General features: G+C 41.1%; 10 protein-coding genes and 7 long non-coding RNA genes across 25 annotated transcripts; 10 read left to right on the forward strand and 7 right to left on the reverse strand.

Moving 5' to 3' along the window:
* Positions 1 to 5,982: 5,982 nt before the first annotated feature.
* On the forward strand, positions 5,983 to 7,498 carry LOC134099795 (uncharacterized). The gene is made up of 4 exons (XR_009941166.1): positions 5,983 to 6,292; positions 6,423 to 6,508; positions 6,726 to 6,861; positions 7,132 to 7,498. It is a non-coding gene; the product is annotated as an uncharacterized LOC134099795 (long non-coding RNA).
* A 12,216-nt stretch (positions 7,499 to 19,714) lies between these two features.
* On the forward strand, positions 19,715 to 20,390 carry LOC134099888 (uncharacterized). The gene is made up of 3 exons (XR_009941187.1): positions 19,715 to 19,752; positions 19,973 to 20,080; positions 20,205 to 20,390. It is a non-coding gene; the product is annotated as an uncharacterized LOC134099888 (long non-coding RNA).
* A 2,034-nt stretch (positions 20,391 to 22,424) lies between these two features.
* Positions 22,425 to 39,741, reverse strand: LOC134099139 (uncharacterized). The gene is made up of 5 exons (XR_009941114.1): positions 39,668 to 39,741; positions 39,518 to 39,578; positions 30,142 to 30,237; positions 22,978 to 23,140; positions 22,425 to 22,534 (listed from the first exon to the last, which is right to left on the reverse strand). It is a non-coding gene; the product is annotated as an uncharacterized LOC134099139 (long non-coding RNA).
* Positions 39,742 to 40,778: 1,037 nt separating this feature from the next.
* Positions 40,779 to 65,496, forward strand: LOC134099996 (WD repeat-containing protein on Y chromosome-like). The gene is made up of 5 exons (XM_062553044.1): positions 40,779 to 40,798; positions 40,901 to 40,947; positions 59,280 to 59,385; positions 64,568 to 64,719; positions 65,334 to 65,496. Exons 2-5 carry the CDS (start codon positions 40,922 to 40,924, stop codon positions 65,494 to 65,496), a joined length of 447 nt encoding a protein of 148 aa, XP_062409028.1. The 5' UTR covers positions 40,779 to 40,798; positions 40,901 to 40,921.
* Positions 43,413 to 44,388, reverse strand: LOC134100181 (uncharacterized). The gene is made up of 4 exons (XR_009941226.1): positions 44,318 to 44,388; positions 44,033 to 44,103; positions 43,748 to 43,818; positions 43,413 to 43,534 (listed from the first exon to the last, which is right to left on the reverse strand). It is a non-coding gene; the product is annotated as an uncharacterized LOC134100181 (long non-coding RNA).
* Positions 45,482 to 48,715, reverse strand: LOC134100180 (uncharacterized). The gene is made up of 3 exons (XR_009941225.1): positions 48,229 to 48,715; positions 45,764 to 45,815; positions 45,482 to 45,548 (listed from the first exon to the last, which is right to left on the reverse strand). It is a non-coding gene; the product is annotated as an uncharacterized LOC134100180 (long non-coding RNA).
* Positions 65,497 to 65,533: 37 nt separating the features above from the next.
* LOC134099719 (uncharacterized) lies at positions 65,534 to 65,962 on the forward strand. Its single transcript, XR_009941149.1, has 3 exons — positions 65,534 to 65,623; positions 65,706 to 65,785; positions 65,916 to 65,962. It is a non-coding gene; the product is annotated as an uncharacterized LOC134099719 (long non-coding RNA).
* Positions 65,963 to 67,917: 1,955 nt separating this feature from the next.
* On the forward strand, positions 67,918 to 76,301 carry LOC134099998 (uncharacterized). The gene is made up of 9 exons (XM_062553045.1): positions 67,918 to 67,951; positions 68,618 to 68,716; positions 68,822 to 68,880; positions 68,995 to 69,133; positions 69,218 to 69,257; positions 70,289 to 70,374; positions 75,619 to 75,782; positions 75,872 to 75,975; positions 76,067 to 76,301. The coding sequence occupies exons 1-9, from the start codon at positions 67,918 to 67,920 to the stop codon at positions 76,245 to 76,247; spliced, it is 906 nt and encodes a 301-aa protein (XP_062409029.1). The 3' UTR covers positions 76,248 to 76,301.
* Positions 76,302 to 81,854: 5,553 nt separating this feature from the next.
* brca2 (BRCA2 DNA repair associated) lies at positions 81,855 to 116,245 on the forward strand. 2 transcript variants are annotated; one of them, XM_062552698.1, is made up of 28 exons: positions 81,855 to 82,009; positions 88,280 to 88,365; positions 88,444 to 88,668; positions 92,135 to 92,207; positions 92,296 to 92,342; positions 92,460 to 92,488; positions 92,588 to 92,699; positions 92,802 to 92,854; positions 93,918 to 94,014; positions 95,053 to 95,772; positions 95,858 to 99,520; positions 99,920 to 100,003; positions 101,451 to 101,517; positions 101,734 to 102,206; positions 102,783 to 102,845; positions 102,962 to 103,143; positions 103,263 to 103,450; positions 109,866 to 110,036; positions 110,113 to 110,437; positions 110,803 to 110,958; positions 111,049 to 111,199; positions 111,500 to 111,612; positions 113,868 to 114,081; positions 114,504 to 114,670; positions 114,810 to 114,948; positions 115,208 to 115,461; positions 115,593 to 115,715; positions 115,822 to 116,245. In XM_062552698.1, the coding sequence occupies exons 2-28, from the start codon at positions 88,332 to 88,334 to the stop codon at positions 116,158 to 116,160; spliced, it is 8,262 nt and encodes a 2,753-aa protein (XP_062408682.1). In that variant the 5' UTR covers positions 81,855 to 82,009; positions 88,280 to 88,331; the 3' UTR covers positions 116,161 to 116,245. The 2 variants fall into 2 exon arrangements, with proteins under 2 accessions (XP_062408682.1, XP_062408683.1); XM_062552699.1 differs by having other exon boundaries at positions 93,918 to 94,005.
* Positions 116,246 to 117,590: 1,345 nt separating this feature from the next.
* On the forward strand, positions 117,591 to 121,511 carry n4bp2l2 (NEDD4 binding protein 2-like 2). Its single transcript, XM_062553323.1, has 5 exons — positions 117,591 to 118,922; positions 120,292 to 120,416; positions 120,537 to 120,625; positions 120,831 to 120,907; positions 121,108 to 121,511. The coding sequence occupies exons 1-5, from the start codon at positions 117,826 to 117,828 to the stop codon at positions 121,268 to 121,270; spliced, it is 1,551 nt and encodes a 516-aa protein (XP_062409307.1). The 5' UTR covers positions 117,591 to 117,825; the 3' UTR covers positions 121,271 to 121,511.
* A 179-nt stretch (positions 121,512 to 121,690) lies between these two features.
* Positions 121,691 to 157,474, forward strand: pds5b (PDS5 cohesin associated factor B). Of its 2 annotated transcripts, none has more exons than XM_062553321.1 (34): positions 121,691 to 121,806; positions 123,435 to 123,561; positions 125,266 to 125,469; positions 126,257 to 126,343; positions 126,416 to 126,513; positions 131,974 to 132,100; positions 132,193 to 132,273; positions 132,625 to 132,765; positions 134,167 to 134,282; positions 134,424 to 134,518; positions 134,624 to 134,769; positions 135,705 to 135,856; positions 136,822 to 136,935; positions 137,047 to 137,128; positions 137,314 to 137,362; positions 137,461 to 137,600; positions 137,850 to 137,965; positions 138,046 to 138,151; positions 143,070 to 143,230; positions 143,345 to 143,468; positions 144,567 to 144,725; positions 144,885 to 144,953; positions 145,237 to 145,373; positions 145,499 to 145,622; positions 148,499 to 148,703; positions 149,365 to 149,479; positions 149,603 to 149,735; positions 149,840 to 149,959; positions 150,057 to 150,119; positions 150,215 to 150,357; positions 153,064 to 153,537; positions 154,302 to 154,400; positions 156,210 to 156,330; positions 156,699 to 157,474. In XM_062553321.1, exons 2-34 carry the CDS (start codon positions 123,454 to 123,456, stop codon positions 156,732 to 156,734), a joined length of 4,245 nt encoding a protein of 1,414 aa, XP_062409305.1. In that variant the 5' UTR covers positions 121,691 to 121,806; positions 123,435 to 123,453; the 3' UTR covers positions 156,735 to 157,474. The 2 variants fall into 2 exon arrangements, with proteins under 2 accessions (XP_062409305.1, XP_062409306.1); XM_062553322.1 differs by having other exon boundaries at positions 121,708 to 121,801.
* A 1,592-nt stretch (positions 157,475 to 159,066) lies between these two features.
* Positions 159,067 to 167,726, forward strand: trmt9b (tRNA methyltransferase 9B). 5 transcript variants are annotated; one of them, XM_062552767.1, is made up of 5 exons: positions 159,067 to 159,101; positions 160,568 to 160,639; positions 162,769 to 162,969; positions 163,115 to 163,288; positions 166,151 to 167,726. In XM_062552767.1, the coding sequence occupies exons 3-5, from the start codon at positions 162,816 to 162,818 to the stop codon at positions 167,092 to 167,094; spliced, it is 1,272 nt and encodes a 423-aa protein (XP_062408751.1). In that variant the 5' UTR covers positions 159,067 to 159,101; positions 160,568 to 160,639; positions 162,769 to 162,815; the 3' UTR covers positions 167,095 to 167,726. The 5 variants fall into 5 exon arrangements, with proteins under 5 accessions (XP_062408751.1, XP_062408748.1, XP_062408750.1 ...); XM_062552764.1 differs by lacking the exon at positions 159,067 to 159,101 and adding an exon at positions 159,276 to 159,643; XM_062552766.1 differs by lacking the exon at positions 159,067 to 159,101 and adding an exon at positions 159,276 to 159,503.
* Positions 167,727 to 167,765: 39 nt separating this feature from the next.
* On the reverse strand, positions 167,766 to 189,243 carry hdac12 (histone deacetylase 12). Of its 2 annotated transcripts, XM_062552770.1 has the most exons (8): positions 188,869 to 189,243; positions 188,633 to 188,776; positions 186,982 to 187,141; positions 186,688 to 186,881; positions 186,453 to 186,603; positions 186,207 to 186,323; positions 169,530 to 169,672; positions 167,766 to 168,368 (listed from the first exon to the last, which is right to left on the reverse strand). In XM_062552770.1, the coding sequence occupies exons 1-8, from the start codon at positions 189,001 to 189,003 to the stop codon at positions 168,345 to 168,347; spliced, it is 1,068 nt and encodes a 355-aa protein (XP_062408754.1). In that variant the 5' UTR covers positions 189,004 to 189,243; the 3' UTR covers positions 167,766 to 168,344. The 2 variants fall into 2 exon arrangements, with proteins under 2 accessions (XP_062408754.1, XP_062408755.1); XM_062552771.1 differs by having other exon boundaries at positions 188,633 to 189,243.
* A 6,618-nt stretch (positions 189,244 to 195,861) lies between these two features.
* LOC134099999 (olfactory receptor 2A14-like) lies at positions 195,862 to 196,803 on the reverse strand. Its single transcript, XM_062553046.1, has one exon. The coding sequence runs from the start codon at positions 196,801 to 196,803 to the stop codon at positions 195,862 to 195,864; it is 942 nt and encodes a 313-aa protein (XP_062409030.1).
* A 593-nt stretch (positions 196,804 to 197,396) lies between these two features.
* Positions 197,397 to 198,343, forward strand: LOC134099811 (uncharacterized). 2 transcript variants are annotated; one of them, XR_009941172.1, is made up of 3 exons: positions 197,397 to 197,644; positions 197,724 to 197,774; positions 197,846 to 198,343. It is a non-coding gene; the product is annotated as an uncharacterized LOC134099811 (long non-coding RNA). The 2 variants fall into 2 exon arrangements; XR_009941171.1 differs by having other exon boundaries at positions 197,849 to 198,343.
* Positions 198,344 to 219,213: 20,870 nt separating this feature from the next.
* or60a1 (odorant receptor, family 60, subfamily A, member 1) lies at positions 219,214 to 220,182 on the reverse strand. Its single transcript, XM_062553047.1, has one exon. The coding sequence runs from the start codon at positions 220,180 to 220,182 to the stop codon at positions 219,214 to 219,216; it is 969 nt and encodes a 322-aa protein (XP_062409031.1).
* A 51,549-nt stretch (positions 220,183 to 271,731) lies between these two features.
* LOC134100004 (putative gustatory receptor clone PTE03) lies at positions 271,732 to 272,667 on the reverse strand. Its single transcript, XM_062553054.1, has one exon. The coding sequence runs from the start codon at positions 272,665 to 272,667 to the stop codon at positions 271,732 to 271,734; it is 936 nt and encodes a 311-aa protein (XP_062409038.1).
* Positions 272,668 to 288,358: the final 15,691 nt, after the last annotated feature.

Here is a 288,358-nt window from a genome sequence, read left to right on the forward strand (position 1 = left end):
TGATCAGCTGTGTGTCACAGGTGCAGACAGTGACCTTCACTGCCACAGAACAGAAAATTAATGTTTATGTAGATTCTGATGTTAAAGGACCTCAACCATCCATCAGAGGTGGAAGTGTTAAGATTCTCATAAAATTCAAACTCTGCCATTATCCCATTTCAGATATCCCCACAGAAGAGGATCTTATGCATAGGTATTTCAAACTTGGCTGCACCAATGCAGAGATTTTGGATTTTTTGGCTTCCAAACATAACATTCACTTGAGCCTTCGCACTCTGAAGAGGAAGCTAAAAAGTCTCTCTTTATTCAGGCGCAAGGAGTACTCTCATCTTGCCACCATTCGTGCTGCATTGTGCGAAGAATTAAAGGGTCCAGGTCAACACTATGGCTACCGTTCCATGTGGCAGACACTAAAGGGGCATTCACATACGTCGCTACTCGCACATCGCTCCTCGCTTCGGTTAACTGTCAATCATCTCTATTCTACATTCTGATTTGGTACTCGCTTCACTCGCATCGCTGGAAGTTAAAATTATTTTAACTTTGTACCCGCCCACATCGCATCGCTAGTCCTCGCATCGCCTGTCCTGGCCACATTCAGCTAGAACACATTCACTTTACATTGACAGTTCTCGCTCAGAGATGGGCGAGTAGCGACGTATGTGAATGCAGCTTAAGAGTAAAGTATTCTCTGACAGTGAAGAGAGATGATGTTATGGCCCTGATGAGAGAACTTGATCCACAAGGAATTCAACTTCGTGCAAGCAGAAATTGCATAAGAAGAGTTTACAGTTCTGATGGACCCAACACTCTAAAAAATGCTGGGTTAAAAACAACCCAAATTTAGTTATTTTCAACCCAACTGCTGAGTAAAATGGGGTCCAACACAGCATTGGGTTATCTTAACCCAGCAAATTGGGTTATTAAATTTAACCCAGCGGATGGGTTGATATTTTAACCAATGTGTTGGGTTATTTTGACACGAATGTTTAGTTAAATTTACATAATGTTTGGGTTATATTTGAAACCAAATCCCCAAAAAATCCACTGGTTCATTTTTAAAACACTTCACTTAAATAGCCAAACTTAAAGTCACACATTTTGTTGACAGCTTGGATACAGACAATATAGTATATGAGAAATGGGCAAGAATAGCCATGCAATGAAATAAAACAGACATGATTATTTATTTTATACTTTTCTTTATTTTTGAACAGTCTGTGATAGGCTAGCCTACTTCCATGAAGGCAGGCAGATTCCACGGTCCGTTTCGGGGGTCAGCCCTGTCAATCAAAGAAAAAAAAAAAGAATCAGTTATTTACAGAGCTTTATATCAAGACTTCCATGAACCATTATCAATGAATGATGTTGACAAACATTAAAAATCCACCAGGAGACCTAATATTATGGCGTTGTTTTAATCCTAATACAGGTAATACAAAACGTGCGTTTGGAGATGAGCTGGATAAGCAGGCTAATAAACGTAATTTCAGTAGTGGCGATGCTAACGTTAGCTAGCCAATGTTAGCACGTTATTCAGTCAGTGGATCCAAGGTTTGTAACGCTACTACCAAAATACACCCAATAAGTAACATGGCTATAATATGAAGCTACCCTAAATTAGTTAATAAGATGTTGTTTGCCATGATTATTACCGTCAGTTACGTGTGTTGGGCAGAGACTACTTCGCTGTAGCCTAGCTAACATTAGCTGATAAACCTCAGCTGCACCACAAAGCATAATTTTGTTACTTGTCTGCTAACATTACCTACAGCTGTTATGCTAATTTTAGTTCGTTGTAAAAGTTAGTTTTGTTTCTGTTCAGCGGTTCATACCCAGTGAACACAGAACTGTGTTTTTTTATGAGTCTGTCTTTGTGTAGATTTAACATGAACAGATATTGTAAGTTAATGTTAACTTAGCTTAACTGCTAGCTAATATAGCTGTCATGCTTGAGGCTGAATGAAATCGTCAGGCAGAATATTCATTCATATCACAAAGGGTATGTCTCTGGGTGGACTTTTAAAATCCGTCTGGATTTCTTTTTAAAATGCAGAAGTTAAAAACAGATACATACCTTCCGAAATCGCCTGATTTCCATTGCATTTGTTGGCAGCAGCTGCTGGACTGGACGGTTGAAAGAATATGTCTACCGATTTTTTTCTTCAACCTCTCAAATAACTATGCAGCTGTGTTAAATTCACCCAGGTGCTGGGCAGTGTGCTCCACATCAGGTGGGGGAGAGGAGGGGCACAGTCCTAAATGGTCAACCCAGCAGCGCTGTACTATCAACCCAACAAGCTGGGTTACAGAAATGACCCAATACGAGTTAAAACAACCCAATAAAATGACCCAGCAGCCTCAACCCAGCGGTTTGGTTGAAAAAATAACCCAGCATTTTTTAGAGTGAATCATGTATGGCACGTGGATGGGTATGATAAATTGAAGCCGTACGGCTTTGGGATAAGTGGCTGCATAGACGGGTACTCTCGAAAAGTGTTGTGGTTGAGATGTGGAGCAAGCAACAATGACCCAGTGGTCATTGCCCAGTATTATCTGAACTGTCTCTCAGAATGTGGAATAATTCCAATGCGACTTCGCACTGACTGCGGAACTGAAAATGGCACCATGGCGGCAATTCAGTGTGCCTTAAGATCATCTCACACTGATGACTATGCTGGGGCTGCCAGTCATTTGTATGGCTCTTCAACGGCAAACCAAAGGATTGAAAGCTGGTGGTCATATTTTCGCAAACAGAAGTGTCATTATTGTGTATTTTTACTTTGTGTAGTACAAACTAGAAACACATTTCTAAAATTGACTTTAAAACAGATAAGACAATAGACCATTGTGGTTAGGGGTGGGCGATATCGTTTGCGATATTATCATGATTGTTGTTTTAAAGGGACACTTCACCGATTAGCATTAAGCTTTGTATCTTTAGAAAACCAGTCATGTTTTTGAATGCACTGTAAAAAATGGCTGTGAAATTCACAGTTATTTACAGGAAATTTCACAGTAGCACTACTGTATATGCTTTTTACAGTAGAATGTTGTAAAATTTACAGTAACGCCCCTACAATTACAGTAGTCCAAGTGTTACTGTAGACATTACAGTAGTCAAAGCACTACTGTAAAACAAACACAGTATAGCCACTATAGTACTGTAAATAGTAAAGTAAACTACTGTATTTTTTCTTTTCAACAATTGGCCAGTAAGTTACTGTAAATACTACTGAAATCACAGTATTTAATTGGTTTTCATTTTACAGTGAATGCATAAAATACTGTAAATGGAAATGCGGTACCTTTACTGTAAAAAGTATTCACAGTAACTTGCTGGCAACAATTGGGCAGTAAGTTACTGTAAAACTACTGAAATCACAGTATTTAATTGGTTTTCATTTCACAGTGAATACATAAAATACTGTAAATGGAAATGCGGTACCTTTACTGTAAACTACAATTACAGTAGTAAGTGTTACCGTAGAAATTACAGTAGTCAAAACACTACTGTAAACAAATCACTATAGCCACTAGTAGCCTAGGCTACTGTAAATAGTTAAGTAAACTAGCCTACTGTGTTTTCCCTTTTTTAATCTTATCTTTCTTTTAACTCATAATGACATATCAGAGACGGTTGAGAAAGTCAATTTGATGTCAAGAATTAAGGCTTTGATCACACTATTGAGCAAGCATAACACATTTCAGCCTAATAATTTTCCACGATTGTTTATACACTAATCCAGCGAAACACGGAAGTAACACAAAACCGCCATTACTGCGTGCCTGGCTGCTAAGAAATTAGCCCGTTGGTTCCATAGGCGGCTGTTGCAGAAGTTAGCTGTCATTAATACACGTCTTAATACCTTATGGTGTTAATAAATTACCTTCATTGGTAAGTTTTGGTAGGGGAGCGCCGGGTCGATTGGGACATGGGGCAATTGATACACAGCGATTTCCTCGAAAACCATCCAAGCTTGAGCCGTCAGATTTTGACACTACGTCTAGCACATAACACCTACCAATCCTGGCAAATCTCGTGAAATTACGTCACGCCATTCAAAAGTTATTAGCGGGAACCGGTTTTCGTCTACGGTAAGTAAAATCTTACATGCGGTAGTTTTTTTGTGATCAAAAGTTCTATTTTGGGTGCCATGCAATAATAATATGATCAAACAACAGATGAATTCGTACTTAAACAGACCCTAAAGTATGCAATGTCATAGTTTTGAAGTTTAGAAGCAAAACAGGTTTAAGTGTCAGTAGTCGCTGGAGGTTCAATTGGTACAGCTGTTTAAATCCCTAACGCTATAACCCGGATGTGGCCACATTACACGACCAATATCTGTATAAATCACCGAATTAATAACTGTTTTGCGAGGAACAACAACTGATTTGAGTTAACAACAACTTGTTTGAATGAACAACATATATTTTGAATGAACAAAACATGTGTATGACATGAATCCACAGATATTCAGCGAAGTGAGGTAAACAAATATTACATGCGGTAGATTTTTTTTTTGATCAGAAGTTACGCACGGGACAAAAATATTTGTTTGACCTAGTTATATTGCGAGAAATAATGTGACATTTTCGGGATGACGAGTACACTAGTATGTTGTCCGATATGCTTCATAAAAACGTGAGTAAGGTCAGTAGTTTCTGTTTAAAACATGCTGTATTAATTGCCCCTCCTATGTGTCTCAAACGACACGCATAGGTAGGGCATTTGAGACAAATGTCAACTTACGTTCAAAGTTTGAAAACAGCGCGATCATCCAACATATGTGTTAAATTACACTTGTAACTAAGACACAACACATGTGAGTTGTTGATCACATGATAAAAATGTTTGTGTACATAACGTAATCTTTGAAAAGATTGTTTAACTGAAAAGTGTCTCAATTGACCCGGCGCTCCCCTACAGTCTGACATCATTGATCCAATGTTCCCTTTCACCTGACATTTTCATTCATTAGCAGTCCTCTTGTTAGACATTCTCTGACAGGATGCTTTCATTGAAAAGCACAGACAAGTGTCACTCGTCACACTCGCAGGCACGCAGTAATGGCGATATTCAAGATGGCAGCGCCCATAAAGTTCGCGCTGGATTAGTGTATAACGGCTGCTTATCGCCTCTTGATAAGCGCATGCGCACACGCAGTAATTCCCATCCCCCACCCCTGACTTTTCAACTCCAGCCAGAGTGACTTCGCTTCAACCGTCACTTTTCAACCATGAATCTGACTGCAATCTTCAACTCTGTACAAACATCATATTCAAGGTAAGAATTACAGTACTTTTGTATGCCAATTGAAAACGGGAATTTATTAGAAATGTATTGTTTTCACAATGAAATGTTAACCAAAGCCATTATTGTCATGTTAGAATCAGCATACAACATATCGATAGCTAGAACTAGCGAGCTAACGTCGCTAGCGTTAGCGATGTTAGCTGTTAATGTTAACTTTTCCAGTAACTAACTTAACCATCATGTGGGATTTTTCGAATGATAGTCAATATCCTATCTAGCAATAATTCAGTCTGATATGTCGTTATGAATGTAGAGTTTTAGTTTGAATGAAATATCAGACGCAAGTAGCTTAGCTTAAAGTGGCTGTTACCATGCAGGCTGAAGGCTGAAGTTAGCTAGCAGACAGACACAGGTGAAAGTTGTTAACGTTAGCAGCTAGTTAGTAACATTACTTTGCGAACTCCATGGGGCATGGGTAGTTAACATTAAACTTAATACATGTAGTGTTGATGCATAATATGTAGTGTTGCTATAACTGGAAAGAGGACCAGTAAAACAAATGAATGAAGTAGGCTGATGTAGTCTCACCCCTAATTTAGGAACTGTAGTTTTGCATAGTCATGCTCATAGATCCGTCATATAGTGGAAGTGAAAGGGGAGCATTTGGGGAATTTCAATTACCAGAAATATCATGCCGATAAGTAAAAGGATCTTTAGTTTGTGAAGGGTAGTGTTTGGCTAAATGGTATTCATTTTATAGCCTTTATTTGCCCAATGTTTGGTGACTTACATTGAGGCATGTGTTTATTTAAGATGCATGTGAGTGTAGTAGTGCTTCAGTGATGGTCTTTTCATGTTCTGTGTGTTTTGCAATGTATTAATTAATGTAAGCCTCTTTCTGTTCCCTCTGTTAGTAGGTGGTGTGAGGACTGCTGCCCTGAGAACGCTGTGTCAGAGACACTTAGGCTGTGTGCATTTTGGAATGTTCCAAATGTGTGTCACTTCCATAAGGAAGAAGTTCCAAGCCTGCAAGTGAGTTCACTCACCAAATAGAGACACACGCATATAGCATTTAATATGTGTGCATGTACTGTATTTGTTTATCCCCTCCTTCCATGTGTCTGTTATGACTTTGTGGGCTCAACTGTCAACAACTGTCCAGGGCGAAGTCGGTCTACCCTGATGGCACTACCTGATGGCACTACCCTGATGATGTCTGTTAGCCATGGCTGCTGCCCTCAACATGGTGTAAGTGTTTGTGTTTTATTTATGTTCATAAATAAACTGATATCAAGAAGTAACATAGATGGTGACAAGGGTGGCAAGGGTGCCTCATGGCAAGGTAATTATCATTTCTATTTCTACATCTGATTGCCTTGCTTATTTTTTAAAGCTATGATTTGTTTTGTATGGCAATTGCTGTTTATTAACAAATCATATGGCAATTGCTGTTTATTCTTTTAAGGAGCCATCCAGAAGTCCCAGCCTGGAGCCAGAGGCTGCTATTGCAAGTCAGATGGGAGACGGCCTACAGTATGTTAGGCATCAGAAAAGTGGTGTACGCATGAAGGCAGAGTTGCCGCAGGCAATTATGAGATTAGGTATGATATCACATAGACATACTTCTGTTCAGAAGTGTAGGGTCACTTCGAAATGTCCCCTTAAAAAAAAAAAAAACACTGGACATATCAAAGTGAACTCCCAAACTTTGCTATGGTGGTGTATTGTACACATCTGCATTACTTCTATCTATTGCACCTGACTAGTGTGGGTTTGCTTTTATTTGTCACACAACCGGAGTAGTTTGCATTAATTACTGTATATTCATGAACGGGGTCAATTGTAATGTATGCTTTCTTTCTCTTTTTCAGACACTTGACATTTACTGCGAAAGGTACCATCAGAGCACCTCTCCCTACCCTGCAGGATACCTATACCAGAAGAGTACAACAACGGCCCAAAAGTATTTCAAAAGACATTTCACGCTCTGACCACGGACTGTTTAAACCACTGAGGTCAAGCAGACGTCTCTGTTCCCACGTGGCAGACTGAGGGAACACCCACAAAACAGACTGGGGATGAGTTTCTTTACTCCGCATCCTGTACACACACAACTCCTTATACTACATTACATAGACTTGCCAGTTGCCATACTGCACTTACACACACTGCGCTTTTAACCCCCTTATCTGTGTCAAATCAGATAAGGTTGTGGTTGAATTCAAACCATGTCTACGGTTGTCTGTCAACATCCACTTAAGTCATACATTTGAAATGTCTTAAATAAATAACAAAAGTTAAAATTGTTTTATTGTCTGCAGTTAACTGAAATATTTTGGAATATGAGTTATTCTATTAATGATTGCTAATGTAAGTTCAATTGAATTCACAGTATTTAACTGACCTAGCTTCTACAGGAAAACAACCAATACTGTAAATACAACTAAAAAAAAAAAAAATCTTAATTTAAAATCAATTGTTTTTCACTTTACAGCAAATACATAAAATACTGTAAATGAAAATGCGGGACCTTTACTGTGAAAAGTATTCACAGTAACTTACTGGCAACAATTGGCCAGTAAGTTACCGTAAATGGAAATACAGTACCTTTACTGTAAAAGGTTTTCACAGTAACTTACTGGCAACAATTGGCCAGTAAGTTACTGTAAATGGAAATACAGTGCCTTAACTGTAAAAGGTATTCACAGTAACTTACTGGCAACAATTGGCCAGTAAGTTACTGTAAATGGAAATACAGCACCTTTACTGTAAAAGGTTTTTACAGTAACTTACTGGCAACAATTGGCCAGTAAGTTACTGTAAATACGACTGAAATCACAGTATTTAATTGTTTTTCATTTTACAGTGAATATATAAATACTGTAAATGGAAATACAGTACCTTTACTGTAAAAGGTATTCACAGTAACTTACTGGCCAATTGTTGCCAGTAAGTTACTGTAAATTTTACAGTAAATTTTTTACAGTGTGGTTGTGCATCATTCCCTCAGTTTGCCTTGAGATGGGAGAAATATGGACTTCAATGTTGGACTAACTGCTTTCAATGATGTAAAAATCATCATTTTACATCATTGAAAGCAGGAAGTCCTATTCATGGGTTTCATTGAAATTCGTATTTCTCCCATCTCAAGGCAAACTGAGGGAATGATGCATGACCATTCAAAAACATGGTTTTCTAAAGATACAAAGCTTAATGCTAATCGGTGAAGTGTCCCTTTAACGATGTGGACATTTACATTATCGAGTATTTAAATTACTTGGGGGGAGGAGGGGCACACTTGAAATCACGCATTGAAACCAATACTTCCATGATTGAAACCCCATACATTCACTAAATCAGGAGGAGCGCAACTGAATTGAGAGAAGCCTTGGGAAACTGTTAGCCCTACCCATCTATTCTAATTCTGATAGCCTTCATCATTACCACACACACACACAAGTGGGGGCAGAATTAATGTAGACTCTACATTAATGCATTGGGTTTAACCAAATCAACCCAATGCATTGTCACTCAGAGTGACAATGCATTGGGTTGGTTTGGTTAAAAAAGTCACAGGTTAGGTTATTGATTGTTATTGTAATGTTGCTATTCATAAAAAAAAAAAGAGCTGTAAAGTAGCTCAAGACTTTTAAAAACATTTTTTTAAGGATATCGATTATATATATACATATATATATATATATATTATTTTTTGCCCATATCGCCCACTCCTATGTGGTTCTTGCATGTTTATTGCTTTTTTGAAAGAAATTCATCATTATACTAAAACATTTTAGATCAGAATCCAGAAACATTACATGAGGTTTATCACCCTAATTCCAGTTTGTGTTTTCAGGTCTCAATTTTGGATGGACCTTCTGAATGATCTTAGAGAGAGAAATCTCTTCAATAATAGTCATGAGCACACATGCCTCCTGCGATTTGTGTTCATGGATGTGCTACAAAGTCACCTTGATGAATGCAGAGAAAAGTGGAACTCTCACACAATCAGACCTGTCAAACAGTCTCGTTGTCCATCTGGTAGACCAGAGGTCATGTACAACCTACCTCACAGGTTAGTTAAAGGGATATTCTGCCATTTTTGGAAATAAGCTCATTTTCCACCTCCCCTCGAGAATAACAATCGATATTTACCTTTCCCCCGTTCATCCAGCCATTCTATGAGTGTGGCGATAGAACTTTTAGTTTCAGCCTAGCATCGATCATTGAATTGGATTAGACCATTAGCTTCTCGCCTGCCAGCAACAGGCTTAAAAGTGACTAAGATTTACAGTAATTTTCCCATTTAAAACGTTTCTCTTCTCAAGTTAGAAAGTGCAATAAGACCAACTGAAAATGAAACCTGACGTTTTTCTAGGCTGATTTGACATGGAACTACACGCTCATCTGGCGTTATAATCTAGGGAAGTTGCAAATGTACCATGGGCGCAGTGAGATCACGCACTACTTACTGCCTGTTGCCTATGCCTATGGGGACTATTTTCAGATATCTTCCCTGGAATGACAGTATGAAATCATGTAACAACATTTAAGAACACCATTAACCCTTTCATGCACGCATTATGAAAAAAAGTGTCTAGATTTTTTTAGTATTGATTTTAGTACTCTATATGAGCCCAATATTGAAAATCAGTTGGAATTTTTTAAAAATATGCTTTTATATAGAAGTTATGTTATTGTCCACGTATGTGGACAGTGCGCAACAAAGGGGTAAAAAAGGATAAAATGTAATGACAGAAAATGTGGAAACTATGGCCCTCTACTTCCTCCATACTACCCACCCAGCCCTCTACTACCCCCATACTACCCACCCACCTCTCTACTACCTCCATACTACCCGCCCAACCCCTCTACTACCCCCATTATTGCTCACCGACCCTCACCCACCCCTCTACTACCCCCATATTACCCACCTCTACTACCACCACTACCCAACCACCCCTCTACTACATCCATACTACCCACCCCTCTACTACTAATCCACCCACACCTCTAGTACACTCATACCCACCCCTCTACTACCCACCCAACCCTCTACTACCCCCATATTACCATACCACCTTGGCATTACCACATGTAATTAGGTCATTATTTATAAATATGTTTACCAAATGTTTGTTTCTTTGTAATTTAAAGCAAATAAAATCATATATGAAAAAAAAAAAAAAAAAAAAGTCCTAGTTACAAAATCTAATTTTTGGCCATTTAACTCCTCTGTTGCGCAACGTCCACATACGTGGACAGTTGCTTTTTAGGGTCTACAGACTCCATTTTACATCCGATTTAATTTCTGAAAACATAGAGTTGTTCAACACACTCTCCTGTACAGCATAATATTTTTTTTTACATGATTTTGCCTTCTTGAGTACTAGCTTTTTACAGATATGCCTGGAGCATTCAGCATATGGCCATTACTGTCACTCATGTTGAATTGATGATGTCATCAAGCAGTCAATATTCCAAATATAAGATGATACATATTGTTAATATATTGCCAAGGACCTACTAAAACTGCCCTGAAGTGGATTGGTGTATATCAACATGATAAATAAGTAGAAAACAGAGTTAAAGTTACTGTCCACGCATGTGGACGTTGCGCATGAAAGGGTTAACATATGTGAAAAACACTAAGACTATGAATATGTTTTCACTACTAGATTTGGTGGAACTGACTGTGGGTTTCCAATTTCTCTGGAGGAGCTGCGGCCATTTGAGATTGACACAACACACAGTCCATGTGGAGATCCCCATCTCCAGTCACACTTTGAGGATCTAAAAAGACAAAGTGGTCTAATGCAACCAACAACCTGGGAGACCTGTGTGGCAATAGGGTTATTTGTCATAATGTGGAACTATTGCTTTGAGACTACTAATTACGTAATATTTGATACAATTAACGTCACACTCTATTCACTTAAGCCTACTAATTACTTGATATTTGATACAGTTCATTTCATGTGAAAATAAAGCACATTACCTTTGTATTGAGAAATGGTTGCGGTAAATGAAGTACCACTGCATGAAGTCCTTTATAATGATCTTCTTGCCCAACACATCTGGGTACTGAAGACACCCGGCAGTCTGCAACAGACTTGAATGTTTGTCGATCACTGCATGCAGTTCATCCAGTGTTGTTGCATTAGATATCTGGGAAACAGTTAACATGCACTTCAGTGAAATACAACCAACTTCCGTTACTAAAAGATAAACGTAAAGATGGAAAGAAATAAAACAATTTTCATTGTCCATGCCATAACATAGGAAGGACGTTTATTTAAGATAATGTGTCCAAACTGGATTGTACTATAAAGGGTTGGGTTATTGCATTACAAGTATTCACTATTTGTGTTTTTAAAAAGATGGAACAATACCTGAGAACAGAGATTTGGTTAAAAAAGTTTTAAAAAGTTTTTTTTTGAGAGAGAGACCAAGATAGACTATGATTGATAGTTGACAAAGGTTTTGTGAGGTTTGTTGATTGGACCAGAAACCTCAAGCAAGGAAGCTCTCATGGTGTCATATGTGATATCCTCAATCCTTGCATTAACATCAACGTTTGATTTTCCTGTGAGATGGTCGTACAGCATTTCCGACAAGAAGCGAGGACCTGGACCACCATGGACTATTGATGTAGCGATCATTCTCTCAACATGAAAATATTCATCATCTCTGGCAGCTGTTGATATTTTACCATCCATTAGTGCCACTATTAACATATTTTTAAAGTCCATGTGAAAATGCATATCACAGTTTATTTCCCTGAATCCAGGTGCAGAGCTAAAACTTGATATTGAATTTCCAGTAATAAAGGAACAGTACGTAGAAGTAGAACAGTAACTGGTACTGCAATAACATTCAAAATACTGCAGAGCATAATATCCCCTCCCCTCCTCCCAGACAAGAGGTTGCTAGTGTCATACTGAATTTAAGTCATAAAGAAAATATTTACCTGCACAGTCAAACGTCAGAAATTTCCCATTTTCTGGACCATCAAAGATTCTCCTTGATCTAAGGCAGTCCATAAGCAAGGTAAGAAATTCCCGTTTGGGACCACCAGTGTCGACTCCATCCTCTGCTTGCCCCTCATCATCAGTGAATGTAACCAAAATTTCATGTGATGGGTCATAAGATGGTCGCTTAAAGCCTCTGAGTGCTCCATCCCATATATTTGCCCTGTTGATGTTGAACCTAGTGTATGATGTCTTAGTAATCTTGGTGGCCAGTTCTGAAACAATGTTTTCAGCACTCAAGCTCAAACCCTGTGGACTGTAAAGGAACATCAGTGTACATGATTGCCAATACTGAAACCAAAAATAACTGAGGTACTAAAAGTACTACATCATACCTTTTGCTCTGAAGGGTAGTCTGTGTGGTCATCTGACTCAGACTCACTGTCACTGTCAACAACTATAGGTGCATGGAGGTGTAGTTGCTGCAGGGAAAGAGTTCAAAGATTCAACTGTAAAATGTGTTGAAGTTATAATGCTATTTTGACTTTGGGTGTGAGTTGGGATAGAAAATGAGACATTCCAAAAAGAAAAATCTAAGAACACGAGGGCATTGCAGGAAATAGGCTACATTTTGGCATAATGCCTTCATTATTCGTTACAATGACTGTAGTAATTTGTTCATTATTTATTATTTTCTTCATTAAGCTTACCTATAGCAGGTATTCAGATTCTGTGAACTTTGTGACTGATTCTGTGCAATTGGTTGCTGTTCATCCTATTTAAAAATAATGCATTTATGAAGTTAATCAGGAAATCACTTATCATTGCTACATATACCTAATTAGGATGAAGTGAATGTCCAAAATTATTTACTGGCATTTCACAATTCTGTAATCAATACTATCGGGTATAATCTTGGAAAAAAAAAAAAAAAACTTACTCGATGAGATTGTGGTTGTTGGCATCTGGAAGGTATGGAAAATAACAAATAATGCGTGAATTTGTGTGCCTGCTCCACTAATGACTACTGTACTTGCTTTGTTAATGAAGCAAAAACATCACTTGACAAAGGCAATTCTTACCCATGCAAAATGTTCTCCATTTTTGGAGTGCTCACATTGTCTGGAGGGTCCCAATCCTGCATATGAAGAATAATATAAACATTTCTAAAACAGTTCCATTCCTTGATTTTGATTGGTTGAATCATGTTCGATGCCGGTGTATAATTCCCCGATATGGCACGGCTGAGATCGCATTTCTACATTGCTGCGCCATTGAAAAGATACATTGGCTGTGTTTGTGCGCTACTTGGCAACCATTCAGCTGAAGGAAATGTTTGACGGAAGAAATTATGTTTAGGAATAAATCCCTACATTTCTTCTTGCTGTGGCTTTGTCAAATGAAACTGAACTAGGTATGTGTGGTAACCGTTTCAGATGGGCAATAAGCCCCTTGAGTCCGTTCCATATTGTGAATATAGCACAACTGAGGGGTTTAATAACACTCTGTTATCGCCTTGTGTTATTTCACCCCCCTCAACTGTGCTATATTCACGATATAGAACGGCCTCTCGGGGCTTATTGCTTAAATAACCCCCACCCCCCCAGGATCTCAAAACTGAAAGGTAATGTACCTGGCTGTACGCAAATTTCCTATCACTTCAGCACACTTACCACAGTGTCGGAGAGATCACTTTTTTCTTCAGATGGTAAATTCACATGGACAACACTGTCATCACTTGAAGACTCTCCAGCATAGCCTTTAAAAAAATAAATTAAAAAAAAAATTACTATGATATTTTGGGTAATTGGCAGAATTTATCTTGCAAATATGAGATACTGTAAGTGGACTCTGAAAATCAAACCACAAATGCAACATGAAAAGGAACACTTACAACTGGTTTCAAAATCTTCTGCAGTGCAGATGAATAGTGTTATTCTTTGGTAGGCCCTCCCTATTGCCTCCTTATACTTTTGAACAGTGAAACGGATATCTGTTCCTGGGATGTTAATTACTTGTCTGCCATCAGGATACAACAACACATGGGCAACGTCCAGCACGTCCTGATTAAAACTAACTTGCTTTCTAACAGCAGCAGCCAATAGCTGCTCTGACGACCAGTGAGGCTGGATATCAAGAGGGAGTGACTTCCCTCTTACAGGTTTAAGGGAGTCCCCTGTTAACCTCATAACTCCAACATAAATCTGCAAAATAACAAATGACATAGTAAATTATATTGAAACAACATGACAAATCAATATGATAGGTCACTTAACAAGGCGTAGGTCTACACTTGCTGTACAGCGAAATCTGAATAACCTATGCAATGCTAACAACAGATCATACCTTCACTGGTTTTTGTTGTTTTTCGTTCTGAGCGGCCTGACGTTTCTTTGAAAAGAATGACTTTCTCTCTTTGTCTTTAGCTGCCTTAAACTTCAGAAATGTCTCTATGCCTGTGTTTCCCGCTAAGAAAAATCACACAGGTATTATATAGAGATTCAATGCTCTTTCTGAGTTTGCAATTATGTTCATGCAGCACTTTATATACACTATATTGCCAAAAGTATTCGCTCACCTGCCTTGACCCCCACATGAACTTCAGTCATCCCACCCTTAATCCATAGAGTTTATTATGTCTTTTATCGTACACAAGCTTTTGTTTGAAGTATGGGTTAACATGCAACATTGTTACGTATCAAACTGTATTTGATGCCATTCCTGATTCCATTTTAGGATTGATAAGAGGGATTATATCAGATCCTACTATTTGCCCCTCCCTACCACAACTCTCTGTTGGAGGTTGTGCCTTTAAGGAGTCTAGGTTCCCCAACAAATCTCTAAGAGAAATATTTAATAGCCTTTCTTATCCTGTGTTAACATATAGAAACTCCATTTCAAATTTTTTCACAAAGCATCGTATACAGGTCTTGCGAACCAAATACTTGAAGTATCCAATAATCCCTAAAGCCAAAGAGTTACATTTTAAAACTTTGAATGGTATATACCCCTCCAACGAATTTATCCAAAGGCGCTTTGGGATAGAGACTGATAATTGTGTGTTTTGTGATGAGCTAGAAACTGTTGAACACCTGTTTGTCCACTGTATTCATGTTGAGTCTTTGTGGCTTGATCTTCATAACTGGCTTCTTCCTAAATGTTGTATGTTAAGTAGCTTTGACTCAAATGACATTATATACGGACTCTCTATGATCAATGATAATGATGATCTCCTGGTCAATGTAATTGTCATCCTGTGTAAATTTTTTATACATAAATGTAAATATTTAAAAGTGAAGCCCACTTTTAGTGGGTTTCACAATCATTTCCTTTCTTACTCAAAAGCCCTGAAAGTTATGAATTCTAAGAATGCTATGCAACTCTGGAACAGAGTAACAGAATCTGATTTACTTTCCAAGCCCTAGTATGTATTTGTGTTTTTTTTTCCTTTCTTGTTTTGTTTGTTCTGAATGTTTATTGCACCTATAATATTGTACATGGATTTCGTATGTATAAGTTTGAGCCATGTGTACTGTACATGCAGAATTATATTACTAATAAAAAAAAAAATAAAAAAAAAAAAGCTTTTTTGAATCTTGCATCGTTTCTCTATTTGTAGCGCATTTCATGAAGATGCAGCGTTTTGTGTTTTGCATCGTTTCTCTTCCTGCAGCGCATTTCATGAAGATGCATTTGCTTTTGTTTCTTGCAGTGCGTTTTTTTCATTTGTACCACGTTTCTCTGTTTGTACTTTTGTTAATTTGCACCGTTTTGTATTTGAAACTGCTTTCTCTAATTGAGCGCGTTTGGCCCTTCTCGGCCACCGTAGTTTCCTCTACCCACAACTGTTTCAAATTAAAAGTCCTCACCATTTTTGCATTTTCATGCACTCGTAATTTCCTTGGAATTACATTTCTAGTTTGTAGGCCTATTGTTATTTATTTGTATGTCGCTTTGGACAAAGGCGTCTGCTAAATAACCATAACCATAACCATAACCATAACCAAATATATTTTTCACATCCGTATTTTGTATTTTATTTTGTTACATTTTCTACGCCAGTAGGCTATTTGTACTTTGTAACAAAATAGTTTTTGGTGTATTTGTGCCCACCTCTGCTTATCTGTGCTATCATGTTTTGCTCATCTGATATAATACAAAGGACATTGCTGAGACAAATACTTGTGCTTTTTGAAAGGGGTTCCCTATTAAATTGCTCTTTATCATATTATTTAGCATCTATTCTATTATCTATCTACTGTATCAGATACAGTAGATAGATAGTAGAATAGATGGTAAATAATTTTTCACCTTTAGGCCTATACTGCTATTATGCCTATAGGCATAATAGCAGTATAGGCCTAAAGGTGAAAAAAGAAATCACATTTGCAGGTGATTAGAATGTTGCCAATTAAAGGTTCCATATGACACTGTCATAATGAACTCAAGCTACCTGTTTGAATGGCAGTCAACGTAAGTTCTAGATCTTCACAGTAGAATTCTTGAATGACTTGTAAAAATATTTTACTCCTCAAAGATGTTTATATTGTACAGCAAATATCTAGCCCTAGAGGTCAGATCTAAAGTGCCTCCATGTCTGAAATTAAACTTTAGGGGGTGAAGATTATGTGGTGAAACTTTCATGCTTTAGTCATAAAATGCACAATACTTCTCATTATGTGAGCATAACCGCTCCACTACATGCATTCTTAAATTGCCATTTTCAGGGCAGTCAGGCCTACACAAACATTCAAGTCTCGTCGAGCTGTCGGCTTACCTACTGTCAAAATGTAAGAATTTGTATTGTATGCTTTTTGAATTTTTATTATCTATAAATAAAAATCAAATCAACGCAATACATGATTGTGGCAGATGATTAAAGCTTTATAGGCTAGGGAATGTAAAACTTAAAGGAATAATCCGGAGTAAAATGCACTTTAGATCAATTTAGGGATGATTGGGAGTACATACGTTGAGTTGACATCACATCATGTCATTCGGATGTGTTTTGAGAGAGTTCGATTTTACAGTTTTTAGCCAAAAACTCGTTAGCCTGGAAGTGACCGGGGCACGTCCTTTCGCCGCTACAAAACGCTATTTTTATACCTCTTCTACTGTTCCAAACAACATTACACTTACATGGTAGTGAGTAGAGGGTCCCTATAACCAAACCGAAGTATCCCCACGTCTTTATATGGTCGGATAGACAGTCCAGAATGAATTTAATCGAGTCAGTACCTTTCCGGAAATGTCGCTGTGCAGCTGGGCAACGCTTTAACAACACTTTAATAACATTTTCGGAAAGGTACAGACTCGATTAAATTCATTCTGGACTCTATCCGACCACATAAAGATGTGGGGATACTTCGGTTTGGCTTTAGTGACCCTCTACTCACTACCACGTAAGTGTAATGTTGTTTGGAACAGTAGAAGAGGTATAAAAATAGCGTTTTGTAGCAGCGATTTTACACCATTCAAATTGTGTGTATCTTTTCTAGCTTTTGTACACTCTCAAAAATAGGGGTACAGTTGGGGTACATTTTCGTTCTTTCAAGTACAATTTTGACCCTGTACCTTGTATTGGTAGGCTACTAGGTAGGGGAGAGCCGGGTCAATTGAGACACTTTTCAGTTAAACGATCTTTTCAAAGATTACGTTATGTACACAAACATTTTTATCATGTGATCAACAACTCACATGTGTTGTGTCTTAGTTACAAGTGTAATTTAACACATATGTTGGATGATCACGCTGTTTTCAAACTTTGAACGTAAGTTGACATTTGTCTCAAATGCCCAACCTATGCGTGTCGTTTGAGACACATAGGAGGGGCAATTAATACAGCATGTTTTAAACAGAAACTACTGACCTTACTCACGTTTTTATGAAGCATATCGGACAACATACTAGTGTACTCGTCATCCCGTAAATGTCACATTATTTCTCGCAATATAACTAGGTCAAACAAATATTTTTGTCCCGTGCGTAACTTCTGATCAAAAAAAAAATCTACCGCATGTAATATTTGTTTCCCTCACTTCGCTGAATATCTGTGGATTCATGTCATACACATGTTTTGTTCATTCAAAATATATGTTGTTCATTCAAACAAGTTGTTGTTAACTCAAATAAGTTGTTGTTCCTCGCAAAACAGTTATTAATTCGGTGATTTATACAGATATTGATCGTGTAATGTGGCCACATCCGGGTTATAGCGTTAGGGACATTTAAACAGCTGTACCAATTGAACCTCCAGCGACTACTGACACTTAAACCTGTTTTGCTTCTAAACTTCAAAACTATGACATTGCATACTTTAGGGTCTGTTTAAGTACGAATTCATCTGTTGTTTGATCATATTATTATTGCATGGCACCCAAAATAGAACTTTTGATCACAAAAAAACTACCGCATGTAAGATTTTACTTACCGTAGACGAAAACCGGTTCCCGCTAATAACTTTTGAATGGCGTGACGTAATTTCACGAGATTTGCCAGGATTGGTAGGTGTTATGTGCTAGACGTAGTGTCAAAATCTGACGGCTCAAGCTTGGATGGTTTTCGAGGAAATCGCTGTGTATCAATTGCCCCATGTCCCAATCGACCCGGCGCTCCCCTACCATTTCGGGTACATAAATAATGTACCTTTTCACCAAGGGACCATATTGTACCTATGGGTACAAAAAGCCCATGGACTGTCACTCAGAAGTTGATAGGGGAGGAGATTCGGGAGCAACCGTTATTTTTTCGTCTCACTCAAAGTATTGAAAGTAATGGAGGAGCAGTTTTCAGCAGAGGAGCTTGGTGTGGGGAAACGTGCTGTGGTGCTGGCATAATCTTTATGGAACAGGAGGCAACGCTATTCAGAGGTAAGATGTAGTTGCAATTTATCGAAATTCAGTTTGTAAATGTTGAATACTGTTAACGGAATCAAATTGTTCGCTTAAAGGCTAACATATTAGCATTCGCTAGCTACGTAGCCCATGTCATGTTAGCTATATTCAGATATTTTGAAACGGTGTTCAGACGCCTTCAGTAATGCATGAGGTAAGGTATAGTTGCAATTTATCGAAATTCGGGTTTGTAAATATTGAATACTGTTAACTGAGTCAAATTGTTGGCATAATAGGCTGACATTAGCATTCGCTAGCAACGTAGCCTATGTTAGCTATGAATATTTTTAAACGGTGTTCAAACGCCCTCGGTAATGCATGACTATCATGATAGATGTTAAGGAAAGGCATTTTGTGTGTGTTTTATCACTGTTTCCCATTTTAATGTGAAGTTAGTGAATACTGTTGAGTCAAATTGGCTTAAAGGCTAACATTAGCACTCGCTAGTAGCAGGCTAACCTAACCTTATGAACCATATGGACCTTATGAAACGGTCTGCTAGCTGCTAACGTTAATCCCTCTCACACAGATAACCACCAAGGCAGAATGTTGGCGTGGAAGTACCTCTAGCAGCTACTCAGAGTGATAGAGAAAACTATGGCTCTGCTTTTACTGAAGGAATGGCTACGTAAGTAACACAACTTGGTCGTTTTTCTTAGTGTATTGATAGTATTTTTCTTATTGATGTTAAATACACATAGAAATGAAAATAATACAGACAATTTTTAGATTGTTTAGTTTGTCCAGGAGAAATTATTGCTTAGGGTCATCTTGTGCTGTTTCATTGTGTCATTTTTTTTAATTTATATTAATGTATTGCATATGCCATTTCTCTCTTAAACGCATAGCGGAGCGGGCAGCTTTATGAATATAAGGTGAAAAGGATGTATGGAGAAGTTTTGGGAGAGTCAGACAGTCCACGGAACTTGCATTGACTTAGCAATGATCTATGCCAGGTGAGTGGATTGACATACTGTAGTTGCATACATGTGTATTTTACACAATCTGTCTGAGGCTATTTATTTGTGTGGTTGAAAATATCTAATTCTGAGGTTTGTGTTTACATTTTGCTTCCAACAGACGTACAACCCCTGCTGTCATTGGTGATACCACTGCTTGAAAATATGTCAACGTCCTGTAGATCAAGTAAGGTTCCAGTCGAAGTCCTCCTGAAGAATTTGTTGGATTTCTGCCAGTTTTTGATATTGAACTTTAGTGCCTTTTGAGACTCTTGGCTTTTTAATGGCACGCCTCATTCTACCCAAATGGAAGGATTGGAGTGTGTTTACAGTATATTGTATATGTTTATAGGCTTGCTAATATTTGCTTAGGCTTTCACATTGTTTTCTGAGATACTTCTCAATTATGTCATTGTGACTCATTGTATCACACTTCAAGACGCGTATCTTTTACTCAATTAGTGTATGCACTGTGAATCCAAACATGAGAATTCTAAGATTATAGCAACTGCAAAGTTACTGCAAGGACAATGTTAGTTTTGTAAAAACCTTAAGTGACAAGCACAAGATGCGATAGTGCTGGGAGCTTTTCTCTTGTAACATTTTAATGCATTTGTAATGGTGACGGTAAGCAGATACTACATTTTCATCTCATATGTTAGTATTAACATGAACTTAAAAGCATGCAAGGTTTTTGTGTGTGAAGTGGTTAACTCAAATATTGGTATAATATAGATCAAGGTTATTAATGTTGATCACCTATGGTGCAAGTTAATCATTTTTTTCCCTCTGCATATAAACACAATGTGGAAGCAAAATATTGAGATCAAACTGTTTTATATTTACACTTACATAAAGAGTTACAACATGTTTTACGTTAAGCATATTGATTAATGTAAGATACTTTGATGTTTTGATATGAATGTGTTTTTAATATGAACATGTTAACTTTTATGTACCTGTATTCATGTGGTGTATTGTGTGTAATATCACAAAGTGATTTTTCTCTCAGAATAAACATTTTAATTTACTTATTGGTTGTGTGAATACATTTCAATTATACCACCTTAAATTTTCACTGGGGTTGTACCCTTAAAGTACAGATTAGTACCTTTTAAGGCTGCTATGCTGTAATGATATACACAGATACATTTCGGTCATTGCAGGTACACAAGTGTACCTTGATGGGTACAAATGGCTAGGGTACCAAACAGTACCTGCATTAGGGGTACATTATTGTACTTCAAAAGGGTACTGCCCCAGCGACAAGCATTTGTACCGATTTAGGTACACACTGGTACTTCCATTTCTGAGAGTGTATGCATTATGTTATATAAAACATTATATTATATTCTGCAGTGCAAAGATGCCCACTAAAGACAGGAAAAGAACGCAGTTTTCTGAAAATTACATTTTGTTCCATGTGCCCTTTTTAAAAATTTGAGCCCCTGCCCCTTCAAAGGTCTCTGCACGCCCCTGACGTTTAATGCCAATCGTGTTTGTAGTTGCTAGGAAGCCACCTACCTGCAGCAGGGGTAATACTAGAGGGGTGGGTAATATGATGCCTGCCTGAGGTAATGCTGGCTTGTCTACTTGAGGGCTGAATTTTCTGGAGTGGAACACTCCACTTACTAGGACAAACAATATGCCACTGGACAAGAAATGCCGGCCTTCCTCAGCAGGGAAAATGGAGACAAAAAAAATACCCAGGTATTCTATAAAAGTATACATGGTTCTTAACTCTTCATAGTCTAACATACAAGTATGCAGTAAATGGGGGTCAGAGTGCACAATCTGTTTACTTGTCAACTATTTGAATACTTTTAATTTTTCTTAGTGGAATACCTGATAACATGGCTGCACAAACAAAAATTCAACATGGCATGATGTCGACTTCACATTTTCTGTTTTTTGAGTTTACATATCAGCTTTGCAAATGATAAGGGCCATGCAGCTACATCTAATGAGCAACAAAGTGTTGGAACTGTAGTGATCACAGGTCAATTTGCTTTACTTGATTGTTTGTCTGTTAACAGTTGCCAGGGTTATGGTAAAGCATCAATACTCTGGCAGGAATTCAGAGAAGGTTCCAGGGTCCAGCATATTCCCCACAGACGATTAATCTGTGTTCTGATACACAACATGTCTTTGATTCCAATATTTCTTGATATCCTTGAGCAATTTTATGTAAGGGACAATGGCCACCGAGGTGTTCCGTTATACGAAATTAATGGATGAGGTGGTGTTTACAAAGAAGTTGACTTGTACAACTTTCTTTGGCCCTTTGGCTTGTTAGATTCCATTGTTGTAAAGCCTGCTTCCAGGCTCAACCGTCGTCCTACTATAGAATTTTTTTTTTTACCAGATCTACTTCATACAGTAGGTGTCCTGTTTATAGAGAAGAATTAATAGCCACCCCACCAGCCAATCAGAAAAGAGTATGTCTTCTCTCTGGGTGATATAACAACAGATAGAGCAGGGTCAGGGTCAAAGCTCAAACATAGCTGTCAATTTTGAATCATTGATGTTTCTTCCTATATGTATCTCCAATTGTTTTTCATTGCCCCTGTTACTCATGGGCTCTCTTTGAATGTTTAACACTCTGTAAAGCGCCATGAGAAATGTGTAATGTTTTGGCGCTCTATAAGTGAAATTAAATTGAAACTGAAATGCAAGACAGCCTTTTGTCAACATTTATTTTCAGAATTTTCAATAATCCCGTAGGTATATTATTACTACTATTTGTGAGAAATGAATGCAGTCTTTCACATACAGTGAATGCATGTAAATGTAATGCCATACATGTCTTTTCAGCATTTTCTCTGAGATTGATGGGCTTGCTGAGGTGTGTATGGTGAAGGGCATAGGAATCAGAACAGAGGTAGATGGAATACCTCCTCGAGTTGCCCCTTTAGGTTTTTCTGGCCACCTAAGCCCTGCTGAGTGGCTTGAGAGAGATCCGACGAGGCAGGAGAAGCGCAGACATTCCCTGGCTCTGCCTGGCTGTACAAAATTGAGCGTAGGACACCACTTCATACCTGACTCCACTATTGGCCTCTGCAAGCAGAAGGTATGAAATGGCATTGATTCTGTGTGATGTATTTTAAATAATGCATTGTGATAAATAATATGACTGACAATCGGTTGGGATGCAAAGAAAAATCCTCATTTGGACTGATGAGATCAAATTTTTGTCTTTACTATGTTTGCATGGAGGTGGATCTGTTGTATAGCTTGTGTTGCTATTAGAAAATAATAAATCCAAAAGGTTGTATTATCCTGGGCAAAGTGTGCCTTTGTAATGAGGTAATCGGCCTGATACCCTGAGATTCCAGGAAAGCGGATGAATGCCAAATTGTCTGAATAAATGTGAAAAGTTCATGTGGATGTGCCTTCCTGGTGACTACCTACTACTTTCCCCTTTTTGAACTATTTGAAGTGCTCAGAGCTCATAAACTGGTTGGTAAGTGAAAGCTTGCATGAGTCAAATTAATTGTTTGCCTCCTCTTACTCAGTCCAGGAGGTTCATCTTTATTTTGTCACTCAGAGAGTGTGAAGTGTGGCCTGGGAATATCCATACAAACCTTTGGCAAATTTTGGATTTGCTCTGCAGGTCTGTCTGGCCACGAGACCATTGACACCCATTTCCAATGTTCCTAAAACCCAATTACAATTGCTAATCTATATGATAGGCCTACATATTTTTGCTATTAATTGACTACATTTATAACCTTTGTTTACAAGAATGCTGCACTTCTGAAACGTATTTGGTAAGAGTTTAATGCATCAATTTAAGTTTAATTTTACTGCTGGATGTCGTAAGTCAATGAACTCTTTCCAGACCCACTTTCAATCTCAGTAGACTGTGCATGACAGGCTCTTCCTGTACACACATTTATTTCCGTTTGAGTGTTAACTGTATTGTAAAGGCATATTTTTCGTTAAATTCTGCTCCTTACACACTGCAAAAACGGCTTATCTAACCAAATCGAACCAAGTCATCATCTCAATCTAGTTGGTATAGTTTTAAGTATAAAGAGATGTACCTAGCACTCTCTCGTAAAATCATTTGACTTCATTTCAGAAGAGTTTGATTTATATTACATATCTCAAATTTGTCTGTCAGTGCGTTGAGCAAACTTGTCTTGATAAGACTCCTTAAAATAAGTCAAAGCGTTCTTACTTGTCAAGTCAAAATGGTCTTTTGAGGGTGTGCTACAGTAGGTAGTGGAAGTCTCTTCATACTAAAACAATACCAAATAGATGATGATTTGATCTGAATAGAAGATAAATAACACTTGGTTAGACTCGGTTTTGCTGTGCATCTTCACCCAGACACTAAGGGCCAGATGTACAAACTCTTTTGTGCCCATTTCAAGTGGTTTTTTTTATTATTATTATTTTTTAAAGCAATACAATGTCGTTTTTCAACCTACATAATAGACTTCCAAGACCCTTGTGCATCAACTTAAAAAAGGTTCAATGACGCATCTGCCATAGCCTGACGAGATCTGTATAGCTTTTACTGGCTCTAGGGAACTTCGGGGTTTGGGTAGTAACCAAACCCTGTTCTGAGGTAAAAGTGCACACTGCCTGTCGCGTGATTCTTGACCTGGTGGCAAAGTGGCCTGGCAGCACCCATGATAGTTTTGTCTGGGCCAATTCTGCGGTGGGAGAAGAAGCAGAAAGAGGGTATTATGGCCAGAGCGTGTTCCTCGGGGACAGTCTCCGAACATACCTCCTCAGCCCTGTCACCAATCCACAGACACAGGCTGAAGAAGTATTTAATGCCGCACATGTCCGCACCCGCCTCGTGGTGGAGCGCACAACCGGCCTCTGGAAGCTTTAGGTGCTGTCGTGGAAAAAATGTTCCACTATGCGAATCCATTATCACTAATTAATACTTAACACTTAACTATATACTAAATAGCACTCTGGAACAAAGCGTCCGTAGGAGACAATACAGACAGGAGACTTCTGTAGACTGTTGATCTTTATTCTCCATATTGCAATGATAGTACAGCGAAAACAAAGTTTCAGGCTGACAGTCAAGACAATAGAGGGAGAGTGAGGTGTCGTCCGCTGGGCTGCCCGATGAACGTCCTACCTAAGATGGCGGGGTCTAATCTTATATACCTAAAGCACATTTCTTGGTGTCCACGCTCGCATCACCCCATATTCTTTTAGCCAATCAGCGTAAAGTTTATGTCATTTTCCTCGGACCTTGTGTTCTTGTGTTTCTTTGCTTTGATATGTCAGGGGATGATATAGATTCTCTCTCAGCAACTTTCTTCTTGACATCTCTATTATGGATGGTTGTTGCAAAGTGGTCCAAATTAGTTGTGTAGCGAGTTTTCTGGTGCCTAGGACAGTGTGCCTCACATTGTCCTCTCTCGGACCCCGCCAGCGGATGACATCCCCTCTCCCTTGATCATGAAGATTCACCTGGTCCTTTCTCGGACCCGGCCAGCGGATGACCTCCCCTCTCCCTTGAACATGAGGGTTCAGCCCTAATATGGCTTTTCCGTCCCATATAACTCTTTGGTTTGCTTAGATGGTCAGTTAAGATATTCTAGATGAAAGTGCATTCAGCAAAACCAGATGCTAATGCTGGTGCTGATGTTTGCGGAAAAATGCCAGACACAGGAACACATAAGAACATACAGTACTGTATGCAGTAGGCCCCATGTTACAGCTTATGAACCACACTAAGATCAAAGGCAGTAGGCCCAATTTTAAAGCTTATGAACCATGAATGCATCCTGTGAATTCTGACTAAAATATCACATATAATCTGAAAACCACCACAGTGCCTGCACAAGTCGGCAGGAGGACTGCGGATGAAACCACACAGCTGTTGCGCAGTCATGGTGGTAACAACCATGCTCCACAACATGGCTGTTCGAAAAGGTGCACCTTTGCCGGAGGACGAGGACGAGGAAGACGAGGAGGAAATTGGGGTTAACCATCCTAGGGCTGCTCTCCACGCTGCCGGGGTTCAATCAAGGCGGTTGCTTATTCAAAATGTTTTTATAGTCCGGCAGCCAAATGCCATAATTTAGGTGAACCTGGTTTTGTCGGTTAAAGTTTTTTTTTCTTCTGCGGAATCTAGTAGACTAGGGCTACCTCTTCTCTACCCTTTATGCAGATCAGAGTACGGCCTCGCTGCATTAATGTCAATGGGAGACTTATGGAATGTTATCAATAAATTAGTCATTATGGATTTCTGGATTTGTTGACGGTATTTTGGAATATTTTGTCATAATCTGTACGTTTTTCCGATCATTTCAAGCCTAAAAGTGTAATTTTTAGTGTATGGATTTGTTAAGAAAATAACTTAATATCAGACCATGCTGCTGCTGGTTACTCTCTGGTTGCTAGCTAGTTGCTGGTTCCTAGCTAGCCGCCTACCTAAGGTAACATTTTAAACGGAGCAGTGTCATTTCTTTGAAATGACAACTATGAATAACATTATTGACATTAAAGTGGGTAGTTTATAGAGATTGAGAACGTGACGTAAAACGCAACGCATTTTGGGAATAGGTGGCCCAAAACTTAAGTTGTTTTACTGACGTGCGGGAATAACGAAGTGCAGTTGTTGAATTGCCGTTTACCTGCTGTGTTATAAAATTCAATAGAGTAACATGAAGCTTATCTTTTATCATTTTCCAGCGTGGAAAAATAATAGTACACGCCATGTTTCAGAGGTGACAAAAAGGCGAGGAATGGCATGGATAGCAGCAGTAAGGAAGCGCAAGATTATGTTCTGTTGTTTTTTTTTTTAAAGATTATTTTTTGGGCTTTTTATGCCTTTAATTGGACAGGACAGTAGAGAATGACAGGAAGTGAGTGGGAGAGAGAGTCGGGGTGGGATCCGGAAAGGACCCGGGGCGGGAATCGAACCCGGGTCGCCGGCGCACGGTGCAGGTGCCCCAGCCAGTTGCGCCACTGCCGGGGCCATGTTCTGTTTTTCACACAATTTTTTCACGCTTAGTTTTCATTATTATCATGCCAGATCATAGACCCAGAACACTAGTTTACATGGGCTGGCATCAGGCGAGCCAAACCTACCGATAATTCTTTGTGTTTTGATGACATTGGTCACATGTCTTAGCGATCTCTATACTCAAGTGAACTTGCAACGGTATACATTTTAAGAGTCTTTCAACTGTTAGTGACCTGACAGCTGTATTGTCATGGTTACTGCCATTAGCGTCCGCTAGCTAGTTAGCTCAGTTCACAGACTAATTAAATTATTCATTCCGTGTCCTATAGAATGATTCATTGGTATCATGCATGATTTTAGACAGAAATACTGTAATCACAATTATGTTTGTATGTTGTTATTGCTTATAAAGAGCTTAAGTTTATTTAGTGACGTCGCACTTATGCAGACCGGAACTGTCCCTTTTTGCTCCCATAGTAACGTATTGCGTTGCAGTATCTTGATAGTAATGAAGGATCTTTTGTGAAGCCTTTCTTGTCCAATGTGTTGACTATAAGGCGGACTACAGGTGAATATGGTAAAAAGATTAACAAGCAGATATCACTATGAAACTTCACCAGTTGATTACTTAGATCAATATGAAAAATAAATGTATTACAAGTTTTCTGAAATTGAATGTTTAAATATGCAAATTAGGTATGATGTAATTAGATATGCGCTGATTTGCATAAACTTAAAAAGATCAAATCTGAACATTGGATAAAGCCAGTTTCATTTTTTTTCTTTTCATTTTGCTGACATAAGAGATGAAAAGTATTTTAGAGAGGGAATTATGGATATCTTGTTTAGTTATTCAGGAAATCAGGAAATACTATGCCAGTCATGTTTGTGTGGAATAAAATGTCATGTAATATATTAACAAACCCCTCTGTAAAAACCTTCTAAACATGGTTAGGTATAAGACTGAAAAGTTTGGTTTATGTAGATGCTTGTGAAGTGGAGATTTTGTTCTCAGAGTGAGAGAGGAAACTCACCCATGGGTGATAGCTAGCATGGCCGCCTACACATTGGAAAAGAAAGGCTTAATATACAAAATTGCCCAAGGGAAACAGACAACTGTTTATCCCACTGTTTATCCCACCCCTCCGATTGAGCCCTGTCTACGGTGAGTGTCCAGACCCTACATCTTGATGTGGGTCTGGCTCGTCAGGCTACTAAGGTGTGGCTTCGGGACTCTATAGTGCCACCTAGCAGCGCACTGTCTGTTGTGGTTGACACAAACATTCACGAAAATGAACCAAATTTGGTGGGCTTGTGTGTTATTGCTATTGCTAGTCAGAGACAGAGCTCTGGCCTAGGGTGTGGCTTAGGGGCTTTATAGCGCCACCTAGCGCATTGTCTGTTCTGGTTGACACACACATTCACGAAAATGAACCAAATTTGGTGGGCTTGTGCGTTATTGCTATCGTTAGTCAGAGACAGAGCTCTGGCCTAGGGTGTGACTTAGGGACTCCATAGCGCCACCTAGCGCATTGTCTGTTGTGGTTGACACATACATTCACGAAAATGAAACAAATTTGGTGGGCTTGTTTGTTATTGCTATAGCTATTCAGAGACAGCGCTCTGGCCAAGGGTGTCTAAGGGACTGTATAATGCCACCTAGCGCATTGTCTGTTGTGGTTGACACACACATTCACAAAAATGAACCAAATTTGGTGGGCTTGTGCGTTATTGCTATCGATGGTCAGAGATAGAGCTCTGACCTAGGGGGTGGCTTAGGGACTCTATAGCGCCACCTAGCGTGTTGTCTGTTGTGGTTGACACATACATTCAGGAAAATTGACCAAATTTGGTGGGCATGTGTGTTGCTCATGCACATGCCCACCAACCCGCACATGTTGCTTTGTTAGATTCCGAAATGTCACAGGTCTCTGCACCGCAGGTGCTCGGGTCCGTCATCGCCGCTTGCGGCTAAATTTTTTTGTTTGTTCCTGTTCTTGTTGTTATTAAAAAACACTTGTTCAACATATTGAAAATGTAATAAACAAATGTAGTGAAAACCCAAAAATGTATCATCCTTTCTATACTGTTAAGTCTTTTCTTGAAACAGTTGATTGAGTTACAAGTGTGTTATCGAAACAGTGGGTGTCCTGAACAAACTGTTGAACAAACACACTTTTAATATTTTGGCTGTTATTGATTGTTATTTGTTTATGTACAGTATTTTTGACATGTTGACATGGCTAGTCTTAAAATAGTCTTAAAATATTAGCCTACTAAAGCTGTGTAGTGGCCATTAGGCCCTTTCTTCAAAATAAACTAATTAACAGATTGAATGCATTGATCTAACTTGCTTTTAAGGTATTAGCCGTTACTGGTTGCCATTATACTTATTTGCTAGATGTTTATGGCTTACTCTTAAAATTGTGAAGGCTATGTGGTAGGCCTATATTTAGGGGTGGCCACCTTCATCTCATCAAGATAGCGGCAGAGGACACTGAACATCTCAAATACCTACGGTAACATAATTGTAAGTAGCCTGTTAAGTGGCAATGTTAGAACTAGCCTACCAAAGAAGAATAGGCTAGGCTACTATATTTCAGAACGATGTTTGCAGAGCAATTAAACTTGCAATATGTCAGGGGCACTAATGTAACTAATGTAGCACTAACCCACGTCATAGCACTTAAAATTTAACCTGTGTTTGGTTTGGTTTGATGTTTCCCGTGTGTGGCATGTTTTTGGTTTGTTTTGATGTTTCATGACATCAAAACAACATGACATTGGAACATGCCACAAGTCGATTAATCCAGTGACATGTCTTTACATGCCACTGGCACGTGTCACATGTCAGTTAATCATCTAAGCCCTACTGCCTGTTCTGTCAGTCAAAAGATGCCCAACTATGTAATGTTGTGTTGCAGTGTTATCTTGAATGAGTTGGAATTTATCAAACCAAATTCTGTTTCTTACTGTTTTTCTTTAGACTGAGCAGAGAGTGTCTTTAGAAAATCTCAAAAAACTTCAAATGGCTTTTGAGGTATGTTTTTGTAACTGTATTGCACTCAATAATTACAATGACAATGATAAAATGAGAAATCGAAGAACTTACATAACAGTAAACTCTATACTCCTCTAGGACTTGGAAATGACTGGAACATCAATGGATCTTGCAAATTTTAAGCGGACCATGATGATGTGTTTAAGCCTGGAAAATATAGTAAGAGATTACAAGTAATGAGATTACTTATTTGATTGACCCCGTTCATCATCGAAATAGATCAAACGGAAGTCATTCACTCACTCCCCTAGATGTGCTGCATGAAGTGCTGGAAGGTAGCTGGTGACTTACAACGGCCAAATGGCATTTTATTCCCACTGATATAGGCCCATGAGTGTTGTAAATACTGTATTTTCTTTGTCTTGGGGATGGACCTCCACCTGCCAGTAGCCACTGGCCAGGTCCAGCGTAGAGTACCACGTCTATTCATAAAAGTGTAGCCTATCGCTGTACCTCCATTATCGTGTTTTCCTCCAGCTATTTCTCTACCGAATATAAGGATTTGCTTATATAACATCAGCCAACACTTCAAGGGCCACTACAAAGTATCTAGGGGGCCGGATCCGGCCCGCGGGACGCTAATTGAAGAGCCCTGCTATAGTGCCACCTAGCAGCGTGTTGTCTGTTGTGGTTGACACAAACATTCACGAAAATGAACCAAATTTGGTGGGATTGTGTGTTATTGCTATCTCTAGTCAGAGACAGAGCTCTGGCCTAGGGTGTGGCTTAAGGACTCTATAGCACCACCTAGCACATTGTATGCATCAACCACAACAGACATTCACGAAAATGAACCAAATTTGGTGGTTTTGTGTGTTATTGCTGCCGCTACTGAAAGATAGAGCTCTGGCCTAGGGTGTGGCTTAAGGACTCTACAGCGCCACCTAGTGTGTTGTTTGTTGTGGTTGACGTGTACATTCACGAAAATGAACCAAATTTGGCGGGCTTGTGTGTCATTGCCATCACTAGTCAGAGACAGAGCTCAGGCCTAGGGTGTGGCTTAGGGACTCTATAGCACCACGTAGCGTGTTGTCTGTTGTGATTGAAATATATATTCACAAAAAATAACCAAATTTAGTGGGCATGTGTGTTGCTCATGCACATGCCCACCAACCCACACATGTTGCTTTGTTAGATTCCGAAATGTCACGTGGCCGCACCGCAGGTGCTCGGGCCCGCCATCGCCGCTTGCGGCTATATTTTACATTTAGATTTTAAATGGTAGATAACAATGTCTAACAAATGCAGTCTGGGGATGTTTGACTTATATTGATATTTCCTTCACTCTGTTAATTCTCTGGATGTTACAGAAAGATGCACAAATCCAGAAGCTCTTCATGAAAATTGACTACTCTGGCCAAGGCAGGATTCAGTGGGTATGAATTGAAAGACGTTTCCTGTAGAAAACATTTCAGAAGAAACAGAAGTATTGCTGACTACTTAGTTTCAGTGTGTGGGTCATACTATATTACATGAATACATTGATATTAATTATATGTAGACAGTTGTGGTCATATACAGATACATGGATTCTACAAGACATGCCTTGATGCTTAATATTGATCCTTTCCTGTAATCAGCATTGAGGCATAGAGACATAATGGGTCATGTGCAGCATGGGCGGGGGGGTCTAGGTTTAGACATAAGTAAACCTTTGTGGAGCAAGGCTTCTGCAGGAGAAAGGAGGAAAATGGTTGTGGAGGAAATGCATAGGCAGGAGGAGACTGTTAGATGTACCAAGACAGTATCACAGGCAAGACAAGGGCAGTGGGTAAACTGGGAAGGGGTGGAAAAAAAGCAGATTAAATGGAAAGATCTATGGGGCATGGATGCTGGCAGGATTAGATTTATGTTAGGTGCTACATATGATGTGCTCCCATCTCCCAAGAACTTAAGTCAATGGTTTGGTGAGGATGATAAATGTACACTTTGTTCGTGTGTGGGCAGCCTCCACCATATCCTATCAGGGTGCAAGGTAAGCCTCACCCAAGGGCGCTATACATGGCGTCACAACCAAGTACTGAAATGCTTAGCAGCAGCAATTGAGGATAAGCGGAGAGAAGTTAATTCATTAGCAGCAAGTAAGGATGTTAAGCAAATTAACTTTGTACGTCAGGGGGGTCAACAGCGTTCCACGAAGGCCAGGTGTAAAAACGGCTCTTTGGTTAATGGAGCGGGGTGGGAAATGAAGGTTGATCTAGGCCAGCAGATGGCAGTACCTTCGCATATAGTGAGCACTAGGTTGAGACCGGACCTTCTTCTGTTCTCAGATAGAGATAAAGTGGTTTACATGGTCGAGTTAACTGTTCCTTGGGAAGACAGAGTAGAAGAGGCCAATGAGTTAAAGAGAGCAAAATACACTGAAATAGCAGAGGAGGCAGCGCAGCGAGGTTGGAGTGTGAGATTAAGGCCTATTGAAGTTGGTGCACGAGGGTTTGTGGCCAGATCTGCTATTGGCTTGCTGTCTGAGTTGGGCATTCGTGGACGAAGTCTAAGGCAAGTGGTTAGTAACATGTCTTTGGCAGCAGAACGAGCAAGTGAATGGTTGTGGGTAAGGAGAAACTCTACTTCCTGGGGTAAGGTAAGTTAGCTGGCTTATTTGTTTTGTGTTTGAGACACGGTGCCTAGGTTTATGGTTTTTAAGTGTATGGTTCAGTCCACACCGACGGGACGGACCATGCCTAGGATAGTTAAGAGTATTTGGTTATTTTGTGATGGGGGTGGTAGCATGTAGCGCAAGCTAAGACAAGCAAGTTGGCTTGTTGCAATGTGGTAGTATGGAGGCAGCATGTGGTGGTAGCATGTAGCGTAACACAAGCTAAACTAGTGGTAGTATGGAGGCAGCATGTGGTGGTAGCATGTAGCGTAGCACAAGCTATACTAGCTGGTTTGTTTGTTGCAATGTGGTAGTATGGTGTGTTGGCTTGTTGCAATGTGGTAATATGGAGGCAGCATGTGGTGGTAGCATGTAGCGTAGCACAAGCTAAACTAGCTGGTTTGTTTGTTGCAATGTGGTAGTATGGTGGCAGCATGGAGGGGAGTGTCTCCAGGACGCTGGTTTCACTGTTAAGCCTTCATGAGGTGTCGTGGGCCTAACTTAACGAAACATCGGTGAATGAGGGTGCCCACTTGATAACTCCAATGACATGCTGTATACCATATACTGCTGTGGGATTGGCCATCTGTCTTGTGTTTGTGACCATTGGTTAACAGGTTGGTGGTTAGCCTGCTTCTTTAAGTTAATTTTGGACAGGGGCTTCTTAATGTGTGTTTGCCTTGGATTTTGGCACAAGGGATTTTAAGAGTCATTGCACGAGAAAACCAGGCAGAACAAGCAGGAGGTGGGAAGAAGGGGGTCGGCCAAATCGGCTCATACTTTGTATATGTGATAAGTATGTGGAACTATGAACAGCCATATACTTAAAACCCTCCAGCTCTTTTTTGTTATGGAGTTCTGGGACCCCTCTCAGAGACCCTCAAAAATCCAACAATTCATGGATGAAAATGACTGAAATTGCCATTTCTACCCTGATTATCCTGATAAAGATATGAACACGAGCTTTATGTTTCCATAGAGCTTAGGTAGAATAGTTTTAAAGACCAAAAGGTGCACTAGGGGGTTATCTGCACCACTGAAAGCAGAATTTTCATCCCTCTAAAATTGGTCATTTTTAGGAGGCATTATCTCACATTCGCAGTGGCTTTGGTGGATGGTTTTACTGTTGCTGGACAGAGGAACATCTTCTGATTCAAAAACAATGGTCGTCTAATTGGGCCACACATAATGTGCGCCGTGCCAGGAGGGTCTTTCCGGTATTTTTTCGGATTTTGGAGTATAATAAACCAGGTAATAATATCTCACTATAGGGTAATTTATGGTCAATTTTTGTGTCACTGTATGACAAATTGTTAAAGAAAGCTTTAATTAACTAGAAAAGCACTCAAAGAGTGCAGACCTCTGCATGCATTGATGCTCTTGGTTGTCATACATTTGAAACTAGACTATTCAGATCGTCACCGAGTGGCCATACCATGCCATTACATCGCAAACATCTGGCATTAAATCTGTTTGTGATGCAATGCCATGGTATGGCCATGTGATGGCGATCTGAATATGTTTTATCATAGGCCAAAACACGACAAATTCTGCTAAAGACCCTCCTGGCACGGCACACATTATGTGTGGCCCAATTAGGCGACAATTGTTTTTGAATCAGTAGATGTTCCTTTCTCCAGCAACAGTAAAACCATCCACCAAAGCCACTGCGAATACGAGATAATGCTTCTTAAAAATGACCGAAATTTAGAGGGGGGGACATTCTGCTTTCAGTGGTGTAGATAACCCCTCGGTGCACCTTTTGGTCTTTAAAACTATGCTACCTAGGCTCTATGGAAATATAAAGCTTATGTTCATATCTTTATCAGGATAATCAGGGTAGAAATGGCAATTTCAGTCATTTTCAGCCATGAATTGTTGGATTTTTGAGGGTCTCTGAGAGGGGTCCCAGAACTCCATAACAAAAAACAGCTGGAGGGTTTTAAGTATATGGCTGTTCATAGTTCCACATACTTATCACATATACAAAGTATGAGCCGATTTGGCCGACCCTCTTCTTCCCACCTCTGCCTGGTTTTCTCATGCAATGACTCTTAACATCTAATCTGTGTATTAATGTAATGCCTAATATGATCAGATACTTCGATAACATTAATTATGCTCTAAAAGGAAACCATCTGCCTTCCTCAGGATGAAGTGTGTACCTATATACAAATGGAGTCCATAGAAAAAGAGAAATGCACACAGCGCTGCAAGCAAGTGGCATTTACTGTCCCTGCCACCATTAAGACCTTAGGCCACGGCGAGCCAATCCTAAAACTCCACAACACCCCGGACAAGACAGTGGTCAGCCTGCGTGAGGATGGCACAGTGTGCTACTGGAGCTCAAAGCTTCAACTCAAGAAGAGCAAGCGTGTGTTTGTGAGCAGCAGTTTGATAACAGTTTAACACACTTAACACAACCATCTCTCCCTGAATTGTGTAATCTAGATTATCATTTATGTCCTGTAATTAGGGCCCGAGCACCGAGGTGCGGCCACTGAAAGTGGCTGCACCGGAGGTGCAAGGCCCTATTGTTTTTGCTCAGATTATTCTTATTATTATTATTATAGTATAATTATCTTACCAGTAACATTTTTCACCAACTTGGCATGCTCTAAAACTCTTGCAATTTAGCTGGCATATGTAGAATTGCATTTGATACTCAGACACAGAGCTGTGGCCTAGGGTGTGGCTCAGGGACTCTATAGCGCCACCTAGCGCGCCGTCTACTGTGGTTGACACATACATTCACGGAAATGAACCAAATTTGGTGGACATGTGTGTTGTATTATTCTGAACAAGTTTTACATTTAAACTATATAGTGAATCTTAGAGGAATTTGAGTTATGATTATGATTATGATTTTTGCACATCACGTATTTTGAAATACTTCTCCTAGACGGTTTATCGAAATCATGTCATATCAGCACTAAAATGATCTTGAGGGGTTGCCCGAGAGGAATTGCGACCAGATTTTTGAATTTTTGAAGTATATTGAAATGGCGAAGGTTTGAATTATGGCGTTTTATTAAGAAACAGGAAGTTGGTGTTATAGGCAGAAAAAAGGTTAGGAATTGGATGTTTTTTGGCAGCTACATGTGGAATTGCTTCTGCTAGTCAGAGACAGAACTCTGGCCTAAGGTGTGGCTTTGGGACTCTATAGCGCCACCTAGCAGCATGGTATCTGTTGTGGTTGACACAAACATTCACGAAAATGAACCAAATTTGGTGGACTTGTGTGTTATTGCTACTACTAGTCAGAGACAGAGCTTTGGCCTAGGGTGTGGCTTAGGAACTCTATAGCGCCACCTAGCACATAGTCTGTTGTGGTTGACACATACATTGATGAAAATGAACCAAATTTGGTGTGCTTGTGTGTTATTGCTATTGCTAGTCAGAGACAGAGCTCTGGCCTAAGGTGTGGCTTCGGTACTCTATAGCGCCACCTAGCAGCATGTTATCTGTTGTGGTTGACACAAACATTCACGAAAATGAACCAAATTTGGTGGACTTGTGTCTTATTGCTATGGCTAGTCAGAGACAGAGCTTTGGCCTAGGGTGTGGCATAGGGACTATATAGCGCCACCTAGTGCGTTGTCTGTTGTGGTTGACACATACATTCACGAAAATGAACCAAATTTGGTGGACTTGTGTGTTATTGCTATCGGTAGTCAGAGATGGAGCTCTGGCGTAGGGTTTGGCTTAGGGACTCTATAGCGCCACCTAGCGTGTTGTCTGTTGTGGTTGACACATACATTCAGGAAAATTGACCACATTTGGTGGGCGTGTGTGTTGCTCATGCACATGCCCACCAACACGCACATGTTGCTTTGTTAGATTCCGAAATGTCACAGGTCTCCGCACCGCTGGTGCTCGGGCCCGCCATCGCCGCTTGCGGCTATATTTGTATTATTTATCACTTCTTCAGCTTTTAATGATTTCCATACTGCCAGGACGTTCCTGAGTTTTTATATTTATGCAATGTATCTGTCCAATGTTTTTTTCTCTCTTTTAGCATGAGAGACCAATGAACAGGAAACCAAAGTGGGCCACTGATTTCATCCTGATGCCACAGTATAACAAACTGCTCGTTGGAACAGGGTAGAGGAAATTCATCTCTTTTTACCCTTTTGCTTATGATAATGCAGTGTGGATTGACAGTTACAAAAGTGTAGCAGGCAGGTAATGTGTTGGAACACAGGCATGGGCCAGGAGGGTGTGGCTTAGGGACTCTATAGCGCCACCTAGTGTGTTACCTGTTGACATACACATTCACGAAAATTAATCAAATTTGGTGAGCTTGTGTGTTATTACTGCCGCTAGTCAGAAACAGAGCTCTGGCCTAGGGTGTGGCTTAGGGACCCTATAGTGCCACCTAGCGCATTGTCTGTTGTGGTTGATGCATTCACGAAAATTAACCACATTTGGTGGGCATGTGTGTTATTGCTACCACAAGTCAGGGATAGAGCTGCCTAGGGTGTGGCTTAGGGACTCTATAGCGCCACCTAGCACATTGTCTATAATGGTTGACACATACATTCACAAAAATTAGGTAGGCTCGTGTGTTATTGCTGCCGCTAGTCAGAGACAGAGCTCTGGCCTAGGGTGTGGCTTAGGGATTCTATAGCGCCACCTAGCCTGTTGTCTGTTGTGGTTGACACATGCATTGATGAAAATGAACCAAATGTGGTGAGCATGTGTGTTGCTCATGCACATGCCCACCAACAAGTACGTGTTGCTTTATTAGATTCCGAAATGTCACGGGTCCGCACCACAGGTGCTCGGGCCCACCATCGCCGCTTGCGGCTATATTTATATAATGGCTTTGAATTTAAAATTCTGAGTTTGCTGCATGGTCATTCATGTAATTTTATTTAATTTCATTCAATTCATCCATGCATTTGGGAAGAAAAAGACGACCAAGATAAATGTTACTACCAAAATCCTCTAAGGCAAGTCTTGTCATTTGGCAGCCACCCTCCTGGCAACAACGAGATAAGGCTCGCTAACACCCCCTTATGTGACTCATCACCTGCGTGAAGCTGGCCCCCCATGTTATTCAAAAATGTTTAAAAACACTGCCATTCGTTTGTGCTACGTTTGTGCCGTAAAAATTATCGTTTGTGCTGTTAAGGGTTTTAAGTCATTCAACTTTACTTTTTCTGGACAGTGACGTCACCCCCATACCTGTCCAAATTTCCCCAAAATAGTCTTAATCGTTTGTGCTACGTTTGTGCTGATTTGTGCTGTTAAAAGTAACATTTGTGTTACTATGTTTTTTAAGCTATTCCACTTTATTTGTTACACGCGTGACGTCACCCAGCCCCCCATCAATGTCCAAATCTTCCAAAAATGGTCTCAATCGTTTGTGCTACATTTGTGCTGATTTGTGCCGTTAAAAGAAACATTTCAAATGACAAAGCGTGATAACTTAAAAAGCATAGCTGAACAAATGTTTTTACGGCAGTAGTAGCACAAATGTTTCTTTTAACGGCACAAATCAGCACAAATGTAGCACAAACGATTGAGACCATTTTTGGAAGATTTGGACATTGATGGGGGGCTGGGTGACGTCACTGGTCAGAAAATGTAAAGTTGAATGACTTAAAACCGTTAACAGCATAAACGATACATTTTACGGCACAAACCGGCACAAACGTACCACAAACTAATTGTTTATTTCATACAGGGAAAGAGAAATTCAGTTTTTTGAGATGTCCTCGCTTGAGCCATATTGCCAAATCAGTTCTTTGGAGACGGTGCCTCTGCAGCTAGACTACTGGTGAGTTCTAAGTATGTTAAAGGAACACTTCACCGTTTTTTCATATTAAAACTATGTTATTCCCACGAGTTGATACATACCCCTCATGTTTCAATGTGTGCACTCACTGGCTCCGGTGCGTGATACTACTTTGATAGCACTTAGCTAGCCCAGTTCATTCATTAGAATCCAAACAGAGATGAAGTTAGAAGCGACCAAACACCTCCATGTTTTCCCTATTAAAATACAGTTGCACGAGTAGTCACACGACCAAGTATGGTGAGACAAAATAAAACGTGGTGCATTTCTAAGCAGGTAAGAGCAGGCGCAGTAATATCCTCACTCCAAAGTGAAACTGAAAGTGCAAGAGTGAGGATATTACTGGGCTGAGTCTAAGTGCTCTCAATTGTTATTCCGCCACACAATATAGTTATCCCTCAGTTTGGCCTGAGATGGGAGAAATACGGATTTCAATGTTGGACTTCCTGCTTTCAATGATGTAAAAATCATAATTTTACATCATTGAAAGCAGTAGGTCTTATTCATGGGTTTCATTGAAATCCATATTTCTCCCATCTCAAGGCAAACTGAGGGAATGATGCATGACCATTCAAAAACATAACTGGTTTTCTAAAGATACAAAGCTTAATGCTGTGGTGAAGTGTCCCTTTAATTACAAATGTTCAAGCAACGTAAAACCCACAGCGGTAAACTCCCACCACAAGTAAAGTTTAAACCCACTGCAGTTTGTGCAAATAAACTACTGCGATATTAGCATAAGTTACCCACCCCGTACATTACATGTTCCCTCTAGTGCCATACGGGCCTCACAATAATATAACCCACCACACCCGTAAGATGCATACAGCGCAGTAGAGTATATTCAATATAGGCTAAAATGGGAGACTTAAACAGTGGTGTACACGATGCCTATAATTAAAACAAACATAAAACACATTCACAAATATTCCCACACTTCCCCACAAAACCATCAAGCAGCCTTCATCACATACCCAAAATCAGCAGATATATCAATTAACATTGCCACAAGGCCCATGCCAACTCACCCAGCTCCTCATGCTATGTTGCTCACACCGTTCGCTGTAATCATGTAGCTCTCTGCATCCACTATAGAACACATGGCAAAATCACCCGGTGCTCAATTTACAATAGGCCTACTATCAAAACCATCACATATAAAGATCAGTGCGTCTTACCTTGGATTTCAACAAATAATCAAAGTTCCAACAAACACTCGGCTGGACGGAGATGGCAAGGGGCTTGTGCAAACAAAGGCAATCTGCTGCTCTACCACCTGCTTACCTAACGAGGCTATATCCAGGTGCACCACAATCAATGGGATTTCCCTTACAACGCTATGACAACTCCCTATGTCATACCTGGGAATACCTTCTTGACTATGCCACATTACAGTCTAGACTCACATTACTTTTAAAGCACCCTATGTCACTGAACAGTTCCATCTCTCACGCTGCAGGTATAATGCAGCAAGGTAGCCTCCTCTCCCGGAGTAAAACTACACTCTTCTAACAGCGCAGCCGCATTTCTGTCCAGCGGACCAAAGCCCAATTGGAAATTCTATACATTAGATGTGAACAACAGGGCGCCGTATACATTTTGCATGTATCAGGAAAATCTTCCCAATATTACAAGACACAAGAACCACAACAAGTAGCCTAGAATAGTTTTTAGCAACTACTCTGGCGCCAGGAGGAGAGAGTGACCAGAGAGGAGTCTCCCCTCTCCAAAACAATCTCTGAACTCTCCGACGCAAGGAAGTTCTTTTATTAAACAAGCAGAGCAAAACATGTGAGAATGACCTTCAGTGGGAACTTCATATCATAACTCCCTAAATTCACCCTCTCGCTCATCCCTAGTTTCTTATCTTTGCAGGTGCTGAATGTCCCTCAGAAATGCGGCAAGCAATTATAGTAGAATGTGCGTAAAACCTGTCTGAAAATGGCTATAATTAAATAATTGCTGGCTGTGGCAAAGATTTTAAAAGAGTATAGTTCGCAACATATTGAAAAAATGAACTGAACTAGTTCATTTTTTGGAGCTGTGAACTTCGTTCATAATTTGGAATTATGAACTATGAACTGAACGAAAGTTCATGTAGAAAGTGAACTTTACCAACACCGGTGAGAGGTATATATCAACTTGTCCTAGTTGAGGGAATAACATAGTTTAATATGAAAAAACGGTGAAGTGTTCCTTTAATGCATGGTGGAGTTTGCATTGTACCTCCTGATTTTATGCCATATGTTCCTTCTCACCACAGCTACACCTCTCCGGATGAATGCACAATTCTATATGGGGATGCAGAGGTAATTTAAAATATTTGGTGACAACCCAACTAAAAATGTAATCAAAAGCCATTTTGCCTGAATAATTATGTCACTTATGTAAATTATGTCATGTTTTTTCAGGGATGTGTAAACATAATACTTATGACATCAGTTGGAGAGATGCTTAGGTAAATATGAAATATTTTGCAATATTAGATAAGTATTCTCTCTTGAGTATATTTTGTTATCTCTGTTTTTCTTAAACAAATTTTAAGAAGACAATGGCTTAACACTATAACATGGTATTTACAGCATATGGGCTAGATAAGCAAAGTTAAAAAATGAAGCCATAAGGGCCCTTGCACACTGCCCCAACAAATGCCAACAAACACCAACAAACACCAACATTCTAAAGTTGGCAGTTGTTGCCATTTGTCTGTTGGTAGTCTTTAGAATGTTCATAAAACCAACTATCAGTCCACACTGCCCAGACAACAGCAGACAAGACTGACCTTTCTCACCTACCTTTTACAAGGGGGTGAATGATGTAGGCTATGTGTGTGTGTGGTGGTGGTGGTGGTGGTGGTGGTGGGGGGGGGGGGGGGGGGGGGGGGGGGGGTAATAATGTGTAGGCCTACTGTATGTATGTAGGGGTTGGAGAATTAAGGGGTAGTGTGTGTGTGTGTGTGTGTGTGTGTGTGTGTGTGTGTGTGTGGTGGTGGTGGGGGGGGTCTTATTTGAGTTTTGGTTTAATATAACATGGATGCAGTGGAGACCTTACAGACTGTAGCCATAGGCCTATAAGGGTTTGGCTCCAAAATGCTACAGTATATCCTCCATTCTAATGCATTTTTCATTTTGTTTACAGAACTGTAATTGGGTAGCCTACAGTAATTGTTATTTAGATGGCTGATGAAACACTTTTTATTTAAACGTAATTTACAAAGACGTTGTAAAACACTAAAAGTTTATATTTTGTCGCTAGCAACCTACATCTGTCCTCTGTCAAATACAGTTGGATTTACAGCTCTGAAGAAACCCATCCATGAGTTAGAGTTATTCAAGGAGTGTGCAAACGTGTGTTTTGTTTCATTTGTCCCTCCTGACAATGAAACACCTAGGACGAATGAAACATACAGCTTAAGCTAAACTTCAATATTTTGACAACATATCATGATTGGAAGCTACTGTACTTAAAATATTTGTTATTTTAGATAGATATCATTTGGCTTATTTTTTATTTTTTCAGCACAATCTTTTAGTGCAGGCCCCTTGGCAGACACATGGGGCCCATATATGCCACGTCTATAGCCAATCTATCTATTTATCTGTCTGTCTATCTCATGCATCAGTCAGGAGCCATAGCATGAAAAATACATGATAAGACTATCAGTGTGTCACAATTGTTTTAATATTGATAATAAGTTAAGAATTTTGATACTTTCTTGATTTGATTTGGGACCCCCACCACACAAGTGGAGATCAAAGACATTACAAGGCATAGGCCTACTTCCCCAAACACACTCATTGAAAAGGTGGCTTCATATCCTATGTTTGTAATTCAAACATTTTGAAATTCATATGAAGCTTACATTAGGCCTATTTATGATCTGTGTAATTAGCTAATTAGACTCACATTTTATAAGATTGTCATATTGACTAGTAGCCTACATTTATCTTTAATGTCAGCTAGGTCTAATTGAGTGCCTGTCACTTTAAAAGAACGTGAGAGTAATTAGGCTTCAGTCATAGTATTTGGCTAGTCTAAAATAGACATAAGTAATGCATAGGAATATGTGGAAGTAATGCTTATGTTTTCTATCTAATTTATGTAGTTTAAATTACAAAAAAACAAAGTGGAAGAAATCAACATAGTTATTGTGGGGTGCTATTACATAGGCCTACAGACTGACGTTGGATACCAAGAAGAAGTGTTGCAATTTAAAAACTGGATCACTCGGGAATGGCTTATAAGAATGCTTCATATCCACGTATTTGGTAAGGTCTGCCGTTTAGGTCTTACAATAAGGTTTGCCATGTGTTGAACGAGGAGCTTCTGAGAGATATTCTAATGGTTGTGGAGATGGAATGTAAATATGATTACATTTCATGTAGGCTAAATTCAAATGTAGCCTAAAGTCAGGTTGATTTTCTCGCTAACGTTTGCTACTGCAAGTAGCCTTCCCAGTGGGCATTTGATATCAATTTGACATCAATATGACATCGAACATTGATGTCAAAATTACGTCACAAAATAGGTCTAGAATGAAAGTCATATTGACGTCAATGTACTGATGTCAATTTGATGTCAAGATTTTGACCTCTGCTGATGTCATTTTGATGTTATTTTGATGTCATGTTTTGTCGGGATTTGATGTCAATTCAACATGTATTTGATGTCATGATGGTTGATTACGTTTTGATGCTATTTTGATATCATTCAATATCAGGCTTTGATGTCAATTCAACATTTATTTGACATCAAGATGTCATTTCCATGTCAAGTTTTGTTGGCATTTGATGTCAATTCAACATTTATTTGATGTCAAGATGTCATGATGTTGATGCATAGGAAGACAATGTTTTAATGCTATTTTGCTATCATTTAATATCAAGCTTCGCTGTCAATTCAACATAAATCCGAAATCAAACATTAATGACAAAAGTATGAACATTTATTGACAAATTTTGATATAATTTCAATGTCAAGAATCACTCAGGACAGGATGAGAAAGCGTAGACCCCCAAACCAGACTGGAGCCACTTGTGAATAACCTGTAACACAGATACATAAATGTACATTTCATTAGAGAGCTTTTCGGTAGAGGGTAGGTTTTATTACAGCAGACAAAGGCATTTAAGCAGGTTGACATTTACCTTCACTTCGTCCTGAACTAGTAACACCAGTTACAGAGGCATATGGTTATTTTTATTATTAATGTTTAGACCAAAAGTCAAATAAATCAAATGTAAAACTGTATAGCTTACTTCACTTGGGTGGCAGGACAGGATGAGAAAGCGTAGACCCCCAAACCAGACTGGAGCCACTTGTGAATAACCTGTAACGCAGATACATAAATGTACATTTCATTAGAGAGCTTTGAGGTAGAGGGTAGGTTTTATTACAGCAGACAAAGGAATTTAAGCATGTTGACATTTACCTTCACTTCGTCCTGAACTAGTAACACCAGTTACAGAGGCATATGGTTATTTTTTATTATTAATGTTTAGACCAAAAGTCAAATAAATCAAATGTAAAACTGTATAGCTTACTTCACTTGGGTGGCAGGACAGGATGAGAAAGCGCAGACCCCCAAACCAGACTGGAGCCACTTATGAATAACCTGTAACGCAGATACATAAATGTACATTTCATTAGAGAGCTTTTGAGGTAGAGGGTAGGTTTTATTACAGCAGACAAAGGCATTTAAGCATGTTGACATTTACCTTCACTTCGTCCTGAACTAGTAACACCAGTTACAGAGGCATATGGTTATTTCTATTATTAATGTTTAGACCAAAAGTCAAATAAATCAAATGTAAAACTGTATAGCTTACTTCACTTGGGTGGCAGGACAGGATGAGAAAGCGTAGACCCCCAAACCAGACTGGAGCCACTTGTGAATAACCTGTAACGCAGATACATAAATGTACATTTCATTAGAGAGCTTTTGAGGTAGAGGGTAGGTTTTATTACAGCAGACAAAGGCATTTAAGCATGTTGACATTTACCTTCACTTCGTCCTGAACTAGTAACACCAGTTACAGATGCATATATATGGTTATGGTTATTTTTATTATTAATGTTTAGACCAAAAGTCAAATAAATCAAATGTAAAACTGTATAGCTTACTTCACTTGGGTGGCAGGACAGGATGAGAAAGCGTAGACCCCCAAACCAGACTGGAGCCACTTGTGAATAACCTGTAACGCAGATACATAAATGTACATTTCATTAGAGAGCTTTGAGGTAGAGGGTAGGTTTTATTACAGCAGACAAAGGAATTTAAGCATGTTGACATTTACCTTCACTTCGTCCTGAACTAGTAACACCAGTTACAGAGGCATATGGTTATTTTTTATTATTAATGTTTAGACCAAAAGTCAAATAAATCAAATGTAAAACTGTATAGCTTACTTCACTTGGGTGGCAGGACAGGATGAGAAAGCGCAGACCCCCAAACCAGACTGGAGCCACTTATGAATAACCTGTAACGCAGATACATAAATGTACATTTCATTAGAGAGCTTTTGAGGTAGAGGGTAGGTTTTATTACAGCAGACAAAGGCATTTAAGCATGTTGACATTTACCTTCACTTCGTCCTGAACTAGTAACACCAGTTACAGAGGCATATGGTTATTTCTATTATTAATGTTTAGACCAAAAGTCAAATAAATCAAATGTAAAACTGTATAGCTTACTTCACTTGGGTGGCAGGACAGGATGAAAAAGCGTAGACCCCCAAACCAGACTGGAGCCACTTGTGAATAACCTGTAACGCAGATACATAAATGTACATTTCATTAGAGAGCTTTTGAGGTAGAGGGTAGGTTTTATTACAGCAGACAAAGGCATTTAAGCATGTTGACATTTACCTTCACTTCGTCCTGAACTAGTAACACCAGTTACAGATGCATATATATGGTTATGGTTATTTTTATTATTAATGTTTAGACCAAAAGTCAAATAAATCAAATGTAAAACTGTATAGCTTACTTCACTTGGGTGGCAGGACAGGATGAGAAAGCGTAGACCCCCAAACCAGACTGGAGCCACTTGTGAATAACCTGTAACGCAGATACATAAATGTACATTTCATTAGAGAGCTTTTGAGGTAGAGGGTGGGTTTTATTACAGCAGACAAAGGCATTTAAGCATGTTGACATTTACCTTCACTACGTCCTGAACTAGTAACACCAGTTACAGAGGCATATGGTTATTTTTTATTATTAATGTTTAGACCAAAAGTCAAATAAATCAAATGTAAAACTGTAAAGCTTACTTTACTTGGATGGCAGAACCCCCAAACCAGACTGGAGCCACTTGTGAATGACCTGCAACACAGATACATAAATATGCATTACGTTTATCATCAGAAAGAAATGGCCAAATATTTATCATAACCAATAATACACCCCATTAAAAAATTATATTGGGATCCACAGAATATGGTGCTGATCATTTTAGCTCCTCTTCCCATATATTCTAAACATTCACAACAAAGTGTCTGGTCTGTGCCAAGGCAAAGCAAGGACATACATGAAGTCAACAACTGCCTCTTCTATTTTGCCTCTTCTCAGTTAAATCTTACTCCAAGGAACGTTCAATGTCATTAAATGAACTCGTAGACGACAGTATTTCTACATGAAAATTTAAAACAAATAGCCTCGTGCCCTTTGTGCATTTATATTTCGTAAAAGTTAGAGAGTAATCTCTAGTAGTCTAGTCGTAATTTCTTGAACCCAGAAATGTTGAGTACCCTAAAGTTTTTTTGCAGAAATGTCATCTATAGGCCTAACAGATGGAATTTAACTTGGTTGCCTAAAGTTGCTTTTTGGGCAATTTGCATAATTAGCATAAATATATAGGCAATTAAGGTGAATAGGGTGCAGGTGAATAGGGTAAAATTTTTAAATAATAGATATCACTTTGAAACTTTCTTAGTTGGTTACTTGTGCTAAGATGAGAAAAAAATGCATTGCATGTTTTTTGTATTTTAATGTTTACATATGCAAATGATGCCATGTCTCATTAAACATGCGCTCATTTGCATACTGACAAAATCAGATTGTTTAATAATAAAGTCATGCTCAAAATATTTTTTTCCAAGGGTAAACATGTGTACTTGGGGTCTGAGTTGGTGAAAACCTTTAAGGAACCTGGTCAGGAGGCAGTGTTGACCTATGGACGGACGGATTAAGAAATTAGGTGCTCTATGCAAAATAACTATATACAGCATGCACACACAAGCAAACCTACAAGAACTATACATAATATGCAAAATAACTATATCCAGCATGCACACGTACACAAATACACATTAACTATATACAAGAACTATATACAACATATAAAATATGCAATTTTAAAGGCACAGGAGCAAGATGTTTTTGTACGGTCACAATTATGACCATTGGGATTAAATGGGTCAATGGGTTAACACTGCCTCCTTAACAGGTTCCTTTAAAGGTTTTCACCAACTCAGCCCTCCAAGTATACTGTACATGTTTACTTTGGAAAAAAGAAACATTTTGAGCCTGGCTTTATCACACTATCTGATTTTGTATGTATGCAAATTAGAGCCTTTTTTATGAGATAGGGCCTAATTTGCATATGTAAACATTAAAATATAAAAAACATACAATACATTTTTTTCTCATCTTAACACAAGTAACCAACTGAGAAAGTTTCATAGTGATATCTATTATTAATTTTTTTTACCCTATTCACCTGCACCCTATTCGCCTTAATTGGCTATATATTTATGCTAATTATGCAAATTGCCCAAAGTGCAACTTTAGGCAACCAAGTTGAATTTCATCCACTAGGCCTATAGATCACATTTATGCAATAAAACTTTAGGGTACTCAACATTTCTGGGTTTACTATTGGGCCTATGGGGATTACGACTAGACTATAGCAGCTACAGTTCAATCTAAAAAGTCACCAGGAAACACGTCTGGAAACCGGACTTTTTAGATTGAATAGTAGGCCTGTTTGCTGGTTTCTAACGTGTACAAAATATAAGCACGAGTCCCAAAGCTATTTGTTGCTGCCAGCAGAGAATGTCGAGCTATGACGTATGTGTTTGAGCATGCGGCAGCTGGTTAGCGCTACCTTATTAGAACCCTTTTACTGTCTATGATTAGAACTAGCAGGCTACTGCTAACGTCATTCATAATTTAAAACCATTAGCTAGCAGCTAACGTTATCCCGGACTGGTGAACAATGTGAAATCAGCCTCCCTCCCAGAAAGAAATGATGTTTAGACACATCCGAATTGGCCTACGTTTTCTTAAAGACTCCCGAGTCCAACATCTAAGCTTTCATAACGTTAACAAAAACTAGTTTTCCTGTAACTTTAATGCTATCGTTAGCTAACAAGCTAACGCTAGCTAACGCAAGCCAACTTTTGTTGTTCACAAACACAAAGTTAGCGTTAAACCAAATTAAACGTTGCTCATTTTAAACTCAGTTCTGAGTTTAGCTTTCATTAAAAGGGTAACAAAGCCCTAGTTGGACAGGATTTAGCCCTGTCTAAAGTGGGCTAAATTAGCTTGCGAAAGCTAGCAGCTAGACCGTAGCTGGTGTGTAAATATGAGCAATAGCTGCTATCTGCAGACCAGTAAATCTTCGGATAATATCAGCAAATAAAGCTAGATAAGTAGGTTACTTGTGTTATGGAAGTACTTTTTCAGTGGATAGACTCGGTAGCTGCATAAATAAAGCATATAGGAGCATACTTACAGTGAGCCTTCAGACGCCGCTGTTTCGTCTTCCACTTCATCAACGAGAAATTTGAAAACTGAAGGAGCCGTTAGGACTGGAAAGGGCGCGTTCGATGTGCGTATCCGCACGAAGTCCGCCGCAGAGGGTCCGTTTTGGAACCCTCTGCTGTGTGGGTCAGGATGTTGAAAAACTCGCGTCGATTTACAATGAGTAGGCTAATAATATACCTTTTCAGACATTTTAACAGACGTTGTTTTGACATAAATGTCACATCAATTTGACGTCTTACTTCCTGACATCAAATCAACGTTGATTTAATGTCAATAATATAGACCTGAGATGTAGGGACCAGAAAAAACATGTTAGATTGATACCTTTGTTGGGCCTCTTTACAACCACAAGGAAATCATTACAAAATATAATGAAATTATGCATATTTATGCACGTCATACATGTTGGTCAAAATCTTGACTACTTGTTGATGTCAAATTGACGTCAGGATGCCAGCTGGGTTAATAGCCTACCATGGGAAAGCCAAAATCATGCTCTGTCAGATGATATGCATGTGCTCAGTGTGATTAGAACTTCGTGAGCAATCCAATAGGCTACAGAAGAAGTGTGCATTTTGCATTTGTCGCCCGTCGCAGAGAATGTTAATGTTACTTCTCATGTAGGTAGGGCCAAATCCACGTTGATTTTCTCGCGAACCCTTAATTACAGCAACTAGGCTATAATACCATCGGAAATCTAAGAGCGTGCTCTGGCACTGCCTCCTCCAGCCTCCCCGTAGAAACGCCCAGCAGAGTTTATGTTGAAACCAGATATTTCCCAAACTTGCTCAATATTTCCAATGCAAATAACTAGCCAAGTATGAGTGATGCGCAGGATAAGGGAAATGTGCTCGCGGATTTTTTGCTAGTTGTCACGGGAACGAACTGTTAGAATGTTGCCGTTTGTTGGAAAATGGGCTACATTGGTCCGACTTTCTACAACTTCGCCCGACCCGATTAGACATGTCGAACTCTAACGACTCCATCCAACAAACGCCGACAAACACCAACAAACACAGACGGCCGGCGCACACTGACCCGACTGTTGGTGTTTGTTGGCGTTTGTTGGCGTTTGTCGGCGTTTGTCGGGGCAGTGTGCAAAGGCCTTATAGACACTGCCAAACATTCCATGAACAGATAAACAAAACACACTACACATAAAACAGAAATTCTGCTTTATATGTGCTATATTTTTGGCCTCTGGGGGAATTATTTCCATAAGCAAATAATAATAATAATAGTAGTAATAATAATAATAATGATAAATATAGCTGCAAGCAGCAACGAGTGGGCCAAGCAGTCAGCTCAGAAGGTCTGAGTTGCCATGGTAACCCAATTCTGCCCCCTATAAGTCAAAGGTCACCAAATTTCTTGGATTTCTGTCCGGTCAGGAGTGACTGCACTTACTTTGGTTTTGATCAGTGGTGGGCCGTTATCGGCATTAACGTGCTGCGTTAACGTGCAACTCTTATTGGGCGATAAAAAAACATTCGGTGTTAATCTATTCTCAAAGTTGGGCTGGGAGCTGGGTCTATACCACGCAAGCTATGATCACTTTCACTATCACTTTCATGATATGTACTCGTTTTGAACACATGGCTTCCAAGATATATTTAGAAAAAAAATTAGATGTCTCGGTCACTTTTTTTTGGAGGGCGTGCTAACTGACACCCTTCATTTACAGCAACTGTGCTAAGCTAAAGCTAAAAACGCTGCTCCCAAAGCAGGACAATGCCCGGACGGATTTTAACCGGGTTTTTTTCACTGTTCTAACTCCGGGGGTGACCGAGACTGGCTTAATTTCATTTTTGGGTGGAGTATTCCTTTAACCTCAGTGCCAAATAGCTCAATGACGAAAATAAATATATTTATAGCCATGTTTAGCCCGATACATGGATGTAGCCTATAGCCCTTTATAGAAATTTAACAAAATCAATGTACTGTATAAGCCATCAGGTAAATGAAATGAATACATTGAAATTATGGTAATTTGTTTAGCCAAATTGAGACAGAAGATTTAGAAATTGAGACTGCATTCAAGACAAAAATGTACATAGCAATGTATGCTAAGTAAACTATGTAAACAGTGTGAGCCTAGTCCATATAGGAAATATGTTTTTTTACTCTTTATTTGTTCATAGGACATGGAAGAAGTTTCCTAAAATTGAACATGTGCCCAATATTGCAATGGACACTGCAGCCCTTTGTACAAATGTGTCTTACATTAGATGGAAGGTTCACCAGGACTGGGTAACCCAGGTATTCATGTTGGCTTTAGCATTCAAATATGTAGTTTTGGCTGAATTTGTTGGTACTCTTATAGATTATTGGAGGAATGCTTTATTTCTTCCTTAAAAGTGATGACGTTCAAAGCATCTTTCTCATGTACTGTACAGAGGCATGCTTAAGCAAAGAAAGGTCATTTAATTGTATATTTTACGTATATATTCTAAAATAGTGCAAGGTGAAAGCTATCAGAAGATTTCAAAACAGCAGACCACCAGTGTGGATCTTCTAGTAGGGGCGCCTATGTGGTTTGTTGGAGAGTGGTTGAACATGAAGAAAAATTATTTCAAACGATGGAACAAACGATGATGAATGCTGATTACTTTTGTCAGTTTCAAATGATTTAATAGAGACATTAAAGGAGCCGTATGTAGGAAATGTATTTCAATTAATCATAAAATGGCCCTGATATGTCACTAGACATTTAGAAATCATGCTAATTTCAAATACTTATATCACTGACAACAGTAGTCCGGCCAAGATATTTTCATTTAAAAGTGAAGTTGCAGCCCTCAACTGATGTTGATGTTGTTATGTTGTGTTTTGGTTTGATGCGCCGCCCTACACTTATCTACGAATCACGAAGTCAGTAGTATTTCGCCATCCGGGTTGCCAGCTATGCTAGTTACCACCATAGACAGCTGCAGCTACAAACGTGTTGGATAAAAAAATGTCTAACGTTATGGAACCTAAAAGACCTTGTTATGAATCCGAAATACATCTAAATAAAACAAGGATTTAGGAGATTGAGACGGCTGAAAACGGAGAAGAATTTGAAGACAGACGTCAGTGTTGTTAATTTGCTCCTGGACAGGTAAAGATTCATCAGTTTGGCTAACTTACTTGTCGGCTACTGTAAATATGGACATTTTAAATAGCCTATTCATGACAGTTGAACAAATTATGCAAGTTCGTGCAAAGTATGTTGGCCATATGGAGGAGGTGGGTAATTGAATTGAAAAGGTAGGCTAAGGAATTGTTTGGGAAATAAAAGCATCTAGTAGTCATTGCTAACGTTAGCAATGCATTATCAGAGTTCGTTTCTCTGTTTTTATGCTGAGGAAAACACTTGCCATTGAAAGCTAGCAGCCTACGTTCCTGCTGCAGCTAGCTGGCAACCGTGACTCAGAGGGGAGGGGGAGGCGATTCACCGCTCTACAGTATTTTGAAAGTAATTGCAGTACTCGTTTTGGCCAAAATCCTACATACGGCTCCTTTAAGAGGTTTTTCTTTTTTTCATGGAAGTGTGCCAACAACTTCAGCCAAGACTATTATTAGCTGAATATATAACTGCATTATTTTTAATGAGACATTTACTAATTAATGAGGTGGTCTCATTTTCAGGTGAAATATTTTAAAAATATGGAAGTTGTCATTTCTACATCAAACCATGAAGCATCTGCACTGGTCATTGGTATGTCCTATTTCAGCTCAGGCTTTGTAAGACTGTAACGTTATTAAGAATAGAAAAGCACTCAGGGCCAGATGTACTAAGAAAGCGCTAATAGCGAGTTTTTGTAAGTGCAGAATGCGAACGCTGTGCTTTGCTATATTGCATGGAATTTAAGCTGTCACTTCATTACCTTAACAGCGTTCATCACCGCCCATCCACACCCCCTGTACAACACCAATTGCGTGTGCAGAGCTGAACCACAAGCGCAGTTGAATATTGGGTAACACTTTATTTTAATGTGTCGCTGTTACAGTGTACCTACCTAATTAGGTACAGTGGTACAACCTGTGTAACAACATGTACTAGCATGTACTAGCATTGTTCTTGCCTTATGTATTTGTGGGTACCTACATATAGTTGTTACATTGTAATACCGAGTGTTTTTTCAAAACTTTGTCAATTTCGCAAAATTTTTCATCAGAGGCAAAGTGCTGACCTGAGACCAGCTGGATGGGGTAAATTTAGCGAAATTGGAAAAGTTTTGAAAAAGCACTCAGTATTACAATGAAACAAGTATATGTAGGTACCCACAAATACATAATGCAAGTACAATACTAGTACATGCTAGTACATGTTGTTACACAGGTTGTACCACTGTACCTAATTAGGTAGGTACACTGTAACAGCGACAAATTGAAATAAAGTGTTACCGAATATTGCAACATTAAGTTCTACTAATCCACTTAAAAAACACTTTACTTCAAAGTGAACTGGAAAATGTAAGCTTAGTTCTAATCTAACCAAGCCAGCTGCCATGTCTCAGAACCCTAATGTATACTGTTTGGTCTCTTCTGTTTTTTAGGATATATTTCCCCCTCAAATAACAATATAGCAGCAATAATATTAATTTAATAGTTGACCATTTTTTTTATCAGAGCTTCCCCTATTCTAATGAGCAGCAACCGCCACTGGACTTAATGCCTAGTCTAACATATTGGGAAGTGTAGGCTATGTCGTGAAAGAAAATACGATTTTAGAGAGGCAAACAAAAGTTAAGGTTGCTTTTGACATAGTACAATGAAGAAAACTGATGCTCTGAATATTGATTCAGCTGTCTCTAAAAGTTTTTCTAATTGACACATTTAACTATTTGTACATACCATCGCCATGTTTTTACATGCAAGTTACGCCTAAAATGGGCGCAAAACGTTAGTTCATCTGGCCCTCAGAGAGCACAGACCTCCGCCAAGTAAAAAACATAACCGCCTCATGGATCTAGACGGTGATAGGGTCACTCCCAAAATGTATTCATCAACATTTTTGTATTCATAACTTTTTGAGTTATCTTGTGAACAGACAAACAAACAAACAGACAAACCCTGATGAAAACATAACCTCCTCGTGGAGATGAAAAAATGTTGTGGATTGTCTGACTTCAGCCCAACAATGACTCAGAAATAGAATCATAGAGTTTTTCAACCTTCTCAGATTATCAACTTAAATAGGCTGCTGTGTTGTGTGGAGACCTTGAGGTTAGTAGCCTAAGGAAAAACGTTATATTTATTGTGTATATTGTGGCAGTGCTAGAGCTAGATTAGGGCCTGCATCCACCAATCACGTTTTTTGCGCTGACATCAGCTATTTTCAATACAAACTTCCTCAGCCCTCAGCGCTGAGCGTTTTTTCCGCAGCACTCAGAGCGCCGAAAGTTGTAATCTGGCTTGTTAATGTTAATGTAACTTCTCTCTTGCTAGCCAATTCAAATTAAGGAAGGGGCGGGACATACACTGTTAACAATGTTGGTGGTGATAGAGGAAAACTCAGCCAAGTCTTATGTGACTAAACGCTAAATATTAATCTAGCCTAGAAATCTAGACGCCTCTAGTGGCAGCAAATCTAATTTGTTTATCCCACCCCTCCAATTGAGCCGTGCTATGGTGAGTTTCTAGACCTTACATCTTAAAGGAACACTTCACCGTTTTTCCATATTAAACTACGTTATTCTCTTAACTAAGACGAGTTGATACATACAGGTCTCTCACGTTTCAATGCGTGCACTCACTGGCTCTGGCGTGCGGTGCAACTTTGATAGCACTAGCTAGCCCAATGCATTCATTAAGATCCAAACAGAGATGAAGTTAGAAGCGACCAAACACCTCCATGTTTTCCCTATTAAAATACAGTTACACGAGTAGTCACACAACCAAGTATGGTGAGACCAAATAAAACGTGGTGCATTTGTAAACAGGTAAGAGGGATAACTATATTGTGTGGCGCAGTAATATCCTCACTCTTGCACTTTCAGTTTCACTTAGGAGTGAGGATATTACTGCGCAGAGTTTAAGTGCTCCCAATGTTATTCCGCCACAGAATATAGTTATCCCTTTTGCCTGCTTGTCTCACCATACTTGGTCGTGTGACTACTCCTGTAACTGTATTTTAATAGGGAAAACATGGAGGTGTTTGGTCGCTTCTAACTTCATCTCTGTTTGGATCCTAATGGATGCATTGAGCTAGCTAAATGTGGGTGGGTGTACGGAACGGACGACATCAGTTTTTGGATATTTAACATGTGTGTCATACAATGGTTTCCGCGCTGCATTTCGGTCGTTGTTTTTATCTTACCATAAACCTATGCATTCTTTGCCAGTTATGTATCCAACTGCTGTCTGCAGCCTACTTCCAAAACTCCAAAGCTGCGGTCAGATTTTGTTCCGAGGACACAAGTAACCAAAACTCCATAACATGTTATGTGATGTGCTAATCAATTAAATTCCCAACAATATCACCAGGGAAGTGCACAGGGGGGTTGCTCAGGTTGCTCGGGCAACTGCCCATATGCCCTTCTCGACTCATGTTGCCCTTCCGAGGGCAAAAAATAATAATAAATCGTAGGCTACAATGGATGCAGAATTTCACGTGGGCCTAGATTTTTAAAAAATCGCAAAGTAAAAGTAGCCTCATTCACTCCATTGGGGCACCGAGAGCGAAAGTCAGGAGGGCAAATTCTGTTTACGTAGGCTAGGCCTACTGTAGTTGAAGCGCTGCACGCGACCGGCACCTTGAGCCTGCAGGACAGTCTATCGCGGCCCTAGACCATACGAAAGATATTGTCGCGGTTGTCTGGTGAGACCGACTGCCTCCTCAACGTTGTCGGAAAAGGTTAGTTTGTGATGTACAGTATGACAAACGAACAATAATCATCATGAAGTTGTATGATATTAATTACAATCTCCATAAATCCAGGCTGAGTTTGCTACGTTTAGCCTAAATAATAGGCATAATAGTTCGTTTCTCACATTTCGTTTTAGCAAGAAGAATGAATGATGGAAGTAGCCTAATGCATCACATTCATTATTTCATTCAAAATGGTTGAATGCCTAAATCCTATCACTATTTGGGGTAGGCCTAGCCTGTTGAAGTAAAAATGATCACTGAAAAAATTCAGGAGAGGGAGAGACAACTCAAGTAGGCAGCAAAGGGCAGCACATCAATGCAGGGTTGGCTACGAAAAAGCCAACCAGCAGGTGAGACAGAGACCATGCACTGTGATAAAGATTACAAAGATGACACTGTGTAGGTGAATTGATTAATTAATCAGACTCATATTTTAGCCTAGTAATGACAATTTTTCATAGGCTACGTTACATCTAAGATGAGGAGCAGCCACAAGCCCCCAGACCCTAGAAAATGTAGACCAGGATGAGGCATATAGGGCAGATAGGCCAAGAGATGAGTTGTGTTTTTTTTTGGGCGGGGGGGGGGTGCCCTTTTTTCAGGTCCGAGCAACTGCCCCTCAAAATTCCTGTGCACGTCCCTGAATATCACAACAGCTAGTTCTGGACTATCCAACTGGTCCGCTTGCTTGCGAGACATCAGCTGCATGGGCTGAAATTCGCTACTTGTGTAGCTGACTCACTATGTGCAACACCCAACTGAGTCCGAGTAGACACTAATTACTCCGCCGGAAAACAAATGAGCGTATTAGAGCCTTTAGTGCAAGTAGCGAATTAAGGGAGTTTTCCGAGAGAAACAACAAAACGGGAGGGCGGTGGGAGATGACCTTAAAATACCGGAGAGTCCCGGGGAAAACGGGAGTGTAGGAAGCTATGCGTGAGAGGTATGTATCAACTCTACTTAATTAAGGGAATAACATAGTTTAATATGAAAAAACAGTGAAGTGTGATGATGGTTTTGGTAACATAGCAACAATAAACACTTGACCGAAGTGCTCAGAAAATGGCCACGTTTCCCAGATTCGTAAAGAAGCTATTAAGTGCTAAGAACTTATTAGGAGTGTTCTTAGAACGTTTTTAGAGCACTCCTAAGAAGTTCTTATCACTTAAAGGGATATTCCGCCATTTTTGGAAATGCGCTCATTTTCCACCTGCCCTCGAGCAAAACAATCGATATTTACCTTGTTCCCGTTCATCCAGCCATTCTGTGAGTCTGGCGATACAACTTTTAGCTTCAGCCTAGCATAGATCATTGAATCGGATTAGACCATTAGCTTCTCGCCGGCTAGCTTCATGTTTAAAAGTGACTAAGATTTCTGGTAATTTTCCCATTTAAAACGTGTCTCCTCTCAAGTTAGAAAGTGCAATAAGACCAACTGAAAATGAAACCTGGAGTTTTTCTAGGCTGATTTGACATGGAACTACACTCTCATCTGGCGTAATAATCAAGGCAACTTGCAAACTACTGGCACTACTACTGCTTGTTGTCTATGGGGACTATTTTCAGAAGCTGCATACGATATCACTGCGCCTATGGTACGTTTGCAAGTTGCCTTGATTATTACGCCAGATGGGAGTGTAGTTCCATGTCAAATCAGCCTAGAAAAACTCCAGGTTTCATTTTCAGTTGGTCTTATTGCACTTTCTAACTTGAGAGGAGACACGTTTTAGGCTGAAGCTAAAAGTTGTATCGCCAGACTGACAGAATGGCTGGATGAACGGGAACAAGGTAAATATAGATTTTTTTGCTCGAGGGGAGGTGGAAAATGAGCGTATTTCCAAAAATGGCGGAATATCCCTTTAAGAGCTTCTTAACGAATCTGGGAAACCCGGCCAATGAAGTTAAGGGCGCTAAGTGCAAAAAAATTTGATTGGTGGACCCAGGATCTTAAGCAATACAACAGTCATTGCAACACCAGCAAACATGAAATGCATCTTATGTACGTTTTTTGCCTTAAGATTCCCTGATCAATGCAATAATTGGCTATAGGCTGGTCCAAAGATGTCAAGGTTGATGGAAAGTCTATGCCCATTTGGATGCTATGACTCAAAATATTCCCCAATAGACCTCTGAAGTTCGCCTACAAAAACACTACCATCTTCGCCCATATAAGGAGATACGGTATCTGACGATTTTCCCTATGGGAATTTAACATGGGGATTTTGAATTATCACACCTGTTAAACTCTCGCGGGGATGACAAAATCGGAAATTCAGGTGTTTTGCTGAACGCACTTTTGTCCTCTGCTTTCGAGAAGATACTGTGATCTTCGGTGCGCGAAGGCGGCAGACTTTTTTTTGAGAAGGGTCTGACTGCAGAGCCGCAGAGCCACTACACTCACGCCACTACGTCACGCCACCACGTCACCATGTACAGGTTGGAGAACCTGAGAAGAGATTACTCAATGTGATTCCTGTTATTTTAACTTTCATTGCCCTTTTTGTTCAGCAATTTTTTAAACCTAGCGCTAACGCTGGGTTTCCACAGGGCATGTCACCACGCGCCTGTTAAAATTTCGCCCGAGGGGGGTGGTCACGTTTCGGCTGAGTGACAGGCAGGATACTTTCGTTGAAAACGGTGGTCAACGGTAGCTCAACAGGTTAGCTTAGTGGTTAGTTAGCGAGACAGTAGTGCTTCAGATTATATTCAGTGGTTTATCTAGCCCAAGTATGTTCAGGTGGCATACACACAACAATCCGTTTTAATGTTTTTATGTTGACAACAAGTCATGTACAGAAACGCGATAGTAGTTAATATCAGTGTGTTAGCGATTTCGTTGCTATGTGTTTTCAATAGGTTATAATGGGTCAACAAGCTAACAAGCTAACTCTACCGTTAGAGAGCGTACATTAAACGTCGACACTGACTGATGACTTGTACAGATCATTTTTACAGTTACAAATGATGTCTACAGTTTCAAAACATGATATACCCTTACAAGACTTTTGTAGTCTATTTTAATCCCATAATATTACAAATCTAGAATGAACGGAAGTTGAAAACAGTTCAGATTTCCGGGTTATATCAGTGATATCTACTGCGCATGCGAGGCAAATCTGGCGTGACGTAGTGGTGGCGTGACGTAGTGGTGTGGCTACTGCGCATGCGCGGGCGTGACGTAGTGGTGTTGTGGTGGCTCTGCGGCTCTGCAGACAGATATTATTGTTTTTTTTTGCAGACTGATTTTTGCTACCCCAGAGCTAACTTGCCATTAAGTCAGTTAGCCAGTTAGCTCTGGGGTAGCAAAAATTAAAGTGTGCCGACTTCACGTACTAGAGATCACAGTATGCACAAGAAAGCAGAGGACAAAAGTGTGTTCAGGAAAACGTCTGCATTTGACTTTATCGTCCCCGTGAGAGTTTAACAGGTGCGATAATTCAAAATCCCCATGTTATTTTCCCATTGGAAAAATCGCCAGATACCGAATCTCAAAGATGGCAGCTATTTTGTAGGCGAACTTCAGAGGCCTATAGAATACTCCAGACCCTCACAAAATATGTTTAACACTGACAGAAACCCTTAAATTATTTCTTTCAATTGGAGAGTCTTGATATTTTTGTACTGTACTGTACTGTTTTGTTCCAAAGGCTGTGTTCAACCCTCCACTAATGTTAGGGAGGTGAAGGAGCCCTGCTGTGAGGGGAAGTCCAGGAGGGCTCAGCTTCGGCCTTCATGGGACCAAACAATTTTCACAGTCCCAAAAGGGGTGACAACTTTTGACCTTTGTAAAAAACATAACCTGCTACTAACTGGTGGGATGGATAGACTTGTGCGTGTTTGGAATCCGTATGTTCCAGGGTAGGAATCAGCTGTCAATGTTTCTCTTACAGGAAACCAGACAATGGCCGGGTTTCCCAGATTTGTTAAGAATCTCTAAAGTGCTAAGAACTTCTTAGCGTTCTTAGAACGTTTTTACAGCGCTCCTAGGAAGTTCTTAGCATTTAAGAGCTTCTTAACAAATCTGGGAAACCCGGCCAATGTATAGACAACAGTCTCTATGAACTATACAAATCTTTAAATCTTAATCAGAGTTTTAAATACATTGTTAAACATTTTCCCTCTGATTAACCTTCATCTTCCATGTGATAATATGTCACTGTTAGAAAACCTACAGCTGTACTCAAAGGACACTCCGCACCCATTTGCTATCTCTACATTGACACGGGGGAATCCCATTTCTTCTCAGTGTCCATGGACAACACTGTTAAGGTTTGGTCACAACATTTCAAACTTTGGGTAATGGGGCAGGCCATAATCTCTGTAGAGGATTCAATTCATAGTGAAAGGCCATCTTAAAAGCCATCTTAAAGGAGAATTCCAGTGTGAAATTGAGCTTAACTGTACCGAAACATGTCAAGGTGTACTCACACGTGTTTTAGACGCACTTTCACTCACCCCCAGCATTCCGAACTCCTCCGTTTTCAGCCTAGCTTACAGTAGGCTTGAATCTATTAGATTGGGCATTACTTATGGAAAGCTTATGGACTGGCTAACTGACTTTAACATTTAACATTTTTCTTTTCTTTTTATTTCTATGTGATGATTTTGCAACCCTGTAAAGTGACCTTGGGTGTCTTGAAAGGCGCTTTAAATAAAATGTATTATTATTATTATTATTATTATTATTACGTAGCCTATGCAGCTAAATCGCTATTTTTAAACCATTAAAAAGGTTCCAAGTAACTCCACACTGCATTGGTAGACTTCTGAGGGTCCTGACATTTAAAACGAGACACTGAGAACTTTGGAAATGCACAGGAAGTTTATTAAAAAAAGACTGTTTACAAGCAGTGCCTTCATAGAATCTCTCCGCTGGGCGCCATCTTGGAATCAAGTCGCGATAAGCCGACTGACGAGCACGAACGAACAGGAAGGACAGGGGAACATATTGCTAAAGTAATTCCATAGGAAATACATAGTTATACTGTCTACATGAGCATGATGAGTAACAAAGCTCAAAATGTTTGCAATATGTCCCCCTGTCTTTCCTGTTCGTTTGTGCTCGTCAGTCGACTTATCGCGACTTCACCACAAGATGGCGCCCAGCGGAGAGATTCTATGAAGGTACTGCTTGAATAAACAGTCTTTTTTTTTTTTTTTTTTTTTTTTAAAGATTATTATTTTTTGGGGGGGGCTTTTTATGCCTTTAATTGGACAGGACAGTAGAGAGAATGACAGGAAGCGAGTGGGAGAGAGTCGGGGTGGGATCCGGAAAGGACCACGGGGCGGGAATCGAACCCGGGTCGCCGGCGTGTGGTGCAGGTGCCCCAGCCAGTCGCGCCACGGCTGGGGCCATAAACAGTCTTTTTTAATAAACTTCCTGTGCACTTCCAAAGTTTTAAGTATCTCGTTTTAAATGTCAGGACCCTCAGAAGTCAACCAATGCAGTGTGGAGTTACTTGGAACCTTTTTAATGGTTTAAAAATAGCGATTTAGCTGCATAGGCTACGTAATGCCCAATCTAATAGATTCAAGCCTACTGTAAGCTAGGCTGAAAACGGAGGAGTTCGGAATGCTGGGGGTGAGTGAAAGTGCGTCTAAAACACGTGTGAGTACACCCTAACATGTTTCGGTACAGTTAAGCTCAATTTCACACCGGAATTCTCCTTTAAAACAACAATAATATAAAAAGAAATCATGTACATTTAGAAGATGGTTGGGTAACACTTTATAATAACTACACACAATTCATCATGTATTAAGCATTTGTTACGTATTAGTTAATGGTTTGTTCATCATTAATAATTTATTGTTCATGCATAATTCATCATCAGTAAAGCATTTGTTTACAAAGTTATGGTTATGGTTATGGTTATTTAGCAGACGCCTTTGTCCAAAGCGACATACATATAATTAACAATACAAATTAAATTAACAGTGAACAATTACAAAATAGGGAGAATAGCAATATTATCAATAAAACAATCATTTAAGCAATAACCTAATGAGAAATAAAACAATGAAATGAGAATAGCAATCAAATAAGTTACTCAGTTAATTATATAATAACAATGACTATAGCATGGTATGGCTATTTAAGGACAATAACAGAATAAATGTCAAATTATAACAATGGACAAATTATAACAAAACAATACTATTATACTATTATACAAACCATAACAAATGCTCAAAAGAATTAAACAAATATGCCTTAAGACCCCTCTTAAAAGATCCAAAACTGTTGCTGGAACGGAGAGCACTGGGCAACTCATTCCACCAACACGGATCTACAATTTGACCTAGCATGTATGGTTAGTCGACATAACAGACGCTCCTCAGAAGATCGCAATGAGCGGTTGGGAATGTACATCTTGATCAAAGAATTGAAGTAGCTGGGAGCAGATCCAGTCAGTGTCCTATAGGCCAGAGTGAGAGATTTAAATGAATGGTTTGTTCATAGTAAATAAAACAAATGTTAGTAAATACATGGTTTATACCTTATAAATAATGAAACAACCATTTAGGTGCTGTGTCCACCAAACGCGTTTTTTGCGCCGACGGCGACAATTTTCAATGTAAAGTCTATGTAGCTCAGCGCTCACAGCGCTGAGCGCCCTCGGCGGAAAAAAACGGTCGGCGCCGACCTTTTTTGTCGCAGCGCTCAGAGCGCTCAAAGTTGAAATCTGTTCAACTTTTAGAACAGCGCCGGGCTCGTCAATGGCACTTCTCGTTATAAACCGTCTCTGGTTTTGGTAACTTAGCAACAATAAACACTTATCGAAGCGCCGAGAGGAGGAGGTTTTGGGCGCTCTGGCTGTAAAAAACGCATTTGGTGGACACAGCACCTTATAAATGAAATCATCTCCCTATTATGAACCAGTTACAAACTATTAGTAAATGCTTTGATCATCATTTGTAAACTATTACTCATGTTAATTCTCATACTGTAATTCATGATTAATTCAAGAGTTACAAATGGTTAGTTAATGTTATTTGTGAGCTCATCTAAAGTCAGGACTGTATTTACCTTGCTACATATTTACAAATGAGTCATAAAGGTTACAGTTGCATCTATTCATTTAGCAGACACTTTCATCACTTACACTATTAATGAAATTAAAGAGCAAGGCCACCCGGGGATTGAACTCTTAGGATTACAGCATGCTAGCCCAATGCCTTATCCACTACACTACCCCTGCCCATTGCTATTGTAGCTATAAATTCAGAAATATAAAACAGATGTGTGTGTTTGCTATGAACAAACATTTATAATTGTGTATACGCATGATTTACAGATGAGAGTTAATTTAGGAATTATGCTTTAACATTAAGAACACAGCATTTAATAACATGCTTAACAGTGTGTAGTAGAAGACACTCTTGCATAGTTTTATGTGTTTTTAACTGAGCGGATGTTATGTTCTTCACTTCACAACAAACAATCAATAAACACCAGAGTAAAGTGACAATGTTTTTACTAGGTTAACTTCACTTCAGCATACGTCAGTCAATTATATACTTGTATGCTTGAACTCTTTAACTATTGTATCATTAGCCGTGTTCAAGTTCAACTCCAAATGACCTTTTGCAGCAACGAGAGCTGCCGGTGGCAGCAGGGGCGGGGATGCAAACGCTGCTATGAAGTTGTACACTCTCTACTTCCCGTAGTGTAGACTTGGCTAGACTTGACCATGTGACGAATCACGAGGCACGGACCCGCACGGACTCTTGTGGATATGGGGAGGCATCTAAACACCTGCACACACGTCAGGGATGTAAAAGCCAATTAGGGCAAAGACCTGACGTCATGAAGGCAGGGTCTAGGCTCCGCTGCTCTCCGCAGTACCTCCAGACCGGCTGCTCTTTTGCGGAGTAGCCGCCTGGTCACGCCTTGCTCCCGCGATAAGTTGAGGCCATGTGATACCGACTGCCGAGTCGAAAACACGCCCATCTAGACCATCGTGGACAGATTTTTAACCACGTGCATCTTGTGCTGCGCAGTTTTTGTGCTGCGCAGCCAACTTGAACGCGCCTAATGCGCTGCTTAGTGCTACATCAAATGTAGTCATAAGCATAACAGGAAAGTAGTCCTCTGAAAACAAGTAAAAGTAGATCCCATCTATTTCAGAATAGTAGCAGAGGTAGGGTAGTGGTTAAGGAGCAGGGCTATCATTTAGTCGCTTGTTCAGTTGGGGGTTCAATTCCCAACTTCTGCGGTTGTGTTTAATTTAATTGACATGTATGTCGCTCTGGATAAAATTGTCAGATTAATGAATGAATGTGAATGTAGTATTTACAACTAATTTGCAAATGTGTAGCAAGGCATAAAAAGTCCTCACTTTAGATGAGCTCACAAATATAACTAGATATGCAATGGAATTCCAAGGAATTACCAGTGCATGAAAATGCAAAAACATATAGATAGATAATGTAGATATGGTTACTAAGGTGTAGCTAGGGTAAACATGGTGGTTGCATAGTTTAAAGAGAGTTGATGTGTGAAGGTAGACAGTTTAAAGCTTAAACATTCCAGTTGTAACTTAACTAATGATTTCTAAAAGGTATATTAAAATGTAATTTATGTAAACAATGATAACCAGGTTGATTGGTTTACTTAGCTAATGATTTCTAACAGTTATGGTGATAATGTTAGCAATGCTAACTATGTTAACAATGCTAACCAGGTTGATTAGCTAACTTAACTAATGATTTCTAACAGAAATGTTAAAAATGTTAACTATGCTAACAATGCTAGCAATGTTAACCAGGTTGATTAGCTAACCTAGCTAATGATTTCTATCAGTTATGCTTAAAATGCTAACTATGCTAACCAGGTTGATTAGCTAACTTAGCTAATCATTTCTAGCAGTTATGCTAAAAATGCTAACAATGCCAACCAGGTTGATTAGCTAACTTAGCTAATCATTTCTAGCAGCTATGTTAAAAATGCTAACTATGCTAACCATGCTAACTAGCTAACTTGCTACTGAGGACTTCTATTTTTAAACATTTGTTGATAGGGTATCCATGGCTGCCATTATCAGGAATAAAGAAGGTACTGTAGTAAAATCATGTTGGTTGCTATGGAAACGGTCATAAACGCTTAATCTTAATGGTTGCTATGTTGGTTGCAAGGTACATGGAGGTCTCATGTAGTTGACTGGAGGCATAGTTGATGATAACTGACAGTTGGAATGATTGAACAGTTAAATAGTTGAGTACTTTCAATGGTTAAATGATTTAATAGTGTATTATTGCAGTGAGGACTTTTATTTCGAAACAGTTGTGGACAGAGGAAACAGTTAAACAGGATATGTAGTTTTCACAGAGAGATTGTATGCTTAATGTGTGTAGTTATTATAAAGTGTTACCGATGGTTGTAATGCAAGCAAAATAGTGTCACAGTATGGGATTGTTTAGACTCTTCAACTTCTTAAATTTGTTTCAGATCTGGAATGCCGAAGATCAGACATGCTTGTTCACTGCTCACCCTAGAGCCAGCCTGATCAGTGGGGATATATCTGCAGCCCTCTATTCCCCAGCAGTGAATACACTATACATTGCTACAGACTCAGTGGCCATGTTGTCCCTTAGGACAAGGTGAGACATCTGTCTCCCTCCCATGCCACATTTGTTCTCATCTATGTTGCCACTATCTGTTTCACTTGGAAAGTGTTTACAATTGTCAATCTTTTCTGCATGAACATTTACTACTTTTGTACAGTGTAGGCAGGCAGTGTAGGCGGGCTTTTATCTATTTTCTACCGAACTATATTAATTAGTTCAATGTATATGGTACCGTAGCGTCATGGCAGAGTCTTGCACACTGCACTGTTTGTAACAGTGACTTTAGCATCGCCCATGGTGGATTAAATGATTGCAAAAGATTTGTCGAGGTGAGTTTAACAAGTGTAATTTCATTGGCATATTCTAAAGTTTCACACTCTGCTAGTTGAGGTCTTTTGCCTTTATAGGGCAGTATAATTTAAACACATAGTCAAATTGGTCAGTAACGAAATATGGGTTTACATTCTTTGAAGATAGTCACATTCTGATTTTACATTTCACACAGCTTCCCAACTTTTTTGGAAACAGGGTTGTATGGGTTGTATTATTTCTGAATTGCTCTCAATACTCAAGATCCTACTCTGATAACTGGCTTCCTCACTCCCTCTTATCCTCTACTCTGTCACAACATGTTTTCACACACTCAGGCCCAAGCCTCAGCCTCGTGTGGTGATGTCCCACAGTGAGCCAGTGTTGTGCTGTGGCTACAGTAAAGAGTTCAGGCAGGTGGTCAGCTGCACTGAAGGATCTGTGAGTCGCCTATTCTCTCTCTCTCTGAACATCACACTGAACTCCCAATATGTCCCTTAATGAAATCTTCTCCATTCCAGGTCATTAAGGTATGGGACTTAGACACAGGAAGCCAGGTGTTTGAATTTGGATGTGCTCATGGCCTCTCTGCCATCACTTGTATGACTTTTGACCCTCAAGGAAGGCGGTGTGTAAGCATTTTGAGTATTTTCTTCTCAGTCTCTGAAAAAGATTTGTCCTTATGTTGTTACTTGTGTTAAATCTGACAGATTGGTGACAGGAGGCAGAGATGGTTGTCTTAAAATCTGGAACTTCAGTAATGGCCATTGCCTTCAGATACTCAGAAGAGGTAACTATATTTGGATGTGTGTTAGGACATGTAGACGTTTCTCAATTAGTCTTTTTAGCAAACATTTCTCTTTTCTTTACTCTTATTCCTTTAATGTGTTACTGTTAATTTGACTATGATCTACCACCAGATGGTGCCTGTGATGAAATATGTGACTGCACCTACCTTAAAGTCCACAGGAACATGTACGTTCTTTTGACTATCACAGAGGAGCTACAACAGGCGTGAAACTGATGTGCTCCGTTCACAAAGCGTATGTTGCAGAAGTTAATGATCTCTATAATCAATGGAAGTACACCAGACGCGACAGTAGCACATACATTTAAAAAAAATAGACCGGTAAAATAGATTTTACGCATAGCGAACGGAATGCTTCAGTTACGCGTCTGGTGAGGGTCAGTGTTCCTTTAAATAATTCCCTTAAAATGCACTCTGTTAGTTCACATTTTCTCTTGACAGGTTTGTGATGTGTGCTGGCTGGAGTCAAAGGCTTGACATGTATGCTGTGAGTGTCACTGGGGAAAAGGACATATCAGTCTGCTGGGTCATATGTTTGTAGCAGTCATTTCCCTATGCTATTATTCCATGAGCATTTTACAGAAGGAGACAGAATACAGAAGTAGTGTCTGGGTCATGACATCTCAACCATCTCTATCCCTGAATTTAATTCATGACTGCAACATCAGCCACAACAAGAAACAACAAGATTTGCTATTGTTTTGCATTTTAGTCAAATAATAGGCCACTTTGATTGAGGGGTTTTCACTGATTCTTCTATCTATCAGCAGTGCACACAAAACCTGTGTATTTGAGAATTACAATACTTAAATAGATAAATAGCCTACCATCTTGACATTTAAAGGGAAACTATGCCAGTATGGCGAATTCATCTCCGGTTTCACTTTTTGTTTTCGCTCGTTTTACGCTTGCAGATGTCTCTGCAGAGCTTCTCCTACAGCTTTAGCTTGTATGTTACAACACTCCTCAATCGGTCAGTCCTTTTCATGAGCATGATCGCGAGGCTGGAGACTTTCTGTTTGTCATGCGTGTTTTTTCCGCTCAGAGGCGCTAGGGGGAAGCGAGACAGCCATCATTCAATCTGATAAGTCAAATAACCATTCCATTCAATTATTTCACAGCTGAGAATTCTGACCGTGTGTATAAAATCCTTAGCATTGAACTAAGCACCTTGTTGTTATTGATAACTCACCTCCAGGAAACTCCAGATGGCACACCCTATATCCAGAAGCCTCAACCATACTGGCAGGATGATCTGGTGAGAGATAAACTCACTCTCACAAATATACTTGCATACATAAGCACACTCATTTGCAGATAAATAATTGCGTTATGTTTGACCGACCATGCAGCTCGACCATGCAGCTCAACCCTGCTAAAGCTAAAACCATGGGTGCTAGCATCTCTTAGTAGCACATCTCTTCAGATGTTTGGAGGGAGGTTTACTTAATGTGCATGCTGTGCAGCTATTGTACCAACTGGCCATCCTTACATATGCACACATGAATATGGGCATAGTACAGTATTTGTTAAGTTAACTGCCTCTAATGTCCCATTAACAGAGCAGAGGTCACAAAGATGACATCTTGTGCATTGCTCAGTGTCCACCATCTCTGCTAGCCACTGGAAGCTGTGATGGGGAGATCATTGTCTGGAGTCTGGCATCAGGACACATCCAGAGCCGTTTCCACTCTCCTGTAACTGGTGCACACACAGACACTGGTGAGAGTTCACTAAAGTGCTTAAACATGGCATTGGCATTTTAGCAATTTGAATGCATAGTCTCAGAGGTGCACATGATTTCACTTTTGCCATTTTAACAGCTGGGAAAATGGTCTGGTAACACTTTAGAATAGCTACACACAATTTATCATTTATTAAGCTTTTGTTACCTATTAATTAATGGTTTGTTCATCATTAGTAATTCATTGTTCATGCATAATTTATTTACATTACATTACATTACATTACATTACATTACATTACAGTACATTACATTTGGCTGATGCTTTTTAAACAAAGCGACTTACCACATGGTACATTTTTAAAAAGCTTTTAAGAGCAATTCTACAACAACTTTACAACAATAAAAGAAAACCACAGTAAGTGCAGCAATGAGTGCAATTGTCCCTAGGATCAGCAAGACTTGTATGTAGTGCTAGTAGAGGAGATGTTCTCTGTAGAGTGCTATGACAGGAGATGTTCTCTGAAGAGTAGGGTTTTTAGATGTTTTTGAAGATGGAGAGGGATGTCCCTACTCTAGTAGCAACTGGTAGTGCGTTCCACCAACAAGGAACCTGAGAAAAGTTTGGATTGTCCTGAGTGTGCTGGTGGAAGAGACGTCGCTCGGCTGAGGAGTGCAACAGTCATGTGGTAGCATATGCCTGTATGAGGGCATTCAAATAGGTGGGAGCAGAGCCGGAGAGTACTTTGAGGACTGAGTTAAATGTTGCATCTGCACCAGACCTAAGGTCCCGTACGGAATCAGTCTGGCATGAATATGTGTACAGTTGCAACACTAATGTGGATGGATTATTATTATTTTATTGAGGGGGTGCAGCTGGGATCAAACCTGGGAACCAAAACTACAATATTAATGTTCGATGATTATGATGGCCTATTTTAATATTGTCAATAGATTGTGGGGTTGTGGGGCCTCCATGCCACACATGGCTGCACCCCTGAAATAGATGGATAGATTTAGGCAAATGGATGAGAAACAGCTTTTTCAAACAGCTATACAGAAAATATTTAATTAAAACGTTTCTAAGATTAGGAAGAATAAACTGATTTGTCAATTTCTATCACTTTTAGGTTTCGACAGAAGTGTGAGATGCCTTACTTTCTTGAGGACTCGAACCCTGCATGTTGACTATCCATCTGCAGCCTGTCTTGTTTCATCTGGACCCAATGGTGTTTCCTCTATTCATTTTTACACTCTGCACATTTTATACTTTGTCAGTCACTGACAAAGGGCATGCATGAGAAGGCATCACACTTACATTTCTTTCCTAATAGGCTACATTTTTTTCTGGAATGTCTTGATTGGAGGAAGAGTCTTTGCCAAGTTTGAGGCAGTATGTGAATTTCACAAACACATTTCACATTCTGCAATAATAGAGCTAATTCATTGTTAACTGGTATGTTGTTCATTCATTATGGAGTTAATTGATTGTTAACTGGTATGTTAGTCCAAATTCAAACTGCAGATTACAAAAGTGACAGTGACCAAGGACGACAGCAAGTTGTATTCTGGAGATGAAGTGGGCTATGTTTATATCTATGACATAAAGACATATGCTATTCATCCAGAACACAAAAAACCAAAGAGTAAGTAAGGTTTCCATCTTATGGATTTGACATTGGACATAAAGTCATTTATTGTGGAAAAAATATACTGCTTTGATGTTTCAGTTGAAAACTACTGGCGAGCACATATCAGTGGCATAACAGGGTATGTATTTGTTGGAGCCTTGTACACATGCATTTGTAATTTGGGTGATGCTTTTATCCAATGCAATGTATATGTCAATTATTACAACGGCCAGTCTCCCTGGAGCAACTCAGGTTAAAAGTGCCTTGCTCAAGGGTACAACGGTTGCAGCCGGGAATCAAATCCACAACTTAGTCTGGCTACTGCATACTAGCCCAGCTTCTATGACCACTATGATACCACCGCCCCTAATGTCACCAGGCTAGTTAGCTTACTAAAGTCTTCAGTGTGGGATGGGTGGACAGACACACTTTTTGGTTACAATAGAGATCGCTAAGACAAGTGACCAACTTCATCAAAACACAAAGAATTATGGGTATGTTTGGCTCGCCCGATGCCAGCCCATGTAAACTAGTGTTCTGGGTCTATGATCTGGCATGATAATAATGAAAACTAAGCGTTAAAAAATTGTGTGGAAAAACAGAACATAATCTTGCGCTTCCTTACTGATGCTATCCATGCCATTCCTCGCCTTTTTGTCACCTCTGAAACATGGCGTGTACTATTATTTTTCCACACTGGAAAACGATAAAAGATAAGCTTCATGTTACTCTATTGAATTTTATAACACAGCAGGTAAACGGCATTTCGACAACTGCACTTCGTTGTTCCCTCGGCGAGAAAGGCAGATCGGGCCCGATTGTCGGCCCCGTCCAAGTTACCATGGTAACACCACCCCCGATTGTCGGAGGGGGCAGATCGGGACTAAAATCGTTGCGATTCTCTTGTAGTGTGGGGTCAGCTTAAAACAACTTAAGTTTTGGGCCACCGATTCCCAAAATGCCTTGCGTTATACGTCACGTTCTCAATCTCTATAACAGGATTTTTAGACTGTACAGTGTCTTTCTCTGAAACGTATTGAAAACCTACGACAAAAAAGCCAAACAAATGACATGTCGGCCATCTATGGGGTCATTCATTATTCCAGTTACCAATACAGCATGTTTGTTTGATGTCATTTATATCTCAATTATAAAACATGTTTTTTCCAGATTAGAGATTTTGGATAATAGTTTAGTACTCACTTCCTCTACTGACTGCACGGTACGGCTATGGACAGTCTGTGGAGAATTTGTAGGTTGGTGTGCAATCATCTGTTCCTCTGTTCTTATCCTGAGAAACTACTGTTAGGGCAATTCCATATCAGTTGGAACAGGTCCGACACCATGGTCCTCAGTTTTTCCTGATTTTTGGTGCACATGTTCCTCCATGTCTTATTAGAAGAAAACCAAAATTTTAGCTTGTTATCTTGTTTGGTTTCTGAGATATGGCTCTTCAAATGTGGTTAGACGCGTCCTAAAAAAGGCTGAAAATTCCTGTATTTAATGAGCGCCACTTTTTTTTAAACCCCTCTCCTCTCTTAAGGCTACCATATTATTTTCTAAAAATTTGAACACTGGGGCAGTACCCTGTGTTGTTGTCCAAAATCACAAAGGAATTACAGTCCTTCCCACCATTGGAGACTTATTCATCGAAACAAACCCATCATTTTTTTGAAAGCAATGAAAAAAAAAACTGTTTTTGTTCTCTTATGGTCATGAATGGCTAGCACTCACAGTTTTAAAACTCTACATGTACAGTGCCTATAGAAAGTCATCATACCCTTTTGAAATAGTTACTTCTTTTGTCTTACAGCCTGAAATCAAAACCCATTTTAAAAACAATCTTTTTTAGTTTTATTCACAAATGTAGCTGTACAACATCAAAATAATGAAAAGAAAGTCAACAGTTCTGAAAATTAATAAGAAATTAAAAACTAGAATAACAGGGTTGGAAAAGTCATCATACCCCTGACTTAATACGTTGTATAGCTTCCTTCTGCTTTCATTACAGCCCTCAATCTGTTTGGACATGTCTCTATTATAGCTTTGCACACCTAGATTGGGGAATATTTGCCCAATCTTCCGTGCAGAATTGTTAAAATTCAGTCAAATTCTGTAGGGGATGGCGATGGACTGCTCTCTTCAAGTCAATCCACAGATTTTCTATAGGATTTAAGTCAGGGCTCTGACTTTGCCACTCAAGGCTAGTCACCATCCTATCCTTAAGCCACTACTTTGTTCTTTTGGCAGTATGTTTAGGATCTTTGCCGTGTTGGAAGGCGAATGACCTGCCCATATTTAGCTGTCTAGCAGAGGGACACAGGTTTTCCTCAAGAATTTGGGTGTACTTGGCAGCATCCATTTTCCCTTCTATCCTGACCAATTGCCCAGTCCCTGCTAACGAGAAACATCCCCATAACATAATGTTGCCCCAACCATGCTTCACACTAGGTAAAAAATTAAAAATTAAAATGGGTTTTGATTTCAGGCTGTAAGACAAAAAAAAGTAACTATTTCAAAAGGGTATGATGACTTTCTATAGGCACTGTATATAGTCCATGAGTAAGAGAACATGTTGACAAAAAATTGAGAATGTTAGTTTTCGTATTTCGAGGCTATGAGCCTTCAAAGTTGGCCAGTTTTTTCCTAAAAATGCCACTTTTATTGCCTTTTTCCAAGGACAAGATGAAATGCAAATCCAACATTTCTTTTTTTCTGCAATAGTGTGGCACTTTGTAGATCATGTGAATGTGGTAGATCCAACCTGTCCATTTTAATATCCCCACAGCACATGTCTGAAGTTAGAAAAAATGAAAAAATGTCTTGGCTGAAGGAGGTGTTGGTTTGATTTGTATGAACCAGGCTTGTGCAAAATTCAGAATTGAATTGAGAATGACTCCTAAATTCCAATTCAATTCTTGAGTTTGAATTGAATTTGAATTGAGGTCAAAAACAGGATGCAGAATTACAATTCGAATTTGAATTAAGGGAAGTAGAATTGAAGTTCAAATCAATTCATATACACAATTTAAGGGTACACTGCAAAATTGATTAGAAGTGGTATTGTTTGAAGAGTGAATTTCTTACTTTACGTAAGTGTTCAACTTTACACTATCTTAAATCAAGCACATCTTTTTTTGTCTCAAGTAGGCATGAAATCTTAAAATGAGGTAAATACTGTTCAAATTAGATCTTTTACATCTCTCCCTCAAATTCTCATCAAAATAAAGCTTGTTTTAAGATTCAGTAACACATTTTTTTTACTTAATTTAAGATAACATTTAAGATTTAAGATATCATCTTAAAAACAGCAGTTTATGCTTATAACAACTTATGTAGCAACTTTAAATATAATCTAGATTTGTCACAAGCTGTGGTACTGTGGCGCAACAGGTTACAGCATTACCATGTACTCATCCATATACCCACGGGGACCCGGTTCGAATGTCACCTGCGGTCATATCCCATTCTCTCCCCAAGTCTTTCACTCACCTACTTGCTTCCTGTCTATCTTCATTGTACTATCTGAATAAAGGCAAAAAGTCCAGAAAATATACTTCCAAAAAAAAGGAATATAATCTGAGGCTGTTTAAATGTAAGGAATCTCATTTTACAACCAGCATTTTATGCTTATATTAAGTATATTTTACTTATTTTGGGGATGTAAAAATGATATGTATAATTATTCTTAAAACCAGCAATTTCAGCTTATGTTAAGTTTCCAAATACCTCTGTTGACATGCTTATTTCTAGATTTTTTATTGATCTTAATTCACAAAATCTTGCCAAGTGAAATTATCTTGCTGCATGGAGAAAATTTCACTTGTTTTGAGTACCTTTTACCTCAGATTTAGTGTTTTTATCTTGTTTTTAGACACCCTTTTTTGCAGTGTTTAACAATTAAGTTTCACAAAATATGTCAGATATGATTTCAACAAACAGACAATTTATAATTGAAAACAGTAATCAATTACATTTCCAATGTAATTTTCCCTGAACTGAATGTATGTGAGATTCAACACATTCTTCCTGTTATGTGACTGTGAATTTGTTTTGAATTGCCATGAATTGAATTCCACTTCCTGTCATTCCAATTCCAATTCAAATTCAACTTCCTGTGGGGTGGGGCCAATTCAATTCAAATTCCAACTCATGAATTGAATGGAGGCAAATTCTAAAATTCGAAATTGTGCACAAGCCTGGTATGAACCTCTTAGAAGGACAATATGGGGTGTAAACCCATTTTGTCTTTTTGAGGGATCAGCATGCCATCCTGTAAACAGGATAAAAATCTTATAACCCATTTTTACTCTTTATTGATCCCTTAGAATATGTCCAAAAGTTGTCATAAATGAAAAAAGGCGACTAAATTGAGGGGCTTAAAGGGATATTCCGCCATTTTTGGAAATATGCTCATTTTCCACCTCCCCTCGAGCAAAACAATCGATATTTACCTTGTTCCCGTTCATCCAGCCATTCTGTGAGTCTGGCGATACAACTTTTAGCTTCAGCCTAGCATAGATCATTGAATCGTATTAGACCATTAGCTTCTCGCCTGCTAGCTTCATGTTTAAAAGTGACTGAGATTTCTGGTAATTTTCTCATTTAAAACGTGTCTCCTCTCAAGTTAGAAAGTGCAATAAGACCAACTGAAAATGAAACCTGGCGTTTTTCTAGGCTGATTTGACATGGAACTACACTCTCATCTGGCGTAATAATCAAGGCAACTTGCACACTACTGGCACTACTACTGCTTGTTGTCTATGGGGACTATTTTCAGATGCTGCGTACGATATCACTGCGCCTATGGTACGTTTGCAAGTTGCCTCGATTATTACGCCAGATGAGAGTATAGTTCCATGTCAAATCAGCCTAGAAAAACGCCAGGTTTCATTTTAGATAAACACTCAGATCCACTTAGATAAACATAACCCTAGGACCAGTGAAAATCCTACACTTTTTGGTCATCCATATCCATCCATAAGTTAAACCCTAAGGGGGGATTTTTTTATGTCACACAAAGTGGGTACCAATCAACTCCAAATGGTCTGAAACATACTCCTACACAATATCTCAAACCATGATTTTGGCCTCAACACTTAGGCAAATTTCTGTTTTTTTGTTTTTTCCCATTCGTTTCAATGGGAAATAGTTTTTTGCGAACAACTCTTGAACGGAAGGTCGTAGACTCAATCTGATTTGCTCCATCAGACATAATTCGACCATGAGGATCAAGCAAGAAGTGAATGTTTATTTCTATGACCTTCCGTTCTCTAGATATAGCCTTTTTAAAGTTTATTTCCTGTTTTTCCTAAACCAACTTCCGGTTATCACAGGATATTAGGGACACAGTGGGTTCAAAGGCCATCGTAACAGGGTTAAACATTTCACAGTGTTCTCCCTCGGTATCTCATCTGTCTTATATTACATTTGTAGCCTTGTGTGACTTGATCCACTTGGCCATTTAAGCCCCTCGATTTAGTTGCCTTTTTCGCTTTTGACAACTTTTGGACATATTTTAAGGGATCACTAAAGAGTAAAAATGGGATACAGGATACAACATTTTTATCCTATTTACAGGATGGCATTCTGATCCCTCAAACAGAAAAAAATGGGTTTACACCCCATATTGTCCTTCTAAGAGGTTCATACAAATCAAACCAACACCTCCTTCAGCCAAGACTATTTTTCATTTTTTCTAACTTCAGACATGTGCTGTGGGGATATTAAAATGGACAGGTTGGATCTACCACATTCACATGATCTACAAAGTGCCACACTATTGCACAAAAAAGAAATGTTGGATTTGCATTTCATCTTGTCCTTGGAAAAAGGCAATAAAAGTGGCCTTTTTAGGATAAAACGCCATTTTGGCCAACTTTGAAGGCTCATAGCCTCGAAATACGAAAACTAACATTCTCAATATTTTGTCAACATGTTCTCTTACTCATGGACTATATATATGTAGAGTTTTAAAACTGTGAGTGCTAGCCATTCATGACCATAACAGAACAAAAACAGTTTTTTTTTTCATTGCTTTCAAAACAAATATGGGTTTGTTTCGATGAATAAGTCTCCAATGGTGGGAAGGACTGTAATTCCTTTATGATTTTGGACAACAACACAGGGTACTGCCCCAGTGTTCAAATTTTTAGAAAATAATATGCTAGCCTTAAGGGAGGAGAGGGGTTTAAAAAAAAGTGGTGCTCATTAAATACAGGAATTTTCAGCCTTTTTTAGGACGCGTCTAACCACATTTGAAGAGCCATATCTCAGAAACTAAACAAGATACCCAGCTAAAATTTTGGTTTTCTTCTAATGAGACATGGAGGAACATTTGGACCAAAAATCAGGAAAAACTGAGGACCATGGTGTCGGACCTGTTCCAACTGATATGGAATTGCCCGTTAGCTTTTAAGAAAATTAATATTTGAATGTTTTGAATATTTGTTTTGAGGTAGCTGGGTAGACGTGAATTAATGTCGGCCCTTTGCTTTCAGGAACTTTTGGGCAGCCAGAGGCCTGGAGTTTATATATTCCATCATCCTGGAAACACCCTGCCGTGCCCTATGACATTCTGATAGACCCTTTAAGTATGCCCAGTCACTGCACTTTGGACACAGAAACCAGCACTGAAGACATCCACACACAGGATCAAAACAAGGTAACGATAAAAGCATTGACCTTCTGGGTGATGATCATTTTGACAGTTATATCCTCCATTATCCATTAATCTTTTTGAAACATATTCAGTTTGAATCCCAAAGTAAGCTGAAATTCCCTCCACCGTTCATCAGTGATGCAGACATTGAGACAGAAATAAAGAGCCCCCGTTGTCCAGAGAAACTTGGGAAACGGTGGGTTTTTCTCAGAAGAGTCCTGTTTCTATAGAACAATAGCCAGAGACCATCTCTCTCTCAATATTAATTGGGTTTGCTGTATCAACAGGCTTCGTCATGAAATCTTCAAAAATGCTAACCAGTTTCCCAACCACGGAGGACCCAAAGCATATCATACACTTAAGTACTTTGATATTGCACCGACTTCAGCTATGTGTGAGCGACCTGATCTTTCACTCGCTGGAACTGATCCATTTATATCAAACTCTTTGCCGGAGGAGCCACAGTAGTCCTAGTGCATTATGTTGTGGTATCCCAGAGATCACCTTATCATTTGGACTGATTCTCATATTTATGTGTATGCTATGAAAATAAAACTAACAAGCAAACATACACGGGCATACATACACATTCATGTCTGCTTTTGTTTGTGTGTCTTTGTCGCCACTTCTTTTCTACCCTGTTTCCAAAAAAATTGGATGCTTATGTAAAATGGGTGTTTATGTAAATACAAGCAGAATGCGATGAACTGCAATCATAGTGTATAACTCATATTCACTTGCAAAAATAACACAGACAACATAACAAATGTTGAAACTGGCCAATTGTATTAGTTTATGAAAAAATATGTACTTGTTTGAATTTAATGCCAGCATTGTTTATCCATAAAGTTGGAATGGGAGCAAGTTGCATAAGTTGTATAATGCTACTGTAAAGACAACCCAAGGAGGAACATTTCACAACTAATTATAGAATGCAGTCAGCAATGGCGTGTGTTTTGTGTGTGTGTGTGTGTGTGTGTGTTTACGTTTCAATAGAAGCTTCTGTCCAAAGAACGACCAAACAAATCACCAGAGAGGAACAGTAGCTCACTGCTCCTTTCGTTATTTGAGAAACTCCACACAGGGTTTATTTTTGACACTTTATTTGTTTACAATTTTGCAGAGCCTGTGGGGTGTACTACGAATCTCGATTAGTGGGTTAGGGAGGTATGTTGCGCTCAAAACCGGGGTATGCTGTCATACGAAAGTGGATTTGTTTTAGCGTCGCTGTATCACCATGGTATCTCGCAACCAAACCTGGTCGGGAGCAGGTTATGTGCTTAGTTATAGCTCAAATCATGAAAAATCACCGCCCTCTGACTTATCCTACTGACTAGTGACCAATCAATCATCTTGAAAAACGAAGTCATCTCACGTGTGAGAATCTGTCATAGCATCTACTGGAGCAGCTCCGCCTCTTCAAAAATGTTAAACTCGAAGGCGCTTTAACTATGTTGCGCATGCAGATATATCACTTTTATGGACATGCATAGCATACAATATCTGATGACCATCGATTTTTTGATGTTATAGGTTAGACACTAAAAAAGACTTGCTACCGCTCATAAATGCGGAAGTAATCGTTTTTAAACCGAAGCGGTCTTGTGCATCTCCACGTTTCCCGATTGGTCAAAGTCACCCCAACCACGAGAACGCGCACAGATCTGAGCTGAAAGCCTAGTTTGATAAATTCAATAAAGGTCATAACCAACATGTGTACTGACTACATAACTAAATGCAATTCGTTGCAAGTGTTTGCTAAAGTAACATTGCTGGAAGGAGCACTCGACGAAGTAGTACCCATAGACCTAAAAGAAATGGACAAACAGACCCAGATAACAATTTCCTTTGGGCCGGATCCGCATAAAAGCCTTTAGATCCGCATGTAGCGGACCTACGGTATCTGACTGTGGGCCAGATGTGTAAAAGGACCCGTATTGCAGATCCGTACCACACACAAGAAGCAGACCCGTACCACACACAAGAGGCAGACCCGTATTCATGGGTTTCATCAGGTCCCTTTGCACAGGTGTATCAAGCACCATGCGGTCTGCATTGATAATCAAGGTGCTTCATTTTATACACCTGTGGAAAGGGACCTGATGAAACCCATGAATTGCAGATCAGTACCACACACAAGAAGCAGACCCGTATTGCAAATCCTTAGGCCTAACACACACAATAAGCGGACCCGTATTGCAGATCCGTACCACACACAAGAAGCGGACCTGTACGGGTTCGCTTACTGTGTGTGGTACGGATCTGCAATACAGTTCCGCCTCTTATGTGTGGTACAGGTCCGCTTATAGGGCTCGGGATCATGACGTGAAAACTTTGCGGGCACAGCCATATTGGCAGCCTCACTCCTTAGTTTACTATGGATTACTATGGATTTACTCCCGCCTATTAGTGTGTTCCTATCACTTAGTTTTTGCCTTCTTGGTCGTATGTTGCTATGTAGTGGGGTGTAACAGCGCAACCCAGGACGGCAAGAGGAAAAGAATCGCTAAGACTATATTTCTGCTTCTTGTCTTCTGCATCTGAATGAATGGACATCACGTTCGGTGCGCTACCAATATGGCGGCAATATTCCTAGAATGCAAGTCATGTGCCCGAGCCCTATTGTGTGTGGTACGGATCTGCAATTGTGTGTGGTACGGGTCCGCTTATTGTGTGGTACGGATCTGCAATGCGGTTCCGCCTCTTATGTGTGGTACAGGTCCGCTTCTTGTGTGTTGTGCGGATCTGCAATACAGGTCCCATATTACATATGACTTTAAGCAGACATTCACAACATCCCCAACTGGTCACCACTATAAAAAACTTTGCAGAAGAATTAAGGAGGCTTATCACAATTTTATGACTTTATAAACCTAATGGGTTAGATATAAAATATAACCTAGACATTCTCTGATAACTTTAATTATATTTTGTGTAGGCCTACTTTGTTGAGGTTTGCTTCCCAGCATGTATTGCAAATATTAGTTTTGAATTTTGAAACAATGTGGTTTGGACATTTTAGCTTATAGGCTAACCTACTCCACTGATGTTTTGAACAATAACATTACCAGATATGACCACTGACTTAGTAATTTATTAGGGGGGAAATAAGTTGTGAAAGTATTAGACCTAACCGGGTATAAAAGTCCAGCTAACTAATCCAATTATTATTCATCTGGACGTGATCATCAATCTCCAAGCCGCATCCACAGGTAAGATAAATAAGTGTGTGTACTTAAATGCTAGACGTAATTGCAAATCATTCCTGCTGGCTAATTACTGCTTAACGATGTTGACAGGTGTTTCACTCCCATAAAAAGTAACCTAACGCCACGTGCTTCGTGACAGATTGACTTGGGTAAGGTAAACGGCGCAAAAGCTAAACGGTGAACAGCTAGTTGGGTGAAACTAGTAGAAATTAGTCCTCGTCCTCTTTTTACGTCGCAGTGACAAAATACGTTTTTTAAAATGCTCTGAATCATAATAATTTTTTTTTTTATTTGGGTGTCATATAGAATTTCACCGCTAGGGGGAGAAGATCTTACACAGGGGGGCTTTAACTTAAAGGAATAGTTAGGAATTTTGGACATATAGGACTTCATTTCCAACTTTACCGAGGTGATGTAGGTCGGTGGAGACCATTTTTATCGCATTTAACCCCTTCCTTCAGTTGCAGCGTTCCCCTTTGCTAACGCTGGTTCTGAGCTAAGGCATTTCAACGGTAACATCAGTCTGACATCAACAACAGTCTTACTCACTCCACAGCACACCCGAGACAAGTCAATTAAAACGTCAGACTATCGATATACATGTCCGTGTTGATAGAATAATTTTAGAAATAAAACTAACCTTGCAACATTTTGAGGGACTAGTTTCTCAATATCAATCCGCCACTGCCATACAGGGAACAAAGTAGGCTATTGCAATGCGATGCAAGGTTAGTTTAATAGGAAGTTAAGTGAAGTGTCATGGTAGCTGTGTCATGCAAAGTGCACTGTGCCATGCCGCCATCTAGTGGTTAAGGAATATTTCACACCCATTGTTCTGATTATAAAAGCTGCGCTGTTAAAAACTGGCACAAAGTCGTTTGGGTGATCCATGTGATAAATTGTGTTTTTCTTTTCATACTTCGTTACTTTATGAATGGTGGTGTATTGAGGTACCATTTTGAATGTCATTACTCTGACATTCAAGAAATAACGGCTGGCATTTTTCGGGACCCAGTGTCAATGGGGAATTCCATTGAACATGGGTTACGGATGTAATGTTTTTGTTCTCCCTGAAGTTTCTCCATGTTGCGTCGATAAAATTTTTAAATTCTTGCTGTATTATGTCGGACACAAATGTGGTTATTATCAAAGTGAAATGGTTACTGTCATATGTCAGCGGCGTTTGTTTCAGCACATAATTGACGTTTTCATTCGAAATGGTCAATCGGAATCAATGGGAGTCAATGGGGAACCGTAATACTTTTAACAGTGGCGTCCAAGGAAGCTTAGTGCCGGATGACGGCGGTTATACAAGTCTAGTTGTATATGATATAGGCTATAAAATCACACTGTACAGCCACAAAGCACCACATATGTTTTCTAGTTTTAAAAAAGAATTTATCCTCCCCTCCCCCTCACAACAAGTTCGCTGGTTTCTAACTTTTATTTTGAAACTCGGAAGTAAACGCGCTGACTTGATGTCGCCTTATAGGCCTATCAGGTGGTTTGGGTTCAGTGCCGCGTTGTTACCACAATGCCAGAAGATGCTGCGATCTTAAAAGATCAGGTAAGTGACGGCCAAAGCCATCGATATCTCAAAGTTGCGACTATGGGTGCCTCTCAACATGCCTCCTCGATCCTCGATGCTCGATCCTCGAGGGGCGTTCCCACTGATCTATAACTAACACTGGATAGACTATCCCATTGTTTCCCCCCCATCATCCTTTATGTAGATCAGTGAGGATCGAGGCATCGAGGAGCGAGGGAGGACGTATAAACGCTGCATGAAATGCACCCACTACCGTTGACTCCCGTGAACAAACAATGGCGGCACTTCCGGGAACTATTCCATTGAGAATGAATGAATATAATACGACTTTTCTACATGAAATAGTCGTGTGCATAATAGATAGATTTCTCGAAAACATGCGCGCGCAGCCGCGCACGCAAGGGGCAGAAAGCACCATGAGCAGCATTAGCCTACCTATAAGCAGCTGCTCTCCGTGAAAAGATTAAAATGAATTTTAGTGCCGAAAACGGCACTATTCGAAATGACGATGGTTAGAGAATGTTCAGGAATGTAAAGTAATGCATATATTTGCCAGAAACCACCAAAACCGCCAAAAAGACGATGTTTTATAAATAATGAAAACGAACGACAAACTCTGAAATAAGCACATAAATGAGATGTTATCATCATTTAGACAACAGTGGCATACAAAAAATGCCGATTATAGCGTACAGCAGCTGGTTATTAGGTTAACTTTATAACGTTAAGACCGGCCATTCGGCGTCTTCTGCCCCGTGGGTGCGCGCGCATCTAGTTTTGTTAGTAAACAGGAAATCTGTGTATAATGCATTTTCATTGAGTAATGTATGTGGAAATGCAGTTTATAGTCATTTTCACCGAGTATTCACCGTAAATATTAATGCGATCGCTGCTGTCAATCCCGTAGTAAACCAGGGACCGAGGGAACTACTGAGTCTACCCACTAACCACGTGACCGCTCTAATCTGGCTTTAACATGGAAGTCAACGGCTGTCGCAACTTTGAGATATCGATGGCTTTGGTGACGGCTAAACGAACGGCGGCTGAGTTGACCGCAGTTCTCAAATCCGCGTGCATATATGTATACTGGTGTGTTCAAGACCACTCGGTATATCCCCTTTAAGTCGTTTTGAGTACACATAACCTTCCAAGACAACATGCACGCAAAAAAATAGAACGCTCACACGCCCCGACTCCGTAAAGAACTGTTATTTTTAGATCAGTGGGGTGCACCCTCATAGTTGACACAGGGGAAAGTGTTCCGAGTTGTCTCGAATGCTACTTAAATCTGACGTCATCAGACCAAACCTCCAGAACCTACACTGGCGGGTTTTGTTGAATTACCAACTAGTGAGCGTGTGGACTCTTGTCTATGGAGTAGGCTAAATCTGGATTGTTGGTCGAGACCGAGACACTGAACCAACTGGTGTCTCAAAAACGACAAGTAAGCCGCTGCTGAAAGAGTGATTGAGGTAAGGATATGTTAGCCGACACAGCCTACTTTAGTAGCTCGTTGTTGGTTTTGCTAGCCTGCTAGCCAGCCACCCAGCTGACAACAGAGAATGACTTACCGAACAATTCAACAGTTTCACATGTACATTTATTCTACGTTACGTTACATCGCATTTGTGTTAAAAATCGAAGGTTGGAAATGGAGGAGTGGGGATGACAGCGAGCGTGGAAGGGAATGAAAAGTTGAAACGTCAACGTGTAGATTGTTTAAAAATACAAACACCAGTTGGCATGGATGACATGTTTATTCACCGCTAGGTTACTGCCAGTTTAGAAGGCGATGCCGGGCAGCTTGTTTTACATTTCACATGTTGGCCAACCACAAAATTTGTCACATGTTGGTTTTGCCATCACCAAAGGGTGTTCTGAGTTTAAAGGGATATTCCGCCATTTTTGGAAATAAGCTCAATTCCCACCTCCCCTCGAGCAAAACAATCGATATTTACCTTGTTCCCGTTCATCCAGCCATTCTGTGAGTCTGGCGATACAACTTTTAGCTTCAGCCTAGCATAGATCAGTGAATCAGATTAGACCATTAGCTTCTCGTCTGCTAGCTTCATGTTTAAAAGTGACTAAGATTTCTGGTAATTTTCCCATTTAAAACGTGTCTCCTTTCAAGTTAGAAAGTGCAATAAGACCAACTGAAAATGAAGCCTGGCGTTTTTCTAGGCTGATTTGACATGGAACTACACTCTCATCTGGCATAATAATCAAGGCAACTTGCAAACGTACCATAGGCGCAGTGATATCGTACGCAGCATCTGAAAATAGTCCCCATAGACAACAAGCAGTAGTAGTGCCAGTAGTTTGCAAGTCTCCGCCCCTTCCGGTCGGTCCACTGGACCTAAAATGGGAAAAAAATGAATTATAGTCAATGGAGAAAGATCAATTATTTTCTGGTCCCGATCGTCTTGTGCCATGAATTACACATATGGGCCCTCATTTATCAACAGAGCGTAGAAACCAGCGTATATCTGAGCGCAGAAATCATCTTACGACGGGGCTCACGTGTGATTCATCAAACTTTCGTATCACTTCAATTCCAGCGTAAGAATGAACGTTTGTTGATAAATGTGGCGGCTGGAAACAAGCATGATTTAAATATCACGCCCCTATATTATGCTCATTTTAATGGCCTCGCCCCTAGAATTTACGACATGAAGGTGCATTATACGTCCAAAAAGGATCATTAGTGATCTCGAGCCACAGTGACGTCCAGCTGAACCTTGTTAATTTTGACAGCTAGAAGCTGTCATCAAGGAAGGCGGGAAACTAGAGCGATTTGAGCGCAACAGACTTTATTTTCGCAGAGAGAACGTATCATACTATAAATACATTCATTACAAAACTGTACGACACTGAAATTTGCCCTTTGAAAATATATATGCCTAGACCTAATTCATGAATGTTGCGTTTGCCAAAGAGAAAGTAATCATTGCCTATGGCTATTCTAAGCCATGAAATGTGTCAATATAATATGCTTCATTACAGAAAATAGGCTGCACATGTTCAGGAAAGGTGTTATGTCCGAGATAGTCCATCAATTCAACTATTCAACTTTCTAATGCACCGCCGATTTACTGCTGCGCGATGCATGCCGCCTGAAAAACTTGCGTACACGAGTTCAGACTAGACGTGAGATTTGAGCGTAGCCACCGATCACGTTCATATTGATAAATGCCATACTTTGCGTGGAAACAAGCGTACGCCTGTTTTACGCCTGTTTTTGGTCGTACGCTCGTTTGATAAATGAGGGCCATGATGTTTATCAATTTTAAAGACAATATTACATGTAGACATTTGCAGTTCATTTTGTAACTAGTGAATTACAACAGGGTCATTCCACGTCAAATCAACCAGAGCGCACGCACTTGCGTCTCAAAAAAATCCATGTGCACCTTTAATCTGCATTACCTCTTCTTTTTAAAAACACCAATTGAGTGTTTCTACTGATCTCAATAAGGGAAAAAAAAGCAAGAGCCTATGTTGAGTAAAAATATGTCTTCTGTAAGCCTAAACAGAGCCCAGCCAAGAACTCCAATAACATTATGATCAACTTTGAGGGACTGATATGACCATGCAGGACCATGCAGGATCATCCAGACTACTCGTGGTGATTTTACTGCATGCTATTCCTATTTATGCACCAGCCTGCAAGATTTGAGCTTCCTACAGAATCTAGTTCTTGAGCAATGAGCTTGTGAACTTTGAAAAAAAAAGAGCCAGAACAAATTTGACTCCCCCCACCCCCCGTAAAACTGGCTGTTACTTGAAAAATATTGATCTTAGCACAAAAACATTTTACATAGTGTTTCCTGGGTAACATAGGCACGCATGGTATTTGTTTCAGATTTTTTTGAGACGCAAGTGCGTGTGCTCTGGTTGATTTGAAGTGGAATGATCCAACATTGTGAAATATATCATAATTCCAGCGACTACAAACACATCAGTCGCGTTAGTGACGTTAGCCCACTTCACAGGCACAGCCACCGGCACCAGCAACAGCAGGTCTTATTTGAGCTTCCCCCCTTGCCGGTGAAAATACCATGAGTCAGAGCATTAAAGGGATATTCCGCCATTTTTGGAAATACGCTCATTTTCCACCTCCCCTCGAGCAAAACAATCGATATTTACCTTGTTCCCGTTCATCCAGCCATTCTGTGAGTCTGGCGATACAACTTTTAGCTTCAGCCTAGCATAGATCATTGAATCGGATTAGACCATTAGCTTCTCGCCTGCTAGCTTCATGTTTAAAAGTGACTAAGATTTCTGGTAATTTTCCCATTTAAAACGTGTCTCCTCTCAAGTTAGAAAGTGCAATAAGACCAACTGAAAATGAAACCTGGCGTTTTTCTAGGCTGATTTGACATGGAACTACACTCTCATCTGGCGTAATAATCAAAGCAACTTGCAAACTACTGGCACTACTACTGCCTGTTGTCTATGGGGACTATTTTCAGATGCTGCGTACGATATCACTGCGCCTATGGTACGTTTGCAAGTTCCCTTGATTATTACGCCAGATGAGAGTGTAGTTCCATGTCAAATCAGCCTAGAAAAACGCCAGGTTTCATTGACTGACTGTATGGAATGCACGGCACAGAAAATATATCGAATTTTATCGAAAATTAAGTAATCTTTGCGGTATGTCTATCGCAAGCGTTGATATCGCAATAACGATATATTTTAGATATATCGTGCAGCCCTCGTCAGCACTACCGTCTACCGGCGCTGCTACACGCTGAGGCGGGCAGCATCAATAGACCAACTGATTTTGGATTGGATTTCACAGAAAATTAAATAAAATTATTTTATTTTTTTAAATCCCCTAATCACCCGCGGGCCGGATGTGACGTACAGTCGGGCCGGGTCCGGCCCGTGGGCCGTAACCCTGGCATCCCTACTTTAAGGCATACTTAGAAATCAGTAGCCCGGCCCCAGCCGTGGCGCGACTGGCTGGGGCACCTGCACCGCACGCCGGCGACCCGGGTTCGATTCCCGCCCCCAGGTCCTTTCCAGATCCCACCCCAACGCTCTCTCCCACTCACTTCCTGTCTCTCTCTACTGTCCTATAATTAAAGGCATAAAAGCCCAAAAATATACTTAAAAAAAAAAAAAAGAAATCAGTAGCCCTAGTTATCATCTTGGTTAATGAGTAACAATTTAAAATAAATTTTCCAGCATTTTGGGAGCCAGTGCTTGAACAGGAGTGATGTGTTCATACCGTGCGTTGCGGCCCGCAGTTGGCCCGCGGGCCGTAGTTTGGACACCCCGATAGGCAGTCCCGCAGCCCTTGCAGCCCACAGGTGCAAAACTGAAAGTTTGTTGAGGCCCTCGGTGGGCCGCGGCCATATGGTTAAGAATCACTGCTTTAAATCATGCCAGTATGATGCAGCAGGCAAGGATAAATCATAGCAGTGCAATCCCTGCAAATTATAACCGCATTAAAACATTCTTGGTGGTTTCTTTTTTAAATTTGGGTGTAAAAGCAGGGGTGAAAGTTATTTTGAGTTCTTGCCAGTAGTATGAAAGTTTGTCATAGGGAACATTTTTCATACATTTCAATGCACCTAAATAGGGTATGTCAGTTGATTTATTTTGCCGTATATTTGCAGAGCATTCATCATGGCCTGTTATTTGGCTTTATCATTCTCTCTTTTTCTTTCCCTGCCCCTCTGCCTTGCCACTCTTAAGGATACTACTAAACTTCCCTTCTTGCATGGCTTCATGGCTTTAGTCAACTTTCCAAATAAATTGAGCTTGTTTTAATCTGTCACTGACTTGTCTCCATATGAATGATGATGGCTCACATCTGATAGAATGGTGGCACGTGCTTCCTTAATTAGTTGTTCGGTTGTTGGTTGATAAATAGGACGGTTGCATTTGCATTTTAAGACTGTACTCATGGACATTAGCATAATCTGCCTCAATACGCGGATCTCATAAATTTAATTTAAGAATTATGGAGGGAAGCACAGACCAACATTTAGCATAAGCAATGCATACGTGTGGAGGGAGAGTTTTTTCCTCTCAGGGTTGTAGTCTCTGCATTTGCTCTGCTGCTGGCTTATGCATTCACATCGCCCAAAATGCTTGATGACTGTAGGGCCGTCCTCATCTTCGTTACTGCCTGGATTCATTCATTCATTCATGCATTCATGCATTCATACATTCATACATTCATACATACATACTAGGGCTGGGATAAACGATTATTTTTTAAACGATTAATCTAGCGATTATTTTTTCGATGCATCGATTAATCTAACGATTCATTTTTTCAGTTCGATTCGATTTCGATTCGATTCGATTATCGATTATCTCCCCACTAATTGACTAATTGCAATATATACATGTTGATTTACATATCTGAATGAAATAAAACATTGCAATGTATGTTTATTGCTCTTAAAATTCCAAAATGAAAGACTATGCAAGTGCAAAGTAATGCATTCTAAGTCAGAGGTAGCATTCAATAAAACCTTGAAGCCTTGAAAACACTGGGAGTGTTGTCAAATTGAGGGGGACAAGATCCCAACTGTCATCAATAAAATGACAAGTTAAATAGGCTTATTTTAAGTCTTTGGGACTTTGGGGCCATAGGGCCTACCTATCATTATGATGATCATTATTACAATTATTATTATGCTGTATTAAGTGTACTTTCACTTCAAAGCAGTCAATGTTTTAAATGCTAACATTGTTCACAAAAAGTTTGTGAAAAAATCAGAGACCTGCTTTAGTAATGTAAGATACAGTATAATTACAATAGCTTTTGCATGGTTGCATGATAAATACAGTAGGCTACTTCTGAAAACAACAGCAATAATATGGGTGATTGTTTTGGGATGTTTCCCTCATGCAAGCATCAAACTCTGGTAGGCAAATGGAGACAAAATTCATTGACGTGCTTTTTAATGAAATTCCATTTGAATCTCTGAATGTAAGGATTCAGGAAACACGTAGGCTACCAACTTTAGTTTATGTATTACGGCCGAGCAGATAGGCGAAATCACTGATCTGGAGATTTTTACATGAAAGACTAAGGCTACAATCTTTTGACCATATTCAAATTTGACTGAACTATACTCTGCTCTGTATCAAGAATCCACGTTGTTCTATTAAATGTCGTTAAATAATTAAACAGCAGGTTGAACGGAACTTGCCACCAACGTTATCGATTAGTTTCAGTTTCTGTCGCGCAAACACGCACATGCATGCATTCAATGAACGCTCATACCAACACTTAATTGTGTTGCTGTATGTTTATTCACATCGAATTAGCAAGTATTTCCTCCTGATTGCTGAAACTTTAGTTTTCTTTTTCTGTCGGGCCGCGGTTGCTTCATCAATTGCGCAGCAAATTATCAGGTGAAGCCTAATTTCACTCCACGCCTCACAGACCAGCAGTCTCTCTACATTGCGGACCGGTGCAGCTCCGTCCGCGGCCCATAGTTAGAGAAACGCTGTAGAGGAACGAGTGCGTGCTGCAGTGCCTTGCACTTTTGAAATTCTGAGGAGTCACTCACGTTGCCGCCAACCTTGTTTTGATTTTGACGACGTGTCGATTCGCATATTTTGAACCGACGTATTTTTTGCGTCGAACTAATCGGTTAAGTCGATGCGTTGTCCCAGCCCTAATACATACATACATACATACATACACACACATACATGCATACATACTCAAAAACAGTGTTTTGACAGACATCTAACCTTATGTTTCACAGATCAACTGTTATAATAGAGACATGAACCTGCTGTCAAAAGCAGGCCATCAGCATGTTTGAAGCATTTATATGGGACACCAAAACGGGTAAGATTTTGTCTGGTCTATGCAGTTTAATGATCACACAGTTATTGCCGCTTGAAGTGATTCTTATTTTAATGACAGATTTGGGGCCCCTGGCCCTTAATTGGTTTGAGGAATTGACTGTGAAAGCATCAAGAAAGGATGAAACGGATGTGGGAGAATCCATGGCAACTGGACCATCAAGCCATGCAGACATCGTCTTCAAGCCTTCAGGGATTAAAGCCGAAATATTTTTGGCTAGTCAGACATCTACACCCAAGCTCCTCCACAAGCCACCACAAGCTTCTCCAGAGTTCTTGACGCAAGGTGACTGTGAACTGTCTTGAATTATAGTAGTACAGTAGTGTACACAATTCCAGTGTTGTGTTTTCGATTTCAGTTGAATTCCACTGTGGGTCAAGGTGGGGACGTGTGTTGTTACAGTAACTAGTGCAGTGCCCGTACAAACAATGTTTTCTAAGAAACTTGTTGCCCAATTACGTTGATGCAGGTCGATTTTTACTCAATTGCAAAATAAAAGAGTGAAGGGGAAAGGCGTTTGAGTTGCAGCTAATGGCAATATTAGACACATTACATACCCGTGCGTTTTTGCTGTTGTTGGGAAATGATAAAGCTGGCCATGCCCGTGCTATTAACTCGGAATGAATGTTATGCCCATAGCCGATGTCCAGATTCAGGAGCGGCTGTTTTAAATGGAAATTTTAACAGAATGCTACCGACGTGTGTGTGTCGGCATATTGTGGCAAGATCAGCAACCTGATCAGGCAACAGAACCGGTAGGGCGGTAGGCAACCACGGTTGTTGATGTAGAGTAGCCTATGCAACATTATGTTACTTTAACAGCCTGCTTACCAACATGCGTGCGTGTGTCGGACTCAGCATGTTTACCCAAGATGAACAATCTTGAAAGATCTTGTTGAAGTGAGACATTGTAATTTCCATGAATGGCAACACGTGAGCTTTTTTTTCTATGCTGGAGTAAGTGAGAGTGAGAAGGGGAGTGGCTAGAGTTAGAGTGGCTAGAGAGGGGTAGAATTGTATTTTGTTTAATTTAACGATGTCTTTGTAATTTTGTCCAAAAAACGACCTGGTTCAGATTGGGTTGCGGTCTCGAACTGATTCTACGTGTATACAGACTATTCCAAAGTTTACAGACTGATTGGTGCTTCGTTTTATGTGTAGACACCTACAGCAAGCTGCTGACGAGGTTTGCCGCTGTTTTGAGCAATGTTAGTGGTTTAAAAATGCGATTTTGAAAGCGCATGGATGAAAGCCCCATGCTAACCCACTGTTTGCGATTTTGGTCTGTAGCTCCTGCCAGTGCTAGCTCTGTACTGCGTGATGAGCGAAAATTACTTCCTCCACGGCTTAGTTGATGTATTTTCATTCAGAAAATAGCTTTATTTTGATTTTCCGCCAAACTTACGCTTTAAGAGGAAAGAAATTTGTTCTGTGTCTGAAAGTGTGATTCATTGGCATCACACACATGCAGTGGCAATAAAGAAATTGTGTAATAAAGTGTAATTTTACACTTTTCTAGAGAAAGAAATATGTTTTGACACCATCAAAGCCATGTTTTTAGCCATCCTCTTGGTAGATTCGCAACGAGATGAGCTGCAATGTTCTAAAACCTTGCAATGCTTAGCGGCGGCTTGCAACAGCTCGTAACAACGAGCAACATTTAATTCACACTGCTGTAAGTCCTTCTGCATGGTTTTGTCTTATCACAGATCTTTGTTATGAATTTGGCGTTTTTTGATGGGTTTTTGATGTGCGACGGCTACCGTAGGTCTAATATGTTGCAAAATAACTCCTAACCACTGGATGTGAGATATTCTTACACAAGGCACCTTTAAAGAGACCTTATGCAACTTTTTCATAGTCATAAAATCGCTCAGAAATCGTTGTTTTGCTTGACTGACCAGTTTCATCGAAAACAGTAATATTTCCTCCAGCCCCCAGTGTCCCTATCCGCTATTGCAACCTTGCAGTTTCTGCAGTAGACGATCGCTCCTTGTTTACATCTGGAAGTCAGAGACGCGTAAGGAACAAGAAGAACCACGCTTGCAATTTATATATTTATATAGTCTATATCAATGTTCCCTCTAAGCTGCGCGCGCGGCCGTGCAGGCCAGTCAAAGTGGCCGCGCAACAGATTTTTCTGACCGCGCATATTTTTCTGACCGGACATATTTTTCAGACCGCACAAACTATTTTTTTTTTTTCAGGGGTTAAAAATGTGACTATCAAACGCGATGTAGCCTAGTTAACAAACATTTAAAATACTGACATGTCTGACAACCAAGTCGGTACTGTAGACAACGTTACAAACAAAGTATCCTTAAGGCTCTTGGCGGGCCTTACTCCAGAAGTCCTACAGCTTACCACCAGGGTACCATGACGAAAAGAAAGGCTGAGCAGGTGCTCCAGAAAAAGGTCTGTCTAACATTTAAAATGAGTGGCTAGATGAAATAGTCCAAACTGACACAAAAGATGGTCCAGGTAGGATAAAAATTTCAGAGATATTTACATATTTGCTCGGAGGCAAAAGCGAAAGGGGAGTTCGCTAGTGGTAAAACTTTGTCCGAGTGGAAGCTTGATTACCTAAAGCAGGGGTGTCCAAACTACGGCCCGTCACACACTTAAATGCAGCCCGCCGAGCATGCATTAGTTTATCTTAGATTTGGCCCGGTAGTTTATCATTGGCTGTTCGCTATTTTTTCCCAGCAACAGCGTTTGTAAACGTTACAGCAAACTGCTTTACACTATTCTTAGAGAACGTTTGCAATGTCAATGTCAAAACAGCATGTTACATAGAGATTATACTCTTTATAATCTCCATTGCAATAGATCTAATTTACGAATGTTACTCATTTGCAGTGTTGCCAGATTGGGCGGGTGCCCGCCCAATTGGGCTTCTTTATTATCGTTCGGCGGGGGAAAATAAGCTGTAGGCGGGTAAATAACATTTTGAGTTCAATGGTTCTCCATGAGAAAAACGTCATCGGGCGGTTTTTTGCTGAAGACGGCGGGGCGATTGGGCGGAAATCAGTCAACCCAATCTGGCAACACTGCTCATTTGATTGGGAACGTGTTTGAGCGTGCACAATAGGGATCCAGCTGTCTTGTCATTGTTGATAACTGATATCTCCATTTTATAAGAAACGTTTAAAAGAAAAACACAAAGAGTAATTGCACTCCTGAGCATTATAATAAACTGTGAGAAGGCCATAGTATAGGCACAGCAGAGTGCGCCGGCAAGAGTCTTAAAGTGAGAGTGCACCATTATAAATGAATTAAACAGCATCATATTAACCGTCTTTAACAAAATTACTTTCTCATTATTGTCATGTAAATTATATATATATATATATATATATATATATACATGTATGTGTGTGTGTATATATATATATATATATATATATATATATATATATATATATATATATGTATATGTATATAATATATGTATATGTATGGGGGGGCATGGTCATTTTTGGCAGGTCGCGTGGTTGCGAATTGCTCACAGTGGTAAAACCTGCGCTCAGAAAAAAAAATAATTGCTCAGTGCTGAAAAAAGTTAGAGTGAACATTGGCCTATATATGTATAAATATACACGCTAAAGCTGTCGGGGAAGCTCTGCAGAGAAATATGCAAGCATAAAACGGACGAAAACGAAAAACAAAGCCGAAACCACAGATGAAATCGCCAATCCTGCATAGTTCCTCTTTAATATCCCAAGCACTTTTATCTTCTGTGTTATATCAGGAACACCAGCATCTGCACAGGTCTTGTTATTGAAGGAGTCTAGCCTGTGCCCATTTGCATCAGAAAACGAGAGGTATGTATGTGAAAGGATCACTAAAGAAATAATTTTTAACATTCTTCAAAATTCCAAGATAATATCTGTTTCTCTGCTTGTCATGTAGTGGGCCTTTCAATCACCAAAGAGGTACAGAACTAAAAATTGCCCATGGTAAGCTTTAATATCTTCCTTTAGTTAGTGAGATGTACAGAGCTATGTTCACTTTTGTCAACTATGCAAAATACAACATTTTGCAGTTCTGCTTTGATCCTATTTTGTATGTTGCAGAACCAGGGGAAACGCCTAAAAGATTTTCGGTAAAGGAAACATCTGTTTTCCCATGTATAATACTATACATCATGTTGCACTGCTCTCTTGGAATGCCAACAGCCCTATTTTTGTGTTTCATATGTAAGTCTAAAGTTGCACAGCGAATTTCGGAAAGCCTTGGTGCCCAGATCAATCCGGACCTGTCCTGGAGCAGTTCTTTAAACACCCCATCATCACTGACACCAACCCTCATTTTATGTAAGAGTGTATTTTAACAATTTTAAGTTTTATTAATGTATTCATTTATATTTGCTGATCTGCTTATATTTGCTTTCTCATCTTTTCTTCACTTTGGTGCAGCTAAGAGACAAGATCCAAGCTCAGCTGTCAAGACTTCTGCAGATAGGGTAGTTGTAAGTATCATAACATTTAGGGTGTATTCACACCAGGAAGGTCCGTTAGTTCACTTGCTTTGGTCCAGACCAATTTTTTTTTTCTTTTTTTTTTTCTTTCACACTGTGATTAATTGCAACATGTATTAATTACACATGTGCTAAGGTCGTTCAACCATTTGCCGGTAAACGTGTAGGCGGGGTAAAGAATAAGGAAGCCAAAGTCAAAGTTGGCACACGTAAATATTTGGAAACGTTGCGTACTGTACTCGTTATTATCCTAGCAATGTAGTTTAATACAGTTACAGCTTTGCAGAAGTGCTCGAGCGTCAAGACCGTTTGATGCAACATGAGTTTAACAATATCATGCTCGTAATTTTGCAATGACGAAGACGTGCAGCAAAACAGCTGAGAAGGAGAGCTCTCATGTGTGTCCAACATGCTACACTAACAGCAGGCCTACGGAAGACGGACAGGTAGGAGATGCAAAATCATTGCCAAAAAAAACGTGAGCCTACAGCGTACAGCTGTTGTGTGTCACTGAGCTATCCTACATATCCCATAATGCGTGAAAACTACGGGATCCAAAAAAGGTAGATTTCTGCAACTGGGTCGGATGGAGGTCGGGCTGCTTTCACACCATAAACAAACCGCACCAGGGTTCGATAGGAACCGCTCCGAGACCACCTCCTCAGCTGGGTCTCGGTCCGCTTGTTTGGTCCGCACCAGAGTTCGAGTGATTGTATTCACACCAGTCAAAAAGGCCCGAACCAAGCAAAAAATTAACTTGAATTTGTTTTAATCGAACTAAACAAGGCAGGTGTGAATACGCCTATAATTGGTGATTTATGAGTGTTGCACTTATAAGAAAAATGATGAATAAAAACTTATTTTAATACAAAAATTCTTCAATTCCTTGTTTAAGATCCGATCAGCAACATAAAGAGACAAATCCTTGATAATCCAATACCAAAAAAATCTTCAGTCAATCCTCTTTGTTGCTGTAGCTGTAACCATACAAAATGAAAGCCATTTGTACTCAATCGATGAAACTATTTGAGGATAAATATTTTTTCTCTTCTAGTTTGTGCGTCAGCTTTTTCCTCCAGTCTTCAAAGATGATATCTTGGAAGCATCAGAAGAAGACAGGCCATTCATTGAGGAGGCGAAAGGTGACAAAGGTGACAGGGCTAAGCAGTGTTAAGCAGTGCTAATTTGCTAAATTGTAAATGGGTGTAGCTGCAAATGTCCCGTGTTCAGATTTATTATTATATATACAGTGGGTATAGTAAGTATTCACACCCATGCTAAAGTTGACTAAAAAGAGGAATATAAAATCATCTTTTGAGAATTGATTGTAATGCCTTAATTCAAAAAATGAGTAAAAATCAAACCGCTAAGGACACTAATTTTCTTTGTGATTGAAGAATGTATCGTAAATAGATAAATGTTCTTCCTTAAATACAGGTTGCATAAGTATTCAACCCCTATGTTAAATTCCCATAGGAGCAGGAGGATTTTTTATATGTTTTTATTTTTAAAGGCCAGCTATTTCATGGATCCAGGATATTATGCATCCTGATAAAGTTCCCTTGGCCTTTGGAATTAAAATAGACCCACATCATCACATACCCTTCACCATAGCTAGAGATTGGCATGGTGCTTTTTACAGTTAGCCAATTAGCCTGTTTGATGCTCATTGAGCTCAATGCAAATCAAACAGGCTAATAGGCTAACTGGAAAAAGCACCATGCCAATCTCTATCTATGGTGAAGGGTATGTGATGATGTGGGGCTATTTTAATTGCAAAGGCCAAGGGAACTTTATCAGGATGCATAATATCCTGGATCCATTAAATAGCTGGCCTTTAAAAATAAAAACATATAAAAAATCCTCCTGCTCCTATGGGAATTTAACATAGGGGTTGAATACTTATGCAACCTGTATTTAAGGAAGAACATTTATCTATTTACGATACATTCTTCAATCACAAAGAAAATTAGTGTCCTTAGCGGTTTGATTTTTACTCATTTTTTGAATAAAGGCATTACAATCAATTCTCAAAAGATGATTTTATATTCCTCTTTTTAGTCAACTTTAGCATGGGTGTGAATACTTACTATACCCACTGTATAATATATATGTAATGTATTATTATTATTATTATTATTATTATTATTATTATTATTTGTTTATTATTGTTCATTATCTGTTTATAGAAAAGAAGATTGACTGCTCTCCTGAGGAAGATAATTATGTCAACTGTGGGTGGAAGCGGACGGTTCCTGATGCAATAGAGGATGGAGAACTGCGGACAACCGTGGAAAGTGTTCTTGATGGCACTGAGGAAGTCCTTTCCTTCCTCTTCACCAGCAGGAATTCATCCCTGCAAAGGGTGAGGACCAGAGAGCAGGTGAAGAGGAGGTTAACCTCTGCATCACAAGAAGCTCCTCTGGCTCCGGACGCAACAATGGCTCATAGAAATCCGGATGGAGGTACAAAGCCAGACTTGCCTGTCAGTGATATCGCCAAGCCAGGAGAGATCAGCTGTCCCCTGAAGAAGAGAGACTGTGGAATTACACAGTGGACTCCATTAAGCTTGTCTGAGATTTCAGATTCTAATGTAGAGCAGGTTCGCTCATGTGATTCATCTACTAACCAGCATGCTCAACACCTACAGCATATGCAGCATCAAAAGCATGATTCTGCCTCTCAGACATCTTTAGTGCATGCTATAGATGGGCAGAAGTCCCTGTCAGACATACGATTGAATGCGCCTCAAGTGTTTGTTTCCACACTGGATGCCTCATGTGCACCATCCTCATGTAGGAAACCCAAGAAATGTATTTACTCTGCAGGAAACTCTGCATCCTCAAGTCAAGATGTCAGGCAGCGGTTCTACAAACCTCTTCATCAGTATCAAACTGTGCCATACTCTGGTAAGGTTTTTCATTTTGTAAAGAAAGACCAATTTGTTGTTCATATTTCTAGTATATTTTTTGTCATTAAGTTGTTGTTTTTCAGACATGCTTGAAAGTCGACAATCAGCTGAAAGAACACAACAGCAAACACCAAATGCACACAGAAGCAGAAGCCAAGTTTGTCACTCTACAACTTCTCAAAAGGATGTTGACATGTCGCAGCTGTGCAAGGCATTTGCGGAAGATTTTAGTCAAGACATCTGCCCAAGCACATCATCTGTGAAGCATGAGGAAGTGGTGCTGGGCCAAAGCTCCCCCAGTCCTGCTCCAGCAATGAACATGGATGCTGGACCTAAGCCACTATGTGAACGCCAGACCGGCCCATTTGATACGCAAAGTGACTCTTCCATCATTGGACAGAATGGCATTCTGTCACAGCTTGACATAAGTAACAATGTTTACCAAGCATTAGAGTGTCAAACACCCAAACACAACAACACCATAACCTCCAGTTATGGTCATTCTGCTACAGGATATGAGGCATCCAGGTGTTTCACAGCGTCTCAAAGCCAAGCCTTTTCTGGTTTCAAAAAGGCCAATGGGAAGACTATATCTCTTCCACAGGAAGCTGTAAATGTGGCAAAATCATTGCTGAGTGAATTTGCTGAAGCTGATCTCACAGACGTTACTGCCCTACATAATAGAGACCGATCGGACAACAATGAGGGCACTCAGGATTGTAGAAAGAGGAGCCATCTCAGCCATGTGCCCCGCTCAGGGCAGAAGACCACTAGACTCCTACCTGACAGAAATAAGATCTGTACTCCTCATTACCCATTGGATGTGTGTGGTTTCAAAACCGCCACAGATAGAAGAATAAATGTCTCTTCATTGAGTCTCTTGAAAGCCAAGAAAATGTTCAGGGAATTAGAAGATGAAGCCTCAATAGATAACCTCATTGGAGTCCAGTTAAAAGAGGTTAGTGGAAAACCACGGGTCCTTGAGTCAGACTTTGATATGAAGAGCATATCACCTCCGCTGGTACTTCCTCTCAGTTCAGCTGATGCTTGCTCAGCCTTAACGGCATCACAAAAAGCAGACGTGTCTGAGCTCTGCAGCCTGCTAGAGGATGCAAACAGCCAGTGTGAGTTCACACAAGTCAAGACAGGGGAGAGAGAGTGGGACCCAGATATTCTGACAGGCATCAACTTTGATGATAGTTTTAGCAATGACATAGAACATCATACGTCTATGCAAAGAGGTGGTGTTAAATTAAACAATGTTTTACATGTCAGGGTTGAAAATATATCGGTAGATGAAATATCACTGTCAGACTTTAAAACTGAATTAAACACTTCAGTGGAAAATGTAGTGAATGTGCAGGGCAATGATTTTGGTAGAAGTCAGGACAGCTGTGCTGGAATGATCAACAATCATGAGTTCATAGACACCTCTGGGAGAAAAAATAAGTCATTGGAGAACTGTAGTTCTGCCAGTGATCCTTGCATTAAAGAAGAACCCAAAGGTGGCCTCAGTAGAACTAGGCAGTCTGGGGATGAAGGTGTTTTTGGTAAAACTATATTGAAGATTAACTCCAGTGTAGCACTCAATTCAGCTGTTTCTTGCTCAGAGGAAAACCTCTGTGGATTCAGAACCGCGGGAGGCAGGAAGGTTCTTGTGTCTGAAACTGCACTCCTTCAGGCAAAGGCACTTTTGAGTGACTGTACTGATTCTGACCACAACAAGCCACTCAAAGAGCTCAGTGATATAAATGCCACAACACATAAACATGGAAAAAATGTAAGTGGAGCTCCGACAGCACAAGAAGAATCTACACTCAAAACTTCCATTACAGGGATTACACTCAAAGCTGATATTGGTGGACAGTCATGTGACCTCAGCACAGAAGGCACCAAGATGGTTTGTGCATCTGTAGAGGCATTACCAAATGTCAAGAATCATCTGGACAAGATACATCGGTCATATGAGTGTGTATCTAGTCAACAAAATGCAAATTCAGTAACTCAAGTTGTTGATATCAAGTCTAAGAAAGGATACAGGACAGTAAGTCAGAAAAGTGTGTGTGTTTCTACAAAAGCCCATCAGGATGCAGCGACTTTAACAGACCGTGTTGGATGTCCAGTGAAGTCAACCTACATAGAAACGATACAAGACGCTCCATTGGAGTCCGGTCCAGTCAAAAAAGACTCTGGTTTCAGAACTGCGAGGGGGAAATCTGTGCTTGTATCTGAAAATGCATTGGTAAAAGCAAGGAGTATTTTGAGTGAGACTGCAGAGAATGGCCATGGTGACGCTGATAAACATGTAAGTGATTTTACAAACTCTTCAGGGAAAACGCTGCCGGTTACTAAAAATCCTGAAGTCTTATTTTCTGGAAAACCTATTGGGGAGGGTGTAGATTTGTTCATTGACAGTGGAAATTCCTCTCATAGTGATATGCCAGGAAAAAGGGAACACAAAACAGACATGGATCACAGGGATTCAAGAAAAAGCTTTGGATTTAGTACAGCAGGTGGGAAACACATATCTGTGTCTAGTACTGCACTTCAGAAAGCACAACAGCTTTTAAATGAATGTATACAGCCACAAGGCTTAGAACATGGTAATGGTTCTACAGTAAAACTTCCACCAGTGCAAAGAAACAGTGAGCAAGACTGTTTTGGATTCAGCACAGCAAGTGGTAAAGGAATATCTGTTTCAGCTGAGTCAGTTCAAGCTGTGAAAGCACTATTAGCCGATTGCGATTCATCATCAAACATAAATTGTATCAAAATTAAGCATGCTCCCAAAAATGGACAAGATAAAGATTATGCTGACAGTCTCCTTGGTAGTACCTCTGAGGATGTGATAACTGGATCTGCTCTAGTAACAAGTGGGGATGTTGGTATAAGTGAACATTCAATCAATAACCCAAGAGTCACCAATTGTGGGTTCAGCACTGCAAGTGGCAAACTTGTGTCCTTATGCAGCATTGCTATTGAACGTGCCAAGCACCTGTTTGATGAAAGCCTAAGACCAGAAGATTCGGAGCCCTTAATAGATGTTTTGCAGCATGATGAACAAATGGATCTGCAGGACCGAGGCCGGCATTTTTATGAAACAAATAGCAAATCTCTGTCCATGTCTGCCAAGTCAATTAAATGTGATGTTAAATTTGATGATTGCAGTCATGTTCCAGCTATCAGTTGTGGACAACTCACAAAGAATTCCTGCCATACTGACCTTAAGGCAAGCAATATTTTGAGTACTTGTAACATTGCAACAGAGACCCAAAATGAAGACTCAAAATGTGGAGAACATTCAATCGTATCTTTTGGATTTAGCACAGCAAGTGGTAAAGATGTTGCTGTATCAAAGAAAGCTTTGAAGGAGGCATATAAGCAGTTGGAGACATGTGGTGTTGAAACACTACCTAAAAGGAATTTTGACATTGCACCAGAAAAACACCCAGAACCTGCAGTACCCTCAGACTCTGAGAGAAACCAGTGCAACATTTCCTATTGGTCAGGACCACCTAAAAGAGACTCCTCTGGGTTGAGCATTCAGTCTGATGGTCTGAGTAATTGCACCACAACCCAGCAAAGATACTTTGAACAGGAAGCTGATGCTTGCACTAAGGCCTTACTGGAGGATGAAGATCTTCATGATGATACTCTCCATGGGACATCAGGTGCAAGTCCAGTAAATCTACGTTTGGAAAAAAGACGGAGTGGAAAACGAGATTGGGAATATGATTATTCTAAAGGTACAGAACATTTTTGAAGGTTTAAAAATGTAAAAGTGTAATATAAATGTAATTTAAAGTTGTTTCAAGTGCTCCATAATGGAAAACATGTGACATGACGTATGGCAAATGTGTCCTAACCGCAAGCAAGGATCTGTCTTTAGTCTTTGTCCACACTGAATCCATTAAAATCTGCCATTCTATTGACAAAAAAAAAAATTGAAATGGGGCGTCCAACCAAATTTCTGCTCAAAATGATGCACTGCTTCATGCTGCACAGCAGTGTCACGTCACATTTCAATTGAGAACATTGTAATTGCACTGATGACGCATCGCATGCAGTTAGGACATAGTGTTAGCAAACAAATAGCATAGTCATGATTGCTATAAAAAAAAATCTTATCATTGTCCCTCTTTCAGATCAGCCTCCTCTGAAAAGATGTCTTCTAACAGCGTTTAGCAAGTCAAAGAGAACCCTTGTGCCTTTGAAAAGCTCCCCAAATGGTATAATGCATGATTTTGAAACTGGTTGTCGTTGTAAGGCTTCTTTCTTTTGACTAAAAAGAGGGATATTAAATCATCTTTTGTAAATTGATCTTGATGCCTTAAGTAAAACAATGAGGAAATATCCAACCAAGGACACCAATTTTCTTTGTGAATGAACAGTATGTCGTAAATAAGCAAATGTTCTTCCTTAACACTAGAAGCGCCAAGCGCCGGTCATTTGACCGCTGAGACGTATTACTTGAAGCGCTGAAGTAAGAAAATTCAGTATCATGCAGACAAAGGCAGTTTCAGAGATTATGAAGCATGGTAAGACATTTATTAGCTAAGAACAGTTCAAGACTACGGCCGGAGACCCATCGTCAGCGCACCACTTAGGGCGATGGCCTACTGGGTCTCCGGCCGTAGTCTTGAACTGTTGTTAGCTAATAAATGTCTTTACGACAAGTCGGGTGCGTGGGCTGTACCGGCGCCTAAAGTGGGTCAGAACGGCACGGCGCTTCTAGTGTTAAAGGGATACTCCACCTTTTGGGCAATTAGGCTCATTTTCCACCTCCCCTCGAGGAAAAAAAAATATTTACCTTTTTTCCGCTCATCCAGCCGTTCTGTGAGTCTGGCGATGCAACTTTTAGATCCAGCCTAGCATAGATCATTGAATCGGTTTAGACCATGAGCATCTTGCCTGCTAGCATCACGCTTAAAAGTGACTAAAATTTCCAGTAATCTTCCCATTTAAATCTCCTCTCAAGTTAGAAAGTGCAATAAGACAAACTGAAAATGAAACCTGGCGATTTTATAGGCTGATTTGACATGAACTACATTCTCATTCTGGCGTAATAATCAAGGAAAGTACCATGGACGCAGTGATCTCACGCAGCACCTGAAAATAGTCCCCATATGCAACAAGCAGTACTAGTGTGTGATATCACTGTGCCCATAGTACGTTTGCAACTTTCCTTGATTATTACGGCAGAATGAGAGTGTAGTTCCATGTCAAATCAGCCTAGAAAATCGGCAGGTTTCATTTTCAGCTTGTCTTATTGCACTTTCCAACTTGAGAAGAGACAAGTTTTAAATGGGAAAATCATAGTCACTTTAAGCATGATGCTAATAGGTGAGATGCTAATGGTCTACACCGATTCAATGATCTATGTTAGGCTGGAGCTAAGAGTTGTATTGCCAGACTCACAGAATGGCTGGATGAACGGGAAAAGGGTAAATATCAATTGTTTTGAGGGGAGATGGAAAATTTAGATTTTTTGTTTTTAGCCTTTGGAATTAAACTAGCCCCACATCATCACATACCTTTCACCATACCATACCAATAGAGAGTTTGATTTGCATTGAGCTCAATGAGCATGAAACCAGCTAATAGGCTAACTGGAAAAAAACACCATGCCAATCTGTTGGTATACTTATTATTATATATATTTTTTTTTTTTTTCAGGGGTTTTGAATGATCGGACAGTGACATGCAATATGTCACTAAAGCCAAATACCACTCAACCGCATAGGTAGGATTTATTTTAATGCATTATGGTACTAAGAACTATACTTCTTGTATTTGTTTAATATTGACTCACAAATGTTGTTGTTATGCATGCCGAATTTCTCACTGTTGTTAGTGTTCTTTTCTCAGTTGTTTTCTATTTGACTTTGAACAAAAAAAGTCCGCCAAATGATTGAAATGTAACTTTTCCCTTAACATATTGTTATCTGGTTTGACTTAGGACTATTATGACACCAAAGAGGATAAATGAAGAACCAGGGTTGACTACTCCAGTGTCCTATGCCAAACAGCAGGAAAAGTTGCCAGTGTTTGTGCCCCCTTTTATTAAACAAACAAATCCTGAAAATCAGAAAGGGGAGAGATCACTGGCCCATAGAGCACCAAGGGTTTTTGTGCCACCATTCAAAACAAAAGCAAATGACTGCAAAAGTCCCTTTGACCCTGTTGCTGGATCTGACAGCCACACAGAGATGCATAAAGAATGCAATGGTTTTGTTCCTCTGATGAAAAAGATTTGCACTCATGCTGACGCTTGCATTCAGAACTGCTCCGCCCTTTCAGACTCAAGCCACAGCAGGATTTTTCCATGCAAAGATGGGGATGATCTCAACCACAAGGTTGAGCATGGCCTTAATCATGAGCCGCTGAACACAGATGTACACACAGAAGTTTATAAATCGCCTAGCCCCTCAGGTAACCTTACGCTGACGCTGAATCTAAACCCAACTTCTATTGTACTGTATACTTAAATGATAAATCGCATTCTGTCTCTATTTAGAATTGACCCTGTCAGTTTTTAGTCATTAGTGAAATTAAGCTTAAGTTGGTACATAATACCCCTACCACACCCTTTCAGCATAATAATAATAATAATAATAATAATAATAATAATAATAATAATAATAATACATTTTATTTATATTGCGCTTTACATCAAATAAATGATCTCAAAGTGCTACAATGCATACACACACACGCACACACACAAAAAAGGATAAAAGTAACACCATAGAGGAAGTTAAAAGTAGCATAAAATTAAGCTAAAACCAGCATATAAAAACAGATAAGCAGCACAGTGAACACATCTTTCTTGTAAACCTTTGTTTTAAATGCAGTTATTTACTCAGTTGCTACGAAAATACTTGTCGTTTTATACCAATGCCATCAGTACAGCCATTGTTGTACACAAATGTGGTATCAACTGTCCTCTGTCATTGTGTGATGTCCGGCCCAAGTTGAGTAAGTGGTTATGATTTCTGTGATTTTTAGAAACCACTACCAGTGGGAGAGTGGCCAGACGGGATCTGCCAGAGCAAATCCATGTGCCCTCAGGTTTGTGTGGTCCCCAGGCTAGATAAATCAGTTTATGTTGGACCTGTCTATGTAGAATTGCAACAGATATACTGTAGAGTTTCTGAATGCTGTTTTATGTTTTCCCCCTGCTTTAGAGGAAGCCTTGCGTTGTATACAACTGGCTAGAGACATGCAGGACATGAGGATCAGAAAGAAACGGCACACAATCAGACCTCTTCCAGGAAGCCTCTTTCTTGCAAAGACATCTGGTGTAGCCAGAGTCTCACTCCGAGCTGCTGTGGGATACAAGTGTCCAAGACAGCACTCAGAGGGAAGGGTAGGAGTCATATTTGGAGTTTACTTTAAGCACATTGCATATGGTTTGTGGTAGTTGTACATGAGTTCTGTGCATCTGGTATATACTTTCTGGTCATTTCTGGCATTTTCTTTTATCAGTTGTATATGTATGGAGTGCCCTCTGAGGTGTGCCAGGTCATTAGTGGTAGTGCCAAGTCTTTCAAGTTTCCATGGAAGCACTTCTTCAAGTGGGAGACACTCAGTCAAGCTGGTGGAGTTCAGCTGGCTGATGGAGGCTGGCTCATCCCAGACCACAGGGGAATGCTGGGAAAAGAGCAATTTTACAGGTAGGACTGAGAAATGCTGTCAGTGTGGGATCAATATTTTATTGGAAAACATCCCCATCTTGCCAGTGGTGGACGAAGTACATTGATTATGTACTTAAGTGAAAGTATAGATACCTTCTGTCAAATATTACTTGAGTAAAAGTGAAAGTACCCACTTTGAATTTTCACTTAAGTAGAAGTATAAAAGTATTTGCCTTCACATATACTTAAGTATTAAAAGTAAAAGTATTTCAATGAATTATGGTTCTAATGGCTTAATTATAATTATAATTGATCATTTTCACATCAAAGCTCCTGCTAAATCAGCTTATAAGGTGAAATACTAATGCCACTCTTCAAATAGTTTCTTACATTTGTCTATTTGCTTAGAAGCTATCTACAGTAGGGAGAACATGTATTTGATACCATGCTAAAGTTGCCTAAAAAGAGAAATATAAAATCATCATTTGACAATTGATCTTGATGCCTTAATTCAAAAAATGAGTAAAAATCAAACTGCAAACAAACAGATTGCCATGGTGCTTTTTCCAGGAGGCCTATTAGCCTGTTTGATGCTCATTGAGCTCAATGCAAATCAAACAGGCTAATAGGCCTATACTGGAAAAAGCACCATGCCAATCTCTAGCTATGGTGAAGGGTATGATGATATGGGGCTATTTTAATTCCAACGGCCAAGGGAACTTTATCAGGATGCATATATCCTGGATCCATGAAATAGCTGTCCTTTAAAAATAAAAATCTATCTGCCCCTGTGTTAAATTCCCATAGGGTTACATAATGGGTCAAATACTTCCTTCCCCCTAGCATTTAGGAAGAACATTTATTTATGTACGATACATTCTTCAATCACAAAGAGAATTGATGTCCTTAGCCCCCCCCCCCCCCACTATGATAATAATGACAAAGTAATTTTGTTGTAGAAAATAAATTTGTTAAGAACTATGATGCTGTTTGATTCATTTATAAATGGTACACTGTCACTTTAAGACACTTGCCGGCCCCACTTAGTGGCTGCCCTTTATAAAGCGGAGATATCAGTCCCTATCTCTCCCTTTCATGCACGCTCGCACGTTCCCAATTACGTTATGAGTAACAAACACGTAAATTAGATTTGCTGCAATAGACATTTCAAAGAGTAGGCTTTCATCTCTATGTAACATTGATATTGACATTGTAAATGTAAACGTTCTCTAAGAAGAGTGTTAGTTTGCAGTAATGTTAACCACAACGTTGTTGCTGGAATTTTTTTTAGCAAAAAGCCAATTATAGCCTAAGTGCGTGGCGGGCCAGATCTAAACTAATGCATGCTCGGCGGGCCGCACTGAAGTGCGTGCAGGACGCAGTTTGGACACGTGATTCGCTTTGCCACAATGGAACGAGAGGGTTTTCATAAACGTAACGGAGTAAAAGTACGAGTTTTCACTTAAAAATGTAGTGAAGTCAAAGTACAAAGTCTCACCAAATATAAATACTTAAGTAAAGTACAGATACATCAATATGCTACTTAAGTATTGTAACGAATTACATGTACTTCGTTACTGTCCACCACTGCATCTTGCACACCACTTTTTAAAGGAGTCCTAGAATTCAAAACCACATTCACCTTGTTCCTGTTGAATTTAGGCTGCGAGCAGTGTCCAAAGGACAACACCAAAGACTTTACCGCGTCCCCCGCCTGCTTTCGTATGCAAATTGGAAAATAGAAACAGCCGTGTTGAAATGCTCCAATCTGAACAGAGCTCAGATAACACGTAATAGGCGCCCATCCCCCTTTAGATACACCCCCTCTCATTTGCATACCTTCGATTAATAATTCTTGTTAAACTGCTCTTACGATGCTAGTATCTAGATATGTGGTCTATGGCAGAGACGTTGTAATGCTAGCGTTATTACAGCTAACTTTGGAGAGTTACTATACTAAGAAATGTACTGATAAAACTTACCAATCTAACACATTCATTCTGTTGGGGAATCTGCTGCACTTCATCTTCGTCAGAACCTTCTTCTGACTCAGTTTATACATGTACGGCTGTATTCCTTATTTAAATCCATTGTTGATAGCTTTATCAAAGACTTTGGCTTTATTTACCAGCAGTAAACGTAGTTTCACCAAAGATCCTTAAGGCGGAGCAAGATACGTCGTCGTAGTTCATGTCTATGGGCGCAAAACGGGGATCACTTCCTCTGCATAAAGGGGGTGTGTCATGCGTGTCATTGACGTAGTCATGGGTTTCATCAGGTCAATTTCCTGAGGTGTATAAAATCAAGCACTCGATTATCAGTGCAATTGCTATCAGTTGCTTGATGATGTTCCAAAATAATCTTGCTGCTCTTTCAAGCCTTCTACATGTATTAATTCTAATATGGAAAATAACACACACAAAGCATGTACACTTTCAATGAATGGAATAATGGAAATACATGTATGTCGCTGCTCTCATTAAGTTACCCCAGCGCCATCTGATCGTTGTTAGCACAAATCAGGATTTGGTTCAGCTGGCTGGCTAATGTGTTGTCAAGGCAGAGTGTAGGCTACGTAGCAACTGGCCAACATCAGCAGTAAACAAGAGGGGCACACCTGATATAAAGTCGATTTTCTCCAGACTGGAATGCTCAAAAATGCTAAAAATGTACCTGAAGTGGTCAGAAGGGGTTGAGGGTCATGAAACAGTGCCCAAAATTCACATTCCTTACTCTAGAGAATGGAGATCTTAGCATATACATTAAATTCTGATCTATGTCCATAGACTTCAATGGAACAGTTGCTGCCTCTGCTCTGCATAAACAAAGTCTTTTTAAAGCAAGTCACGTCACTCGGCAGCCATATTGGCCATGGGGTCGGGCAGCGACTTTGACCGGAACAAGACCAGGCTCTATCTAAATGAATGGGGAGAGAGCTGGATGTCCGTGTTCCGAGGTGTAAGAGACATAAAAATCACATGTTTGAAATCGCGATGAAAATCTGACTAAAATCGCTGAAAAGGTTTGGTGGTTTTGTATCAAATTAACGCTTTAAAAGCCTTTTTCTTACTGGTAATTTTGGACTGCGCATGCTCTGTTCTTCACGACGCAGCTTTCAAAAAGCGTGACCGCCAAGGATCGGCCAAATGATTGGAGCAACGGCACTGGAAGAGGCGGGACGTGCAAACCATAGCCAACCGCTGTAAACAACCGCCATCTTTCGCGTTACGAAGTTACCCCATGCTTTTCAATGGGCGATTTTTCCAGTGCAGTGTCTCCTCATATATAAGTGTCTCTGGCATAAAGGGGGATTTTGACCCCCCCTCTTGCGATTCGGGTTCCAGGAAGTGGCTTCTCATGAAGTATCTTGCTCCGCCTTAAGGATCTTTGGTTTCACTTTGCTCTAGCTTCAGACCGGTGGATTGAGCCAATCAACTTTCAGGACATATCGGCCAATAGACCAATCAGCGTGCATCTCATTTGAATATTCATGAACTTGCTGAGTGGGCGGGAAAAACAAACTGTTTCATTGCAAGGCTTATTTATGACCTTGTATTAGGCGATCTAGCAGTGCTCCTGGGGCGTTTTCAGCCCCACAAATTTACATATGACATTATTTAGGCTCAAAGATCAATTTGTAATGGTCAAAAAATGCGTTCTATGACTCCTTTAACCCAGTGATATCCAAAGTGGAATTTGAACATTTTCTTAACATTTTCATTTTCTTTTTCTTTTTTATTATTATATAAATGACGCACAAAGATACACAATGACAACATTTAACTCATTGGCTGCCAGCGATTTTCAGTGCAGAGCGCTCCATACTGCCAGACGTTTTACAGCATTTTGACTGTTTTTCCAAGATCCACCGAACGGTGAGCTTTATGACTATGTAAACACCGAAGGTACCAAATGAAAGAGTAGACTCTCTTCTTTCACCAGGAAAAAACGGTTTGTTTCTATCGTTTTCCGTTCTTTAGTAATCGTCAGTAGAACATGGGTTAGTTTTGCTAAAAACACCTGTTTTTGACCAAAACATGGAGAAAACGATCTTTTTGTGAAAATCAACTTTTTAACGTTAGCGATTCAGGAGTATGTCTACCACGATTGCACTGTTATCTCGTCAGTCTCGTCAAGGTTGCTAGGGACTCTGATGGTCGCTAAAGACTCTGAACAGGACGGTAGACTTAGCAAGCTAGCACTAGCAAAGTTGTTGTTAGTCTATATAGCAATATCCAATGTAAATGGATCATACCGTTCACGTGTTTTCCATCCTTGATGTAAGAAGTAAGCATATTTATTCCATGCATCGCGTGCAAACTAGATCCACTGTGGTCGATCTTCAGTGTTAGCTTGTTGCATGCTGGTTGCATGTCTCTGTATCTGCACTTTGCAGGCAGATACTAATCATCCAAATGGCACTGCTGTCATCTAGCGGTTGGGATCGCTAGTACAGTCTGTTTACAAGCCTGAAACTCTGCCAGATCGTTCCCAAGACCACCCAGGAGCCCTCCCCATTGAAAAAGGCATTTGACGTCTATAGACGTCAATGGCAGTCAACGTATGTGTCTAAATTGACGTTTAAAGACGTCAATGGCAGTGAATGAGTTAACATAGACATACTCATGACAACGTTTGCCTGTTTACAGAGCTACTTAATCATAACTAGATATATTGAGCAGCAACAGTTCACAATTGTTACAGAGATATAGTAGTGTCAGAATTCATTGGCTGAGGGGTCAGCACTGGAAATATTGCAGAAAAGGGGACCATTAGTCTTCGTAAGATGTTATGTTGTTTTTCAGAGATGCATTAAGCTTTTCTAGGTTTGAGTGATTAGTTAAAAGATTGAGCCATTGATTTATAGAGATTTTAACTCTGTTTTTCCAGTTTAGTAAGATTGTTTTTTTTGCAATGGTGAAAGCAATCAAAATAAAGGGCTTCACTGTCTTATTGACATCTAAATTAGACAGGTCACCAAGAAGTACAATAATGGGACATAAGGGGATGTCACAGTTCAGTATTTCAGATAAGATGTTGATCACTTTTATCCAAAAAGATTTGATGCAAATACAGTCCCAGAGAGCATGAAAATAATCATCAATAGCATTTGGACAGTGTGGACATTTACTATTTTCTACCTAATCCCATTTGATGGAGTTGTTTTGTAGTTATATGCGCTCTAATTACAAGACATAGAGAATGTGTTGTTACATATGTTTTTCCAGTTAAAGTCTCTAGGTAGATTCTTTATGTCCTTGGACCATTTATGTATGGGAATTGTATGTTTCTTTGTTAGATGTCAACAGTTTATACATTTGCGAAAGTGTTTTCTTTGGCTTTAGACAGCACAATTTATCGTACAGGGAAGAACTGAGGTTGTTAAAGCTCTTGATGTTTACATATTTCTTAAACACTTCCCGTAACTGTATATTCAAAGAAACTGGTCTGGAATATTACATTTCTCTTGAATATGCTTAAAAGACATAAAGAACCCATCGTTAAATAAATGCCCCATTTCTGTTACCCCTTCCCTCTTCCATATTGGCATAGACAAAGGTTCGTTGTTCACTAGAAACATATGATTGTTCCATAGCGGAGTATGAGTGGAAACTGAAAAGTTAGAATCGAGTATTTCATTTGTCTTCCACCACGCTCGTAATGATGTGTTGATTGTACTACCATCGTAACCTATAGATTTTTTAAATGGTTTTATCCATAAATAAAAGATCCTGCAATCTCGACCCTCGAGCTAACATCTTTTCAATGTCTAACCATGGAGGATTATCATTCTTAATCCAATGGCAGACATGTAAGATCTGGTGTGCTAAAAAATAATATTGAAAGTTTGGGGCTCCAAGTCCTCCACTCTGTTTCGGTCTCTGAAGCGAACTCAAACTGATAAAATCTGGTGATGGCGCTATTAAGGGAGGTGAACCATCCAGGGGGAGGGGTAACAGGGATCATGGAGAAAAGATAGTTTACTCTTGGAAGAATACTCATTTTAATGGTGGAGACACAGGGGCTAATATACAGGAAGGGGCATAGCAGACTATACTTCTTATTCAGTACTATCCACGATATTCCTTAGCCAACAATGGCCGCCACCACGACACCTCAGTATTCAGAAAACGGTTTTCTATTTTCAGCGAAGCTGCGTTGTATCGATTTTAACGTGACTGTTGACAGTGCTTGACATATCATAGCGCATATAAAAGTAAACTTTTATGTTTTGTATCGGTTATATATTATGTCGTATATCCATGCTGAGGGCAGAATTTGTCAACATTTCGAAAGAAATCTAAGTTGAAGCATACAGTACTAAAAATACCTGAACTTGCTTAGTATACCTTTGAACTTGTTGTCTAAATGATCAATTATGGGATTGTTTACCAGAGGATTTTATAAGAAGATTCAATAGGTATGCTATTCTGTGAAATTCCTTCCTAACCAGAGCACTGTGTGATACTCCCGGTGTGGACCCGCAGCTGATCAGTGAGGAATGGGTGTATAACCACTACCGCTGGATAGTGTGGAAGAGGGCTTCCATGGAGAGGGCCTTTCCCCAGGAGCTTGGAGGCCTTTGCCTCACCCCAGAGCAGGTGCTACTGCAGCTAAAGTACAGGTACAGCTCCGTCCTATTTCTGCACACAGACAACCTGGCTCAAGATATGGTGTGCTGACTTTACTGGGTTAATCAGGTATGATGTGGAGGTTGACAGGAGCATGAGATCAGCCCTGAGGAAGATCATGGAGAGAGATGACTCCCCAGCCAAGACGTTGGTCTTGTGTGTGTGTGATGTGGAGACCTCTGGAACAACCAGCAAGACTGAAGGACCAGTATCCACCATCTGGCTTACTGATGGCTGGTACATGGTCAGGGCTGCACTAGACCCTCCCCTTACTGCCTTGCTGCAGCGAGGGCGCTTGCGTGTGGGAGACAAGCTGGTGACTCACGGAGCTGAGCTGGTGGGCTCTCAGGATGCCTGTGCTCCTCTGGAGGCTCCTAAATCTTTGATGTTGAAGGTGAGAAAGCATCATTAACAGATCAGATTGGCCACATTCTCCCCCTCTCTCCCCCTGATCATAGCTCTCCACGACACATTGTAAAATGGGTGTCTGAGAAATGCAAGGGGTAAGGCTATGAGACATTCCTCACATGTGTTACCGCTAGTTTTGCTAGAGATGTGCACCTTATCAGATAACCCATTACTATTCAGGGACGATTGACAGGTTGGACGAAATGGATAACGTGGTCTCGGTCAGTGAGTTTTGCATGGAGTGAACTTGATTCTTGCTAACAGCCTTATGCCTATTCATCTAAGTTAGATAAAACATTAGCTCCCTCTCTCATTTACTGACTGTTGACTCTTGCTCCTGGGTGACTGTAGATATCAGCCAACAGCACCAGACCAGCACGGTGGGATACCCGGCTGGGCTACCACTGTGACCCACGCCCTTTCCAGCTCCAGCTAGACACCTTGTTCAGTGATGGAGGTGTGGTGGGCTGTGTGAATTTACTGGTGCTCAGGAGCTACCCCATGCAGGTAGGAATAGTCTTCTCATAACACAAGGCCCCCTGAAGGAAATCAGTGTGTGAGACTGGAATTTGATGTGTAAGACTTCCGCCCCAACAGTGGATGGAGAAAACAGCTGGAGGGGTGTTCATCTTCCGCAATGAGCGTGCTGAGGAAAGGGAAGCCAGGAGTCATGAGCAACAGAAGCAGAAGGCCATGGAGTCACTCTTCAGCCGCATTCAGACTCAGCTGGAGAAGGAGGAGGAACAAAGTATTTTGCGTCCCATATATGTATTGAATGCAATGTTAAGACATTCATGTTTTATTTCATTCAGATATGTAAATCAACATGTATACATAGCTATTAGTCAATTAGTCGGAAGATAATCGATAATCGAATCGAAATCGAATCGAACTGAAAAAATGAATCGTTAGATTAATCGATGCATCGAGAAAATAATCGCTAGATTAATCGTTTAAAAAATAATCGTTTATCCCAGCCCTAATGTCAACCCAATCTCTTGTATATTCTCAGCATAGCTTGGCTGAACCTTCTTCTTTCGTCTTGCAGGAAGGAGAAATAGGAGTGTACAGAAACGGATAGTTAGTCGTCGAGAGATGGAAACTTTACAAGACGGGGAGGAACTTCATGAGGCCATGGAGTCTGACTCAACGTACCTACAGGTCAGTCACAGACATACAGGCGAACATACAGGGGTGGGACAGTGAAATTGGAATTCATTAGCCTGACGAGCCTGATTACTGTAGGTCTGAGAACTCGCCATACCAGGGCTCAATCAGAGGGGTGGGATAAATGGTTGTCTTTCAAATTCCCTCTCCACGCAATAGGATGGCGCTAAACAAATCATCTTTTTGTTTTCAAGTAGCAGGATGCTTAACAGTGACAACTTCTGGTCGCAGGTCAGACATAATTATGTTAAGCCCGCTTACCGACTTTATACACGATAGCATAGCATAATTGGTCGACAACGCTGTAGGTGTAGCAGTATTTTCTGGCCTAATCCATGTCTCTGTAAGCGCAAGCAACTGAAGTAATAGCTGTGAGACCAGAGCAGGAGTTGCTTTATTCACTGCAGATTGGCAACTCCATAGGCCCACAGAGAAAGTAGGACATACTGAAGCCTGCTGCCTTTCAACATTAGCATAGCATACGCATACTCACCTGATTTGATACAGGGATATGTTGAACGCACATAATTGCCAGTAGGATTTGCAGATAACAAGACAAGGTGAGACAAGAGTGAACTTATCTGAGAGGTGCCTTGCTTGTGTCCTTGCTCGGTGGGCTCGTCACAGGTAGACTTGATTCATCTTGACACAAGTAAGTCTTCACACGAGAGCTGACACTTTTTTTTTTGCTCCAGCAAAATAATCACTCTAATACTAGTCCTGATTAAACCAGCTGAAGACCGCTCCCTCGAAAAACTCACTACAGCCAGTCTCAGCACAATTAAATAGACGGCTGTAATGAAAACAGAGTCGACTTCCCACTATCCAGTATGGCTAATAACTACTTAGTACCAACTTGTAACTATGGCAACTACATAAATAATTCCCTCAACAACACGAAGCTCTCATGCAACTGCTCAGATATAAACTTACAGTGAGTAGTGCAGACGCAGCTCCAGAAAAACCATGAGTAGAGTTCAGTAAAGCTATGGTCACGAGTCTGTTTAGTCCAGCTACACTTAAAAAATACCACCCCCTTGAAAAATACACAACACCAAGGCCAATCTCAGCGCAATTAAACAGACAGCCGTAATGAGAACAAAATCGACTTCCCACTCATATTCTACAGTTACCTCCATAAGTATTTGAACATGCTAAAGTTTACTATAAAGAGGAATGTAAAATAATCTTTTGAAAATTGATCTTAATGCCTTACAAAAAAAAACAAAAAAAAGAATTGGAACCCCTATGTGTAAATTCCCATAGGATAACCCTATGTGTTAAATTCCCATAGAGGCAGGCAGATTTTATTTTAAAAGGCCAGTTATTTCATGGATCCAGGATATGCACCCTAATGAAGTTCCCTTGGCCTTTGGATTTAAAATAACCCCACATCACCACATACCTTTCACCATCCCCAGAGATTGGCATGGTGTGATTTTCAGTCAATCATAGCATGCTTTTTTAATTCACTTTTAACAAAGTGTCCCAACTTTTTTCTGAATTTGGTAAACTGCCCTGAGGAAACATTGCTTAGCTAACTAAAACATCATTTACCTTTTTAATTTGTCTTTACACTTAGTAATGCTTTTGTGTGAACTAGTGCGGTTCAGCCCTGCACATGCCTCGAAGCTGCAAAACAGCAGCACCCCGGAACGGTAGTTGAGTGTGCTGACAATCTAGCTAAAAGCCCAGGCTACATTTGGATGAATCAGTAGTTTTTGTTTTAGGTAGAGTACATTTGGTTCATGCTATATACCCTGTTGGAGAAGTGCTCTGCTGTGTACCTTTTTATTGTGGAAATAATTTACAAAATTGTGATATAAGTTACAAGTGAAAATGTGGTGATGTAGGGTAAGCATTCTACATCATGTAATCATCTACCTGTCATACCACAATGGTCAAAACCTCTATTTGTCACCATGCACACCTGGAGCGCCCAAAGCCAGTCTACTTTGCAGTACCATATGTTCACCTTTGTGCCTAAGCCATTTATGCAGGTTTTAATATGATCCGTCTGAACAGGTACACATTTGTGATCCAAGTAATACTTGCTCTAATCTTTATTGAATGTTTTCTGTGATATTTGGTTTGGGCATATCTGAGGATTCCAATGATTACCAGTGAAAGTGGGGTTGACAAATGACCAAATAAATGTCTGACCAATAGAGACTTCTAAATCAGGTAACATTTTGTTATATTTAGAGAATGCAGTTAAACAGTTCACATCATTGTTGTGGTAATGTTAGGCTGACCTGCGTGAGGAGCAGTTGGCCAGTCTGTGCAGCTTCAGGCGCTCATTGGAGGAGAGGAGGCAAGTGCAGCTGCAGGACCATTTCCGACGGGCTTTGCAGGAGGCAGAGCAGGGGAGTTCCAGTTGTGCCAGTAGGGATGTCACCCCAGTGTGGAAACTTGCAGTCTGCGACGCCAGCAGCCAGCGGAGAAGCAGCAGTAAAGGCTCAGGTACTGTATCAGATGTGTACCCTCACACTACGCGGCTGTGTACTTGCAGCTTCACTCCATTATAAACAGAATGCCAGCTGAGATCAGTTGGATTGTTTTTTTTAATCAGGGCATTAATTTTCAGATTACATTATGTGCTTACATAATTGCAAAAGGGTTCTCGACTGTTGTAGAAAGAAATGGCTGATCTTTAATGCAATATCTAAATTGCCCATTATCAGCAACCACTCATCCAATGTCCCAAAGGCACATTCTGTTATAATTTGCACTTATCTGCACTAATCTGGTATAATTTTAAAAGGCTAATTGAGAAAACATTGAGAACATTGGAGAACCCTTTAGCAATTATGCAAGCACAAATGCAATGTGAAAACTGCTCCCATGTTTACATTTAAAGAAAGTCTTTGACCCTTGATTTACAGTTTTCCTGCTTAACATCTGGCGCCCTTCGATGGAGTTGCTCTCACTGTTGAAGGAGGGGGGTAGATACAGAGCCTATCACTTGTCCACATCTGAGGGCAAGCGGAAAGCCACCACAGCTGCTATCCAACTCACTGCCACCAAGAAAACACACTTTGAGCACATGAAGGTTACTGCTTCTGCTTCTGCTTCTACTACTACTACTACTGCTACTGCTTCTACCACTACTGCTAATGACTACTGGATGAAAATAATCCCTGATTTGAACAAACGAGGTAAAATATACTGGTCATCTTGAATTGATTCAGGTGGTGCCAGAGCTGTTAGAAGAATGTTTTGAGCCACGTCAGTGCCCAAGTTTCAACTCTCTTCAGAGACCTTTATTCCACTCTCATTGTGGAGAGGTGGATGTCGTAGGATATGTCGTCTACATCCGTGACAAAAATGGTACCCTCATTATTTTTATAATTTCAATTTGAATCTTGAAATATTGATTTGTTTGTTTCTGGCCTGTTCTAGCAGTTTTGTACACCCAGTTCTGGGTCTACTATAGCACAGCAGCTGGCTGGAAAACTCTCATTATTTTAGCCAAAGTAACCTCAGAAGAATACATGGGTAATTAATGTGATTTTAGTATACAATAAATGGAAATTTAGCAGAGCATGAATTAAAGATGGCATGTTCTTTCATTTGCTTATGATTGCAGGTCCCTCTCCAGTGTTGTACCTAGTTGATGAGAGGGTGGACTTTGTGTCTGTTCGCTGCTCCAATACTCTGAGGCAGCTGGCTGTGGAGGAGCTTTCGAAGCCCCAGACCCTTTTAATTGTGAGCAACGGCCTCTTGCGTCAGGCCTCATCACCCATTCCAGCCTTGTATGCAGGAGACTTTACAGTGTTCAGGACAAGTTCCTCAGAGCCTCATATCCAGGAGCGAATGAGACAGCTAAAAAGTCTAGTCCAGGTATTATTATTATGTAATAATTATAATAGAGGAAAGCACCTGCATTACAAAATGTCTTTCCTGGCTGGTTTCCTGCTATATTATTACACTACTTAATATTTCCTTAACCTGGTATGTTTTATGTGATTTAGAACCTAGACCACTTTTTTAAGAGTGCAGAGGAAAAGCTGTCTACATTGATCCCCATGCAAAGCTTATTGACCCAGTCATGTTCAAGTTTGACATCTGATCTATGTCAGAATGCAAGGAATAAGGTGAGAGGACAGCGAGCTCACCGATACCATTGTATGGCTACATTCACTACTTCATGTCCGATTAATTAATTAGTTTATTTATTTATGTATTCATTCATCACAACAGCCACAACTGCCCATTACCCCTGTGGGCAAAGGGACTCCTATGGCAGCCAGGACCTCAGAGGGAAACAACCCAAAAAGCCTGAAGAGACGAAGGGGTTTTGAATACCTATCACGTATCCCCTCTCCTCCTTCTCTTAGCCCCCTGGGTGCTGCAATGTCCCCTCATGTGAAGAAGACGTTCAATCCTCCTCGGAGGTCTGAGATACTCTGTACTAAGAGCAACACCTCTATTCCATCACCACAAGTGCCCAACTTTCCTCGATCAGAAGACGAATGGGTGAAGGATGAAGAGTTAGCCTTGATAAACACTCAGAATTTGCTGGATGGATTGATTAAATAAACCAAACAGGATTTCCATTTGAATACTTGACTTGACAGAAGGACAGTAGCATTGAACAGCCCTAATGTAACTTCTATAAATAAACCCTAATTGAATAGATTGAGGAGTTTGACTCATAATTGCAATGCATGAAAATGCACTGTTCTGTTATCTAGTCTTCTACCCCAAATTTCAGTGTCTGATTCAGCTTCAACTGTTTCAACTTTGTCCTTAAAAACACCTAAGCAATATATATATTTTTGTAAACTTTATATTTTGTACTTTTTGATTTGCTTTATATATATGAACATTAATCTGGTAGAAGTTTATGAGGATATCTATAAAGGAAAAAAAGTCCCATTCACCTCTAGTGTAATAATAGTGTGATCTATAGTGTCACTTATTGTGGTCATTTTCAGGACTTTCGTCCCGGAAAGAGACTTTGGCACACATCCCACGTTGTTCAGTGGGGTCATATTAGAATAGAATAGAATATATACTTTTTTGATCCTGTGAGGGAAATTCAGTTCTCTGCATTTAACCCAATTTAACCGAATTAGTGAACACACAGCACACAGTGAACACACAGTGAGGTGAATCACACAACCCAGAGCAGTGAGCTGCCTGCCCAACCAACGGCGCTCGGGGAGCAGTGAGTGGTTAGGTGCCTTGCTCAAGGGCACTTCAGCCGTGGTGGACTGGTCGGGGATAACCGGCAACCCTCCGGTTACAAGCCCGATGCGCTAACCAGTACACCACGGCTACCGCAGTCTAGAACAGTTGAGATATTCTCCACTAAATGAAGCGCATACAAATCTTACACAGGACCTAGACTAATGGGACAATTTTGGGTTACACCAACCTAAAGCTACATGGGTGTACATAGAAAATCAATGCATTACAATACAATGCAAATACTATAGAGAGATTCATTGTCAAATGTCGTGGAAGAATGTGAGACTTATTAAATTCACATATTAAATCATATCTACAGTGTGATCCTAGACAATATAGGTTAGGCTAAGCCTAGGCTGTTTCTTACTGTATTTACCCATAAGGTACAGGCCAAACTTTTGATAAGGCTATTGCGTACATTTAAGTGTATGATGCCTCAATTACATATTTGTACATGATATTTTTTTAATAAAACGTGCAATGCAAAAAAGTATTGCCTTAACGTAAATAATCATCTGAGGATTTTTTGTGGGGATATCTATTTGTTCAAAATTTTACCCTATTCACCCCATAATATATTCATCGACTTATAATGGGGCATAAAAAGGGCGATAACACACAAACAGCAGCTTATTGACCGGGTTGTCCACCCAGGTTGTGATCCTGGGACTACAATTTTACATAGGCTCTCCGACGAACGGAATGAGCTACTTTTGAGGCTACTTTTATTTTGACGACATCATACGCTAGATTTCGGATGAACCGGACATCCGCTCCCCAACAACAAGACATTCTTCTTGCAGTACAAGTGTTGTTGTAGACTGCTTGTCAGCCGTTTTTTTGTTAAATTGTGTTAGTGAAATACATATTATAAACGAACTTCATCATGATTTCCGGCTTAAAATTATGAGACCTTTGAGGCGACAGGACTAGCAAGCGTGTTCTCAAAAGGCCGTGCAAAACGCAGAACTGCCACTAGCTGCTAATGGTTTTGTATCACTTTCACTTCAAATGTCAAATGATAATACTAGTCAGTATACTGAACCGTCCTATGGCGGCGATGTAGATGAACCGTCCGCGAAAAAGTCTTTTGATGAAGCCGGAAACCTTAGCTCTTGTTTAAGTGTTCACAGGCCATTGACTGAACGGAGTTTAAAAGAAAGTGTCCACGGGTGGCGTGGTGTTCAGAACAGCCGGACTTCCCCAAGTGAGGTGGCCAATATTCCGACTCAGCTGCCTGTCAACGCTGTCAGTGATGCCACAGCAGATAGAAATGGACAAGCCATCCACAAGAAAGAGACACTGCTTAAAGGTGTTGGCTTTACCAGCACCTCCTTCATTGGCCCTCTTTGTCATCAAGGGATTAAACCAAAAACGAATATTGAGGATGAACTGGACCATTTCTACAAAGAGCTTGAACATATTGAACCAAAAGATGTAGACAAACCTGATGACTGTAATGCAGACAGAAGCACGCTGGCAAAAAAACAGCAATACCCTGTTCCACAACAACAAATCCAGCCTGACCTCAGCCAGCCTATGAGGCACCCTGGACCTCATACAGACCAGTTGTCTCAAAATCTTACACAGAACTTCAGACATTTGCCACCTTACTATCAGTGCTGGGATGTTTCATACTTACCTGCCTTGCAAGGGTCTGATCGCCCAATCATCGGTTTTGGAACAAGATCTCAAAGACCCCTGTATCGATTTCCTTCACCATTCTTACCACCACCACTAAGAATACCACCATATCCTCTTGGAGATGGATCAAGGGCCAACATCTGGTGTCCAAATCAAGAAAGTTTTCAGTGGGGAAATGTGCCATTGCAATCAGGTCATACATATCAGCGTGACCGTATCAACCATGCTTATTATCAAGACCATTACGAGTTAATTCCAAATGACTTTGGTTGTAATGAACCCCACAACAGTAACCCAGATTGCTCCCAACCCTATAGACAAACTAGCTTTTTACAGACGAATTCAGAAGAATTTAAGCTTTATCAACAAGCTCACACCCATCCTGGTCAAATAGTTGATCCAGGCTCTTTGAAGTTAATATTGATGAGGGGAGCTCCAGGTTCAGGGAAATCCACACTGGCCAGGTGAGTGTTCAAAAAAGCTTTTATCCACATGAATCACATTTAGGATTGGACCTAATTTGTGGTGGTATACTGTTGGATTGGGGTACATTTAATCCAACAACAAAAATACAGTATCATACTGATCCTTGCAGAAAGATGGATGCAAGGTGGACAAAATATCACAAAAGTTTTCTATCTGTGGTATAAATATTTTATTTACATGCAGGCCTAATGATCTCCCACTTAATTGTCAATATGAAACTAACATCAGCTGTTATTTAGCACATTAATTACAGTGACGTAATCAGATTTGGACCAGTCAGAACTAAGAATAGGTGTATGTGGTGCCATGTGCAGAATATTTGTCTGATTTCTCTGGAGATACAACATGTCATCCTGTCACATGACATGAAGACCTCATAGGAGCAGGATGCCTGCAGTCAGCTGAGTTGCTGCTCTAGCAGATTTTAAGGTTCAGTCACAGACAACAGAGCCATTTTAGTGGGGTGGCCACAGGCCACTCTTGAACACTGGTGAGGATCAAGGAGATCATTGTCTAAGTAAATTCTGTGGTTGTTTTGAAGCTGCACTTTATAAAGCCTTAGAGAGAAAAAGTAGGAGTGAGACCAGGCGATAGTTATCCATCTGGGTGGGAGTTACCTTAACCAGTTTGAAAGCAGTTGGAAATGTACCCGAAGTCAATGAGATGTTACTGTGTGTGATTGCTGACGTGATGATTGGGAGCTATGTCTTGAACATTCTATTTTTAAACTAGAAAAGCACTCGGAGAGCGCAGACCTCCGCCTGCATTGTTCTTCCTAGGTTGTCATACATTTGAACCTAAACTATTCAGATCGCCACCACGTGGCCATATCATGCCATTACACCACTAAGCTTAATACATAAACGCCTCCGGAATCCCGACGGAATTATGGATCACTCCCAAATGTAATCGTTTCTTCCTTGGGTCATGTCCGACCTTCCCTGTGAATTTCATTGAAATCCATCCATTCTTTTACAGACAGACAGACAGACAGACAGACAGATGATAGAACGTCTTATTGTTGTTTTCATCAAAGAGGTTATTTTTTCAGTTTGGTTTGACTTCTCGTCGCAGGTTACACAAAAGTTAACATAATGGAACTTGATAGGGGGTAGAGCATGGCCCATGGAAAGTTTGGTACGGATCCCCATCAAAGAGCAGGTCTTGGAATTTAGAGATATTGGCCTTGATAGAGGACTCTCTCTCTCTCTGACCACCTTTCTAGTTCATTATGGTACACTATGTAATTTGAATTTGATGTTGAATGATCTGTTGTAATAAAGTTTACGGCAAAGAATGAGACAATAAGCCAAAGATTGACTAAAAAGTGTATCTGAATATCTCTAGGGAGCTATTGTCGTCTTGTCCCCATGGACTGATCCTAAGCACTGATGACTACTTTCTTCAAGAAGACCATTATGTTTATGACGCACGCCTACTGGGAGATGCACATCATTGGAACCAAAGTCGAAGTATTACCTCCTGTCATTTATCTGTTTTATAGAGAAATGTTTGGGTATGTTATGCTGTGTTATGTTAAAATGTGAAAATTTCAAGATATTTCCATTTTTTCACCTGTCTTCAACCTTCAGCTCGAGAGGCATTACGTGATTACTGCTCACCAATTATTATTGATAACACAAACATGCAAGCCTGGGAAATGAAACCATACGTGCAAATGGTGAATATGATTTACAAGTCTGCTCATGAATATCTTACTGTAAGCTGTTAGCTCTACATTTGCAGGATAGTTTATGGTTTTCTTTATTGTTAAAGCCAATCAATTTGTTAATGGCCTAGTAGCTGTTTATTTCATACTCTATGTACACTATGTAAATTATCTTTTAAATATTGTGCACATATTTTGCCCCCTTTCATTCATACAGGCTGTAGAGAGAGGATATATTGTGTGTTTCTGTGAGCCTAACACTAGTTGGAAATATGAGCCGTCTGAATTAGAGAGGTAAGCTTTACTATCTTAAATGTAATGGAATGCTTTCCACAGACATGGATTGAAATTAGTCATACACTAAAAAAGATGTTTAAATGAGAATCTCCATTGAACACTTATAGGACTAGTTAATTCATGTGACAGGAAACTGGCTGAATGTTTCAAGATGATCAATTGAAATGTATGCTGTATATATTCATTATTTATTTTAGGAGGAACAAGCATGGTGTCCCAAAACAGAAGATAGAAAAGATACTGGAACGATTTGAACAGCCCATGACTGTGGATATTGTGCTAAACTCTCAGGAACCTCCTCGTCAGAGCACTGTACATGCTTTTAAACAAGGACGGAAGAGGCAGTATGAGTGTTTTTAGTAGATGAACTTTAACACTAGTAGCCTAATAATAATAATTTTAGATACCGGTTGTTAAATTGACTGTGACATTTTATTAAACAACTCAGGGAATTCGTCATTCAGTGATTCTATGTCTTCATTGTTTTACTTTGTAGAATAGAATCTATTCTATTCTATTCTATTTCTTCATTGTTTCACTTTTTAATGTGAAATGTTTTGCCACCATAATGAAATACAATAAATATTTTTTTTATTTTCGAGTTGTATTTGTTCACTTCAGAGTGTGAATGTCTAGACTATAGGCCTAAATGTGCCCTCATCAGGACCAGTCATATGCACCAGTGCGGTAAAGGCGAAAGGGGAACAACCTGTCCTACAGGAGTCACCATTGTACCACTTTCATCATTGTAGCAGATTTTGCTTGCTGGTGTATGTAGGCTACGGGGTGGTTGGATTGGTGCTGCTAGGGCCAAATTGGCGCCATTTTGAAGCCGAAAGGAGGATCATAGTGGTAGAACCGTAGAACAGACTATTGGTTGCATCTCATCAAGTAAGGTATCGTAGATTTGGAATAAAATGGTCGAGATTATTAAACTTCGTATGACAATGTTAGTCATGTTTGATCCTTATGATACTTGATAATTTGGTCTTGTGTCGCTGTTTGATGAGGGTGACGTTAATTTGCAGTTGCGTTCTAGCTAGCCAGTATTGAGCTAGCATAATATGTTAACATTGCCTAGCTTGCTAGCGTCATTTATCCCTATGTTTACTATTTTCCTAGAATGCCTTTTAGCAAGTCAGTGTTACGGCCATCAAATATGGTGTTTTCTGACGTAAAGACAACATTGGTGTTATTCTATCAGATCTCCGTACACGTGCTTTTGCATTCTGGAACGCCAACTTACAAGCTGCCTAGCATGCATTTACGTGAAGTTAGCTGCTAATGTTTGTTACCTTCCCCGCGGAATCTGTTGTGTTACCCCGCAACCCATCTGTCTTACTAAACTGAAAACAACTCGTTTGCAAAGCAAACAAATACGTGGAGTTGCCACGAGCGAGATAACATCGATGTTATAGCTAAGGTTTGACAAGCGATGCAACTTCATTCAGTTAGATGTTATTTCTATATCAGTATGCAGTCCATCAAAACGAGCTTTCACCATTTCGGGTGGCGTGAAGACATAGCTAGGCTGCTAACGTTATTGATGCAGGGACAGTTTTACTGCCATTTGTTTCACAGTAGCCCGTAGCTCTAATATGTTGTGTGAGCATCGAGAGCAGTATTGGGCCTTTAATATATAGTTTGTTGCTCGTTAGCGTTACAATGACGTTAGGTCAAATTTGACCTTTCCCGCTTACATTACCTCGCTGGGTCGCTTTTTTTTGCAAGGGATCATTAAGCTAACGTTTGGTGCACGGTAAGCTCACGTAACGTTACCAGCATAATATGATCCTTAGTTAGCTCGCTACAAGACAGCTTTAGCAAGCGGTGGCGTACTAGCCAGCTATCTGCAGCTACCAAAACATGCATCAAGGCAACATTAACGTTAGTGTTGAAGATAACGTTCTCCCCTGATTAACTTAAGTAAGAATACGTTAACTTTGTCATCCATAGATTGCTGTCAACGCAGAGCAACAGCTAACGTTAACTATGTCTACCACGGGCTGTGTGCAGTTTGTAAAGCTGCGCGACAGTAACGTTTATGTTTGTGCAGAATTTAAGTGATCACTTTGTTAATAAGTGGAAACCGTTATTCACAGTTGTTCATTGAAGGTGATAATCAATGCAAGCTTGAAAATGTCATCATTGAGCTGCGCGCTATGGTCAATGCAAGAGAAATTAAAACAGTAGCACTAATTCATTCGGTTAGCCAACATGTGTAAAATACAGTAACATGATGATGCTGTCTTTTGCACTTATCGTTGAACCCGTTGAAATCTCCAGCAAATGTTAACATAAACAAAAGATCTGATGCTTTGTTTGATGCTGCAAGCTCTAAGGGAGTGACACTGACACTGTGTTGAACATTTTAGATAGATATACAGCCTAATAGCCATTTGTATCCACTGCCCTGCTCTCCTTTAGAAACTTGAGTTTATCAGAAGTGCTACTGCTGCTATCCTGTGTGTGTGTGTGTTTTCAAGAGCAAATTGACATAATTTAGCTTTGATGTACTCAACAGTCAGCGCTGAACGGAGAGTATGGCTCACTCCAAGAATCGAGCCACAGATGGCAAGATCACCTACCCACCAGGGGTAAAGGAGATCTCCGATAAAATCTCAAAGGAGGAGATGGTTCGGAGGCTTAAGGTTGGTAGAACATTGCATTTGGTCAATTTACACAATGAATGGAACTTTTGTCATCATTAGTGAGCCTTGCATAGAGCTGTCCAAGTGCCCTTAACTAAACTTTATGCAAGAAAATTTGCTTCATTTTACAATTAAGATTAATTTACCTGTACCTCATGGTAATGGAAGATGCTGTCAATCTGAATGTCATAGTTTGGAGTCGCAGAGAATTACATCAACAGTTTTTATTAAAAAAAAAAAATTGGGATGCATTTATAGAATTTGAATGGAATAAATAACTGATAATGAGGCAATATGTTAATTAATGACTTAAACTGCAAAAGACAGTCCATGTTACCGCAGCAATCTCCAAAGCATTCAGGTCTGACCGCTTCCATGATACGTTTTTCAGTCACAAAAGTTCTTTTAAAAGTTCATGCTCTCACCCCACCAATATATTTGAATACATAATAATAAAAAAACTTTGATCAATATGAAAAAAACTTTAATCAATATGAATCAATATTTAGAGGTTGCTTAAGACCTTTGAAGTTTAACACATTTGCGTATTATGTGATACGCTGTAAAGCAACTGGAAACACTTGACAATTATGACAAATGGCAGAAGCTGAAGTGGCAAGAGAAAAAGAGGAAAAGCAGCAAGAAAACTTCTGAGACTCAGCAGTCCAATGTAGAGGTCTTCGAAGACCAATTGGGAGACCTGTTTAATATTGCACATTAAGATGCACTCATTCTTAATGTGCAATATTAGGGGCAGCCGTGGCCTACTGGCTAGGGCTTTGAGCTTATAATTGGAGGGATGCCGGTTCGATCCTCGACCTGTAGGGAAAATGTGGGTTATACTCAAAAGAGTACAATAGCATTATTAAAGTATGTATACTTCTTCTAAAGAATCTAGAAGATAGAGACAACGAGCACAAGAAGGAGAGAATTATTGATGAATGAAAAACTAGCATTGACTGCTTCTGAAGAAAGTGATGATGAGTGTTATTCTGTGAAATTTGCTGTGAACAATCTGCAGGATGGACTTTCTACTTTCAAAACTACATACAAAAAGAGCCCAAAAGAGCTTTGTTGGGCCTGAGTTGGCTGCTATGATGGACAGAGCAAAGCCTTCTGAGGCCTTGAGCAACCTCTAGATATTGTAGGAACAATTAAACATTTTGCCCAGTGTGTTTTTATTGATACTAACACACCCCAACACATTTAGGGGGTGAGATTTGAACATTTCCAAAAAAAAAACCCATATAAGGACCACCCTAATATTCACACTGTCTCGTATCAATCTGTTGGAAACGGGCGCTTTTAGGAAGATTTTGATGATGACTGTTTGCATTTTTAAGATGGACTTTCACCGTCGTGTTAATCACCATATAATTTTAAAATAGCCTTCATTATCTCCCTCTCAGTTGTTGGTTAACTTGATCTAAGGCTACTTTTACACCACATTGTTCGAGATGATCTCTTGGTCTCTCCTTCAGGCTCATGCCATTATTGTGAAGAAGGGTAGTGGCAGCTCACTTGATTCAAAACCTTTGTTATAAAATAGCAATACAGCGTCATGTACAGGTTTTTCTCAGTATGCATGTCCTCTGAAAGGAAGGCGATCCCACTTTTTCTACATATTTTGAGGGGGAAGAAACCTTTTCCGGGCCAATACAAGAACTGTTTGTGAACTTTTATTGACACACTGTTGTTTTGTAGATGGTGGTAAAAACCTTCATGGACATGGATCAGGATTCAGAAGAAGAAAAGGAGCTGTATCTCAACCTAGCCCTGCACCTAGCCTCAGACTTTTTTCTCAAGCATCCAGACAAGGATGTGCGGCTTCTTGTGGCCTGTTGTTTGGCAGACATTTTTCGCATCTATGCTCCAGAGGCACCATACACATCACCTGATAAACTAAAGGTGCTCATGCCCTGATTTTCCCATGATAGTTCCCACTGTGTTATTGTACTGTTTTCTCTTATCATAATTAATTGGGGGCCAAGCTGCGAGGCAACCCATAGTGATTTTACGTTTTCTTATTATTATTACACAGCTCTGATTGGTCGATTTGACCAAGTTCTGAAATTTGGCACACTTATTCTACTTAGAACTCTAAGCACTTTCACCAACTTACAGACTCCAAACCTCAAGCCTCCAGCGCCACCAAGAGGTCGAAATTCATACATTTTTTAACAACATTGATGCAAGTAGCTCTGCAATGCTTAGACCTATAAAGCTGAAACTTGCCTAGTGTATTAAGGCCAAATATATGGCCCAACCCACCAATTAACAAGACTTTTCCATGAATGCTGTAGCGCCACCAACAGACCAAGGTCTGAAACTTTCAAAAAGTTTCACAGGTCTCAAATTTCATCCGATACTCACCAAAATTTGCACAGACCATCTTCAGACCATGACTGATAATTGCATTGCTTTGTGGAACAATTGACGGAAGGGTTCGCCTGTAACAGCCAACCCAATCCTTTGCACACGCCCACTCTCCCATGTCATGTCTTTTGACCACCAGGGGGGTGCTATAATTACAGGAAGTCGGCTCATTTTTCAGTAATGCTTTCATCCCTCTCTCTCAAACCCTGCAGCTATATTTCAAATTAATTTTTTTACTTATTACTGATTACTGATTAATCAATTGCTTTGTATTTAGACATAGGAATTGACTTTGAATTTGTTTTAATGTCCATTTCAGGATATTTTCATGTTCATCACAAGGCAACTCAAAGGACTGGAGGATACCAAAAGTGCCCAGTTTAATCGATATTTTTACCTTCTTGAGGTTGGTGTCTTTTTTTTAGACGTGTTTTCAGCTTTTGCAGTGCTGGGCATTTACCTGTATTCCTCTCTGCAGAATATTGCTTGGGTGAAATCTTACAACATCTGCTTTGAATTGGAGGACAGTAATGAAATCTTCACACAGCTTTACAGGACACTCTTTCAGGTCATCAAGTGAGTGGATTTAATTATTTATAGCGTTGGCATTCAACATGTTATGGAATTGACAAAAGCACTATATGGAATTCAGGGGATCTATAGGTATTCTCCTATTCTTGTGCAAGTCCTATTTACACATTTGAGTTATGCATATTCTCTTCTATGCCTTCTTCGGCCATACGTACTACAGGCTATAGGGGTAAACTGAGTCACAATGAGAACGTTGTTTATTTTAGCAATTGGGAAAGGCTTGAATATGGACTCTGTAATCTTGAGAGTGTCTTTAAAATCCATGGTAAGCGTGTGTGTCACAATGAGAACGTTGTTTATTTTAGCAATTGGGAAAGGCTTGAATATGGACTCTGTAGTCTTGAGAGTGTCTTTAAAATCCATGGTAAGCGTGTGTGTCACATAGCTCATGTGTGTCACATAGCTGAGGAAAAGTGAAGTAACCTAATTACACGTTTGTACATTTCTGGGTATTTGTAAAGATGTTAAAGTTATATTGTCATGCTCTCATAAATAGACATTTTTTCAGTGATAGAAATGAGACAAAGTCAAGAGACAAATGAAAAGGAAAATTAAGAGAAGGTATATTTATTTCTAATTAACAAGACTGAAGAGTGGGTAAATATTAGGAAGATAAAAAGAAAAAATATATAGAATAAAGCTGGAATGAAGTATCGAGTGCAAGCAAACACTGAGGAGTTGTCAGATCAATGCAATGGCCTTCATTTATCAACTGAGCGTAGAAACCAGCGAAGATCTGAGCGCAAAAATTATCTGGGTTCAAGAGTGATTCCTGAAATTTTCGTATCACTACAATTCCAGTATACGAATAAATGCGTGTTGATGTGGTGGCTGGAAACAAGCATGATTTAAATATCACATTCCCATTATGCTTGTTTTAACCCTCTAAGCGCCACTGTAACTCCCACAAGCATAATAACTTCCCACAAATGTAACAAACCAGAAACTTAATAAAAATATGAACTTTTAAAATGTAATAATCCTGCAAATGTAATAATAAATAAATGTAATAACAGTCGCCTACTGTTAACATAATAAAAAAATTCCCACAAACGGAATGATTATTACGTTTGCAGGTAATAAGTGGGTAATGTTATGGTAATATATCAGGGTCCCCGCGGGTCTTTAAAAAGTCTTTTTTTTTTTTTTTTTGATTTTCAAAGTCTTAAAATGTCGAATTCTAGAATTTCCGATGAGGAGGTCTTAAATTTCATGTCGTGCCGAGTCCGTTTCGTCACACACTCAAAGCCGAAAGATTGTGGGTGTTACAATGTAACAACACAGTAAAAAGTAGTGTGTGCGTTCCCTGTAGGCCTGAAACAGACGGAGATGGTGTTTCAGAGTGGCAGACGCGAGCCAAGATTTTTAAGAATGCGAGAGGTGAGAGCATACATTTCTTTCGCCTGTTTTCATTGTAGACTATGGGTGCAACTTTACCAAACAGTATAGAAGTAAACCTCCTCGGCTTGGCCCTCTCTCTCTCTCTCTCTCGTGCACACTCAATGGACGCCACCCCTCGACATGCACATTTAGTCAAAATAAAACATTCACAATCGTGAAAAAAGCAAAGACGACTAGCTAAATTATTAGGAAATCCGGTTAGCATCATAGCATGCTGCACATTCGATTAAAACTCTTGCATTCAAGTTGAGTGATCATCTCATCACCAATGTTTTCCAACTCCAAGACTAAAAGGACCTGTCCCAAGGAGAAAAAGTATCAGCCTACCTTGAAACTTAAACACATGTGGGGAAACTGAACAGTCCAACCAGTGGACTATGATAAGCTAGCTAACTATGTTACTTTGTTTACAATATTTTGAGGCATCAATCAGACAGCTGAATTAAAGAGGTAGGCCTAGAGTTCTATATAATCTGCATAAAGTGTGCAGTCATGAATATCAGAAATTTCAGTATATAGAAAGTAAAGGGGGGATAAAGGGCGGTTATATAATTTGAATGATTATATAATGTGAATGATTTTTTATCAAATATATTTATAAAAAATCATTCACATTATATGAAAGGAGTGCGATAAAAATGTGACCTTTTGCTGTTAGAAAGCAATGCAATAAAAAATGTGGGTGCACCTAAATTTTGTGCTGGTGCACCTGAAAAAAAAGTTAGGCGCACCACTGCAACCAACGCAGAAAGTTAGTCGGGAGCCTTGTCCATTTGTTAATTGTGTTTAACTTGCCATTTGCAACTTGATTTGTTTACACACTGTTTGTACATTATTTACAGCAGTATTGTTGTAGTATTGAGAAGGCAGTTGTGTGTATATATATATTTTTGCCTTGGTAATGGTCTTAATTTTTATTCTTAGAGGTCTTAAAAAGGTCTTAAAAGTCATTACATTTGTTGACAAAAAATGTTTCAAATGTAACAAATAATTCATGTGTAATTTCTAGACAATTACTGTGCAATTACCATACAACAACAATGCAAATAACTTGGGTAAAATAAAATGGTAATAACTGCTGTGAATATGTACTTACCGAAGCAATAAATATTTAGGATTTACTTATTGTGACATAATATTTCTGTAATTATACCAACATGATGGTGCTATGAAGGACTAAATAGTAAATTAAACTAAATAAACTCATTGGCTGCCAGCCATTTTCAGTGCAGAGCGCTCCATACTGCCAGACGTTTTAAAGCATTTTGACTGTTTTTTCAAGATCCACCGAACGGTGAGCGTTATGACTATGTAAGCACTGAAATGGTACCAAATGAAAGAGTAGACTGTCTTCTTTCACCAGGAAAAAACGGTTTGTTTCTATCGTTTTCCGTTCTTTAGTAATCGTCAGTAGAACATGGGTTAGTTTGGCTATAAACACCTTTTCCGACCAAAAAATGGAGAAAACGATCTTTTTGTGAAAATCAACTTTTTAACGTTAGCGTTTGAGTAGTATGTCAACCACGATTATCTCGTCAGTCTCGTCAAGGTTGCTAGGGACTCTGATGGTCGCTATAGACTCTGAACAGGACGGTAGACCAAGCTAGCACTAGCAAAGTTGTTAGTCTATACAGCAATATCCATTGTAAATGGATCATACCGTTCACATGTTTTCCATCCTTGATGTAAGAAGTAAGCACATCTATTCGCTGCACCGCATGCAAACTAGATCCACGTGGTCGATCTTCAGTGTGTTAGCTTGTTGTATGTGTCTAATTGTGCACTCTGCAGGCAGATAATCATCCAAATGGCACTGCTGTCATCTAGCGGTTCGGGTCGCTAGTACAGTCTGTTTACAAGCCTGAAACTCTGCCAGATCGTTCCCAAGGTCACCCATGAGCCCTCACCATTGAAAAATGCAATTGACGTCAATGGCAGTCAACGTGTCTAAATTGACGTTTAAAGACGTCAATGGCAGTTAATGAGTTAACTTCTAAGTGTTATGGCACAATTACACAGTGGTCAAAGTGTCACAGTGTTTTTTGTAGTAGTTAGTTTGATGGTAAAATGTGACCTGTTATTATGATGAAATAAATAAGGTAATTTCACAATAACTATATGGTATCAGGGCTGTAAAATACTGTTTTGCTTCGGTAAGTACATATTCACAGCAGTTATTACCATTTTATTTAACCCTTAAAGGGATAGTTTGGGTTTTAAGACACGAAGTTATATGGGTTCCCTGTCAGCAACGTTGTGCATCAGCACTGACTTACCCCCCGACAGCGTCCTGTGAGCCGAGATCCAGCCGGTTTTTGATCGTTTTTGATGCCGGACTATTTTCTTCAGCAAGTTTCTGGGGTCACGAAAGTAAAGTGTTTTTCTTCTCAAAACCATATGCGTTCAACAGAGTGATATATTTGCACCACAAAAACGTTGTCCAGCTGTCAGTAGCATGCAGTGATAGGAATCGCGAAAAATAAGTAAGTGATAACGAGGTTTGAATTTTTCCTGGACAACGTTTTTGTGGTGCAAATATATCACTCTTTTGAACGCATATGGTTTTGAGAAGAAAAACACTTTACTTTCGTGACCCCAGAAACTTGCCGGACTACTTTCTTCAGCATCAAAAACCGGCTGGATCTCGGCTCACAGGACGCTGTTGCGGGGTAAGTCAGTGCTGATGCACAACGTTGCTGACGGGGAACCCATATAACTTCGTGTCTTAAAACCCGAACTATCCCTTTAAGGCGAGACACGGCAGGTGAAAATATTGAGATTTTGTGCTAGTTTGCTACCTTAGCATGTATTCTTACACCCTACTACAACAACAAAGTCCGATTTGCACATTTAGGTGTTTATTTCGTGACATTTTGTCTACTCGCGCCTATATATTTTTCCTAATTTCACCAAAAGTTCCCATTCTTAAGTGTCATGTCCTACTGCGACCGTGAACCGAAGCATCTCGTGTGTGACACCGTTGGAAAGCCCTGTTCCTCGTGCATGACGCTATGCATCCAAATATGGGCATTTCCTTTGTATTAGCAACCATTCGCGAAAGTTCATAGGTGGGTCTAGGCTTCAGAACGGTATCTCAATGGCTGTGTTTCTATGGTTTCAAGGCTGTGTTCTCGAAACGAGTTTCCTCCGGTTTTCTTTCCCACTCTAAGCTCAAAAACTCCACTTCTATATCACCTACATACACCAAACTTTCCAGTTTTATTCCCAAGTATATTGTGAAGACTTGTCCAGAGGGGTTTGTTGATTTATCATTCTAGGCCTGATTTATATGACATTTTATTCTTAAAAATGAGGCGAAAACCAACATTTTATGGGTATTGGCAGTTTTTTCACCCCTTTTACCCTATTCAACTGTAGTGTCTCGCCTTAAGGGGAACTGGGGGGTGGAGATTACGCATGTGCGTGTGTGATTGTGAGTGTGTGTGCGGTTCCGAGAGTGAAGTTGGACATAGAATTAGGTGCGGTGAATTACTCTGTTATAAGTGCGAGTTGTGGCTGTAACAGCAACTCGGTTGTTATTTGTTTAATAAATAAAGCTCGGAGGTTTCCCTCAAGTGTCTGGAGTATCACAATACTTTGTCCATGCTAGCTGCTATATGTTTTGCACTGAGGTGATACTTAAGGTTCGATGTGCTGCGGTGATATGCAAATTCCTTGTTGCATAGCTTGCACACGACCATGCTCTTATCGACGCTTCCATCCGTTCGTTTTTTGTAACAACATTTCCCATCCACGGGGCCAGCCAACGCAGTCACATCAGCTTCTTTGTTCATGTTCACTGTGCCACTGGGATTTGTTGTTGTCTGAACCGAACGAATGCGCGTTAGTTGGTGCTCCAGTATAATCGGTCCGTCTGAAACTCATCCATTGAGAAACGTTCCGCGGTGCAAAAATAAATACGATTAAAATGTGTCAATTTTTAACGCGTTAATGTTTGTGTAATTAATTAATCTTAATTAACGCGTTAAAGTCCTGGCATTTTTTTGTTGATATTGTTGCCTATTATTTATGTTGTTTCACCAGCAATGGCCATAACCAGAAGGTACACATGCATATGGTGGACCTAATGAGCTCCATCATCTGTGAGGGGGATTCTGTTTCACAGGAATTGCTGGACACGGTGTTGGTTAACCTGGTGCCTGCACACAAGGTGAGAAACACAGAATTCAGCAACAATGAGTCACACAATGGTATCCAGGGAAAACATTTTATTACATACCCCCAATATCATTTTCCACACAGAATCTGAACAAGCAAGCCTATGATCTTGCCAAGGCTTTGCTGAAGAGGACCGCTCAGGCAATAGAGCCCTACATCACCAATGTAAGTTGTTAATTCTGTCAGTGTCCAGGTAGCAGTCTAGTTAGTGTCAGTTAGATAAATGTGAGTAGAGTAAGTATGGGAGTATAGTGAACATTGTGAATTTGTAGGGCCATGGACTGATACTGTCTTGAGGGAAAGGATTTATTATTTTATTTTGTTCACAATTATTATGGTTTCACAGTACATCCAGGTATTTTATTTTATTTTTTGCATAATTTGCACTTTAGCTGTTTGGCTGTATATTGTATTGTCACAGTTGTCGTTTCAGCTATGATATAGTATGGCACATATGAAAAATTAACACCTTTTGCAAATTTTTGGTTTTCATGGTGTTTTCTTTCCCCCACACAGTTTTTTAATCAGGTCCTGATGCTGGGAAAGACATCAGTGAGTGATCTGTCAGAGCATGTCTTTGACCTGATCCTGGAGTTGTACAACATCGACAGCCACCTCCTTCTGTCCGTCCTGCCTCAGTTGGAGTTCAAACTTAAGGTGCTCTTTCACTCACCCACAGCATAGTTATAGTATTTCAGGCAGGAAAATCAAAAAAAAAAAAAAAGATTTGTATTGATATGGGGACAGCTATGGCGGTATGCCTGCCACTGTAGGGTGACATCAGAAAAATGTCCAGTGGTCTATTATTTTTTTCCAGAGCTGTAAGTGAAGTGTTTGGTTCCAAAAAGCCATATCCTCCATTTTAATGAATTTTCGTATATATATTTAAAAAAGAAATTCAGGTAATCTCAGTGGGCAGTGTAATTGGGCTATTGTTATTTGATTTCTCTTTATCAATAAAATTGCAGTTGTGTTGTTTTGATTGGGTAATGTTTAATTAAATTAAACCTGCCTTATTAATGTTTTTAAAAATGGAGATTTAGCTCTTTTGAACCAAACTCCTGCGTGTGTGTAGCTAAAGACTGATTTATGCTTTTGCGTCGAATCAATGGTGTACCCCCGCCGAGCCCTCCGTCGTACGCACACCTCTGAAAAATTCCAACCTTGCGGCGAGGTGACGCAGACTGCTAGGGAAGTTGACTGGTCGACTCGCCCTGTGTGTTGATAGCTGACTGCTTCAAGCAGCCTACTATGGGAAGTAGCAACATGCTAGTTCACAGTTTGTAAAGCACTTTGTCAGCAAGAATTACGTTTTGGGCAGCTGTGGGAAAGTTTGCTTGTTAATACAAAATTAAACAGACACCTTGCAAATTACCTCAGACTTATTTTCTGGTTACAATAACTAGGTCACTGGAAAGTACTTTATCTCTCGATAAGAATTTCGAAACCACACACAGCCTAGCGTTATGGGACCATCTGCTCTTCCCTCTCTCTCCTTCTCTACCTCCTTCCATTCCACTTCCCTCTCTTTCTTCCTCTCCCTCCTCTAACACTTCTCCTACTATACTTTGACTAGTACTTAAAATATAGGTAGGCACTCATACCCTCTAGTACTAGTGGTGACAAATGCAGTGGTTATTCCTAACCGGAATATAGCATCTCCTCTGCTCTGTAACTGAAAGGTTATTCTATTGCCGTAGCTGTAGCTCTGTCGCTTATTGATGTAGGTCGCAATAGGACTGGGTATGTTCGACAAGTGGAAGTAATAAGATTCACATACCCTTCACTATACCTTGAGATTGGCATGGTTTTATTTCAGTTAGCCTAATAGCTGCTTTAATTTATATTAAAGCCAAGATCAATTTCCAAAAGATGATTTTTAATAAAATTATGATTCCTCTTTTTAGTCAACTTTAGCATGTGCATGTTCAGGATATGTAAACGTATGTGCACAACTGTTCACACACACACACACACACACACACACACACACACACACACACACACACACACACGCACGCACGCACGCATAAATCTGTTTCCCCCCCCCCCTTTTAGAGTAATGACAATGATGAACGTCTTCAAGTTGTGAAGCTTTTGGCCAAGATGTTTGGGGCAAAAGACTCTGAGCTAGCCACACAAAACAAACCCCTGTGGCAGTGTTACCTTGGAAGGTATGGACACCAAGACAAATCATTCTCTGCTTAACTAGGAATGTGTTCTGTGAGTCATATTTGTAGAATGTACAATGTAAAGTTTGCCCATGTCATTGATGGATTGTGTCTTTGGCTGATGCCCTCTCCTTGATTTTTCAGGTTTAATGACATTCATGTTCCCATTCGCTTAGAGTGTGTGAAGTTTGCCAGTCACTGCCTTATGAACCACCCTGACCTCGCAAAGGATCTCACAGGTATGTCCATATTGAATAAAACGGTTCATACACAGATGTATGAAACCATATCCTTAGCCTTGGCTTCATAGAGCATCTCTACATGTTGCTACATCTGAATCCTAGAGTACCTGAAGGTGAGATCCCATGACCCCGAGGAGGCCATACGGCATGATGTCATTGTATCCATCGTAACTGCTGCCAAAAAGGATCTGGCTTTGGTCAATGACCATCTCTTGAACTTTGTGAGGGAGAGAACCCTGGATAAAAGGGTATGTATTAAATTGCTAACTTGTAGATATGAGGCCTGTATGGCAGTCTTGAGTTAGTGTGGCATTGGATTAGCATTGGTTGAATGATGAAGGCAAACTTAATTGTTTGTGTATATGTGGAGCATAAACACGATTTTATTGAGGAATTTAGCGACAGCACTACTGTCATGTCCTGACTATTAGCCAAGATTTATACATTGATTTTGCAAAATTGAAGAGTAATGCATGGGGTCAGGCTATGCATGAGAATGTATTTCTTCTCTTCATTCCTCTTTATGATTAAAGCTCCATCTGATTCTGATTAATTTGGGCTATTGGCCGCTGTGATTAATACATGTGTGTGTGTTTTTGTTTTTCGTAAAGCACTGTTGTGCTGTTTATAATGTGTCTTATACACAAGAACTTACTGTGTATCTCTTTCAACTGTCATTCCACACATTTTCTGACTATACTGGGAGTAGCCAGTAAGTAAGTTAGAAAGCCACAAAGCTCTGGGTAGAACTCAACTAAAGGGTAAATCAACTTAATGGATAGGCCGGGACTTTGTCTTATGTCTTGATTTATCCTCATCTACTCCTCGGTTTACCATAGACAGAAATTAGTAGACATTTTGTGTTTCTTACATTCAAACAATCAGATGAAGAAGGCAGGTTCACATTATCTCCATTAGCCTACCAGTGCAACTGTGATTCACCTTATGGCATAATTTAATTCATAATTTAAAAAGAAAATAGGCAACACAAGGCCTCCAGTAACCCACTCACGCTTGCTCATGGTTGATGGATGCTGCTCAGAGCTTTTGATTTCATATGTTACCTTTGTGAAGAGTAGACGTTTACAGTGGGTATAGGGTCTAAGGGTCCATTCTTCGAACGGCACCAAATTAAATGTGACTGGACAACTTGGCCCTCACAACTCTATTTATTTTTTTCCAGTGGCGGGTTCGTAAAGAGGCAATGATGGGTCTAGCTCAGATCTACAAGAAGTACTCCTTGCAGGGTGAAGGAGGAAAGGAAGCTTCCAAACAGATATCCTGGATAAAGGACAAGCTGCTGCACATATACTACCAGAATAGCATAGATGATCGGTGAGTGTTATCATGATGCAATCAATTGAAATTATATGGTTTTGTATATTTTAATTGTTCAATACTAAATACCAAAATGAATAGCTAATTGACCTCTATTGTTGCTAAGTCCGACAGTCTCAGACCGGAATTGGCTAGAACGTCAATGGAAGCCGTACGCATGTCTGTAAAAGTTACAACCCAAGAGCCTTTTTTAACAGAGCCACGGACCTGATTTGATTTTAGAATCTGTTGAAGAACAACAGTACGACATGGAGACAAATTAATATCTAGGTTTGTTGGGTGACAAACTTAACAGGGTGAATGGGACTCACTGGTTATAATAGCCAGCTGTGCTAGATAGACTTGCCTGCATATTGCAAGGACACCGGGTCATGTCATGTTATAACAATTAATAAATAAATAAATAAATGCCTTCATGACGTCAGGACTTTGCCCCAATTGGCTTTTACATCCCTGACGTATGTGCAGGTGTTTAGATGCCTCCTCATATCCACAAGGGTCCGTGCGGGTCTGTGCCTCGTGATTCGTCACATGGTCAAGTCTACACTACGGGAAATAGAGAGTGTACAACTTCATAGCAGCGTTTGTATCCCCTCCCCTGCTGCCACCGGCAGCTCTCGCTGCTGCAAGAGGTCATTTGGAGTTGAACTTGAACGCGCCTATTAATGATGTCACATGTGTCAAACCGACTTCAACTGCAGTCTGCAATTATTTTGTTTTCATTATTGTGAAGTCTTTCACCAGCATGATTCAGATCTTTTTTGTGTAGAAAACAGTGGAGTAAGTAAGTGTCAGTGGCAAAGTGCGCTGCAATGGAAATTAACAGATTTTGAAGAATATTGTAACATTTTCACCTGAAGTCACAGTCTATCCCATCAATATCTGTCCTCCATGCCACAACAAAGTATTGTATTGAGACAGTGCTTAGGATTCTCCTGAAGCCTATCCTCCATCATCCACAGGCTGCTTGTTGAGCGCATCTTTGCTCAGTACATGGTCCCTCACAACCTAGAGACGACTGAGAGGATGAAGTGTCTCTATTACTTGTATGCTACATTGGACCAGAATGCAGTCAAGTAAGTTCATAGACACATACTGTATACTCACAAACAGGCCATTCTTTTGATTACAAGGTGGTGGAAAGAAACAATATGATGTAACATGTTTGGGGTTTATCATTTGTCAAGAGCTCTGAATGAGATGTGGAAATGTCAAAACATGCTAAGACACCATGTGAAGGATCTCCTGGATCTTGTGAAGCAGCCAAAAGTAAGTACTCTAATTAATTGATACACTCATTTGAGAACCATATGTCTTCCTTATATTATTAAGGTCTCCTCTTTTTCTATCTTTCAATTCAAGTCATGTTTTCTGTCACATGGAAATCCCTGGGCCCTAGAAAATGATGAATCACATTTAAGTTATGATGGGTTTTGTATGTGTTTGTTTTTCAGTCGGAGTCCTACAACAAGGCGGTGTTCTCTAAGGTTATGGTTATCACCAGTATGTATACAATCCTTTTCACTACTCAGTTGCTCTGTATCTCTTATCTGAAGTCTGGCTGCATTGTGGATTTGCTTTCTGTATTCTCTCTTAAACAGGGAATCTACCAGATCCAGGAAAAGCCCAGGACTTTGTGAAGAAATTGGCCCAGGTTCTGGAGGAGGATGAGAAGATCAGGAAGCAGCTTGAGACCCTGGTCAGCCCAGCCTGCTCATGCAAACAGGCAGAGGGTTGTGTGGTATGAAAACCAATTTAACTCCTTTCAGGACAGAAAATCTGAATGCAACGCTGGTCTGAAGTATAATCTTTTCCTTTCCACTTTTTCTTGACCTTGATGGAAAATGTAACGAGGTTAAGGAAAGACATCTGCTCTATGAAGAGAATCCCTTTATACTTATATTAAAAACATGTCAGTTGTTATGTTTTACTGGTGTTTTTACATCAAACTTCATACTAAATTGTATGGTCATGTTCTGTCTTTCCACAGAGAGACATTACCAAGAAACTAGGAAGCCCAAAACAGCCAAGCAATCCTTTCCTAGAGATGGTGAAATTCCTGTTGGAAAGGATTGCCCCCGTTCACATTGACACAGAATCCATCAGGTAGTGTTTCCTCAGCTTCAGTCCTTCACGGTGGGTTTATGTGCTATGCTGGGTTTTTAATCCCACTTTCTGTGTTGCAGTGCCCTTATCAAGCAGGTGAATAAATCCATAGAAGGCACAGCAGATGATGAGGATGAGGGAGTGCCAACTGAACAGGCCATCCGTGCAGGCCTGGAGCTTCTGAAGGTACACAACCATCTGTTTAAAATTGTTTTTCATAGATCACTCCAACCCTCTTTTTCTCTCCCGATACCAGTACATGGCCTTTGAGTGATAGCCAATTGAGAATGAAAAGTTGATTTGTGTGCCACCATGTTTTGAGCATCCTGCTTCTTTCGTGTTTGGTGGTGGGAGACTGTGTTTTCATTTACTGCCATGTTTCTGGAATAAATCCTTACCACAACTGCCGTACTTGCATACACACTCAGGGTGAAAAGTGGACAGCTCCTCTCACTGGCTTGGCAAATTGTTCAAAGTAACTATAGAATTTGGTGGGTGTAACAAGCATGAAATGCCCCAAATGCTGATCCTTTACTTTTAGCTCTCCCCATGTTAAGCTCTCCTTCTAACAAAAAGTTCAGGTCTACTAGCGCTCTGTGACACTCTGACTCTGACCTAAGGCCTATTCGGACGGGATTAGTTTTATGGGGTGACATCAGGTAAAGTAATAATTACCAGGTAATGTAGTCCCGTCCGGACGCGCCATGTCAGTAAACATAACGGAGTATGTCGGTGACATTTACAGACACTTTTACCTTCCGTAAAACGGTCCGGAGAAATTACCTTAGGTAATATTAATCCCGTGCGAACGCGACCCTCTGTAAAGATGTCTGTAATATTTCGTCACATCCTGATTGGAAAACAATTCCACCATAGTCTGAATGAAAACATGACATGCTGTGTAGCTCCTAATAGGACGTTAGCTAGTTTGCCTATTAGCTTGATATTGTTAGCCATTTCAAACTACTTATGGCATAACACAAAGCTAACGTTTGCTAGTTTAACCAACTTGTAGTCTTTCAAATCTGAAAATGACGTACCTGACGCAAAGTATCACGTGCACAGCGACGAAGATGTGACGGCAGAACGTAAACGTAGTTACTCCTCCCATGTCAAGTAAAATGACAGAGATGTCTAGTCCCGTCCGAATTGGACATTTATATTACAGAGGTCATATGATAAACCTGCATTACTGTACGTCCCCCCATAAAACTAATCCCGTCCGAATAGGCCTTTAGTACAGCCTTTCTCAAACTTCTTTGGCCAGAGTTCTACAGACATCAGACTTAAGGCCTATTCGGACGGGATTAGTTTTATGGGGGGACGTAGAGTAATGCAGGTTTATCATATGACCTCTGTAATATAAATGTCCAATTCGGACGGGACTAGACATCTCTGTCATTTTACTTGACATGGGAGGAGTAACTACGTTTACGTTCTGCCGTCACATCTTCGTCGCCGTGCATGTGATACTTTGCGTCAGGTACGTGCGGCATTTTCAGATTTGAAAGACTACACAAGTTGGTTAAACTAGCAAACCTTAGTAGTTTGAAATGGCTAACAATATCAAGCTATTAGGCAAACTAGCTAACGTCTTATTAGGAGCTGCACAGCATGTTATGTTTTCATTCAGACTATGGTGGAATTGTTTTCAAATCAGGATGTGACGAAATATTACAGACATCTTTACACAGGGTCGCGTTCGCACGGGATTAATATTACCTAAGGTAATTTCTCCGGACCGTTTTACGGAAGGTGAAAGTGTCTGTAAATTTCACCGACATACTCCGTTATGTTTACTGACATGGCGCGTCCGGACGGGACTACATTCCCTGGTAATTATTACTTTACCTGATGTCACCCCATAAAACTAATCCCGTCCGAATAGGCCTTTAGTAGTTATAAAGCCCACACACACACCCACCTGATGCTACTTATTTACATACCTATTACTCCACCAGGCATGTGACATGGGTATTCCCAGGATTTGTTTAGACTAAAACAATGATACATTTTTCCTATCATTGGTCCTTTAAAGCAACACCATGGAGTTTTTTTAACCTTCATAATATATTTCCAAGACCCTTGTGATGGTACATTGATTTACAATCGGTTGAAGGACATGTCTGCCATAGCCTGACTGTGTCTGTATCGCTTTTACTGGTACTACGGAACTTTGGATTTCGGGTGTGAATCCATGCCCAAAAAGAACTACAAAATTCGACTGCTTTACAGCATAGGCTACACTTCCCCCACCACTTCCTCAAATTCAGTGCGAGCCCAATAGCTTGTATGTTGAATAGACAGTTGATGGCCGAAGCAGCAACGAAACCGAAAGTGTTATGATACAAGTGTAAACTTTGTAGGCTACAGCCTGATGTTGTAGTAGCGATTTATGACGAAGCCCCTTTTATATTAGGACAAAAAACAGTCAGAATGGGGTGTAGGCCTACACGTTTGGTAGGGGCTAGCCTACATTCTTGAAAGTAAATCACTATTAGACAGAAACGATATTTTATGCTAACTACCTAATGACTGAGTCATGTTTGTTTATTTACTTTTCTGTTGAAAGTGTCTTGCCACAGGCTATAATGCAAATCGACTTTTCTACTTTGCAGATGGCTTCATATTATAATATTGACCATATAGCCTATACCATTACCATAGACCTACAAACAATTGAATTATATTCATTCTGTAAGTATAATGACGCTGCCTTATAAACATGAGCTACCCGATCTTTTGGCGTTTGAAAAAAATAAAACCCATGAAATTATATTCATATGATGATATGCTGAAATGTATAGGCTACTGTAGGCTACCTGGAATATACATTTCACACGCAACGCAGGCAGTCAGAGTTTGCCCAAGACGAGAACTCCTCCTGTAGAATTCGGCTTGTCAACAAATGCACTCGTATCCTAGCTCTATCACCATGCTGCTGCCAACCAAACTGTTCGGGAGCTGGTTATGTGTGCTAGTTATAGCTCAACGTGTAAATCTACCGCCTGTCATCATATTACAAGAGCTCAATGGGCGTGCAAATATGCCACTGTGGACGTGAATACCATAGCATACCTGGTCACCATCAATTTTTTTTTTTTATGTTATAGAGACACTAAAAATGACCACCCTAGATTAGGCTACGCTATTGCGCATAAATCGTAATCGTTTTTTTTTTTTTTTTTAAGTAATTTACCAACAATGACCAACATTACCCCAATATCGAGAACGTGCACAGACCTGAGCTGAAAGCCTAGTTTTACAAATGTATCACATAACTGGTATCGAAGTACCACATAATTTAATATTGAATGTGCAGCCTCAATATGTCTAGCCTATATTGTACGCTATGTCTAGCTTGCTTCTGGTATAACCGTGACAGATTTTACGACATAAGAAGAAATGACCGTTTCCCAATTGTAGGGGGACCCCGAGAGCAAAACTTCCATGGTGTTGCTTTAAGTAAGAATAAAACATGACAATGATCCCCACACTCTACATAGACAGACAGATCAGACTCTGTTAAACAGTGTAGCTAGCTGAGATTGGTAATATAGGAACCTAGCCTGCAAGTATATTGCAGTGAGGGGCTGCTCAGCTTGTTTATGCGTTCCAATTATGTGTTCCAATGCGCCTTTTAGTGGACAAACAGCACAATGACAACACTGGTCATCTAGAGAAGAAGCATGTTTGGTTTTCATTATAACATCGCTATCGACTGATAATTTGTGATGTTTATCTATCTATTAATGCTAGGAACGTCATTCTGTATGTCCTTGTGTCTGTTCCACGCATAACTCTCGAACCACTCATCCGACTGCTCTCAAATTTGGTGGGTGTCATCCTAAAGGCACGAGTGTGTGCGGTGCCAAATTTCATGTTATACAAACAAAAAATGCCACATCTACAGGCTCTGCACTAATTTATTAGCAATTAAATATGTAAGGGATAATGTATTGTCCACCGGTAATTATTGGAAAATAAGTCCCGACAGGATGAACAGAACCCGACACAGCGGAGGGGTTTTGCTTCGTCCTGAAGAGACTTCTTGAAGAGACTTATTTTCCTATAATTACCGTTACAATACATTATCCCGCTTATTATACGGCTACTTGGCGAAACGAGAAAAGAAACTTAATTCAGTGTGTCTTTTAGCCTGGCTAACGCCTCCCACTTCTCAAATGAGACGTGGTCTGGCAACCAGACGTTCATTTTCTCGTATTTGAAAAAATGCCCAGATCCGTTCATTGGGCGCCACAGATGTCTATCAAATGCGCATAGCTCACCCAACTCGTTCGTATGCAACGCTAAGGGCTGCCGTAAATCCTTTGGCGTCGAATGTAGACGCAAGAAGGCAACGGAAACTTCTCGGATGTTCTGTGATTGGTTCGCCAACATCAGGCGAACATTTGGGCGTTAGTTTCCAGACTGGCTTAGCAGCGGGATTGAAATCACCGCGCAAGGCAGTATGGGAAAACCCAGGCTATGTGTCTTTAGCAATGACTTGGCTACCGTTTCGTGGCTTCCGCTAACAAAATAAATGGTTTACCACGCAAATAGAACTTGACAGTTATAGGTGTTGCATGGCAACGTACTTAGCCGAGTTTCACTTTCAATGAAATTCCATTGCGACCAGCAAACGGATATATTGCAGATTGATATGAAAGACGTGAATTAAAAGCACAAAACCTGTTGCAATTGACAGCGGTCATTATATACTTTGCAGCGGTCATTATATAAATGTAACAACCTCCGAACGTTGGAAAGTCCCATTTATGTGAGTGGAACTTTCTGCGGCACTCTGGAAAGCCTTGTAATAATATCTAATATTATCGGCAGGCTGAGTCGGTGAAGCTCTAGTTAATTACTTAATTTGAAGATATTTCTCAAAGATCTTGAAATAGCAAATATTTACCATTGCAGTGATCGGTCAAGCCAGGCATATTGCTGCATGATGTATAAGTAATGAGCTAAGCCTACTTTACTGCACAGCAGGGTTTTGAGCATAGTGAGGGGTTGCCGTTTTTGAGATTGTAGTAGGATGTGTGTATGTGGATCATAGAATGGTGGACTGAATGGTGTATTTCTGCCCTATCCTTAGGTCCTGTCCTTCACTCACCCGGTGTCCTTCCACTCGGCGGAAACATTTGAATCCCTGCTGGGCTGCTTGAAGATGGACGATGAAAAGGTGGCGGAGGCTGCTCTGCAGATCTTCAAGAACACTGGTGGCAAGCTGGAGGAAAGCTTCCCTCATATCAAATCGTGAGTCTGCACTCCCAGCAGGAAGCTTGTCCTCAATTATTGCAAAGGGGTGTAGCACAGGTGGGTTGAAGAATATTTGTGAATGAGACTTTAAACTGCTCCTCTGTCATCTAGGGTCCTGCTGCCTGTACTGCAGCAAAAGGCAAAGAAAGGCCCTCCTCGCCAGGCCAAGTACGCCATCCACTGCATCCACGCTATGTTTTCAAACAGAGATACACATTTTGCACAGATCTTTGAGGTGGGTTTTCATCAACAAAGGTAAAGAAGTTGCATATGAATAGAAATCTCTGAACAACTGGATTATAATATGCTGACACAATTTGACTTTAGACTGTCTATGATATGTGAGGAAATGACAATATGGCCCCCTGGTGTCTGTGTTCATTCATTGTTATGTACGTTTGCACTGTGGTATGAAATGGGGGTGGATCAATCTTAAAAATCTGAACTGGCACTTAGATCTGTTTGAGGGAGCCTTTGATTTAGACAAAACATTTATTCTGGCACTGTCTTACAGCTCTGGTAAATAACTTGCTATCATCAGTAGTCTGATTTCAGGTGAGGTGGCGTGTCGGTCAGTGTGTATGGTCCTGGCTCCATCCATTATGATGCACTCTAAGCTAGTTTAGGAAGATGGTATATCATAGGGAACCTAAGTCTCCGCCCCTTCCGGTCGGTCCACTGGACCTAAGATCGGAAAAATATGAATGATAGTCTATGGTAGAGATGCACCGATAGATCGGCTGGTGACCGCTGTGCTTTGCCATATTGCGTGGAATTTACTGGGCTGTCACGTCACTAGGCTATGTAAACAGCGCTCGTCACTGCCCGTCCCTGCCGCTAATTGCGTGCCCACATCTGAACCACAAGCACAGCTGAACAGATAACCGATTGCGACATTAAAAAGAATCAAACTTTAGCGACCATAGGCTATACTATACTATACTACATGATAATAAACAGTGATATTGCCTACAGTAGCCTAGGAGTAGTATATATATCCACTTAGAGCGAGACACGGCAGGTGTAAACATTGTTTTGCTTCGGTTTGCCACCTTAGCATATATTCTTTCACACTACTACAACAACAAAGTCCGATTTACACATGTAGGTGTTTATTTCCTCTAACAGCAAGAGCTAGAATTACTAGGAGACACATTTTGCACCAATTTTGCTTTATATTTGGAAACATTTCATGTGTCTTGCATACAAACTGACATGTGTAGATGTAATTGCATGGATGTCAGCAGTTCTGTTAAATTTCATTTAGAAGACTAAAAGTGGGATTGATGGCCTTTGAATGACTGTGTTTCATTGACATGGGTTCTTGTTGCAGCCTCTACACAAAAGTGTGGACACAGAAAACTTTGAGCAGCTCATTACACCTCTTACCACACTGGGCCACCTGGCAATGTTGGCTCCAGAGCAGTTTGCTGGGCCACTCAAGTCCTTGGTAGCTAATTTCATTGTCAAGGACCTGCTAATGAATGACCGGGTAAGTCATGGAGCCACAGGCACTTTACTTTTGTCAGAAAATATCCTGGTTTTGTGACCAATATCATGCAGCTTGGTGGCTTTCATTGCTGTCCTTTCAAAGAGGCATGTGTATAACAATTTAATCAAATTGATGTTGTGTTACATGTGTTAAAAAAAGATTCCTGGCAAAAAAACAACCAAACTATGGGTGCCAGATGATGAGGTTTCTCCTGAAACACTGGCTAAGGTAGGAGCCACAAACATCCTTCTCACAGCTTGCTCAGAATTGAATGAACAGCCATCCAGCACAAAGTCATCTCTCCCTTCCCTTACTTCTTAGTCTCCTTTTCCTCTTTTCTCTCTCTGCCAAAAATTATGTGGTTGATGTTTTTAGTTAGGTCCCACCTTACAAAGTTTTAGATTTGAATAAACTTCTCTAAACTTCTTTAACATACAATGTTATGGCCATTAAATAACCTTAGCTGCTGAAATGGCTTTAAATCAAATAAACAAAATCTCTCTCTGTCCAGATTCAGGGCATTAAACTGATGGTGCGCTGGCTCCTGGGGGTAAAGAACAATCAGAGCAAGTCAGGCACCTCCACCTTGAGAATGCTCACAGCCATCCTCAACAGTGATGGTGACCTCACTGAACAGGGCAAGATGGGGTGAATATCAAGCCAGTCTTTGGATACACATTATTTTGTGTTTGTTCTTATCAATCAGTATTAATTACTGAAACCATTTTGCTAAATAAACTCTGTGTGTTTGCTTGCACATTGCCCTTCTACAGGAAGCCTGACATGTCTCGCATGCGACTGGCTGCAGGTTGTGCACTACTGCGTCTGGCCCAGGAGCCATGCTACCATGAGATCATCACCCTGGAGCAGTACCAGCTCTGCGCGCTCGTCATAAATGTAATGCTCCTTACTCACCCTTTCCCATTTCAATTCAATTTAATGTCGCTTATAGAGCGCCAATACATTACACATGTCTCAAGGCGCTTTACAGAGTGTTAGACATTCAAAGAGAGCCCATGAGTAACAGGGGCAAGGAAAAACTCCCTAGAATTGGAGATACATATAGGAAGAAACCTCAGACAGACCCACGACTCAAGGGCCCAACCCATCTGCCTTGGGTCAGTTACAGTACAGTCATTTGTAGTTTGAAAGTTACAATGACAATGAAAGTTCAAATAGTCCAGTGTAGGGAATAAATTGTCCATTAGTAATCCATTAGTTATTTCTGAAGGTGATGGGTCGCTGGGATCCGAGGGCCAAAGATTCGGGCAGGGAACCACAGCAGGCGATGTTAGGGCAGTCATAGGGATGGCGAAGGCAATGGCGATGGTAGGGCAGTCAGAGGGATGTGACTTCAGGTGTGATGAGGGACAGGCACAGAGATGGTTGATGGCTGGTGATGGTTTACCTCACAGGTGAGGTATAGGGGAAAGGGAAGAGAAATAGAGTGTGTTAGTATTACTGTAAGTCATATTAAGTATTAATAAGTATATCAATGGTGATATAAATGGTTATACTATAGAGGGTTTACAAAACGCTTTTACACACCTCTTTTGTGGGGACAGGTGCGTAGGAATAGGTTACCCAGTTAAACCCGAAGAGGCATCCCGCACATCGTCCACCACGCATGCAAACATCCACCCACCCACCACGCACGCAACATCCACCCACCCACAATGCCCCCCCCAATGCCCCCCCCCCCAGGCGAACCCACACACCACCTCTGAACCGCGCGTCGGAGCAGCATGGCTGAGCATGGCCAGCCAGAGTCCGCCCACAGGCGGCGCCACCCATCCGCAGACACCCCCCACCACCATCCGCGAGCAGAGAGAACGGGGCCCGCGCCAGCCCCACCCCAACCACAACACCACGCGAACACACACCACGGCCCGACCAGGACACACAGTCTGATCCGCCCCGCCGCCCAGGCCCCCCGGAAGCAGCGCCCCCAGAGCAAAAGTCCAGAATGCTTCATGTCTTTGGACGTGTCATCCTGTCATCCTGTTGACAGGGTCGGGAGGCGTAGGGAGGCGATGTAGTGTAATTAAAAACGTTAAAATCATTGGACATTGGTGTAATGTAATTAAAATCGTTAAAACCATTGGACTTCCACTCTAGAAACACCACCCCAAGAAGGCCCGGACCGCGAGCCCAATCCAAATACAATGCCGCAGCAGCCCTCCCCTCCGCCATCCACTCCCAGCATTCCCACCTCCCCCGTCCCCCCCATCCCACTAAATGCACAGCCGTGCACATCTGATCAGACTGCATGCCCCAGCCAGACCGCCAATATACGCCCACGCAGAGCCACTGGCGAATGGAGCCAACACGAACCCCACCCCCCCCCCATCTACAGACGGCGACGGGAGGCCCCCCGCGGACGAGCAACGCCACCCGCGAACGGACCCCGACCGGCCCAGAGCACCCAGCCACACCACCCAGGCGCGCAGCCCAGACATGATGCGCAAGCCCACCCGGGAAAGGCCTATGACCGAAACGGCGCAAATGGACAAAAGCCCGCATGCGCAGTGAATGAACAAATGCCCGCACGCGCAACAGACAGCACGCGGGACCCTCCCCCCCAAGCTACACTATAGAGGACAGGACAGGGAGAGAAGGAAAGAGGGAGAGTTGAGAGAGACAGAGGGAGAGGGGAGAAGAGGAGTTGTACGGCATGCCACATAAGAAGTCCATGACAGCGCAATGCTAAAGCAGCATAACTAAGGCATGGTGGAGGGTGGTCAGCACCAGATCAGGTGTGGTCAGTAGCCACCATGGGATGTATGACTGGGGCACCAGTCACACAAGCCCACAGCAGAGGTGGTCCGTTCCAGTAAGACCCTGAGGTGGTTGAAGTTCCACACTGCACCATACCTAACTATAGGAAGCACTAAAGAGATATGTTTTAAGTCTAGACTTAAAAATAGGGAGGGTGTCTGCTAATCGAATTGAGGGAGGAAGATTATTCCAGAGGAGGGGTGCGCGGTAACAAAAGGCTCTGCCTCCTACTGTAGTTTTTGAAATTCTTGGAATTACAAGAAGTCCAGTATTTTGTGATCGTAAGGGTCTAGGTGGATTATATGGGACTAGAAGATCTTTAATATATTCGGGTGCTCTTCCATTTATGGCTTTGTATGTGAGAAGTAGAATTTTGAAGTCAATGCGACTTTTAACAGGTAACCAATGTAGAGATGCTAGGATGGGGGAAATATGTTCATATTTTTTGGTCCTAGTGAGTGTGCGAGCAGCTGCGTTTTGTATAAGCTGTAGGCTTTTTAGACAGGTATTATTGTAGCCGGCGTATAGCGCATTACAATAGTCTAGCCTGGAAGTGACAAAAGCGTGGATTAATTTTTCAGCGTCTGGTAAGGATAAGGACTTCCTTATCTTTGAAATGTTCCTTAAATGGAAAAATGAGGTTTTTGTGATCTGCTTTATGTGACTATTGAGTAGAAGTTCTTGATCAATTGTAACTCCTAGATTTTTAACACTTGTGGATGAGGTCAGTGAGAGATCACTATATGTAACCTGTGATGTGGATAGGATATCCCTAGTCTTCTTAGGACCTAAAACCATAACTTCTGTTTTATCTGAGTTCAATAGCAGGAAGTTAGTCCCATGAGTATAGGTGCAGGCGGTTAATAGCCGCTGATGTTGGTTCCACAGGCAAGCCCATGGCTTTCTGGAGAGCTGATTTGGTGTTTCGTGTGCTATCTTAGCTTTACTTTCACATTTGTTTTTGTGCTGATTTGCTTCTGTGGTTTCCTTGGTAGGATGAATGCTACCAGGTTCGCCAAGCATTTGCTCAGAAGCTTCATAAAGGCCTGTGTCGACTGAGGCTGCCTCTTGAATACCTGGCAGTGTTTGCCCTGTGTGCCAAAGACCCAGTGAAGGAGCGGCGGGCTCATGCACGCCAGTGCTTGGTGAAAAACATCAATCTGCGGCGGGAATACCTAAAGCAGCATGCTGCAGTCAGTGGTGAGACATATTTACTTGTGCACAGATATAAGTAACTAATATGAGTGAAGACATGGGGGCTGAAACTGTGTACATTTTGGGCACAGCCTGTTCATTTTTGAGTCAGCTGATACAGTAGCCTAGAAATCTAGACGCACCCTAGCGGCAAAAAATATTTTTTGCCTAGTGGGATGGTCTAGCGTCACACCGTTAAGGCTAATTCTAGTCCGACACCGAGTCAGCCGGTCCAGTTAGAACGCTCTATCTATGTACCGAGTCCTTGAGCCCGCCTTAGCAAGGTGACGACAGAGCTGCGCGACAGTGAGATAGCAGAACAACCATAGAGAACAACGTAACAAAACGCTGATTGGTCACAAGTGCTGGCCTGTTGAGTGCAGAGTCAGTTTGAAAGACAACGATTCATCCCACCCACAGGCTTCAGCTCTGTGAATGGTCTGACTCCAGACTATATATATTTCATGTATAGTTGCCAGGCTACTGATACAGGACTTTAAAGTTTCATTTTTGAATGAAGTTATCCCATGTTTTGTTATAAATGATGACCAATGTTCTATTGGTTTTTGAAATTGACAAATACTAGATTTTGAACACTGATACCAGACAAGAGAAGATGATGGGTGTATGTTGGTGGAGATTGTTCATGTTTTTACTGTTTCCACAGAGAAGCTCATCTCTCTCCTGCCAGAGTATGTAGTACCATATGCCATCCACCTCCTGGTGCATGACCCAGACTACGTGAAGGTGCAGGACATCGAGCAGCTCAAAGATATTAAAGAGTGAGTGTCTGCTGTTGGGTGCCAGCCTGGACGTTTACATCACACATCTGCTACAGCTGTGGAAATCAATTCACTTGTTTCCTTCTCTCTCTGTCTCTGCCTCTCTGCTCTCTCCTCACTCAGGGCTTTATGGTTTGTCTTGGAAATTCTCATGGCAAAAAATGAGAACAACAGCCATGCATTCATTAGGAAAATGGTGGAGAATATCAAACAGACAAAAGATGGTCAGGCGCCGGATGATGCCAAGATTAATGAGGTATGCCACTCTCAGACCTCATGCTTTTGGACTCGAGCTATTATTTTACGATGCAAATACACAATTATGTTTTAATGTTGTTGGGTTTTTTTTTTCCTCCTCAGAAACTCTATACCGTATGTGATGTGGCCATGAACATTGTAATTTCCAAAAGTACAACGTACAGCCTGGAGTCACCTAAAGATCCTGTCCTCCCAGCACGCTACTTCACACAGCCTGACAAGGTAACACATGGAGCAACTTGAAGACTCTAGATTATTCTAATACATTCTATTTCTGTAAGACGTCAATATTTCTTTCTGTGGCTTTTTTGTTTTGCAGAACTTTAGCAACACAAAGAATTATCTCCCACCTGAAATGAAGTCATTTTTCACCCCTGGAAAGGTATGTTCCTCTGGTTCCCATGTTTTTGTTTTGTATGTTGAAAACTAACAAATGATTCATAATAGTCATTGACTCTCTGTTACTCATCTTCACAGCCCAAAGCTGCAAATGTCCTTGGTGCTGTCAACAAACCCCTCTCAGCCACTGGGAAGCTCCAGACCAAACTCTCTCGTATGGAGACCAACAGCAATGCCAGCAGTAACTCTAACCCCAGCTCACCAGGGCGAGGGAAAGGAAGGTCAGTCACAAATATGCCATGTTCATCTGTTCAAACATGATATCAGTTGAGTTCCCTTTATGATGGAATATGCATGAACAATAAATTACTAATGATGAAAAAATCCCATTAACTAATAGGTAACATGCTTAATAGATGATGAATTGTGTGTAGTTATTATAAAGTGTTACTGGTTACTATGTATTGTTGTCCTCTACAGTCTTTACAGACAAGACTTTCAAAGACATGTAAAACTTGACAATCATGAGCCAGCACAACCAGTGGCGTTTGTTATTTGCACATCAATAAATGTACAACCAATAGGTCTACACCAAAATAACTGTAACTAAAGCAAAATGAAATGACTTTTGCCAGATTTTTCTTTTCTTTTCAGTCGCAAAACGTGTCAAGCATATCTATATAGAAACTATTAGAGCATTTTACACATACTGCCATTAAGACATTTCTAATACTAGAAATGCATGCAGTTGACAACTAAATGCCCTATGACAAAGTAGCATTATATCACAGCGCCTAATGTATGAGATGTGTTTTCTTCCCTCGTTGGCCCTTCACGCAGTGTTTTTGCTTTTCTCTGTCTGTGGATGAAGTCAGATTTTATGACTTGCATGTATATTTATAAAAAAATAAATTATTCTTCATACATTTGCATGTTTTGGTAGTGGGTGAAGTGGTTGGGTGATCTACTGATATTAGGCTTTGAATGGCTGGCAGGCTAGCGCCATTTTTCCTGCCAGTAGGTCAAAATTCTGTTTTCGTTACATAGCCACTACATCTCAATAGGGAACAATAACACACAAAACACTACAATTACCATATTATCTGGACCATATTTTACAGATTTTTGTTTTGGTACATATTTTGAATATCTTATGAGGCCACTTCACTTGTTATTTCATCTTGTGCTACCAAGTGATGTGACAGGAATGTGTTCATAGTGTTGCTACAGCAAAACAATTGACAGCAACCGATTGAGAATGATCCTGAACATAATTTAAAACTTGGATGACCATTTGATCTGGTTTGGGAGCTCTGACGGTACCCCTGTAATTTATTATCCACAGCTTTGTGGTATGTCTAGGTTAATACTTTAGTAAGACTCATGGACAAATTATCCTACACGGTAAGACACAGGGTCCCCGCGGGTCCTTAAAAAGTCTTAAAAAGTCTTATTTACTTTTTTGGATTTTCAAGGTCTTAAAATGTCTTGAATTCTAGAATTTCCGATGAGGAGGTCTTAAATTTCATGTCGTGCCAAGTCCGTTTCGTCAGCTTTGCGAATGTAGACACACTCAAATATTGTGGGTGTTACAATATAACAACACAGTAAAAAGTAGCGTGTGCGTTCCTACAGACGGAGATAGTGTTTCAGAGTGGCAGACGTGAGCCAAGATTTTTAAGAATGCGACTGAAAAATATTCGATGTTGCAATGGTGCACCTGACGCTTTTCGGGTGAGAGCATACATTTCTTTCGCCTGTTTTCATTGTAGACTATGCGTGCAACTTTACCAAACAATATAGAAGTAAACCTCCTCGGCTTGGCCTTCTCTCTTTCTCTCTCTCTCTCTCGTGCGCGCTCAATGGACACCCACCCCTCGACATGCACATTTAATCCAAATAAAACATTCACAATCGTGAAAAAAGCAATGACGACTAGCTAAATTATTATGAAATCCGGTTAGCATCATAGCATGCTGCACATTTTATTAAAACTCTTCCATTCAAGTTGAGTGAACAATGTTTTCTAACTCCAAGACTAGAAGGACCTGTCCCAAGGAGAAAAAGTATCAGCCTACCTTGAAACTTAAACACATGTGGGGGAAACTGAACAGTCCAACCAGTAGACTATGATAAGCTAGCCAACTATGCTACTTTGTTTACAATATTTTGAGGCATCAATCAGACAGCTGAATTAAAGAGGTAGGCCTAGAGTTGTAATACAAATAGTAGGCTATATAATCTGCATAAAGTGTGCAGTCATGAATATCAGAAATTTCAGTATATAGAAAGTAAAGGTGAAAAAAAATGGGGGAGGGGGGGTTATTTAGTTTGAATGATTTTATAATGTGAATGATTTTTTATCAAATATATTTATAAAAAATCATTCACATTCTATGAAAGGAGTGCAATAAAAATGTGAACTTTTGCTGTTAGAAAGCTATGCAATGAAAAATGTGGGTGCACCTACATTTTGTGCTGGTGCACCTGAAAAAAAAGTTAGGCGCACCAGTGCAACCAATGCAAAAAGTTAGTCGGGAGCCTTGTCCATTTTTTAACTGTGTTTAATTTGTAATTTGCAACTTGATTTGTTTACACACTGTTTGTACGTTATTTACAGCAGTATTGATGTAGTATTGAGAAGGCAGTTGCCTGACGTGCACTATTTGCACTGTCACTCAAATACAAATGTGCTTTGGTAAACTGAACAGCCTAGAGCGTACTTTTTTTTATATATTTTTGCCGTGGTAATGGTCTTAATTTCTATTCTTAGAGGTCTTAAAAAGGTCTTAAAAGTCATTAAGTTTGTTGATAAAAAATGTGCAGATACCCTGACAACAAGACTGCTTGTAATTCTAGTGAAAGACTTTTTATCATGATGTACAAATGTCTTGATTTTTCATGATCATGATGAATGTGTAAACATATCTATAAGTGAAAAATGAGACAGACTAACAATGATCTCTTGCATTGTGAAATGTTGCCAGATTGGACACCACAGATGTGGACCACAGTGAGAATGAAGATATTACCATGAAGAGTCTAGCTGAAAGTGAAAAACCCAGAGGGCGTAAGCGTGGGATTGCCACCACCCCAGACGACAAAGTTCAAGATTCCAAGCCTAAGCGAGGCCGTAAGAAGGCCCCTGCTGTCAGTGAGGAACCAGATGAGGCTTGGGCTGAGGACAGCAGTCTTGCTGACACTACCATGGAGATGGAGGATGAGCAGAACAGCCCACCCAAGAGAGGCCGTAGGGGACGGCCACCCAAATCCACCATCCCCAAAGAGGAGGCTCCCACCAAGAATCGGAAGGGGCGCAAAAAATCGGCTCCACCCCCTGAGGAGGAGGCAGAGGAGGAGCAGGAAGAGGAGGAGGAGGAGGACGAAGACGCAGGCAGTGAGAACATGGAGGTGAAGCCTAAAGTAGGACGAGGAAGAGGAGGCCGCCGAACCGGAACAAGGTCGGTCACTTATACACACTTCTTCTGTAATCATATCACTTCTAAAACAGGGTTCTGTTTAACCAGAGACTTTCTTATGAGGAGACACAGCACTCAAAGAATCCTCAATAGAAATGTGTGGGGTTAGTTCATGGTAGTTGTCTGTGCATATACCGCCCCTTCCTGTAATGTAAGTAGCCAACCATATTTTTGTCTTTTTTACATTTACTCATTTAGCAGACACTTATTTAAACACGGATTTCGCTTGATGTACTTTTAATGTCAATATGACATACAAACTCAGCAAACTGCCCAAAATGCATTACCAAAATGCCCGCAATTTCACTTTGGATTATCCCTTTAAGCCACACAGTCAACTCAATGTAACTAAGATAAATAAGGATGTTTATTGTTCTCAGCACTGCCAGCATTGTGTATAATATGATTGTCACTACAAGAGGAGACTTGTTGATAATTAACGTTAGCATAGTTAGCAAAAATTCGGCGCGCGCAACGGACCTCATTCTTGTCCCCCCCAATACTTACTACGTTCCTACGCACCTGCCCAGAGGTACATCTGTGGTGAGGTCATGAGATACCTATCTTTGATACCTGTTCCTGCCAAGATAAGCTGGTAGACCACCCTGTAATTAATATAATATAATTTTCTGTTATTGTGTTACCTGTTCTTTTCTTTTGTTATTTCGTCATATTTTCTTTGTGATGCAATATTTATGGGTAAATGTTGTGTGTAACTGATGCTCCATACTCCATGTTTGTCTTAGAGCTGAAGTTTCAGACACCACGGAAGAATCTGTTGAGTCTACTCCTCAGAAGAGACGAGGTCGGCCACCCAAAAACCAACAAGCTTCCAGGAAACCTGTGTATGTCTAGAGAAACTCCCTGTGACCCATACTCTTGAGTAGGGATGTAATGATACACTCATTTCACGATTCGGTATGATTTACAATTTTAAATGAACTGAATAACCTACAGACAAACTATGACATTCTAATCTCCCGTTGTCAAGCTGGCATATCCCAGGATTCTGATGAACGTTAACTTTGAAAGATTGCTATTTTTCTTAGCCTACTGCCACCCAACTAGCTAAAATCCACCTCCATTATATGCTAAATGTTACTATGATCTGAACGTCTGTATTTTTCAGCTTGTATGTAACGTGACAGTGCATTTAAACTTCACGAGTTTGGCGAATTAATATTCAAGTGTGATGCGGCCAACAAATTGGAACTACTTCATAGCCGTGCGTATATCTAAAGTTAATGCACACCTTATAGAACGCAGGACAATGGGGAATTCAACCGAGCAGTGGAATAACAATAGTTTCACTATGGTGACAATAACTCCTTTTACCAATCATTCATTTTCCCCTGTCCCAATCAGGGAATAAACCACCCAATTCCACTGGACTCCTGTGGTCAACTGTTGCTGGACCACCAATCAGGAAGTGAAAGCTTTTAGTGTAATATTTGTGTATGGGTGCAAAATGTATGGATTTCCCACGGTCATGGAAAACCTGGAAAAGTCATGGAATTGTAAAATCCCATTTTCCAGGCCTGGAGATACCATGGAATTCAGTAAATTCATTGAAAGTTTTTTCACAAGTCATGAAATTTCATTTTATCATGCTAGAGACATTACCTAGCTCTTACCCAAGAACACTAGTGTATGCAATGCCACAGTTTGAGAACCACTGGCTCCAGCTGCTGAAGGGAAGGCTAATATGCTGATATGGAAATCTGTTCAGATACATATCGATTGGATTTTTAACTGTATGTTTGAATGAAAGGCCTTTGGAGTTAAATGTTTTCAAGCAGATGGTGGATAAAAGGTAATATTCAGGAGTCACATGATGAATCATGCATGCATGATGTGGACATAGGCCCTACTCTAGCCTGGCATAGCCCTCCGTAAGCTTCCGCTCAATTTTCATTTCCCTTCACCATTACGTCTGGGTCTGAACCCATTGAACTCGATTTCTCAGGATCCATTCCGACTGGACCAATCAGCAAACGGGTGGGATTGGGGGTGTTAAAAATGACGTCGAGCATATGCGCGTTTGCTGTCATGACCAAACGTTAGCGATTGGGTAAAATCAGGCCCGATCATTTCAAACTCCAACAGAGTTCACGCCTCCTGCTTGAAATCGATTCTGAATGGAGTAGGTCCAGACCCTCTGTATGATATTAGTACGAGGGTTTGGTATGACCAGGCTAGCCCTACTCTAAAGTGCACTGAAACTGTGCATTTACTTAACTGTGTTTTTAAAAAATCTACACAGCAAAGCTTTTTTTTCAACTGTTCATGATGTGCCAAGGAATGGGGTACATTTATCAAATCTTGAAGTCACATGTCATAATCCTCCTCTGTAACATTAGAAATTATGTTCTTATACAGTAGGCCGTGAAAAGTCCATGGCAGTTTCATTCAAGGTCATTGAACGCTCCTGACCTGATGTCAAACAAGTGAAATTATTAGCAGATTACGCCCTATTCTGTTTTTAAAAATTGCACCGCGATTTATTATTTGTCTCAACAGGTTGTAATCTTCACACATTTCCGATTCATGATCGTTACATCCCTACCCTTGAACTATCCTTACTTTTTAACAAATTGAATGAAATGACTGATGTGTTTTTGTGGTTTGTAAATGTCTGATTCGCTGATTGACAGTGGGGGCCGTTCCAGAGGTACAGTAAGCCAAGAGAACGAATCAGACGAGGACATGGAGACATCACAGGAGAATGTGGAGGAGGAGGAGCAAGAGGAAGAGAACCAGCACAGCTCCCCTAAAGTAAAACTACAGAGTTGTAGACACTGATCTATAAAGAATACCTGGATAGACTATCTCATTGTTGCTGACCCATCAACAATGAAGCCAATGGAACTGTCCCGAGTGGTCCCATAATGGCGGCGATGTGTTCCAATTCCATTGTTGCAGAACGGCAACATTCTTTTACTGTCTTTTACTGTCTATGCATTCCTATGGCAAGTGGTCCCATAATGGCCGCCGCCATGTAGGCTTCAGAATTTTGACCTAGATGCTCTATCCAGGTATTCTTTATAGATCAGTGGTTGTAGATTGATTTTTTCCCCCTTCAAAGCTCTCATGTTTACCTAAAGGAGACTCTTAACAGCAGCCCCCCATCTTTGTCATTCCAGGTCAGACGGAAAAACCCACGGAGAGAACGCAGATGAGGCCCCTGGAGCAGCTACAGCATGCGGGTCTGACAGATGGAGGGACACATTCATGTTTCTGTGGACTTTGGACTTAATGGAGCCATGCATCTGCTTCAGCTGTATTTTGCAGTCTTATTCGTTGTATGCTTTTGCCACATGCAAAGATGCACACAGACACACACACTCATACATGCTCTCCATGACTTGTGGTTCATTTTTAAATGTCATGTATGCCGGCTACATTGTTGAAACTTAACCAGTTAAAAAGAAATGTAAATAGTCTGTTCTCATCTCTTCCACCCCACAAGGTTAGGGAGGCAAATGTATAGCTTTTCTCCTTCAGTTTTAAAATATTGCACCAGCTGATGTCTGAGTAAATTGACTTTTAGCAGGACTTGTATCTGTTAAGTGTTTCTTCTGTGTCATTCTGTACTGTGAAGCCATTTTGTAGTTCTTTTTTTTATTTGTCTGTCATTTTGTCCTATTCTTTTTACCTTTCATTTGTGTACTCTTGTGTGCATATTATTATGCATGTGCAAATGTGCCTCCGCCCTTAAAAAAAAAAAAAGAAAAAAAACATTTTTAAGATAAAATCAAGTGACATTGCAGTATTGATTTTATCACAGTTTGAGGAAGGTTGAAGGTATCATATGTGCAAAAGCATTTGTTTTACTATTGGCTGTGTTGAAATAAAATGCTGATTAATTGCCCCAATCGTTTTTTCAGTCTACTGAAATAATAAATATTCTATAAAACTACATTGGTTGGTTGGTGCATAGATTCTCTGATGTCAATGTCAATGCCCTTCAGTATTTTATTCTTGTATTGTGTGACCACTAGGGTGATTACTTTATTGTTGGGGTTTTTAATAAAAGAAAATGGATGGATCTTAGTGTGATTTTTAGCATACAGTATTAGACATTTTCTACAAGTAATTACATTTTATTTAGGCTTTAGTTTTGCAATTTCATTGTTGTTATGCAGGTATTATAATGCTTTAGTACAGCAATTTCATTCTTGTCCTTATAGCAGTTTATACCAATTAATTTTCAAACTGAGTCTGATTTCAAGAAGCTTGGTAGAATACAATTCGTTTTTACTGGAAATCATGTTTACAGAATGTAGTACCATTTGTATTTATTGTAAATAACTACCAAAGAATCTCTGATATATTTCCCACTAAATGTGTTTTTTTAGATTTTTTTCCCCCTATGCTTCATTTTAAAATATATCTGGGGACTACCATTACTATTAAAAGTGTTCCATCGGTTTTAGAGAAACTGACTGTTTTACCTAAATGATTAAGAACTTTATTCATTATAAAAAGGTAGGTAGGTGTTTGTTTGTTAATGTGTGTATTTATTTATTTGTTTATTTATTTATTATAATGTGTTTAGCTGTCATATAGTTTGTACATTTGCAAGAATGTTATTTTGGCAAGTAACATTCTGTTTTGGACCATATACTTCCTGCTGGTTTGCGGGTTGACCAGCTTGTTTGACCACCCTATCATCATAGACCAGCTAAACCAGCAAAACTCTGGGCTGGTCACACCGGCACAACCAGCTTCCTCAGATGGTCATGCCAGCATTTCTAGCTGGTGGCCTAACCAGCTACACCAGCAAAGACCAGCAAGAGCTGGAAGAAAACCAGCCAAAATCAGCATAAGCTGGTTTCTTGTATCAGCAGGGATGTATACCAAATTCTGTGGTAATCAGACCAATGGTCTTGGAGGAAATGAATTAGTATTAGAAATGTAAAGATTTTAACAATGAAAAGTGTGCATTTATTAGCATAAAATACACTTTTTGTGATGGGTGCCAACTCAAGACTTTTTACTGTCAGTTTGACATGCTCACTGCACAGCACTGGAACTGGGAGGGCAGCCTGCACACGTAGGATTAGCTAAACCTAAATGGAACTACAAACTACATCAGCACTTGTGACTAAATTACTCAGTTTTCATGTCATCTTTGCAAGAACATGCAGCAACTGTGTATGGTAAAATGATAATAATAACATTTATTTATATAGCATTTGTCAAGCACAGAGCATGAAGTGTTTTGCAGACAAACAAGAAACCAAACAATAACATAAAATAGCTATAAATAAAAGGACAAACTACCGAACAAACTTAACTCTAACTTGCGTAAGATTGATCACCCCAGTTGACAGTCAGACTGCCTGGAACAACTAAAGTCCCAGGCTGGAGGATCAGGGGCCGAGCCAGACGTCAGGAGGGGTTCATAAATCTTGTAAATAGTCAGGTGCCAAACCATGTAAAGCTTTAGGTTATGAAGAGGATTTAAAAATCAATCCTGAAACTCTGTGACAGGAAATTGTGTGACAAGTTGGGCAGTTCCCAATTATTCCTAGACACTCCAGGTAGGCCTCACCATACAAAAGGGGTGTGTGTGTGTGTTAAAAAGATTGGGCAATCAGCGAATCATTAAAGACGATCGGTCCACAGTGGGTATGTGGTCATGTGATTCAGTCGACCAATAGAAGTGGTGGATGTTGCGCCGCGAGAAGGAGAGTGATTTGTGCATAGGGCCTCTCTCAACATCCCTCCTCGATCCTCGGTCCTACAGACTCGAGCACTGGATGAGACTATCCGAGATCAGTGAGGACGAAGACCGAGGAAGAAAGAGAGGATACAAAACACGAATGAGAGGCATCCAAAGACAGTAAAATAGACCGTCTGTGCTCCATGCATCCTGCATCTTCAGTTCCCTGCTTATGCAGATGTGATCATACGTGTTTGTTAGCTGTTGGCAGCTGTTTTTGGTTAAGTAACGTTAGCGCCATGGGTCTTGGTGATAGCGTTGTTGTTTGGGCTTTTCAGCTAAAGCTGGAAGTCTAGCTAGCGTCAACGTCAACTTTACATTTGGCTACCAATGGATGTCATTCAAAAGATCAGAGTTAAGGTGAAAGGAAACTTTTCTTTCGGCTAATGTGTCATTTGCTACTAAACGACAGGGGTTAAATATTTGGTAACGATGTCCTTACAACGCATGGTAATTTCCAAATTAATAGTTGAAAGGGTTGTTTCGTGTCGTGTGTCAGTTCTGTCTCTAAATGTATGGTGACATCGACTATGCCAACGTTGGCTAGTGATGAATGTTCACTAATTTACGAGAATAACAACACCGATGCAATGAATAGGTAGCCTGGCATATCCATACGTAAGCTTCCGCTCAATTTTAATTTCCCTTCACCATTAGCTGCTACCTCTGTACGATATTAGTACGAGGGTTTAGTATGACCAGGCTAATGAATAGGTTAATTCGGGGTTTTCTTGCCCTCACTTTTAAAGATTATATTGTTACGGTTTCTGTGTTAGAGCGGGTTACCTAGCGCGATTATGTTCTGGTGACCATTTTTTGGTTTGAGCCAGAGCCTAGCAGCTACCTAAAATCAAGCTTCTGTCGGTGTCCGTCCTTGAAGGTACTAAATGTAAACCGCGGGAGAGGTTAACGATGCGAATACATGTGGACAAACGTTAACATATGATAGTGCTAGCTGTAGACAAACGTTTATCGTTATCCACTTGCATTTGGTGTTGTATGCCATCTGTTTTTTCCACTTACTGGTTTACCCACATGTGAACCTTGAATATTGTTATTGTCACGTATGGAATGTAAGAATTTATCCTTATGGCACGGAGGAATGAGCTTGCTATTCCTGTTTGCCTGTCGGTGTAGTGCATCCATGGTTTAATACGGTGGTGTGTAGAGGGAAAACATAGCCATACAGATCATATTTGTGATGACACTGTAGGTCATCTTTTCTGCTTCTTTCTCCTCATGTGATTGACAGGCTCTGCCTATAATTTGCCTTTTGTCCCATAGGTTCACACGGAGCACCCAGGCTATCACAGCTGGCAGATCAGGTTCAACTTAGCCATGTGAAGTGTGTCACAGGTATTTTGTGTTGATTTGAAAGGAAGCAAGTCAGTGTGGTTGTGCTGATGATCAGAACTAATTCTGTAACAACCCAATAAATGTGTTCTCAGAATCGGTGCACAGCACATGTTGTACCAAACATGATACCTAAACTTACTGGAGAACTTGAGGAGAAACTCTTAAGAACAACAACCGAATGTGATACAAGCTACTCTCAGAAGGAGGAGAGTTCAACAATCAACTTTTCATCGAAATTACTGTCCTTCCCACTACCGTAATTTCCCGACTATTAGTCGCAGCTTATACATAGAATTTGCAAAATTTCCTCAGATATTAGGTTAATACAGGGGGGCAGTTAATATGGTGTTAATATGGTTTTGTTTCTTTTAACTTGCATAAAACACTGTCCTGCGGCTTATATGTGGGAAATTACTGTATTGAAGTGGTCTTGAATGCGGAGCACTTACATTTTCAAATTTTTGCACACATGTTGTCCCGGGGAGGAGATTGGTTAGTTACGTAAAAGACATAAGTCCTTAAAGTAACTTTGATTTATATAATCGCCAATTGTATTTGCAATAGTATTCCGCATTTTAACTTTAGTGAATGCAAATTCATAAATGTTTTTACTTGATTTAGGAGATTAACACAGTTATTCCAATTAGGATGTTCACTATATAGCTTTGTACTCTGAGCTGGAAACCTAGCCCAGCTTTTGTCACCTGGTATATTGTTGAAGCAGATATCAAGCTAGCTGTCATAGCATTGCTCTTAAATGAGAAATCCAGCTACAGCACTACACTCTGGGGGGCAAGCCCAGCAAAAGGCCTATTCGGACGGGATTAGTTTTATGGGGTGACATCAGGTAAAGTAATAATTACCAGGTAATGTAGTCCCGTCCGGACGCGCCATGTCAGTAAACATAACGGAGTATGTCGGTGACATTTACAGACACTTTTACCTTCCGTAAAACGGTCCGGAGAAATTACCTTAGGTAATATTAATCCCGTGCGAACGCGACCCTCTGTAAAGATGTCTGTAATATTTCGTCACATCCTGATTGGAAAACAATTCCACCATAGTCTGAATGAAAACATGACATGCTGTGTAGCTCCTAATAGGACGTTAGCTAGTTTGCCTATTAGCTTGATATTGTTAGCCATTTCAAACTACTTATGGCATAACATAAAGCTAACGTTTGCTAGTTTAACCAACTTGTAGTCTTTCAAATCTGAAAATGCCGCACGTACCTGACGCAAAGTATCACGTGCACAGCGACGAAGATGTGACGGCAGAACGTAAACGTAGTTACTCCTCCCATGTCAAGTAAAATGACAGAGATGTCTAGTCCCGTCCGAATTGGACATTTATATTACAGAGGTCATATGATAAACCTGCATTACTGTACGTCCCCCCATAAAACTAATCCCGTCCGAATAGGCCTTTAAACAGCTTCTTTCCTGCTACAGTCAGACTGCTGTCAAAACAAAAATACTGACACAAAAGACACAATACTACTAACATACACATGCCACTTGGAGGTCACTACCTGGAAACGTGCAATATTACAATGGGGAAATATGGGCAATGTGCAGTATCTTACACTGTATTGTATATGGGACTATAGGTAATACTAAAACAAGGGGACAATGTGCAATACTACTAGGGTAATTTAATGTGGAGATCATGTGCAATATTAACAAATGGACAAAATGTGCAATATTTTGTGAAAAACTGTTAATGGGACAATGTGCAATATGGGGATCAGGTGCAATGCTATTAGTGGGACAACTGTGCAATAACAAATGGGACTCTGCAATATTATTTATTTTGAGACTAGGTACACAGTATAGTATAATACAATCTGGCGTCAATGGCTTTTGGATGTCTTGTATGTGTTATTCTTTGTCGTGTCTGTTTTAATATTTGTCATGTCTGCTCAGTACTCAGTGACCGTGAGAAATTGGATTTCTTTCCTTTAAGGAATAAAAACATGAAGCTCTAAAGGTTGTTCTTGAGTGTTTGACTGAGGGCAGTCTGACCAAAAAGATAATATTGTGTTCCATCAGCATAGACTGTCTTTGGGTTAGTGTTATCAATGATGTTGTTTTACTGTGTGGCTAATTCTCTGTTGTTTTTCTATACAGATGTGGCTGTTCTGGGCTGATTTGTGAAAGTGGTAGGAGAGAGCGTGATGGAAGACGCAGCCTGTCAGCTTGAAAGAGACCATGTGCACAATGTTTATGAGAAGATTGCACCTTACTTCAATGACAGTCGTTACAAAGCCTGGCCTAGAGTGCGTCAGTTTCTTCTGGAACTGGAGCCAGGTAGTATTGTGGCCGATGTGGGTAAGTTCTCTCTTCATTTTGAACCAAATGTTGTCTGAAGCCTTCATGTTAAACATTTTGAGCACAAAGCATTCTCTTGTGTTTGAGGAGGTAGGGTGGGAGTGCCCATTCTAATCCAAACCCACATTTTCCTCTTCCCCGTTAGGCTGTGGTAATGGAAAGTATCTCCACATTAATGAAAATGTCTTCAAGCTGGGGTGTGACGTATGCCGCCCACTTGTGGAATCTGCCTGGAACCAAGGATATGAGGTTCAGCTCTGTGATAGCTTGCGCCTTCCCTACCGTGATGGCTGTTTTGATGCCATTCTTTCCATAGCAGGTATCATTCTCTTTAAGAATGCTACACTCTGCCTCATACACACAAATCCTTCGCTCACATTCATCAGTCACTTTTTTTTTTATTTTCATGAAAACTATATGGTTGTATTCAAAAAGCAGACTCAAACTGTGCTCAAACTATACATATTTACCAGAAGATAAGAAAACTTTCCACCATGTAAAGCAGGCATGTCCAAAGTCCGGCCTTGGTCAGATTATATACAGTCCGCAGCTTGGGTTTCATAATATATTATTTATGGCCTGCTAGGAGATGACAGTCTTTGTAATCTCTATTGCAGTAGACCTAGTTTACGTTATGCCACTCCATTCAATTGGAACGCGTTTGAGTGGGCACAAAAGGAGAGAGAGAGCGCGGCAGGTTCCAGCCGGCTTTGTCATTGTTGATAATTGACATCTCCTTTTTATAAGAAACTTTTAAAAGGAAATTGCGAAGGCAACAGTTCCCACTACTGACCATTTACAAACTGTGAGAGGGCACAGGCCATAGGCACAATGCTAACCATAAAAGGCTATATTTAAGTGGAGCTGGCAAAAGAGTCTTAGGCCCAATTCACACCAAAGATCCGCAACGGGACGAAACCGTTGCAGGAGGTGCAGCAGTGTGAATTAAATGTTGCACGTCCTTGCAAGCCGTTGCAAAGCATTCAACATGTTTAGTCGCAGTTGCAAGGTTTGAGAATGTTGCAGTAGCCTGACGAGCCAGACACCCACATCAAGGTGTAGGGTCTGGGAACTCACCATAGCAGGGCTCAATCAGAGGGGTGGGATAAACGGTTGTCTTTCAAATTCCCTCTCCACGTAATAGGAGAGCACTAAACAAATCCTCTTCTTCTTTTCAAGTAGCTGGATACTTAATGGTCGCAACTTCTGGTCGCAGGTCAGTCGTCATCATGTTAAGCCCGCCTACCGACTCTATACACAATGTGATTGGTCTGGGCGTCATTGAGACTGGCCAGCTCCCAAGTCAACGGAGAGTTGCTAGACTACCCAGGCAGCAAAATAGATTTGCTGCTGCTAGGGGTGTCTAGATTTCTAGGCTAATGTTGCAACTCATCTCATCTCATCATATACACTAATCCAGCGAAACACGGAAGTAACGCAGCGCCGCCATTACTGCGTGGCTGCTAAGAAATTAGCCCGTTGGTTCCATAGGCGGCTGTTGCAGAGGTTAGCTGTCATTACAGTTTTTCTCAATTGTTTACACACAATTTCTGGTACTTGAGACACAATTCTCATAATATGTAGCTCATGCACCTCCTGAACCGATTCTGCTGAACTATAAGCACAATTTCTGCTTTACACTCAAATTTTCATGAAGAAAATTTTCACAAAGAACACACTGCCATTCAAATTCTAAAGCTAACTGCCCTACCATGCACACTGACTCATCAGATGGGCAAACTCCTTTCACACAGTCTTACAATTAGCAATCAGAGCTTTAGTATTACAGTAGTAGTACAGGCAGAGGCAGAGCCAGAGGAGTGAGAGTAAGAGGAGGAGGATGGGGAGGCCAAGGACCGTAATATCTGATGAGATCCGTCTCATCACCACCACCGAATGAATGCAGGGAAAACACTAGAACTTACATAATGAGAGGGGCAGCACCTTTGTCACAACTGGGTGGCAGGGTGTCAGCAGATCTACCCGCAGAATTTGAGTGCAGAGCATAACAGACATTTTTTAAACCTATTATGTGACCGTTTTTTTTATTAATTTAGACTTATCTGACATCTGTGGTGTGACAAATTCAGAACCTGTGTGTTTTTTGTTTAAAAGCCCCTGTGGCTCCATCTAGTGGTAGGTGAAGGAGACCGCCCAAGACCCTAAATCCTCACAAAGCCATGCTCTTATTACCAACTAATAACATGATGCATAAAACAAACGGAGTGGTGCACAGATAGTGTTGCCTCAGTTACATGCATTGCATTAAATATCTACGGTTAACATTATTAGCATACACTTCTTTCACTGAGTAATCTGGAAATTGTGATTTAAATTAATCTACCAGTAAATTAGTCAAGGACAGCTGAAATGAGCTGATTGAAGAAATTGGCACATTTGTATTTTATATTTTGGTTCCTTTACAAGCATTAACTCTTTTAACTTGATTGAATGGAGTAAAATCTTCACCAAGCAGTTTTGTGCCATATGCCATCTGTTAGAGGTAAGAGGGAATATTAATCTGACATGATAAATAAAAGCTACAAAAAAAATCACATAAAACCTGACATATTGTAATCGACCCGAAATGAGATGTGCTACTCACTCACACATCACTTTTAAGATACGTCAATTACTGATGACATGGCACATCACCTCTTAGGCTAGAGTAAACAGACAGGCCTGAAAATAGCATATGAACACAGACTCTTCCCACTTATTGACCCTGATAATGAGGTAATGTTTGAGTTCTCGACACATGAATGAATACTTATTATACAATGCGTGAACAAAACAATACTTGAACTATTTACTAATTTATTGTTGCTAATAAATCCCTACGATATTGTTGGAGACCGAAAGTTGATAGATGTGGAGAGAATTTTCCTTTGGTTGTAACAGACAAGTTAGATGGGGTGTAGAGTGCAGATATCAGGCCTACTCTGATATTACCAGTATCATTTTATACATTGTGTAGTAGGCCTCAATGCCTTTGGATGATCTCATTAATATAAAAAGCTCCATTACTTTAAACATCAGATTCTGCTATGTTTCTAAATAGATTTTTTTGCCCATAATACACCCCCTATACATACCTTTTTTGCAAGACTGAATATCATGCTGTTGTCTCTGGGTCCTGGAGTATGTCTAATGCCAGAGCATTTTGTTTCGTTTCCAATAGTCATTCATCACTTTTCCACCAAAGAGCGGCGTATTCGCGCAATAAAAGAGATGGCCCGTACACTACGGATGGGAGGACGTATGATGATCTACGTGTGGGCCATGGAGCAGAAGAGACGGAAATTTGAAAAGCAGGACATCTTTGTACCCTGGAACCCCAACCTGCCATCCTGTCCTAATTGTGACCAAACCCTCAGCAGATGCAGAGCTCAGGGAGAGGGCTTGGAATGTGGTAGTCATAACGGTGATTGGTGTGAAAAGCACAGGAAAGTGAAGAGCACCTCCTTCATGTTGGATGAAGAAGAGTCTCCCGCTTCCTCCCAACCTCGAACACAGAGACTATGGTTTTTCTCCAGGTCTTTAGACTCAGTATTGGACTTCAGAAGCCTCACTGTTTCTCAATCCAATTCACAAGAACTCCATGCAGAATGCCCCCCAACTGAAGAGAGAGATGGTGATGGTGCCAGGTCTGTCTCATGGAGCAGGGGAGGAAACTTCATACGGCAGGTTTCTAGTCTTTTCTCTTCAAGGAGCAGTTTAGAGGAAGACATTTTTGGTTCTGTCACAGATCTCCGTGCAGGCCAAAGGTCAACAGAAAAGAATGATGGTTCTGCTATGACACAATCAGTCTCCTTAGTCCAAGAGTGTTCATCCATGCCACTACCTGACCTAGTGTCTTACCAAAAGGATATGCAGTTTGAGGAAGGAGAGGGAAGTGGCCACCAGAGCCAAGAGAACAGAGATCCCTTGCAAAAACTAGAAGACAGGTGTGTGGAAACATATTGTAAGTCAGAGGGAGGAGAAAACTTAATGCGGTACTACCATGTCTTCAGACATGGGGAACTAACTGAACTAATTGAAAATAATGTCAAGGAGCTTCATGTTCTGCAGACCTGCTTAGATCATGCAAACTGGTGTGTGGTTGCAGAAAAGGTGAAAGCTTGAAAAAACAAAAGAACCATTTTAAATTGTTTTAGTGATGACAATTCCAGATGTAGTTTTTTAGTGTTTCATTCTGGCTACTGACACTTTGAATTCAAGCGGTGACTGCATTGGAAGGATGAAAAATGAACTGTTTTAAGACTTAAATGCTGCTGAAAGATGGATGTCCAAGTCCTTTTTAGAGAGAAGTCTTTCAAATATGATTCCATCAATCTCTTGAGCTTGTTATTGTCTAGCTAACACTGTCCTTTGTTCTGCCTGCCTGCTCATAAGTGCCGCTCATAACTGATATAGCACATGTTAAATGTTCAGCACAAATACCAGATATTTCAATGTTAATGGTGATCACTCTATAACAAGATCTGAAACATTATCTGTAATATGTATAGTTAACACTTGTTAAACATCAAAATGTTTACAAACCAGAAGATTCCGGACATCCAAACAAATGTGAAAGTTTTAATTTCTCTGGACACCACTGTTTCTTTGATCTAATTTCCATGAATACCTCACATGCTGAGAAATTTAATCTCAGTCAGTATGTTTGCATACCTGTAAAGAATCAAGGTCATGGTTCAACATGATTATATTTTATATTGATTTCAAGCCATTTAAAATAAAACCAGTAACTCTTAGTTAATGTTTTTATTACATGTTATTTAACACTGGTTGTGACCATCAATCTTGATAAGTTTGAATAATTACATTAAATTACATGTGTAAAACAGACAAACTATTAGACTAGAAAAATTTGACCTTTGCAGTCAATTCTGACGAAAATGGCAGTATAATTTTCAATTATGAAAACAAACATGGTTTACACATCCCTACTGAAAAAAACAGCAAGAAACCAGCTTGTGTTGGTAGCTGGTTTTAGCTGGTCTTTGCTGCTGTAGCTGGTTAGGCCACCAGGTGGACATGCCGACGTGACCATCTGAGGGAGCTGGTCAAGCAAAATCAGCTGAATTACCATCGTAAGAAGGTATGTTTCCGCAACGTACTGTATGTACCAGCTGAAGGTATGTTTTCGCAAGAGTTTTGCTGATTTAGTGATTTAGCTGGTCAACCATCATAGGTGGTCTAACAAGCAGGTCAACCAGCAAACCACCTTAAGCTGGTCAGGCTGGGTTTTTTTTCTGCAGGGTCATTTATCATTAGAGAAGAGTTTCTAAATTAAGCAAGAACATGTTCTTGTTTTGCCTGCAATAACAGAGTGCTGATGGTGTCTTCTTTGCTTGACACGGTGAAACTCGTCACAGCCCATATTCATTCCAGACCTGAAAAAAACAATTGCAACTTTACTGCATGTCAAGAGAAAGGAATACTGTTCAAGGAATAGTTCGTAATTTTGGACATACTGTAGGACCTCCTTTCCAACTCCAGCCGGGGTGATATAGGTCGGTGGAGACAGTTGCCATCGTATTTTATCCGGTCCTTAACTTGCAGCGGTTCCCTTTGCTAAGCTGGTGCTGAGCTAACGTAATTCAGCGGTAACATCCAAAACAGTCTTACCGACTCCACAGCACACCCGAGACAAATAAATTAAAACGTCAGACTATTGATGTACATGTCTGTGTTGATAGAATAAATTAAGAAATAAAACTAACCTCGCAACTCAATGATTTATTACATTTTGAGGGACTAGTTTCTCAGCAGCAGTGGAATTTTACTTTCTAGATCAGTAGTACTGCGTCAAAAAGTAAACAGAATCGAACTCCAGTCGGGACATTTAGTAGTAGCCACCTTATAAACATGGTGATTCAGTGTGCATTCAAAAATTGTGAAAATAAACGCTACAGGTGGACACCACAGAGTTTCCACCAATTTCAGTTAAAAGAACCAGAAAGGAACCAACTGTGGCTTCTTACAGCCGGCAGAGCCGGCAGAGTGTGCTACATGTACCGTAACGTTATATTATGTGTGTTGTGGCCTGGCAGAGTGGAATTAGGTGGAGCGGCAGATAAGTAAACTTGTGATTGTCACAAAACCGGCTTCCTCTGTCGCCTGGATAATATCAATCCGCTACTGCCACACAGGGAACAAAGTATAGGCCACTGCACAGCGATGCAAGGTTAGTTTTATTTCTAACATTGCTCTATCAACAGGGACATGTGCATCGAAATATAATTTATTTGTTTCAGGTGTTCTGTGGAGTGGATTAAGACTGCTTTTAGTGGCAGGCTGGATGTTACCGTTGAATTGCGTTATCTCGGCACCAGCTTGTAGCACCAGGTGATTGCTGCAACGGAAGGGAAGAAATGCACTGAAAACTGTCTCCACCGACCTATATCACCCCAGCTAAGTTGGACATGAGGTCCTATGTCCAAAATTCCGAACTATTCCTTTAACTTTTTTTTTTTTTTTTTTAAAAACACAGTGCTACTCATTACTGTTGAATAGATATTTTCCTGCCACGTCAGTGACCTATTCCTGTTCACCTTTGTTGCGGCCCTGTGGACAATTGAGTGGCGGAGTGCTAGTTTGTCGATGTCCCTTGAATAACCTCCACCAATAACAGTGGCTATAGGTATTCCTCTCCCAATCGCCATCTTGATGACATACAGGTCCCTGTGGTAAAGACCTGTCAATGGAAGCAGTCAAAAATCAAACTATAGGTCTTGAAGTAGCACAAACCCAAGGCACAAAACATTAACATTTGGAGGTCCGGGACCTTTTCAGGCACTTTGAGGCAGTCAGCTATACCTTGAGATTTTTACGTTTTTCATAACTAAAAACATCTATGCTCTTATCTTTCTATGAAAGAGTGAGAGAGACACGCTCCTGCCAAGGCTATCCAAAGAGTTCGAGGGAGTGGAGATGCTGTTGTTGATTCTAGGTGATTCGGCTTATCCTCTACTCTCTTGGTTAATGAAGCCATACAGTGAGGGTGGAGGAGTAACACCAGATCAAGTAAATTTCAACCATCGCCTCAGTCAAGCTAGACTGACGGTAGAGTGCGCCTATGGGCACCTTAAAGGGCGTTGGAGGTGTCTGAGCAAATTAAATGAGTCACACATTACATTCATCAGCCAAATATTGTCAGCTTGCGGTGTCCTTCACAACTTCTGTGAAATACAAAAGGAGACTAGGGATGGGCGATATGGCTTAAAATCTATATTGCGATATACATTGCAGCCTATTGCGATAACGATATATATTGCAATATAAAAATGGAGTTTTCATAAGCTGTTAACATAATCATCAAAATTGTAATACTTAAAGGCTTGAAATATCTTACTTTGCATGTAATGAGTCTTATATAGCCTATTAATTTCACCTTTTAAGTTGAATTACTGAGATAAATTAACTTTTGCACAATATTCTAATTTTTTTAGTTTCACCTCATTCTATTGAATAACATTTTAGCCTACCTTGGAACACCAGAGTACATAACAATATAAAAAGAGAAAATACTACATTTCTGATATTCATGACAGCACACTTTATGCAGATTATAGCCTACTATTCATAATACAACTCCACCTCTTTAATTCAGCTGTCTGGTTTAAGCCTTAAAATACTGTAAACAAAGTAGCATAGTTGGCTATCTTATTGTCTACTGGTTGGACTGTTCAGTTTCCCCACGTGTGGACTATTTTATAGCAGGCTGATACCTTTTCTCCTTGGGACAGGGCAGGCCCTTTTGAGTCTTGGAGTTGGAAAACACTACTGGTATTGAGATGATCAGTCAAAGCAATTGAATGCAATTGTTTTAATCAAATATGTGTAGCATGATGCTAACCGGATTTAACAATAATTAGGAATGTGCATGTCGGGGGGCGGGTGTCCATTGAACGTGCACAAGACGGAGGGAGAGAGAGAGGGAGAGAAAGCGGGCCAAGGAGAAGGGGAGTTATTTCTATTATTTTGTTAAATTGCCCACCTAGCTTACAACGAAAAGTTGCGAAAGAAATGTATACTTTCACCCGAGCAGCGTCAGGTGCACCACTGCGACCTTGAATTTTTTTTCATTGCACCAGAGAGGGTAAAAGCGGGCCTTAGGTTGACTTAAAAAGTTTGAGCGCATGTGGTCACACTCTGGAGCCCTGAACTTCGCCATCAACATGCATACCGTGATAGTGCAATATAACTGAAAATTCTATCGCGGGCCAGTTTTATATAGTTTATATTGCATATCGTTTATACCGCCCATTACTAAAGGAGACATTGCTAGAGACAATGGGGAGGAACCAGGGAATGAAGAAAATTAAAGATTAGGATATCAGCAGGATAATGGTAGGGCGGGTGAGATTAGGCTTGAAAATGTATCATGGTGGTTTATTTGGGCATACAAATGCAACAAATTACAGTACAGTATGTTACAATGTGTTCAAAAATGCAAGCACGAGAGAGTTGTTCCGCTACACCGGCCCTTTCACTGGAACTAAGGCACCAAGCCCAGCTCGGGCATGCCTTCTGCATTTATGTCTTGCATTTCCTTCCAATGTACCATACCGAACTGTGATGTCTGAACCAAGGTGTGAACCGAACCATTCCACCCCTCACGTCTGTTGTGTTGACCAGCCATGCTAGGTAAAGTTCAAGATTTTTTTTCTCAGTGGTTCTTCTTGGTGGAATGAGTCGTCAAGCGCTCTGTCTTCCTGTGATAGTTTTCGGTCAGTATCTCATCAGCTTACACTTAATTAAATAATTATGGGTTATGGTTTGTATATGGCAGAGGTTTACTCTGCCATAAATGAAGTTTGTCCCCCCGGGTACACTTACTTGGAGGTAGCTCGCAACCAACAGAATGGCTGGATGAACGGGTAAAAGTTAAATATCAATTGTTTTGCTCGAGGGGACGTGGAAAATGAGCTTAATTCCAAAAAATGACGGAATATCCCTTTAACATTATTAATCTTAAATGTTGCCAGTTGCCACAATTACTAGCATGCTGCTGTCTAGTCTTGCATGGCGAAAAATCACTAAATGTCACTATTGAGAAATTATTTGACTATTTAACTACTAACGTTAGGGCAACCACGGTGGCATCAAGTCAACATGATGATGGTCGGCATTACAAACAGAAAACGTATGATGGAGTTCGGGGGCAGGCGAGCCTATGCTAGTAGCAGGATTGTTTTCCTTCTTTGTAATGTTAACCATGAAAACGTTATTTGGAAAGACCTTAGTGCGTTTTCCTCCGATACAGTATTGTAATAAACATTTTTTGGGCAGCACTCACATTTAAAACTCACTTTGATATTTGATGTGGATGCTGTGCATGATGTTCATGACTGTTTTGGGGTTAAATTGGTTGTTGAAATTTCACAGTCTGAAAGCCCATTTCACACTCTTTCTGGAGATGCGTTCAATTCATTGGTATAGCCTGTCATACGGGCAATTCCATATCAGTTGGAACAGGTCCGACACCATGGTCCTCAGTTTTTCCTGATTTTTGGTCCAAATGTTCCTCCATGTCTCATTAGAAGAAAACCAACATTTGGTTGAAAGTGGGTTCAAAGGCCATCATAGCAGGGGTTATACATTTCACAGTGTTCTCCCTCAGTATCTCTTCTGTCTTATATTTCATTTTTAGCCTTGTGTGACTTGATCCACTTGGCCATTTTAAGCCCCTCAATTTAGTCGCCTTTTTTCATTTATGACAATTTTTGGACATATTCTAAGGGATCAATAAAGAGTAAAAATGGGATATAAGATTTTTATCCTGTTTACAGGATGGCATGCTGATCCCTCAAAAAGACAAAATGGGTTTACACCCCATATTGTCCTTCTAAGAGGTTCATACAAATCAAACCAACACCTCCTTCAGCCAAGACATTTTTTCATTTTTTCTAACTTCAGACATGTGCTGTGGGGATATTAAAATGGACAGGTTGGATCTACCACATTCACATGATCTACAAAGTGCCACACTATTGCAGAAAAAAAGGAATGTTGGATTTGCATTTCATCTTGTCCTTGGAAAAAGGCAATAAAAGTGGCATATTTAGGAAAAAACGCCATTTTGGACAACTTTGAAGGCTCATAGCCTCGAAATACGAAAACTAAGGGGGCGTATTCACACCAGGAAGGTCCGTTAGTTCACTTATTTGGTCCGGACCAATTTTTTTTTCTTTTTTTCTTTTTTAGTGCGGTTCGCTTTCACACCGTGATTAATTGCAACCAGACCAGAATTTATAAACAAAAGCACATGTGCTAAGGTCGTTCAACCATTGGCTGGTAAACGTGTACAGATGGTACGGGTTGAGAATGCTCCTTTCTTTCCCGCACATCGGGACTCCCGAAGCATCGGGACTTTAATTAAAACTGCAACCGCAAGGGGGCAACATAAGACCGCCTTAATAAAATGAAGGTTCGGCTCATACCGGAAAACACGGAAAAACCCGAAGACACCGCGCTGGTGACAAGCGGAGAAAAGAGACATCACGCTCGGCATGTCAGATTGCAGTTTCAGAGTTTTCGAATGTTTTACAGCGTACCTCACAGCTGGCTCTCTCACTCGACGTAGCCTATAACTCAGTCAGTCCAGCAGAGATGCCAGAGCAACGTTTTGGTCAATGGAGAGGGAGAGAAATGCTCCGCATATCCGTCTCATTTAATCCGTCTCATTTAATCATTAAAATGAAGGTGATGACTGGCGAAATTATAATCAAACCACGTTTCAATAAACCATTGTTGAAATTAATGAAAATGGTTTTAGAAGCCTTCAATTCAACCTGAAAGACTCGATATAGGCAACCTTAGATTAATTCATTAATTCATTACGGTTACAAGACCGCATTTCCGTGAATAGGCTATTATTGTCAAGGCGAAGACGAAAGAGATGGACAAGATGGACATTTAGGCTACATTTATGTTAGGAATACTTAGAAATGTGTAGGCCTATAGGCTATTTTAAAACGGAGGCATGTTCATTTTAACCGGCGACGCTGGGTAGCTTACCCAGCACTTTATCACAGATTTTGTCCCCACCACTTTTGACAACTGAAAATAAAATGTATTTAACAGAAATATCTTTAATAGGCCTACATGCCTATCATGTCACTTTACTTATAACCGTAGGCTACATGATTGGAGAAGATCGCGCATTTTGTAACATTATAACAATGGATGGTCAGATATGCGATAGGGCAGTGAGGGTGATTCATTGTAACCATCGACTAGTAGGCCTAGCTCCGCAAAAGAAGTTTCTAGCAACTTAGAATATATGGATCTCGTTATGCATGTTCATGTTGATTCAGAGATAGACATAGACTACCGTGGGCTACTGTGCGTCAATATAACAGCATTTTATCATGTGGTGAATTAATGACTAACGTCAGTTTAACATGTCAGAACTTTTGATCGGCGTTTCAAGTGCATGCCGCGAATAAATTAACTCGACTGACTGAATCCTTTATATTTCTTGGCTAAGTGCGAAGAGATTGACACTCGAACTGTGGCGTAACTGGTTGAGGCATCTTACTCATACGTCAGCGACCGGGGTTCAAAACTTACTCTACGAACCCCCGGAACCCATTAAGACAAGAGGCATTATTTTATTAAAAAGTTTTGCGATTTTTTTATGATTGCGATGTCTGCTGAAAAGAAAAGTTAATATGTGAATTCGTGGTTCAGCGCACACACACACACACACACACACACACACACACACACACACATTTTACATTTACATAATAGGGCTCGGGCACACGCCTTGCATTCTAGGAATATCGCCGCCATTTGGTAGCGCACTGAACGTAATATCCATTCATTCAGATGCACAAGACAAGAAGCAGAAATATAGTAGCGATTTATTCTTTTCCTCTTGCGATCGTGGGTTGCACTGCCACTACACAGCAACATACTACCAAGAAGGCAAAAACTAAGTAACAGGAACACACTAAAAGGCGGGAGTAAATCCATAGTAATCCATAGTAAACTAAGGAGTGAAGCTGCCAATGTGGCTGTGCCCGCGAAGTTTTGATGTCATGATCCCGAGCCCTAGTGTCAGGAAGTGTCTGTCGAGAGAGAGGGGGGAGGGAGGCAATCGTCCTCAATGCCGCATACAGGTAGGCTATAATGTCTAGTGAACTGGTTAGACAAGTGTGGGGGAGGGGGAATGATCGCACAAGACAATTGCTCTTCATGAAATGGGTAGTCTCACAGACGTTTGTCGATGTTTAAACGTAGCCTACTACATCACTTGCGAAATCGGACGTGGCACATATTATTAGGCTACTGGATTTAATATAGCATAGACTTTGTTCATCCTATATTAGCCTATATTAAAATGTAATGTGCTGCGGGGAAGCATTGGGGAAGTCAGTTTAAGTTGTCCTGTAACAGTTTGCCTCTTATTATAATCAAGAGTATGCAGCCACTATACGCACATAATAGTCTAGGTTACGGGCGGATGCGAGCAACCCCATGCAAAAGAAGGCCTTAAGTTAACGGACTGAAGGCCTGTTTACATGTCAAACATGCATTAAATCTAAGAAACGAAAACACAAATATCATGTATTGTGTCGTAAACAGTTAATGACTTCGTGGCCACTATGCGCAACTGCATCGCGCAGTGAGCTGAAGGATAGGAGGACCGACACTTATTAACACAAAGCTTTGTAAAGCACTAACAACCACCCCTCAAAGTTCATTGTCCATAAGTCCAAACAATAAGTATAAAAATCCGACAATCCAAAACGATAATGTGATCTCCCAGAAACGAAAAACAAGTTTGTTGAGTAGCCTAGTCCTTCCAACAATCTTAGCTTTTGCGTTTGTTAGATAAAAGGCATTCTGTCCTGCTGTATTCCAATGAGAAAAAATCATCCACAAGGTAGGCTAAGGGTCACGGTAATGCAGCATGCAGGAATCTATATAAGCACAAAACGAATGAATGGATTATATCGGCCAAAACGAATGAATGGGTTGGGAGAGTCGTCTGGCTGTGTCAGCAGACTGCAGTCGGTCTCGAGGGGTTAAATAGCGCACGTACTTGAATTTTAATCTGAAGAAGACCACACGAAAATCAAATCAAATCAAAAAAGAAGGATTTCAAGTGTGCGAACCTTTTTCCATTTTTTTTATGATTTAGCCTACTCATGTTCTGCACCTTGACCGGGGATGTGCACAAACTTTTTTACTACACTTGAATTTTAAACCAACTCTTCTCTAGCCTATATCCTATAGCCATACTTTAATAATCAGATGTTATGCTCATTTTTGTAGGCTACACCTCACCGGCAAGCACGCACGCAAATGCTGCTTTTGCACATCTACAGTGGGTACGGGTTGAGAATGCACCTTCTCCCGCGGGACTCCCGAAGAGATCCCGCAGGCCGTCAAGCCGATTTTTTTCGAGCCTAAGGCAATGTACCCAAACAACCACCAGGTGGCAGAAAGTTTCATCCCGCATTTCAAAATGATGAAGACCGCATATCCGTCAATAGTCGACTCCTTAATCTCATTTAATCATTACAATGAAGGTGATGACTGGCGAAATTATTCAAACAACGTTTCAATGAACCATTGTTGAAATGAATGAAAATGGTTATAGAAAATCGCCTACAGCCTAACGCCGACACAGCTGATTCTTTGATTGATTCTAAGCTGTTTTGATGTAGGGGATGGGTAAACTGGCGCGCTACAAACATGCTACCAATCAAATGTAATATTAGTAGGACTAGCCTACTTAGACACTTTAGTCATAGGCAACGTTGCCATGTTAATTTGGGCTAGAAGTGCTTGCTTGTGGTGGCGCTCCTGTCCGCTGCTTCTCCCGAATTGTGTGGCAAATTTGTCAGCAATCAGCTTAAATGTCAAATCATATTTATTTCTCTTTGTCGACATGGTATTGGGGGAAACGCGGAGAAACGAGATGGTCAGTCCTCGTATTTTTTCTTCGCGTTTCGTTATAAGAAATATATAAGTAATAGTTAGTCTTCTTCCGTATTGAACAGATAGGCTACGGGACGCTCTTTGTTCCGTATTTTAAGGAACTACTCAATGCACACACACTACAATGACAAACACACAAAGAAATCACTAAACATATAGCCTACAACCTAATGACACTTTAATGCAGCGTTTCTCAAACTATGGGCCGCGAAACGTGGAGACTGCTGCTGGTCCGCGAGACATGGGGTGAAATTAGGTCCGGTGATCTGATAATTTGCTGCGCAATTGACCAAGCAACCGCGGACCGACAGAAAAAGAAAGCAAACGTTGCGGCGGAAATGCTTCCTAATTTGATGTGTTTAAACATAGAGACATACAATTAGGTGTGTCTGTTATTATGATAATTTTCGAGCATAACTGCTTGTCCATAGCTCAGTGACAGGTGTTAATAGCCTTGCCATAAGCACTGCTGCAGGTGCTTCTTTTATTATGCGGTTAGAGCATATAAGCGCTTACTCATATACAGTAGACTATAACTCAGGGACAGGTGCAAAACCACCAACTGGGATGGATCGAAGGGCAAGCAAGCACTGCCACACAACGTGAAGGCCTTTGTGTTGTCAACACTAAACAGAAAGTTTCCTACGATGGGGAGAAGTGGCCGCAAGGACTGCATCGATAAGATCAACGAATACAGTAATGTTTTACAACCCAGGTATCCGCTGTTCATTCCGACATATCCCCACTCGGCGGTAGGCCTAGGCCTATTTAACTTTTTTTTTTTTCAAACAACGTGCCATTCCGACATGAGGTCATTAATAGGCTATTAATGTCATAACTATTAGGCTATCATTAGGCTTACTATGCATGGCTGTAGGCAGCTATGAGGCCACTGAGATCTGGACCTCATCGGTTTTGTGAAAGCCGATTGGAAATACTTAAGTTTAGAGCGAACGTTTCAACTATGTTTGCCATGGTAGACAAAAACACTCAAATAAAACAATAGCCTAAAAAATAACTGCATGCGTAATGGACACGGCTCTATATCCTAAATAATTTTCGAGGTTCGCCATTTGGTAATATGACCTATCCTTACTGACAATAATTTAGATTGAGCACAACTAAAGTTGCACGAAGGCAAAATACAGTCCTAAAAGCCTATTCTATATAGCCTGGCCAATATTGTAGATGTGCAAAAGCAGCATTTGCGTGCGTGCTTGCCGGTGAGGTGTAGCCTACAAAAATGAGCATAACATCTGATTATTAAAGTATGGCTATAGGATATAGGCTAGAGAAGAGTTGGCTTAAAATTCAAGTGTAGTAAAAAAGTTTGTGCACATCCCCGGTCAAGGTGCAGAACAAGAGTAGGCTAAATCATAAAAAAAATGGAAAAAGGTTCGCACACTTGAAATCCTTCTTTTATAGGATATAGGCTAGAGAAGAGTTGGTTTAAAATTCAAGTGTAGTAAAAAAGTTTGTGCACATCCCCGGTCAAGGTGCAGAACAAGAGTAGGCTAAATCATAAAAAAAATGGAAAAAGGTTCGCACACTTGAAATCCTTCTTTTTTGATTTGATTTGGTCTTCTTCAGATTAAAATTCAAGTACGTGCGCTATTTAACCCCTCGAGACCGACTGCAGTCTGCTGACACAGCCAGACGACTCTCCCAACCCATTCATTCGTTTTGGCCGATATAATCCATTCATTCGTTTTGTGCGTAGGCCTATATAGATTCCTGCATGCTGCATTACCGTGACCCTTAGCCTACCTTGTGGATGATTTTTTCTCATTGGAATACAGCAGGACAGAATGCCTTTTATCTAACAAACGCAAAAGCTGAGATTGTTGGAAGGACTAGGCTACTCAACAAACTTGTTTTTCGTTTCTGGGAGATCTCGTTATCGTTTTGGATTGTCGGATTTTTATACTTATTGTTTGGACTTATGGACAATGAACTTTGAGGGGTGGTTGTTAGTGCTTTACAAAGCTTTGTGTTAATAAGTGTCGGTCCTCCTATCCTTCAGCTCACTGCGCGATGCAGTTGCGCATAGTGGCCACGAAGTCATTAACTGTTTACGACACAATACATGATATTTGTGTTTTTCGTTTCTTAGATTTAATGCATGTTTGACATGTAAACAGGCATTCAGTCCGTTAACTTAAGGCCTTCTTTTGCATGGGGTTGCTCGCATCCGCCCGTAACCTAGACTATTATGTGCGTAGTGGCTGCATACTCTTATAATAAGAGGCAAATTGTTACAGGACAACTTAAACTGACTTCCCCAATGCTTCCCCGCAGCACATTACATTTTAATATAGGCTAATATAGGATGAACAAAGTCCATGCTATATTAAATCCAGTAGCCTAATAATTCTATGTGCCACGTCCGATTTCGCAAGTGATGTAGTAGGCTACGTTTAAACATCGACAAACGTCTGTGAGACTACCCATTTCATGAAGAGCAATTGTCTTGTGCGATCATTCCCCCTCCCCCACACTTGTCTAACCAGTTCACTAGACATTATAGCCTACCTGTATGCGGCATTGGACGATTGCCTCCCTCCCCCCTCTCTCTCGACAGACACTTCCTGACACTAGGGCTCGGGATCATGACATCAAAACTTCGCGGGCACAGCCACATTGGCAGCTTCACTCCTTAGTTTACTATGGATTACTATGGATTTACTCCCGCCTTTTAGTGTGTTCCTGTTACTTAGTTTTTGCCTTCTTGGTAGTATGTTGCTGTGTAGTGGGGTGTAACAGTGCAACCCACGATCGCAAGAGGAAAAGAATAAATCGCTACTATTTCTGCTTCTTGTCTTGTGCATCTGAATGAATGGATATTACGTTCAGTGCGCTACCAAATGGCGGCGATATTCCTAGAATGCAAGGCGTGTGCCCGAGCCCTATTATGTAAATGTAAAAATGTGTGTGTGTGTGTGTGTGTGTGTGTGTGTGTGTGTGTGTGTGTGTGTGTGTGTGTGTGTGTGTGTGTGTGTGTGTGTGTGTGTGTGTGTGCGCTGAACCACGAATTCACATATTAACTTTTCTTTTCAGCAGACATCGCAATCATAAAAAAATCGCAAAACTTTTTAATAAAATAATGCCTCTTGTCTTAATGGGTTCCGGAGGTTCGTAGAGTAAGTTTTGAACCCCGGTCGCTGACGTATGATTAAGATGCCTCAACCATTTACGCCACAGTTCGAGTGTCAATTTCTTCGCACTTAGCCAAGAAATATAAAGGATTCAGTCAGTCGAGTTCATTTAGCCTATTCGCGGCATGCACTTGAAACGCCGATCAAAAGTTCTGACATGTTAAACTGACGTTAGTCATTAATTCACCACATGATAAAATGCTGTTATATTGACGCACAGTAGCCCACGGTAGTCTATGTCTATCTCTGAATCAACATGAACATGCATAACGAGATCCATATATTCTAAGTTGCTAGAAACTTCTTTTGCGGAGCTAGGCCTACTAGTCGATGGTTACAATGAATCACCCTCACTGCCCTATCGCATATCTGACCATCCATTGTTATAATGTTACAAAATGCGCGATCTTCTCCAATCATGTAGCCTACGGTTATAAGTAAAGTGACATGATAGGCATGTAGGCCTATTAAAGATATTTCTGTTAAATACGTTTTATTTTCAGTTGTCAAAAGTGGTGGGGACAAAATCTGTGATAAAGTGCTGGGTAAGCTACCCAGCGTCGCCGGTTAAAATGAACATGCCTCCGTTTTAAAATAGCCTATAGGCCTACACATTTCTAAGTATTCCTAACATAAATGTAGCCTAAATGTCCATCTTGTCCATCTCTTTCGTCTTCGCCTTGACAATAATAGCCTATTCACGGAAATGCGGTCTTGTAACCGTAATGAATTAATGAATTAATCTAAGGTTGCCTATATCGAGTCTTTCAGGTTGAATTGAAGGCTTCTAAAACCATTTTCATTAATTTCAACAATGGTTTATTGAAACGTCGTTTGATTATAATTTCGCCAGTCATCACCTTCATTTTAATGATTAAATGAGACGGATTAAATGAGACGGATATGCGGAGCATTTCTCTCCCTCTCCATTGACCAAAACGTTGCTCTGGCATCTCTGCTGGACTGACTGAGTTATAGGCTACGTCGAGTGAGAGAGCCAGCTGTGAGGTACGCTGTAAAACATTCGAAAACTCTGAAACTGCAATCTGACATGCCGAGCGTGATGTCTCTTTTCTCCGCTTGTCACCAGCGCGGTGTCTTCGGGTTTTTCCGTGTTTTCCGGTATGAGCCGAACCTTCCTTTTATTAAGGCGGTCTTATGTTGCCCCCTTGCGGTTGCAGTTTTAATTAAAGTCCCGATGCTTCGGGAGTCCCGATGTGCGGGAAAGAAAGGAGCATTCTCAACCCGTACCATCTGTACAATATTGGCCAGGCTATATAGAATAGGCTTTTAGGACTGTATTTTGCCTTCGTGCAACTTTAGTTGTGCTCAATCTAAATTATTGTCAGTAAGGATAGGTCATATTACCAAATGGCGAACCTCGAAAATTATTTAGGATATAGAGCCGTGTCCATTACGCATGCAGTTATTTTTTAGGCTATTGTTTTATTTGAGTGTTTTTGTCTACCATGGCAAACATAGTTGAAACGTTCGCTCTAAACTTAAGTATTTCCAATCGGCTTTCACAAAACCGATGAGGTCCAGATCTCAGTGGCCTCATAGCTACCTACAGCCATGCATAGTAAGCCTAATGATAGCCTAATAGTTATGACATTAATAGCCTATTAATGACCTCATGTCGGAATGGCACGTTGTTTGAAAAAAAAAAAGTTAAATAGGCCTAGGCCTACCGCCGAGTGGGGATAAGTCGGAATGAACAGCGGATACCAGCTGAGTTGTAAAACATTACTGTATTCGTTGATCTTATCGATGCAGTCCTTGCGGCCACTTCTCCCCATCGTAGGAAACTTTCTGTTTAGTGTTGACAACACAAAGGCCTTCACGTTGTGTGGCAGTGCTTGCTTGCCCTTCGATCCATCCCAGTTGGTGGTTTTGCACCTGTCCCTGAGTTATAGTATATGAGTAAGCGATTATGCTCTAACCGCATAATAAAAGAAGCACCTGCAGCAGTGCTTATGGCAAGGCTATTAACACCTGTCACTGAGCTATGGACAAGCAGTTATGCTCGAAAATTATCATAATAACAGACACACCTAATTGTATGGCTCTATGTTTAAACACATCAAATTAGCAAGCATTTCCGCAGCAACGTTTGCTTTCTTTTTCTGTCGGTCCGCGGTTGCTTGGTCAATTGCGCAGCAAATTATCAGATCACCGGACCTAATTTCACCCCATGTCTCGCGGACCAGCAGCAGTCTCCACGTTTCGCGGCCCATAGTTTGAGAAACGCTGCATTAAAGTGTCATTAGGTTGTAGGCTATATGTTTAGTGATTTCTTTGTGTGTTTTTCATTGTAGTGTGTGTGCATTGAGTAGTTCCTTAAAATACGGAACAAAGAGCGTCCCGTAGCCTATCTGTTCAATACGGAAGAAGACTAACTAGGCTATTACTTCTTATAACGAAACGCGAAGAAAAAATATGAGGACTGACCATCTCGTTTCTCCGCGTTTCCCCCAATACCATGGCGACAAAGAGAAATAAATATGATTTGACATTTAAGCTGATTGCTGACAAATTTGCCACACAATTCGGGAGAAGCAGCGGACAGGAGCGCCACCACAAGCAAGCACTTCTAGCCCAAATTAACATGGCAACGTTGCCTATGACTAAAGTGTCTAAGTAGACTAGTCCTACTAATATTACATTTGATTGGTAGCATGTTTGTAGCGCGCCAGTTTACCCATCCCCTACATCAAAACAGCTTAGAATCAACCAAAGAATCAGCTGTGTCGGCGTTAGGCTGTAGGCGATTTTCTATAACCATTTTCATTCATTTCAACAATGGTTCATTGAAACGTCGTTTGAATAATTTCGCCAGTCATCACCTTCATTGTAATGATTAAATGAGATTAAGGAGTCGACTATTGACGGATATGCGGTCTTCATCGTTGTGAAATGCGGGATGAAACTTTCTGCCACCTGGTGGTTGTTTGGGTACATTGCCTTAGGCTCGAAAAAAATCGGCTTGACGGCCTGCGGGATCTCTTCGGGAGTCCCGCGGGAGAAGGTGCATTCTCAACCCGTACCCACTGTAGGTGGGGTGAAGAATAGGAAGCCAAAGTCAAAGTTGGCCCACGTAAATACTAAACTGCTCACAAAAAGTAAGGAAACTTGACTTTGGCCCATTATATCTCCCTTTTAGTAATACCAACCAGTAAAGTGTTTCCTATCATTTTTATCGTTGATTTGTCACCTTTACAATGAGGTATAGCTTGTAAGCATAGGGCAATCATGGAATGAGCAACACAAGCAAACGTGTAAGTAGTGCCAACGAAAAATGTGCCAAAATGGCCTGTTATGCTGTTGGAATTCACCTTTGTTACTTCAAGCATTGACGATTGCACTCTCCCACAGAAATGAGGAAAACAAAACATGTTAGGCATACATTTTTGTTCATTTTATACTCAGTGTCAGGGTCCTCAGTAGCGTGTAGAGAATCCATATGCAGCCACAACAGCTTGGCACCTTCTTCTCATGCTGGTCACCAACCTGGCTATTCTGCTGTGGGATGGCATTCCATCCCTCGATAAGGATCTGTTGTAAGTCAGCCAACCTGGTTTTGTTGGTGACTCTGGCACGTACAGCATGCCCAAGCTGATCCCACAAGTGTTCACGGCAGGCCATTAGATCCTCTCCACTCCCAAATTCTGGAGGTACTCTCTGATGATCCCAGCTCTATGGGGGCGAGCGTTGTCATCCTGGAGGATGGCAATTGGTTCCATATTCTGGAGATATGGAATTGCCACTGGCTCCAGAATCTCATCCCAGTATCTAACTGCATGATGATTGCCTTCAATGATAGCAAGGTCTGTCTTTCGAGTTAGGGAGATGTCACCCCACAGCAGAATGTAGCCAGGTTGGTGACCTGCATGAGAAGAAGGTGCCAAGCTGTTGTGGCTGCATATGGATTCTCTATACGCTACTGAGGACCCTGACACTGAGTATAAAATGAACAAATGTATGCCTAACATGTTTTGTTTTCCTCATTTCCGTGGGAGAGTGCAATCGTCAACGCTTGAAGTAACAAAGGTGAATTCCAATAGCATAACAGGCCATTTTGGCACATTTTTCGTTGGCACTACTTACACGTTTGTTTGTGTTGCTCATTCCATGATTGCCCTATGCTTACAAGCTATACCTCATTGTAAAGGTGACAAATCAACAATAAAAATGATATGAAACACTTTACTGGTTGGTATTACTAAAGGGGAGATATAATGGGCCAAAGTCAAGTTTCCTTACTTTTTGTGAGCGGTTTATGTTTGCGTACTGTACTCGTTATTGTCCTAGCAATATAGTTTAATACAGTTACAGCTTTGCAGAAGTGCTTGAGCGTCAAGACCGTTTGATGCAAGTTTAACAATATCATGCTCGTAATTTAGCAAAGACGAAGACGTGCAACAAAACAGCTGAGAAGAGCTCTCATGTGTGTCCATCATGCTAACAGCAGGCCTACGGAAGACGGAACGGGTAGGAGATGCAAAATCAAATTGTTGGCAAAAAAGCGTTAGCCCACTGCTGCTTACAGCTGTTGTGCGTCACGGAGCTATCCTACATTTCCCATAATGCGCAAAAACTACGGGAGGTCGTCAAATCCAAAAAAGGTAGATTTCTGTAACTGGGTCGGATCGAGGTCGGTCTGCTTTCACACCATAAACGAACCGCACCAGGGTTCGATAGGAACCGCTCCGAGACCACCTCCTCAGCTGGGTCTCGGTCCGCTTGTTTGGTCCGCACTAGAGTTCGAGTGATTGTATTCACACCAGTCAAAAAGGTCCGAACCAAGCAAGAAACGAACTTGAGTTCGTTTTAATCGAACTAAACAAGGCAGGTGTGAATACCCCCTAACATTCTCAATTTTTTGTCAACATGTTCTCTTACTCATGGACTATATATATGTAGAGTTTTAAAACTGTGAGTGCTAGCCATTCATGACCATAAGAGAACAAAAACAGGGTTTTTTTTTTTCATTGCTTTCAAAAAAAATATGGGTTTGTTTCGATGAATAAGTCTCCAATGGTGGGAAGGACTGTAATTCCTTTGTGATTTTGGACAACAACACAGGGTACTGCCCCAGTGTTCAAATTTTTAGAAAATAATATGGTAGCCTTAAGAGAGGAGAGGGGTTTTAAAAAAAGTGGTGCTCATTAAATACAGGAATTTTCAGCCTTTTTTTAGGATGCGTCTATCCACATTTGAAGAGCCATATCTCAGAAACCAAACAAGATAACAAGCTAAAATTTTGGTTTTCTTCTAATGAGACATGGAGGAACATGTGCACCAAAAATCAGGAAAAACTGAGGACCATGGTGTCGGACCTGTTCCAACTGATATGGAATTGCCCATACCCCTGTTATGGGGAGATATATATCATCCAAATTGATTATTTTTCTGTTTTGTGCTATAATATTTCCAACAAAAATGCAATATAGACACCTCTTCATTACTTTTTCAAGGACAGCTTAAACACATCTGTAGTGAGACAGAACCATTTGCCAAAAAATGTGCAAATCTGAGATGGTCAAGCAGAAGGCATTTCTTGAATTGAGGTGGAATGACCCTACAGTTCTACCCAATGTTTTGATATGCTGGGTTTGTTTAGGGTTTCTACCATTGTTGTAATTTATGTGAAGTACTTACAAGCCAACTATTTACAGTTTGCTATCTTCTCAATTTGCTGAGCTTCTTGCCCATGGTGTGTTTGTGTTAGCTTGACCAATTGCACTCGCTGAGCTGAACTTCACTCCCAAGCTTGGAGTAGTCTGAATAACAGATTGGGAGCCATAAGAGAGCTTATAAGATCCTAGCTTGATCATACCATTTCCTCAAGTCCAAGCTTGACTTGTTGGAACTCCCATCACCATCTCAACTACCTCGACACCGATGCATTTGCCACAGAGCTTGGAACACTCATGACGCCACCTCCAAGCTCTCAGAGTAGCTTTCTCAAAGACTAATTACATTGTTTACTTACATTATACTATAGCATATGCAGCATGTTGTTTCACCCCTACCAGGAGTGTGGTAACGGATGCCTGCCTCTGATGAACACTCACTCCATAATGCCCCATAATGTACTGTAATTGTTTAGCTCACCCTGGTCTGTCAATCGAAGTCGTCCTAGTTCATCATCCCAATGAGGATCAACTCCAGCATCATAGAGAACAAGGTCAGGCCGAAAGGTGTCCAGCAACCAAGGTATATGTGTCTGAACTGAAGAAAAAATTCTGTCATCAATCTTAGCTCCATCACTCTTCTAAGAGCGTCAAGAATGCTTTGCAGCATGATAATTTGTCAAGCAGATAAATGCTACTCATAATATGCATCTTTGACTTTACACACCTATTGAATGATACTCTTTATCTTCCACACCATCCTCTATACTGATGTCCAGGTCACTGTTCTCTTTCCGCAGTGGGAAATTTTTGCCAGAGTGCGCAGAGAATGTGAAAACATTGGGTTCGTTTTTAAATATATATGCTGTACCATCACCCTACAGGATTATAAGCAAACATATAAATACATCACTCAGACAGGTAAGAAACAGCGCAAGACGAGGAAAATTAGAATCTTCTACCTGATGCACATCCAAGTCCACGATGAGAACCTTCTTCTTTCCAGAGCCTGCAATCAAAGAGCGTGCTGCCACGGCCAGGTCATTGAGGAGGCAAAAGCCAGAGCCATAGCTGGGAAAAGCATGGTGGGTCCCTCCTGCTGTGCTGCAAGCCAGCCCTCTGTTCAGTGCTAGTTCAGCTGCCAAGAGTGTGCCCCCTGAAACCACATGTTCACATCAGAAGCTCCACTTTCATAAGCCAGGAAATGAGACCCTTGAGGGCATTTTGGTGGAATGGTGCCAGTGTAAATTACCTACCCACTTCATACCTGCAGCGTTGCACTATGCCCTGACTCCAGAGAAAGCCTGTTCGCTTTTGCTCCTTTTCATCAGTTTTCCCATTTATGAATTTGCTAAGGTAGTCCTCTGTATGCACAAGTCCTAACAGTTTCTCAGAAACTAATGTTGGGGCCCAGACCTTTGAAAAGTAAATCAAGAATTAAATATTAAATGTTTCTTTCATTCAAAAACATCTGTGCAAAAATAGACACTAAAGACTCAGACATAGTTGTTTTAACCATAATTTCCAACCTGCACTCTCTTCTGCACTCACCTATCTGCATTGCTTAGATGTGAAAAATAAGGTTTAATTATGGGGTTACTGTTCAACTTTTTTTTTTTTCAGAAATGTTACATACAACCCCAAATCAGAAAAAGTTGGAACGTTGTGTGAAATGCAAATAAAAACAGAATGTGATCAATATATTTAGCAGCAAAAAGGACAGACAACATTAAATAGAAATGTTGACTACTACATGGAAAATATGTTCATTTTAAATTTCTGATCATTGTATTACCACTGTTTATGAACACATTTTATTGCTCTATCCACAAGTGCTGAAAAACTCTACCATGCAAAGAAGACACCACTTTCCAGACAAGATACAGAAATGCCACCATCTTATGGGGTAGGAGTTCATTTAAGATGGACTGAGGTGAAGTGGAAAAGACTATTCTAAATCTTTAGGCTAACTTTTTGGGGAAATCATGGGCTCTGCATCCATGTGTTCAATTCAAACATCTGAGATGATTATTTACTTTTTAGACCATACATGTTCCAACTTTCCCCCTTTATTTTTTTAGACTAATAATCGAATCAAGTACAAGACATAGCAGCTAGCCTACATCAGTGTTTCTAAAAGCTATTGCAAGTGTTTTGAAAGCAGACATGGTAAAATATAATGAGCCTACATGACCGCAGTCACGTCATCCTGCACTAAGCTTCCTTGGACGCCGCTATTAAATGTATTACGGTTCCCCATTGACTCTCATTGATTCCGATTGACCATTTCGAATGAAAACGTCAATTATGTGCTGAAACAAACACCGCTGACAGTAACCATTTCACTTTGATAATAACCTACATTTTTGTCCGACATAATACAGCAAGAATTTCACAATTTTATCAACGCAACGTGGAGAAACTTGTGTCATGGTTGCTGTGTCATGCAAAGTGCACTGTGCCATGCCCCCATCTAGTGGTTAAGGAATATTTCACACCCATTATGATAATAAAAGCTGTACTGATTGGAAAATTGGCACAAAGTTTGGGTGATCCATGTGATAAATTGTGTTTTTCTTTTCATACTTTATTACTTTATGAATGGTGGTGTATTATTAAGGTACCATTTTGAATGTCATTACTCTGACATTCAAGAAATAACGGCTGCCATTTTTCGTGACACAGGGTCAATGGGGAATTCCACTGAACATGGGTCACGGATGTAATGTTTAATAGCGGCGTCCAAGGAAGCTAGCTTAATGCAGGATGACGTGACGGCGGTCCTACATGTTTGCAATACAGCCCAAGTCAAAACCCTTTCTAGAATAAGCTAGAGTATTTTATTATCAATATAGCCTAATTATTAAAATCTGTCGTAAAAGCTTATTTCGTGCATATTGAGCTCACCTGGTTGTCTGAAATTACGTTATCCTTCAGAAGGATCTGGAGAATCTTGGGAAATTTTCTCATTGGGAATCTATGGTTTGGTGCCAAGTCGCATGCATACTTCTTGTGATGGACTATGGGGAGGGCTCTGGAGTCTTGCCCTGCCTATGAAAAAGTTTCACTCGATATGATTGGTGCAGTTACGACGATCAACGTTTTTTTAAAATCATACACAGGCTAATATGAGAAATTCTTACTTGTTCCGCGCTGAAAAATCGTCTCCATGGAACTCCCTCTCTTAAACTTATTTCTGTTAGCCCACTACTCTCATGATAAATAACTCGACATTTTGGTTTTAGGAATTGCAAAGTGAATTTCCTTGTGATACGCATACTGAGGTGTTTTGTTTGGAGGAAAGGAAATGGTGATGAAAGGAAAGAAGATTCGCACTTGCCACCATAGGCTTAAACATTAAAAGTGTTAATTAACCGACCCTAATGACACGATTGCCCAGCGATATAAGCCCTTTTTCCATAAGAATTGCAAGCGAATTAACTCATAAGTCGATGTAATGTTGAGCGATACAAGCCAGCTCTGTGTGACCGTTCAGCCCAAGTACACCTACATAAGTTTGTTACGATACACTTCCTGTTTCGACTTCTACGATATGAAATCAAAATAAAAGCCCACTTGCGGCGGCACAGGAAAAGGGGGAAAAATGTATTCACACTAATTGCCAAAAGTAGGCTATGAACTTCAGTCACATCAGAGAATATTAATAAGGGGAGAACGACACTGATCTATAAAGAATATAATAATTTATCAGTGGAGAACGACCACTCGTTGAATACTTCCGCATGGTACTGCAACTAGAGAGCGATCGCGAGCAAGTGGAGAATGAATGGAGGTGAATGGAGTTTCTCCTAACTTCCACTTTTCTCTGGATATAATTTTTTTGTGTAGAAATCGGAATATTGCATGTGAAAGGGGGGTCAAGAAAAATACACACGGCTGAGTATTAGATGTCTTAAGTCTCTTAATTGCTCTAAAAAGCCTTTCAAACGTGTCAATGACGTCATTCATCAGCAGGGTGCTATGTGTGTTATGGTTATGGTTATTTAGCAGACGCCTTTGTCCAAAGCGACATACAAATAAATAACAATACAAATTAAATTAACAGTGAACAATTACAAAATAGGGAGAATAGCAATATTATCAATAAAACAATCATTTAAAGCAACACCATGTAAGTTTTGCTCTTGGGGTCCCCCTACAGTTGGGAAACGGTGATTTCTTCTACTTATGTCGTAAAATCTGTCACGGTTACACCAGAAGCAAGTTAGACATAGCGTACAGTAAAGGCTAGACTTGAGGCTGCACATTAAATATTAAATTATGTGGTAGCCTACTACGATACCAGTTGTGATACATTTGTAAAACTAGGCTTTCAGCTCAGGTCTGTGCACGTTCTCGGTATTGGGATGATGTTGGTCATTGTTGGTCATTACTTATTTAAAAAAAAAAAAAAAAAAAAACAATTACGATATTTAGCAATAGTATGGCCTAATGGTGGTCATTTTTAGTGTCATAACATAAAAAAAATCGATGGTCACCAGATATTGTATTCTATGGTAGGCTATTCACGTCCATAGTGGCATATATTTGCACGCCCAAAATGTTTGGAGAGGCAGAGCTCTTATAATATGATGACAGAATCTTACACGTGATAACTTTGTTTTTCAAGATAATTGTTTGGTCAGTAGCCTATAGGCTATATAGGCGGTAGATTTACACGTTGAGCTAGGCTATAACTAGCACACATAACCAGCTCCCGTGCAGTTTGGTTGGCAGCATGATGACACTAGAATCTAGTGACTAGATGACAGAGCTAGGATACACGTGCTTTTGTTGATAAGCCGATTTCTGCAGGAGGAGTTCTCACGTCTTGGGCAAACTGCGTTGCGTGTGAAATGTAGCCTATAGCTATTCCAGGTAGCCTAGCCCATAGCATGCATTTCAGCATATCATCATATGAATATAATTCCATGGGTTTTATTTTTTTCAAACGCCAAAAGATCACGTAGCTCATGTTTATAAGGCATCAACTGTCTATTCAACGCTCGCACAGAATTTGAGGAAGTGGTGGAGGAAGTGGGCACTATATGCCGTAAAGCAGTCGAATTTTGTAGTTCTTTGGTTCGTACCGGTTCGTACCCGAACCCCAAAAGGTTGGAAAAACTCCATGGTGTTGCTTTAAGCACTAACCTAATGAGAAATAAAACAAATGTTATCGGCAACAATGTGAGAAACCAAAGGGCCATAAGTAATTGTTCATTCAACTTTCGACCTATAACCCATATTGAGCTTGTAGAAACTAAAATCCAATCTTCGAGTTTTTAATGACAATCAGGTGAAACAGACCAAGCCGTACTAGCCCCAAAGACCCCCATAGAGCTCCACAGTCCCGCCCCTCCTCCGAGAGAGGTGCTTGCCCGGAAGAAAATTTCTCATTCATTTCTCCCATTGACTTCTGGAAAAATCCGGATATAAAGAGTTTTAGACCATGCCAGGCTAACCAGCTACGATGTGACTCATAAGCATATAACTTGTAATTTCGAGTGAAAAAATTAACAGAAAATGTAAAAAAAAAGGTACAAGACTGTGTACATATCTTAAATTCCTAGTTAGAGAACTCAAATCCCATGATGCTTTGCAAACGTACACACATTTCCAACATTTGCAGGGTAACGATAGTTTAACATGGTTCCATATTAATCTGAGAAAAGAAGATGATTACTTCCTACCGTTTCCATTGAGTAAATTCAACCTTCAAGATGAGAAAACCGTTCTTTTTCGGAAGACCACACATCGGTCCTGACAGCCCTGCAGCCATTTTAAGTTTTGAAGTTCCAGCGAGACGCTAGCCGGATGATAGGTGTGGGAAAAGTTGAGTGCAGTTTGTTTGGGATTGCCATGGCAACGGCGATCTCTACCAATCAAAGGCTCTGCTTTCACCAGTTTTACACGGTAGGGTGTTGGGTAGTGTAGTACTCTCTCGTTAAATCGTGAATAAAACATTGTTTTCTCAAAAACAAGGTTGATGCCCCGTTAACTTTTGACATCAATATGAGCCGGTTTAATCGCTTAGTCACATCGTAGCTGGTTTTAAGTCTACCATGGACGGTTACGATTTTATGGCTTATTCTCCAGTTGTCAATGGAGAAATTGTATTGGATTTTTACTTCCGGACAAGGCTGTGGGCTGGACTGTGGAGCTCTATAGACCCCTGCTGAGCCTACGTCACTACGTTCGCTGGCGGCAAAACAACCATCAACTGCCATCAGCGACAACGCTAAACTCCTCCGATATGTCATTGTATTGTAAATCTTAGACATGACCATTTGGGACATAGTTATATATCCAATGATCTATACACCCGCCACTTCTCCTTACTGTATACGCTCGGTTTTTCAATAACGTAATTATAAATATCTGGCCATTCAACGGAGGGCAATCTTGCTACGTCTTCTTTCCATTCACTTAGAATGGGGATCTGTCAGAATGATCCCACCTGATAACGTACGTTTTTTCAAAGTTTTTTCAAATAATCCTCCCAATCCCGTACACTGAGTGTATGTACATACTGTTTTATATCGTTAGCCATTTCATCAAAGGTTAATTACGGACTAATTTTAGCCGCATTACTAGTGCTTTTCAATGGCCGTCTAACTTTTCTGCCGCCACGCCACTCCGAATGTTTATCCGTTGTGAAGGGGTCTATTGTTTGATCACTTGCTCGTGATCGCCCCTAGTGGAACTGCAACAGGAACTGCAGGTACAATGGAGTTAATAGCGAGTGGACCGGCTCTCCATAAATGGGCTCTGGTCACATCCTATTCTTAATCCATAGGTTTAATATGACGTCGGTCCACTCTCTATAACAGCTTCAACTCTTCTGGTAAGGCTTTCCACAAGGTTAGGAGTGTGTTTGTGGGAATTTTTAACCATTCTTCCATAAGTGCATTTGGGTCATTCCACCTCAATTCAACGGATTTTAGAGAAAATTTCTGCTTGACCATCTCAGATTTGCTTCAAACTTTTACCATCTAAAGAGTAACCATTTAAACTGATTTAGCCAAAATATTAGATTGGTATACCTAATAAATCCAGAGAAAAAAAATGTTTGAACATACCCCCCTTCTGATTTTTGGCACATTTGCACCCTCATCTAAATCTGCAGCAAAGTTCAGATGTCATTATCTGGTAAAAAGTGTTCAAGCTAAAGACTTTAAATTTTCTATTAATAATGATTGCTACCTATAGATTCCACATATTCATTCGTAAGCCGTATGTGTTGACACTGACTGTGTTTCAATCTTGTGAAATCAGAAGAAAAATTGCAGATTTCTTTCACACCCCCACATTGGGTGCCCCATTACACAATTTATAGACAAAATGTTTGGCTTTTTTGCTGGAAGTATTGTAACACAAAACTGAAAAATAATCCATTTGGATGATATTGTATCTCCCCATTACAGAGGTATGATAAGCTATACCAACGAATTGAACACATCTCCAGAAAGAGAATGGGGCTTTCCGACTGTGAAATTTCAAGATGGTATTATGGCTATGGTTATTGAAATGTTATTTTATTGAAATTTCAAGATGGTATTATGGCTATGGTTATTGAAATGTTATTTTATTTTTAGCTCAATGCAATTCAAACCAGCTAATTAGTTAACAGCTAATAACTGACATTAAGCATGCCAAACTCTTAGTATGTAAAGGGTATGGTGTTGATGTGGGGTTATTTTAATTCCAAAGGCCAAGGGGATTTTATCAGGGTGCATAGTGTCCTGGATCCATTAAATAATTGGCCTTAAAAAATAAAAATAAAAATCCTCTATGGGAATTTAACATGGGCGTTCCAATACTTTGTGAACTAGTTTGAGGAAGCAGAATTGCATTAGGCTCTTATCCAAGGAATCACCGGAGAAGTGGCCAGCATCAATGATTTGAAAAGGTTCATCCAAAACTGCACGCCACCTGTGTCTGACCAAAATCCTGGACAAGCCTTTTACTTATAAGCAGCGGCGACCTTCACACATCTAACCCATGACAAAAATTGCCTCACTACAGCGAATCAGTAGCCTGGCAAGCCAAACTATACATAAATGTATAGACTGGAGTCGGACCATTCACAGAGCTGAAGCCTGTGGGTGGGATGAACAGTTGTCTTTCAAACTGCCTCTGCACGTAATAGGCCAGCATTTGTGACCAATCGTAGCCGGTCGGCAAAAATACATCCTTCTTTAAAACGAATGACTTGAGTGCTTCTTTCTGCTCAACCTTCAAAGAAAAGCCCAAGTCTAACTCTTCCAAATTAAAACGAGCGTGCTTCGTTAGCCCCATTCATCTTTCGTTTTTCTCTATGGTTGTGCAACATGGTCTCACACCCAATTCGTCGAACGAGGACGCATGGGCCAGCCCCCTAGCGTCAATATCGGAAGCCGAATGTGAGCTCAAGGCGGGCTCAAGGACTCCGTACACAGATAGAGCATTCTGATTGGCTAGGCTGGCCTGGAGCCTAGTGCAGGCTTGGCCTCAACGGTAATAAAATATTTTTGGCCGCTAGGGTGCGTCTAGATTTCTAGGCTAGCGAAACAGATGTGTTTACTAATATTATTATTATATACTATACTATATAGTATTCCGGTGATTCGGAATACTAGTAGTATATAATATAGTATATAATAGTATTCTGCTCTTTTCCTCTTTTTTTTTTTTAACTCAAGTAACTGATTGGATTAGTGATGTAACAAAGTACAATACTTCACTCAAAATAAATTTAAAATACAGATTTTTAAAACTACTGAAAAAATCCAAAATACACACAAAAAAAATACTCAATACAGTAACTTGAGTAAATTTAGTTACTTTCCACCTCTAACCATAGGAAGATATGGAAACATAGCCTCCATAACGAGACCTCCCCAAATCCAGAAAAAAATATTAAATTGAAATCGGACAACGGTGTTATCTGTGGTAAACTCTTAGGTAGCTGTGATATAAATTATGGGACGAAATTCGAAGTCTAAATGTACAAACTTTATGAAAGTTTATGACTTTGTGACTTTCTGAAAGTGTGTCTGCGAGTTCCATAGGAATACATTCAAATTAAAATCCTTGTTCGCCTCACGCACACCGCAGACATGGCGGCCGCTCTACTTCTGGTTATTTCGCCGAATCGAGTTAAAAACTATTCATTCATGGTGGTTGGCTGCTCATTGCACTCTAGCAGTCCTGTATCTTTAGCAAACATGTATGTGCAGCATACTCGCTCAAATTGATATCCTAACACGCATCGATAATAAGCTAATTTTCATTCATTGTTGACATGGAGGCTCTGGCTGGTGTGCTGGGACCTGTAGACAGCGCTAAAAAACACAAGAGTGCGCAAGTTGGAGCTGTGAGGACAGGGAAAGTGCAGAGAAGAAGCGATTGGTCATAGAACATTTCTGATGTCTGGATTACACAAAGCAACAACAACACAATCATTATCATTGGACTGCTTTGAGGCCCAGGCCCATCCATCTGTCACATTCTGTATCCCCTACTGGTCTGAAGTTAGCCAGGTTTCAACAAGAAACAGAAATCCTCTTTTTTTCCCACAAATAAAACAATTGATTACAAAAACTGAGAATGCCTACATTTAATAGATCCAAGAGATCCATGTCAGCTGACAATGCATCTGGCTTTTGATGAATATGGTTAGGTATAGAAAGAATATTAGCTGGATTTATAGCTTTACAATGGCCTTTGCTTTTCACAAGACATCGGGCAGACATTGGAATAGAACTGGAAGTGCATGTCAATGCTATTACATGACACACCTTGATCTCGAATAGTATAGCACTATATGTTACCCGATAGAAAACATTTTCAGATCCATTCACATGCACAATACAATTTTAATTGATACCTGTGGGGCATTCATCTGTGATATTTTCTACTATTTTTTGGCATGTTCTTTTGTACCTTTTGTCATTAAGTTGCACAAAAGAAAACACATGTGAAACTTGATAGGGCATCAGATCACAGATATAAATATAAACACAAGTGACAGCAACACCACACTATGTCACTTTTAGTGAAAAAGTGAAAATACAGTTCTCATAGCTCCAAAAAGCATACAGAAAACTTATAAAGAAATCAAATAAGAATGGAATTGACATAAAAAATGTAAAACATTATTGTAAAGAAAATGGTCTTCTGCTTTTAAAAACTTTTGTAGATACTTCTCTAATTTTAGCCATTTTTAGTCCATACATAATTGGATTAACAAGTGGTGGAATCATTAAAAAATATATTGAAATAATCACACGCAGCGTGTTTGGGATATTTGCCTTATCAAGTCTGCTCTGAATGATTTCAAAAGAGCAACCTATAGAATAATTCAGTAGTGAAACAATATGAGGGGCACATGTGCATAGAGACTTCTTTTTTGCAGCATAACCAGAACTAACAGTAATGTTGATGATCCTGATGTATGAGTACAACATGAGTACCAGTGGAACACAAATAGTTAGGACAGTTGCATAAGATCCATATATATTATTTATAGTTGTTTCTGAACAGGAAAGTCGGACCAGCAAGTAATTGTCACACCACACTTTCTCCATGATATTACCACACAGTTGTAAATGCACATTTAAAGATAGGGTAATACCATACTGGCAAAAGGAATATGACCATGTAAGTACCAGTAAAATACACACTCTTCTCTGTGTCATGATGCTGTTGTACTGTAAAGGATAACAGATCGACATATATCTATCATAAGACATAACTGACAAATTGCAATACTCTACCGTTGCATAAGTATACAAACAGTACATCTGCATGTAACAATATGTGAGAGGAATTTCATGAGTTTTTGAGATCAGATTTACCAAAAGACAAGGAAATAAACCTGTACTGCCATATAATTCATTCACACAAAGACTGCAAACAAACAGGTACATGGGCTCATGAAGAGTTCTATTCATACAAATTACTCCAATAAGAAAACCATTGGCAAATATTATGCAAAGATAAAATGCTAACAACATGGTAAAGTAAAGATATGCAATATGCCCAATGTCACTGTATCCTGTTAAAATAATGGATACAATATTGGTTGAGTTTTTCATTGTTAACCACATACAATAATACAATGTCAAAAGTATGGCAAAACAATGTGCAACCGTGCTCTTAAAGGAGAGTTGCCTCAATAGACGTGGGACTGATTCACCTGAGACTTGATTAGGCCTACATGATTAAAGCAACACAATGTACAGTAAGAATTGTTCCCGGGCTCCCCAGTTGGGAAGTGTCTTCTACCACTGTTGTAAACACAAGTCAAGGTTTCAGTGTTGCAATGACCATAATGAACATACATCTGTTGACAAGAAAATGATGGAGAGGGCAGAGGGCAAACAACCATAGGCCTTTAATGGACAGACAATATACAGTAGTAATTAAGTAATATAGTGCTGTCAAAAATATCGTGTTATTAACACGTTAATTCAAAACAATTTAAACGGCATTATTTTTTTTCCGCGAGATTAACGCTCTTTCTGACCTGTGACAAGTTTTTATAAACTGCTGCGGCCACGTTAGAAAAACTACAGGACCCGGCTGTAAACCAGAAGCAAAACAGTAAGCGCGCCCCACAATGCCATTGTTTAGATGTCCAGCGGAAGACGTTAAAATGGACGCTGCTAACAAACTAATGAATGGAAAGTTTAGTTTTAAAACATTGCCAGTGTAGCAGGACTAGGTTCATGCCCCTTTTAGTTAGCTTGGCAGTGCCCTTCTGAGTGGCTCTGGGCAATTGGAGGTGAGCCAATCAGTACGTGGGAGCGGCTATAAAGTCTTAGCTTTTATTTTGAAGGCTGACGTCGTAGCTCCATTGTTTGCCTGACTCCAGCCTTCACCGCTCCCCGTATTGGCTTCTCCTCTGACCGGTTCCGTGTGTCCGCCGACTTCTCGGTAGGTGATTGTGGTATTGTGTTTGTAGTTGGCTACGTTTGTATCATTCAGTGGGCTAACTCAAACATTGGGGTTTTAGGAGTGCAGCTAGCCGCTGAACATGGGCCTTATGACTGACCACACCTGAGCGGTAGGTCACGTTAATCGTTTTTAAATTAATATGTAAACTTGCGTGGGTTTAACTGTATGTTCTTTGTGTAGCAGATCTCGGGCGTAACAGGGAGCGGCAACATCAAGGCATCTTGGTTCCAGTTCAAACGCTACTGTTTTGTTTTGTTTTGTGTTTGTTTTGTGTGTCTCATTCCGTTTGTTGAATCGGCTGTGTTAGCCACCACTAAGTTGATTAACTGAAGTGACGACAGGTGTGTTACTGTTTGCTCACTGAGTGACTACGTATTCAGTCCGGTTGCGGAGGCTATTAGCTTGTTACACTGCATGTCCTGAGTGTCACCATTCCCTGCGTGTAGTGATTGCGGTGATTTACACTGTTTGCCGTGACAATTTGATGCATTTGATGTGCTATTTATTCACTAGTGTCTCATTCCTGGAATAGCCACCTCTACTGACTTTAGCGAACCCACACTGGAGAGTACTAGCGAACCCACACTGGAGAGTACTATACTGACTTGAGCGAACCCACACTGGAGAGAACTCAATCCTTATGTTTTTAATGTGAATAAATAAGAGTTTATTTTTGGACACACGCTTCTCTGGTTTTCTGTGACCCCGAACCTGTGTTGCCTCTGGTAGCTTAAATCCATTAACCAGTCAAAAAGAATTCATATTCTGAGGGGAAGGGCCTCAGATGGCGTAGTCGTCATGTTGCAATGTATACCAAACATCCACTTTGCCACATTCAGGGTCAGTTGATAAGAGCAAAGTTATCTGCATGTACTGTCGAAGTGAACTTAGTTACCATCGTAGCACGACTAGTTATTTTTAGCCGCATTGAGAATTTGCACGAAAATGTCGTTCTCAAACGGAAGTTCAGGAGAAGCGTGACGGTATTTGCAACGCCCCCTTCCTCACCTGTCGGGTTACTTGCCGGGTTAGGTGCAGTTACCTGCCGCAGTTGAAGCATTAGCGTTAGAACACTCCGCATGCAGAGACGCGTTCACAACCATGGAACTAAACGTACATGCATCTGGTAGTGAATTCGAGGACGACTCATCTGTCATTCCGCCTACTCCACCCGCTAACCCCGCTCCAACTCTTGCTGTCCCTGGTCGCTGACGGCCACGTCAAGTGGCTTCCTCCCTGGAGCCGGTCCCGCAGGCTAGCTTCTCCAGCGCCCTCACGGGCATCCAATCGCTCGCCTGGCTCGCACGGTAGCGGCCGCTCGAGTCGACGAAGGAGAGCCAACCCTCTGACCATTTCCGTGATCCGCGAAGAGTTGGATGCGCGTGGGATCACCTGTCCTCGCTCTACTAAAGCAGACTTACTTAGTCTTCTACAGCAATTAGATTCCCAGCAGCACGATGTCCAGTCACCATCTACTTCATTTCATGGCCAGTATTTTCCCGACTTTTCCCCAGAACTTCTGCCCAGCCAGGGCGTCAAGCACAACCTCGATCCATTTCCTCTTTCCCCTGCCTTTGCAAGCGAGCAACCGAGCACCAGCGCAGAGCTCCGTTCCTCCGGTGCCTCTCCCTCTGTCCATACACTCCGTTTTCCCAAATCTGCAAGCCCAGTTAAGCCTACCTTACATTGACAGACTTTGCAAAGATTTGGAAAAGATTTTTGAAAGACTACCGTCTCAGACCCTCTCACATCTAAAGACAATTCATTGAGTTTTTAGTCACAGTCTAGTCACAGGCCAGTCTCAGATTAGGATTTTGCAAAGACTGTGGGTCACTATTTACAAGACTGCTGCTAGATTCCTTCAAATTATTTCCATCGTGCAATAGGCTACACGTCATCATTAACAGGAACTCTCATGATAGCCTACTCATATCAAAGTAATTTTTTCGTGTTTCTGCAGCATTGTTTGATGTGTGACATCACTAACAGATAGAGTTGTTCTGTCTCGTAGAATAGCCGACTAATAAATTATAAGAAATGAAATAACAAAATCATATAGGCTACAGCTGTCGCCTATTTTGCCCCTTCCTGTTTTCGTATTCGCGAGAGGTCTCCACAGTCCTGCCCCTCCTCCGAGAGAGGTGCTTGTCCGGAAGTAAATTTCTCATTCATTTCTCCCATTGACTTCTGGAAAAATTCGGATATAAAGAGTTTTAGACCATGCCTTAGGCTAACCAGCTACGATGTGACTCATAAGCACATACCTTATAATTTCGACTGAAAAAATGAACACAAAATGTAAAAAAAAGCGAAAGGTACAAGACTGTGTACATATCTTAAATTCCGAGATAGAGAACTCAAATCCCATGATGCTTTGCAAACGTACACACATTTCCAACATTTGCAGCCTAACGATAGTTTAACATGGTTCCATATTAATCTGAGAAAAGAAGATGAAGACTTCCTACCGTTTCCATTGAGTAAATTCAACCTTCAAGATGAGAAAACCGTACTTTTTCGGAAGACCACACATCGGTCCTGACAGCCCTTCAGCCATTTTAAGTTTTGAAGTTCCAGCGAGACATAGCTGGACGATAGGCGCGGGAAAAGTTGAGTACAGTTTGTTTGGGATTGCCATGGCAACGGCGATCTCTACCAATCAAAGGCTCTGCTTTCACCAGTTTTACACGTTAGGGTGTCGGGTAGTGTAGTACTCTCTCGTTAAATCGTGAATAAAGCATTGTTTTCTCAAAACAAGGTTGATGCCCCCATTAAAGAGTCACTTCACCCCATAACTCCACCCACTTCACATTTCTTAAAACGGCTTTGAAAATGGGCGAGACGTTCTGAAATTTGGAGAGAGAGTGCAGCACTGCTGCAACCAATCAACCGTGGTGATTTCGTGTCAATCTGGGAATGAGTGCTGCAGACATGGCTTATCACAGGTAGGCTAATCAGGGCAGCAGGTGTTGGGGCGTTTCAGTCCTAATTTGTAACGACCCGGTGACGTAGTGTCGGACTAGAAGTGCAGGACAACGTCAGCATTCCAATAGTATTTTGGACCAACATGCCATGGCATGTTTTCAAACGGTAGTATGCGCGAGAGAGCAATATCTCCAATACAAAATCAGACGAAATGTTACTTTTGTCGAGAAACACGATTTTTGTCAATATTAACCCTGGTAATAGTACAGTTCACCACTTATAAGTATTTTCAATCAATCAACAGCTCAAAAAACCTATTTTAGGGTGCAGTGACCCTTTAACTTTTGACATCTATATGAGCAGGTATAATCGCTTAGTCACATCGTAGCTGGTTTTAAGTCTACCATGGACGGTTACGATGTTATGGTTTATTCTCCAATTGTCAATGGAGAAATTGTATTGGATTTTTTCTTCCGGACAAGGCTGTGGGCGGGACTGTGGAGCTTTTAATGTTCACGTCACTATTTGCATGAGCCACGACTGAAAAGACTTCCGATAATATCAAACATGTTTGATATTGTCGTAACGGCAAAACTAGAAAAAGACTGCCTCCGACGGACTTAAAACCGCTAAGATTGGCACCTTACACTCAACGATTTACGCTGGGTTTCCACAGGGCATGTCACCACGCGAAATACGCCTGTTAAAATTTCGCCGAGGGGGGTGGTCGCACACCTACCGTTTCGGTTGAGTGACAGGCAGGATACTCGTTGAAAACGGTGGTCAACAGTAGCTCAACAGGTTAGCTTAGTGGTTAGTTAGCGAGACAGTCTAGTGCTTCAGATTATATCCAGTGGTTTATCTAGCCCAAGTATGTTCAAGTGGCATACACACAACAATCCGTTTTAATGTTTTTATGTTGACAACAAGTCATGTTGTACAGAAACACGATAGTAGTTCATTTCAGTGGGCTAGGGATTTAGCTGCTATGTGTTTTCAATAGGTTATAATGGGTCAACTAGCTAACAAGCTAACTCTACCGTTAGAGAGCTTACGTTATCCTACAATGATCTGTGTGTCCTGAACACATTTATGTCGCACATAAACAATAAACCGTATCAAAATAAACCATTAAAAGTGGTCAAGAAACCTTAATTCACATTTAATATTTCCAGTTACGACCCCCGGGCTGCCGCCATTGTTTTCTGATTTTTTTGTAACTCCCGCCTCTGTGTACAACGCAGGCTTCTGATTTGCTCTGAGCGGTTCAAATTTGCATAAAGTTGGGAGATCGCCAACTTTGATTCGCCCCATGAGGCGAATTCGCTTCATTTCGCCCTACCGGAGCGAATTTCGCTTCCCTATTCATTTTCAATGGGCGCGAGGCGAAATTGAACTTGTGTGGAAACCCACCGACGGGAGCGCGCTGCGATTCTAGTACAACTCCCAAGATTTCCGCCCGATTTTGTAAATTTAGTCGCCGACTGTTAAAACAGGCCAAAATCGTGCAATGTAAGCCAGCCTTTACGTGCTCTTTCATAAGTGAGTCATATTTGGCCATCAATTCCACTTCTTTCAATAAGTGTCCATTATTATCTGCATGCAATGTGTCTGCAGACGCCCTGAAAGCAAGATTCCTCTCTGCCAGAGACAGAATATAATGCTTATTAAACGAGTGAGAATCTCCCCAACGGTTTTTCTCTGCCTCTAAGAGGGCCATTTCTGTGGAGTCAATTGTCTTCCCCTTTGAAAGACGCAGAGCAAATTCTTTCCATTTCACCATATTATTACAATGATCTGAGGAATTCTCATGTTGTTTGAGCAGTACACCTATTGACCCAGTCACGCAGTCCCTCCGTTGCCAGTTTCATTGACTTTCTAGAAAGCAGCTTACAACAGAAGCAGTAGACTGCATCTTTTGTTTTTGAATAGGTGAGCCAACTTCTTTTAATTTTTTCCCCATTTACCAATTGCCTATCTGTATAGTGGTAATGAAAGCTTCGTCTGTCAGATTTCTTTGGAAATGTGAAGGTTTCACTTACAGGCAGTGGTCCTCTGCTTACTAAATCAGTTCTTTCTGAGTCAGACAGTAGCCTACAGGAGACCACTCAGCTGGGTCAACTGGAGGTGCTGATCCATGATGACTGGAATGTGGAGATGTGACATCAACACCAGACGGAGACGGACCTGTATGGAAATTACAATTACAATTAATCTCAGCATATTTCAAAGTAAACTTAACCTGTGTAACTGACTCGTGTAAACTGACCCGGTGACTGCTGCACGCTTTCCAGTTCTGGTGGCTGCTCCTCAGGTTCTGGTGGCTGCTCCTCACGTTCTGGTGACCGCTCCTCACTCTCAGGTGCCGGCAGCTGTATTGTCATCCACTGTGGAGGCACCGGCAGTGGATTGGGCAGGCGCTCCAAAAAACTTCAACAATGCCCCTGCAAAAGTTTACACAAGCACAGAGACCTAGTTGATAAATTACTTCAATTTACTAGATTTACTCATACAGACAGGGAGCTGCACACCTTTCTGGTGACCAAGAGTAAAATTTTATAAGCCTAATAGGACTAAATAGGACATTTCTTTGCACAAGACTGATTACAATGAACATCTGTCAGAGGCCTAGTTGGTGTGATGGAATTATTTTATTGTCTGTCATAAGTCCTTTTTTCCTAGCCTGGATGCCAGACCGAAGTTTAGCCCCGCCTCCATTCTTCTGATAAGAATTGAGTATGACGTCGTCAGGCTACTTTTTTTCCAGAGCAGGCTCACAAAAAACGGAACATAGCCTTAACAACCTATCAACTAGTAAAAAGTTAGCAACCTAACTAACTAGTAAACTGAGGCATATTTCAATATATCATATCATTAGGCTTAGGCTACCTACTGCGCCATTCCATGGAGGAAAATAAAACGTTATTTCTAACTTCCGTGCTACATTACACCTTGCAAGGCTACAATCCTGTCGATAGGTTAGGCTAGATCCGCTTCAACCCTCTGGCTCTGGTTACATCCTCTGCTGTTGGCTGTGTGACAGGACGGCCACTAGGAGGCCTACCAATGTTTCACCTGTGTGATATAGTTACCCCAAACAGGCCACTCAACCAAATGAATGAGAGATGCAAGATTTCCTCAATTAGTCAATTTATTAACAAACGTAATCAAGTCAGTACAGTTTTTAAAAGAGCACTATGACCCAATAAAATGCCTTGAATAATTTAGACAGCAATGTACCCAGCTAAAGGTGGCTTCTACAGTTCTCAATTCCCCCCCCAAACAAGCAAAATGATACAAACCAAACAAAACTGATATAAGGGTGATTCTATAATTTAGGGTACACTGCATGTCCACTGATGTTAAATATACTTATGCAATCAAATTTCTTCAAACAAATAACATTCTGTTTGTATACTTGCTTCATGAAATAACATCACATAGACAATATGTGAAATATATTCTTCATTTTTCTTAAAATGTGTCATTATAGCCCTAAATGTACAGTTTTGTCCATGTCCGATTTCAATGTGAGAAAGTTGAGGGTCCAAAAACATCCATTAAAACCATTGAAATAAATACATTATTTGTGCAATCTTTTTCAAAAATTAAAGGAAAATAATAGTTTAAAATGTAAATGATGTATTTAAATACTTAAAATAATACAATTTATTCATGTCCACAAAATGTTGGTCAACTATGTTACAAACAAAACCTCCCCCGGTAACTCAAAAATGGTTTGTCCCAAGACCATGTGACCAGCACCATGTGATGTCATTTTCCTTTGCGGCGGTCATCTCAAACACACCATGGCGAGTCTCCTCTCAGTTTTTTGAATATTTGATGTAGAAAAGCATATTGTCAACGCCCGTATTATTAACCATCAACTATGTTATGTACATTATCATGACTAAAAAAGTTTTATTCATTGTAATTCCATTTGGAGTTGAATTCTTCCATTAACCTGCTCTAAAAAATGACATGTGGTTAGCTAGGCTAGGTCCACCATTTCTGTTATGGGGAAGAAATATGGATATTGTCAACTAAGTTACGGTCAACTAAGTTACGGTCAGCTCTATTTTTCAACTAAGTTACACCGGAGCTCAACTATCTGTCAACTAAGTTACATCAGTGATCTATGGAATATTGTGAGAATTAATTGTTTCTATGTCATTTATATCGACTGGACCTTTAATTAAACACACATTTTATATAGATATATTATTTTACTTAACTCATTTCAGATTTTTGAATACAAAAAGGATGATTTTACGTCACAAGTCTTTGTGAAATGAAAGTTTTGTTAGTGTGCATTTCAATGTATTCTCTGTGGAATTATGTATATTGTTTAATAATTTAGCATTTAAAATAAGAGGTTCTCACCAAAAGGAACTTTGGTAATTAAATTCTGTCTCATGAATAAAATGTTGTCCATGGTTAAGCATACTGTATGTCCAGTCAACTAGGTTATAGTGTCAACCGTGTGATTTTCATTGTCACCTAGGTTACACTTTGATTTTTAAAGTTAAAACAGCCAATATTGATGTTTCTTACATTTTTAAGCATTCTACTTATTTGAATAGGTTGGACTTTACTATAACATATTTTTTTAATGATGAAAGATAGCTTTATTGGAGATTTATGATGAAAAATATCCTCGTCCATAAGGACGGTTATGCATGCATTGCATATTCATCTTTAAAAAAAGGTTGATTCTAAAAATAATTTTAATTAACTATTGTATGTGTAGCAGAAATAGACTCAAGAGCCTTCTAAATTGCATTTCATTTCAAGTGCAAGACTGAATTTAATGCTTTTTGTAACACCCTGTTTGTCCGTAACATAGTTGACCAACTCTGAAGTAAAAACCTGTTTTTTATTTAAAAAACTCAAAAACAGTTAATGTTTAAGCTCTGCAGATAACAGATATGTAACACTGAATTAATATACTATATTGAGACATTTAATGTTCCACTGAGAAAGGACAGCGCTATTGTGCTTTTTTGCTGACATGGAATGTACCCTGAATTAGAGAATGACACATAAACCAAACCAAAATGTCAATGTCAAAATGAAACTCAAATCAAAACAGACAGCAAATCAAAGTGAAACACTCCAAACTCAGGGAAAACTGTAAGCACACACGGTAACCCCGTACAAGATGCCCCCTAGATGTAATTTGCCCAAGCCAGTACCGGGGCTACAGTGCTCAAATAACAACAGACATTAATCCAAATTATATTAATCACATCGACATTAACAACACACAAAAACAGACACAAACAAATAACATACTATGCATTCACTCACCATGCAACATATGCATACGACACATAAATCCACTCACCCACATGCAACGACAAACAAACACGCAACCACCAGACGAACAGCACTAGCAGAAGGCAGCGTAGCGCAAAGCAACCTGAAGTTGAGCACCAATTAAACTAGCATGCTAGGCGCCGCAGGAAACGTAGCAAGTAGCCCAGCAGCAAGGAAAGCTAGCGATGCAGCAGAAGCAATCAAGCAATCGGTGAAGCAGCAAAGCAGACTCAAGGCCAGAATTCGTGATACAGCAAAGCAGCAGCCAACAAGTTTTCTGCAGATGAGAACAACAATTACGTTTCCATAATATTAAGAGATACAATAGCCTACTTACCCAGAACGGCAGATCATTATTTGAGTGAATAGCTAACCTGTGACACGGTGATTAGAGCCTACGACCAGGAAACACCAGCGCATCCGACCGGTCTTCCGCTGTGATTGATTAGACAGACTCATAGACAATCATCAAGCCCGCTTTCGGCGTCCGGAGTTCAACTTCCCTAGACAAGTAACCAGTGTGAATATTCTAACAGCATAAGCTTAACAAAAGGCAACTAAAGCTACTCATTATCCTAGCATGATACTCACCACGGCATACGCTCTGCGAAAACTCAGTGGAGAAGCACCTTCAACAGACACATTTCCCCAACTAACAGTGAGCTGAAGCATTCCCTCACCACCAACACCTGCCCTCTTAAGATCACGCTAATAACCAAACCACACCCCCTCCCCATTCATTTCAATTATGGACCACCCTACCACAATTTACCCCCAGGAATTCTATCATCGTCCCGATGATACAGCCACCCCACTACAATTTACCCCCAGGAATTCTATCAGCGTCCCGATGATACAGCCACCCTACCACAATTTACCCCCAGGAATTCTATCAGCGTCCCGATGATACAGCCCACCAACTATCTAAAGCCATGGTCTAAAATGGCCACCGCTGTCCTGTACTGGACCAGAAGGCGGTGGGCGCTCCAAGACTGGGAACCCACTGATGCCCTGAACATTGGCAGACCTTGGCAAGTTGTGGGGGTTCGAATGCTGTCCAGCCCTGCTTCGGATGGTTCGTCTAAGGCCTTGGGCAGGACCTAGAGGGGATCTCGACAAGGGGGACAAGGGTTCATGGTCAGGCAGCATGGCATTAGGCCCCTCTGCATGCAATGGGACGGTTTCGGTGGTACCTACAGGACTGAATGCAGATGAAGGTAACCCATCCTGCGTTCCAGTGGCTGTAGAGGGTCCAGCAATGGGGCCCGAACCTGTCCCTGTTATTACTATTGAAACGGGGATATTCCCCGAATCCTCTTCCATGCCAACCTCGCCCAATCCTGGGTCTAGCATGCCCTGTTGCAAATCTGGAGTGCGCTTCAATTGGGACCTATGCACATGCTTCACAAGGCTAGGTGTCTGCAAGCTTGCTATGGCATACACCCCACCATCACCACTAGGACCGCTAACTATTTTGTAGACAGTGGAGGACCAGTAGTTTTGGATCTTATGGCGCCCACGGAATGTGTGGTCCCTCAAGTACACCAAGCAACCTTCACTCAATACCTCATCCCGCACAGACTGGTCATAATTCCCTTTGCGGCGCTCGGCCGCCTTAGCTAGTCTTGCCCTGACTCTGGTGTAGGTTTCATGTAGCACCTGTTGGTGTCCCGCCACCCAATCTTCAACCCAACCAGTCATGGGCTCGTCAACTCCTGCCAATAAAAAGTCAACCGGAAGCCTTGGGACTTGCCCAAACATCAAAAAATGAGGGGTCTCGCCAGTAATACTATGACAAGTGGTGTTGTATGCGAAAACCACCTGGGCAAGGTGCCGCGTCCATGATCGCTTCTGTTCCAAGGGCAGTGTTCGCAAAAGGTCATGGAGTGTCCTATTGAAGCGCTCACACTGCCCGTTGCCCTGAGGGTGATACGGGACAGTGCGAGTCTTCTGTACTCCATAGATCTGACACAGCTGAGCTATAAGGGCACTCTCGAAGTTCCGGCCCTGATCCGAATGTATCCGGGCCGGAACCCCAAACCTATAAAACCACTCATGGACCAAGATGTTGGCCACCGTCGTTGCTTTTTGGTCCCGTGTGGGTATTGCTTGGGTGTACTTAGAGAACACATCAGTCATGATTAAGATGTTTTCTCGTCCATCACTAGATTGCTCTAAGGTAGTAAAATCAATGGCGAGAATCTGGTTAGGGCTTGAAGCCAGTAGATGTGCCATTGGGGCACGAGCTGGGGGCCGAGTAGATTTAGCAAGTGCACACTGGCTACAATTCCGACAGAGGCGCTCGATCTCCTCACTCATCCCAGGCCAAAAGCACCGCCTCCTAATGAGCTCATAAGTGCGGTCCCGGCCTGGGTGACCATGTTCACTATGCAACTGTCGAAACACCGTTTCCTGCAAGACGCCTGGTAACACTAGCTGATCTACCTCCTCCCCACCCCCTGGCAACTTAATGTGGCGGTAAAGAACACCACCCTTCAGTGACAACCGACCCCATTGGCGAAGTAACTCTAGGCATACTTTAGGCATTGTCTGACGTTCTAGTTTCGTAGGGTACCGCTGTTGCAAAAAGAACGGCAAAACTTTCCCAATGACAAGGTCGCGTCCCTGTAGTTGCCCAAGATCTGCCTTATTAGTGGTAGGGAACACTGTGATGGTATGTTGTGTTGCCTCCAGGGGACGACAGTCATCCAGACGCGCAAGAAGGTTTGGTGGCAGAACAGTCCCATGATCTGGTTGCAGACCTGGGGCTGTGCTATACTGCCGGGAGAGAGAATCTGCATTACCATTAACACGGCCTGGGCGGTAGCGGATCTCAAAATCAAAAGCCGCTAATTGGGACGCCCAACGTTGTTCTAAGGCGCCCAATTTCGCAGACTGCTGGTAGCTCAATGGATTGTTATCTGTATACACTGTACACTTGTGTCCTAACAGATAATCTCTAAACTTGTCAGTTAGAGCCCATTTTAGTCCCAACAGCTCTAATTTCATAGAGCTGTAGTTTTGCATGTTTCTCTCGGTGGGCCTCAGGCCCCGACTGGCATATGCCACCGGTCTGATCTTACCCTCGTGCTCTTGGCCAAGTACCGCCCCCAAACCAGAATGACTCGCATCAATCTCCAACACAAATGGTTTAGAAAAATCTGCATATGTTAACACTGGTGCACTCACTAGATTCTGCTTCAACCCTTGGAAACTACGCTCACATTCTTCACTCCAACAATTTTCAAGTGGTTCCCTAGAACCCCGCTTCTTCTTGGTCCCACCAACAGCAGCAACTAAGCGATGTAATGGAGCAGCCAATTTCGCAAAGCCTTCCACGAAACGCCTGTAATAGCTAGCGAATCCTAAAAAGGATCGCAGCTCGGTGACATTAACAGGACGCCTCCATTCAGACACAGCACTGATCTTAGCAGGATCTGTGGACACGCCGTCTTTAGAGACGACATGCCCCAGATAGTTCACCTGCTGTTGGAAAAAGCAACACTTTTCCAGTTTGGCCTTAAGGCCCTCTTGCTGCAGTCGCTGAAGCACAATTTCTAACCTCTCCAAGTGCTGTTGGATGGTGGACGAAAAGATTATAATATCGTCCAAGTACAGTAATAACGTCTGAAACCGCTGGTCGCCAAACATACGCTCCATCAGACGTTGGAACGTACTTGGGGCGTTGCACAATCCGAAAGGCATACGATTGAATTCAAACAATCCAAATGGAGTGCAGAACGCTGTTTTACACTTGTCCTCTTCCCTGACAGGGACTTGATTATAGCCCGAAGCCAGGTCCAACGTGGAAAACCACTTGGCCCCACACAGAGCATCCAGGGATTCCTCGATGCGGGGCAAAGGAAATGCATCCTTTCGGGTTTTGCCATTCAATTGCCTATAGTCCACACACAGACGGATCTGACCATCCTTCTTCCTCACAATCACTATGGGGGAGGCATATGGGCTACTGCTCTCTCTTATTACCTGAGTCTGCAACAACTGGTGGATATGCTGTTTAACGGCTTCATAGTCTGCAGGGGGGAGGCGACGATATCGCTGACGGATTGGTACACTATCCGATAAAGGGATCTCGTGGGTGATGAGCTCTGTACAACCCAAATCACCTTCATCAGCTGCAAACACAGTACTGTACTTTTGCAACAGCACGCGCACCTGAGCTTGCTCTGTGGGCGGGAGCTGAGATAAGTCCATTTCCTGGAAAGCCTTGGCTATCCAATCAACACCTGCTACCTGAGAGGAAATAACTGCCTCCATTCTGTTCTTCCATTGGGCCAGCAATGACAGTATTGGGCCAATCCGCTATCTGCACGGGACACAACGTCCCCACCACAGCATGGGACTGCACAAGTGCCTCTTGCCCCCCAATGTTGACTATTGGTACATGGGCAACACCATTGATAATCGGGACCAGCGACACAGAAGCTAATAGTCCTGCTGGCAACATATTATGTTCGTCTAAGGGCTCAAATAACATCATCGAGTTGGCTTGGACTGCTAGAGAACAAGTGACTGCCACAAACCGCAATGATTCTGCTGGAATATGCACGGCTGTCCCACCTCCAACTCTAGCCTGCCCTTTCCCAGCTCCAGGTGGTCTGCTCCCTGCCTGTTGGCAAAATTGTAGCACACGCTGCCATGCTGGGGCGGCAACAACACCGGGAAGATTGAATAACCTACTGCCATGCTGAGTGAAAAGTTCCTGGAAACACTCCTGGATAACATTCATTCCCAACAAACCTGGTAACCTCTGGTCGGAAGATTTAGTTGGCAGATCCTTCACCACTAACACCCCTCTATTGTGGATCCGTTTCCCTAGTACCACGAAGTCAAGCTCTAAATATCCAACATAAGGAATGTCTAGGCCGTTGGCAGCACGAAGTTGTAACCACCCACAGTCATGCAATTTCTCCTTACTCCACGGCTCAAAATGTTGCCTAAAGAAACCTTCAGAAAGAGTGGTAACCATAGACCCAGTGTCCAATAAACAGGGAACCTCTACCCCACCCATAATAATAGAAACAGAAGGGCAATTGCCTAATAGGTTAGAAAGGGTCTGGTTACCAGTGCGTTCTGAAGGCAGGGAGCCATGTGCTACCCCTCCTGAAGTGTGGCTCTTCAATTCAGGGGGTGAGAGTTTTCCGCCGGCCTACTCTGATCCTGTGAATCCCCATGTTGCCCTGACATTCGCTCCACTGACCGACTATAAGCTCTAGTGCACTCCCGGGCCATATGACCTGGTCGATTACAACGCCTACATATAATTGGATTGATGGATCGAGGGTGGCCCAGTGCTGGGTGTGCCTGCAAGCGCTGCAATCCTTGAGTTAAGGTGTTAAGTTGCGCCTGTTGAGACTTAAGAAGCTCCTTCAATTCAATCAAATCAGAATTACAGCCCTGGACAGTGGCTACAGTATTGTGACCCCGAACCTGGTACTGGGTGGCGAAGGATGCTGGAACAGAATAGCTTCTCTCCCTCTTATCCCCCAAGCACATCCCCTCATCTACCCACCTGATGGCCTCTTTTCTAACATCCAGGAGAGTGGACTCCGGATTCAGCCGGGCAAAGCGCTTAAGTTCCCGGCGTAAGCCATCGTCGATCACATGTTCCACAAATTGATCTCGCAACAAAGTACTAGAATTTGGCATGCCACCAGGGGCAGATTGTGTTATCTTTTCCATAAGGGCTAAAAGAGCATGGGAGAAATCTTGTAGCGACTCTGCTTCACCTTGTCTACGGGAGAAGAATCTCTCCTGAAGGGAGATATAAGATCGAGGGGAGCCATATAAGTCTTTCAAAATAGCAAACACTCTGACTGGGTCCTCTCTATCTTCCAAAGGTCTAAACCGGATCTCCCGCTTTGCTGAACCCCCCAAATGATCAAGGATAAACAGGGCCTCGTCTGCAGAATTTAGGCGGCGCGCCCTTAAACTAGCCTTAACATCATCCATCCACTCAAATAAGTCATCACCTTCCCCATTGAAAATAGAACACCGCCTTTCTCTTGGGAGGAGAACTATACGCTCTGTGGCCCTAGGGCCAGGACCCGGGTTAGCAGGAGGATTAGCAGAATTAGCAGCAGCCTGCTGCTGCAAATGATCATTTTCAGCTCTCAACAGCTGAAGCTGCCTGCGCAGCTCTTCTAATTGAACATCCATTTTGACTAGGAAGAGAGGCGGATTTACTTACAACACAGGTCACTTCTCACTGCTGAGGTCTGGGGGCTGCAAGGCCTACCCTGTAGTGCCCCCTGGTCCTTGTCAGCTGCTGCTTTGCTACTACACAAACACAAACACAGACAAACACAAACACACACCACGACAGCAACCACAACAATTCCCCCCCGCTCCAAAAGAAAAAAATTATTGCACTGTAAAGCCACGTTTAACCCTCTATTCTCAAGCAATTGAGGAACCACACATCTCTACAAAAGACTCTTGCTCGCAGCGCCAAATGTGACAGGACGGCCACTAGGAGGCCTACCAATGTTTCACCTGTGTGATATAGTTACCCCAAACAGGCCACTCAACCAAATGAATGAGAGATGCAAGATTTCCTCAATTAGTCAATTTATTAACAAACGTAATCAAGTCAGTACAGTTTTTAAAAGAGCACTATGACCCAATAAAATGCCTTGAATAATTTAGACAGCAATGTACCCAGCTAAAGGTGGCTTCTACAGTTCTCAATTCCCCCCCCAAACAAGCAAAATGATACAAACCAAACAAAACTGATATAAACCAAACCAAAATGTCAACTCACATTAAACCCACACAGATATGAAACTCAAATCAAAACAGACAGCAAATCAAAGTGAAACACTCCAAACTCAGGGAAAACTGTAAGCACACACGGTAACCCCGTACAAGATGCCCCCTAGATGTAATTTGCCCAAGCCAGTACCGGGGCTACAGTGCTCAAATAACAACAGACATTAATCCAAATTATATTAATCACATCGACATTAACAACACACAAAAACAGACACAAACAAATAACATACTATGCATTCACTCACCATGCAACATATGCATACGACACATAAATCCACTCACCCACATGCAACGACAAACAAACACGCAACCACCAGACGAACAGCACTAGCAGAAGGCAGCGTAGCGCAAAGCAACCTGAAGTTGAGCACCAATTAAACTAGCATGCTAGGCGCCGCAGGAAACGTAGCAAGTAGCCCAGCAGCAAGGAAAGCTAGCGATGCAGCAGAAGCAATCAAGCAATCGGTGAAGCAGCAAAGCAGACTCAAGGCCAGAATTCGTGATACAGCAAAGCAGCAGCCAACAAGTTTTCTGCAGATGAGAACAACAATTACGTTTCCATAATATTAAGAGATACAATAGCCTACTTACCCAGAACGGCAGATCATTATTTGAGTGAATAGCTTACCTGTGACACGGTGATTAGAGCCTACGACCAGGAAACACCAGCGCATCCGACCGGTCTTCCGCTGTGATTGATTAGACAGACTAATAGACAATCACCAAGCCCGCTTTCGGCGTCCGGAGTTCAACTTCCCTAGACAAGTAACCAGTGTGAATATTCTAACAGCATAAGCTTAACAAAAGGCAACTAAAGCTACTCATTATCCTAGCATGATACTCACCACGGCATACGCTCTGCGAAAACTCAGTGGAGAAGCACCTTCAACAGACACATTTCCCCAACTAACAGTGAGCTGAAGCATTCCCTCACCACCAACACCTGCCCTCTTAAGATCACGCTAATAACCAAACCACACCCCCTCCCCATTCATTTCAATTATGGACCACCCTACCACAGCTGCAACCGCCTTTGGGCAGGCAGATATCATGCACCGCTGCCGTGGTGGTTGTCACTGTCATGTGAAACGTGAAGTGCAAGTTCGTTATTCGCAATGTCTCAAAAAAGGAGCTATCCCTCTTGAGCGGAAAAAAGAAAAAAAAAGAAGCTGGAAGACGTCAAAAAACAGCAAGATAAAGGTAGGTTTTAATGTTCAATATGACAATATTTGTAATCAATAACCTAGCCTTCAGGTCAGCTGGCTAGCTAGCTAAGAAAATGAGCCCTGTAGTTAACATCAGGTAGGCTACCAAATCAAAACGAAATGTAAATCAGTTGAAATATATACTAATGTGTATTTAAGATAATCAGCACTATACAGTATTTATTCATGCAACTTCCCTATGTGCTAGACAAACGAAGACGTTGAGGTAAGTAATAATAATGGGCGATGTTGATTAAAGTTGGTGACTGAGTCGATGGAATCAATTTTGAGAATATTTTGAGAATTATGAAAATAAAATGCAAATCGCATTTACATGTGTAATACCATCTCATTTGTATTATTCAATGACATCTAATTTTTTATTTTTAAAAGATATATTAGCGTGGGGGCCCTAAGCGGCCACATAGTTCGCTTGGGCCGGCTCTGGGTGAGTGTCTTTGTTAGGCTCTTGCCTCATAGACATTAACACCAGAGGCATTGCCTCCGTCCAACTCAACCCCGTGTCAGCCATAGCCTTTGCCAATTTGTTTTGAATAGTTCTATTGGCTCTCTCAACAATGCCTTGGCTCTGAGGCCTGTAGACACTGCCGAACCTGTGTTCAATGCCCAATGCGGACTCCACCGCCTGCAGATGCTTGTTTTTGAAATGTTGGCCGTTGTCCAAGCATATCACGCTCGGAGTGCCATATCTGGGAATGAAATCTTCAGTCAGCCATTTTGTGACTGACTCAGCATCTTCCTTTTTTGTTGGAATCGCCTCCACCCACCTAGAGAATCTGTCGACCACCACCAACAAGTATCTGTACCCCTCTCCTGTTCTCCAACCCAGTCCCATGTCAGTGTAATCAATGCAGATTTCATGCCATGGGCCTGGGGGGACTGGACATTTCTGTAGTGGGTGTGGAAGTGTCTTTTTTGGGTTCATGCGACTGCACGTGGTGCACTCAGCATGGAAGTTCGCTGCATGTTCTTTTAAGTGAGGGACCCACCAGTGCTTACAAATTTGTTTGACCATTGTTCCCGCTGAAACGTGTGTGGGACCATGTGTGTGTTTGAGTAACCTTGGCAAAAGGGACCTTGGCGCTATCACCTGACCTCCTGTCGATCGCCAGACCATTCGTTCTTTCCCCAAGATCGCCACTGCCTGTCGTTGACCCCCAAATGTCACCCACTCTCTTTGTTCAAATGGGCAGCCGTGGCCTACTGGTTAGGGCTTCGGGCTTGTAACCTGAGGGTTGCCAGTTCGATCCCCGACCAGTCCACGGCTGAAGTGCCCTTGAGCAAGGCACCTAACCCCTCACTGCTCCCCGAGCGCTGCCTGCCCAACCGCTGGTTGGGCAGGCAGCTCACTGCTCTGGGTTGTGTGATTCACCTCAATGTGTGTTCACTGTGTGCTGTGTGTTCACTAATCCGGTTAAATTGGGTGAAATGCAGAGAACTGAATTTCCCTCACGGGATCAAAAAAGTATATATTCTATTATTTTTTTCTTCTTCTTGAATCTCTGCCAACTCAGCGAGTTTCTGAGTCGGCTCTAAATCCACCGGCACATCCGTGTCTTTGTCTGCAGTTACCTTTCCTGACCGTAGCATCACTCCCTGTACAGTGGCAATCTGTCCAGATGCCATTTTTTGCTGCCGCGTCCACGAATGCATTTCCTCTGAACTCTTTTGTGTCGCCTTTAGCATGTCCTGCTACCTTCATTATCGCTACCTCGGTCTGCTTCTGCACTGCATCAATGAGTTGTCTCAAAAGTTGTTCGTGTTTAACTGGGGTCCCACTTGCTGTCAGAAATTGTCGCCTCAGCCATTGTGGGCCGTCGTAGTGTATCGCGCTGAAACCATACGCCGAATCAGTGTAAATGTTCACTCTACAACCGTCACTCAATTCCAACGCTCTTATCAACCCTATTATTTCTGCTGACTGAGCCGACGCTGGCTGGCGCACCTCTTCTGCCTCCACTGTTATGGCCCCCCTGTCCGTCCATTCAATCACACCGTAACCCGCACAGTTTCGTACCACACCGTCACTACCGTCGGTTTTGTATGAGCTACCGTCCGTGAATAGCTCAAAGTCTGGATTTTCGAGGGGAGTCGTGTGGAGTCCGTGTCTGAGTTTGTTATCCCCCTCTACGCGGGCCACGCAGTCGTGGGTAGGTCTGTCTAGGTTACTCCCATTTATTCCCCTTGCCATGTTAGCGGAGTTCCCCTTTTTGCACGCTGAAAATTATGTGTTCTCCATTCAAAACGTCTTCAATTTTTATCATGCGGGATGCTGAAAAATTGAATGTGTCTGATGCTAGGAGTGCGGTCACGCTGTGGTCAGTGTTAACAATCAGTGGGTGGCAAAGCACTATTATATGTGTGACGTTTTCTCTATGGCCTTTGCTACTGCAGCCAAAAACTTAATACATGGTGACTTCCCTTTCTCCACCACATCAAGTTTGCAGCTGCAGTATGACAGCACTTTTCTCGCACCTCTCGCATTTTGCCACAACACAGCGTTTACAAGCCGGTCTGTTTCTGCGATGTCAAGTTCAAAATCCGTATTGTAGTTTGGGCTCGCCAAAGCAACGGCCATACTTAGCGCTGTTTTCACATTTCTGAATGTCTTTTCTCTTTCCGCTGTCCATTTGATGGGGCTTTTTAACGCTCTGTGTCCAATTTCTGTTACCGTGTCGCGTAAGGGCTGAGTCAAGTTCACGTAGTCGGGCACGTACGTACGGCTATAGCCACACAGACCCAGGAATGTTAGCATGTCCTGAACTGTGACTGGTCTTCCATAGCCGAGTATTGCCTCTCAATGGTGGTCTGACATGCTCGTTCCCTCACTGCCAATTATTCTTCCCAAGAATTCTACTGACGTTCGCGTAATTTTTTGACATTTTTCCTTTTTGATTTTGAAACCAGCCTCCGCCAAGCATATTAAAAGATCTTTTGTGGCTTTCAGCAAAGTCTCAGCGGTCTCTGCGCACACGATCAGATCATCAACGTATTGGATCACGGTTACGTCAGGCGGTAATTTGAGTTTTGACAAAATTTGGCTCAATGTGTAATTGTACACCCACTGTACAGGAATCTTATAAACACGCAACTTTGTTGAGCTGGCTGCATACAGGTAATGCTCTCCCCGTGCCTCCATTTAAACTAAGGGCAAACCCTTTCATTGTGCCCAAAACGCGCATCCATCTGTCAGCTGACATAAAATATACTTAGATGGCATATGAAAAGTCAAGAAGAAGAAGCATTTTCATTTAAGCAACGTTTATGCAACCATGTAAAAAGGTGATTTTTGGCAACCTTTACAAATGTGCTGCGGGGAAGCATTGGGGGAGTCAGTTTAGGTTGTCCTACAGATAGCTGTGTGCGTTTTCAGGGAAAAATGTGTTCGCAGATGTTCTTCCCAGTTCCTAAAATAGGTTATCAAAGAAAAAGATTGAAATACATATTTTTAAAGCGGCATCTTACAGAGGGCCATTAAAACTTCAGCAATAGTTTTTTTTATCTCTTGTGTGACTTATAATTCACCCCCCTTTATTTATTAATATAAAAAAATGTCGGCAGACCTCATTCTTGTCCCCCCCAATGCTAACTACGTTCCTACGCGCCTGCGTGTTCGGACTCGGGGCGGCATTGCGTTCTCCACTCCACAGGTTCCGCCACTCTTTATTTAGGCTAATCAATAATAGTGGTTAACAAACTTTTGATGAGAATGCGATACTGAGAAGTCACTGCGCAAATATTAAGACCCAGATATCAAAATTCAAGACTTTTTCAAATGTTTTTAAGGTATTTCCAAATTCATGAATTCAATGCTTTAAAGACTTTTTAAGACCCCGCGGGAACCCTGTTCATGGAAATTACGATGTCTCACTTAAACAACGGACCGTTTCAAGATTCTTCATCTTGGATAAACATGCTGAGTCCGACACACATGCACCCATGTTGGTAAGGCTAACTCATACATCAACAACCGCGGTTATGCCTAGCGGGTCTGTTGTTGCCTGATCAAGTTGCTGCTATAGCAACAATATGGTGACACACGTCGGTAGCATTCTGTTAAAATTTGCATTTAAAACAGCCGCTCTTGACTCTATCTGGACATCGGCTTTGGGCATAATATTCATTCAAACATCAATTCCAAGTTCATAGCACTGGCATGGCCATAGTCATGCGGTTAGCTTGATCAACAACAAAAACGCACGGGTATGTATTGTGTCTAATGTTGCCATTAGCTGCAACTCAAACGCACACTTTTTTACTTTGCAAAGTGAGTAAAAAGCTCTACTAACTGCACAGGCCCGATTCTACTGTAGGCCTACATCATTGCCAATCTAACATGATCTACCTGCATCAACGTGATTGGCAACAAGTTTATTGGAAAACATTGTTGAACGGGCACTGCACTATACAAAACAGTTAAATCACTCACATTACCACAAACCTCCTGTTTTTACAGTTTTGATCAAAACATATATTGAAACAATCTTAATCTTAATATTCTAGCAAGTTTAAAATAATGATAGTCATTAGTAGGCCAGAAATGGTGGCTGGAAGTAGGCCAGAAGTGTTAATGTCCATTCTTGGTGAGAGGAACAGTGTCTACCTCATGTTATTACTGTAGCTGTGACTGACCCTTATTACTCTTTTTCCCTCGTACATAACAGCCTTGATGACCCTATAGTTCATATTTCTGTACTGTGCTTTCATTTTTGTTAGATGTTCTTAAATGAAATGTTGGCTAGGAATAACAATGATCTGATAAAATAAAATGCAGATCATTTATTTGTATTTTCAACATTTACAAAGGAAGAAGGACTGCTAGGATACTAATGAGGAGGGTGGGACATGTCTCATGTCATGCTAGATCATATCCCGAGAGTCTAAGGTTTCAGAAAATATATGGTGTATATAGTTGAATCGCTTTTCCCTTCATGTTACAGACCAAAATGTATTTTGTTTTAATCCAAAAACTCCCATTCATTTCAATGGGAAAATTACTTATGATAGGCCAACCAGATGTACGCACATGCACGTGAGTTTATCTATGTACAGGAAAACTTTCATAGAGCGTAAAAGTTTTGTAATAAATGGAAGGATTTGTTTACCTTGGAACTAGATAGGACAGGGTGTAAACTGAATATAATCAGAGAACTTATGATGTAAGTGTTTCAATGTAGGTTGTCTGAAGTGAAGAACAAATAGATATTTTTTTAAGCATAGAAGATAATGCAACCCCTTTTATCATCATCCTTTGAAGTAAGTGGTGTTTGTTCATGATGATTCTCAAAGGAAGAATATTTTACATCTATTTTGATTAAATGTGTCAGTCTCAGAGTTCACAACTGCCCTTCTTCTGAAGATTTTATACAAACTTGTTCTAATATCATTTGTTTTGAGTCCATATATCAAAGGATGCAAAAGTGGTGGTATCAAAATGAAATCTAATGACATCAATATATTAACCTCTTGAGGGAGAAAATAACTAATTCTGTTATAGATTACAGAAAAGAGAATGGCCAAGGAAAAATTAATAAATGTAATCAAATGAGGTGCACATGTCTGTAGTGCTTTCTTTTGTGCATTCTTAGAGGCTTTTAAGCTTACAGATAATATCTTAATATAGGACAGAATGACTAGAAACAGAGGAATAACAACAAGTATAAACGTTATACAAAGGCCATACAAATTGCCAATGGCATCTCGTACACAAGACAGATTAACAACAGCCAGATTATCACAAAACAACTTATTTATGTTGTGACCACACAGAGGAAGTCTCGAGGTCAAATACACTTGGAAAGACAACAAGGATGTTGGAAGGAGGTAGACTACAGTTATAAGCACTCTCACTCTTAATGGTGTCATTATACTGTGGTATTGAAGTGGTTTACATATTGACACATAGCGATCATAAGCCATTCCAGCAAAAATTGCATAAGCACAACAAGCATAGACATTGATGAACAGCACCTGAATTAAGCAGCCCTCTATAGATATGTAGTTATTGTCTTTGAGAAGATTAGCCATGATCTTTGGGCAGACTGCAGTGCTGCCTATTAATCCATTAATTGCCAGGTTAAACAGAAATATGTACATAGGTTTATGCAAACTTGAGTCAAAGTAAATCACTAGCAAAATTGTAACATTAGATAAAACAGTGCTAACATAAAGCAACAGGGTGATAAACAATACCCCATGATTTTTTGAACCTGGAGATCCATAGTTAGCGAAGAGTAAAGTCACATTGGACATTGGCTCTGCTGAGAGAGAAAAAACTAAAACATTTCAGTAAAGCATGTATTACAAACTGTTGTCTTGAAGGTAATAAAACATTTATGTATACAAGTATTTACCTTACCATGTTCAAACATGTCAGGATTTGAAGAGAGTGTGATAGTGGCATCCTAGCTCTTGCTTATATGCTGTGAGTGGCCAGTTGATTGATATGCATATTTATTTCTGTCACTCATGGCATTCATCCAAGATTGGTACAAAGTGGAAGTCGGATGACGAGCCAAGAGATGATCATGATCCAACACCCAAAAGGGAACAACTGCAGGTGAAAAAACGTTCCCTAAACTCAAGATCACAAGTACTGTATTAACAGTAATTTCTAAAATTCTTACACATAGAACAATCATGGCCTGAACCTCAGCTGCTGATGTGAAAATGCATATATACAAAACTCACCAATGGGCAAAGCAAAATTAAGTGTAAATACGTAGTAGATAAATAAATTAGTTAGTTTGTTTATTTGTAAAAGGTGGCCCAAATAAACCTTTTTGAGTGCAGTGCTTTGATCACGTGTGGCACAAACATAAACAAAGTTGTAGTGACGTGGACACGTGGTTGCAGGGGCGTTCAAGTTCAACCCCAACTGACCTCTTGCAGCAGCGAGATCTGCCGATGACAGCAGGGGCGGGTATACAAACGCTGCTATGAAGTTATGTAACCTGCGTTGTGTGGAACCACCGTGGTCCAGCCCTGCACACGCCCGGACTCCAACCCGCGAAACAGCAGCACCACGGATCGGGAGTCGAGCGCACTAACAATCCAGCTAAAAGCCCAGGCTACTAGCTTTCATGCCAGCAGTGCTCTTGAGGCATCGGGGAGTGAGGTTTACTAACGTTTGACACGCACAGCTAACTAGCTGGCATCCGTTACAGTTGGACTACTTCCCATAGTCTAGACATGACTACGTGACGAAACATGAGGCACAGGCCCTTGTGGATATGAAGAGGCATCTAAACGCCAGCACATATGTCAGGGATGTAAAAGCCAATTAAGGCAAAGTCCTGACGTCATTAAGGCAGGGCCTAGACTCCGCAGTACCTGGAGAGCAACTGTGCTGCGAAGCAGCCGCCTTGCTCTAGCAATAAGTTAAGGCCATGTGATATCGACCGCAGAGTCATAAACACGGCCATCTAGATCATCGTGGACAGATTTTTAACCACGTGCATCTTGTGCTGCACAGTTCAGCTCAAACTCGCCTACTTTCAACGTCATTACCACTGTTTATATTTCCCACACGTGATCAAAGCACCGCACTCAGTAGGCGAGTTCGCGAGTCGAGCAACACTCCTGCACGTGGTTAAAAACCTGTCCACAATGATCTAAATGAATACCTTTTATTTCTTACTCATTAAAATGAGCATGATGACTGACGAAATAAATTGATATGATGTGTTTAAATAAACCACTGTTGTCACACAGGTAACAGGCCTGCATTGTAGCACATTAATTAAATGTCAAGTGTTTTCCGTGTGTATCTATTTAACCAACAGCATAAAAATAGCAGAATATCCTCACGTTTTCAGTAGGCTAGCCTACCGCTGTTCCAGAAATCACAAATAAGAAGGTATCCCTTAAATTTCTGTTCATTTCAGCACATTCTAACGTAAGGAGCAAAGATTCTAGAACAAAGCAAGATGGATCACAGGGATAAGCTCCAGTGACGTCCCAGACGCTGGCTACAGTGCTGTTCCTAATATATGAACTGATCCATCTTAGTCCGCTCTAGAGTGTTTGGTAAGGAGATTCCTTCCAAACGGCCCTATCACGACTTTTGAACTGACGTCATTAGGGTGGGTGTCAGCCTGTGCAGTCGCTGAAAAATCAACTGCGCTAAGGAAAAGGCGACACAGACCCCGCGATATTTTAAGGACATGTGACATGATGTCACGGTGGTAACTTCCACCGCGTCTGCAAGACGTCGGACATGATTTCTAACCAGTTTGCATTTCGTCTGTCCCAGTATGCATTGTGTTTAACCCAGCATGCATCACATAAAGTCAGATCTGCGCAGATTTTCCAGAAGTCAAACGCACCTATTGACATATTCATGGGTTTCAATTTATGACAATAACAATAATCATATAAGCTACAGTCGCCTATTTGATGCTCATTGAGCTCAATGCAAATCAAACAGGCTAATAAGCCTTTTGGAAAAAGGACCATGACAATCTCTAGCTATGGTGAAGGGTATGTGATGATGTGGGTCTATTTTAATTCCAAAGGCCAAGGGAACTTTATCAGGATGCATAATATCCTGGATCCATGAAATAGCTGGCCTTTAAAAAATAAAAATCTGCCTGGCCCTATGTTAACCCTATGTGCTAAATTCCCATAGGGTTACATAGGGGGTCAAATACTTCCTTCCCTTAGCATTTAAGGAAAACATTTATTTATTTACGATACATTCTTCAATCACAAAGAAAATTGCTGTCCTTGGCGGTTTTATTTTTAGTCATTTTTTGAATTAAGACATTAAGATCAACTGTCAAATGATGATTTTATATTCCTGTTTTAGCATGGTATCAAATACATATGCTCCTCACTGTATAAATATACACGCTAAAGCTGTCGGGGAAGCTCTGCAGAGAAATATGCAAGCATAAAACGAGCGAAAATGAAAAACGAAACCGAAACCAGAGATGAAATCGCCAATCCTGCATTGTTCCTCTTTAATGCCAAAATGTTACATTAATGAGTCCTTCTGTGTACTTGTCTACTTCCTGATGGGTGCTGGTAAGGCAGTGAAAGGTAGGGAATTCTGGGAGTTGTTGGATTTTATCCACATGACTAAAAAATATTTTCGGCTTTTTTCTCCCATCTCAGGTGAAAATGAGGGAATGATGCACGACCATTCGAAAATATGACTGGGTTTCTAACAATAAAAAGCTTAATGTAAATGGGTGAAATGCTCCTTTAAAGGGGACATATCATGCAAAACTCACTTTTTGCGGGCCTCTACTGTTCTTATAAACACTCCAAGCGCAAAAAAAACCCATCCATCTGTTTTCTGTAGATCAGTAGAAAGACTTTGGTGTCAAGAAAGTATGCTGCTGTGAGCCATTTGGATGGCTCCCTTATTCTGATGTCATTCTAAGGGAATTTGCATAGACCAACCCTAGCACCAGGGTCTAACATATGTGGTTGGATGCTGGCTCTGTTTTAGTCATTTTCACCTGTGAAACGAGCAGCGTAATCAATACACGCAGCCGGAGGCGTGGCCAGCCCAGAGACGGCTCAATTTGGGAGAGACCAATTCTAAAAAGAGGTATGATATGTCCCCTTTAAGGAGTCGACTATTGACGGATATGCGGTCTTCATCATTAAATGCAGTTGAAATGCGGGTTGAAACCTTCTGCCACCTGGTGGTTGTTTGGGTACATTGCCTTAGCCTCGAAAAAATTTGTCTTGACAGCCTGCGGGATCTCTTCGGGAGTCCCGCGGGAAAAGGTGCATTCTCAACCCGTACCCACTGTATATGATGCCAGGACTATTTTCTAGTGTATACTGCTTTCTAATATGACGGTTTATGACTATTTAAAGTTAGTTCAGTATGCACACGTAAGTAACAAGACATACGATTGGTTTTGGTATACATTGTGGACCTTTTGTTTTTAATTGTGCCACCACTCATGCAACAACTGCATTACATTCTGGCAAAGAACTGATCTTTTATTATTATTTTTTTAAATATTCATTCAATTTCCTCACTGAAAACATGCAGGTACTCCAGGCCACTGCTTGTAGCACATAACGGAAGACACACTGCTGAAGGCTGCTGCTGATGGAGACTGGAGTTGGCAGTGGAGGCGGGCAGTGGCTGCCAGTGCAGGTGACTGGGGGGTGGCAGTGGAGGCGGGCAGAGGCTGCCAGTGCAGGTGACTGGGGGTGGCAGTGGAGGCGGGCAGAGGCTGCTGCTGATGGAGACTGGAGTTAGCAGTGGAGGCAGGCGAAGGCTACTAGGGGTGGTGACTGGGGATGGCAGTGGAGGTGGGTCAAAGGTCCTGGACAGTGATTGGGTGGAGAGGCCAAGGACCTCCATGGCAACAACCAATGTCGTTGGCAGTGGTCTGGCAGTAATTGTTGGTCTGGTAGTGGATGTGGAAGGTTTCACAGCTGGCATGATCTTTCTTGCCTTTTTAGCTTGACTTTTGCTCCCCAGGTATACTTTATTTTTCTTTCCTTAACCTCAGCATGATATATTTGTTGATTATCTTATTTTTCAGGTCATGGCATGAGGGAAGGTTGCTGTGTAGGCCCTTGGCCTCTTCTTGTAGCAGTGTCCTTGCATTGGAGGTCTTTGGAGGTCTTTGGAGGTTTTCATCAGGGATTCACCAGTCTTCAGACAAAACAGCTGCTCCATCTTCAGAGTGAGAGCTAACGCCTCATCCGATGGTCTGTAAAGAACACTTTTTTTATATTCTTTTAATTGTAGGAGTGTATCATCATGCCGATCATTTGAGCTGTTGTCCTCCGCAACCACCGCATGCCGGCATATCTAGCATGATGGCTGGTCACCCCTTTGACCACATAACCAGCCAGGTGAAATAGCACATTTGACTCTGTTCTTGTCAAATCAGGTTGTATGGCGGGATTGTCTAACTGGTCCACTCTCATAGATGCTGCAGGACTTATGGTGGTGGTGCTTGTGGCGGCAGTGGCGGTGTCAAGGAAGTCCACCATCAAAGTAGTTTCCAGTCCTTACAGTTGAAAGGTATTGCCCAACAGTAATTGCCCGCAAAGCATAGTGAAATTCGACAGGCGTTGGCACAGGATTTCCTTGCCTAATGCATGAAAATGTGTTTTCCAGGCAGTCCTGTGTAAATGTATGCCCCCTGTTCAAAAGGTCTTGGTGAACCTCAAGGATGGCAGTTGTTGGCATGATGAGCCCTGTCTGCACAGGTTTCCATCGTCCATCACCAATCTTCAACCCATGGAATAAATGGATTGAGTCTTGGAGAAATGTAATGGCTTTGTTATAGTTCTCCATTTTCAGGTGGCTGAGGGCAGTGCTGACCCTGTGGGAGGACATCAACTCAAACCATTGGTCCATCACTTCCAGAAACCAAGAGGTGGTGAAGTTTGTCTTGGGTCGTTGCTCCTCCTCCACCAGATACTTCAGGGCAGCACTTGTTGTCTTACTGAATATGTGCGTTGCAGAACTGACCTTCATCTTTTCAAAATGATTCGGTTCAACAACAGCCCTGGTCAGTTTTGGAGCCAGCTTCAAAGGCATACTCTCCTGGTAGCTCACCAGGGGCCTCATTTATAAAACTTTGCGCAGGATGTACGCCAGAAGATGGCGTGCGCTCAAAACTCAGAAAGTGCGTGCGCACAGCAATATTCTGATTTATAAAACCGTGCGCACGCACGTTCCACGCCAATTTCCCTTTATAAATCAAGCTCTACTCTACATTTGCGGCACCTGTGCGTACCTCAAGACACACCCATAATTGCTTATAAATATTCAGCGAAACGCCCTTAATGAATATTGATGTCTGTGGACAACATGCCAAAAACAGCGGGAAAGACAAAAAACGCAACTTCATTGACTTTTTGTGGGTTCATAAATGGCGTGAGCAGCCACCGTTTCAGCGGATATCCACTGTCACCTACAACATAACTTGAATGAGTAAAGGGTGAATGTTTAGAAATGGTCGAAAAATTGCAACAAATTCTTTTAGGATTTACACACAGGATTTAAACACGATTCGCCCGCACCTACAGTAGAAGCCACCATCGCGCAGAGCTCCAGCATTCAGTCTGCGCCCAACGCTGCTACAGTATGTCTCAGTATGAATCAGGCCAACATTTGTGAGCAACATGTCCGTGTCACATTTATAACTTGGACATTGAGGGAATGAAAATGCTTCCTGTTAACAAAGGCACATTTATTTTCACTCGGTGGTCTTATAGCAATATGATTGCAGTCAATAGCACGGATCACATTTGGGAAATTAGACTGCGTTTTTATTTGCCTGTTCACCATGTAAGGAAAGTTGATGTAGTTTGGTGATGAAGCAGTTACACCTCCTAAAGCCTACCTTACATTGACAGACTTTGCAAAGATTTGGAAAAGATTTTTTAAAGACTACAGTCTCAGACCCTCTCACATCTAAAGACAATTCATTGAGTTTTTAGTCACAGTCTAGTCACAGGCCAGTCTCAGATTAGGATTTTGCAAAGACTGTGGGTCACTATTTACAAGACTGCTGCTAGATTCCTTCAAATTATTTCCATCGTGCAATAGGCTACACGTCATCATTAACAGGAAATCACATGATAGCCTACTCATATCAAAGTATTTTTTTCGCGTTTCTGCAGCATTGTTTGATGTGTGACATCACTAACAGATATAGAGTTGTTCTGTCTCGTAGAATAGCCGACTAATAAATGATAAGAAATGAAATAACAAATAATCATATAGGCTACAGCTGTCGCCTATTTTGCCCCTTCCTGTTTTCGTGTTCGCGAGAGGTTACTATTGGTTTTTAATGTTCACGTCACTATTTGCATGAGCCACGACTGAAAAGACTTCCGATAATATCAAACATGTTTGATATTGTCGTAACGGCAAAACTAGAGAAAGACTGCCTCCGACGGACTTAAAACCGCTAAGATTGGCACCTTACACTAAACGATTTAGATGACGGGAGCGCGCTGCGATTCTAGCACAACTCTCAAGATTTCCGCCCGATTTTGGAAATTTAGTCGCCGACTGTTAAAACAGGCCAAAATCGTGCAATGTAAGCCAGCCTTAACACGTCTGGCAAAATTCGGCTGAAGGTTGGCTATTCCAGTCCGGTCAGCCAGTTCTCGATTCAGCCAGTGGCAAGAAAGCCGATGCAAGTCAGCACTTACTGTATATAGCCTACCATTTGCAAGCTAACAAGCAACATGTTTGAGCCTTGATTATTGACAAATAACAAAACATGCATGAAAGCCATAAGTGGATAATTAACAAAACATACATAGGCATAGCCTATCAGCATGTCTTTCTCGCATCAAATAAGATGGAATTTTTGACGGGCGCACGAAACAACAATCAACCACGTTTTAGATTTTAAACAGGATTAGGTTAAGGCAGTTATGTGATGCGCGTCATTGCGCGATGTTATGCTTGTGTTAAACTTCAATTATTGAACCAATTTCGGGTCGTTGTACCTGTTCCCTCCTGAGGTCGCAATTTCTGCTTTTCCCTTTTTTGTGCGTACGCATGGGTCAGAGCTTGCGTGGAGGTGCGCACATTTTCCCGTCAAGTTCACGTTTTATAAATACCAAAGCTTGCGTAGAACGAGGCGTACGCATTCTTTTGTGCGTACGCATCGTTTATAAATGAGGCCCCAGGTCTTTCACGGGATCAAGAGAGACTGTACCCAAAGGCAGCTGCTCCTTCTCCACAACATCCTGTGGTAGAGTGATGTACTGCGCACAAGAGCACTCTTCAAATTCTTAATTACATGGGGAACATCTGCCATGAAGAAAAGACGCCGCTGTGCCTCCACAGGATGTTGGATCCATGGTTCCTCCTGTGTCACCCCGAAGGCCTTCCACATTGCCCTGTTTGGACTTCCCATGTCACAGGTGACTGCTGTTACATGAAGCCCCACAGAAGCTGCTGCCTCAACAATGGCCACAATGATAGACTGGTACACACTACCTTTTGTTGAGTTGCCAGTGTAGTGGTAGGCAACAATTTGCTTCCATCTCCTTGAAATTCCGGCAAGCATGAAGACACAGGCATGGGTTGCCTCACCTGTGTGCTGAGGTAATGTTACATCACCAAAGAGTCTTCCAGTCCCCATGTGCAGTTCCACTCCCTCTGAAATGGCCATCTCATCAAGGGTAAGTGTGCATTCCCTTTCCATGATGTTCATGGCCTCAGCCTTAAGACGTAACATTTCAAATACCTCCCCCAATATGCCCGGCTCAAACTTCAGGTGCTGCATCCTCCTTTATAGCGTGCACACAGGCTTGGCATTGGAATTCCCATGTCCTGTACAGCCTTGTAACCGGTTGGGCCAGCAGCAAACCTTAGTTTAATGCCCTTTTTTACTGATGCGTTCCCCCATTAAATGTTTTTTTTACCTGCAAAGCCCTAATTTGGTCCTTATTTAAAATTGGAAAGAAAAGAAAATGACAAATGAGATTATTATAATATTGTAAATGGCAGTTTTAAAAATGCTTTATATGCAATGAAATACCTTGAACTAGAGCAATTTGGGCCATCAGATTTAAATACTTGTTAACATTACTGTATATTAATACCCATAAGTATTTCTGGGTTAAAATATTGCAAAGCGATTTGGTCACTTTGTCTTGCTCTTATCAGTTTTAACATAGTCAAAACATATCCTATTAGAATATGAAATTGTAATTTTAGCTGCCATACACCATTATTTATTAGCTATCCATATTAGCTATAAGTGCTTGCTTGGTAGTCTACCATTTTGCTGTGGCATGAACAATTTAATGTTATATGCAAAATGTGCATGGCCGCGGAACCACGTGTGTTTATAGCTAGCTAGCTGGCAAACTAGCACTCCATATTCAAGTCACAACAAGGGTATATTGGAGATATTATCACTGTTTATATACCAAACTTAGCTACAGTTGTGCTGCACGTCAATAAGCAGCAAATAGTTCCACGTTACAAATCTTTGAACTTTATGAAAATTGTAAATTCGTGGAAAAACTTCAGTGGGGCTTCATATTGTAGCTAAAGTTATAACATTAACGTTAGCTAGCTGCTTCCTTAACCAGCTTTTAATAGGCTGATGGCTAGGCTAAACGTCTAAATAATGACCAGTGAATCAAATGAAATGTAGGCTAATTTAGAGTTTTTAAAACGTCATGTTGCACAACATTTAATGCTGTGTAGCCTGCTACACTTATTCTGTTATAAGTTAGAGGGTGAAGAAAAAATTTTCGGCTCATTCAGTTTGACCAACGACGCAACGGTTTTTCAATGACGTTTCAGACGATAATATAGTTGCGTGGTTGTTTCAAAAACGTCCGGCAACCTGTCCGTTTATTCTTAGGTTAGATTCATAGATATATACTGTATATTGACATCTATGGGTTAGATTAATAGATTGTTTGATCCGAATGGAGAGAAATATATGAACTTACCTTTTCCAAACGTGGTAGTTCCCAAAGCCTGGCTGTCTGAGACTCGCGCCGCTTCCAATCCTTCCTTACTCCTGTGGGAATCCCCGTAGTTGGCACAAATTAGAGATGCGCGGATGGCGGTTACAGCCGCGGACTCCGCGGTTAAACCGCGGATCAGGCGGATGACATGAAGAAATATAATATTTTAATTAAATTCGGGCGGGTGGCGGTTGAAACAATCAAATGAAAAAAATATATACATTGTCAAATTGTGTTAGGTACATCCGAAAAAAAAACAGCACACTTTCAAATAGTCAAATTTTCATCAGGCAGTAATTTGGCCTATTTGCATCTATGCAATGCTGCTCTGTTTAGGCTTATCAGAGATGGCAGCGCAGGCGAAGGTGGTACGTGACAAATTGAAAAAGGGAGAACTAAAAACCAAGGAAAAAGAAGGTCGGAAAAGTGCTGCCTGGAATAAATTTTATGAAGTGGTCAATGAGGATGGCACCAGTGCAGGCTATGTCATTTGCAAAACCTGCGAAGCTGTTTATGTGCATGACAGTCATAAGACGGGTACGTCTAACATGGTGCATCACATGTGTGCTAAACCCCAAACCTCCACGAACACATTGACATGTTTCGTTCGTAGAGATCCAAACAGAGTACCACAGGATGTAAAATCCAAGCTGACAGATGCATGTGTGGACCTGTGCACTGTTGATATCCGACCGTTTGATATAGTATCTGGTAAAGGATTCCACCAAGTGGCCCAGACGCTGATTGACATAGGGGCTAAGTTCGGTTCCGTTGACGCTGGTGCTATCTTACCCCATAGGCAAACTGTGTGCGTTTGCGCAAAGAAACAGGCTTCCACTGATAAGCAGAAACTTTCGGAGGCCATACAGGAAGCTCTAAGCAGCAACGGTGGTATTGCCGTAACGTAGGTTACGAATGTAACTATGGATCTGTGAGACCGAGGGATGACCGTCACTACGGTCTAAAAAGGAATGATCACCTTCGTTCTGCCTATCACCGAGACCATATGTAAAAATAGTCATGTCCATGACCTCCGGAAGCAGAACGACTTGCGTTAATAAATAGCAGAGAATGCTCCCGGGTCAGTCTCCTATCCCTGAACGCCTCAGAATGGTCCGAGCGACAAGGATAGTGACGGTCATCCCTCGGTCTCACAGATCCATAGTTACATTCGTAACCTACGATCTGTTTCGACCTCACTCTGACCGTCACTACGGTCTAAAAAGGGATGACACATACCAAAAGGGTCGCGAGGAACCCAGAATCAATGATTAAAACCTCGCTCGGTCACGGACATGAGGGCGGCATCGCCGACTGGAGGCGGGCGAGTGACATCCACCCTGTAAAAACGGGTAAAAGTGCATGGCGTCGACCATGAGGCCGCTGCACAGATATCGTCTGCTGCTACACCCCTAAGGGCAGCCCAAGACATAGCCATACTCCTGGTAGAGTGAGCCCTCGTACCAGAAGGAATCAGTATTCCCTGCGCCGTGTAAGCATGGGAAATAACCTCCACCAGCCAATGCGAGAGTCTCTGCTTGGAGAGTGGAAGCCCCTGCCTTGCTGCACCGTAACAGATGAAAGCTGAGAGTGCGCCTTCCGCAAGGACTGCGTACGGGCCAAAAAGGCCCTCAAGGCCCTGACTGGGCACAGGGTCAGCAACTTGTAGTGCTGTGCCTGTGAGGTGGAAGAAGGCTGGAATTGAGTCACCTCCAGGACCTGGTTAATGGACTGCGGATTAAGAACCTTTGGCAGGAAAGCTGGATTCGGCCAAAGTGACACGCTAGCACCTCCTGCCTGCCACCTAAGGCAGTCGTCACTAACGGAGAGAGCACACAGCTCACTGACACGTTTCGCAGAACAGAGCGCCAAGAGAAAGGCAGTCTTAAGCGACAAGGAACGCAAATCTGCGTCTAAAATAGGCTCATACAGGCCTACAGGAAGTGACGTTAAAACCGTGGGCAGATCCCAGCCCGGTGCCCGCAAAGTGCGACCTGGACGCAACCGGCGGGCTCCCTTCAAGAACTGGCAAACCAAGGGATGCCTCCCAAGGGGACCATTGTCCACACCCTGGTGAAAGGCCGAAATGGCTGAAGCATAGACTGTCACGGCACTGGCCGCCTTGCCTTGATCCAATTCGGACTGCAAGAAACGCAAAACTTGTGGCACGGGGCAAGCCGCTGGCTCGAGGCCCATGCCAGCACACCAATCTGAAAAGATCCCCCACCTGAGTGCGTAGCAAGCTCTAGTGGATGGAGTCCTGGCGTTATTCAGCGTGTCCTGAACAGACACATCTAGCTGCTCAACGATTGAGTTGATTGGAGGCACCTCTGGGACCTTGTTCCCCCTTGGTGATGGACATAGTACACTACCACAGTACTGTTTATCCTCACGAGAACGTGTTGGTGTTGCAACACCGGCAGGATTCTCTGCAAGACAAGATGGATGGCCTTCAGGTCGAAGACATTTATGTGCTCCAACGTCCATGGGGGCTGCCACATGCCCCTCACCGTCAGAGACACGTCTGTCGAAATGACCGGTCTCCTGTGGGGAAGGCCCCCCAGTGGGACACCTCTGAGAAAGAACTCCCTGTCTCTCAAAGGGTGCAGGGCTCGAATGCAAGCCCGGGACACATGCAGCATCACCTGCCTGTTGCCCTTCGGGTGAAGACAGAAGGCATTGAACCAGCACTGCAGGGGGCGTGCCCTCAGCAGGCCAAGAGAAACTACCGCTGCTGCTGCAGACATCAAACCCAGCAGCTTCTGGACCCTGTGGGCGGTCACGAGACCGACCAAGCTGAAATGACCCAGCATGCCGAGCAAGCGGTCTGCTCTCCGTGGAGTGAGAGACGCCGCCATGCCAACTGAGTCGAGAAGGACACCAAGGAACTTCGCCTGTTGGCGGGGTTGCAGGTCAGCCTTCATATGGTTGACTGAAGCCCAAGAATTAAATGTGGGCCATCTTGAAGGGCAGCACCTTGAGATAACGATTCAAGGGCCTGAGGTTGAGAACGGGCCGAAGACCGCCGTCCCTCTCGGGAAGAATAAAAGAACCCAGAAGCAACTCTTGAACCTCTTTGGCAAATACTGACATTAAAAAAGGGTCTTGCAGGACGTTACCTTGACCCCTGAAAACACAGGGGGGCGCCGTCAAAATTGCAATCGGCAACCACGAGCCACCATGGCTACGACCCAAGGGTCTGGGACAATCCCCTCCCAGGAGGTCCGTGACAACTGGGAAGGACAATCGACGGGCACCCATGGAATGCTATGCGGGAATGCTATGCGGGACCGCCACCGCGGCCCGCACCCCTACCTGTGCCTCGCCGTTGACCCCCTCTACCCCTGGAATGGGAATATGGGGCCAATCTCTGGTCAGGTGGATGAAATTGCCAGTCACCAGAGGCCTGTGGGATATAACCCCTCGGCGAAGGCCAGGCCGGCAGCCGCGGCCTATAACCGCCTACAGACGGTTGACCAACGCTGACCGTTGAGGCAGGCCTACGGCACACATGCCAGACAGCTTCCCTCGACGCTGCAGCATGTTCAGCGCGGTCGAGCACCTCCTGGGATCCTGGGTGGAAAACATGCCCAGGGACAACTGGGAGATTCAGCAGCTCCCGCTTGATAGGCTCTGGCAGGGAGGTCTGTGCCAGCCAAACCTGCCTGCGGCACAACACCGCGGAACCCATGGCGTCTCCCACATCACGGGTCAGCTGGGCGTGGGATGACAGAGCTGCATCCAGCAGGGCCCTGGCGTCCTGGTCGTCTTGACTCAGCGTCTTGCGAAGCGACGCCAGCATAATGGCCAGAGCGTTACCCATTCGGGCCGCTCGTGCTGCTGCATTAAAAGTACGAGTGGCCAGGCGGTCCGTCTTCGCGCACTCCTTACGGGGGCAGCGTGGATTGGGTGACACACCAGTGAGGCCCAGAGATGTCAACGCGGCCATTGACTGCTCGACGGGTGGCATGTCCCCGAGTCCAGTCTTCACAGGGTACGTGGCTGTTGCTAGCTGGCGGCAGCCTGCATTGAACTGCGGGCGCTGCGTCAACTTACCCCATGACGACCTCAGCATTGCCGCGTAGTCAGGCGGCACCGGCACGGGGGGTGGTGGGGTAGCACAAGGGATGCCCTCCCAGACACCTACCATGGGAGCCGGAGCAGGTGTGGGCGCTTCAAGGCCCATGATGTTTGCAGCGCTCAGCACCAGTGACATCAGGGAGCTGACGGGGACCTCTTCCGCCCCCACGGAGCTGTCACCCAGCCCTGTAGAGCCTGTCTGCTGATCTCCCATGAGGTCGTCACCTGTGTGGGGAGCGCAGAGAGATAGCACATCCGCATCGTCCCGTTCCTCCTCCTCACCATGGCTCCCAGGCCTGGATGAGAGGGCGCCCTCCTGGCCAGGGGGCAGGGTATCCGAAGAAGAGGCCTGGCGATCTACCAGCCTGTCCATCTTCTGTGCTAGAGCCTGGAGAGCAGAGAGGATCTGGAGCGACTCCGCGCTACCACCCTCGGTCGCTGCAGCCGTCGCCAGACGCTCAGCAGGACGCTCAGCCGGACGCTCGGCCAGACGCTTAGCCGGAATGGGTGCAGCTCTCTGGGACGGCCTGTGGGGGGACTCACGCTGCCGGCCCCGCTTGTGACTCCGCTTACGACCATGCCCACTGAAGGGGAATGGCCGGCCAGAGGAACGTCGCCCCTCTCGTCGGCCCTCATGCACGTGGCCGGATATCAGGGCTGCCCGTTGTTGTCTCTCACCCCTGGAGAGGTCGCAGGCAGCGCTGCAGGGGTGGTCAATGTCCTCCAGGACGTGTGTAGCCCCAAGACACATGGGGCACTCCCTGTGCCCATCACTGGCACTCATGGAGGCGCTGCAGATCCAGCAGTAGTGGGAAGCCATCGCAGGCCCAAGAAGCCTAGGCGGCGTTGATGCCTGGAGCCCTCCTCGACCAGTCCACCAAGGTATGACGGTGGCCCGCACCAGCGCACGAATGCACCTAGCAGGCGCACACTAGCCCAACCGACTGCGAACAGCAGTCTAGGGTGCCACAGAACCACAGAGGTGGCCCGCACCAGCGCACGAATGCACCTAGCAGGCGCACACTAGCCCCACCAGCTGCGAACAGCGGTCTAGGGTGCCACAGAACCACAGAGGTGGCCCGCACCAGCACACGAATGCACCTAGCAGGCGCACACTGGCCCCACCAGCTGAGGACAGGGGTACAGGGCGTGGCGGGGAGGCGACAGAGAGGAGCACTTCAGCGGTCCACAGCGTATGAACACACCTGGGCAAATAAAAGCACACAGTATTACGAAGGCCCACGCCCGCGGATGACAACACACAATGGGCGCAGGCTAGTCCCAGCACTGCGAACAGTGGCCCAGGGCAAAGCACAGAACAGAAAGTATAAAGCCAAAAACAGGCTATACAATAAACAGAGAGCACCTCAGAAATAAATCCAGGTAACACTCAACAATAAACCTCTCACTGCACAAGCAGGCTAGAGGAACACAAAATAGCACAGCAACGTAATCACTTACCGTGCAACAATATAAACAAACCCCTCCCTGCACAAGCAGGCTAGAGGAACACAAAATATGACAGCAACGGAATTACCTACCGTGCAACAATATTAAACCTCTCACTGCACAAGCAGGCTAGAGGAACACAAAATAGTACAGCAACGGAAATACTTACCGTGCAACAAACAATTAACCTCCCACTGCACAAGCAGGCTAGAGCAACACAAAATATGACAGCAACGGAATTACCTACCGTGCAACAACATTAAACCTCTCACTGCACATGCAGGCTAGAGGAACACAAAATAGTACAGCAACGTAATTACTTACCGTGCAACAATATAAACAAACCCCTCACTGCACAAGCAGGCTAGAGTAACACAACATATGACAGCAACGGAATTACTTACCGTGCAACAATATAAACAAACCTCTCACGGCACAAGCAGGCCAGAGTGACACAATATTACAACAACGTAATTACTTACCGTGTAATGATATAAGCAAACAATAAATTACAGCGCTAGGTGGCCCGCAGCAAAACTGACAGGCTAACACAATATCCGGCTGCACAATGCAGTAAAACACAAGAGATAACAGGCAGACTTACGAAAAACTTCGGCTGCAACGACAACAAAGTACAGAAGACCGCACGGCGGCCCACACCAGTGCGCGAACGCACCTATAGTGGGCTCGCACAAAGCCCACGGCTGCGAACAGGCGTATAGGCACAGTATAAACAACACAAAATACCGGAACTAGCGCTCAACAAACAGCAATCTAAGCTAGACAACAGCTAGCTCAGCTGACAAAAGAAACACACCACTCCAATTCTCGGGGGCAAAAATATGCACCCGTACCATTACGTAAAGTGATGTCTTACCTTTCGGAGTCTCTTCAATACTCACAAGGTCTCTGAGGCGAGAAGGAAAAAGAGACTGACCCGGGAGCATTCTCTGCTATTTATTAACGCAAGTCGTTCTGCTTCCGGAGGTCATGGACATGACTATTTTGACATATGGTCTCGGTGATAGGCAGAACGAAGGTGATCATTCCTTTTTAGACCGTAGTGACGGTCAGAGTGAGGTCGAAACAGATCCACAGATATGTGGACGGATGAATTTAAAAAGAGATCATACACAGTCCTTACGTGTCATTACATCTTTCAGTGGAGGCTGGAAAATCGCATATTGGCAACGGTGGAATTTGACCCTACATTGAAAAAAACCAGTGAAAACCTACACGAGCAGATAACCAGTGTGTTAACGTCCTACGGAATACAGACTGACAAAATAGTGTTTGTCAGTGACCAGGGCTCGAACATAAAGGCCGCACTCCGGTCCTACCACTGGATTCCGTGCTCCGCACACATCCTTAACACAGTACTGAGACATACGTTCTGTACAAAGGGTTACTCCGAGTCCGATGACATTGAAGATGTAGTGGACATGATCAATTACTGCAAAGAGCTCGTTGCATACCTGAAGAGAACCGGTGCGATCGCCAGCCTAAAGCACACCGTGAATCAAGAATGTGATGTGCGATGGAATAGTAAAGTTACTATGTTGGAATCAATACAGAAACAATACCAAGACATAAGAGAGCTGCTAGAGAAGAGAGACCAAGAACATCGCCTTGATGGAATCCACCAGGATCAACTCACACACTTGATCGACTTTCTCACCCTTTTCAAGTTAGCAATCAGCGAGCTTGAAGGTGAAGATTACCCAACCATTCACATGATGTTGCTCTGGTTTGTCAAGCTCAAAAAACACTGCGAGCCCAAGTTTGGAGACCCACCTTACATGAAAAGTCTCCGCTCTCGTGCGTCTGCCCTTCTTGATGAGAAGATGTGCCCTACTGCTACTCATAAAATTGCCACTTTTCTCCACCCGAAATTTAAGTCCCTGAAAATGCTGGTAGAAGAGGACAGACGAGAAGTGATTAGGCAAGTTCGCAAACTTCTACCAGAGGAAGGCGTCCGTCTCAGTCATGATGGAGAGGGAAGCAACCCTGTCACCGAGCCCATGGCAGCAACAGAGCAAGGTGCCGAAGGTGGGTCGATGCTTTGCCTAGGCTATTAAGTTTAATTAGGCTATTTTTATTGATTAGTGTAAAATATTGTCTATGTAGTAGGCCTACCAACATGGATCAATATTAGATTTCTTCGGTATTTTGTAGGTGTAGCTGATGGCGCACTAACGAAAAAGCCAAGGATTGACTTCACGGAATGGGAGGAGGATACAATAATTGTGGATGAAGTAGAGGAGTATTCCTCTACAAACTTCCATATAGATGGATCAGCAGAGGAAAATCTACTTTCCTTTTGGGAGAAACAAGGCCATTCATTCCCACGACTACAGCACCTTGCTAAGAGAATTTTATGCATCCCAGCAACAAGTGCTGCGAGCGAACGCTCCTTCAGTGCAGCAGGGCGCGTAATAGAGGCCAGGCGCTCTCGCCTGAATCCTGACACTGTAGATGCTATTTTATTCCTGCATAGTGCTAAGAAGAATTCTCAGTAGACCTAAGGTCTGGCATATTAAACCAATTAGCCTACGTTACCTAGGCTACAAAAAAACCCTTAAGCTTTTGAGTTCGGTCAGCTGAATAAGTTTGATGGTTACGTTCATATAGCCTATGTGCGACTGTGCATATTTCATTATAAACATACAGTTTAAAGTTTGTGGGGATGATCTAAAGTCCATAGGCTATTTGGGGCATAGACTTGTCCGTTTGACCCTCCACACATCTATTTGCCTAGGCTATAGGCCAAGGCCACTAAGTTAGTACGTTGCTGACATTTCCTTGGAGTGATCTATACAGGCAATTTAACCTGGTCAGAATGAATGTTTGTTCAATATGTTATTAAGTTTTGTGTGTGTGATAGCCTTACAATGCCTTAAGCCTTAAGATTTACGATGCACATGTAGCCTAGGCTATATGTTTCGCAAAACAGGTGGTATAGGCCTATGCCTACATTAGGATATTTATTTATCCTATATTTATTTATTTAATAATTTTTTTTCCTGTATTTGTTTTTGGCACATAAAATGGGCATTGTCTAGAGATATGAATAAAGGTTCGTAAAGGTTCATCTGTGTCGCGGAATTTGTGTTTTCCGATGTTTTACTGAGCAACCGCTCTCACGCGCGCGCACAGACACTAAAGGTAATAAAAAGTTTAAATTAAGTAGCCAGCATTTTCTCTGCAATAAATAAGTAAAATAGGCTACAGTGCAAGTTGACCAATGATTCATCTCCCATGTCGCGTCACGTTGCAGCGCTTTGGTAGGCCAGATAGATAGATGGATAGATAGATAGATAGATAGATACTTAATTGATCCCCAGGGGAAATTCACGGTACATAGGCATAAATTCATAAAATTCATAGGCAATAAATTAAATAAACTCTGGTTATTTTGTTTCGATATTAGTTATATATAAAACAGCCAGTCATTGTAGCCTACCATTCAGGGAATAGCCTATGCATTTAAAAGAGAGACAGATTATGGAGTGATATGACATCGGGCAAATGGCAGCGTGAGAAGTTCAGAACGCAAGAGCTAAACTTCTACAAGTAACATCCACAGCAAAAAAAAAAAAAAAAAAGAAGAAGAAGGAAAGAAAAAATGGTCGGAAAACTTTGACCATTAGATGTGTAAGGCAAGCAGGCGTCAGCGTTTCTTTAATATCGTTGGCGTTTCTTTAATATCTATAGTTTGTTTCGATCGGCCTGCTGGTATAATTTTAATTGCGCTGTCTGTCTGAAAAAGACGCGCTCTCAAGTGCAGTAGCCATTAATTAGTATGCTAAATAGCAGCATGTTGAAATTATGTGCCAAATTGCGTTTTTATTGCAATAATAAAATTGTATGCTACAGGCCGATGTGCGTTTTATTTGGAGACTGTTTCACGAGACAGAGACAGAGTTCGCTGCTGATATTCTGTGGATAGGCTTCAACATAGCCAATGTAGGACTATAGACTTTCTAGCCTCGCGTCAGCAGCGCCTTGCATCACCCATTGACCTTAAAACAACCAGCGGATGGCGGGCGGGTGTGGTTATGAAAATCGGTCAAAAAACGTTGGTGCGGATGGATGGCGGATGGATGAAAATTGTGTGATGCAGTTACGGTTGAAATAAAAGCCCATCCGCGCATCTCTAGCACAAATGCACATGCGTGAACTTCAAGAATCTCGCTCTAGCCCAGATACTTGACAATTTGAGTATTGTCAACTTACCTATTCCACTTTACAATGTTAACTCACTGGAATGGTTGAGATTAATGTTAATAACAAGTTTGGAAAGGCAACTTAAGTATTTGAGTTTTGTGTACTGAAAATCTTTTGTTTGCATAACAAATGCCAAGTTAGATTTTTTACACCATTTACAAAGATGCACTGTGAAATTTGAGACGTGTGCTGAGTTATTTGCAATTTGATGAAATCAATGAGAAATGCCATTCTGTTGTGAACAATTGCATGGTATTTGTCCATGTTATTTTGAGAATGTAATTTCAGTTTCAAGAAATGAGCCAAACTAACAGAGAAAAAATGTAGTCTAAAGATGATCTTGATGTGGGTCTAGCATGGCTAGGCTACAAGGAAACATGAGATTTTACGAAAAAAAAAAAAAAAAAAATTCTTTACCACAGAATTCAACTGCTCCCAAATGGACTTTCTCTGCAGAAAATGTTCAGGCCCTGGGAAAAGATCTCTTAGATCCTCCTTTGAAAGTGTCTTCAGCGCATCTACATCCATATTAGCAGCTGTGTCAAAATTAGAGAACAAGAGACAACTAGGAGTATGAACTGAATCAGATGAATCAAGAGATGAGATTCACTTAATCTCAGCGACTAAGAAGGACCATAGCGACCATCACTGTATCATGTTCTCATTCTTACCTTTTAAAATGTCGATGGCCACTCCATCCAACTCCATTGCATCCATATATCTTTTGTGCTATAAGTAAAGCAGCTCATTTTAGCTCATGTCAGACTTCCTTTTTACAGATTCAAATTCCTTTGAAGATATTTTATTAACATATCAATCAACGCTGCATTCACACCAATATCTGTGCGCAGTTTTGGTCCGCTTTTGTTAAGAATACTTTACATTTACTTTATATCACCTGGCCTAAATACTGCACCTTTCATACACTCCAGCACTTTATCTCCTGGTGATTTCATGCCAATCTGCTTTCTTAGCTTACTTTTAGAACTAGAAAAGAGTTCTATTTTTCTGTGCGTGCACCGTGCGGGCTCATACACTTTAAAAGAGAGCTTGGGCAGCCGGTTCACGCAGGAGACCATTTCTGGTGTGAATACCAAGACACGCACGCACACTCACACCGCTCAAGGACAGCACCGCTTTCTGACTGCGAACGCGCCGATAGCTGTGTGAATGCAGCGTTCTAAATCCAACTCAAAATTTTAGATTTACACATCATTAGATCATATTCATCATCAACCTAATGTGAATTAATAAAATAAATGAAGATAAAACCAATATAATTAATCACAATTTACCATATTTTCCTTTCTAAAAGTTGAAATATTAGTCGCATCAGTCAAAAAATGCGTCACAGAGAGGGAAAAAAACCCTATAGCCTGAGTCCCACCGCATACTCTGCTGCAGTGACAGCGCCTGATTTACTTCTAGGCCTACAGAAAAACGACTTTTTGGGTGATGAGCTCTCGCCCCTCTGCCTTTTTATGCTGGGCTGAACGTATGCGTGCTTGCACTGCCGGTCGATCAGACCAAGACTGTCAAAATCGTCAAGAGTGCCGGAAATCATTCATTCTCTCTGGAGAGTCGGCGTTACCGGCGTCAAAAGCATTCTGGGAGTGAGCGTCGCTTCATGAGCTTCACGGGCGTCAAAAAAAAGTTGAGCCTCAGTTAACTTTATGGTAATGAGCTATGACACGGTTCGGCGTCAACTAATCAGAATGTCAAACTCGCAGGATTGCTGCTTGTGGTTTGTTCGAATGTTTCACGTCATGGCTTTGACGCTTTCAGCGCCGAACTGGGTTGAGCGTCGAGCTATGAGCTTCACCAGCGACTTTGACGCTTTTGACGGTCTTGGTCTGAATGCACAGAATGTGCATCAGGCGCGTGTCTTTAGTGTCTGCTTTACACACCACGCACTTAGTTTCATATGAATCTCAACCAAGACATGGGAATTTCTTTCTTAGGTCTTCCATAAACATTAACTTAGCCTACTTCACCAATCCCCCTACTCAGTTCCACACAATTCAAACCAAGCAAAACCGACTAGGGGAAGGGTGGGATTAAACGCTAAAGAAATTCGATATTGAGAGCAAAATCCGCCCAGACATTTTTTTATGTCCAGGCAAAAGAGGATGTCTGGTCAAACTAAAAGTCATGAGAGGTTGCTACATAAGGCGAAAACATATTAGCAGTAAAGGTAGTTAGCATTAGCAATCTGGAGATTGTGCAACGTGCCCAAGAGTTAGCTTTTTCTAGTTTTTTTTTTTCTCTCCGTCAGATTTAGGTTTACCAAGACCTCCACTCGGTTGGTGGTTTAACTCAAACAACGTTTGACTGCAATAATATCTAATCCTTTGCGCTTGGAAATGTTTTATCATACATACCTTCTACTGTGGTTCTTGATCCAGTCTCTGTCTTCGCAGCGAAAAGAACGAGTAGAGTGGTTGGAACAGTGGAGTTGTCACAGGGCGAATCCAAGTGGGTGTGAATGAGGAGCGCATGTTATTATTTAATTCAATTGAAGAAATATTAACGGGATGATTATGATGTACCCAGTCAGTAAAATGATGTGTATCTGTTTCTGCAAAAAATATATGTATTATTTCGGTAAGAGAGGCTGGAGATTAATTATTCACATTAGGTCAGCCACCCCTATGGTTTTGATATGGAATTGTCTAACGCGCGAAAGAGGTGAAGTAGGCCCTGACATGTTATGTTAGTCCTTTCTATGTAATGGTCTTTTCGCATTTGATAAGTAGAGGGGAATTTTGTAAGGATGGCTGGCTGGCGCTGTGTAATTTGTTTCGCATTTATTGCATTGACTTTGAAGGTGTTGTTAAGCCATATTAACAGGGCTCATGGACGTAGTAAGAACTTTTGTGTGATTCGCGGAATTGATGGATGCAAAGAAGAATACCGTGTATAAAATTCTTTCTATTATCACATTAGGCACAGGCACACAGAGTACTTGGCCAATGGACGTCCACCCAGGGAATGCTCGACATTTGCCTCAAACTGTCATGGAGGTGAACGATTCGACATGCCAATTTTTTCAACTGCATTACTCTCACTACCAACCCAGTTCAAGATTCTACTAGTACCATTACGAGGCAGAACACCATTGGGCAAGAAGATGCTGGACAAGAAGATGCTGGCCAAGAAGATGCTGGTCAAGAGAGCGCGGGAATGTTCAACCAAGGCTACATTCAACCTCAGTTACCAAACAAGGAAAAGGTAGGCCTAAACTAGGGTTGGGACTTTAGATGAATTTTCATGTTCGACTAATCATAACGTTATTGAACAATTAATCGATTATTTGCTAAATCATGACGTCACGTGCCATTCAGAGCCGTGTACTGTAAACATTTGCCCCCACCCATCACTACATGTCCAACACGCACACAATTGAATGATGATATTCAAAAATACCTTTATTAACAAATAAGTGGTTGTAAACTTAATTTTACAGGGCATAATATGCCATCTGACGTATTAGAACATAGCGATTGCATCGGTTTTGGCCTACACTTTGACAAATAGGCTTGGTTCTACTAGCCTAGGCTACTAAATAATAACAAATAATTGGCATCGGAAAATAATGACAACAAGAAAGTAAACATGGTCGACTTCTTCACCTGAATACTAACGAAGAATAACATCTGGAAATAATGACAACAAAAACAAAGTAAACGCGCGGTCGACTCCTTAGGCTACATCCGATAGTGGCAAATCGGCCAATTTGGCAATTAAGTTTTAACTTCGATGTAGCAGGCTGTGAACGAAATTGACTGGTCATCAAACTGGAAACAAATACAAAAAATAATAACAAAACATAATAGCCATAGTAGGCTATGAGATCATTGAACAGTTTTAAACAGACTGTTTGGCAACTAATGGCAAGAAGGCTATAGCCTAGACTACAGGCAGGCTGAGAAATGGGAAAACAAACATCATTAGGCTAAACAACGGCCAGCATGGACATTACCCATCATAGCCTATGCCCATCTATATATTCTTGTTCAAGAAAATCAACATATTCACATGTTCTGGTGTGAGGCGTATGCGCAGTCGATTTACGGTCAGTCCAGCAGCTGAAAAAACTCGTTCCGATGGGACGGAGGTCGCGGGTATGCATAGATTATTCTGTGCCAATTTCGCTATTCTTGGATACCTCGCCGCGTTGTTCTTCCACCAGTCGGTCGGGTTTGAATCCAGGGCAGGTGGGTGGTCTTTGAGGTAGCTATCCAATTCCGCATCTTCGTCATTTGGATGACTGTCAGTGTAGTCGTCACCCAAAAGCGCAGCTATGGCACTTGTTACGTTACTTCTCCGCGGTGGTGATCCACTGTCAGATGCATTTGTCCGCATCTGATCAACAGTAGGCCTAGGCGTAGTGGTGGTCGCCATATCCAGCAATGCATTCTTCACAGCCAACCTTTGTGCAGGCTTGAGAAATCCTAAATGTTTGTGGCGAGGATCTAAGATCATAGCCGTCATTGCTGGTGACGTTGAAGGGAAATTGTCCGAATCGATCTGTAGAGAGATGCACAAAAAGTAAGAACACTGAAGCCATTCAATGGCCTATGCGCACATATCTAGTGAACGTCAAACAGCCTACCTTCATTCGTTTGGCCAGCTGACTCCGCACTTTGGACTTGAACGCTTCTATTTTGGGATGGCCTTCATCATTTTTAAGGTGAGCATTTATCAGGCTGAAGGTGATGGGGTATGTGCTGGAGACTGAGACCTCCGTCTCTGAGGATAACACAGTTGTAGCACACTTAAGTGCCTTCAGCACTGGTAAAGCGTCTTCCATTAGCTGCCAGTGTTCGTCTTTCATCTCCAGAGATCTAGCATCTTGTATTTTAGTCACGTTACGATCGGAGAGCACTGCAGTGACAGCCCACCGTTGTTCCATCAGTCTTTCGAACATGTCACAGACCGAATTCCAGCGCGTTTTGCAAGACTGAATCAGGCGGTGCTTTGGCACTTGCAGTTGTGCTTGCTTCCCCTCCAGTGCTTTTGTAGCAGGTGTGCTGTGGTGAAAATGCTTCACTAACCTCCCAGCTGCTGCGATGACTCGGTGCAGGTCTAAAGCAAAGCCATCATTGATGGCTAACTGTAAAGTGTGTGCAAAGCATGGGAGTGATTGCCAACTCACTCGAGTGGGATCGTTTGCGGCAACTATATTTCTGGCGTTGTCATGCACGCAAGCAACTACTCTGCCAGATAGCCCCCAATCATCTACGGATTCCTTCAGTTTTTCAGCTAAGTTGTCAGCCGTGTGTTTCTCTGCAAATTTCTCTGTGAGAAGGACTGCCGATTTCACTTGCCAGTCTGCCTCAATGTAGTGGCATGTCACTGTAATGTAACTTTCCGTAGTCAAAGCAGTCCAGCAGTCTGTTGTCAAAGCGACGTTGGCAGTAGCTAGCTTCTCTTTTAACTCCGCTTTCTTCTCAGCATACTGTTGCTCCAAGCGGTTGGTCAGTGTTTTTCTGCATGGAATACGATATTCTGGCTCAAGATATCCAATTAATTCTCGAAAGCCCTCGCCCTCAGTTACACTTAAAGGCAACATGTCTTTGACAATCATGTTGACAATGCGTTTGGAGATTTCGTTAGCTCGCCTGTAATCACACACCCGCCTAGCTAGTGTAGCCTGAATGGTTTGCTGCTGGAGCCCTCCGGTGCTGGTTTCGCCGTTTACGGTCGGATGAACATTTCTCAAATGATATAAAAGTGGAGACGTTGTACTATGGTAGACAAATACAGCGTCGCAGTACTGGCATTGGACTTTGTCATTGTTTCTTGAAAAATGGTCCCACACAGCACTTCTCCTCGCTCGCTTCATCTCTGCTTGTTTGTTGTCATGCACGCAAAATACCGGAAGATGCTGCTGTTCTCATATTGCGCGAGACTAGAACGATTATTCATTAGGCATTTATTTTATTCGAATAAATTCTTAACAAACATTATTCGATATTCGATTATTCATTAACAACCCTAGCCTAAACATTTAATGTTGCTTCAGCAATTTCTTGTAATGCAGTTCAATTAGTGCTAATAAATAATGCTAATGATGCCCAAATAATTATTGTTATATGTTTTGGCCTTAGTCTATTTCACAGTGTTACTGGGTAGGATATGTGAGGGGGGTGGGTGAGGCCTGGCCTTCATTTTAGATCAAGGGTTCCTGAAGTCTGATGGCTTATTTAGCCATGCAACATTGAACTGAGGGCCACCAAAGGGACGGGGGAGAAAAAGAGAGAAAAAAAAGAAAAATAAATTCCATTTGTAATCATCGTAATGTCCAAAGCGCATCTATACATTATTGCAAACACAAACACATTTGAATTGATAACTGAGGCTAAACCTGGCAAAACTTTTGCAGTTTTACAGATTTTATAGATGTTAACAGATGTTGTTGCAGGCAGGCAGAAAGTTGTTTGCACTTTGAGAACCCCTGTTTTAGTTAGCTCATATGTTTTACAGTGTTTTAATTATGCTTTTTGAAAATGGCAGCTGATAATGGTGCATACACATCCCATTTTTGGTGCCAATTTCAATCCAGAATGTATCACTGTCTGTGATGCAAATGCACTCACTATATTGCCAAAAGTATTCACTCACCTGCCTTGACTCACATATGAACTTCGGTCACATCCCATCCTTAATCTTTAAGGTTTATTATGACATCGGTCCACCCTTTGCAGATATGACAGTTTCAACTCCTCTGGGAAGACTTTCCACAAGGTTTAGGAGTGTGTTCATGGGATTTTCTAACCATTCTTTCATGTGCATTTATGAGGTCACACACTGATGTTGGATGAGGCGACTGGCTCTCGGGATCTGCTCTAATTCATCCCAAAGGTGTTTTATTGGGTTGAGGTCAGTACTCTGTGCAGGCCACTCAAGTTCATCCACACCAAACTCTGCCATCCATGCCTAAATGGACCTTGCTTTGTGCATTGGTGCACAGTCATGTTGATCTACAATCAAACAAAGCAAGCTTTACTGATACAAATCATAATAATAATAAATAATAATACACTCACATAACCACAAAGGAAATCTTTAACCAAATGAGGCATTTAAGTTATCAAATTAATATCAGTGCATAAGATTAAATAAACTTACAAAGTCATAGACGCAGCAAACACATGCGGCAGGCCAAGGAGCAAGCAGTCAACACAAAGGGTGTTTCTCAAAGTCAAGGATTGGTCCTTCCAAGCCACTTTTCAAGGACGTTACGTCATCAAATCTCGTCAAGCACTGTTCCAAAGTCAAGGATGCTTTCAAATTCTAGCAAGTACTGAGTCCTTCGTTCTGAGAATTTCGGAGAATTTTGGAGGATGCATCGATGGATCCTCGGAGTGAAGAAACAACCCACAATCCTTTGCGTATGGACAATTAGAAATTTTCTGACGGTGCGGTTTAAAAAAAAAAGAGGGAGAGGGAGATGGAAAGTAGATGCAAAGAAGCAGTGCTAAATATGATTTATCAAGTGTTTTGTTAATGCCATCGTATATTTGCTCAGGCATTTATATCAAGTTATTGTGCATATTCATCATAAATGCATATGTCAATGTGCATGAATAAGAATAAGTGATAGAGTTGTTATAAATTTATCTCAGAACTTCGCCCAATGCGAACTTTTAGAAGTTTAACATACCGTTGCTGTTGCCAATTACCGGTATAACTTTCCATTGACACCAACATAATTATAAACTACGGATTGTGATATGTGAAGACCAAGTCGAGTGTGGAAATACTGTAGGCTACTCCAAAAAGTTTATTTAGAGGAAAGTGCAGCTGCAGTTGTCGGAACTCCTGTAAAAGCAGCACAATTTCCACGGGTCTAAGCGCGCAGCCGGAACCGTGCACAATTGACGTGCACTTCCACACTCGCTAGGCTGTTCCATTGCATGTGATCTTGACGGCTGGAGAGCTACTTGGAAGGTGTGTAGCCTTGTCTCTCTAGCACTCGACTCGAAAGAAAGCATTCTATCAAGGACGAGCTCTTGACTTTGAGAAACATCCAAAGAGACACACACACACACACACTAGTGAGGCTGATTGACAATTATCATCAGGTGAGGGAAGCTTCAGGAATTGGGCGTGTCTCCCAATTGAGTAGCAGGAGTTTGACTGGGATTTTGAACAGTTATGTTAAAAAGAATTGAAAGTGATTTGAAGGAGCTGCACAATGGTGTCAAAATGAAAGTAGGAAATAGTGAAACTATGCTGGGGTGCGTTTCTAGAAAGCGTCGTTTGCTAACTTGCGTCGCAATCTTGGGAGTTCGCTCCGTCGTTCTTGAATTTGGTGTTTCTAGAAAAGGTAGTTCAAACTCTCAATCGCAAACAAGGACGCAAAGTTTGGTCGTTTGAACTACTGCCCCTGGGCAGTCGCAACTGTGTCGTACCTTGGGAGTTCCAGTTGGTGATGTCGTCAGTGCAAGATCGCCTGACCAAAAATCACAAGCGCCCAACCAAAAATCACTAAGTTGTTGTTTTCTCGTGACTCAATGATTGCGCTATACTGTAGGCTAATATAAAGTAAAATACCGTTGGGCTCATTCTTGCTACGTGTGTTACCTTGCGTTCATTTGCGTGTTGGTTTGCGTTTTGGTAGGCTACTGTTATGACATTGACAAACCCTCGAGTCAAGCACACCGTTCATTAGTATAGTGGTTAAGGCAGGTGGCTTATCATCATAACATCGTAGGTTCTTTTCCCGTATGCATCACACATGCTTTTGTTTCTGACTAGTGAAACGTGGAAATAACCCTAAAAAGTAATGTCGTGGAACTATTAAACTGATGTCGTGTTCCTGGCCACTCGATGTAAAGCAATTAAATATATTTAGGGTCTAACCTATTGTGTGTGTGGTATGCCTGCTCTTACTCAAATGTGACATGGAGAGGTAAGATGCGAACTTGGGCCGCGCGCGCAATGTACTGACATGCAACAGCTGAACCACCAGACAACGATTTAGTATTGTGATAATTTGTAATTAGTCTAGGCCATATATATTTTGTACAGATATGTTTTAGATATTTCACACAAATAAGTACATATATTGGACAGCTTAAGCAAACTGTTTCATGTGCTTGCATAGGTTTACGTTTTTTTCTGATAGCAATGATAATGCCAGCATGAATCACTTTGGGTTTAAATTAGACTCGTCGACACATAGTGGGTGCCTCTCAACATCCCTCCTCGATCCTCGGTCCTCTATCCCATTGTTGCCGCCCTAACATTCAGTGAGGACGAGGATCGAGGAAGGAAAGGAGAATCTATAGAAGACAAGTGATAGGCATCCAGTGACGGAGCATTTCTAGTGGGTGGGGTATTATACGTTGACACCTTTTCCACCAATGAAATGTGCCGCTGGGTCCTCAACAACGTTGTTGGAACAACGGTGTTCGAACAACGGAGGTAGCGAATTGCGACACAGGTACGATGCTTTCTGGAAACAGGTGTAACACTGTCGTTGTTTGATAGCAAGTTGCGTCGCACCACGGTGGTTAAACAACGCTGTTGCTAACTTTTCTAGAAACGCACCCCTGTATGGTGCAGTGATATCAGTGTGTGGTGATACCCTTGCTCAGCATGATCTGGCTGGGTTTAAATCTGGAGTTGGGTTTGCTTTCAGTAAGTGTAGGCATTGTGAGTGTGACTTTGAGACAATGCAAAGCCATTTTGATGAAAAGAGTTTTACCCTGAGAATGTTACAAAGTCACATCATCAGACAATGCCGAGAAGTAGAGAGGGCCACCACTAAACTTATAGATTTTTCAGCCTATGATCTTATTCAGCAAACCCCTCAAGATATAATGCACATCATGCTTGAGGGTGTTGTGCCCATGGAAATAAAATGTGTATTGAAGCATTTAATTTTGTCAGGAAATATTGATCTGGACAGTATAAATTCAGGTATACAAGGTTTTCCATACTCACCTAGTGATATACAAGACAAACCATGTCCAATCAGTGTCAGTACAATGGCATCTAATGATAATAAAATTAAACAGTCTTCTGGGCAGATGTTGATATTTCTGAAGATATTTCCCTTTATTTTGTATGGCATCAAGGACAATGTTTATGTTCAGTTTATCATAGAATTAATTGAGATAACTCTGATCCTTTTTGCTCCTATTCTGATGATGGTTAATGACCCACAGAGTCTAGAAATAACAATTACATGGTAATTACATATGTGGAATTCATTTCTAATATGTTCTGCTTCCTTGCATTATTTTCTTACGTTTGGGATGCTGTCATATTATGTCCATATAGATACTGTAGATAGAAAGAGAAAGAGAGAACTTTATTCATCCACAAATGGAAATTGTATTGTTGCAGCAGAAATTCTCATTAATCACATTCATGTATTTTTTCTGGATGGTACCATGGCTAATACACACATTAATTTTTGAGTCAACACTACTTTTATCTTTTGCGTTTTTACTCCATAAAGAATTGGATTTATGACAGGTGAAAGAATCAGAAAATACAATGACAAAGCTACACGAACTGTATAAGGGATGTGGTTCATATCAAATCTACTTTGGTAAACTTCAAAGGAACAGCCAATAAAGAAGTTTGCAATTGCAACAAGGTGTGGAATGCATGTATTCATAGCTTTAGCTTGTCCACTTTGTGTTAACTGTGAACAGATCATTATAATCTTTATATAAGAATAGATTATGATTAATAGTGGTGGGACCACAGAAAAGAATGTAATTGTTGAACCATATATTTGCATTTCTCTGATACCTGAACATGCTAATTTAACCATAGAATAGTTATCACAATAAACTTTTTCTATGATCTTTTCACACATTTTCAAATTGGCATTTATCATGAGAGTAATGCCAGTTCTTGTGAAGGGCAGCAGCCATATCAAGGCAATTAATTTCTTGAGTTTTGAAGAGGTTATTATTTTTTCATAATGAAGAGGGAAACATATGGAAACATATCTATCATATGCCATAACCACCAAGTTCATGATCTCACAACCTCCATAAGTCACCACAGAAAATATCTGAATAAGACATGCACTTTTTGATATTTCACAATTACCAGAAACAATGTTAAATACCACAAACGGTGTTAATCCAGAGCCCCCATACAGATTTATGCATGCTAAATTACAGATCAGTATGTACAAAGGCTTATGTAAACTCCTCTCACTATATATGATATATATCAACACAGCATTAGAAACAATCATAATAGGATACAGTAAAGTCAACAGTACAACAAATATGAATCTGTGGTCATATATTCCCTTGTAAGCAATCAAAGTTATGGATATATTTGACATTATTCGCTGCTTAGGGCAAACAAATAGTGGAATAGAAGTGACAATGAATACACAAAATGGCTGTAGTTTACATATATCATTCTGTTGTTTCCTGTCGGAATGACCAAATGTGATGAGTAGAGAAATTGATGATTAAATACCAGACAGAGTAAGTTGTTAAAAAGTATATCATTTTGTTAATTCATGTTAGAATGTGTACCAGATATTGTGATTTTTAGTGTCCCTATGCTTCTTTGTAACAAAACGACCTATGCCGCTTTTCTTATATTTGAGCTCGTCAGGTTGCAAGGGAATATTCAGGAACAACATGATTTTATTGCTTAGCAACACAACATTCATAAGAGGCCAAATAATGAGCCTATTAAGACCCTTTACAGAATGAAAAAAGCATGACACTTTCATGGTTTGTTTCTAATGACATGAGGTTTGATTTAAGATGTGGAGTATTTCTCAGTTTGAACCCTGAGGTCAGCTAAATGTCATTGACCTCTGTAATATGAAATTTCCATGCACAAAATTAAAAAGAGGTGTACATGTCAATGTGGTTGCAAAATGGGTTGTATGGGCACTGTAACTACAAAAAAGCAGCATTAATGTGTGCATCACTGTGCACCTGTGTTGGTGACTGCAGTGACTAACGTTACGTACTGATGAGGCCTAGGCCTACAGTACCCTCCAGAATTATTGGCATCCGTGTATGTAATACCTTGTTAAGCATCCTTTTCCCAATAACACAGAATAATATTCTCCTAAGATATTCCAAAAACTTGGATAATAGAAAGCAAGGGATTTGAGACCATTCCCACATATCCACGTTGGTCTAAGTGTTCAGAAATAGTTGTGTGAATCCATGATAAAACCTCCGTTTCAATAGCTAAGATAAACGAAAGGCCAAACTGCATGAACAAATTATGCATTCATAGCCATAGCGTTTCTGTTGCAATCAAAATCAACCTAAGCCAACACGGTCTCACACCCAACTCATCGAATGAGGACGCATGCAGCCGTGAACCTCACTGCTGTTCGTCTGTCAATCATTACGTAAAGCCCGCCCTGACAATGTGATTGGTCCGAACAGCTCTGTATCTCGAATAGTAGCAGCCATGGAGGTATTATAAGAACTGGAGAAAGTGAACAAGTCCCGCCCCCGTTCATTTCAATGGGAATGCTAGGCTAGTGAAAATTGCCAAAATTGAACGATTTTTTCAGGCTTCAACATGGCGTTTCAAGGGGCTTGTTTCCGGTGCCGTTTTACTTAGCCAATTAAGTGCCAGGTCATTGATTGACGTAAGGTACAGAAGGAGAGCTCGTGCCCACACTAAGCTCGTGCATGAGCTGAGAGTGGTACGGCCACCAATCAGCATGAGGAAAACTATGGGAAAACGGCACCGGACATGATGTATTTCTGGAAAATGGCGACGAGGAAGTGCCTTGCTAATCGGCGAAGCTAATCAGTCAAATCCTGACCCCCTGGTAGCAGCTGAACGGAGCAGTGCCAGACCGAAGTTCCCTGCAGAAAAAGAATGTAGACGGGGCTCAACTTCGGTCTGGCATCCAGGCTAGCGTATGCCTACGTACATTCATAGTTGTATATCTTATCTTCTATTTGTAGGCTATCTTTTAAAGCTCAGACTAATGTATAAGCATTTTCTTATATTTGCTGGACTGACTGAGTTATGTCGCGTCAAACACCTATGCTATTTCCAATCATGAAGTTTACAAAATGTTAAGTGGCGCAGCGTTAATTCCATTGACTATTACGCAGGTGGCCCGGGTTCACAACTCGGCACCAGCGAAATCTTGTAGCTCATATTGACTGAATTCACTGACCGTTTTTCAACGTCGACGAACAATTATTTTTTTGTTAATGGTTTTTAATAAAAAAAACTACCTGAAATAAACGGATGAATCACAATACTGTTTACCATTAACGAAAAATAATTTCGCCAGACAATAATTTTCTAAGCCAAATTGAGCCGCCATTCTGACAAACTTTGGCTAAGCCAGTTAGACTTTTTGCATCTAAAAATAATTATATCATAGAGACACACGCGAAAAATAAACGATAGCCTATAAACGATTCCCACTGGATACACCACATCAGTATTGTGCTCGTTGCTATGATAGGCTACACAGGACTCAGTTGCATGTTCTGTAGACATGAAGTGGCAACTAAAGCCATTATCAGCCATGAAAACTTTGGCGGCTGCAGCAGCATTTAGTGAGCCAGCTAGCCAGCCACTAACTCCATCAGCCAGCCGTTATTCTCAAAGCAAATGGCTTCGGGGTCTATACATAAAACACTATCCATTGCAAACATAGCCTATTTGAAACCGATCATTCCCCCTCCCCCATACACGTCTAACCAGTTCACGGAGTGGGGGGAGATCGTTTTGCGACGTGTGGACATGACCTTAGGCTACTGACATCACTGCGGCATTGACAACTGTCTCCCCACCCCCACCCCTCTCTCTGCCCCCTGCATAGGCTGTAGGCTGGCTGTTTGTTGTTTACATGCAACTCGTGGAAGAATGCGCAATCATGTTTCATCGCATATGCGCGTTTCAGAATGTTCGAATTCGCCAGCGTGCGTGTAGTTGTGTGAATAGAAAAGAATAGAATAGAATATACTGTACTTTATTGATGCCTTGCTCAAAATAACTTCTGCCATAGGTATATAAAGCTTTATATATCTATGACTTCTGCCATACTCAGGTCGGGGATTGAACCAGCAACTCTAGGACGTAGGGGCTTAAGCTCTAACCAGTGGGCTACAGCTCTCCCCAAATCATTAAAATGTGTGTCTCAATGCTGAATCACGAATTCACATAGAAGTTAGCTTAAATTGTAGAAACAATACGCCTATAGCTTTTTTTCAGCAGACATCGAAACATAGCCTACACATTTGCAAAACGGAGAATATCTTTCACTCATCATTTTTAATTAGCCTGCTCGCGCCTATGCCTGCTCAGCATAGCTGCTCTCTCTATCTCCCTCCCTCCGAGGTAGCTAGACCCTACAAGATGCTTCTCCCTAAATGAATGAAAATTAGATAGTAGCCGCGGTAGCCTGTAAAATGCGGCATGAAATCCTGGCTACTGTGTAATTGAAACCAGACTAGGTTAGGCTCTATGTTCCAGGTCCGATCATTTTCGGCGGCGCTAACATAGCCTATAGGCTACCTCTTAAATGAATAGAAGTGAATTTGGGGAGTGAATTAGAACTAGCCACCCATTCATTTTAGAGCTTAGATTATCTGCCCTAACCCGAACTGCGGGTTACGGATCTCGAAGATCCAACACACCGGTGTTGGGTCGACATTTTTCATCCTTCCCCTCCCGTCGGGTCAGGCTCCTAATCACAGAATGCGTATGCCTCCGTTTCAAAATAGCCTATAAATAACATTTCTAAGTAGCATATACAAAATGTAAAAAACGAAATATAAAAAATAAATACTATGAAAAAGTTGAAAGTCAAGTTTGCTTAAGGTTTGTTCAAGAACTCTTCCAGAGTTTTTACCTCAAACAACACAAATCAACACAAATAAACTAGAAATGCAATTCCAAGGAATTACCAGTGCATGAAAATGCTAAAAAAATGTATAGATAGATAATGTAGATATGGTTACTAAGGTGTAGCTAGGGTAAACATGGTGGTTGCATAGTTTAAAGAGAGTTGATAGTGTTAAGGTAGACATTTTAAAGCTTAAACATTCCTGTTTTAACTTAACTAATGATTTCTAACAGGTATTCTAAAATGTTAATTGTGCTAACAATGATAACCAGGTTGATTGGTTTACTTGGCTAATGATTTCTAACAGTTATTGTAGAAATGCTAACTATGTTTACAAAGCTAACCAGGTTGATAAGCTAACTTAGCTGATGATTTCTAGCAGTTATGCTAAAAATGCTAACTATGCTAACAATGCTAACTATGTTTACAAAGCTAACCAGGTTGATAAGCTAACTTAGCTGATGATTTCTAACAGTTATGCTAAAAATGCTAACTATGTTAACAATGCCAACTATGGTAACAATGCTAACCAGGTTGATTAGCTAACTTTGCTAATCATTTTTAGCAATTATGCTAAAAATGCTAACTATGTTAACAATGCTAACTATGCTAACAATGCTAACCAGGTTGATTAGCTAACTTTGCTAATCATTTTTAGCAGTTATGCTAAAAATGCTAACTATGCTAACAATGCTAACTAGGTTGATTAGCTAACTTAGCTAATCATTTCTAGCAGCTATGCTAAAAATGTTAACTATGCTAACTAGCTAACTTGCTACTGAGGACTTCTATTTTGAAACATTTGTTGATAGGGTATCAGGATTAAAGAAGTTACTGTAGTAAAATCATGTTGGTTGCTATGGAAACGGTCATAAACGCTTAATTTTAATGGTTGCTATGTTGGTTGCTAGGTACATGGAGGTCTCATGTAGTTGACTGGAGGCATAGTTGAAGATAACTGACAGTTGGAATGGTTGAACAGTTAGATAGTTGAGTAGTTTCAATGGTTAAATGATTTAATAGTGTATTATTGCAGTGAGGACTTTTATTTTGAAACAGTTGTGGAAAGAGAGTTTAACAGGATATGTAGTCTTCCCAGAGAGATTGTATGCTTAAAGCCTGAGAGAGAGAGAGCTGCTGCAGGTGGGGCTGGCCACCTGGCATAAGATTCTAATTGCTTAATGATCCGATTGTGATGTCATAGAGGCCAATGTTAAGTCTATGGGGAATTTTTAAATAGTTTTTAATTTGTAGTTTAAAAAGTATAAAAGTTACAAAGTTGAAAAATACATAGCAGCATTCCCCTATTTAAGACCTACGTTGCGACGTTTGAATCAAGTTTCTAAGTTAAACGGTTCAAGCTGAATAGAAAAAATGAATTTGGTAAGCGGAATAAGAAGAAGAAGAAGAAGAAGAAGAAGAAGCCTAGGTAGAACAGTACAGTGCATTTCCATGCACTGTAATGAACAGATAACTCAAACGTGCTGTATGTCATAATGAAACAACCACAGACTATCAACAACACGGTCTGACAAATGTATGACCAAACGATTTGATTCGTGCACAAAGCGCCATCTAGCTATCATTACAGTATGTGTAAGTAACAGCCTCCCAGTCTAAGGACTCAGCGGTCTTTTGACCGCCTCGCCGCGCTTTAAGTAGTTCACACCAGCACGGCGCTTCTAGTAGGTCGTCAAAGCGGTCAAATGACCGGGGCGCGGCGCTTCTAGGTATAAGTGGGTCAGAACGGCACGGCGCTTCTAGTGTTAACCAGTCCATATCAGCGTAGATATCCAGCATGATGTATCTGATGTGTTTTCAAAGTGTTTCTTTAACTTTTTTGAGCAGTGTACTTACAAACTCCATCCCAATCACTCAGCGAAACCTTCAAAGTCAACAAATCATTAATCATTAATCATTAATCAAAAGTCTCTCACTACACAATTAACTGGAACAAATCAACCATACTTCCACTATCGAAGACGGTGCTAACTCTGCAGCCCATGACCCTTCCCTTCCACTCAACACGGGCAACATCAAGTACTTGGGTATCTCAGTTTCCCCCAGGCTGTCAGAACTAAACAACCTCAACTATGCTCCACTCCTCAAGAAAATAGAAGATGATTACAAACGTTGGAACAAGCTCCCACTCATGCTCATAGGCCGTATTGCAACAGTCCCCCCAATTCATATACAGTATATATGAATTGCAAGCGTGGTTCTTCTCCTTCCTCGCGTATCTCATGAGACTTCCAGATGTAAACAAGGAGCGATCGCTCCCTGGACAAACTGCAAGGCTGCAATAGCGGATAGGGACACTAGGAGCGGGAGGAAATATTACTGTTTTCGATAAATCTGCTGTCAAGCTAAACAACGATTTCTAAGCGATTTTATGACTATGAAAATGTTGCATGGGTCTCTTTAAGGGTGGTTGGATATTGGTTCAGATCACTGATGCCATCTGAGAATGACTAACCATTGCTTAAACTTCAGACAACTAAGGTTATATTATTAATTGATCCAAAACCACTTCATCACTTTTATTTGGAATATTATATTCTGACCCATAGTGACTCACAGAATCTAGAATATATATATATGATTTTTTTTGGTAATTCCATATGTGGAATTCATTTTTGATATGTTTTTGTTTGGTATGCTGTTGTATAATGTCCATATACTGCTGTAAATAGATAGAAAGAGAAAGAGAGAACTTTATTCATCCACAAATGGAAATTCTATTGTTGCAGCAGAAATTCTCATTAATCACATTAATGTATTTTTTCTGGATGGTACCATGGCTAATACACACATTATTTTTTGAGTCAAGACTACTTTTATCTTTTGCGTTTTTACTCCATAAAGAATTGGATTTAAGACAGGTGAAAGAATCAGAAAATACAAAGACAATACTACACGAACTGTATAAGGGATATGGTTCATATCAAATCTACTTTGGTAAACTTCAAAGGAACAGCCAATAAAGAAGTTTGCAATTGCAACAAGGTGTGGAATGCAAGTATTCATTGCTTTAGCTTGTCCACTATGTGTTAACTGTGAACAAATCATTATAATCTTTATATAAGAATAAATTATGATGAATAGTGGTGGGACCACAGAAAAGAATGTAATTGTTGAACCATATATTTGCATTTCTCTGATACCTGAACATGCTAATTTAACCATAGAATAGTTATCACAATAAACTTTTTCAATTATCCTTCCACACGTTTTCACATTTGCATTGATCATGATAAAAATTCCACATCTCATAAATGGAAAAAGCCAAATCAAGGCAATCAGTTTCATGACTTTTGAGGAAGGCATTATTTTTTCATAATGAAGAGGGAAACATATGGAAACATATCTGTCATATGCCATAACCACTAAGTTCATCATCTCACAACCCCCATATGTCACCACAGAAAATATCTGAATAAGACATGAACTTTTTGATATTTCATAATTGCCAGAAACAATGTTAAATATCACAAACGGTGCTAATCCAGAGCCCCCATACAGATTTATGCATGCTAAATTACAGATCAGTATGTACAAAGGCTTATGTAAACTCCTCTCACTGTAAATTATATATATCAACACAGCATTAGAAACAATCATAATAGGATACAGTAAAGTCAACAGTACAACAAATATGAATCTGTGGTCATATATTCCCTTGTAAGCAACCAAAATTATGGATATATTTGACATTGTTCACTGCTTAGGGTAAACAAATAGTGGAATAGAAGTGACAATGAATACACAAAATGGCTGTAGTTTACATATACCATTCTGTTGTTTCCTGTCGGAATGACCAAATGTGATGAGTAGAGAAATTGATGATTAAATACCAGACAGAGTAAGTTGTTAAAAAGTATATCATTTTGTTAATTCATGTTAGAATGTGTACCAGATATTGTGATTTTTAGTGTCCCTATGCTTCTTTGTAACAAAACGACCTATGCAGCTTTTCTTATATTTGAGCTCGTCAGGTTGCAAGGGAATATTCAGGAACAACATGATTTTATTGCTTAGCAACACAACATTCATAAGAGGCCAAATAGTGAGCCTATTAAGACCCTTTACAGAATGAAAAAAAGCATGACACTTTCATGGTTTGTTTCTAATGACATGAGGTTTGATTTAAGATGTGCCGTATTTCTCAGTTTGAACCCTGAGGTCAGCTAAATGTCATTGACCTCTGTAATATGAAATTTCCATGCACAAAATTAAAAAGAGGTGTACATGTCAATGTGGTTGCAAAAGTATAGGCAGAGCAATACAAATCTGGTGACTTGTTGCCCTGATGAAGAAATGTGTGTATATAAAACATGTGCTCAAAGTTGACCTTTGACCCTTATTGGCTCACATAATAGGGTAACACATAATGTAATCTAAAGATGTAGGCCGAAATGTGGCTATCGCCATAGAGCCGAATAAAGTACATAGTGGCGTAACTATATTAGGTGCAGCAGGTGCAGTCGCGACCTCCCGGGGCCCGTCGCTACCCCCGCCCTGCCTTTTTTTTTTTTTTTTAAGAACTTCACCATTAAGAATCAAACTATCAAATAAAAACGGCTAAATCAAATGACCATCTTTCCTTGTCGTCATACTGTTTTGCCAGAGTATCTTTCTTTCTGCTGAGATACAGCAAGGATTTCTGGGTAGGCTAAGTCGCCTAATTTGTTGCGATTTTTTTAATGGACAGTGCGGCTGCAAATTACTTTGTTATCAGTGAAATTATGGCGAAAACACCGCACCTGTCCGCCATTGTTTTTTTTGTTGAAAAGTTTGAAAAAGTAGAACCGTGCTGCATCATGGGAGAGTTCTGGAGCACTCATTAAAAATGAGTCCAAAATTGTTCAAAACTCAAAACTACTGAGTTACAAGTACTTTATAGTGTTTTGAGTAAGATAAAATTAGAGGAAATAAGTAACTCCAACTTTTGTTCAGTTTTAAGTTAGGTTAAATCATTTATATTGTGAAGATGTACAATTAGGTTTTACAGTGCACATATTGTAGGCCTAGGCCTCCACAAGAAGTAGTCTGATCTGTCCGTTCCTGAACACAGCCTCTGCACTGCAATTGCACTTCCAGTCCAGTTAGTTATTGAGATGTAGTACACTCAGATATTTGTAGTTTTCCACTACCTTCACTTCTTTCCCTTCTTTCCCCATGATGGCAACAGTGTTCAACTTGTGTCCTAGCCCTCCTATCCTGATGACATTAAGACTAAAACATTAGACGTTGCACACATTTAACACAAAACATTAACCCTTTCCTGCCACATTGGCACTATGGACTAATTGATTGCTTCAGAATGTAGGGACTGATTGTGGTATTTTTTTTTTTTTAAATCCCTGAGATGGATGGTTGGAGATTGGTTCAGATAGATGATTGGTTAACGTCTCCTGTTCTCTTTCAGAGAGTTTTATTTATTCCTAACCATGTTATATTTCACTGCCAAACCATGGTATCAGCTATGAGAATTGTGACCAACTGACTTAGTAACTGGAAGTATGGTCAGGAAAAGTATGAGATGACAGTCAAAAAAGATAATTATAGTGCTATTACTGTACAATCCAGAGTAGAGCAGTGACTCACTCGTCTCAATGTTAGCCTCCCCTGATTCTCATCCCTTTACACACTATATAATATATAGGCCTCTACTAAAACGAGAGTCGTCATGTTTACACTTTCAATGTGAATATTACAGCATTACCTTAATTTCCTGCCACTGCTCCTGCTGACCCTCCTTCCTCCTTGTTGTCATTTACCGCACCCTACTGGCCACATCCTAAATAGGATCACTTTAATACTTCATAGACAGTCTGTACTAACCTTTATACAATTGGAGTCAGATTGGTTGGGAAATCATTTTAATTCAACTCCACCTCATTGAAGCACTGGATAAGACGGAACATGCACATTGTTTTATCGGATTTGATGTATTGCTATGAGCGATAGGATTGATCCAAAATGGGACATTGAATAGTTGCAGCCACAATTCTCATGAATCACATTGATGTGTTTTATTCTGGGTTACACATTGAGTCTACACATTAATTTTTGAGTCAAAATTACTTTTATCTTTTGCGTTCTTACTCCATAGAGAATGGGATTGAAAACAGGTGAAAGAATCAGAAAATACAAAGACAAGACTACACGAACTGTATAAGGGATATGGTTCATATCAAATCTACTTTGGTAAACTTCAAAGGAACAGCCAATGAAGAAGTTTGCGATTGCAACAAGGTGTGGAATGCATGTATTCATAGCTTTAGCTTGTCCATGTTGTGTTAACTTTGAACAGATCATGAGAATCTTTATATAAGAATACAGTATGATTAATAGTGGTGGGACTACAGAAAAGAAAGTAACTGTAGAACCATATATATTCACTTCTCTGATACCTGAACATGCTAATTTAACCATAGAATAGTTATCACAATAAACTTTTTCAATTATCCTTCCACACATTTTCACATTTGCATTTATCAATACAGAAATTCCAGTTCTTATAAATGGTAAAAGCCAAATTAAGGCAATCAGTTTTACGACTTTCGAGGAGGGCATTATTTTCTCATAATGTAAAGGAAAACATATGGAAACATACCTGTCATAAGCCATAACCATCAAGTTCATGATTTCACAGCCCCCAAATGTCATAACAGAAAATAGCTGAATAAGACATGCTGTTTTTGATATATGAAAATTGCCAGAAACAATGTTAAATACCACAAAAGGTGTTAATCCAGAGCCTCCATACAAATTTATGCATGCTAAATTACAGATTAATATGTACAAAGGCTTATGTAAACTCCTCTCACTATATATTATATATATCAACACAGCATTAGAAGCAATCATGATAGGATACAGCAAAGTCAGTAGTACAACAAATATGAATCTGTGGTCATATATTCCCTTGTAAGCAATCAAAATGATCGATACGTTTGACATTGCTCACTACTTAGGGAAAATAGATAAAGGAATAGAAGTGACAAAATTATGACAAAATACCAGACAGAGTAATGCCTATATAATTTTGTGGTTTCATGTTAGGATGAGAAGACCAGATGTACCAGATGTGCTGGTGTAATGAGTAGACAAATGGATGATGGCTTGGCATAAAACACTTTTACCTTGAGATCCTTAGCCTCCCATGATTTTTCTTAACCAAAGAAGCTATGCAGCTATTCTTATACTGTCTGGGCTCGTCAGGTTCCATGGGAATATTTTAGAAATGTCCTCTGTGTTATGTTACATTGCTTAGTAACATAGTATTGAGAAAGGCACAGAGAGGGTATACTGCAAAGCAAAGTACAGTGAAACAGTAACCAAGAGATTTTGGACATTGCATGGTCCCAACGTTTTGGGAACAGTTTGGGTTGGCCACTTCCTGTTCCAATATGACTGTGCACCAGTGCACAAAGCAAGGTCCACGAAGACATGGATGATAGAGTTTGGTGTGGATGAACTTGACTGGCCTACACAGAGTCTTGACCTCAACCCAATATAACACCTTTGGGATGAATAAGAGCGAACTCTGAGAGCCAGTTTCCTCGTCCAACATCAGTGTGTGACCTGACAAATATGCCTCTGGGAGAATGTTAAAATAGAAATCCCATAAACACACTCCTAAACCTTGTAGAAAGTCTTCCCAGAGGAGTTGAAGCTGTTAAAACTGCAAAAGGTGGACTAACGTCATATTAAACCCTATGAATTAAAGGGATAGTTCGGGTTTTAAGACACGAAGTTATATGGGTTCCCCGTCAGCAACGTTGTGCATCAGCACTGACTTACCCCGCAACAGCGTCCTGTGAGCCGAGATCCAGCCGGTTTTCGATGCTGAAGAAAGTAGTCCGGCAAGTTTCTGGGGTCACGAAAGTAAAGTGTTTTTCTTCTCAAAACCATATGCGTTTAAAAGAGTGATATATTTGCACCACAAAAACGTTGTCCAGGAAAAATTCAAACCTCGTTATCACTTACTAATTTTTCGCGATTCCTATCACTGCGCGCTACTGACAGCTGGACAACGTTTTTGTGGTGCAAATATATCACTCTGTTGAACGCATATGGTTTTGAGAAGAAAAACACTTTACTTTCGTGACCCCAGAAACTTGCTGAAGAAAATAGTCCGGCATCAAAAACGACCAAAAACCGTCTGGATCTCGGCTCACAGGACGCTGTCGGGCAGGGGCGTCACTAGGAATTAAGGTTTACTGGGGCACTGCCCCTGCCACAAGCCCCCCACCCCCCCACCCCATAATAATAATATTTGTAAAAAAAAAATAGCGCATTCCTACGTCCACTGGTATAGTTGTTAATGAAGATGTTTATTCAAGTTAAAAAAGTAATACCATTTTAGTCCACACTAGGATAATGGATTTACATGTAAAATGTTGTTAGTTTTTCAAGAAACTTCGTGCTACCCTACCTCGCTAGAAGCCAAAAGTGCAAAAAACTCGATGCATTGCATGTTCCACCCAGACCAATCAGAAGTTAACCCTAGGCCTAGGCTGTTTTAAGGGCATTTTCACTACCTTCAGTTAGAAACATTTATTAATATTAAGTGCCATTCACAAATACTACTGTACGTAGGCCTATTGTCAGCACAGTCTGGGCTACCCAGATCTGCCACAATATCATGTATTATTAATTGCATTGATTTTGTTTTTTAAATAATAAAAATGCAAAAAGCATACAATATACAAATTCTTACATTTTGACATGTATCTCACCACAGCAAGCTGACAGCTCGACATAACTTTCATGTTTGTGTAGGCCTGACTGTCCTGAAAATGGCAATATAAAAACCATGGTGGATGGGATACTTTGGGGCTGAGCAATTTACAGAAATATGTAGTGTGTGCCTTACAGAAATAAATGGCAATTTTTATTTAGTGATGAAAAATGACTTTTTGACACTTTTTGTGCTCCATACTTGTGAGAGCTGATCTGACCTGACTTGTTTGCGCGGTAGCACACATGACGTGCACACATGATGATTCCCTATAATAATTGTTTACTACATTGCAATGAACAAAGTAAAGGCAAAAAAAGTGTTTATTTGTCAAACAAATTTGGATGCAATATGTGTCTCGAATTGGATGCCATACAGGAGTTTGCTAGATCTCAAAACCGGATTATGAACGTGCCTTGCCTTAGAGAAACACATGATAACGTAGGATTATGAACAGGCTACTATAATGCCACAACATGGGGTAAGTGGAGCTAAAGTTATTATTTTGCTGTCACTTGGTCTGTTTTATAACCTAGAAGGTTGTATTTGGTATCTGTGGATAGCTCCGTGTCTCCTTTTGCATCTTACATGCGTAGGCTACACATGTCTAATCGCGGGTCCATTTAGTAAATCAAACGAGAGTAACGGTAGCCCATTACATTATTATTTGTTTGTCACTTCATCTGTTTGTATAACACCGAAGGATCAATGTATTTGGTATCAATGGAAAGCTCTGTTTCCCCTCTTTCATCTGATATGCGTGACTTGCCTCTGCGATCCCGGTTGCGCTGCAAAGGGCCGTCGCCGTTGTTTTCTGCATCGTTTGTGTACATGTAAGACATGCAGCAGCACTTTCTTTAACATTTTTTTACTGGGGCACAGCTTATTCTTACTGGGGCACGTGCCCCAGTAAAACATGCCTAGTGACGCCCCTACTGTCGGGGGGTAAGTCAGTGCTGATGCACAACGTTGCTGACAGGGAACCCATATAACTTCGTGTCTTAAAACCCGAACTATCCCTTTAAGAATGGGATGTCACTTAAGTTCATATGCACGTCATAAGTGACCCAATACTTTTGGCAATATAGTGTATATTACTGAAGGGTTGAGGTTAATGTTTAGTTTCCTGTATAGAATGAAACAATGAAGTGTTGTCCTTATCTGTCATTTTTTATGTATACTGCTGTTTTTTCCAGTTTTAAGACAAATTAACATATGCATAATGTATGTTCATGTATGTCTCCTCAGGTCTTGCACTCTCCACACATCAATGAGACTGCTCTGAAGCCATGGGTCATCATTGCCAACAATGGCCAGCTTTCCTGTGCACACTGTACCTGCATGGTATTGCTCATGTTGGGGCTCTCCTATTTTAAGATTGAGGCAGCAGTCCGCATCTGCAGAAAAAAAAGACTGACAGATCGCTTGCTAACTGGAAAATACCATCTGGAATGAACAAAGTCCATGGGGAGGTTGCCCACCATGGACATGGACTTTACTTCTGCTAAAGCTCAGGATTGCTCTGGACAGAGTCATCAATGACAGCAGTCCCATGTTTGGCCTACAACGCAAGTCAGCAGACACTCACTCTAAGCCACATTGGATGACGTTTCGCCACTGCTCCCGGTTCTCAATAAGCATAGGGCAGTTTGTATGTCGACAGTGGACGCCTACTATCATGACTATATCGACCCTGTCCAGCCACCTGTGATGCCAAAACTCCTGCGAGACCGTCTGTGTGACCCACATTTTGATCATGCTCCACTATCTGTCCCTCTCAAGCACTATGAGACAGTGGCAGACATCGCAGCTGTGACAAAGGAACAAGCTGATATCATGAGCACACACACAAAGCAGCTGCATAAGTCATCTGCCTGGTGTGGAGTACAGGCAAGGAGAGTTAAGGGCCGTTCACACCAAGAACGATAACGATAACTCTAACCATAACAATAAAAGTGTCCACACTGGCCAACAATAAGAAAAGTCTCTCCTCATGTTAATGAATGTGATGGCTAGAATATTATGGGTTCTGATTGGCTGTTAGCTTTTTATCGTTTTCAAAATCGCTCTGAAAGTGATCAACAACTATATCACCTCAGCCCTCAACAAAGAGTTGCAGAAGGTTTTCAAATGGATCTCTGATAACCAGTGATGGGTAGTAACGCGTTACTGTAATCCAGTTACTATCTTCAAGTAACGAGTAAAGTAAGGGATTACAATTGCAAAAACAGTAATTAGATTACCTTTACTTTCCTGTATCCTGCATTGCCAGAGACAAACAAAAGACACATATCAGCAAGACAACGGAGTGCGGGAGAGAGCATAACCATGCTGCATTTCATAGCCTAGGTGAGTTGGGGTTTTCCTAAACTTTTTCCATAGTTCGGGACAGGGACTTGTTTTAGCCTACTTATCTTTACTTCACTTTATTCTTCTTTCTACTTTCATTTAATTTCGATGACTTATGCTTTTGCCTGTAGCTTTCACTCTGGACTGATGCTTCAACTCAAATGTCTTTTCAAATTCGAAATTGAGGTCGTTGACGTTCGAACTTGTTTTCGGTGGACATAAGGTTAAGTTTAGGTTACCGTCGGAGTCTTTGCGAGACATGAGTAAAATGTCCGTAAATACCCTAATAGGTAGAGCCTGTATCATTCTCTGTAGGCTAGTCGCTTTCAGACATAACCTGCAGTAGCCTATGAGGTTTGCCAAATGGAGGTCCGACTCTTCGGTTAATTAGGCTATACATTCCAGATTCTCTGTGTGTTTGAGTGAGGGGTGGTGCAGAATATGCGGCCGCTGTCACAGGGCTACTGTTTTTGTTTTACCACCGACAGCACGCCCGTTTCGAATGTTGTTGCAACAATGCAGCATGTGTTCTGTACGGCGGTGAAGTTAGTTTCACGTTGGATATTCGACAGATTCACATATTCGCAAAATCGTGCTGTGGGGCCCCAAACTTTGCAGCATGCTTTAGCTACACGGGACTACTAAGACACACCAGAATTTTTTGGGATTTCATGCCCCCTTCTCTGTATATCCACATAAAATTAAAATACCATTGTTTTCAATGGGGAAAACACCTTTTTGTCAATAGCTTTCACATTAAGTGACACTGGGGCCCCAAACTTTGCAGCATGCTTTGACTACATGGGACTGCTAAGACACACCACAATTTATTTGGATTCCATGCCCCCTTCTGTGGATATCCACATACAATTAAAATACCATTGTTTTCTATGGGGAAACCACACTTGTTTCAAAAGCTTTCACATTAAGTGACACTGGGGCCCCACACTTTGCAGCATGCTTTGACTACATGGGACTGTTAAGACACACCACAATTTATTTGGATCCCATGCCCCCTTCAATGGATATCCACATACAATTAAAATACCATTGTTTTCTATGGGGAAACCACACTTTTTTTCAATAGCTTTCACATTAAGTGACACTGGGGCCCCAAACTTTGCAGCATGCTTTGACTACATGGAACTGCTAAGACACACCACAATTTATTTGTATTCCATGCCCCCTTCTATGGATATCCACATACAATTAAAATACCATTGTTTATGGGGAAACCACACTTTTTTCAATAGCTTTCACATTAAGTGACACTGGGGCCCCAAACTTCGCAGCATGTTTTGACTACATGGGACTGTTAAGACACACCACAATTTATTTGGATTTCATGCCCCCTTCTATGGATATCCACATAAAATTAAAATACCATTGTTTTCAATGGGGAAAACACCTTTTTGTCAATAGCTTTCACATTAAGTGACACTGGGGCCCCAAACTTCGCAGCATGCTTTGACTACATGGGACTGTTAAGACACACCACAATTTATTTGGATTTCATGCCCCCTTCTATGGATATCCACATACAATTAAAATACCATTGTTTTCTATGCGGAAACCACACTTTTTTCAATAGCTTTCACAAAAAGTGACACTGGGGCCCCAACCTTTGCAGCATGCTTTAGCTACATGGGACTACTAAGACGCACCACAATTTTTTGGGATTTCATGCCCCCTTCTCGGTATATCCACATAAAATTAAAATACCATTGTTTTCAATGGGGAAAACACCTTTTTGTCAATAGCTTTCACATTAAGTGACACTGGGGCCCCAAACTTGATGGGGACAAAGTGGTGGGGACAAAATCGTTCGTCATAAAAAGTGGTGGAGACATGTAGGCTACCCGGTCCCCGGCGAAAATGATGCTGCTGTTTCCAAAAGCCGAAAAGGAGTAGGCTCACTGTTGCAGACGCACACTCAACATAGCCTATACAAAAGATTGCTATTGCTAATGATGTGTGAAACTGCTCTTGGGCGGTGGGGGATTTTTAAATTCGTGTTTTAAGGCACAGAGGTCAGCTCACAGAGGGGGGATGGTACAGTTAGCTTCCAACACTTGATGCTGCTGCCCATTTCGGAGCCCTATGGAATCGCTTTGTGGTACTCATCGTCGGCACAGCATAGATGCTTGGAAAACGACTCAAAAGTCAAAGACTTATTTTCTATGTTTCAAATCACTTGATCGCAGATGTAACAGAAACCTCACCAATTTGAGGAACCGGATAACCTCGCAAGGTTCATGTCTTTTTGCCTAAGTGAAACTGAACGTTAGATAGATAGATAGATAGATAGATAGGTGTCATTTTAACACTGTTATCACAGATTTTGTCCCCATCACTTTTGCCAACTGAAAATAAAATGTCTTTAATACATGGCTACGCTTGACAGGGCGATAGGACAGTGAGCGGTGATTCATTTTCACCATTGAGTAGACCTATAGCTACGCAAAATAAAGTTCTAGCAACTTAGATATAGGTAGGCCGCTCATGTTCATGTTGATTCAGAGATAGGCATAGGCCTACCGTTGGCTACAGTACGTCAAGCTAGACTGCATTTTATCATGTGGTGAATGAATGACTATAACGATATGTTGCTGGACCATGCCGGACGTGTTTCCCCCAAAAGAAACATTTCGACAATCATTAAGAAACGTAGGCTACATCATTCATACTCCTACTTCCCGTGCATCTGGCATTTTACTTGCTTCCTTAATTTTGTGAGAGTCTGAGATTGACAGAGCATTAGACTCTAAATAAGGGACAGTCGTCAGCAGTATGCATGTCAGAAGTTTTGATCGTGCGTTTCAAGTGTATCCTGCGAATATCAAATAAACTCGACTGACTGAATCCCTTATATTTTTGGCAACTGTTAAAATATTCAAAACCATGCACTGAAATATCAAAGATAATGGTAAGGCATGGTAGGCTACTGTTCTTCGATAAACGACCAATATTACTGCTCCCGTCCTCCGCTGATCAGAGCGCAATTTCGAATAGACCACAGAACTACGATTAAAAGATTTATGGCTACTGTATTTCATAGAGGGCCTAGACCACATTGAAAAATGTCTCTGCCCCCCGAGAAAGTACAGTTAAGCCCAAAATTATTAGCCCCCCTTATGAATTCAGATATAATCCTTTGTTTATACATGAAAATGACCATTTCCAAAAATGTGCCTAGTTTATATGATTACAGAAGCACAAAGACAGTATGACCACAAAGTTTGATGATCATTGTTTACTCATGCTCTGATTTGTGACAAGAAAAGCAAAAATTGACATGTTCAAAATTATTAGCCCCCAGACCATTAATAGTCAATAGTGTAGCCTTTCTGTGCTTCAACTGACAACAACTTCTTTGAATAGTCTTTTACTAGGTTGACACATATCTCTTAAGCACTCTTTAGCTCCAGCTTGTCCAAACTGCATGGTTTTCTTGTATGGACTCTTGCTTTAAGCATGTGCCACAGATTCTCAATGGGGTTGAGGTCTGGTCTCTGTGTAGGCTATTCCAGCACCTTGATTTTGGTATCCTTTAGGGCGTTTTAGACCACTTTTCACTATGCTTTGGGTTATTATCATGCTGAAGGACCTGGTGGTGACCTAAGCCTAGACTAAGAGCAGGCGTCTTGATGTTATCCCTCAAAAGGTCAACATAATCTTTCTTTTTCATGATCCCATGCACCCAAACAAGGCTCCCTGTGCCTGAGACAGCAAAACAGCCCCATAACATGATGCTCCTACCACCATGCTTCACTGTTGGAACTGTATTTTTATGGTTGTAGGCCTTCCCTTTTTTTGCCAAACATAGGCAACATCCATGTGCCCAAACAGCTCCAGTTTAATGTCATCAGACCAAAGGACAGTTTTCCAAAACTCATTTTTAGCTTTTAAATGTGCATGGGCAAAGTTCAGTCTGACTTTGAAGCGCCCCTTTTGGAGTAATGGGTTTTTTCTCAGCCGATGACCTTGGAGGCCTCCACAATAAAAATCCCTCGCTACTGTCTTCCTCAAGACTTTAACCCCAGAGGTCTCAAGGTCAGCAACTATCATTTTGGCGGATGTGCAGGGTTGCTTGCTAACATCCCTGATGATTTTTCTCTCTAGATTGAGATATTTAGCATTTTCATCCACACTTAGGTTTGTTATGCACAAACTTGGAACTCTTTGTACTTTGAAATGATGCCTTGCACGGCTGTTCTACAGACTGTGAAGCATCTAGAGATTACAGTATAGCATTTCTCCATATTATAGGCCTCAATGATGTTCTTTCTGAGGTCCAGACAGATTTCCTTTATTTTCAGTATGCCTGTAAAGGCAGTCCCCTCTCAGACAGGTGTTCAAGTGCCTGTAGGCCTGTTCCTTGAAGTCTTTAGGTAAACAATCAATGCTGGTTGGGTGTTCAGGTGTTCTCTGGACATTAACTAACTGCAAAGGTGTGGCTTGAAAGGTGACAGGTTGGTCGTGTGTGTTTAAAAGCAAAAAAATCACATGGGGGCTATTAATTTTGACCACTCCACTTTTCACACAATTTGAGATTAAGCATTCCTAATTATATATTAACACTCCAAAATCCACCAGATTCTACATAATAACACTGGCAAATGTTTGATTTTTAAAAATTTGATCAGGGATGAAAAATTTAGGGAGAATTTTAGAGTAATGTTCCAAAATTTCAGGGGGGCTAATAATTTTGGGCTTAACTGTAAGTCTAAAGCCTACATTTTCACCAATCCATATGGATTACTCCACAAACCAAAGCAAACTGACCAGCGGTGGTAATTTTCGTGGAGTTAGAATGAATAGCCTACTTGGGACACAGACCGGTAGGCCTATGCGATTTCAGCATCACTCTGGCTCTGGTTTCGTTCCTCCGAGTCCTGAGGACATGATAGAAGCTAGCGAACTAGCCTTCATTCTCCTCGGAATGAGCCATTTAAGTACGAAGCTGATAAAGTAACCTAAATATAGCCTAGTAGGCCTGTGCGTTTAAAACTGGTTCTGGCGGCAACGGTGCAACAGAGTCAGAAACGCAACAGTCCTCGACATCGTTAAGATAATATAAAATGTATGTCCCCAGCACTTATCAAACCAAGCTGTAAAATAGCGTTTTTGTCCCCTGAAAACTAAACTGACGCCATTGGATAGATACTGTAGATAGCTATCCAAAGAGAAATTACAGAATTACATTCATGAGGATTGAGGAAGTCAGATTACGGAGACCCAGATTACGGAGATGCAGTCTAACTCAATAAAATTTGTTTGCATAGTGCTAATCATCCTCACCGTTGTCAAACTCTCGAATGAAACATAAAGTGTTATTTTAATCTGCTGCTTAAAACTATGTGGGCTGGGCCACTTAGAGGTTGCTTCCTGGCCGCCTATTGAATGAGTAGAACTGGGCTACAGTATCAATCACACCGCAGCAATGCTACAGCGGACTGTACTGCCACCTCGTGGCGGTAAGTTGTAATACAGCTGTAATACATTTCACGCAGAGCGTGAATCAGGCAACACGTGAGGGAAACGGCCATTCTCAAGTAAGGCTTACTGTATTGCACACAACAGTTCTCTTGAAAACATGATCAGGGTGTGAAGTTCTTTTATTTTCTTCATTCACACCACACACACACCACAGTCACTGTGCGCATTAGCAGCAAGTGTCTTCAATTTTGAGTCGTTGTGTGTTATAAATGACGCCAGGTGTGTTCATTGTGTTCAGTTATTGCTGACTGTGGCAAGCATTTTACATCACATGAGCTTTCATTTGAGAATATGTTTTGCAACATGTGTTTTAGCAAGGAAAAATATGCTTAGATTTATGAGAACGGAGGATTGTGTTATGTGAATTGTGTCTTCATGTGAAATGTGTTTATGATATTGAAAAATTATGGCTGGATTTAGTAATGTGTTTAGACAACTGGTCATTTGGTTTAGAGGATTGGCTTTTGTGTTTTAGCATTTGAGAAAAACTGCAATAACTGTCAGTAACTGTTGATGTTTAAGTGACACATTGGCTTTGTCGCCAAACATGACTACAAACCAACATTGACGGGGCTGAAAATCCCATTAATATCAGTGGGGAATTTACTGAAGAGGCTGTATAAATCTTCAGGAGTTTGGAAAGTCCATCACATACTGTTGTCATTTGGGGGCATATACAAAGAAAATAAAACAGATTTGGATCGGTGCCCTCTTGTAACACAGACTTCTCCGCTGACTCATGGACTATGCTTTTGAAATAAAAATGACAACTTCCCAGGTCCCAGTCCCAAGTTTTAAAATAATCGTTTTTAGTTCATGAAAGACATTTGTTGAAGTTATAAAATTCACAATTACAATTAGCATCTGTTACATCAATATTACTGCCACCTTTGACCCCTTTCCAGTCTAATTCACTTCGATTATATGTTTTTTTTTAAATTCAGCATCTTTTGATATGCCTCATCTGTCAAATGGATGGATTATCTAGCCAAAGATGAAATACCCACTTATAACACAATTTTAACAAGTTTGTACATAAGATTTACGGAAAACCAGCGTTTTGTGTTCATAGAACAAATCTTATCTTTTCAAGTTAAATGCATTATTTTCAAACAAATGGACTGCAAGAAAAAATAAAACTAGCAGAAATACAAACAGAGCAGTTTTTTCATTCAGGAGTCATTGATATTTTTGAGGAAGTTAAGAAAAAAAATATTCTCCTGTGTATTTCTGGAAAATTTAATCCATAAACAAGAGGGTTTAAAACCGGTGGTATGATAAGGAATTCCAGAGATAGAATCACAGCTACTACATCTGGAAGGTCATAACGACTAAAAAATATTTCACAAAAAACAGCAATTGAGTAGTTGACAAATGTCACTATGTGTGGAAGACAGGTGTGCATGGCTTTTCTTTTGAAATCAGAGGAGTTCCTTTGACAGATTACAAGAATTTTAATATAGGAATACAAAATAAAATACAATGGAAGAAAAACTGTCACTACTGTAATGATCATTCCTATTATGTTGTTCAATGTAGTGTCAACGCAAGAAAGTTGAACTACAGACCAGTTACTGCAGTACAGTTTTCTTAATTCATTACCACATAAAGGTAACCTAAAAGCTAAGCTTACATTGGCACCAATGGCACACAATGGATATAACAAAGCAACAACTACCATTATAGTAAGTGCCCTTGCTGTCATGATACTGTGATATTTTAGGGGTTCACAAATAGCTACATGGCGATCATACGCCATCAATGTTAGAATAGTGAATTCATATGACCCATATGTGTAAATGACTAAAATCTGTAGAAAACATGCAGAACGAGATACTGCGTGAGTATCTGACAGAAGATCAGTTAACATCTTTGGAAGCAAACCAGTGGCACCATAAAGAGAGTTCATTGAAAGACAAGCAATTAAGATGTACATAGGTTGATGCAACATTTTTTCCAAAATTATGATCAGTGTAATAGATATATTTAAACAAAGAATAACAAGGTATAATATCAATACAAATGTAAAATATACATATCTGAAATTCCGTTGATCTTTGTACATAGTTAGGTAAAAATAGTGTGGGCGAGATCCATTTTCCATAATCCTGTTGCCCTGAGACATAACGTCCATTAATGTGCTGTACACCGTACAGATGTGCTAGGGTCCTCTTGTAAGAGAAGTTTTAATTCTAAATTACAGAGACACCTTTTTTCCTAACTGGAAGAAATATTACATTAATCTTAATCTCTGGTCAGAGTATGACAGAGTATTTAACAGTTCAATTGTTCATTTACTGTAAATATTTCAATTATTATTGGTCACTTGTATTTAAATGGTTTGAAAAAGGAGAATGTAGTCTGTGTTAACATGAAATGTGTGGATTTGCCCTCTTGCAGACTCAAATGCTTTCTTAGATTAACATCAGATCTCCAGCCTGTTGATGCCTAACAGCAGCACATATTTAATGGAGGGTAGAATTAGGTGTGATAATGAGGCACCGTTTTCTACTTACCTTTATCATTCACAGCCATAGATTAACTAAATTAGCTAAAATCCACAGTTGAATCATATGATTGATTTCAGCATGTTTTTGCAATCATAGTAAATATGACTGGTAACAATACCATGCTGAGCTCCTTTTCCAGCATCTGTAGAGAAATTGCTCAGGCATTCAGGACTACTGTGACAGATCTGTCACTATAAGAAATTCAGATCTGCTGATGTACGTGTTGGCTTTCTTGCATTTAGTCAGAGTGATCAGTACTGATCTATGCTTCCACAGCTCAGATGCAAGGTTAGCTGGTCTGTTTAAGGACATCATGTTGTGTACTATTCATAGCAAGAGAGTCACATGATCAAATTTGACCAATGAACTAATTTAGGCTTTGTTATACATTTTTAAGATTGTTTGGTAAGTCTTTTTTGATGTCTGTAAAAGTTTGAGTTTCCACTGTGCTGGAATATATACCATAGCCTACATAAATAAACTTTACTTTACTAACGTGCTGTACTTGCCAAATGTCCAGTTCTAAGGATTTCCGTCAGTCAGGCCCTAATCAGTGTTGAGGTTACTTTCCATGCTGTTAGTCATTCATATTAATATATAGACATTGCCATGCTGAATCATCATTATTTTGGACATAAACTTCCCATTTGGTAATGGGAAAAGGCATTGACTTAATTCTGGACTTTAGGTTACAGGAAGGAATGGAGAGAAACAGGTAGGCTGACAGCTAAGCTACTGTACAAACATAGGATTTATACTGTTCCTTCAAAATTGTTGGGTTGAAAACGCACAGTGGTGTCATGTAAGGACCCTGTTCATGTTTCACATCACTCATTATGGGATTTTAAGTCTGTTGAAGGTACAAAGGTTTAGAGTTTAGAACATGCCCTCATAGCACAGCTTATACAGTACCCTCCAGAATTATTGCCACCTTTGGTAAAGTTGACTAAAACAGGTAAAAAATATTCTTTTGGTGGTTTATTGTACTCCAATGAAAACAATGAGGAAAAATCCAACCTGAAAGGGAAGCTCATTTATTCTCATAAATAAATAAATATTTTTTTAATGAAAACGTTGTTCACAATTATTGGCACTCCTGAAAAAATCTTATATACAAAATCTAACAGAAGCATTTTCCTAATTGCAACTTACAGTATTTCAATAAATCAGAGTGTCTGTGAACTTTCAATAATTTACAAATCAGTTGTTCAAGACTTTCTTTTTCACTATGGTATGAAAATAAAGTCACCCGGAGGCTAAATCCGCCAGTCATTTTTCAACATTGTGTGGCAAAGTGGATGAGAGGCGTCCAGCTGCAGCCTGCACTGTCAGACCCCTCCTGCATTCTCAGGCCCCGCACTGTCAGGACCGGAAGTGACGTGTTTTTCATGCGTCCCCACTCCCCAGTTCCGCGAAGAAGAAGAGACGAGAGTTCGCGAGGAGTAAAGGTAAGTTAGCGTGATAAGTTTTCGTCGTGCAAAAGAACAGAAATGTTATTTATCCACAAGAATGTTGCATGTTCACGGTATATCTCCGTATAGTAAGGTGGAAAAAACGACTGTTGGACCTTTGGGTAACTTAATTTTCAGCGTTGTTGGTGTAGTTAGGCTAATGGAAGGCTAATTAGGCTAATGATGGTCCATGTAACGTAACGCACGTGTTTTGTTCAAATAACCGAACAATGAAAAATGACTGCTCGGTAAATGGGCTACTGGTGGTGGAGTTGTGCATAGAGCCCATAATATGTGGTTAAAACTTTTTTGTGCACGTGAAAGGGTTTTGAACGTGCTATGTTCCTGCTCAAACAGCACAAACAATGAGATATAACATTTCACTTTGTTTTAGTTAGTGGGTTTTTCTATCAAAAACAGAGGCCAGCACACTGGACTTACAACGGGCTTGAGAGATTTGTTGAATGCAAAAATAATGAATTAATTAACCTAGTTGGTAACACTTTGCGGTAAGGGTACATGAATTAACATGAATTCATGCATTATTCATGCATGAACTCATGCACTAAAATATCATGAATCATCATAATCTAACATGAATTCATTGTACTGTATGTCATTAATGACCTCAGGCATGAACAACACATTACCTTATGCATAAAGTACAGTGGGTACATCATCATGAATAATGGTCTATTAAGCATGACCATATTGATTTCTCGCTTCCTTAAATGAATTCATGTTAGATCATGATGATTCATGATATTTTAGGGCATGAATAATGCATGAATTCATGCATGAGTTAATAAGTGTTACCATAAGTGTTAAAAGTGTTACCAAATAGGGTATTCTTTTTGCATTCTCACTTTGGCACCTTTGATTATTTTAATGTGTATTGAGTTCTACACTGTCAGTTCATTCTTTATTTTGAGAGACGCTCAACTAGTCTCTCAACAAGTCTCTCAATTCTTTTCAGTACGTTGGCCTATCTTTTTTGATTGCTCCTGCCGTTTTGTGGATTTTCACACCACACATCTTTGGATAAGCCATACGAATGCTAAACATCTTTTCATTAATCATTTTACTTTTTGTATGATGTGCAATTGTGTTTAATGTCTCACAGATGTCGCACATTTCAATCCTGGCTTCGGGCACTAAGCCTACAGTTCAACGCTGTACAACATGCTGCAGCATGTACCACTGCCCTCTGTGCCTAAAATTTAAACCTGCAAAATTGTGCAAGCTCCAGAAGCACTTGGAGGCACATATAAGAGGATGCATTTTATTTAAAGGTATTGTATTTGTCTATGTGTTTGTACTCATCTGTTTATGTTATAGATTGTATGAGCTAGTGCTTCTAACTCTTGGCAGGTTGTGATTCAACTGAAAACAAAAAAACGAAAGAGTTTTTATATGATTTTATTCTAGATAAAGTTATCTGCAGATGTGGGCTTGACTGCAGACACACTGAACATTTCCACTGCGCTGTATGCAGTCAAACTATATCAAGAAGGGCGGACATGATCAAACATTTGGAGTCTTGCCAAGGTGCTGTGACTGAGCAAAACATTACATCTGCTGCTCCTTTGCTTCAGCAAGACTCCCCTTCAGGACAAGGTACCTTACAATATGAGAAATGCCATCATTGCAACCTCAAGATGTACAACAAAATATGCCCAAACATATTCAGAGAGCACACAGTGTAAATTCAAAGGACATACTGTAACAGTGGCTACTCATTTCAAAAGTGTGTGTGTAGATGCTACCAATGGCATTTCTGCAGTTCAGAAAACCAGGCAAGGATTTTCTATACCATTACATGTGCAGAACAAAACCTGGGGTCGTGTGCACAAAGTAGTGTGTGAGTTAGAGGAATGCAGGCAGTTTCATCTGATGGCAGTTAAAAGTGGATTAACGTCTCAGCATTGTGAGCACATACGTTCACTGGAGTACTGTACCGAAACGGCAGAACAGGATTTCCTGAAGGAAGAAGTTTTGTCTGAAATGGTAACATTACATTTTTTTGGTGAGGCGAAAAAGACAACATGTCTGAAGAGGCAAAGATATGCTACAGCAACCCCTGCTACATGTGCCCCTGTGTGTTCAAGTTGACCTTCAAGAGAGCCAGAACAACTTCTGTTTTTCTATCCATGAACCATCTTTAACCCACTGTAGTCGCCTTGGGAGGGTCATGGTGCATTACAAATCAGCAGTTAACACTTGGCATTGTCCTTGTGCAAAACCTAGAGGGTCATGTGTGCACAAAAACATAAGTAAGTGGCACTTATTCCAGACAAACAGGGAGATCTTTAAAACAGAGGCAGTCGCCACAACACCAGATAAGCAGGGCACTGGCTAGCCGCCGCATGGCAGTTTGGAGCGGCTTGTAGACTTGTTCAGCCATAAAAAACTCCCAGCTGACCTACCAGATGACCTAATAAAGCCAAAGGCCTTGACTGATTATCTGACAGAGTTGCACCCAACAGAGACTGTTTGCACAATCTGTGCAGGGTCAGTGCATCTTCAAAAGTCGGCCAGAATCACCCAAAATGCGAAGATCATCACCCTGAATGGTGTACTTGCAAGTAAGAGTTTTATTTTATCTTGAAAGCTTCCTTTTCTTAAATACTGTGATATGTTGCAGTTGTTTGCAGTTGTTTGTTCTTTTGTTTTCTCTCTCTAGATGTTTCAACCTATTTCCGGAGTTGTCCACACTGTCAAATGGTCTACAGGTACCAGGAATGGAAGGACAGCCTTCACAACAGAGGGAGGAGTGGTTGGTAAAGTGTTATAAAAATACCTTGTTTTTTTCTGTTTTTCGAAAGGTTCTGGGATTCAGTTCAGCGAGAAATTATTGGGGGCCAAGCAGCGAAGCTGCGAGGACCCCATTGTGTTTGTTAGTTTTCTTATTATTATTGGGGGCCAAGCAGCGAAGCTGCGAAGGCACCCATTGTGTTTCTATGTTTTCTTACTATTATTATTATTATTGGGGGCCAAGCAGCGAAGCTGCGAGGACCCCATTGTGTTTGTTAGTTTTCTTATTAGGGCCCGAGCACCGAGGTGCGGCCACTGAAAGTGGCTGCACCGTAGGTGCAAGGCCCTATTGTTTTTGCTCAGATTATTATTATAGTTTTTTCCTCCTTACCTGTTTTTTTTTTTTCACCAACTTGGCATGCTCTAAAACTCTTGTAATTTGGCAGCCATTTGTAGAATTGCAATCGAAACTCAGAGACAGAGCTTTGGCCTAGGGTGTGGCTCAGGGACTCTATAGCGCCACCTAGCGCGGTTTCTGTTGTGTTTGACACATACATGCACGAAAATGAACCAAATTTGGTGGGCATATGTGTTGTATTAATCTGAACAACTTTTACATTTAAACAATATAGTGAATCTTAAAAGAATTTGAGTTATGATTATGATTATGATTTTTGCACGTCATGTATTTTGAAACACTTCTCCTAGACGGTTTATCGAAATCATGTCATTTAAGCACTAAAATGATCTTGAGGGGTTGCCCGAGAGGAATTGCGACCAGATTTTTGAATTTCAAAAGTATATTGAAATGGCGAAGGTTTGAATCTAGGTGTCTTATAAAAGAAACAAAAAGTTGGTGTTATAGGCAGAAAACAGTGACTAATTTGGATGAAATTTAATGGAGTATTAGTTAGTGTGTTTGTAGTGACAGTCATATACAAAGTTTTGAATTTGGTGTTGTTTGTGATTTTTAAAAGCGCATTAATGATTGTGGTGGACACAGTTTTAGCTAAAATATTTTGAAGCGAGTTGATGAATGAATATAATCATATCAACCTATGCTGAAATTTTGATTTTAACCATGTTAACAGAAAGTGAGTTATTTTTAATTTCATATTTGCCCAATCACACAGCCCCTCCTCCTTCTGCTTCTCTGTCTCTCTGTTGCAACTAACAGACACACGCACGCACTCTGTCACCCCCCTTCTCGGGTCCCCCCTAACTAACACACACACATTGACACGCGCGCGGCTTTCTAGAGACACAGAGACAGACAGACACACACACACACACACACACACACACACACACACACACACACACACACACACACACACACACACACACACACACACACACACACACACACACACACACACACACACACACACACACACACACACACACACACACACACACACACACACACACACACACCTTGGGGCAGCCGTGGCCTACTGGTTAGGGCTTGGGGCTTGTAACTGGAGGATTGCCGGTTCGATCCCCGACCAGTCCACGGCTGAAGTGCCCTAGAGCAAGGCACCTAATCCCTCACTGCTCCCTGCGCGCCGCTGGTTGGGCAGGCAGCTCACTGCTCTGAGTTAATGTGTAATTCACATGGAGTATTAGTAAGTGTGTTTGTAGTGACAGTCACATACATTTTTTTTTATGTTGTTTGATTTGATGTTGATTGTGTGTCTCAATAGCACATTAATGATAGTGGTTGACTCATAGTTTTACCTAAAATATTATGAGATGAGTTTACAAATATTACTACTCATATGAACCTACGCTGAATTTTGACTTTAACCACATTAACAGAAAGTGAGTTTTTTAGGTTTTCATATGAGGATGTCTCACTCTACGATCCTTCTTGCCCACACATTCCTTTCGCCTGTTACACACAGAACTACATTCAAACACACACACACTACACACGCGCGAGCTTCCAAGAGAACTACATTCAAACACACACACATTACACACGCGCGAGCTTCCCAGAGAGACACGCACACACATCCTCGCCCTTCCCCCGTTTGCCTCTGCCCTGCCTCTCTCTCTCTCCGTCTCCCTATCTTAGCCCCATGACCCCCCTCTTTCGCATGCCCCCCCACACACATACACACTCTCTCACTCCCTTCCCATCCCCCATGTCTCTGTATCCCAGCCCCTTTCTCTCCCTGATATGAGTAAAAATCATGAAAATAAATGGCAAGAATTGAAATGAGTCATGAATGACAGTGTGATGCAAAGTGAAAGGTAAAGAAAAGATCATGTTTATAATTATTTTATTTGGGTTATATATTGTATGCATGTTAAGCAGTGGTAGTAAGGAGGCCGACAGGTGACAACCCAACCTGAGGATGAGAGAAGGCACCACAATCCTGGAACTTATTTGCAATGTGTGTGTGTGTGTGATAACACCTTGTTTAAGAGATCTGAAACTTTCCTTAATATTAGATAATGATTAAAGAAGGGTTAAGAACACTCTGTCATGTTGTCTGTTGTGATTGACACAAACATTCACGAAAATGAACCAAATTTGGTGGACTTATGTGTTATTGCTATCACTAGTCAGAGACAGAGCTCTGGCCTAAGGTGTGGCTTAGGGACTCTATAGCACCACCTAATAGCACGTTATCTGTTGTGGTTGACACAAACATTCACGAAAATGAACCAAATTTGGTGGACTTATGTGTTATTGCTATCGCTAGTCAGAGACAGAGCTTTGGCCTAGGGTGTGGCTTAGGGACTCTATAGCGCCACCTAGTGCGTTGTCTGTTGTGGTTGAAACATACATTCACAAAATTAACAAAATTTGGTGGGCACATGTGTTTTTGCCATCGCTATTCAGAGACAGAGCTCTGGCTGAGGGTGTGGCTTAGGGACTCTATAGCGCCACCTAGCGTTCTACCCGTTTTGGGTTGACATTTACATTCACAAAAAAGAATAACATTTTATGAGCTTGTGTGTTATTACTGCCGCTAGTGAAAAACAGCTCTGGCCTAGGGTGTGGCTTAGGGACTCTTTAGCGCCACCTAGCAGGTTGTCTGTTGTGGTTGGCAAATACATTCAAGAAAATTGACCAAATTTGGTGGCCATGTGTGTTGCTCATGCACATGCCCACCAACACGCCTCATGTTGCTTTGTTAGATTCCGAAATGTCACAGGTCTCCGCACCGCAGGTGCTCGGGCCCGCCATCGCCGCTTGCGGCTATATTTATTATTATGCTTCCGCCATGGGAGTCAATGGCAGCCCATAGAACCGACTGGTGAAAAGTTGTGAAATTTGGCACCCTGATTAGGGACAGTCCCATTATTCATGTCACCAAGTTTTATGTCGGCAACTCAAGCCCTCTAGCGCCACCAACAGGTCAAAGTTGGACGTGCGTTTACGCACTTAACTTTTGAACCCTTGGGCCAATTTTCAAAAACCAGGTATCTTTGTAATCCCTGGACCAGCCCGAGTTCAACGCACCCTGTGACGTCATTTTCCGCCATGATGGATTTTCCGCCATTTTGGATTTTATCAAAAACACTTAAAATGTATTGGAGGTCACAATTTTTATCTGATTATCACCAAATTTGGCACAGAGCATCTTCAGACCAAGACAAATTCAGCTCGTGCTTTTCGTCTTCGGAACTTTTACCGTTGGCCCATAACAGCCAATCGAAACTCGTGGCGAAGCCGCCAAACAGGAAGTGGGCTCATATTTCAGCAACCATTGCACACATCAAAACCATACTTGGGACATGTACTCTGGACCCCATCAGGAGGAGGCTCAAGAAATTTGGTGACCTTTGACCTCTAGAGGGCGCCGTAATTAGCAAAAAGACATTTTGGCCTGTAGCTGTTGATGTGTTTGGAATTTTAACTTGCTACTGGTGTCTGGTTATACTGTGGGAGGTCTTTAGGCTGACCCAGCTCAATTTGTGACATCAACCTTTTTGATTCGGCCGCCATATTGGATTAAATCAAAATCCCTTAAACATTTCCACAGGTCACAAACCTTATCCGATCTGCACGAAACTTCACACGGATGATCTGCAGCCCGAGTGTAACATAGGACTTGATTTTCGGAAGGATATCTTAAACCGTTCGCCCGCAACAGCGAATCGAAATTGACGGCGAAGCCGCCGAACAGGAAGTGGGCTTGCATCTCGGCCAATCTTGGGTTGTTCGACATGAAAATTCTTGTGACTGTTTAAACCATATACCTGACGAAACAGAATTGAGTTACCATGGCAACTCTGGCCTTTCGACTTGCCTGCTTGGCCCCCACATTGCTGCTTGCAGCTATATTTATAAACTATTATACCTCTGCCATTGGAGTCAATGGCAGCCCATAGAACCGACTGGTGAAAAGTTGTGAAATTTGGCACACTGATTGGGGACAGTCCAATAATTAATTTCACCAAGTTTCATGTCGGCACCTCATATGCTCTAGCGCCACCAACAGGTCAAAGTTGGACATGCGTTCACGCACGTAACCTTTGAACCCTTGGGCCAATTTTCAAAAAACAGGCATCTTTGGAATCCTTGGACCAGCCCGAGTTAAACGCACCCTGTGACGTCATTTTCCGCCATGATGGATTTCCCGCCATTTTGGATTTTGTCAAAAAGACTCAAAATGTATCAGGGGTCACAAATTTTGTCCGATCGACACCAAACTTGACACAGAGCATTCTCAGACCATGGTCTATTCAGCTCGTGCTTTTTGTCTTCGGAACTTTAACCGTTGGCCTGTGACAGCCAATCAAAATTCACGGCGAAGCCGCCAAACAGGAAGTTGGCTCATATTTCAGCAACCCTCGCACGCATCAAAACCAATCTTGGTGCATGGACTCAGGACCCCGTCAGGAGGAGGCTCAAGAAATTTGGTGACCTTTGACCTCTAGGGGGCGCTGCAATTAGTAAAAAGACATTTTGGCCTGTAGCTGTTGATTTGTTTGAAATTTAAACTTGCTACTGGTGTCTGGTTATACTGTGGGAGGTCCTTAGGCTGACCCAGCTCAATTTGTGACATCAACCTATTTGATTCGGCCGCCATATTGGATTTAATCAAAATCCCTTAAACATTTCCACAGGTCACAAAATTGATCTGATCTGCACAAAACTTCACACGGATGATCTTCAGCCCGAGTGTAAAATAGGACTTGATTTTCGGAAGGATATCTTAAACCGTTCGCCCGAAACAGCAAATCGAAATTGACGGCGAAGCCGCCGAACAGGAAGTGAGCTCGCTTCTCGGCCAATCTTGGGTTGTTTGACATCAAAATTCTTGTGACTGCTTAAAGCTACATACCCGGCGTAACAGCATTGAGTTACCATGGCAACTCTGGCCTTCTGACTTGCCTGCTTGGCCCCCACATTGCTGCTTGCAGCTATATTTATAAACTATTATTGGGGGCCAAGCAGCGAAGCTGCGAAGGCACCCATTGTGTTTCTATGTTTTCTTACTATTATTATTATTATTGGGGGCCAAGCAGCGAAGCTGCGAAGGCACCCATTGTGTTTCTATTTGGGGGCCAAGCAGCGAAGCTGCGAGGACCCCATTGTGTTTGTTAGTTTTCTTATTATTAGGGGCCAAGCAGCGAAGCTGCGGAGGCACCTATTGTGTTTCTATGATTTTTTTCTTCTGCCATTGAAGTCAATGGCAGCCCATAGAACTGACTGGTCGAAAGTTGTGACATTTTGCACACTGATTGGGGACAGTCTCTTGAGTCATGTGACCAAGTTTCATGTTGGCAGCTCAAGCGCTCTAGCGCCACCAACAGGTCAAAGTTGGACGTGCGTTCACGCACGTAACTTTTGAACCGTTGGTCCGATTTTCAGGAAACAGGTGTTGTTGGAATCCTTTGACTTGCCCGAGCTCAACGCGCCCTATGACGTCATTTTCCGCCATGATGGATTTTCCGCCATCTTGGATTTTAGCCAAAGTGAAACTAACGTATCAGAGGTCACAAATTTTGTCCGATGGACACCAAATTTGACAAACATCATCATCAGACCATGCCTTACTAACGCATTGCTTTTTGTCTTCGGAACTATCACCGTTAGCCCCTAGCCGCCAATCAAAATTGGCGGCGAAGCCGCCAAACAGGAAGTGAGCTCATATCTCAGCAACCCTTGCATGTATCAAAAGCAAACTTAATAGATGGACTGATGACCTAATCAGGAGGACGCTCAAGAAATTTAGTGACCTTTGACCTCTAGGGGGCGCTGTAATTCAGAAGCATGCCTTTTGGCCTATAACTGCCGTTGTGCTTAGAATTACAATATACTAGTGATGTCTAGTAATACTGTGGAAGATCCTTATGCGGACAGATGGCAATTTCTGACTTCAACGTAATTGATTCGGCCGCCATATTGTATTTAATCGAAAACACTAATACGTTTTCGGAGGTCACAAATTTCATCTGATCCTCACCAAAATTGGCACAGACCATCTTCAGACCATGCCTTGTGAGTGTGTTGATTTCTGTAACTATTGACAGAAGCGTTTTCCCGTCGCAGCCAATCGAAATTCGTGGCGAAGCCGCCAAACAGGAAGTGAGCTCAGATCTCAGCAGCCTTTGCGTCTATCAAAACCAAACTTGGCATATGGACTTGGGATCCCATCGGGAGGACGTCCAAGCAGTTTGGTGACCTTTGACCTCCGGGGTGCGAAGCCGCCAAACAGGAAGTGAGCTCGTATCTAAGCTATCTTTGCATCTATCAAAACCAATCTTAGTATGGACGCCCAAGACATTTGGTGACCTTTGACCTCTGGGGTGCAAAGCCGCCAAACAGGAAGTGAGCTCATAAGCACCATTAAAAAAATTGGTGTTATTTGGTCTGTCGGTGGCTTTATAATTATCAAAAACGTGTGTGTTGGCGAATATATGTAATTCATCAGAAATGTGACATAACGCCAACACTTCCTCGTGTACTTCCTGGATGACTGCAGGGTCTGCCCACCCACCGGGTGATGGGGTACCTGGGATTCTCCGCTGCCGTGCCTCATCCCGAGGCCATGTGAATCTTAGCAATGCCGCAGCCCCGAAGGGATAGAGTGGACTTACTCGCTGTTAAACATCCAGTAAGTTCATTCACTATATATAGTCGACTTCACCAGAGTTTTCTCAGCGACGGTGTGTGTTTTGGACGGTTTTGAGCTGAGCATTGTGGGTAAATCACTCCCAATGAGCTTATTATTAGGGGCCAAGCAGCGAAGCTGCGGAGGCACCTATTGTGTTTCTATGATTTTTTTCTTCTGCCATTGAAGTCAATGGCAGCCCATAGAACCGACTGGTCGAAAGTTGTGAAATTTTGCACACTGATTGGGGACAGTCTCTTGAGTCATGTGACCAAGTTTCATGTTGGCAGCTCAAGCGCTCTAGCGCCACCAACAGGTCAAAGTTGGACGTGCGTTCACGCACGTAACTTTTGAACCGTTGGTCCGATTTTCAGGAAACAGGTGTTGTTGGAATCCTTTGACTTGCCCGAGTTCAACGCGCCCTATGACGTCATTTTCCGCCATGATGGATTTTCCGCCATCTTGGATTTTAGCCAAAGTGAAACTAACGTATCAGAGGTCACAAATTTTGTCCGATGGACACCAAATTTGAAAAACATCATCATCAGACCATGCCTTACTAACGCATTGCTTTTTGTCTTCGGAACTATCACCGTTAGCCCCTAGCCGCCAATCAAAATTGGCGGCGAAGCCGCCAAACAGGAAGTGAGCTCATATCTCAGCAACCCTTGCATGTATCAAAAGCAAACTTAATAGATGGACTGATGACCTAATCAGGAGGACGCTCAAGAGATTTAGTGACCTTTGACCTCTAGGGGGCGCTGTAATTCAGAAGCATGCCTTTTGGCCTATAACTGCCGTTGTGCTTAGAATTACAATATACTAGTGATGTCTAGTAATACTGTGGAAGATCCTTATGCGGACAGATGGCAATTTCTGACTTCAACGTAATTGATTCGGCCGCCATATTGTATTTAATCGAAAACACTAATACGTTTTCGGAGGTCACAAATTTCATCTGATCCTCACCAAAATTGGCACAGACCATCTTCAGACCATGCCTTGTGAGTGTGTTGATTTCTGTAACAATTGACAGAAGCGTTTTCCCGTCGCAGCCAATCGAAATTCGTGGCGAAGCCGCCAAACAGGAAGTGAGCTCAGATCTCAGCAGCCTTTGCGTCTATCAAAACAAAACTTGGCATATGGACTTGGGATCCCATCGGGAGGACGTCCAAGCAGTTTGGTGACCTTTGACCTCCGGGGTGCGAAGCCGCCAAACAGGAAGTGAGCTCGTATCTAAGCTATCTTTGCATCTATCAAAACCAATCTTAGTATGGACGCCCAAGACATTTGGTGACCTTTGACCTCTGGGGTGCAAAGCCGCCAAACAGGAAGTGAGCTCATAAGCACCATTAAAAAAATTGGTGTTATTTGGTCTGTCGGTGGCTTTATAATTATCAAAAACGTGTGTGTTGGCGAATATATGTAATTCATCAGAAATGTGACATAACGCCAACACTTCCTCGTGTACTTCCTGGATGACTGCAGGGTCTGCCCACCCACCGGGTGATGGGGTACCTGGGATTCTCCGCCGCCGTGCCTCATCCCGAGGCCATGTGAATCTTAGCAATGCCGCAGCCCCGAAGGGATAGAGTGGACTTACTCGCTGTTAAACATCCAGTAAGTTCATTCACTATATATAGTCGACTTCACCAGAGTTTTCTCAGCGACGGTGTGTGTTTTGGACGGTTTTGAGCTGAGCATTGTGGGTAAATCACTCCCAATGAGCTTATTATTAGGGGCCAAGCAGCGAAGCTGCGGAGGCACCTATTGTGTTTCTATGATTTTTTTCTTCTGCCATTGAAGTCAATGGCAGCCCATAGAACCGACTGGTCGAAAGTTGTGAAATTTTGCACACTGATTGGGGACAGTCTCTTGAGTCATGTGACCAAGTTTCATGTTGGCAGCTCAAGCGCTCTAGCGCCACCAACAGGTCAAAGTTGGACGTGCGTTCACGCACGTAACTTTTGAACCGTTGGTCCGATTTTCAGGAAACAGGTGTTGTTGGAATCCTTTGACTTGCCCGAGTTCAACGCGCCCTATGACGTCATTTTCCGCCATGATGGATTTTCCGCCATCTTGGATTTTAGCCAAAGTGAAACTAACGTATCAGAGGTCACAAATTTTGTCCGATGGACACCAAATTTGAAAAACATCATCATCAGACCATGCCTTACTAACGCATTGCTTTTTGTCTTCGGAACTATCACCGTTAGCCCCTAGCCGCCAATCAAAATTGGCGGCGAAGCCGCCAAACAGGAAGTGAGCTCATATCTCAGCAACCCTTGCATGTATCAAAAGCAAACTTAATAGATGGACTGATGACCTAATCAGGAGGACGCTCAAGAGATTTAGTGACCTTTGACCTCTAGGGGGCGCTGTAATTCAGAAGCATGCCTTTTGGCCTATAACTGCCGTTGTGCTTAGAATTACAATATACTAGTGATGTCTAGTAATACTGTGGAAGATCCTTATGCGGACAGATGGCAATTTCTGACTTCAACGTAATTGATTCGGCCGCCATATTGTATTTAATCGAAAACACTAATACGTTTTCGGAGGTCACAAATTTCATCTGATCCTCACCAAAATTGGCACAGACCATCTTCAGACCATGCCTTGTGAGTGTGTTGATTTCTGTAACAATTGACAGAAGCGTTTTCCCGTCGCAGCCAATCGAAATTCGTGGCGAAGCCGCCAAACAGGAAGTGAGCTCAGATCTCAGCAGCCTTTGCGTCTATCAAAACCAAACTTGGCATATGGACTTGTGATCCCATCGGGAGGACGTCCAAGCAGTTTGGTGACCTTTGACCTCCGGGGTGCGAAGCCGCCAAACAGGAAGTTAGCTCGTATCTCAGCAACCTTTGAACCTATCAAAACCAAACTTGGACTTATGGACTCGTGAACCGATCATGAGGACGCCCAAGACATTTGGTGACCTTTGACCTTTAGGATACCTGCAATTAGCAAAAATGCAAGTTGGCCTGTAACTTTTCACGTGTTAGACATGAAACTTGCTCTGACTGCTTACGGCCATAATGTCTCATTGAGCTAACAGCGTCGAGTTGCCGTGGTTACTCTGGCCTACTGCTTGGCCCCTTCATTGCTGCTTGCAGCTATATTTATAAACTATTATTATTATTCCTCTGCCATTGAAGTCAATGGCAGCCCATAGAACCAACTTTGGGAAAGTTGTGAAATTTGGCACACTGATTAGGGACAGTCCCATTATTCAGGTCATCAAATTTAATGTCGGTACCTCGAACTCTCTAGCGCCACCAACAGGTCAAAGTTGGACTTGCATTCACGCACGTAACTTTTGAACCCTTGGGCCAATTTTCAAAAACCAGGTATCTTTGTAATCCTTGGACCAGCCCGAGGTCAACGCACCCTCTGACGTCATTTTCCGCCATGATGGATTTTCCGCCATTTTGGATTTTATCAAAAACACTTAAAATGTATTGGAGGTCACAATTTTTCTCTGATTTTCACCAAATTTAACACAGAGCATCTTCAGACCAAGACAAATACAGCTCGTGCTTTTCGTCTTCGGAACTGTTACCGTTGGCCCATAAGAGCCAATCGAATCTCGTGGCGAAGCAGCCAAACAGGAAGTGGGCTCATATTTCAGCAACCCCTGCACGCATCAAAACCAAACTTGGTATATTGACTCTAGACCCCATCAGGAGGGGGCTCAAGAAATTTGGTGACCTTTGACCTCTAGAGGGCGCTGTAATTAGCAAAAAGGCATTTTGGCCTGTAGCTGTTGATGTGTTTGGAATTTAAACTTGCTACTGGTGTCTGGTTATACTGTGGGAGGTCCTTAGGCTGACCCAGCTCAATTTGTGACATCAACCTTTTTGATTCGGCCGCCATATTGGATTTAATCAAAATTCCTTAAACATTTCCACAGGTCACAAAATTTATCCGATCTGCACGAAACTTCCCAGGGATGATCTTCAGCCCGAGTGTAACATAGGCCTTGCTTTTCAGAAGGATAT

This window comes from Sardina pilchardus, chromosome 13 (assembly GCF_963854185.1).
Source record: "Sardina pilchardus chromosome 13, fSarPil1.1, whole genome shotgun sequence".
Lineage (NCBI taxonomy): Eukaryota > Metazoa > Chordata > Actinopteri > Clupeiformes > Clupeidae > Sardina > Sardina pilchardus.

Bases quoted from the DNA above. Each gene is read 5' to 3' on its own strand.
- trmt9b (XM_062552767.1), top strand. From the start codon at position 162,816: ATGGAAGACGCAGCCTGTCAGCTTGAAAGAGACCATGTGCACAATGTT. The intron at 162,970-163,114 runs GTAAGTTCTCTC...CTTCCCCGTTAG, and splicing joins TAGTATTGTGGCCGATGTGG to GCTGTGGTAATGGAAAGTAT. The intron at 163,289-166,150 runs GTATCATTCTCT...CGTTTCCAATAG, and splicing joins TGCCATTCTTTCCATAGCAG to TCATTCATCACTTTTCCACC.
- hdac12 (XM_062552770.1), bottom strand. From the start codon at position 189,003: ATGCGTATCACAAGGAAATTCACTTTGCAATTCCTAAAACCAAAATGT. The intron at 186,882-186,981 runs GTAGGTAATTTA...ATGTGGTTTCAG, and splicing joins ACGCTGCAGGTATGAAGTGG to GGGGCACACTCTTGGCAGCT. The intron at 186,604-186,687 runs GTAGAAGATTCT...ATAATCCTGTAG, and splicing joins TGGACTTGGATGTGCATCAG to GGTGATGGTACAGCATATAT.
- or60a1 (XM_062553047.1), bottom strand. From the start codon at position 220,182: ATGTCCAATGTGACTTTACTCTTCGCTAACTATGGATCTCCAGGTTCA.
- LOC134099999 (XM_062553046.1), bottom strand. From the start codon at position 196,803: ATGAAAAACTCAACCAATATTGTATCCATTATTTTAACAGGATACAGT.
- brca2 (XM_062552698.1), top strand. From the start codon at position 88,332: ATGTTTGAAGCATTTATATGGGACACCAAAACGG. The intron at 102,207-102,782 runs GTAACCTTACGC...TGTGATTTTTAG, and splicing joins TAAATCGCCTAGCCCCTCAG to AAACCACTACCAGTGGGAGA. The intron at 111,613-113,867 runs GTCAGTCACAGA...TGGTAATGTTAG, and splicing joins CTGACTCAACGTACCTACAG to GCTGACCTGCGTGAGGAGCA.
- LOC134099998 (XM_062553045.1), top strand. From the start codon at position 67,918: ATGAGTGCAATTGTCCCTAGGATCAGCAAGACTT. The intron at 70,375-75,618 runs GTTGGTGTGCAA...CTTTGCTTTCAG, and splicing joins AGTCTGTGGAGAATTTGTAG to GAACTTTTGGGCAGCCAGAG. The intron at 75,976-76,066 runs GTGGGTTTTTCT...CTGTATCAACAG, and splicing joins CCAGAGAAACTTGGGAAACG to GCTTCGTCATGAAATCTTCA.
- n4bp2l2 (XM_062553323.1), top strand. From the start codon at position 117,826: ATGTCAAATGATAATACTAGTCAGTATACTGAACCGTCCTATGGCGGC. The intron at 120,417-120,536 runs GTATTACCTCCT...TTCAACCTTCAG, and splicing joins TCATTGGAACCAAAGTCGAA to CTCGAGAGGCATTACGTGAT. The intron at 120,908-121,107 runs GTAAGCTTTACT...TATTTATTTTAG, and splicing joins GAGCCGTCTGAATTAGAGAG to GAGGAACAAGCATGGTGTCC.
- LOC134099996 (XM_062553044.1), top strand. From the start codon at position 40,922: ATGACATCAGTTGGAGAGATGCTTAG. The intron at 59,386-64,567 runs GTTTGGTCACAA...AATTTGTTTCAG, and splicing joins CCATGGACAACACTGTTAAG to ATCTGGAATGCCGAAGATCA. The intron at 64,720-65,333 runs GTGAGACATCTG...TCACACACTCAG, and splicing joins ATGTTGTCCCTTAGGACAAG to GCCCAAGCCTCAGCCTCGTG.
- LOC134100004 (XM_062553054.1), bottom strand. From the start codon at position 272,667: ATGGAAAATGGATCTCGCCCACACTATTTTTACCTAACTATGTACAAA.
- pds5b (XM_062553321.1), top strand. From the start codon at position 123,454: ATGGCTCACTCCAAGAATCGAGCCACAGATGGCAAGATCACCTACCCA. The intron at 132,274-132,624 runs GTAAGTTGTTAA...TCCCCCACACAG, and splicing joins TAGAGCCCTACATCACCAAT to TTTTTTAATCAGGTCCTGAT. The intron at 134,519-134,623 runs GTATGTCCATAT...TCTGAATCCTAG, and splicing joins CCTCGCAAAGGATCTCACAG to AGTACCTGAAGGTGAGATCC.